A 224,121-nucleotide genomic window follows, 5' to 3' on the forward strand; every position below is an offset into this window, starting at 1 on the left:
CTAAATAGCTGGCAACACAAGTAAGTACACCTCACAGTGAACATGTCCAAATTGTGCTCAAAGTGTCAATATTTTGTGTGACCACCATTATTATCTAGCACTGCCTGAACCCTGTTGGGCATGGAATTCACCAGAGCTGCACAGGTTGCTACTGGAATCCTCTTCCACTCCTCCATGATGACATCACGGAGCTGGTGGATGTTAGACACCTTGCGCTCCACCTCCTTCCGCTTGAGGATGCCCCACAGGTGCTCGAATGGGTTTAGGTCTGGAGACATACTTGGCCAGTCCATCACCTTTACCTTCAGCAAGGCAGTTGTCATCTTGGAGGTGTGTTTGGGGTCGTTATCGTAGTTGGAAAACTGCCATGCGGCACAGTTTCCGAAGGGAAGGGATCGTGCTCTGCTTCAGAATGTCACAGTATTTGTTGGAATTCATGTTTCCCTCAATGAACCGCAGCTCCCCAGTGCCGGCAGCACTCATGCAGCCCCAGACCATGATGCTACCACCACCATGCTTGACTGTAGGCAAGAGACAGTTGTCTTGGTACTCCTAACCAGGGCGCCACCACACATGCTGGACACCATCTGAGCCAAACAAGTTTATCTTGGTCTCATCAGACCACAGGACATGGTTCCAGTAATCCATGTTCTTGGACTGCTTGTCTTCAGCAAACTGTTTGCGGGATTTCTTGATGCATTGTGCGGCGTATGATCTGAGCACTGACAGGCTGACCTTCCACTTCTTCAACCTCTGCAGCAAAGCTGGCAGCACTCATGCATCTATTTTTTGAAGCCAACCTCTGGATATGACACCGAACACGCAAACTCAACTTCTTTGGTTGACCCTGGTGAGGCCTGTTCTGAGTGGAACCTGTCCTGGAAAACCAGTGGCCATTATGAGCGAAACTGTACCCAAAACACCAAATTTAACAGCCCTGCTCCCCATTCACACCTGGAACCTTGTAACTCTAACGAGTCACATGACACCAGGAGGGACAACGACACAATTTGGCACAATTTGGACATGTTCACTGTGAGGTGTTGCCAGCTATTTAGACATTAATGGCTGTGTGTTGAGTTATTTTCAGAGGACAGTAAATCTATACTGCTATACAAGCTGTACACTGACTACTTTAAGTTATATCCAAGTTTCATTTCTATAGTGTTGTCCCATGAAAAGATATAATAAAATATTTGCAGAAATGTGAGGGGTGTACTCACTTTTGTGAGATACTGTATATGCAATTTAACCTAATCAGAGGAGAGACCTGGTTGATGAATTGACAGTTTTAAAACTTATTACCATGACTAGTTCATATTTATACTTGGATTATCTGTTATACACAACATTTTCAGTGCCAGCTTTCAATGCAATGAAAGGTGCCTCAATACCCATTACAAACCCATGGACATTAATGTGTAGTTCTATCTCTGATGGCTTTTTCTCCATTGCACATAAAAATAGGTGCTTTACAGGCTTTAGTAAAAAGGTATCTTTTTTTTAATCTATATTTACAGTAAAACACAATGATTTAGACTAAATACCATGCGGGTCTGTTTTTTTGAAGAATTACTTGTAAAAATAAAATAAAGTGTAGCTCAACCTGCTAAAACAAGTTCCTTTATCCTTCCTGATAAGCCACCGACATCAGTATTGACATCCTTCTCCTTTATCATTTGTCATGAGCTTACAAGGGTTATAAACAAATTAAGTTCTTCCATGTCATCTTGACCCTGTTTCTACTTCACTCCTTAAGAACGTATCTGTGTTAACTAGGGATGTACTGTCACAGAAAATGCTATCAGCTATCAGTCTGATACCATGCTCATTCATTCTACTTATAAAACATACTGCTGATACCATGTGACTCAAGCAAAGTGTATGCTGCCGTGCAAATGAACAAACACAGTGAAGGAGGCTCTAATCAGACAAGTGTTGTTTATTTTAAACATTCTGCCTCAGCAGATTCTCGTCAGGAAAAAACTGATTTTAGCCCGTTTTTAAACACACACACAAACAAAATCACAGCTGCTTTCCCAATATGGGTGGAGACACATAGGCCAGCTAAAGGCAGATGGAAATTAAGTTGACCTTGGCTACCAAAGTCTGTATCTGACAATATTATTTACATTTTACATATATGGCATTTGGCAGATGCTCTTATCCAGGGCAACTTATAATTTGATCATTTTACACAGGTAGGTGAAGGTAGTGTTAGGAGTCTAGCCCAAGGACTCTTATTGGTATAGTGTAGGGAGCTTGCCCAGGCAGGGATTTAACCCCAGTCTACAGCGCAGAAGGCAGAGGTGTTACCCACTATACTATACTAAATAAATATTATGTACTGTAGATTGTGGGATATCCAAAGTCTTCGCAATTTTATGTTGAACATTTTTCTGAAATATTTCCAAAATTTTTAGATACAGTTTTCCCAGATTGCTGCCCATCTTTGCTTCTGAGAGACTTTGCCTCTCTAAAATGCTATTTTTATGCCCAGTCATGTAAGTTAGTTACTCAAGCTGTTTATCAGTATCACTTACTTTTCCAGCCTTTTGTTGTCTCGTCCCAATTTTTTGAGACGTGTTGCTGCCAGCAAATTCTAAATTAGTTAATATTTTTCATGAAATGGTAAAATGTCTCACTTTCAACATCGGATACGTGTTCTATGTTCTATTGTGAACAAAATATGAGTCTACAAGGTTTGCAAATCATTGCATTCTGTTTTTATTTACATTTTACACAGCATCCCAACTTTTTTTGGAATCGGGGTGGATGTGAACTTTTGCTTCCAGTATGTGGTATGACCCCCTTGTGAAGCAATAACTGCAACTAAATGTTTCCAGCTTCAAATCTGTTATGTTGGTGGGTTTCCTTCTTTGAACTGCCTGCTTCAGGTCCTTCCACAATATTTCTAGTGGATTAAGGTCAGCACTTTGTCTTGGCCATTTCAAAACATTAACTTTATTCTTCTTTAACCATTCTTTGGTAGAATGACTTGTTTGCTTTGGGTCGTTGTCTTGCTGCATGACCCACATTCTCTTGAGTTTCAGCTCACGAACAGATGTCCTGACATTTTCCTTTAGAATTTGCTGGTATAATTCAGAGTTCATTGTTCCATCAATAATGCCAAGCCATCGTGGCCCAGATGAGCAAGAAAGGCCAAACCATGACACTACCACCACCATGTGTTACAGATGGGATAGGGATTTTATGCTGGAATGCAGTGTTTTCCAGTCTCCAAACATAACGCTTTTCATTTAAACCAAAAAGATCTATTTTGGTCTCATCCATTCTCAAAGCACTGTTCCAATAGCCTTCTGGCTTACCCATGTGACCTTAAGCAAACTGCAGACGGGCAGCAATGTTCTTTTTGCAGGGGCTTTCTCCTTGCAACCCTGCCATGCACACCATTGTTGTTCAGTGTTCTCCTGATAGTGGACTCATGAACATTAACCACTGTTAGCCACTGTGAGACAGGCCTTTAGTTGCTTAGAAGTTACCCTGGGTCCCTTTGTGACCTCTGAGACTATTACACGCCTTGCTCTTGATGTGATCTTTGTGCCCTGCCCTGCTGGCTGGATGTCCCAGCAAAAGCCTTAACAAGCTTCAGCTAGTCCAGAATGCTGCAGCCAGAGTTCTTACTAGAACTAGAAAGTTTGACCATAGTTTTATCAACCTTACACTGGTTACCACTTAAATTTCGCATTGATTAGAAAATTCTCTTACTGACTTACAAAGCACTAAACGGACTCGCCCCTCAGTACCTGAGTGAACTTCTCTCTCACTATGAACCATCACGCCTACTTAGATCACAAGGTGCTGGCTTACTATTAGTACCTAGAATTAACCTAAAGTTACGTCAGGGGGGAGAGCCTTCTCATACAAAGCCCCCCGGCTTTGGAATCTTCCCGTTAATGTTCAGGACTCAGACACAGCCTCAGTCTTTAAGTCTAGGCTAAAAACTTACTTGTATAGTCAAGCCTTTGGTAATTAGTTTTCCCTGTCAGTTCTATATCTGCCAGAGTCTCTGCTAACACTGTAATTTGTGATCAGTCACCCATTACAGAACTGACTCTCTGTGTGTTTTTCCTTTCTTTTCTTTGCCGAGTTGAACAGCTGCCCATACTGTGCGTCTGATGCTGCTGCCTCTTCTGCCTTGATCGGGTGCCACTGCTCGCCAGCCCTCTGGACCAGCTTACCAACATTGAGCCTCCTGCTGTACAACGCTGTGCAAACCTCACCCTCACAACCTGACCCTACTGATGCTGCTGCTGCTGCTGCATGGACTAATCAAATTAATCATTTGCTCCACCTGTTTTCCCTGTTTTTTGTACTATAACACTTTATACTAACAATGTTTACTATCCGGTGTTGACCAGAGGAGGATGGGTTCCCCTTCTGAGTCCTGGTTCCTCTCAAGGTTTCTTCCTGTTTCTCTTAGGGAGTTTTTCCTTACCACTGTTGCCTCTGGCTTGCTCATGGGGGCTTGGACCCAGATTTCTTTCTGTAATGCTGATTTCCATGTTAAGCTGCTTTGTGACAACACCTGTTGTAAAAAGCGCTATATAAATAAACTTTGCTTTGCTTGCATATAGTTCTGTGATTTTGACTAGGAGGTTGCGACTGGGTTAAGCAACCACTGAAAAATGTACTATTGGTAGTGCTTCATGTATTGGTTAATAAAACATGGAGCATTTATTTCATTCACAGATCCTGAGACGTGATCAAACAGAGGTGACTATACCATTGGGCTCTGTTATAGAGGGGGAGCCGGGAGGTTCCATTTTTGGAGCGGGAGCAGGGTGGTATTGGAGAGTTGTGCTTTAACACACAATAATTTTGGAAACCTTTTGCTAATATATAAATGATTGCATTGTTTCTGGGTTTATAGACTTTTGGATTAATTTTTTTTTAATTATGAATAATTTGGTAGGGCTCTAGGGCAACAGGGCTTAGGCTTTTTAAAGGGGGCACAAAGAGCCCAAAGGGATAGTCTGGTTTTGGGAGCTGGAGTCTGGCGAGTCCTGAATGTCAGGGTCATTGTGATATAGTCTTTTAGCTGACTGACCGCAGCCATTTCTTTTGTGTTTTTTAGAGTTTCTTTCTGATTTATTAATTCAGTTTATTGCAGATATCTGCATTCATGAAAAAAAGGAAAAAAGTCACCCATGCCATGTGTACTAATACACCCCATACCATCATGCTGGCTTTCAAATTGTGCGCTGATAACAAGTCTGGTGGTCCCTCTTGTCTTTAGCCCAGAGGACACAGCGTCCATGATATCCAGAAAGAATTTCACATTTTGATTTGTCAGACCACAGGCCACTTTTCCACTTTGCCTCAGGCCCTCCTAAATGAGCTTGGGCCCAGAGAAGGCAGCAGCGTTTCTGGATCTTATATATGGTTTGATCTTTGAATGGTATAGTTTTAACTTGGATTTGTGAATACTGCAATGAACTGTGTTCACAGACAGTGGTTTTTGGAAGTGTTCCTGAGCCCATGCAGTGATTACTACTACAGAATTGGGTCTGTTTTTAATGAAATGCAACCTGATGTTTTATTTTTCACATTGAGAAACATTATTCTTAAATTGTTGCACTATTTGCCTGTGCAGTCTGTCACAGAGTGGTGAACCCCAACCTCCCAACACTCCGCACCCTACCCCCATCTTTACCTCTGAAAAACTCTGCATGCTCTTTTTATAGTCAGTGTTGTTACTAATCTGTTACCAATCAATCGAATTAGATGTGTTCCACTACATATTTTTGTTTAGCATTACACAACACTCATGTTGCTCTTGTCCTAACCTTTTGAAACATGTTGCTGGCATCAAATTGAAAAAGACATCATATCATTTTCAAAAATTTGTAAAATTTCTCAGTTCTCAAGTGTCGTCTTTGTACTATACAATACAATTAACTACAATGTTTAAATGATTTGCACATCATTGCATTCTGTTGTTATTTCCATTTTGCACATGACTTTCTCTTTGAAAAGAACAAAGCATTGTACAAGGATGGAAGTATTTCAGCACCAGTCTTTACTACATCTCGACTGAGAAGAAGAACTGGAGAAAGAGCAAACAGTACTGCGGAGAGAGAGGAGCAGACTTGGTGGTCATAAACAGCAGAGAAGAACAGGTGAGTGAGTGAGGGAAAGAGAGAGAGATTTCTTTGTGTCTATTCACATTATGGTAGGGCTGACAGTAAATCATACCTTCATAATTTGTAATAAACATATCATTAGGAGAGACAGAACATGTCAAACTGTACAGACTGCATTTTATCTGTTTCTGTGCATAAATTGTTAGCCCCCTTTTTTTGGTTGCTTTGGTAAAGATGCTGTGGTAATGCTGACTGTTTCTCAGTCTTTCTGCACACAAAAATGCATAGTTCTGATATAGTAACTGTTAGTATTTCATTTCTTTTAATTTTGCACAATAGTAAATATTTTTTACTTGTCATACTGTCAGAGTTATCTAACAATTTTACCAAACATTGCATTTCATGTCAATATTGTACTTAGAATGCACTGAAGCTCAGATTGGTCTGACAAACAGCTACACAGTGGGCGTCTGGAAATGGGTGGACGGCTCAGCACTGACCACTGAGTAAGAGATCGCTGATCTGAACTCATAATACAGTTATTAACTGCCTCTAAGAAGGTCTAGAGGTGTAGACTCTCTGACTCTCTGTGTTTCAGGTTCTGGTGGAAGGGGGAACCCAATAATCATGAAAATGATAACTGTGCTATAACTGGCTACAGAAGTGCTGGCCCTGATAGTGTAACAAACTGGGCTGATTATTCCTGTAATCTTGCTGTAGTCTGGATCTGTGAGAAAAGCTTAACTAAATTTTAATTTAGTCTACATATGAGAATAAACAGGAAAAAGATTTTTACATAAATGTATGATAATGTACTGTGTATTAAATATTAACTATAAAGGCTCTGCACTAACATGTGTAAACTGCATTAACATTTAACTTACCTAACAGTATTCAGTAGAGTTTTCAAACTCTCAGAAAGTCTGTTTCACTATGCAAACTGCAAATTGAAGCCCAGAGTGCTGATTTTGAGCAATGATATTAAGATTAGATTAAGACTAAGTGACCCTTATTAGTCCCACAATGGGGAAATTTCACCTCTGCAATCTAACCCATCTGTGCAGTGAAACACCACATTCACACTAGTGAAGACACTAGGGGGCAGTGAGCACACCTGCGCGGAGCGGTGGGCAGCCCTATCCGCAGCGCTCAGGGGATCGAACTGACGACCTTCCAGTCGCAAGGCTGGCTCCCTAACCTTCAGCCCACGACTGCCCCTTTAAACAGGCTATCAATATGGATGCTACGCAAAGCCAACTAGCAGCTACCCAAAATCAGACTTTCTGCAGTTATCAAATTATCAAGTGCATGCAAACACACTCACTGAGAGAAAGCAGGCCAAGCAGATTACTTGTCAGGGGTGGACAAAACCAGAGCCTAAACATGATTACATGCGGAATGCAGCAGAAGACATTTTACTGCAAAATTATATTTATTATCTTTCAGATTTCTAAGCAATACAAAAGGTAGGCAGATACAGGAAGATCGATGTGAAGTGTCATATTGTCTGTTATATATTTAAGGTCTTCTAAATGTAGTGGCAGCATTAGTGACATATAATAACAGCCTACAGAATGTCCTAATAAATGGCTTTCTTTCTTTTTATGTATGTCTGTTTTTATTTTATACACATAAAGAATAATGTCTGCCTGCGTTCTTGAGAATGTCCAGTTCACACATATTGCCCATTTGTACCTGTAGACCATGTATGGTCTCACAACATGCATGCTAACCCTCTGAAAATAAACCTGTAGAAATCTTAGCATGACAAAGAGTTTAAGGTGAACTGTCGCATGCATAAAGCCTCCAATAATATCAGCCCATCGGTTTTACAGTTTCATCTAGACAATAGAGACAGTGCACCAATATACAGATGAGCTTCAGGATGCAACAGCTAATACTGGATTCCATAGGTAATGCAATTGTCAGCATTGACTGAACATAGAGTAGGAGAGCAAAGACAGAAGATAAAAATTTCTGCTTATACATTATCTATTACATGTACTTTTGCTTGTATACTGCAATAAGCAAGAGGTGTAACCTGCATGCCACTGTTCTCTGTATTCAGTGGACTGGATCAATTCATAAAATACAAATGAATTGTCCTTGTAATTTTTAATACATATCTCTATATTAAATTTTTTATGTTTAAATGTTTTACTATGCTGATTCACGACTAAGAAAAAAAATGCATGCGAGACATTAACTTGTCATTTTGTTTAGATGGCATTTGCCAGATTACATTCTCAAACTTGTTATAAAATTTATGAAAAATTGAAAATGCCAACAAACGCCATTATAATCACAAACAGGGAGTTTTCACTCAGGTTCAAGCCAGGGACTTAAACAGATAGTGAGACTCAGCCCACCACCCAATAGCACGAAGAAAGCAGGAGGGAGAAACGAGCAAGACAACCTTGAACATTTCTATTTAATTTAAACCTCGGTGCTCAAGGCAGAGGTTTCGATACAGTGTGAAGCATACAGTCTCTGCATCTGCATAATCACATTATCAGGGCGAGGGTCTTATAAGAGTGACTTCAACCTTTGCTGCTTCTAGATGCTACAATACTGATTTTTTTTCCTTATTGCCAAAGTGCATGTACTCCAATGATATCCAAATTACTTGTAATAAAGTTTATTTGTTTCTAAAACTGAGTTTTGCTTCTTTGGGGTAACAGTAAGGCCTTATGTCACCTGTCAATTTAATGAAGTCCTGTCATTTGGGAAGATGTTTATGAGTGAGTGAGCAATATTTATTGTTTAATGGGATGTTTTGGCCTTTTTGGCTGAGAACTGAGGGAGAATATATATAATATAGAATACCTTTCCATAACAATGAATGATCTTAATCATAATTAATAAATTACTGACTTTCTTGTAATAATGAATGAAATGATTTCAATTATAATTAATCACATTATACTAATGCTGTATTGTATGTCTTTTTCTCATTATATTAGTACCGTGTCTCTCTCTCACTCTGTGTGTGTGTGTGTGTGTGTGTGTGTGTGTGTGTGCGAGTGCAAGTTTTCTCCCGGCCAGAGTGTGCCAGTGTATGACCATAAAAATGCTGCAGGTGATGAGTGATGTGTGCCAAGTAAGATTGTCCCAGGGGAGGCACACGCCTGGGATGACACCTGTTTATTCTTTATCAGTATTAATGACACTGCTTATTCTTTACCAGTATTAAAGATATCTGTTTATTCCCTATCAGTATTAAGATATCTCTGAGGGGAGAACACACACACATAAAGAGACTAAGTTGTAAGGCCAAGGCCTGATCGTGGCCTTGGCCTGTGGCTATGTTACTTTTGGGTTTGGAAATATTGGTGGGAATTTTCTCAAAGATAATGGTGGCATATCAGAAAAGAGACACCATAGTTGGGAGGGGCAAGGCTTGCACCTGGAGAAAGTATAAAAAGTGTGAGTTTTGTGAGTTGGTCAGTTGCTGCCCAGGCCAACTCAGATTAACGCTTGTCTGCTGGAGAGCCTTAATAGTAATAAAGAAATTGTGCCTTTCCTGCCAATCCTGGAGTTCTTTGTTTTAATTTTTAAGTTTTCAGTGTAAGTTGATTACTTTTTTCTTCCGATGACAGAACCATGATTTTTGTGCTGGCTATAGATAATGTTGCATTCATACAGTCTTCATCAATTTTCTAACATTAGAAAATAGATTCGCATTTAGGTAGTCATTGGCAATTCAGCTGCCAAGTGCACTTGCAGAAGGACCTGAATAAACAAGCTAAGCTTAAACTTTTTCCCCTTATCCTTCATGAACCAGGTGGAAAAGAAACACTGGGGAGCTAGTTAGCTAACAATTATCCTACAAATGCTAAGTAATTTTTTCACCTTGTCCCTGTAGGGTAAGGGGAAACAATAGCCACCCCTGCTGGTCAAAGCTGGTGTAACATGCTAATTGTTAGTCAATATATACTTTTTCATGTCATCCATCTGCCACACCTCAGTAGGGGAAAATTCTTTTTATTTTTTTTCCATCTTACCCTTCATGGCTCCCATATATATCACATCAGTCACATGCAAAACCTGAGCTTCAAAAATACAAATCTAATTGGAGTGATTTAATTTTGCTCCCAGTTTGAAAGACTGTGTTAGCATCAATATGGTGCAGTGGTCGCTGATGTTTTCCTACACAGAGGAAGCACAGATGGCAAAAATCTAATGGCAAAAATAAACGAATGCTCAAACTACTATTCAAAAGTTTGAAGCCAAATTAAGATGATATTATGCTAAATTCAATAATAACGTATAACAGGTAGATTATGTATTATCCACTGTACACTAAAAGGTGTTAACATATGTTTTACTGAAAATAAATTTCTACTACTTATACTAAGAAATTATGAAGCGATAAACAATTCAGTGTAATTACCTATTTAGAACTATTTTCTGAAGTTTTCTTCCTTGAGATTTAACCATTTGACACAAGACATTCTGCATAGTAGTTTACTTCATTCTTAATATTAAAGAGCTCTATCTGTCTGCAGTTCCATTTATCATTCTAGACAAAACTAACACTTGCTTTCTTCTTTTTCTTAGTTTCAGATTCTCATTTTTAATCATTTAAAACCTGTGAATTCATACAGGACCAGCAGAATTAGAATTATTTTTTTAATTCATCTGCAACCAAACAGATTTTATTTTACTGAAAATACTGGACCTCATTCACTACTATCTTCCTATGTTTTTTCCTAAATTTGTTCCTGAGAAAGGTCCTAAGAAAATGTCTACATCAGATTCGTGACTTGTTCTTAAACTGCAGAACTGACTGCACCTTTATGCTCTTGAGCATGCATAGATTCTGATCTTACCTAAGAACAAATCCCAAATAAGAAAACACTGGAGGATCTCTGTGAACACTGTATAAGTGGGTTTTAAGAAATAATTTCTTCTTAAGAAGGGCTGGTGAAGGAGGCCCAATGATTTCAAACTTTTGAATGTGTATTGATTGTCTAGCTAATCCTATAAAAATAAGGCTGACAACATTGGTAGTACTAAATGCCTTGCTGTAAAAGTTAACTGACAAATAAAAAAGGGCTCCTGATAGCCTCAAAGACCCCCCTATAAAGTTCAGCATCCGGTCGAGAAAACACTGTGAAAGCCTGTCGTCCAATAAGCACTGATCTTTGCTCCTCTAAAACAGCGTGTATTTGAATCTGCCATTAACCTGTGTTGTAGCCCAGTTTCAATACAGTTCTATGTGATGTGCTTCCACTGACTTCCACAAACACAATCATGCAGACTATGCTGTCTATGTCACGCTTCCCTCTGTTCCCACTGTCTCTGCCTCCCAGCCTCCGAACTTCATTACTCAGTTCCTTGTTCTAAGAACCTGTTAGTTCAATATACACTATATTCCCAAAAGTATTCACTCACCCATCCAAATAATTGAATTCAGGTGTTACAGTCACTTCCATGGCCACAGGTGTATAAAACTAAGCACCTAGGCATGCAGACTGCTTCTACAAACATCTGTGAAAGAATGAGTCGCTCTCAGGAGCTCAGTAAATTCCAGCGTGGTACCGTGATAGGATGCCACCTGTGCAACAAGTCCAGTCGTAAAATTTCCTCAATACTAAATATTCCACAGTCAACTGTCAGTGGTATTATAACAAAGTGGAAGCGATTGGGAACGACAGCGACTCAGGCATGAAGTGGTAGGCCACGTAAAATGACAGAGCAGGGTCAGCGGATGCTGAGGCGCATAGTGCGCAGAGGTCGCCAACTTTCTGCAGAGTCAATCGCTACAGACCTCTGAACTTCATGTGGCCTTCAGATTAGCTCAAGATCAGCATAGAGAGCTTCATGGAATGGGTTTCCATGGCTGAGCAGCTGCATCCAAGCCTTACACCACCAAGCGCAATGCAAAGCGTCGAATGCAGTAGTGTAAAGCGCTGCCACTGGACTCTAGAGCGTGGAGACGTGTTCTCTGGAGTAACGAATCACGCTTCTCCATCTGGCAATCTGATGGATGAGGAGAACGGTAATTATCTGACTGCATTGTGCCAAGTGTAAAGTTTGGTGGGGGGATTATGGTATGGGGTTGTTTTTCAGGAGTTGGGCTCGGCCCCTTAGTTCCAGTGAAAGGAACTCTTAATGCTTCAGCAGACCAAGAGATTTTGGACAATTTCATGCTCCCAACTTTGTGGGAGCAGTTTGGGGACGGCCCCTTCCTGTTCCAACATGACTGCGCACCAGTGCACAAAGCAAGGTCCATAAAGACATGGATGAGTGAGTTTGTTGTGGAAGAACTTAACTGGCCTGCACCTCCTGACCTCAAACCGACAGAACACCTTTGGGATGAATTAGAGCGGAGACTGCGAGCCAGGCCTTCTCGTCCAACATCAGTGTCTGACCTCACAAATGCGCTTCTGGAAGAATGGTCAAAAATTCCCATAAACACACTCTTAAAGATGTTATAAAGTTGTTATACCTGCAAAGGGTGGGCCGACATCGTATTAAACCCTATGGATTAAGAATGGGATGTCACTCAATTTCATATGCGTGTGAAGGCAGACGAGCGAATACTTTTGGCATTATAGTACATATGTCCAGGCTTTAGCTTAGTCATGTTGCAAGGTATTGCCTTTGTTCACAGATCTTTACTGAACCTTCTGTTTGTTTGTTTACCATTTCGTGTATCACCCTTGCTTTGTTTGTTCTTCGACCTTGCCCTTTCAGTATTTTTGGCCTGCTGGTTTGACCCTGTTTCTGTTTTTGGACATTGCACATTGACACTTTGTAATTGCTAAATAAAACTAAGTTATTCGGGATTCCTCCTCCTCAAGCAGAATGTCAAAAGCAAACTAATGATGTTCCACAACTGGGCCAGTGAGCGAGTATCCTCATTCCGAAAAGCCTACATATAGCCTATCCATGGTGAGGTAGCTCAGGAATGCTACAAAAGCAACCTGGGCTTCATCAGGAGAATGACACACCATGATGGGCTAAACAGAAAACACTCACCCACAACGCAGTGCTCCAACAAATTTCCTAGTAGGACCAGTAGTGGGAAGACTGGCTCTGGGGTAGACCCTTCTAGCATCTTTCTTTGTGCAAGAGGCCTTCTGCAAAAATTGAGAAAGAAGCTAAATTCAGTAACACAAACAAACTATTAACCTAAAATATATGTAATGAAATCTTCATACTTTGCATATACTGTTAATGCCTCGTTACAGGGTTATACACAGCTATGCTTGTTTCATACCTGACTGTCGAGCTGTTTAACTTCGATACATTAGTATTCTCACACCAAAATTATTAAATTTACAGTGTTAAGAGACTCAATTGACATAGTTAACTCAGCAAGCAAAGCCACAGCTTTAGTCTAGTTAAAACTGGTCAGTGAGTGCACATACTTAAGCAAAATTAATGATGGATTTGTACTCTGAGTATTTTCAAACTGTAATACTCAGTTCTACTCAAGTCTATTAGTGAGTAAAGGAATCTACTTTTTAATTCAGTTACATTTTAGTCATTCAAATGTAGTTACTAACTGCTTTTTGTTGAATTTCATCCCGTTTTGTTTTGACAACATCTGTACTACTTTGTGATTGGTTACATCTTTGACTTTGAGGCTTCAGCATTTCACTTTAGACCAAAATACTCAAGAGGAAAACAGCCACACAAACTACAGTTCCTGTAGTACTTTTTCAAGCTGTTTTATTTAATGGTACTTTAATGGTGTCATTATTTTATCCAGGTATCAATACTTTTACTTGAGTATTGATTTAGGCTACTCTACCCACCTCTAGTTCTGTGTTATGCATAAATTATTGACAAAATAAACTGACTCCGCATAACCTAACACACCCAAGCAAACAAAGCAAAATACATTTTTGGAGGGTGCTGTATCGTTTAAAATACGACTAATGTATTTCAGATACTTTTGATTTACAACCACATCCTTTTTGAAGCAGACTTTACTGCCCTCTAGTGACATCCTGGTGTAACTCATTCCTTTAATATGTTTTAACAATGTTTTTCAGATGTCTTAAACCTTTTGATCAATTTGGTTAACAGTTCACACTAATGAGGAAAATTAGCACAAAATGCTGCAAATGAACAATCATAGAAGCAATATACCTGCTAGGATAGAAGGGATAGATAAGGTACACGATATTTACAATACTGTTTTTAACTCACTGATTTTATGTAAATATCTGTCTAAACATTGTATCTTGAGATGGTAAAAAAAAAGAGCACAAAACAGCAGAACACTGGCCACTCCACTGACTCAAACTTCAACCTACTGTATTACAGAAATAAGCACTAAGCATTAGCTAATGCTTGGTGGCTTCCTTTACTGACCACAATGATTAAGCAATTCTAGATTATGCAAACAGTATCTATGGAGAAGCAGTGTGTTTGTGTGTCCATCTTCTGTGAGAGATGAGTAGTAACTAGTTATATTCACTGAGGTACATGTGCATGACTTGTGTTAAACACTGAAAAAAAAAGATTTTTTCCACATATGTGAAATTACAATAAAAGTTGTTTGATTGTGTGTGTGTGTGTGTTGTGAGGGGGTGCACATGGACGTGAATTGTGGCTGAGCGTTTCGCCAGTTTGCACGCTTTGCACTTTCACTCTCAAACAGCATCATTTTATACTTGCTGCAGCTCTGACATCTAAGCTACAAAGGAGACTTGAGCTTTGACAGCATTAGAAACAACTACAGAGACCAGAAAAAGACTTTTATTGCCATTGCAGCAGGAGTCAAAACTCCAACAGCAAATTAAGTGATTCATAGAAAATTTCAGTCAATTTCGGTTACTTTCTGTAATTTAGTGCGTATAAAGTTCCAGAAGATAAAAGATAAATTACACATGCTTCTTCAGAAAATCTGAACCATTCAAATGATAGTATCACTGTCAAGTGAAAATAAAATTCTAAATTACAACACAAAGCCTCATGCTGTACTATTGCTTTTGCCTGTCACAGCGGATCAACATGCCATGCTAAATATGCACATGTGGAAAAGAGCACAGTTTTCCTGGCTGCTGTACGTCATTATTGTCAGACTATTCTGTTTCAATAGTATGGCTTTTCTCAAGCGTTGTGCTAGGATTGGGAGCCATTGAGCCAATGATCACCCTATTGTTCACCCTTGTGTACATCAGTACATTGATTTGTTCAATTAAGACTTTTCTGTGAATTTTCAAATGATAATGATGCAGTTATACTCAAGTATATTTGTGAAAAGTACTTTTTTGTACTTTTTTTACTCGGTTCTCAGTACTTTCACCCAGTCCCATTTAGCCATTTATTTTTAGTTTACAATTTGGTTACATGAATAATACAATACTTTATCCACCTCAGTTTCTTTATAAATTTGAAAGATGTCTCAGAGTTTTATAAAGATCTGAAAAGCTGCTTTGGGAAGAGAGCAGAGCTAGACGACATGGTGGTAGTTAGCTATGAGGCCATGACCCCAGCACAAAGAACACAAAGAAGTATGTGAGCACAAGAAACAACCTTGAAATTCACCACACATATTATTAGAATATATGAGATGTCATTTGTCTATTTGTAGCCTATAGGATTTTGTTACAAAGCATTTATAACACATTGCAATAGACTTTACATGAGCTGAGTGTAAATGGAGCTTATACTTAGGAGCGCAGTACAGCACCCAAAACCTACTACTGAGAGATGTTGAGTAACATGACTAGCATAATTTGCAGTCTCTTGTGCTACATATGGTCCCTAAAATCTGGAAACACTCAGTAATAGTTCCATTAAGGTCAAAAAATTGACATAAGAAAATTTTTAAAAAGTACATATCAATATTTCCAAAGGCTCCATTAAAAGCATTAAAAGTTTAACAACTTTGCGCATTAATACAGAATACAGAATTCAGCAGATGTGTGAGATCATATGTGATATGCTGTGTGTTGTGGGAAGAATTCACTAATAAAATTCCTGATTCTCTCCTGAATGTGTGACTTCTGAATGTGGTGTGAGTGCATGTGTGCTTTTTTGTAAGTACGCTGGTGTATTATGTCTGCCGCTTTACATCGTCTTTTTGTTTGTTTTATATCATTTGTGTGTATGTTTTGATGTTTTCCTACTGGCTAAGAAGTAGCCATTATATCCACTGAGATAGCAGTTTGGAGCGATTTTCCACCCGTGGCTCAGAGGTTTCTTGGGCTGGCTGTTTGGGTGATGCTACATCACAGCCATGATGAGTCAACAAGGCTTTCTGGAACAGAGACCTGACCAACGCTACATTGCAGCTATGTGGCTGCCTCCACGGATGACGCTGCACTACCGCTACATTGCTACATTGCAACTATACTATCACTTGGGTGACACTGCACGTGCACTATAAGGCCTGGACTGTTGGTGTTCAGCTGCAGGAAAATGCTACCCCTTCATGGCTAAGGACATTTTCGTACTTTGAGGCAAAGCCCCCACCAGCTGTGGGAACCGAAGTTTAATGTTGATTATGTATTTTGATACTTCAAGCATCCTTGAACATAGGAAAGAAGAATTGTCCAGGCTACGGTCTTTTTTGTTTTTCTTTATGGATGTGAAACCTGGACAATAAAAAGCAAGACAAGAAAAAATATTGTTGCCTTTGAACTTTCAGATACCAAGTGCACATTGCATGACTTTCAAAGATTGGCTACACTAGGGTGACCATTTTTTGTTTTTCAAAAACAAGGACACTGGGGGCAGGAGAGCGGCACTGGCTAGACAGTAGACAGCAAATGTCAAGATGAAAGCAAAGCCAAATGTGAGGAAATTAATTTTTTTTGTCCCAAAAAGAGGACATACTCTGGAAAAAGAAGATGTATAGTGAACATAGCTATACTGCTTATGTTAGACAATGTTTATCACTTGTGACCACCTGTTTGTTGATGCAGTGGTGCAGACACTACACAAGTGACTGCAGACAAGGCTCATACACAACCTTTCACCTAAAATAATCCATCACAAAGCACATCTGTTTACAGAATCCCACTGACTCACTAATGTGCCAAACTAGACAGAAGCTGCCAACGGCTGCTGCTCAGTGCTGCTCTTGCTACTTGTTATAGAGGTGCTCACACTACAAGATGTTTGAAAATATTGGGGCATCTGCAACAGCTCGCTGACTGGGCAAATGTCATTGCTTAACCTATCAGATTACATGAGAGTTGTCATAGGCACGTTGTAGCGGTTTGACGCCGAGCTGGGAGTCTGTTGGAGATCTAAAATATTTGTCTGCGACTGGAAAATCAGGGCTAAAATCATGTAGTGTGCACTCAGCTTAAGAGCATAATGGACAGTGCTGTGTACTTTTCCTTTTCCTTCTTTAGTTTTAACTATTGTCTGTCTATTCTATTTACATTTCCCTTGTTTCAAGATGCAGAGTGTCCCAACGATGGATTACATGGCTAGCAGATGTCCACCTCACTTTGGTGTTTCCTGACAGAGGGCTTTTTTGTCCTTACTAGTTGCACAAAAAGCTACTCATATGGGTTTATGACAGAGTGTCGACTGTTCTTTGTACAGGCCCAAACAGCCACTTGAATGTGTGTTAATCTGACATAACCCAGAGAAAAGACAACATTCCGGTGAAACAATATGCATACGGTCGGCAGCAGGTGGAATCGACTTGATGGCACAAATTAATAATAAATATAATATCTTGAGAAGGTTTAACCACTCATGCCTCAAACACAGGGTTCTAGTTCGTCCAAAGTATGTGCTAATGCTTGGTGACTTCCGTTGCTGACAACATCACAATGATTACGCTGCTACCAGACAGTAGATTACACAAGTGAAGACGTGCAGTGTCCTTACAGACAGAAAGAGACGAAGTCTATGCATGGGAGTCTTCTATCAGAGGTGGGTAGCAGCAGTTACATGTACATAAAATCATTTTCATATGATTATATTTTATATTCCAGATTTCTCTTGACTAAAGGAATCTACATTTTACTGTGTTCCATTTCACCATGTACATTATAGGCGATTATAGGCATCATTACTATAGTGTTATTTCAGTATGGCTTTGTTTACTCTACTCACCTCTGTATTCTCTAGATTAGAGAGATGTCTCAGGATCTTTACGAAAATTTCAACTACACTGAAGAGCCAAGCAGAGGAGAGCGAGTGGAAGTGGTGGTGGATATCTATGAAAGTGCGGATACTGTAAGAAATCACAATGCCAACACAGAAAGGGATGATGGCAGCACAAAAAGGAAACAACAAACTCACCACACAGGTATTGTTGCACTTAAAGACGCACCAATACTGATATTGGTATCGGGTATTGGGCTGATATCGTGCTCATTTGCTCATACTCATAAAAATTCACCAATACCAACACTCTGATACCCGCTGATACTATGTGATGTAAGCCTACAGTGTTGCGCTACTGAACAAATGACTCAAGCTGGCAGTGAAGGAAGCTTTGCTCACACAGAGAAGTGTTACTGACTCCAAGACAGTCTGACTCAAAGTCACTGGTCACTTTAAACATTCTCTGGGCAATTTCAGCCGTTTTTAAACAATCATGACCGCTTCACCAATACAGGTCCAGACAATTAGACCCGCTAAACAGATTTTTTTATTACAATTTTTTTGTAATAACTGTTTTTGTAAAATAGGCTCTAAAGAGACTGTATTGTCCTATTATCAGTGAATTAGCCTCAGATGTGATCCCTGCTGTCACTGTCACAGAGAGTTGTTGAAAGACATAGATGAGGAGCATCGAAACTATGACCTCCCAAAAACCCAAAGGCCAGCAGATCTGGGGGAAAAAAAGATAAGGTCAGTTTTTATCCCACTTAAAAATGTGCTTCACTTAGAGCTGCGCAGAAGTGCTGTTCTGACGCAGAATAAAATCCGCTCTTCTCCACTGTAGCACTACATGATCAAAGGTAACTAATGTAGCAAAGCTAGCCAATGCACACCATTTAGAATCTGCTAGATTTTAATGATTTAACTATAAATCGTTATGGTATTGGACTCGGTATTGGCTGAAAACAGTAATGGAAAACATGTACTTGGTCTGAAAAAACGGCATTGTTGCATCCCTAATTTAAAAAAATATATGTTTTAAAATCAAAATACTTGGTTTTGCTCACATCTAAGGTTTTCCAAAAAAATGCAAAAAAGACCATTTAAAAATACATGTGGAAGTGGAAAAAGAACTGAAAGGTAAATTGGGGAATGTTGTACTTCCTAACTGTCATTTAGATTTACATTTAGTCATCCACCGTGAAGCAAACAGACAAAGCCACAAAAAGTACTAGAAGATACTGTGAAAATCTACAACATAAGAGTTATGCTATATACAGGTCTAGCCACTGAGGAGCTGAGCACATTAAATGAGTAATTCTTTTCACACAAATACAAAAAACAATAAAACAATGTTTTTGCAGAGGATTAAATAGAAATTACAATAATTGTAAAAGGAACTGTGAATAAGTGGAAAAAGATGTTAAGCATTGCTTTAAGATGCGAGTCTTCAAACCACAGCAGAATGAACTGAGTTCCTGTGCAGTGGGGAAAAAGCACTAAAGCAGCGAGATCTAGCCTCAGTGGAGTGGTCAAGTCTGACGATGAGCAGTGTTTGAATGAGAAATTGAGTGGGTTATGTATTCAGGAACGTTTATAGTATAATGATTGTTGGAAGGAGAAATCTGCAGGATCTTGTGGAAGATGTTATGTGATCAGAAAAATGAAACTGTTCCAGGTTTTTAAGCTTGTTAAATTGTCGGATTTCTGTTCAAAGTAAGTCACAAAGTCCTCTGCAGTAAGACGAGATGTTGGAGAAAGATTCGAGTAGAGAGGGTGGAGGACTATTTTCATCGGTAGGAAATGTAGCTGTTTATCTTGAAGTGAAAAAAACATCTTCGATGCTGTGTCTGCAGAGAATTTGAGCAGGTCATAGTACTTGGCCAAATCTGTTGGAGCTGGATTTCCTATGCTTATTCTCAGCTCTACACAGCAATCTTGTGTCAGATTTGAGAGTGTCAGAGAGCTATGGACCAGAAAACAATGATCATGATGCTTTGGAGGTGTTTATGAAAGGAACCTTACCTCTTTGCTTTCTTCCCCACTGGCACTAGAGTCTGCACTAACAGTTTTAATCACCTTCTTGTTGCCTGTAACAGCACCACTATGAAAAATAACCAAGTCATAGAAAGAGCTAGCCAGGCTAAAGTATGGCCTCCCCAGAGCAGGGTTAGTTCTACTACAACGTTACAACTAAGCCACCCAAAGCAAACAATGAGAGAAGCTCATATCCTATCCCAAAAACTTAAAAATAGTTAACCCTCTATTGCACAGGTGTCAAGCACCAGTCCTTGCGGGCCAAAGCACTACATACTTCAGCACGCTGCCTCATTAAACACACCTGATTTAGCTCATCAGCTAATTAGCAAGGCTTTCACGAACTGAATTCAGAATGTTAGGTGAAGGTAAATGTTAATTTCTATGGCACTCTGACCTGGAAGGTCCCCAGTTTGACATGCCTGCTCTATTGAGTGGTGTTGCCATATGGCAAAAATGATGATCTCAATTTTAATAAAAGACAGTAATATAAAATCTATGTTTTACTGTTTGATTGTTAACATGTTTAAGTAATAATTCATGCAAAAAAGGGTTAATTTTGTTGACCTTTTTTCTTCACAGATTAATTTTAGTTTATATAAATAAAATGTATGTATCCTGCTGATTTTGATATTTTACTTTGTGCTCAAAAAATATACAGACAGTCTCTAATAAGTAGTCATATTTATTGATGTGTGTATTTTTATTTGGTTAGTAAAGCTCATTTGATTCAAACGCTACAAAATTCTCTTGAATTAAACGTGTTTGCAGATTTTCTATCAAATGTTACAATTATCTCCTTTGTCTGCTACCATTAACCACAGCTATGGGTTAAGCTGCAACATTTCTACTAACAAATGTTCCAAAACAGTCAGGGTTCAAAACAAAGATTATCCTTATTTTAGATGGGCCAACTGTTTCTATGAAAATAATAATCTTGCTGAAATCCAACCCCATTTCCAAAAAAGGTTTGCAAAGACGCTGTGCAAAATGTAAATAAAAACAAAATGCAACGATGTCCAAATCATTTAAACCCATGTAGTTCATTAAAAATACTACAAAGACAACAAATTAAATGTTTAAACTGAGAAATTTTTATTGTTTTTTGAAAAATATATTCCCATTTTGAATTTGATGCCAACAACATGTTCCAAAATAGTTGGGACGGGGGCATGTTTATCGCTGTGTTTCATCACCTCTTTTAACAACAGTCTGTAAGCATTTGGGAACTGAGGAGAGCAATTACTGTAGTTCTGAAAGTTAAATGTTTTCCCATTCTTGCTTGATATACGATTTCAGCGGCTCATCAGTTCGGGGTCTCCTTTGTCGTATTTTTCACTTTATAATGTGTCAAATGTTTTCAGTGGTGACCCACACTCTTTTAATACAGAGCCATGCTGTTGTAATAGATGCAGAATGTGGTTTGGCATTCCCTGAAAAAAGACGTCGTCTGGACGGCAGCTTATGTTGCCAAAACGTATATATCGTTCAGCATTAATGGTGCCTTCACAGATGTGCCAGTCACCCATGCCATGTGCACTAACGCACCTCTATATCATCATGAATACTGGCTGGCACTGATAACAAGCTGAGTGATCTTTATCCCGGAGGACACAGTGTCCATGATGTCCAAAACAAATTTAAATGTTGATTCGTCAGACCACAGGAGACTTTTCTGCTTCACCTCAGTCATTTTAAATGAGCACAGGCCCAGATAAGGTGGATCCAGTCTATGTTTTCATAGATAATGGTTTTCAGAAGTGTTACTGAGCCCATGCAGTGATTTCCACTACAGAATTATGTCTGTTTTTAATGCAGTGCCGCCTGAGGGCCCAAAAATCATGGCCAGCAAATACTGTTTTTTGGCCTTGTCTCTTGCATACAGAGGTTTCTCCAGATTCTCTGAATCTGTTACTGTTATTATGTACCGTAGACGATGAAAAGCAGTCTTTCACAGAGTGGTGAACGCCTCCGCATCTTTACTTCTGAAAGACTCAGCCTCTCTGGGTTGCTTTTTTATACTAGCTCATGTTACTGACCTGTTGCCAATTAACCACCAGGGTTGTATTTTTTAAATTAGCGAGTTTAAAAACAAAATGTGGTAGGCAGTGCTCTGGTATCCCCTACTACAACTGTACTGTGTTCATGTGTATTGCATAAAACGTATCATCACTAAATTTACACAAGCTAAGGTTGCGACAGAAGCCACTGCGACAGGAAGTGAGAAGAAACGTCAATATCAGGCACTGTTTGAAGTCAAAGAGTAAAGATTTAACAGCTGTTTGCTCATTTCTCATCTATTATTACAGCAGATTTAGGAGCCCTACTTACTTTAAAAAGTATCACATTTATTCATATATATGAATTTGATGTGCATCCTCCACCATCTCAACAAATTCTGAAACTTTCAATTCATTCGGCCACCAACTGAAGCATTCCTGGTATACGGAGCAGATCAAGAACATTCCCAAATATTTTAACTGTGAAAAACAGTAAACAAGTGGGTGATTTTTTTCAGAACAAAACCTTTGTGTTACGTCTCCTGGAGATGTTCTGCTCTGCACAGTTTAAATCTGCACAGTAAAAAAGAGTAAAGTGTCTGTATTCATTCCCTACTAACAGGAGACACTGCAGGGAGTAGACGCTACAGATTGACTGCAGTGTGTCTGGGGCTGCTGTGTGTTCTCCTGCTGACTGCCATCATAGTGCTGTGGATCAAGTTCAACAACCTGACTATACAGAGAGACCAGTTACAGACCAGTAACACCAACCTGACTAAAGCGAGTGAGCACTTCCAGAAAGAAAGAGATAAACTTCAGGAGAGGCTTTGTGAACTGAGTAAGTAAATATTCATCAACTGTTACATATCACTACCAGAGTTTGATTTAATTATTCCATTTGTTTAGTTTAAAGCACAGGAATATTTTTTTATTTACCTCCTAGAGTAAAAGATTTTAATAATCATGCTGCCACTCGAAAGCTCTTAAAAAGTCATCAGTAATGTGTAGGTCACACTAACCACATTTATATGCAAACAACAGACTACATTGCAAGTCAAACAGGGGTGCGCATTCCAACTAATTTTAAAATGTGAGTCTCCCTGATGGACAATTAACAGATAAACAGTTGACCATGTAGAAGAAAAAATAAACAAACAAAAATAGTGACATTCAAGCTAATGTGGAAAAACTACAGCTAACTGGCACAACATTGGATATTAATGAGGTCTCGATTTCATCTTACAGGTGGAAATGTGCCAACATGTTAGTTAATTAGAGAAATATGTTTTCACTGTTTTCACTGTTTCTGTGTTTCTCAACCCTGGTCTTAGAGGCCCACTGCCCTGCGTATGTTAGTGTTTTACCTGCTTTAACATGCTCACTTTAACTCAATAAAGGGTAATGAGCTGATTTGTTGGATCAGGTCTGTAGGGATCAAGGAAAACTCTAAAACATGCAGAGCAGTGGGACTTCAGGACCAGGACTGGGAAACACTAAGCTAGTGCTTCTAGTTAGCCTACTCAGCACTAAAGCCGCACCAGAGCTGTCTGTGCTCTCTCTGTCTTCTCTGCCATGCCCTTAATATCACATCCTTGGCAACATGGTAATGCTAAGGCACAGTGTATTTCATAGCAGCAAAGTGCAATGCAACACATTAATTTACATGCAAATACTTATTTGGCCAATAACAGCCTAGACCACATGTTTTAGTCACACTAAACTAAGACTGACTAAGACTTTTGGGGTTAATGTCAATCGAACTGAGCTGTTTACATAATCACAGCTTAGTTTTAGACTAATATTGAACATTTGGGGTGCATATAAATGTTATTAATGACTAACTACTAGTAAAGCAGTAGTTTAGGGTCTATTTCACACCAGATGCTGTATATCTTTTCCTTGTGCCGCGAGCAGCATACTAGCAGTTCTAGGCAGTATTTTTGGTATCAAGTACAATCAAGGACAATAAACAAATCTATTCTTACCTCTTTGACAAGTTGATAAAAATCCCTTTATGTCTCTGTGTGTGAATGAGATACCTCCTTCTTCCTCCTCCTCAGCAACAGTTAAACCACATCTATAATCATTGCAGAAAAATATTAAAGTAATCATAGAGCTATACGTAACGTGGTGAGAAAGTTAGCAACAGAAAATTAGTATAAATGTCACTTATAGAAATACTAGGAATCAGTGACCTCCACAAACAAACCATTTCAAAACATGTGAAGAGGCAGAAAGCTCAATGGGCAGTGTGAATTTCATACTGACCACAAAGGTGAATGTAGAGCCAAAGGTTATTTATGTCTAAGATAGCACTGAGTAGAAATATATGGATGATTGCATTGATAATACAATAAGGAATACACTGAGTTTTTAAATATAATTGATAATGTTAAAGTGGTGTTAAATGTAAGAAAAAATGTTTTCTTTTTGTACTATTTTACCTTACACCTTTCTGATACACATGTATTTTAAAAAATATGTCTTAGATCAAAAGCTTATCTCAAAACTATTGTAGAATTATGTGACATCGCAGCACATTCATAACCATTTCCTGTCAGGCACAACCAACTTTCTGTGGTGGAGCTTTTAGGGGTCTTAGATGTCTGGTTCCTATCACCATCAGTATGAATAATTCTGACTTTGGAAGATTCTCTAAAATAAAGCATTTCACAGCAAACCGCTTTAACTTTATTTACCTCATAACTAAATGTTGCAGAAATTCTGAAGAATCATTTGAATTCCCCTTTAACTGAGCTGACCTATTAATGCATGACTTTCTCCATGAAAAGGGAAAAACACTGAGCAGGCACAGGGGTGTTTCAGAGGCAGTGTCTACTACATCTCTACTGAGAAGAAGAGCTGGAATGAGAGCAGAAAGGACTGCAACAGTAAAGGAGCAGACCTGGTGATCATAAACAGCAGAGAAGAACAGGTGAGAGAGAGAGAGAGAGAGAGAGACAGACAGACAGACAGACAGAGAGAGTGCTTCAACTGTATGTATTCACATACTTTCATACTGTACCATGTCAGGAGTTCATCAGTTCAGTATTGGGCAACACTGAAGCTTGGATTGGTCTGACGGACATCGACACAGAGGGGGTCTGGAAATGGGTAGACAGCTCATTACTGACCACTAAGTAAGAGACCACTAAAATTAACTCTGTTCATGATACAGTTATTCGCTCTCTAAGAAGGTCTAGAGGTGTGATAGTGAAGACAATCTGATTCTCTGTGTTTCAGGTTCTGGTTCGAGGGGGAACCAAATGATTTTAATAAAAATGAGGACTGTGCTGTAACTGGCTATAGAGATGCTGGATCTGAACGTGTATCAACCTGGGCTGATTTTCCCTGTAGTCACATTATAGTTGGACTCTGTGAGAAAAGTTTAATATAATTTTAATTTTATCTACATAACAGAGAACAGTTAAAACTGATTTTATATATATATACACACATACACACACACATATATCTAAAAAATATAATGTGTATAAAGCTGTGCAATAATCTGTGTAAACTGCATGTACATTTTATATGTTCCTCTCTGCATTATCAGTGTTTGTAATAGGACGTGTATTTAAATTTAGAGACAATGTAAAGCATTCTTTATTCTCCAGTTGTACTTCTGAAACACACACACACACACACACAGTCTGCAGCAGCTTAGACCTGCTTTCTACGCCATCTGTACTGTGCACATTTTTTAGCATTAACTGAATTAAATCTTTCACATATTAAACAATATAATATTCAGTCATTTTTGAAAACTATTTCATCTCTTTTTGTGACTGGCCTCGCATTACCATTTCGCACCAGCCGAATAGTCTTCAATGAGTGGGAGTGAATGAAGATCATCAGCATGTTTACAGCTAAGTCCTTTAATTTTGGAAAGTAGACAGACATAATCCATTTAAACATCCAATTAAACTTACCAATAACTTTCCAGTTTTCTACAATAAACAGGTTTTGGTCAGTAGCACACTAGCATTACTGCTACTGAGTGCTGATTGGCTGGCGAGCCAAACAGCTCAGTGGCTGAGTAAAGCAGTTCACACTCATTGACATCACAAATATATATACGGCACTGTTCAAACAGAACAACGGAGTTCAAAAGTGCTAAAAAACTTAACAGCTGTGTTAAAGTATTTTATGCTCTTCTGTTTTGAGAAAAGAAGAGCATTCATCTGTAAGAATTTACAAACTACTATTTTACAAAAGAGCTCCACAGGAACATTTTGGCCCTCTAGCGTTTGACAAACCTGAAAGACAAAGAGTGGCAATTCCCCTCACTAGAATTTCTCTGGTGTGGGTTCATAGCTCCCCACAGCCCAAAGGGATAAGCGGATTAGAAAATGTGTGTTTGAGTTCATAGCTGTTTTCTCTCTTTAAATGAAGCACACAAAAGCAACCTGCATGCTAATAGTCACACCTTGCAGAGAAACTTAGTAAACAAGTACGTTCCAAAGCCATGTTCACATACTTTACATAGTTTCTATCATTATAGCAGACTCTGGAACTCAGCTACAGATGTCTGTGGGAAATCTTGAAGTATTATATTTTCATAATTTTATAACCAATCTGAACCATCGGGACACTGAAGCTGTACAGAAAAAGCTGAGAGTTTTAGACAATATGTCTAAAGTAACCCCCCAGCAGAGACACTGGACAATTTACTCTAGCATTACTCTTACAACTTATTAATGCCCCTTATTTGTCAACTGTTTGAACAGTGAACAAAGGGTAATACAACATTACGTATATGTATTATTTAGCATCTGTTTTAAATTAAATTAGTCCACTCTAGGGTTGGCTTACGTGACCCTAACGGGGATGGCTGCATAGTGTGAACTTCATACAACCAAGGCAAACAACATGGCGAATACAGCTGAGGTGCTAACCGAGCTAAAAGCTCTTTGGATGGAAGCTGCATGAAATGTCAAACTCTATCACAGCACTAGAGAACGATGTGGTCTACATCAAACGAGATGCAACAGCCAATGAAAAACACACAGAGGAAGCTGAGACTTGTATAGTTGCAGAAGAAGAAAAGCTAGCCAGAACCCAGTTGACCTCAGCTTCAGCTACAAAGTGAATAGCGTGCCTAGAAGCAAAGACGGACAACCTGGAGAACCGTGGGAGAAGGAAGAATATTTGGGTGCTCCGTCTCAAAGAGGGCGCCCCCTTTTGAAATTCATGCATGATATCCTACCCAAATGGCTTGATATAGAACCCGACAAATCCTTTTAATTGGAAAGACTGTACCGTACGTTTGCACCTGCTAGGCTTAATCACAACAGAGCTGTTCTCATCCATTTTTTACATTTCCAAGACAAAGCATTTGTGCTACACTCCACGATACATCAGGTCATTAAACACAATGAAACCAAACTTTAATTCGCCCAGGACCTCTCTGCAGAAACTATCTGACACAGATGTGAGTTTGATGGCATCAGGAAGCTGTTTAACGATATGGGAACTTTTCATGGGTTTCATTACCGTTTGTGCAAGCTAACAGGAAGTTTCAGCTGTTTTCTTCGCCACAGGAGGCTGAGAAATTTACCGTAATATCAGGTTTGAATTGTCTGCCCTACACAAGAAGGGTTGAGTGTGTTTTCTGTTATATATGAATACATGCTCATCATCCCAACATTACAGGTTAATGTCAAAAAAGGACATTATGAGGCTGACAATATAATCATTTTCTTTTATGTATACGGAAGGATTCCTTATTTCAGACCGCCACATTGTCTGTTCAGTCCAAACTGTGTTGTGATCAGTTTTTTCCCCCTTGCTAACACCTGCATGTGCCTGCTGTTCTGTAGAGCCAAATGTTATCTTAGGGGGATAAGCAATCATTTTTTCTTTAATACAACTAGATATAATTTCTCAAATATACTGTAGGTTGTGGATGGGTATTTGCCACCTGCCAGAGAAGTTAAGAGTTGTACCTGTTATAACAGGATTGCATTGTCATTTGAGGACATGGCTGCTGTCTCTGGGAGAGGGGGGAAGGAAGTGGAAGGGGGGTTTCATAACATCCTCTTTTTTGGTTTGTTTTTATTGTTTTTTCTTAGTCCTCTACGGTCACACACTATCAATACAATACACAAATTTCAATATAACACACTTAATGTAATGACATTTAACTGCTGCCTTCCTGCTAGAAAGCAATCTGTCTAGTGAGGAGCACAAAAGCTCAAGAGAGATTTGGTGGGACAGGTCTATTTTTCAAACTGTACAAGCAAAAAAGGGGAACGGCTCATTTATAAAAATCTTTATATCCAAAGAACAACACAATGACTGTGAGGGTAAATTTGTACTGATTCATGCAATTCTTCATGGCAAAGTACATACATTGTTTAACATACATTGTTTGGTGCACATCAAATCAGGACTGTCCTAAATTTATGACTGATGGTTGCATTATTTAATCAGTATAATACAGATTGTGGAATAGTATCTGGGGACTTTCATTGCTGTATGAACTGTAACTTAGATAAATCTTTGCTGTTTGCAGTTTGATCAACACTGCATACTGCCCATGTACCAGTCTGTTGCTGTGACAACTCTAAATTTCAGTCTGGAATTCATCAATCTCTCCTAGTGACACAAGGAAAACACTTTACTGAGTACTGTAAACATGTCTATGCTAATTGCGAGCTGCTAAATTTAGTAGTAAATAAAACAGACATCACTAGATCAGAAACATGCAAAATAAAATGTAGCTTTTAGGTTTGTGAAGATCTCAAAAACTTAAATGTGCTCTTGGTCAGACAGCAGACCAAAAGGGAAAGGGACATAGGAGGCATCAGAACAGTTTGCAAGAGCACAGTACACTGTAAAAAGTGAAACAGGGCAGGAGTTGATTTGAAATGGTAAATGGTAAATCATGCAGAACGTACTTCAGAAACATTATCTTTCCCAAGGCAGACTGACTTTACTACCCTCTAATGGCATCCTAGCACAACTCAAGTCTTTAATAAGTTCTACTAGTGTCTGCTTTTTCAGACTATTCACTAAAAAAAAACTGCATAAAAAGCCTTATAACTCCTGAATAACAGCAGTTATTAACCACTTGATGTGGAATTAATAATGTACAAAATCAAAATGGCTCAGCATCCAACACTCTAAATGTACAATACTCACAAATCAGATTATTATTATACTGATTTTATGTTATTATTTGTAATATGTTGAGTACAAAACAGCACAGCACTGGAAGCTCTGCTGCATTCACGCCTCAACCACACTGTTACACAATAACAGGGCTAAAGCTTGGTGACTTCCGTTATGAAGGACTGCCACAATTACAAACTGCCATTTACAGTTAACAGTTAAGAAATGCAGTATTCATACAGACAGAGACAAAGTCTTCGATGATTTTACATTTTCCTGTCAGAGGTGAGTTGTTACAAACAGTTATATTTACTCAGTTACATGTACTAAGACAAGGAGTTGACAGATTAATACTTTTTATCGTATTTTCAATTGATACTTCTACATATATTCAAGTATACTTGTGAGGAAAGGAGTCTATTCTTAAGTCTCACTTACTTATTTATATTTCAAGCTCTGTGTCAAATCTAATCTGGGTAAAGCCCAAAGTATGTATTAGTGCTGTAATGTCTGGCTTCATACTTCTTTAAAATCCTTTTTTATTTTTGGTTACTTCTACTTTTTCTCATCTTCTACACTTCTACTGAATCATTATTTCATGGTGTTCATTAATTATTGGTTACTCTCCCACCTCTGTCTCCTACTAATTCGAGAGATGTCTCCGAGTGTTTATGAAGATCTGAAGAACTGCTTAGGGAAGCTGAAGAGAGAAGAAATAGAAGACTTTGTGGTGGTTGTCTATGAGTGCACCAATACTGTTAGAGGCCATGACTCCAACAAAGAGAAGGAGTACGCCAGCACAAGAAAGAACCTTCAAATTCACCAGCCAGGTATTATTAGAAAGCTCCTTTTTACACTTATCTAAAAATTGGTGTTTAAATATCCAAATAGTCAAGATAAGCAGATCACTTTAGTAGGAGAATCAGCTCCTATCCGGGGAGTCTGACATCCATTTGTTGGGGAGTCATACGAAGTTGTTATCTATCAAATGTCAATTGATACTGATGTGTCACTGTGAACGATTCATTTTTTAACTAAGGATCTTTTTTGGGTAAATGAACTACACTGAGTCACCTTCCTGAAAGATTCATTCTGCTCAGATAGTGTTTTACATGACTAGCTGTTCAGCATAAACCTCACGCTTTCATGTGCACATGCAAAAGGATTAATCGCAGCCTGAATATCTAAGTCTGGATTAACAGAGAAAGCTGTTGACCGCCATTGTAGAATGAGTTAACCTCGGGTGTGTTTGTTTGGGTTAGAGAAGCTGAAACTTGAAGAGTTGTCAATTGTAGTAGAAGCTTGTAGAACTGACAGAACACAAAGGGCAAAATGTCTATTTGACTATTCAACTACAAGACTGTGAGCAGCTTTAAAAGCTGCCATCTGCTAGAGGGGGCCGGAGACACAAGATGCCTATGTTTAAACAACAGTGGGCTTGTTTGAGCTCAACTGCACCTCACCTTGACGTCTGTAATGAAGTAAGTAAGTAAAGTTTTATTTATATAGCGCTTTTTACAACAGGTGTTGTCACAAAGCAGCTTTACAAGAAAATGAGCATTACAAAAAGAAGTCCGGGTCCGAGCCCCCATGAGCAAGCCAGTGGCGACAGTGGCAAGGAAAAACTCCCTAAGAGAAACAGGAAGAAACCTTGAGAGGAACCAGGACTCAGAAGGGGAACCCATCCTCCTCTGGTCAACACCGGATAGTAAACATTGTTAGTATAAAGTATTATAGTACAAAAACAGGGTAAAACGTGAAGGAAACAATTATTTATCTTTACATCTTTACAGTTTTGTTAATGAATATTTAGAAACTTTACATATTTTAATAGGCTACACGCTGAGTTCAGTTTAGTTTTCTCGTTTTTTTGGTCCATATTTTCTCTCTCTTCTCTCCATCCTTTTTTACTTAGACATTCATAAGAATGGAATTAGACTAGTTTTAGTGATGTAAAGATAAATAAACTTGTCACCATTCAACGGTCTTACTTTTGTAAAAAAGTAATGGATACATGTCCTTTCCAATAATCATTTAAATAAAAAATACGGTCTTTTACATCGCTGTGGAGGAATTTTGGCCCATTCTTCTTTGCAGAATTGCTACATTGGAGGGTTTGCCAGCATGAAATACCCATTTAACGTCTTGCCACAGTTTCTTAATGGGATTAAAGTCAGGACTTTGACTGGGCCACTCCAAAACCTTTTGAAAAATTCTGTTTCTTTTGGGCCACTGAAAGGTGGACTTGCTTGTGTGTCTCAGATCATTGTCTTGCTGCATAACCCAAATGCGCTGGAGCTTTAGGTCACAAACTGACAGGTGGACATTCTCTTAAGGATTTCCTGATGGAGAGCAGAATTTATGGTTCCATCAATTATAACAGGTCATCCAGTTGTTGCAGAAGCAAAGCAGCCCCATATCATCACAATACCACCATTATATTTGATTATTGGTATGATCTCATGGTGGAACACCATGTTATGCCTGATGTAATGGGACCCATGTCTTCCAAAAAGTTTCACCTTTGACTCATTAGTCCACAGAATGTTATCCCAACAGTCTTACGGGTCGTCTAGATTTTTTTTTTTTAACAAATGCGAGATGAGCCTTTGTGTTCTTTTTGGTCAAGAGTGATTTGTGCCTTGCAGCTCTCCAATGGATGCTATACTTTACTGGTTTTTTAATGGTGGAATTGTGTACACTGACCTTCACTTAGGCAAGTGAGGCCTACAGTTCTTTAGATGTTTGTCTGGGTTCTTTTGTGACCTTCTAGATAAGTCATCGATGCACTCTTGGTGAAATTTTGGTAGGCTGGTTCACTGCTGTTTCACTGCATTTCTCCATTTGTGGATAATGTCCCTCACCGTGGTTTACTGGAGTGCCAGAGCTTTAGCAATGACATTGAACCTGTCCAGAGTGGTAGATTTCAATGACCTTGTTTTGCATCTGTATTTGAATTTCTTTAGAATGTGACATCATGTGCTGCTTTTTGAGACCTTCTAGTCTGCTTCACATTGCCAGACAAGCTCTATTTAAGTGATATTTAGATTCAACAGGTCTGGCAGTAATCATGCCTGGGTGTGGCAGTGAAATTGAAACCAACAGTTAATTGAATTTGGTTAATTGGTTGGTTTAGTAGCTAAGGGGCAGTTACTTTTTCACACAGGGCCAGGTAAGACTGTAACAGCACCACTATGAAAATAACCAACTCATAGTAAGAGCTAGTCAGGCTAAAGTATGGCCTCCACAGAGCAGGGCTAGTTCTTACACAATGTTACACCTAAAGCCGGGGTTACACTACGTGACCTTTACTTCGAATTTAGCCCCGATTCTCAGTCTGGCTGAGTCTCTGCTAGTTGGCTCTATAGTCTGCAGATTTTTGGGTCAGTCACAGCAGACAGTAGGAAAGAGAATCGAGTAGTGTGCGAAGGGTGCAGACTCAGATTTTTGGCCTCCTGATTGCGTTTCACACCAGTTGGAGTTTATCAAACGTGTTTGATTTTTTTTTCGACCCGACTGAGCGTAATCTGGTAGTGCATACTGGTCAACGACTCAATCTGAACAGACCAGCCAACAGCCAATGAAAACAGAGTGCAAAAGAAGAAAATACAGCAAGTAAAGAAGAAAAATGGTGAAAAGTCGCTCACATGTGGAGCTTTTTAATTAGCTGAGTTTGAGGTACAAGCACAATCGAGTTTATGTAAATTTAAAACACTAAAAAAAAACATTATCATATTTTTAAACCTATGATCCTCACTTAAAGATGTTTACCTACTTCTTCTTTACTGTGTCAGTGCAAACGCCAGAGAAAAGAAGACAGCAGTTAAGTAACAGCTTAAAAGTTGTGTAGTGTTTGATCCCCAATATTTCAGTTGCCCAAAAAAAATCAGCAAAAACCAGTCAGATAGTGTGAGATGCCCAGTCTTTTTATGATTTGTTAAGGCTTTAAAAGTCGTGTAGTGTACTCAAGGCTTAAGCCAGAAAGCATTGAGGCAAGTCCACATCCTCTCCAAAACTTAAAAAAATTTACCCTCTATTGCATGGTGTTGCCATATGGCAACAATTACTTTCTCTCAATTTTACTAAAAGGCAGTAATATAAAATCTATTTTACTGTTTTTAATTTTACTTTGAAAGGACAAATACTTGATGACCAGAAAATCTAATTACGATGATACCATTACCATACATTCCAATTAACAATTGGAATTATGTTAATTTAACTGTGTAAAAATTAGGATATAAACTTCAACTCTAAGTTGGATTTGTCTAGACTTGTTTTCAATAAAAGGATGTTTTTAGAGAAAAATCTAATTTTATGGTAGTTTCCATGATTGTGCGTTGTTGCCATATGGCCCTTTAAAAAACATTTTTTAATATTTCCATTATTTAAGCAATTTTAAATAATAAAAACATTTTACAATTATTTTAATTAATAATTCATGCAATAGAGGTTTAAATTTGTGGAACTTTTTTCCACAAAATTAAAATTAACATTTATGTAAAATGTTATGCTGATATGTTATACTTTTTGTTCAAAATAATGAATAGACAGTCTCTATTAAGTAGTCATGTTTATTTTGCATTTTTATACATTTGGGTAGTAAAGCTGATTTGATTCAAGCACTACAGAATTCTCTTGAATTAACTGTGTTTGCAAACAGTTCAAGCAATTGTCACAATTAGCCACACAGTCTAATTGTCATCTTGCTCAAATATTTTTTAAATTAGCGAGTTTAAAAACCAATGTGGTAGGCAGTGCTCTGGTATCCCCTACTGCAACTGTACTGTGTTCATGTGTATTGCAGTAAAACATATCATCACGAACTTTACACAAGCTAAGGTTATGACAGAAGCCACAGCGTCAGGAAGTCAGAACAAACGTTAATATCAGGCACTGTCTGAAGTCAAAGAGTAAAGATTTAACACCTGTTTGCTCATTTCTCACCTATTTTAAAGCAGACTTAAGAGCACTACTGACTTTAAAGAAGTACCACATTTACTCATAAATATATCTATCTTTCTTTGATATGCATCCTCCACCATTGCATCGAATTCTGAAACTTTCAATTCATTGAGCGACTAACTCAAGTATTCTTGGTGAACGGAGCAGATCAAGAAAATTCCCAAATATTTTGACTGTAAGAAACACTAAACAAATGGGTGAATTTTTCAGAACAAATCCTTTTTGTTGAGTCACATTATTTGTACATTGAAAAAGAAAGGTAACGCTCAACAATACAACGGAAGCAGTGCTTATGGCAATATAACACTTTCTCAAGAAGACAAGGAGTCCTTAAAAGCAGTGTTCCCTAAATCTTCCCCTGGAGACGTACTGCTCTACGGTTTAATTCTGTACAGTAAAAAAGAGTAAAGTGTCTGTATTCATTCCCTACCAACAGGAGACACTGCAGGGAGCAGAAGCTACAGGCTGGCTGCAGTGTGTCTGGGGCTGCTGTGTGTTCTCCTGCTGACTGCCATCACAGTGCTGTGGATCAAGTTCAACAACCTGACTATACAGAGAGACCAGTTACAGACCAGTAACACCAACCTGACTATACAGAGAGACCAATTACAGACCAGCAACACCAACCTGACTAAAGCGAGTGAGCAGTTCCAGAAAGAAAGAGATAAACTTCAGGAGAGGCTTTGTGAACTGAGTAAGTAAATATTCATCAACTGTTACATATCACTACCAGAGTTTGACTTAATTATTTTATTTGTTTAGTTTAAAGCATGGTATTTTTATATTTACTTCCTAGAGTAAAAGATTTTAATCATGCCACCACTTGAAAACTCTCAAAAAGTAATCAGTAAGGTGTAGTTTAAACTAACGACATCTATATGCACACGACAGCCCAACTACATCGCAAGTCAATCTAAGAAACAGGGGTGTGCATTCTGACTAATTTTAAAATGTGAGTCTCCCTGAAGGACAATTAACAAATAATCAGTTGACCATGTAGAAGAAAAAACTAACAAACAAACAAACAAAAATAGTGACATTCAAGCTAATGTGGCAAGACTACAGCTAACTGATACAACACTGGATGTTACTGAGGACTCAATTTCATCTCACAGGTGGAAATGTGCCAACATGTTAGTTAGTCAGAGAAACATGCTTTCACTGTTTCTGAACCGAACGTCAGCTAGAGCAGTGTTTCTCAACCCTGGTCTTAGAGGCCCACTGCCCTGCGTATGTTAGTGTTTTACCTGCTTTAACGTGCTCACTTTAACTCAATAAAGGGTAATGAGCTGATTTGTTGGATCAGGTCTGTAAGAATCAAGGAAAACTCTAAAACATGCAGAGCAGTGGGACTTCAGGACCAGGACTGGGAAACACTAAGCTAGTGCTTCTAGTTAGCCTACTTGGCACTAAAGCCACACCAGAGCTGGCTGTGCTATCTCTGTCTTCTCTGCCATGCCCTTAATATCACATCCTTGGCAACATGCTAATGCTAAGGCACGTGTATTTCATAGTAGCAAAGTGCAATGTAACACATTAATTTACATGCAAATACTTATTTGGCCAATAACAGCCTAGACCACATGTTTTAGTCACACTAAACTAAGACTGACTAAGACTTTTGGGGTTAATGCCAATCGAACTGAGCTGTTTACATAATCACAGCTTAGTTTTAGACTAATATTGAACATTTGGAGTGCATATAAATGTTATTAATGACTAACTACTAGTAAAGCAGTAGTTTAGGGTCTATTTCACACCAGATGCTGTATATCTTTTCCTTGTGCCGCGAGCAGCATACTAGCAGTTCTAGGCAGTATTTTTGGTATCAAGTACAATCAGGACAAAAAAAACAAATCTAGTCTTAACTCTTTGACAAGGTGATAAAAATCCCTTTATGTCTCTCTGTGTGGGTGAATGAGATACCTCCTTCTTCCTCCTCCTCAGCAAAAGGTAAACCACATCTATAATCATTGCAGAAAAATATTAAAGTAATCATAGAGCTATACGTAACGTGGTGAGAAAGTTAGCAACAGAAAATTAGTATAATGTCACTTATAGAAATACTAGGAATCAGTGACCTCCACAAACAAACCATTTCAAAACATGTGAAGAGGCAGAAAGCTCAATGGGCAGTGTGAATTTCATACTGACCACAAAGGTAGAGCCAAAGGTTATTTATGTCTAAGATAGCACTGAGTAGAAATATATGGATGATATCTTAGGAATGGTTTACTGACAAATCAAATGCAGTCAATCACCAAGTTTCAACATGTTTGGTGTCTGAAGTTTACTTCAGTAGTTTTGCACTGGGACTACAAGGCTAAAGTAGCTAACAAGTATTGAGAGTCTGTGTCACCCAGTGTTTTTGATGGAAGGGGTGAATTTAAAATTTTAAAATTAGACATTTTGGGGGTTCGCGGTTGTCAAGAGATTGCGAGTCCGATCCCTGGTGATGCTATAGGCATCCGTGGCTGGGATTCCAAAAGCTCACAAATGTCCTCGCTCTTTGGGTGGATACGATGGCCATCCCCCCAGTTTGAAAAGATGCACTGGCTGGCTTCAAAGCTCTCGGAGGAAGCCTGTGCTTGCCTTCGCCCTCCTAGCACTGGTGGTATCATGTGATTGGGAGAGTCCTGACTTCTAGTGGGTGGAACTGGATACGACTTAACTGGGGAGAGAATGTGGGGGGAAAAAAAAAGAATATTAGATCTTTCAGTGAACCATTCCTTTAAAAACAGACACATACAGACTTCGTCAGCGTGTGAAGAGTGAGATCTCTGAGGCTTTAATGTTGGTAGCGTGCTGATCAAGGACCAAGAATCTGTGGGATATACTGTGGCATGTTTAGGAAAAGTTAAAGGTTCTCTAGCATTTACTGCATTTGGTTCATTTTGCTATGGACTCTTATTGTAGAGGGTGGGATTAGGAACCATCCAGAGGGTGAGTGTCTATATGTATGTGTGTGAGCTGGATGAGAGAGAGGACAGCAGAGAGACATGAGCTGAGTCAGAGAGCAAGCTGTTAGAGAAAACTTTGCTATGTATGAGGGGCTGAAAACAGCTGGAAAATAAAGCACCACAGCTTGTTCGAAAGTAGTGTTTCTTAATAGCAGTGAGCACTAAAATATATACAAACTACAGATGTAACTAACAGGTGGTAGAGCATAAAGGCAATAACAGAATACAAGAACAAAGTACTTTATTGTTTAATTTGAACTTTTTTCCAAACATTTTTGTTTAAAATGAATGTTTAAGTCATTCAGAGTGTTTTGATGTGAAATGGTTCACTGTATACAAACACAGAGAATTTGATTTCTTTACAGTGGTGGTGATAGAAACCAGGGGTCACAATATGTAAACACAAACATAGCCATTTTATTTACTATCCAGTATGACCAATAAACATACATGAGGTTTTAAAAGCATTGATAATACAATAAGGAATACACTGAGTTTTTAAATATAATTGACAATGTTAAAATGGTGTTAAATGTAAGAATTTTTTCTTTTTGTACTATTTTACCTTACACCACATGTACCTTTCTGACACACATGTATTTTAAAAAATATGTCTTAGATCAAAAGCTTATCTCAAAACTATTGTAGAATTATGTGACATCGCAGCACATTCATAACCATTTCCTGTCAGGCACAACCAACTTTCTGTGGTGGAGCTTTTAGGGGTCTTAGATGTCTGGTTCCTATCACCATCAGTATGAATAATTCTGACTTTGGAAGATTCTCTAAAATAAAGCATTTCACAGCAAACCGCTTTAACTTTATTTACCTCATAACTAAATGTTGCAGAAATTCTGAAGAATCATTTGAATTCCCCTTTAACTGAGCTGACCAATTAATGCATGACTTTCTCCATGAAAAGGGAAAAACACTGAGCAGGCACAGGGGTGTTTCAGAGGCAGTGTCTACTACATCTCTACTGAGAAGAAGAGCTGGAATGAGAGCAGAAAGGACTGCAACAGTAAAGGAGCAGACCTGGTGATCATAAACAGCAGAGAAGAACAGGTGAGAGAGAGAGAGAGAGAGACAGACAGAGAGAGTGCTTCAACTGTATGTATTCACATACTTTCATACTGTACCATGTCAGGAGTTCATCAGTTCAGTAGTTGGCAACACTGAAGCTTGGATTGGTCTGACGGACATCGACACAGAGGGGGTCTGGAAATGGGTAGACAGCTCATTACTGACCACTGAGTAAGAGACCACTAAAATTAACTCTGTTCATGATACAGTTATTCGCTCTCTAAGAAGGTCTAGAGGTGTGATAGTGAAGACAATCTGATTCTCTGTGTTTCAGGTTCTGGTGGAAGGGGGAACCCAATGATTTTGATAAAAAGGAGGACTGTGCTATAACTGGCTATAAAGGTGATGAATCTGAACGTGTATCAACCTGGGCTGATTATCCCTGTAGTCACAGTATAGTTGGACTCTGTGAGAAAAGTTTAATATAATTTTAATTTCATCTACATAACAGAGAACAGTTAAAACTGATTTAATTTACATACACACACACACACACACACACACACATATATATATACATACATACATACATACACACATAGATATAATGTGTATAAAGCTGTGCAGTAATCTGTGTAAACTGCATGTACATTTTATATGTTCCTCTCTGCATTATCAGTATTTGTAATAGGACGTGTATTTAAATTTAGAGACAATGTAAAGCATTCTTTATTCTCCAGTTGTACTTCTGAAACACACACACACACACACACACACACACACACACACACAGTCTGCAGCAGCTTAGACCTGCTTTCTACGCCATCTGTACTGTGCACATTTTTTAGCATTAAGTGAATTAAATCTTTCACATATTAAACAATATAATATTCAGTCATTTTTGAAAACTATTTCATCTCTTTTTGTGACTGGCCTCGCATTACCATTTCGCACCAGCCGAATAGTCTTCAATGAGTGGGAGTGAATGAAGATCAAAAAAAAAAAATCAGCATGTTTACAGCTAAGTCCTTTAATTTTGGAAAGTAGACAGACATAATCCATTTAAACATCCAATTAAACTTACCAATAACTTTCAAGTTTTCTACAATAAACAGGTTTTGGTCAGTAGCACACTAGCATTACTGCTACTGAGTGTTGATTGGCTGGCGAGCCAAACAGCTCAGTGGCTGAGTAAAGCAGTTCACACTCATTGACATCACAAATATATATACGGCACTGTTCAAACAGAACAACGGAGTTCAAAAGTGCTAAAAAAATTAACAGCTGTGTTAAAGTATTTTATGCTCTTCTGTTTTGAGAAAAGAAGAGCATTCATCTGTAAGAATTTACAAACTACTATTTTACAAAAGAGCTCCACAGGAACATTTTGGCCCTCTAGCGTTTGACAAACCTGAAAGACAAAGAGTGGCAATTCCCCTCACTAGAATTTCTCTGGTGTGGGTTCATAACTCCCCACAGCCCAAAGGGATAAGCGGATTAGAAAATGTGTGTTTGAGTTCATAGCTGTTTTCTCTCTTTAAATGAAGCACACAAAAGCAACCTGCATGCTAATAGTCACACCTTGCAGAGAAACTTAGTAAACAAGTACGTTCCAAAGCCATGTTCACATACTTTACATAGTTTCTATCATTATAGCAGACTCTGGAACTCAGCTACAGATGTCTGTGGGAAATCGTGAAGTATTATATTTTCATAATTTTATAACCAATCTGAACCATCGGGACACTGAAGCTGTACAGAAAAAGCTGAGAGTTTTAGACAATATGTCTAAAGTAACCCCCCAGCAGAGACACTGGACAATTTACTCTAGCATTACTCTTACAACTTATTAATGCCCCTTATTTGTCAACTGTTTGAACAGTGAACAAAGGGTAATACAACATTACGTATATGTATTATTTAGCATCTGTTTTAAATTAAATTAGTCCACTCTAGGGGTGGCTTACGTGACCCTAACGGGGATGGCTGCATAGTGTGAACTTCATACAACCAAGGCAAACAACATGGCGAATACAGCTGAGGTGCTAACCGAGCTAAAAGCTCTTTGGATGGAAGCTGCATGAAATGTCAAACTCTATCACAGCACTAGAGAACGATGTAGTCTACATCAAACGAGATGCAACAGCCAATGAAAAACACACAGAGGAAGCTGAGACTTGTATAGTTGCAGAAGAAGAAAAGCTAGCCAGAACCCAGTTGACCTCAGCTTCAGCTACAAAGTGAATAGCGTGCCTAGAAGCAAAGACGGACAACCTGGAGAACCGTGGGAGAAGGAAGAATATTTGGGTGCTCCGTCTCAAAGAGGGCGCCCCCTTTTGAAATTCATGCATGATATCCTACCCAAATGGCTTGATATAGAACCCGACAAATCCTTTTAATTGGAAAGACTGTACCGTACGTTTGCACCTGCTAGGCTTAATCACAACAGAGCTGTTCTCATCCATTTTTTACACTTCCAAGACAAAGCATTTGTGCTACACTCCACGATACATCAGGTCATTAAACACAATGAAACCAAACTTTAATTCGCCCAGGACCTCTCTGCAGAAACTATCTGACACAGATGTGAGTTTGACGGCATCAGGAAGCTGTTTAACGATATGGGAACTTTTCATGGGTTTCATTACCATTTGTGCAAGCTAACAGGAAGTTTCAGCTGTTTTCTTCGCCACAGGAGGCTAAGAAATTTACCATAATATCAGGCTTGAATTGTCTGCCCTACACAAGAAGGGTTGAGTGTGTTTTCTGTTATATATGAATACATGCTCATCATCCCAACATTACAGGTTAATGTCAAAAAAGGACATTATGAGGCTGACAATATAATCATTTTCTTTTATGTATACGGAAGGATTCCTTATTTCAGACCGCCACATTGTCTGTTCAGTCCAAACTGTGTTGTGATCAGTTTTTTCCCCCTTGCTAACACCTGCATGTGCCTGCTGTTCTGTAGAGCCAAATGTTATCTTAGGGGGATAAGCAATCATTTTTTCTTTAATACAACTAGATATAATTTCTCAAATATACTGTAGGTTGTGGATGGGTATTTGCCACCTGCCAGAGAAGTTAAGAGTTGTACCTGTTATAACAGGATTGCATTGTCATTTGAGGACATGGCTGCTGTCTCTGGGAGAGGGGGGAAGGAAGTGGAAGGGGGGTTTCATAACTCATCCTCTTTTTTGGTTTGTTTTTATTGTTTTTTCTTAGTCCTCTACGGTCACACACTATCAATACAATACACAAATTTCAATATAACACACTTAATGTAATGACATTTAACTGCTGCCTTCCTGCTAGAAAGCAATCTGTCTAGTGAGGAGCACAAAAGCTCAAGAGAGATTTGGTGGGACAGGTCTATTTTTCAAACTGTACAAGCAAAAAAGGGGAACGGCTCATTTATAAAAATCTTTATATCCAAAGAACAACACAATGACTGTGAGGGTAAATTTGTACTGATTCATGCAATTCTTCATGGCAAAGTACATACATTGTTTAACATACATTGTTTGGTGCACAACGCATGCATCAAATCAGGACTGTCCTAAATTTATGACTGATGGTTGCATTATTTAGTCAGTATAATACAGATTGTGGAATAGTATCTGGGGACTTTCATTGCCGTATGAACTGTAACTTAGATAAATCTTTGCTGTTTGCAGTTTGATCAACACTGCATACTGCCCATGTACCAGTCTGTTGCTGTGACAACTCTAAATTTCAGTCTGGAATTCATCAATCTCTCCTAGTGACACAAGGAAAACACTTTACTGAGTACTGTAAACATGTCTATGCTAATTGCGAGCTGCTAAATTTAGTAGTAAATAAACAGACATCACTAGATCAGAAACATGCAAAATAAAATGTAGCTTTTAGGTTTGTGAAGATCTCAAAAACTTAAATGTGCTCTTGGTCAGACAGCAGACCAAAAGGGAAAGGGACATAGGAGGCATCAGAACAGTTTGCAAGAGCACAGTACACTGTAAAAAGTGAAACAGGGCAGGAGTTGACTTGAAATGCTAAATGGTAAATCATGCAGAACGTACTTCAGAAACATTATCTTTCCCAAGGCAGACTGACTTTACTACCCTCTAATGGCATCCTAGCACAACTCAAGTCTTTAATAAGTTCTACTAGTGTCTGCTTTTTCAGACTATTCACTAAAAACACTGCATAAAAAGCCTTATAACTCCTGAATAACAGCAGTTATTAACCACTTGATGTGGAATTAATAATGTACAAAATCAAAATGGCTCAGCATCCAACACTCTAAATGTACAATACTCACAAATCAGATTATTATTATACTGATTTTATGTTATTATTTGTAATATGTTGAGTACAAAACAGCACAGCACTGGAAGCTCTGCTGCATTCACGCCTCAACCACACTGTTACACAATAACAGGGCTAAAGCTTGGTGACTTCCGTTATGAAGGACTGCCACAATTACAAACTGCCATTTACAGTTAACAGTTAAGAAATGCAGTATTCATACAGACAGAGACAAAGTCTTCGATGATTTTACATTTTCCTGTCAGAGGTGAGTTGTTACAAACAGTTATATTTACTCAGTTACATGTACTAAGACAAGGAGTTGACAGATTAATACTTTTTATCGTATTTTCAATTGATACTTCTACATATATTCAAGTATACTTGTGAGGAAAGGAGTCTATTCTTAAGTCTCACTTACTTATTTATATTTCAAGCTCTGTGTCAAATCTAATCTGGGTAAAGCCCAAAGTATGTATTAGTGCTGTAATGTCTGGCTTCATACTTCTTTAAAATCCTTTTTTATTTTTGGTTACTTCTACTTTTTCTCATCTTCTACACTTCTACTGAATCATTATTTCATGGTGTTCATTAATTATTGGTTACTCTCCCACCTCTGTCTCCTACTAATTCGAGAGATGTCTCCGAGTGTTTATGAAGATCTGAAGAACTGCTTAGGGAAGCTGAAGAGAGAAGAACTAGAAGACTTTGTGGTGGTTGTCTATGAGTGCACCAATACTGTTAGAGGCCATGACTCCAACAAAGAGGAGTACGCCAGCACAAGAAAGAACCTTCAAATTCACCAGCCAGGTATTATTAGAAAGCTCCTTTTTACACTTATCTAAAAATTGGTGTTTAAATATCCAAATAGTCAAGATAAGCAGATCACTTTAGTAGGAGAATCAGCTCCTATCCGGGGAGTCTGACATCCATTTGTTGGGGAGTCATACGAAGTTGTTATCTATCAAATGTCAATTGATACTGATGTGTCACTGTGAACGATTCATTTTTTAACTAAGGATCTTTTTTGGGTAAATGAACTACACTGAGTCACCTTCCTGAAAGATTCATTCTGCTCAGATAGTGTTTTACATGACTAGCTGTTCAGCATAAACCTCACGCTTTCATGTGCACATGCAAAAGGATTAATCGCAGCCTGAATATCCAAGTCTGGATTAACAGAGAAAGCTGTTGACCACCATTGTAGAATGAGTTAACCTCGGGTGTGTTTGTTTGGGTTAGAGAAGCTGAAACTTGAAGAGTTGTCAATTGTAGTAGAAGCTTGTAGAACTGACAGAACACAAAGGGCAAAATGTCTATTTGACTATTCAATTACAAGACTGTGAGCAGCTTTAAAAGCTGCCATCTGCTAGAGGGGGCCGGAGACACAAGATGCCTATGTTTAAACAACAGTGGGCTTGTTTGAGCTCAACTGCACCTCACCTTGACGTCTGTAATGAGTTTTGTTAATGAATATTTAGAAACTTTACATATTTTAATAGGCTACATGCTGAGTTCAGTTTAGTTTTCTCCTTTTTTTGGTCCATATTTTCTCTCTCTTCTCTCCATCCTTTTTTACTTGTCACCATTCAACAGTCTTACTTTTGTAAAAAAGTAATGGATACATGTCCTTTCCAATAATCATTTAAATAAAAAAAAAAAGGAAATAGCAAATACGGTCTTTTACATCGCTGTGGAGGAATTTTGACCCATTCTTCTTTGCAGAATTGCTACATTGGAGGGTTTTAGAGCATGAAATACCCATTTAAGGTCTTGCCACAGTTTCCCAATGGGATTAAAGTCTGGACTTTGACTGGGCCACTCCAAAACCTCTTGAAAAATTCTGTTTCTTTTGAGCCACTGAAAGGTGGACTTGCTTGTGTGTCTCAGATCATTGTCTTGCTGCATAACCCAAATGCGCTGGAGCTTTAGGTCACAAACTGACAGGCGGACATTCTCCTTAAGGATTTCCTGATGGAGAGCAGAATTTATGGTTCCATCAATTATAACAGGTCATCCAGGTGTTGCAGAAGCAAAGCAGCCCCATATCATCACAATACCACCATTATATTTGATTGTTGGTATGATCTCATGGTGGAACACCATGTTATGCCTGATGTAATGGGACCCATGTCTTCCAAAAAGTTTCACCTTTGACTCATTAGTCCACAGAATGTTATCCCAACAGTCTTACGGGTCGTCTAGATTTTTTTTTTTTAACAAATGCGAGATGAGCCTTTGTGTTCTTTTTGGTCAAGAGTGATTTGTGCCTTGCAGCTCTCCAATTGATGCTATACTTTAGTGGTTTTTTATGGTGGAATTGTGTACATTGACCTTCACTTAGGCAAGTGAGGCCTACAGTTCTTTAGATGTTTGTCTGGGTTCTTTTGTGACGTCCTAGATGAGTCATTGATGCACTCTTGGTGAAATTTTGGTAGGCTGGCAACTCTTGGGAAGGTTCACTGCTGTTTCAGTCTTTCTCCATTTGTGGATAATGTCCCTCACTGTGGTTTGCTGGAGTGCCAGAGCTTTAGCAATGGCTTTGAACCTGTCCAGACTGGTAGATTTCAATGACTTTATTTTGCATCTGTATTTGAATCGCTTTAGAATGTGGCATCATGTGCTGCTTTTTGAGACCTTCTAGTCTGCTTCACATTGCCAGACAAGTTCTATTTAAGTGATATTTAGATTCAACAGGTCTGGCAGTAATCATGCCTGGGTGTGGCAGTGAAATTGAAACCAACAGTTAATTGAATTTGGTTAATTGGTTGGTTTAGTAGCTAAGGGGCAGTTACTTTTTCACACAGGGCCAGGGAAGACTGTAACAGCACCACTATGAAAAATAACCAACTCGTAGTAAGAGCTAGTCAGGCTAAAGTACGGCCTCCACAGAGCGGGGTTAGTTCTTACACAATGTTACAACTAAAGCCGGGGTTACACTACGTGACCTTTACTTCGATTTAAGCCCCGATTCTCAGTCTGGCTGAGTCTCTGCTAGTTGGCTCTATAGTCTGCAGATTTTTGAGTCAGTCACAGCAGACAGTAGGAGAGAGAATCGGGTAGTGCACGAAGGGTGCAGACTCAGATTTTTGGCCTCCTGATTGCGTTTCAGACCAGTTGGAGTTTATCAAACGTGTTTGATTTTTTTCCGACCCGACTGAACGTAATCTGGTAGTGCATACTGGTCAACGACTCAATCTGAACAGACCAGCCAACAGCCAATGAAAACAGACTGCAAAAGAAGAAAATACAGCAAGTAAACGAAGAAAAATGGCGAAAAGTCGCTCATGTGTAGAGTGAAGCTTTTAAATGAGCTGAGTTTAAGGCACGAGCACAATCGATTTTATGTATGTTTAAAACGCTAAAAAAAACCACCATGATCATATTTTTAAATTCATGATCCTCACTTAAACATGTTTACCTGCTGCTTCTTTACTGTGTCAGCGCAAACGCCAGAGAAAAGAAGACAGCAGCAGCAGCGAGCTGCTCCATGTTTGTGTATTTGGGTCTCCTAGTAATGGGAGAATGTGCAAGTTTGCGAGAGTTTGTGTGAGTTTACGTGAGTTCAGTGACTTCTGTTCGGTTCAGTAACAGCTTAAAAGTTGTGTAGTGTTTGATCCCCAATATTTCAGTTGCCCAAAAAAAATCTGCAAAAACCAGTCAGATAGTGTGGTTTTAAAAGTCGTGTAGTGTACTCAAGGCTTAAGCCAGAAAGCATTGAGGCAAGTCCACATCCTCTCCAAAACTTAAAAGAATTTACCCTCTATTGCATGGTGTTGCCATATGGCAACAATTACTTTCTCAATTTTACTAAAAGGCAGTAATATAAAATCTATTTTACTGTTTTTAATTTTGGAAAAGTCTTTTACTTTGAAAGGACAAATATTTGATGACCAGAAAATCTTATTACGATGATACCATTACCATACATTCCAAATAACAATTGAAATTATATTAATTTAACTGTGTAAAAATTAGGATAAACTTGTTGCCATATGGCCCTTTAAAAAACGTATTTTTGAATATTTCCATTATTTAAGCAATTGTAAATAAAAACATTTTAAAATTAATATTTTAATTAATATTTCATGCAATAGAGGATTAATTTTGTGGAACTTTTCCACAAAATTAAAATTAACATTTATGTAAAATGTTATGCTGATATGTTATATTCAATATATTCAAGCACTACAGAATTCTCTTGAATTAAACTGTGTTTGCAGACGGTTCTAGCAAATGTCACAATTAGCCACACAGTCTGTTACAATTAACAACAGCTATGGGGTAAGCTGCAACATGTCTACTAACAAATGTTCCCAAATGGTAGGTGTTCAAAAAAGGTGTCCAGCTGTTTCTTTAAAAAACAATCTAGCTCAAATATTTTTTATATTAGTGAGTTTAAAAACAAAATGTGGTAGGCAGTGTTCTGGTGTCCCCTACTGCAACTGTAGTGAGTACATGTGTATTGCATCATCACTAACTTTACACAAGCTAAGGTTATGACAGAAGCCACCGCGTCAGGAAGTCACGACAAACGTTAATATCAGGCACTGTTTGAAGCCAAAGAGTAAAGATTTAACAATTTACACTTACTTAAAGTTTACTCATTCTTCATCTATTTTAAAGCAGACTTAAGAGCACTACTGACTCTAAAAAGTACCATGTTTACTCATAAATATAAATTTGATATGCATCCCCCACCATTGCATCGAATTTTGATACTTAATTCATTCAGCCACTAACTGAAGTATTCTTGGTGAACGGAGCAGATCAAGAACATTCCCAAATATTTTGACTGTAAGAAACACTAAACAAATGGGTGAATTTTTCAGAACAAATCCTTTTTGTTGAGTCACATTATTTGCACATTTAAAAAGAAAGGTAACGCTCAACAATACAACGGAAGGACTGCTTATGGCAATACAACACTTTCTCAAGAAGAAAAAGATTCCTTAAAAGCAGTGTTCCCTAAATCTTCTCCTGGAGACATACTGCTCTACAGTTTAAATCCGCACAGTAAAAAAGAGTAAAGTGTCTGTATCCATTCCCTACCAACAGGAGACACTGCAGGGAGCAGAAGCTACAGACTGGCTGCAGCGTGTCTGGGGCTGCTGTGTGTTCTCCTGCTGACTGCCATCATAGTGCTGTGGATCAATTTCAACAACCTGACTACAGAGAGACAAGTTACAGACCAGTAACACCAACCTGACTATACAGAGAGACCAGTTACAGACCAGTAACACCAACCTGACTAAAGTGAATGAGCAGTTACAGAAACAAAGAGATAAACTTCAGGAGAGGCTTTGTCAACTGAGTAAGTTATTATTTATAAACTGTCACATATCTTCTGTAGAACTACCAGAGTTTGACTTAATTATTCCATTTGTTTAGTTTAAAGCACAAAAATATTTTTATTTACTTCCTACAGTAAAAGATTTTAATAATTATACTGCCACTTGAAAGCTCTTAAAAAGTAATCAGTAAGGTGTAGTTTAAACTAACCACATTTATATGCAAACAACAGCCCAACTACATTGCAAGTCAAGCTAAGAAACAGGGGTGTGCATTCTGACTAATTTTAAATATGTGAGTCTCCCTGAGGGACAATAAACAAATAATCAGTTGACCATGTAGAAGAAAAAACTAACAAACAAACAAACAAAAAAACATTCAAGCTAATGTGGTAAAACTACAGCTAACTGGTGCAACACAGGATGTTAATGAGGACTCGATTTCATCTCACAGGTGGAAATGTGCCAACATGTTAGTTAATCAGAGAAATATGTTTTCACTGTTTCTGAACCGAACGTCAGCTAGAGCAGTGTTTCTCAACCCTGGTCTTAGAGGCCCACTGCCCTGCGTATGTTAGTGTTTTACCTGCTTTAACGTGCTCACTTTAACTCAATAAAGGGTAATGAGCTGATTTGTTGGATCAGCTCTGTAGGGATCAAGGAAAACATGCAGAGCAGTGGGACTTCAGAACCAGGACTGGAAAACACTAAGCTAGTGCTTCTAGTTAACCTACTTAGTGCTAAAGCCACACCAGAGCTGTCTGTGCTATCTCTGTCTTCTCTGTCACGTCCATAATATCACATCCTTGGCAACATGCTAATGCTAAGGCACGTGTATTTCATAGTAGCAAAGTGCAATGTAACACATTCTTTTACATGCAAATACCTATTTGGCCAATAACAGCCTAGACCACATGTTTTAGTCATGCTAACCTCAGACTGACAGATTTTTGGGGTTAATGCTGATCGAACTGAGCTGTTTACATAATCACAGCTTATCACATTAGTTTTAGACTAATATTGAACATTTGGGGTGCATATAAATGTTATCAATGACTAACTGCTAGTAAGGCAAAAGGGTCTATTTCACACCAGATGCTGTATATCTGTATGCTGTTGATCTGTTTAACACAGTTAACTCAAATTAAATAACAAAGGTTATTCAAGCAACCCGTGCAATAAATACATCTGCAGCTTGCCCTAATAACATGTCACTTACAGAAATACTAGGAATCAGTGACCTCTAAAAACAAACCATTTCAAAACATAAGAAGAGGCAGACAGCTCAATGGGCAGTGTGAATTCAATACTGACCATAAAGGTGAAAGTAGAGCTGAAGGGTATTTATTTCTAGGATAGTCGGCACTGAGTAGATATATATGCATGATAAATTTATGAATGGTTCACTGAGAAATCAGGTATAGTCAAATCACCAACACGTTTGGTTTTTTGAAGTTTACCTCTTAGGTTTGCACTGAGGCTACAGGGGTAATGTAGCTAACAAGTAATGAGAGTCACCCAGCATTTTTAATGTAAGGGGTGAATTTGAAAGTTTAAAAATTAGATCTTTCAGTAAACCACTCCTTTAAAAGCAGAATACATACAGACCTTGTCATCGTGTAAACAGTGAGATCACTGAGGCTTTAATTTTAGTAGTGTGCTGATGGGACCAAGAATCTGTCATCTGCTGACATCAAATCTGCCAAATATATTGTGGCATGTTCAGGAAAAGTTAAGGGTTCTCTAGCATTTACAGCACTTGGTTCATTTTGCTATGGGCTCTTATTGTATTGTACTGTACGAACCATCCTGAGGGTGTATGTCTATATGTATGTGTGTGAGCTGCAAGAGAGAGGAAAGTAGAGAGACATGAGATGAGTCAGAGAGCGAGCGGTTAGAGAAAACTTTGCGCATGTATGGTGTGGCTGACAACAGCTGGAAAATAATGCACCACCACTTCAAAAGTAGTGTCTCTTAATAGCAGTGAATGCTACAACATATACAGACTACAGATTTAAACTAACAGATGGTAGAGCATACAGACAATTACAGAATACAAGAACAGAAGAGCCAAGAGAGCTCATGGTCCATGTAGTGCTTTACTGTATCACTTAGTTTTTTAAACATTTTTGTTTAAAGGTAGAATTTTTAAACATTTCGGAATAATTAATCTGTAATCCGATATAAACAAAGTCACTCAGAGCATTTTGATATGAAATGGTTTACTGTACACAAACATACAGAATTGGATTTCTTTACAGTGGCAGTGATAGAAACCAGGGGTCACAATATGTACAACACAAACACAGCCATTTTAATTACTATTCAGTATGACCAATGAACATAAACAAGTTTATCAAAAACACTGATAATGCAATGAGGAAAACCATTCTGAGTTTTTAAATGTATTCGATATTAAAATGGTGGTAAATGTAAGGGAAAAAATGTTTTCTTTTTGTACTGTTTCGCCTGTTTGTACTGTTTCTCTAGAATGGAGCATTTCACAGCAAACCACTCTAAATAATTTTATTTACCTCATAACTGAACTATGCAGAAATTCTGAAGAATCATTTGAATTCCCCTTTAACTGAGCTGACCTATTAATGCATGATTTTCTCCATGAAAAGAGAAAAGCATGAGAGAGAGAGAGTAGGCACAGGGGTGAGAGAGAGAGTAGGCACAGGGGTGTTTCAGAGACAGTGTCTACTACATCTCTACTGAGAAGAAGAGCTGGAGCGAGAGCAGACAGGACTGCAAAAGAAAAGGAGCAGACCTGGTGATCATAAACAGCAGAGAAGAACAGGTAAGAGAGAGAGAGAGAGAGAGAGAGAGAGAGAGAGAGAGAGAGAGACTGTTTCAACTGTGTGTATTTACATACTTTCATACTGTACCGTGTCAGAAGTTCATCAGTACAATATTACGCAGCAGTGAAGCTTGGATTGGTCTGATGGACAAAGAGAAACAAGGGGTCTGGAAATGGGTGGACAACTCAGCACTGACCACTAAGTAAGAGACCACTAAAGTGAACTCTGTTCATGATACAGTTATTCACTCTCTTTAAGAAGGTCTAGAGGTGTAATAGTGAAGATAATCTGATTCTCTGTGTTTCAGGTTCTGGTGGAAGGGGGAACCAAATGATTATAATAGAAATGACGACTGTGCTGTAACTGGCTATGAAGCTGATGGATCTGAATGTGTATCAACCTGGGCTGATGTTCCCTGTAATAACCTTGTAGTTGGACTCTGTGAGAAAAGTTTAGTTGAATTTTAATTTAGTCTACATAACAGAGAAGAGTAAAGACTGATTTAATATATATTTAAAATATCAACGTGTATGAAGTGTAAACTGCATGTACATGTCATATATTCCTCTCTGCATTACCAATGTTTGTAATAGGATGTGTATTTAAATGCAGAGACAATATTAAGCATTTTTATTCTCCAGTTTTACTTCTGGTGAAAACTCACACACACACACACACACACACACACACACACATACACACACACAGTCTGCAGCAGCTTAGACCTCCTTTCTACACACTCTGTACCTTGCATGCTTTTTTAGCATTAACTAAATTAAATCTTTCACATATTAAATAATATAATATTCATTTTTGAAAGCTATTTCATCTCTTTTTGTGACTCCAATGTGCATTTAGGAACTCTGGTTCTGGTTTAGGCAGAAGCAGTTTAAGGGGGGGCCTGGCTACTTTCTGTTTCTCGCATTACCATTTCGCACCAGCGAACGAGTCTTGAATGAGTGGGAGTGAATGAAGACAAAATCATCACGTTTATAGCCATTTATGCAGGAACTTCCTTTAATTATGGAAAGCAGACAGACATAATCCATTAAAACATCCAAGGAAACTTATCAATAACTTTCCGTTTTTCTACACTAAACAGGTTTTGATCAGTAGCACACTAGTATTACTGCTAATACTACTGAGTGTTGATTGGCTGGTGAGCTGAATAGCCGGCTGAGTAAAGCAGTTCACACTCATTGACATCACAATTATACATAAGGCACTGTTAAAACAGAACAATGGAGTTCAAAAGTGCTAAAGCATATCAGCTTATCAGCTATGTTAAAGTATTTTATGCTCTTCTGTTTTGAGAAAAGAAGCATTTTCTGTAAGTATTTACAAACTACTATTTTGCACAAAAGCTCCATAGGAACATTTTGGCCCTCTAGCATTTGACAAACCTGAAAGACACTGAGTGGCAATTCTCCTCACTGGAATTTCTCTAGTGTGGGTTTATAACTGTTTTCCCTATTTAAATGATGCCCACAAAAATGACTTGCATGCTAATAGACTCCCCGCGCCCCTTGCAGAGAAACTTCAGACTATATGTACACAAGTACACGAGCCATGTTCACATACTTTACATATTAAAAAATGTGTTTCCATCATTACAGCAGACTTGCTCTTAAATAGAACATTATGTATATGTATTTAGCATCTGTTTAAAATTAAATTAGTCCATTCTAGTTCCCTGCCAGTTCTCTTTTTCCAACACAGCAATTATCACTGGAGCCATTGGAGCATCATCGTCTTTCTTTTGCCAAGGTCTAACTGGCAGGCAACAGCCTCAGAAACAGTGTCAGTCATACAGTAGCCTGTTTGTTGGTCATATAGCTAGTATTGTTCATGTAGCTTTTTTTAATCAAATAACTGATAACTTGCTTGCTGTTACCATGGCAAAATTAGACACTAAGCACAATGCTGCTGTTAATAACTGACACAGGGAAAACACTTTACTGAGTACTGATCATTTCTATGCTAACTGGGAACTGCTAAAATTAGTACTAACTAAAACAGATATCACTAGATCTATGAGAAACATGCAAAATAAAAATTTAGCTTTTACATTTGTAAAAAACTTAAAAACTCAACTGTGCTCTTGGTGACACAGTAGACCAAAAGGGAAAAGGACATAGGAGACATCAGAACAGTTTGCAAAAGCACAGTACACTGTAAAAACTGAAATAGGGCAGGGGTTGATCTGAAATGGTGAAATTACTTTTGTTCATCTTTACAAACATTTTGCATTGTATTGTATCATTCAAAGTATTTTCTGAGTTGAATAAAATCAGTTAAATTGCCTTTTCTACATAAAGTACTATCCGTAAGTTGAGTGGACAAATCATTTTTACAGTGTATGACAGTCATGTTTGGTAGACAGATAAGACATTTCTCACTTACAAATGTGGAAGAGCAAAAAAGCCAACAAAGAGCCTGAAGACTTCAAAAATAAACATGAAGGTCTTTTACTAGCAAAGATGGATCTATGGTCCAGAGGTATCAACCAATCAGCAAGCTAGTAGTTAATATACATAGTTTGTGTATATTCATGTCCTATGTAAAGTTTACAGACTGGGAGATAACAGCTCACAGAGATGGAGAACTAACCCAGGCCATTGTGGCCAGTGCCCAGGGCCCACTGACTGCGACAAAAAAACAGTTCTTCTTTTGTTACAATGTCAAGCTTATAAAAAAGAATTGTCATTTCTACACAGGGAATTTGGAAATAATTTCAAGTGAATAAGACCGAATGTAAACCATGAAGAATGTACTTCAGAAATATTATCTGTCCCAGGGCAGACTCACTTCCTTACTGCCCTCTAGTGGCATCCTAGTGCCACTCAAATCTTAAATTCATTATGTATCAAAGTGTTTGTTTTGTTTTTCCTGTCAGTGGTGAGTAGTTATAACTAGTTAAATTTACTGAGTTACATGTACAAACACATGGATTTGACAGATTAATACCTTTCATTGTATTTTCAATGAATTCTTCACGTATACTTGTAAGGAAAGGAGTCTACTTTTTACTCAGTCTCATTTACTCATTTATATTTCAAGCTCTGTGTCAAACCTGTGCTGGTAAATGCTTCAAGTATGCATTAGTGCTGTAACGTCTGACCTCTTTTTTATAATCCTAGTCTTTTTTCATTTTTGGTTACTTTTACTTTTTCTCATCTTCTACACTTCTACTGAGTCATCATTTCATAGTTAATTAATTATTCTCTACCCACCTCTGTCTCCTACTATTTCGAGAGATGTCTCAGAGTGTTTATGAAGATCTGAAGAACTGCTTAGGGAAGCTGAAGAGAAGAAATAGAGGACTTTGTGGTGGTTGTCTAGGAGTGCACCGATACTGTTAAAGGCCATGACTTCAACACAGAGAATGAGTACGTCAGCACAAGAAAGAACCTTCAAATTCACCACCCAGGTATTATTAGTGTACTCTATCTAAAATTCTCATTTTAAATATCCATCTACTTGGTCTTCCTCACTTCAGCAAAAGTTGGGGTCAATTACCAGAAGAACAGATGTTAGTGTTTCTTGGAAAATTATCATTCACCAAATATCAAACACAGTATTGTTTCACATTCTTAAAAAATGTGTTCTTTTGAATCTTTGGGTAAACAAACTGCTTTGATTCACCTCAGATTCATTTTGTTCAGCTAGCTTGCTTAGCTAAAGGCAATAACGTACAATAACACATGATGTTCAATAACACGGGACGAACATTAAGGATTTTTTTTGTGTAGGTAAAGAATGTTTAATACTGACTTTTAAAATAAAGTCTGTTTTAAAGTGCACACACCTGATTCAACTCATTAACCAATTAACAAGCTCCTTGTTTGCTGGGTCAGGTGTGTAGAAAAACCACAAACATGTGCAGAGTTTCACCAGGACCTGGTTGGGAACCCCTCATCTGCAGCACCGGCACCCGTGTTTATTTATTTATTTATTTTTGTCTTGGACAACCTAAGTGCAATGTTTGTAGTAAGCTGGTATAAATTTAAGTACACAGCCATGAAATCTCCATCTTCTGCCTAAAAGCAGAAATCCAGGTATTATGAGAAAGTTCCTTTTTACACTTACCTAAAAAAATGGTGTTCTAGAGGATGTTTGGTTTCCAAACAAAACTTAAAAACTACATACATAAGAGTAGTAATAAAATAATTCTTGTTTCAGTTTAAATAAAGCAAGTATAATGCTTCTTTTAAATGAAATAGATTTTTGTTCTAATTCAATCGAATTTCTAACAATTTAACACATTTTCAAATAAATAAAGCTAACTAATGACAATGACTACCACAAGCTGTCTTAAATTATTCACATTTATAACTGGCTAATTTGTGTATTACATCATCGCAACTTGCACTGCATGCCTGACCTGCTCCAGGGCAAAAAGCATTAAGATGGCAGCAGTACAGCATTGCTTTTTACCGTAAATGCTGTACTTTCTACATATTTATGTAGTATGAATTCTTTTTCCCTCTATAATCAGCCACTCAATTCCTCCTCATGTTTTACAAGACTGGCTATTCAGAATAAACCTCATGCTTTCATGTGCACACGCAAAAGGATTAATTGCAGCACGAGTCTCTAATTCTGGATTAACAGAGAAAGTTGCTGACCGTCATTGTAAAATGAGTTAACTGCAGCTGTGTTTGTTTGGTTTCAGAAGCTGAAACTTGAAGGGTTATCAATTGTACATTTTAGAAAGCAACATCATGTGAATCAAATTAATGTAGCTCAAAGTATCTGTATTCACATACCTGCATGAAATATGTTTCTGGCCTTCACTCCAAACATGCTAAACTTTAACCCTTACACAAAGCAATAAAAAAGTGTCAAACTACATTTATGACCAAGCAAATACATGAATGTGAATATATATGACACGTCACTGTCCTTTTATTTATGTCAAGTGACAGAGCTGTGCTGTGGTTCATAGGGCTACAGAGAAAAGGTTGTGTCTGTGTGGCCATGAAGCCGTCAGTCAACTTCAAATCAAAACATCGGGTAATTTTTTTGTGTCACAGAAGCTTGTAGAACTGATAGAACACAAAGGGCAAAAAAGTATTGGATGTGTAACTTGAAATGTCTTGAAATGTCTATTTGACTACAATTACATGACCGTGCACAGGGTTTAAAAACTGTCATCTGCTAGAGGGGGCCGGAGACACAAGATAAGCATTAGATGTTTAAACAACATAGTTTGAGCTCAACTGTGCGTCACCTTGCTGGTTGACGAGAATGGCTGGTTATACTCAGGGGAGAAGCTGAGAACAGAGCAATCAGGCTGGAGAGTTTTGTCAGCAGGCAGCTCTTCTGCAATTCACATATTAAATGTAATGTTTCCTGTTTCTTAAACACTTCTTAACAAATAGGTTTAAACGTTACGACAAAATAATAGCCAGAAACACACTACATAATTTAACAGGTCAGTTCAGTACACTTGTTTATGTATTACTGATTGATTGATTGATTTAACCTTTAAAGTCATTAAGACATTTATTTATTATTTACAAAACTAATTTACAGTGACACCCTGACAAACAGCAGACCCACTTGAGAAAAAGAGAAATATGAGAGAGGGATAAAATAACAACAAAGCAACACAAACCAAATGAGACATCTGTCCAGTTGACAACATAAAAATGACAACAACCAAAATGTATCAATGAAAAGGTCTTTTATAATTCTTGAAATTAGAAATAATGGATAGATAAATGATTCCAGTTTTAATGATTTTTGTAGTGTGTTCCAATCATGTGCAGCAGCAGAGTGAAATGAAGAAGAAGGAGAATGCGAAATGAAGGGAAGGGAGGATCTGGTATTTAGCAGATACAGGTTGTATTAGGGTTTGGAAGTAGGGTGGCGCCTGACCCAGAAGAGTCTTATGAACTAAAGTAAACCAGTGGATACTGTGCTGAGTTTATAAAGAGGTTCAATTAACCAGAGAGTAAAGAGAGCAGTGATGTGTTCTAGCATGTGTGACAAAACAGATAGCAGAATGATGAACATCAAGCTTCTCAAGTGCACCTTTGCATGTCAGTCTGTAAACTCCATAAATCTCCATAATCAAGCAGAGGAAAAACAGTCATTTGAACGTGAGTTCAAACGGACTCTGGTTTCTCCATAACCTTTATCTGAAGAGTACTGACTTCTCTAAATGGTGTCTGATGTTTGGATGCGTCACCATGTTCCAGCAGCAAGTAAACAAATATCTTAGCGTGTTTTCCCTCCCCCTCCCACCCCCTGACCAATCATCCAGCAACAACACCCATCATCATCATCATCTCCGCTCTGGCTGCATGTACATGTTTGTCAGCAGACAACCTCCTTTCTTCTTGTTCTTTCACTCTCTGTTTCGGATTTTTTTTGTTGTAAAATAATAAACTAGGAGTTACTACTGCAGTTCATTCCATGTGAACACAAGTGAGTTCAAATATTTGGCAGTGTTTCACTTTGCTTTCTAAAGTTTTCTGCTGTGCTGCCAGGCGGGTCAGCTGATGGAGTGTCATGCACAGAAATCTATTTCTTGCTCTCACACATTAGGTAATTACACTTATTTATTTTAACAACACACAGACTTCTGTTTTTCTGAAGTCTTTTTCTCTTGCTTTTGCACCCCAGTGTCCTGTTTCAGCTGGAAATATGTCACACACACAGCACATTACTCCAGTTCTGGCTTAGTTACAGAATAAATTGTAAAATACTGCTATTTTTATGTAAGTCACTGGATGGTGAGGATCTCTGATATGTTTAAAGAGTCTCCTAGATCCATGAATGCAGCTCCAAACTAAACAGTGTAACAGCATTTAGCTGTTATGCTACATACAACTGGACTCAGCTTCCAGAAAATCTGAAATGAACCCCACAGGTGGCAATTTTTGTGTCTAGATTAAAAACATTTTTTTCATGTCCATAAATGAGCTCTAAAGACCACTGCACACTGGACACGCCATGTCACACAGTGACCAGAAATGGGAAAAATCACAAAAAGTTTACAGCTGCTGAAGTTGCTGTAGCAGTTTTGGAAAGTAGCAACGAAGATAACGGAAGATTATGCGAAACATATGGGTATTATGTTACATGTGAATGCCTAAGAAAGATCTGCAAAAAACGAGGAAAAGTCTTTAGTACCCAGGAAGCTTATTAGTGTGTTTAGAAGTGAACACTTATTATTGCAATTGTAGAATTGCACTGCATCTAGTTTTGCATCCTGATAATTATATTGCAAAATAATTATGTATTCTATTCCTGGACCAGAACAGCACCAAATGCTGAAAAAAAGGCATGCTAAACAAGTCACGAGAAATCTCAAGCCATCCATTCACGTCCCACACGTTGTAATGTCACACGAACAACAACCACACGAGGGCAGTAGAACGCTGTTTCCTGCATCACCCACAGGTGCCAGGGCGCATGCGCCCAGAACATTCGAGCCCCTTGTTTTTTTCCCACCTGTATTGCGACACGGCGTGGCTAACAGGTCACACTAAGGAGCTCTCCACCAATAAGCAAACTATCTCAACATAGCGATGATATATGTGTCAAATAAAACATTGTAATGGAGAACTGAGTAATTATTCATAGCAAGTTATTAAAAAATAATTCACACAAATGGTGTATATGACAGTCAGGTTGCAAATTACTTTTTACACATATAGCACAATCACTATCTATCTATCTATCTATCTATCTACTATCTATCTACCTACCTATCTTTCTGTTTTTCGAGGCCTGCACTGACCCCTCATCCAAGAGGTAACACCTTTAATTCCTGGTTGACAGTTCCAGTGTTTAAAGAAGACAGAAAGCACAACATATTGACAGTAAAGGCCACCTTTGGCCAGTGACCTGCCCTCATGTTGGCATGCCTCTGTTTGTTACGGCACTACACAGTTTTGCTTTTACACAACTGAGTCATCTAACCCATAGGGCTATTTATCAAGCCCTTTTTCAGCTAAATCAGGCGTGTTAAGAGCAGTGAAAACAGGTTATGCAGTGCAACAGGGAGCTCCAGATCTGTAGCTGGGAACCACCACTGAATTTTCACATACTTTCAACGGTCTCAGTTTGCCACTACAGTTTTGTTTGTTTTATGTTCATGTAATGGATCTCGGGCTAGAGTGGCACCTCCACAAAAAACTGTTCACTAATAATAATAACCACTATATATTTATTTATAGAGCACTTTTCATACCGGTGGCAGCTCAAAGTGGTTTACAGACAGATGATACAGACCAGTAATAAAACTAAGTATCTATTTAAAATCATAAAACAATGACACAGATCAAATTAAAAAAGAGATACCAAGAGGGTTTTAATAAACCACCAGATACGAGATACGTTTTCACACGTTTCTTAAAAGTGTTCATTGAACTTTACCGTCTAATGAGAGGTGGAATTGAGTTCCACAGTTTAGAAGCAGAATAACTGAAAGAGTCCCTCCACGTTTTTTGTGTTTTACCGAGGGTGTTCGCAGAAATAAATAGCATCTTCAGTTCTAAGATGGCATGCTGGAACATAAACAGATATTCTGTGACGTTTGCAGGTACTTTTAGAACCTTTAAAATCAGTAGGTGAACTTTTTAAATCTCTTATGAAAGATACGGGCAGTCAGTGTAGTTTCTAAACAGAAGTGATATGACCTCTCTTTTTGTTTTTGTTAGGATCTGTGCTGCTGCATTGGTAAAAGTTGTGGAGACTGTATTGTTTTTTAGGACCCATTAAAAACAGCATTACAGTGATCAACAAATAAATGAACATGATGCATCACTCTGAGATAGAAAAGACTGAAATTTAGCAATCTCTCTCAAGCTGCTTACATAAAGGATAAAACGGAGCTCAGAGTCTAAGATTACAGTCAGGTTTCGTATTTCAAGTTTGGTATACGAAGCTAAAAAGCCTAGCGTCTCATAAACCATCTTTCTCTGAAGTTTGGTACCATTTCTGTAATTCAGTAACAATAAGTAACACTGCCACATGAGACAATTTGCTAGCTAAATATTTTAGATCCCTTGTGGGACCATAAAACAAGGCATTACTTGATGTGAAGCAGTATGTGTGAAACCACAGCTCATAAATTTACAGAAAACATATTAAAAGCTACATATGAGCGCTGATCTACGACTGATCTATCTACCCTAGGACACTCACTAGATGGGCTAGCTAGCTAACTTAGCTGTTACCAAGCCAAAAAAAAAGTTATCAACGTACCACTTGTGTTGCTGCGAGTCTGCTCGCTATGATAGCACTCTGCTCCACAAGCTTAAAACAAAAAAGAAACATGTTACCATCTGTGTTAATTTACTTCATTACAGTATGGTGCTAGGATAACTTAGCTTAGCTGACTGGCGTTATTTACCCTCGCAGGCTAAACCAAGTCGAGACAAACGAAAATGAGCTGGAGTTGATTTTAAAATGAATATTTCAAAAACACAGAGTATTCTAGGTATATTAGCCAAGTCTAAGGATAAATATGTGAAAAAAAACAACAAATAAGTTAAGCTAAGTTAAACTGTTTTCTAACCTGTCGCCGTTCAAACTGAATCCGCTGAGTCTGAAACGGCCGTTGCACGGAGCTCGCGCTGATCCGTTGGAGTTTTTCCGTTGGAGTTTTTCAACGGGGGGGCGAGAGTGACGCAGCGTGTAGCACTGATGCGCCAATTGACCACCAGTTAGAAAACTGCTGAGAAAGTCCGTTTAAAACACATTTTAACAAGAAAGACTAACCAGTAAAGCCTGCATGACTCTTACTTGATGAGAGAAACCTTTTAACCGAGAAGGTATTCGTAACGTCTGTGGCTTTTCGGTACCGAAATGTATTGTGGTGCTGTGGGCTGCCGTTAAACACACACAGGTGCAAATGATTACTGATTAGCCGCTCATTCACACGACCCGACTCTCCGTCTTCCAGCCAACGCTCGGACCCTGCAGACTTACGCTGCGTCCAAAACCACATACTATTATACACATATTACACACATGGATCTATATTGATGGTGTAGCCTACTATTTTCGGCATACTATTTAGTATGGTATGTTAGTTAGTTAAGTAAGTTAGTTACACGACTCCCTATATAACACTGAGAGCACTGTTTGTTCACAGAAGCCGTAGTTTCCTGACCTATGCAGTGCACGATGTAGGGAGTAGGGAGCCATTTGAGATGTAAATGAGGGTTTCTTAAAACATTACCCACTACCTTCCGTCCCCTCCATGTAATAAAACGCAAAGTATGATTACTAATATAGCGGAGAACTTGTAGACAAGAGAATTACCAGAGCTCTGGAATTACCACTCTGTAATGTCTTTAGGGTTTCTCAAACACTAGAGGGCGCTCCTGGGCGAGACCAAAGTGAATGGGTTAATATGGAGCATTTGAGCAAAATCATAGTTTATAAATGCTTAAACATATTTAATAGAAAGAATAAATAAAAGAATACATTCCTTTCATGAACACTGAACAGCACAAAACATTTTAACACTGCTGTTATATTTTTAAGAGCTTTTGAACGCCTCATGTACATCCATGAGATCAGTAAGCGCAGCAGCCAATGTCGATAAGTTGGTAACATTGCTGAGCACTAGTAGGTCCTGCCCTGACGCTAAATTGGTCTATCGACCAGTTTAATGGGTCTGATGAATTTAAACACCCTGCAGGGTCCTAGTGCGGTTTACGAGTGTACTATTTCTCATAATGTTTTTGACAGACACTTTCATATAGTTTCATATAGTATAGAAGGTGTTCAGAAAACTGCATTTCAAAGGCCATGACTCTTCTGTATCAATAAACACAACTGCTACAGTTTTAGCGGATGAAAAGTGCTCCACCTGTGCTGTTACATCTGATAACAGTGCAGATTTTTTATACCTTTATCATTCTGCAGACCACTGGTGGAAAAACAACAGTCGCTTTACTCTTCACTGTTGGAGCTGCATTTTTTGCCCAACTAAATAAAAAAAAAAACCCCTAAAAAAACACATTTTTTAAAAGTTCGGGGCTTCATTTTGACATTCCTGTGCAGAGATGTTGTATCAAAGCAATACAATCTTATTATGAATAAAATTAGGACATTAAAAACATGCTTTGTATATTCCAATGTACCTCTAATGGCCAGGCGTCAGACTCACTCACTATACGTGTCCCTCCGTATTTAGACAAGCCCCGCCTCCAGGCTGGGTGCTCTCGGCCAATCCTAGCGCAGGAGGAAAGGCGGGGGGGCGGGGTGTGGTAAGGGCGGGGCTTTGTCTGAATACGGGTGGAGAAAATACATAGCGCCACCTGAACGGCGAGGACGTGCACGCGCGATTTTACGTGACAGGCTACCTGTCGCGTGACTTGCAGACGTGCGCGCGACCGAGGCGTCATGGAAGAGCCGGGCTACCGGCGCGCGTGAGCCCGAGAGAGGGACAGGCGTGTTCTCGCAGCAGCAGCAGCAGCATGGCCCCGACCCTCCTCCAAAAACTCTTCAGCAAGAGGGCGACCGCCACCGGAGGCGCGAGAGAGTGCGTGAGTGCGGCGGAGCAGTGGTGAGCGAGCATTGCCCGTTAGCTCGTTAGCACTCATTTACACTCATTAACGCTCGTTCTCCACACTGCACTCAGTCGGGCCTTTCCTTTCTATGAAATAAGCGTGTTGGCTGCTGAACTGAGCGAGCAGTGAGGAGACCGTGTTACTCAGTAACGGCTCCGTGCTGCTGTGCTGTTGTTGTGTAGGTGGAGTCACACACTGAGCTCTCTGCGTATGTTTTTAGCTCGTTCCCGAACATCCCTGTGTTAAGGTAAAAACGTACGACGTTGTGGGGACCTCAGGCTTATTTAGGATTTTTTTCCTTCTTTTTTTAAACAGAAAAGACAGCTTTTATGTGCAACCTCCTGATTTCTGATGTTAGGTTTGGTTGGTTGTACCTTCAGCAGCATTAAGTTACAGCAACAGTCAGTGCAAAGAGCTCGAAAGAATAGCGATACAAACACGAGTGTGACTGTGTCAGGAGTCTTAAAGTGTCAGTGATTAGCACTTGATCAGGTTTCTCCTGTTTGTCTTACCCCCACAATACCTCCCACAGCCAAATACCCCTTAAACATTAAACACTAAATACCCCCACAGCTAAATAAAACGTATCCATTAGTAGTTTTTAAAATAAATACATAGAATAAAGTAACCACAAAGGCATTACACATCATAGATAGCACTCACAATGCTTCAGTGAACTTCAGGTTACATTGTAGGCACTGCATGTTGTGTATATGTATAACTGGAACTATTTACACTCAATGGTGCATCTGTCCATTTTAAACAACAATAAAAACATCACTGTCAACAACAGTAAATAATTATCTGTTTTAAAAAGTCAGCAGTGAATAATAATTATGCAGCGTTTGTCAGTAGCAGGACAGTTTTGCACCCCTGATGTAAACACAGAGTCAGTATGTAGTACTTCTGCTGTAAGACATGAACCTAACCTTTCATAACAACCCTAGTTCTGAAAATTGCCTTGGAAGTTGACCTGGCGCTTACATTCAGATGTCCCTGAAAGCCTCAATTACCTGGAGCTCACCTGGTAGATCTCCAGGATCAGGATTGGGCACCAATTGCGTAACATCAGTTTTATGACCTGCATCACTTTTGGTGGTGGTGTTCTGGTGCATTGAGCCACAGTGCTTTTTCCTTAGGAGGGGTTAAAATGGGAAGAAAAAAGCTTAACGGAGTTTAAGAGGTTCAGCAGCACAGACTGCTTATGACCAGTAGTAAGTGTGAGAGGATTCATCTTCCTAGGTTGTTGTTCTAGTACATTAAGGCACGTCAGGATTTTTTTCCTTGCAGTGGGTTTAAATGGGAAAAGCAATCTTAATGTAAAAATGATTATTTTCATTTTGGATCACAGGTTCATCCTTTCAGAGGTAAAGAGTTTGTTATTAATCAGTTGAATCTCTAGGCTGTTTATTTTCTGGTAGAAGTGCATGTAGATTTGAGTGTCATATTATGACCTATAACAACCTATAAAGTGGCAGATTTGTGGCAAAATAATGAAAATTGGCAATAATCTCAATAAAGATAATATAATAAAAAAATAACAGTGATAATACTAATAATTCTGTACACAGCAACTCCTGTACTGAAGTGGATGTACTTCTTTTTATGTACACGCTGATATAAAGAAATGAAATACAGCTACTTACATCAGAATTATGACTGACAAACAGTCAGAATTACCTCAGCAACTTTTTTGTAAAGGCTACACAAATGAATATATAATTATTTTTTGGACAGCCACACAACAGTGAATAAATATTTTGGTTTATTTATTTTTGTTTAATTATTATGTTGTGACAGCAGCCAGGTAAAACACAATACTGAGTGAGAACAGTCCTAATGTTTGATTTGTTTTCACAGGCTAGTAGTTTGGGATGGAGTAGTCCGTGTGCACGTGTTCAATCCCAGCGCAGAGAAGCACCCACTAGGCTTCTTAAGGCTGAATTAATGCCGCGCAAGACTCTCCAAACAGCAAGCAAACCGGAAGCGAAGACGTTAGCGTTTATAGTCAGCGCTTCAGTCATTGCAGTGCTCTCTGTGATGGAGGTTTCTTGCAAGTGCCTGTGGAGGTGAACCTGCCCAGCAAATCTCCCATCAAATTCATTCATTTTGAATGAAGCACTGTACACAGTGAGTGCCCAGTTAAAAACATTTGGAGGTGCGCAACCATGTGACGCAACGCTGCACAGGCTGTAATACAGTGTACTGCCACTGAACAGCTGCATGTTTCATTAAGAAACATGCATAATTAGTCTTGTTTTATTGGATTTAGTGCAGTTCAATGTGAAGAAAAAACCTCATTGACCAGTACTCTCCTAAAGTTCTTTCGTAAATTAATTCTTAAGAAAGGTCCTAAGAAAAAGTCTACATCAGATTCATTATGGGTTCTTAAAGCAGAACTCTTCATACCGTTGTGCTCTTGAGTATGAGTAGATTCTGTTAGATTCTAGTCTTTGTGAAAACTGTGTAAGTGGGTTTTTTGGGCAGAAGAAATTTCTTCTTAAGAACGGTTGGTGGTCAATTGGCCCAATGTGGCCAAGTGTGGCGCTAAGTGGGCATCATGTCTGTGTCAAATTATCATGTCATCGAACTGAGCTCTGATAGTTCAGTATTATACTCTTTCGTCTTAAAATATTATATTAAAAAAGAAAGTGTTTCACTCCAGCTCCTCTGAGCGCCGCACATTCAGGAGAAACTACAGACAGTAGAGTTATTGAGTTTATCATGCAATTCTGTGTGTATGAATGACGTGAGTATCCTTAGCAAACTCTTGTGAAGGCCTGTATGACGTTGTTAGTCATGTGCTCAAGTTAGTTTCACTTTGGCAGACGTGGTTTAGATCTAGGTTTTAGTGAGTTATTTGTAGCTGCACTTATTAGTACTTAACATTTTATCATTAAATTCTGAGAGGAGGATGTTACTGTGATATATATACGATCTGTGGCTCGGGTTAGTGAAGGTTTTGTTACTCGCTGTTCGTTGTACACACACACATCATCATATTGATGCTGCAGCCTTTATGATTACAAATGTAGAAAGTTCAGTCATCTGCCACCCTGAGCTCTGACAGGAACTCCAGACTGACCAACACCTGGAATTCAGGAGTAAAGAAACATCTCTAACTTTATTTATAAGTTATTATTGGTTTTGAGGTAAACATTAACAAACCTGTCTGTTGTACAGTCTCAAAAAAAGGTACTGTATAAGTACACTTCTGTTTTCCAAAACACAAACAATGTAAATGTTCCCTAATAGGAACAGTAATGGTCTTAAGGCTCAGTTGTGTTTTAAAAGCTACACTACATTCACTTCCCCAGGGGAACAGGACAAATTTGTGCCTATTTTTTAAACCTTTTTAAAATAGAAAAATAAAGTAGAAAGCCTGGAGTAAAGATGGAGAGTATGGAATCAAAGTTAACTTCAAAATTATATATATATATAAAATCATTGCAATTAAATACGGCCTAAAGATCCTACTTTTTTCTGAGAGTGTACATTTAGTGTGTTGTATCATCGCATCAGAACATACACTATATGGACAAAAGTATACCTTCACATTACACTTACAGGAGCTTTTATGACATCCCATTCTAAATCCATAGGCATATGGAGTTGGCCCCCCTTCTACAAAATTTTGAAGTGTGCCTGTGGGAATTTTTGCCTGTTCATTTGTGCATCAGAGCATTTGTGAGCTTAGACACTGATGTTGGACGAGAGGGCCTGGCTCCTAGTCTCTGTCCTACTTCATCCCAAAGGTGTTTGATGGGGTTGAGGTCAGGGCTCTGTGAGGGCCAGTTAGGTTCTTCCACACCAAACTCGCCCAGCCATGCCTATATATAACTAGGGCACGGTCATGCTAGAACAGAAAAGGGCTTTCCCCACAATGTTACCACAAAGTTGGAAGCAGACAGTTGTCCAAAATGTCTTGGTATGCTGAAGCATTAAGATTTCCCTCAACTGGAACTAAGGGGTTTAGGCCAATCCCTGAAAAACAACCCCATAGCATTATCCATTAGCAAACTTTACAGTTGGCACAATGCAGCCAGGCAGGTAGTGTTCTCCTGGCATTCACCAACCCAGACTCGTCCATCTGATTGCCAGATAGAGAAGCACGATTCGTCACTCTACAGAATACATTTTCACTGCTCCAGAGTCCAGTGGCGGCGTGCTTTACGCCACTCCATCCAACACTTGGCATTGTGCTTGGTGATGTAAGGCTTGGATGTAGATGCTCGGCCATGGAAACCCATGCCATGAAGCTCCGGGCACACAGTTCTTGTTCTGATGCTAGAGGAGGTTTGGAGCTCTGCAGTTATTGATCAGCAAAGCGTTGGTGATTATGCGCCTCAGCACTTGGTGACCCGCTCTGTAAATTTACATGGTCTGATACTTCATGGCTGAGTTGCTATGGTTCCTAAATGCTTCCACTTTTCAGTAATAACACTCACAGTCGATCATGGAACATCTAGGAGGGAAGAAATTTCGCGAACTGACTTGTGGCAGTAGTGGCGTCCTATTACAGTACCATGCTCTAATTCACTGAGCTCTTTAGAATGACCCATTCTTTCACAAATGTTTGTAAAGGCAGGCTGCATGGCTATGTGCTTGATTACGTACACCTGTGGCAACAGGACTGAGAACACCAGAATTTAATAATTAAGAGGTGTGTCCCAATACTTTTGTCCATATAGTGTAAATGTGTATTAAGATGGATTGACTTTCGAAGTCAGTATGGCATATAATTGTGTATGAGAACACTGTTTCCTCCGGTCAGCACAGACGTGTGTGTGTGTGTGTGTTTATTTACGTGTAAACATAGAAATGCCATGCATTCAAGCTTGAAATGTATTATTTGTGACACAGAATTTTACTTTCATCAAATAAAAATATTTACAAAGTGGAAATTTATAAATATTAGGATTTAAAGGCTGGATTAGCTAGATTCGATCGGATTAGTATCAGTACTCGGTATCAGTCGAAACTTTAGGAATCAGGTAACGTTGTCTGTATCGGAAGGGGATAAGTGGTATTGGTGCATCCCTAATAAAATGAAAGCTGAAAAGAATTTATATATAATTTTCATTTATCATCCGAACGTGTCCTGAATTTCTATTTCGGTTTTGGCCACAAATTTTCATTTCATTGTGTTGCTACACACCCACACACACCACTCCTAAATTAGACATATGCTTTGATGACAGAGACACATGACACAGCTCTCATGCCATAGGGTCATATCAAGTCCAAGTCAAGTGTTCAGTTCCTTCTTCTCTCCAGCAGCAGCACCAAATGAACTGCTGTATATATATTTTTTTTTAGGCATTTTTAATTATGTTTTGCTCGATGCAGTGTTTGCACATGTTTCGATAATGTTCAGTGTTCTGCAGGCTGTGTGTGTGTTGTGCTGAGGTGTGCAGCTTTGGCTGCAGAGAATGTCATATGACTATTGGATCACATGCTCCGTGTGTGTGTGTGAGTGTGAGAGAGGGAGAGAAAGAATGAGAGAGACTGTCATGTGATGTTTGAGTTCTGTCCAGTCCATCATCAGATAGATAAGAACGAAACTCCTTACATGCTGAAACGCCCCCCTGCCTGTATATGTGTCTCTCTCTCTGTAGTGAAGCTTTAGATGACAGAGAGCTCACAGAGAAGTGAGAGAGCTCACAAGACCAGAAGGAGTCTGCGTGTGTGCGTAGTGTTTTACTGAATTAAAAATGAAGATTAAGAGTCAAAGGAAGTCCAGCTCAGTGTGGCTGCTCAGTATGCAGTCAGTTCTACACGGCAGGTACTCTCTCGCTGTGTGTGTGTGTGTGTGTGTGTGTGTCCATATGCATGTGTGATGATTTGAGTTGGACACAATACGAGGTGAGACCGGTCCGACACCAAGTATCTGTATCAGACTGAGATCAGTATAATAGGCTACTTTTAGGTGCTCATCATTTTAAAGCTTAGTAGGTTGTAAAGAGGTGCAGGTTCACTGCTGGTTACTGTCAAAACCACCAGTGAACCTACAAGTGTCTTCTGAGTTTATATGTCGTCTCTGTATCTCCGAAATGGTAACTGTAAAGGAGAACGTAAAAATATTCTTTACTGTTAATGTACGACTTTTTCTGAAGTCATTTTGGAGCATTTCTTTTGGTCAGTTCGTCATGCAATTTTGACAAAGTGTAAAGAACAGCTGCTGTGCTGATATGATGCAGAAAAAAAATGGACATACATGTTTGTTTTTCTAGATAGTGACGATATGTAATGATAGTAGTAAATCAGAAAAAAAATAAATTCTTTGTGGACTCTTCTGCATTATATATATATAAATTTTAGACCAAAATCTTCTCAAAAATGCCGTTAAACAATGTCTCATGTAGTAGCTTTCTGTGATGAAGCTTTTAGAGGTATTAAACACTTCAGACATTGCTAGAATAGAGCATTTTACATCTAAACACTCCAAATGACTTTGTCTGCATATTAACCATTTAATTCTCTTGACATTCTGAAATTCCCCTTCAGGTACTACTGAGTGTCAATGCATTCAGTACCAAATTTCAGTATGTAAGTAGTCTGTCTTATCATCATCTGTGAGCCAGTAAGCATGCTTGTTACCAAAAAAATGTCACCATATACTATATAGATATACACTTTTTAATATATATTTATTTAGATTTATGTGTATTTATTTGAAAGCAATGTCTGATTTTTAGATATTTTTTGTGTCATTAAAGAAGCAATTAAAAATTCATTTTTCCATTTGTATCAAAGTCGAGGTATCTGTATTGAAAAATATTTAACAATACCCAGTCTTGGGTATCAGTATCGACCCATACATAAGATTTTAAAATCCGTGTTGCGAAAGAAAAATGGTTTCATGCCATCTCTAATTTGAGGCGTCCTGTATTGTCAAGGCCATCTCGCCTTTGATTGAGTGGACAGTCTGAGATTTCTCTTTCAGAAGTATCTGGTGTGATGAGTCAGTTGTGTTTGCAGTTGAAATTGGCAAACTGCGTCTCTCCACCAGTGTTGCATGTGAGTTGCGCATGAATTGTTGACTAATGGTCAAATGCTTCAACATGCGGCTGGTCATGACATTGGATCAGCATGTTCACTGCCATGCAGAAATCTGATATATGGATTTCAAATATATGGCATATAAGCTTATGGATTTCACTTATGTCCAGCTTATATTAGTCACATATGGCCATATGTGTGACATATATGCAAAACCTATTTAAAACTGGCTATTTTTAAATATATACATTTACATATATTTCAGCCATTTATCAGCATTTACAAACATACCTGTGTAAAACATACATTTAAAAGTCTATGATAGAAAACATTATGACTATATGCTAAATTGCCTCTAGGTGTGAGTGTGTGTGTGTGTGTGTGTGTGTGTGTGTGTGTGTGTGTGTGATTGTATATGTATGTATGTCTGTCTGTCTACCCTGCAATGGACTGGCAACCTGTCCAGGGTGTATCCTGCCTTCCACCCAGTGACAGCTGGGATAGGCTCCAGCACCCCACCGCGACCCAGAAGGATAAGCGGTTTAGATGATGTATGTATGTATGTATGTATATGTATGATTTATGCATCAAACGTCAGACGTACATTATGTGTATGATCCATATTTTATGCATGTGTTCACCCACCTATTACAAACATACAGGTACAGTATTTTGAAATATATGCCTCACTCTTTATGATAAGTGTGCATATATGGTGTCCTATCAGATCCCCGTATAGGCAGACCTTCTCACCTTAGAGCTCAAATCTTTCCATTTTGAACCACAATTCCATAATTTTGGCTTTACTTTACATACAAATAGGAGAGTAACAGGCTAAAATCATACCATTCAAAAGTTTGGAATCACTTGCCGTGACACAATTTTTTAAATTTTGTACATAATAATACCTTATAATGTGGATTTGAGTATAACAACTTATTTGCCAGAAGGTATATTTAGATGTTTTATTCAACATTTTTTTAATTCTGTGAACATTGTTATTAAATGATAAATAATATTCTGTAATAATCTGTTCACATTCATTTTTTATTAAGCGATCTATCTTGAGATTTGATCTCCACTTTTGAAATCTGAATAATTTTGCACAGGACCAACATAGAATAATTTTATACACTTCTCTGCAGATCAAATGTTTTATTTTATTTAAATAACTTTGTCCCAACGCATTTCTTCAGCATGCTTTTGTTTTGTTTTAATGTATCAGGTACAAATTTAACTTATTCAGTGCCATTTAACCCCTTGGACTGAAGGTTTATTATTAGATCTACATTCTGACCGCAATATCCATAAGAGTTCCTGAGCAAATAACCGGCTGACCACAGATAAGAAAACATTACCAGCCAAGTAATATGAGCTCTTCTTGACTGATTAAACTGGTAGGGTTTTGTATCAGATAAAGCTTGAGTAACAGAGACTACCCTTAAGATAAGTTAATGAGCTAATGATTTTTCCATTGCATTTTGTTCTAGAATGGTTAGCCTTGTGACAGCCGCACTACTTCTACTTTTCCAGTCACACCCTTAACAGTATGTATCCTTCCTGTTAAAGGTCTAAAGGTTAAAGTTTTTTCATTAGAGAAGCACAGAAAAGCAGCCTATCTTACACTGCCATGCAAAATTTGTGTTGCTTCTTCATTATTTCTGCATTTTTCAAATATACAGCTTTTCTGTTGCTGTGTCCCTGATAAAAGCCTTTTTTGTTGAATGAAACATTATTGTCAGACTAATATCTGCAGGATTTTGGTTCCCAACTAATTGTTTAATCAAAGTCATGATGAATGAATCGATTATGTTGCAGCCCTACTCCAATGTTCATCAAAGTATCTTCTTTGGTATGAAAAGCGTTTTTTTTTAATGAACTATTCCTGGACAGTGAGTGGACACAGTGTTTAAAAACTAGCAGCACTAAAGTGTCTGATCCAATCGTATCAGCACAACACACACCAACATGCCACCACCGTGTCTGTGTCACTGCAGTGCTGAGAATGATCCACCACCCAAACAACACCTGTTCTGTAGTGGTCCTGTGGGGGTCCTGACCATTGAAGAACAGGATGAAAGGGGGCTAATAGACTACAGTCTATAATTATAGGAAGTGCTCCTTTATTGTAAGTGAAGATGATAAAATGGACAATAAGTGTACAAACAAGGAGGTGATCCTTATAAAGTGCTCGGTGACACTTCAATTTCATAAGAACCATGAGATGTCAGGACTCTGTCCTCCTCCAGAGGGCAGTAAAGAGCCTGCGTCTTGTGTTTTAGTCAGAGTCTGTTATTTGTTAAGGAAGGAAGCGTAAAAAGACGTAGAAAGCTCACTACTGCACATCAGACGAGAAGCTCTGTACAGCCCTGACAGAGCTTCTCTCACGCTGGGTAAGCTGACTAGTGTTGGAATACTCAAGTTCAGTCTCAGGACCATAAACTAGTGGTCTCGGTCTGGTCTTGATCTTAATCTTGGGTTTGATGCCTCTGTCTTAGGTAATTGGAATTATTGAATATCAACAAAACAAGAATAAACTGAATCAAACGGTCCTTTCTCTGCTACACTATATAGGTGCACTTTGTAGTTCTACAATTACAGACTGTAGTCCATCTGTTTCTCTGCACAGCAGCACTGCTGTGTCTGATCCACTCAGACCCGCGCAACACACACTAACACACCACCACCACGTCAGTGTTACTGCAGTGCTGAGAATGATCCACCACCCAAATAGTACCTGCTCTGTGAGGGTCCATGGGGGTCCTGACCACTGAAGAACAGGGTAAAAGGGGACTAACAAAGTACGCAGAGAAACAGATGGACTACAGTCTGTAACTGTAGAACTACAAAGTGCACCTATATAGTAAGTGGAGCTGATAAAATGGACTCTAACTCTTCACAAACTCACGGTTTTCCTGCTGAGCGGTATGAGGTGAAATATGATGTGGCTAGGCTAATAGCATAAGCAGAGGTGAAAACAAGCTGATTTCATTGTTTATGATAAAGACTTTAGACTGACACCTTTCTTGGTGTACATTTCAAGCCACATCACTATGGATTTGTGGTCTGGCTTTAATATAGTACAGTGATGGTAACATGCTGAGTGGAGTTACTGGCCTTCTGATGGCAGCCTGTAGACTGATAAGGTTATTATTTGAATGTTGTTCAAATAATTCCTTAGAAAATCTAAATATCAAGTGGCTAAAATGTCCATCCCTAGAATAAATCTGCCTAGCCTTTTAATGTGTGTGATTATTGCAACCTGAAAAGGAAAGCATGCTTATTTGTAAGAAGTGTGTCCCCAAACTTTCGATGGGCAGCGTGCATATGTTTAAAAGCATGTCCGATGACTGTAGAGGTTGCTCATGGGTTATATGCACGTAGAAGAAACCAGAATCGATGAGGAAACCTCAAAAAAATAGAGGAAAGATTGAACATCTATGGAGAGGCTTGGATGCTGTTTTGTGATTCACTCAGGACTGTGAGTGTGGGGTCATATGACATCCAGCTAATAATGTGACTTGGGCACTCAGTCAACTCCTGAAGAGGTTGTGTGACAAACTCGCTCTCCTCAGTGGCTTTGTTGGATTGGAGAAATAGTTTTAAAGGGGAATTGCATACATTTTTCAAAATTCCTGAGTAATTCAGCCAGTGAGATGTAAACAAAGTCATTTATAGGGTAGTTTGATGTGAAAATGGTATATTGTAAAGAAACTTACCGACTCAAGATTTCTTAACACTGGCGGAGATGAGAACCAGGGGTCGCAAGGTCAACAGTGCAACCAGGGGCATTTTGTTTACTATCCTATATGACCAGTAAACCTTCATGAGTTTTTATTTGTTTGACGACTGTAAAATAGTTATACATCTGAAAACATGTTGGGGACTATATTCCCTTGGAACACCTTACATGAACCCCTCCACAATGAATGCATTAAACAGTTCATTTTAAGCCAAAACCTGATCTCAAAACTATTATAAAACAATGTCTCAGACATCAGCCTAAGAACACAAAACCGTTGCAGTAATAACTTTCTAGGAGGAAGCTTTCAGAGGTGGACGTCTGGTTCCTATCACCACCACTGTGAACGATTCTGACTCGTCAAGTTTCTCTAGAATGGAGTATTTCACACCAAACCACTCTGAATAACTTTGTTCACATCTTAACCACTTAATTATAGAAACAGTTTTAAACATTGGTGGCGTTTCCTTTTACATGTGATGGGGTGGGTGGGGGTTTGGTGGGGGGAAGTTCCTTTCTGTTTCCTTTTCTAAAGCGTTTTACATCGCTTTCTTGCTAGTGTGGATTTTATGTGTGTGTGGTGTGTGTGTGTGGTGTGTGTGTGGCAGTGTGTAGTGGCAGTACCAGCCCAAACAAGCGTTACTCAAACACACACACGCTTAGTGTGTGAGTATAAAGAGAGCTTGTGAGCCGTGTGTGTGTTGGGGGGTATTGTTCTGCAGCTGGGCTAAAAAGAGAGGGGCTCGTTCTACACAACATACAGAAGTTTCTGTCGTGTAAATTATGCTTGTGCATCTTGCAGGCTTCAGATAACAGAACGGCCATAAGAAATAATAAACTAAGCTGAACAAATTAGCATTATGCTACACACTTAAAAAGATGGTTCTTCAAGGATTCTTTAGGAAGGCAGTGGTTCTATTTAGAAGCATTTCATGCTTACATAGTCCTTTGCATGGTGAAATGGTTCTTCAGATGGATGGAGAATGTGTTGTATATGATTCTACATAGAACCTCTTTGAAAATTATACCATATAGCACCAAAAAGGGGTCTTCTACTCTTGCAAGCTTGACATTGTAACAATAGGTGCTATATAGAACCAGTTTCAAAAAGGTTCTATATAGAACCACGTAGGGCTGGGCGATAAAACGATAACGATAATTATCGCGAAATAACTTTTCCTCGATAGAGCGATACGACATGTTCGATAAATGTTCGATAAATGTTCGATATAATACACCATTCTCACACTTCCACGTTCAGCGAAAGCCTTGGAGGCGTTTTCTACTGCAAGGAAAGCGACACTACTCTGCTGTCGCCAGGAGAGGGCGCACTTCCGAGTTTTTCTACATGATTAGAGAGGGAGGGGGCCACGAGTAAGAGGAGTCTTTAGCAACGTCTGAAACGTGGAGTTATACAGTCCCTGTTTGAGTGGAGCGACCGGCGATCTGTTCTCCTGTGACCGAGTGTGAGTGACGAGGTCAGTGGCGTAACTGTCCTACAGCGAACTCACCTCTTTCTGTACATCCTAACCAGCTTTAGCAGCGTTAAATCACAATCACAATCCTCACAACTAAAGCGCTGTTACAGCGCTCGGACAGTCATATTTAAATATTAGTGCATTCCCAAGCAACGAAAGTGAAAGAAAGAAGTGGGTTCATGTCAGTTACAGCCCTGATTTAAAGAAAGTAAAATGAGGAAGCTGTGAGGCGTTGGAGAGCGAGAGAGCGCTAGTTTTCCAGGCTAGCTGTTTTTAGCAGCTGGCTAACTTGAAGCAGCGCGCTGTTACTCCAAAACACGGAGAATTAATGATACTGTAGATCAAACACAACACAAAAGCACCGCTTTCAGTTTAAACGTTCCTAAAAAGAGGACTCTGTTTGTCTGGTGTTGATATTTTGTGGTTCACCCCTTAAAGTACTACGATAGTATAGAGAAATCCAGTCGTCGCTAGCTGGTGTCTGAATACTGTGATGTCATTTGTAGCGGTGTAGCCGAGCGCTCGTCACCGGCTAAAAATAATGTTTTTTTTCTTAAATTATGACTATTACAAAATAGCCGTGCTTTTCCAGCTGGTAAAAACAGCTCACCAGACGCTCTCTCCCTACTGTCCCATGACAGATCTGTGAAATGTTCCACTGTTTGGTGAGTGTTTGTTGTGTTCAGACCATAAAGGATAGTATAAAACAGCAGTTAACCACCCAGGAGCAAAAATCAGCCTTCAAACTTGAAAGAAATAATGATTTGACATTTATCGCGGTATGTATCGATATCGAAACGATATGAATTTTGTTTATCGTGATAACATTTTTGGCCATATCGCGCAGCTCTAGAACCACGTATAGCACATTCTCCATCAATCTGAAGAACGATGCAAAGAACCATTTAAGGATGAAATGGTTCTATATAGAATGGAACCATTGCATTTGCTAAAGAACCCTTGAAGAACCATCTGTTTTAAGTGTGTAGCAGATAAAAGATGATGCTTGCAAAGTGAAAATTTCCATATAAAATACTGCTGTTTATTGAAATGTTCATGATAATGTGACAAAAACTCAAATTAACTGGAATGTCATATGCTTTGTGTTAGCACAGGTTGTGCTAGAAGGCTGTGGAGATGACTATGGGGGGGGGACCCCAGAGTTGCTGTGGAAGAGTAGTGCTTATCATGAAAGACACCATATTATATATACAGTAGTTTCCTGTAGGGATAGTTGAAAGTCTTCATTTAAAATTCAGATATTACAATAGGAAATAGAGCTGAAATTGTAATCATTTCTATATGAAAAGCGCAATTTGAAGGAGTGCAAATTTCAAATTGGAAGATCTGTAATTTTAATTATGGGCTTCATTATCAAAAAGTGCTAAGAAGTTTTAAGAGAGTAAACTGAGTCTAATAACTGGAGCTTGTGAACTGCCTGCAGATGAGTTAGACTAATCAGAAACAGCCACACCTATGTTCTTGTACGTGACAACACAACCACAACTAAGTGGCAGTTTAGCACACTAAGTTATGCATTCAAGCCGAGAAATGTGGAAATGCTAGTCTTCTTAGCAAAACTGCAGTAGTGGTCAGAAAAATCAAGATTCGTTATTTTCCCCAACAGCGAATGTAGTTAAAATGGCACATTTAATTCCAAGAACTTCTAAAGTCTAAAGCACCAATGTTTAAAAAGGAGTGAAACCCTAGTCAAATTGTACCCCCCTTGTAAATGTATGATGAAAGGCCCAAAACTGTGTTTTTATTGTTTAATGCATTTTAGTGTTTGGAATTAAACACACTGGCCCTCATTCAAAGTACCGTAAAAAAGAGTGCAGTTTTGACCGCCTTTAATGACATATGAACTACTCTGCACGTGACTCATGAAGTACAACATGGAAACGAGCAGCGATTTGAGTGCAAACGATGAATCGGCTTCAGTGCGTGAAATGAAGTACACCCTAATTCATGCAGATAGCTTCATGCAGAGAGCCAATAAAAAGACACCATTCAGCAGCTTGTGAGCCATGGCTGTGTTCATAGTTTGAAGTGCAAACCTCTTTCCTTATTATTATCATTAACAATATCATATATATATATAATACCAATAATGGTCTTAGTTAACCACAAATCAAGCATTTTTCTCATGCTGTTAAACCTATACACGCAAATTCACACACTCTCCTAGCCTCTGTGAGTGTATAGGTATGCCAAAGATTAATTATTGTTATTATTGATAAATAATAAATCTGCCATTATAATTTGCATGCGCTTAGTTTACAACCAGTATTAAGTGTGCGCAACTTTGATGAATAAGTGCCAGTGTACTTAAATGTACTGTACATGGATTTTTTCTCTTCTTTTCTTATGGGATGCCCCTCAATGAAGGATTAAATGCGTGTGGGTGAGTGAGTGGGTGTGTGTGTATGTATGTGTTTGTTTGTCTAACCAGTAACACAGGGCTTTGGCGAGAGAGAGAGAGAGAGAGAGAGAGAGAGAGAAAGAAACAGAGAGAGGGTTTTCTGCTGCTGATGCAGCATTATTTCACAGAAACATGTGGGTAAAGAGGGAGCGGTCCGGTCAGCCTCTCTCCAGCCTCTTTTTGGCAGCTCCAAGGCTCTCGGCCGTTCGGCTCGTTTGTTTGGGTGTCTGTGCGTGTGCACGGACGAGGCTGAAATCGGAAAATGGGCGTTTGATGACTGGATAGGATGGAGAGCAGGTACTCTGTGTTGTGTGTGCTTGAGAGAGAGTGAGCATTGAGAAATGTGTTGTTTTCGAACAGTATGTGAGTTTTTGTGCAAGTATGAATGCATAAAGTTACAGCTGAAGGATGCTGCCGTATTTCTTATTTTGAAGTAGCTATTTGCATTTGTCATTATACCTTTTTATTTTTTAAATCCTTGTTTTAATTCTGTTTTTTATATATAATGTGTGTGTGTGTGTGTGTGTGTGTGTGTGTATGATATTTTATAGTTTGGTATTTGATAATATTTGATTGTATATTTTGTAATTTGCTTGCCTTGCATGTACAGTACTGTGTAAATTTGTTATACAATTTCTAGTCAAAACAGCCATTTACTACAAGTTGTTCATTATTAGTAAGATGTTTCAGAGGAGATTAGATATAAGATAATCCACTTGCTTAAGGAAGAAAATCAGTCAAGCAGTTTCTAAAAAATAGAAATATTGAAAAAAATGTAGTAGACCTGGTAGATCATCAAAACTGTCCCCATCAGATAAACAGCACTAAAGCGTTTATCTTTGAGAGGAGAAAATCAAGCTCCACTCTTGATTCAGATCCCAAAAAAATTCACAGCCATCCTTCCACTGTGAGAAGGCAACTCAACACTATGAGTCTGAAAGGATGTGTAGCTGTCAAAAAGACCTTACTGAGAAAAGGAAATAGACAAAAAGTAGACGTTTTCAAATCATTTAAAGAAGCTGTTGGTGTTCTCAGAACAAAGTCCAGACATCAGCATCACTGAATGTGTTTGATTATTGTAATGCACATTGCACCCTCACTTTTCTTTGAAAAATGTAGATGTAGCTTTTGATAGTCATTATCTATCTCTCTCTCTCTTTCTCTCTCTCTCTCTGTCTCTTTCTTTCTCTCTCTCTCTCTCTCTCTCTCTCTCTCTCTCTCTATCTCTCTCACAGCTGGGCTTCTGCTGACTTTGATCTAGCTCAGATCAGATTGATCGTGTATCAGGATTGTGAAAGAAGAGGTCGGCAGGTTCTCTTTGACTCTAAAGCTATACGGAAGCTGGACCCATCAGAACCGGTAGGTAACTTTGTGTGTGTGTGTGTGTGTGTGTGTGTGTGTGCGCGTGCTGTTTCAGAAGGAGTCACATGTTCTGTAATCCCTCTTGCTTGGATCTCATGACAGGTGTGACTGATCCGATAACTAGGTCAAAGAGTTTTGCACCCGTGTGTGTGTGTGTGTGTGAGGGATGTGTGTGTGTGTGTGTGTGAGGGGTGTGTCAAATTAGCATCTGTTTCCCAATGTTTCTGATTTGGTCATATTCTCTCTTTAATTATAGATATAGTTCTATAGTTCATCACAGTGTAGTTCATTTCTAACTATTGTAACAAATTGTACAAATCTCAGTTCCAAAGAAGTTGGGACAGTATGTGAAATGCTAATAAAACCAGAAGGCAGTAATTAATACATTATGTTTGACCTGTGTTAAATTGAAAACCATACCAAACAAAACAAGACATTTGATGTTTTACCTTAAGTTGTTTGCTCTGTGTTACATAATTAGTTACAAATTCCTTTTAATAACATGTCAACTTTGTGGGGAGTGAAAACAATTGATCTAGTTTTGAAAGTAGATTTTTGATAATTCTCCAAGTCTTCAGCTGTGCAAGCGTACAGAGCCTTCGTTATTGTGTTTTGCGGTTCATAATGCACCATGCCTTTACAATGGAGGACAGTTCTGGACTGCAGGCAGGCCAGTCTAGCACTCCCACTCTCTGATTACACGTCCATGCTGTTATAATATGTGCAGAACGTTTTTTGGCATATTCATGTTGAAATTAGCATAGACGTCCCTATAAATGTCCTTGGTCGCTGAAACCAGTCCTCAGTAACCCGCAGACAGTCCACATTTTTGCTCCTTCCCAGCTTGCATATTGCAAAAATGTGGACCGTCTGCGGGTCACTGAGGACTGGTTTGAGAATAAGGCAGCCTGTGATGCTCCAAATTGTTTAAGTACCTTTCAGCATTAATTGTGCCTTCACAGGTGGGCACTAAAACAGACCCAGGCTTTTGAACTTTGTGCTGGTAACAATCTGGTGATGGTCTTCAGTACAGTTAAAGTACAGATCACCGCAATCAGACTTTATAACTTTTTTTTTTAACTGACTACAAATGCCAGCAGCCCTTACAATGTGTGACCATTCATTGTAAAATGGACTAAAAGAAATCTGAATGTACATTGAGGATAAACGTTTTCCTTCTGTTACACTGCTGTTACCGTAGTAACGTTTTGGATACGTTATATACATTGATAACTCCTACAATGTGGATTTAACAATTACAAACTTATCTATATTTTATGTTTTATTCCGTATTTACAGAACAAGTGAATAAAATTACATGTTGGTCAGGTTATCTGCCTGAGATGTGATCTCTACTTTTGAAATATGATGAATTCTGGATGTGAATTTTATTATAACTTCATTTTTAATGTTCTACCACATTCTCAGTCATCTTAGGATCATCTACAGCTCTGTTCATCATTCTGGACACAGCTAACATTGTTTACAGCCTTCTACTGATTATATGAAACCTATGATGTACAGGACGGGCAGGTCAGAACCATTTTATGTGTTTATCTGAAACCAAAAGGTGGTTTACTGTTGTTGAAAATTCCAAACTTTTGAACAGTGGGCTAATGGAATAAATTGTGTCTAAAAAAGCACCAGCTGCTCTTTACACTGTGTGCACACTGGATAATAAATGGCCCAATAGAAGTAGTCCAAAATTACTTGTAGGAAAGTCTTGTAACAATAATTTTCACGGAAAGCTAAGAACATTTTTCCTTCTACTGGAAAGGACATTTTTAGAAATAGGAAGTGTTGAAATGCTGATATGATATACAGTCATATGCAAAAGTTTGGGTTCCCCTGGTCAAATGATGTTTTGTTGATTTTGCAAATGCAAATGAGTTAAAACATCCTCCACAGAGAACTCACTTCTGCACATTTTAATATACAATTACTGTTTATTTGCTGACATTAACATAGCTTTAACATAATAATGAACATTATTTTGGGGGGGGCATTAAAGGCATGTGTAAAATTGTCACATTTTATTTTTTGTAATATGTTAAACTCAGCAAATAAAAAGAAATTAAGTACAAAAAATGCCTTATTTAAGTTCCTTGTAGAGGATATGTTAATTCATGTTAACTTACTTAGGAAATTAACAAACTAGTCTTATATACTGACTGTCCTGTTTGTTTTGCAGTTCTTAATCTGTAACATCTCTAGATTCTTGTAGACTTTAAAGTAAACGAGAAGTTGTGACTTGGTAAATCGTGTTTTTCTCTGAAATTCTCTGTAAAAGGTCAGTTTACAGATATTGCTGAATATCTCTCTGTGGATTGTGGTCAGAACAGAATGTGGTTAATGGTCAGTTGTTGTGGTCACATGAGGGTCTGTTTGTTCAGTTCTTAGGCTCTGCCAGAGAGAGGGGGTGTGAGTGCTTGTGTGTGTGGTACATTGCTATCTCGTCGTACCGTGCAGAGCTCTTATCTTGCGCTGCAGATTTTAATTGCCCACGTGCTAAGCCACTTTTTGTTACATGCTAAGCCACTTTTTATTATTGTAGAACTCCAAAGGCTTTATAATACCTTGCAGAAAGTGTGTTGAAGTACTTTCTGGCTAAAGATGTTAATCTCTGCTAATGCAGATTATTCGGTCTGCATTTTATTCTTTGCAAACCTGGAGTTTTCTTTATATAAACCATCATATTTTGGGATTTGTGGATTTTTGAGATTTCAGTTTTTTAGTAGGTTTTTTCATATCAAAATTGGTATTGTGTTATTAAAAACAGTCATTTGGGTTGTGGCCTGAAGCTTAACTTTAAATTGCACGTCCCATTTGTGCTTATGGGAGCAAAAGATAAAAATAACTGAAGGAAGATGATGTTAATTGTTTGTTATTTATGATATGAACTTGATGGTTGGAGTCTAAATGCTAGCCAGTGTAAAACCACCAAGATATGACTGAAAATTAAGACCAGCCCAAACAGCATTTTACAGGCTTTGAGTACATGTCGTCTCTGTCATGTTTGTCATGAAAATGATAATGCAGCCCTCCATCACCTCTCGCTGTCTCCATTGCATCTAAAGTACTTCACTTTGCCTAACATGGACACCAGACTGATTGCCACACTTCCTCTCATACCACCTTATAGGCCACCTGACTTATTTAGCTGCATCATGCTGTGAGTTCAGGGCTTTGTGTGCAAAAAAAGGCTTTGGACCAGCTGGTATAACAGAAGTACTTTCCAAATTTTAGCAGCATCAGACTGTCTGATGTTGCCGTCAAGGCGTGTCGGAAATACCGTATTTATAAGATGAGGGCACATGAACGCCACCACAATGTTGTATTTACTAGTGGGAGACTTGAATTTATTGATGAACCCCAAGTTTCCAAGTTGGGAGCATGTAGGCGAAAAAGCAATGGCAGCCACTGCTAAACTGGTTGGAAGTTCTTCAGCAGCCACACATTAACCCTGCAGGTTAAAAACGTCTGCACACAAAATTACAAATAAAAACACGTCATGTGAAGCTTGGAACTGGTTAAAATCATTAATCATCTCATTAGCATCCTCTGCTTATCTGTTCATTTCAAAAGCAATGGCAGCCACTGATAAACTGGTTGGAAGTTCTTCAGCAGCCACACATTAACCCTGCAGGTTAAAAACGTCTGCACACAAAATTACAAATAAAAACACGTCATGTGAAGCTTGGAACTGGTTAAAATCATTAATCATCTCATTAGCATCCTCTGCTTATCTGTTCATTTCAATAACTGAAAATAAAGACTCTCTTTAGTGACAGAAAAACAAAAGTAAACAAAAAAGCAGCACATCTATCATGTCTCCAACCAAAAACACTTCAACACAGATCTTGTTGTACTAACAACCTCTGAAGTCCGAAGTAGGAACTTCTAAGGAGGACACTGGGCAGCATAAGACATGTATGGGACACACTAATGAGGCAAATGACTTTTTAAAGCTCAGTGAAGCTGAACTTGCCTTCTTATTCAGAATTCCCATTCCACCTTAAATGGTGCAGGTACATTCAGGCACCTGTTATTTTTTTGAGCTGACATGGATACTTGGTATTAAATGATTGTACCTTTGACTAAACTAAATTTTATTTATTTATTTATTATTAATGCTGTACTATAAATGGTTTGGGGATTTGGAGACCTCTCTGGTGGAAATGTGTAATTGCAGGCAACGTGCAGAAGAACATTTGGTAATGTGGGTTGTGCTTCAGACGAGTCTGATGATTGCGAGCATGTTGAAAGAGAATTCAAAGAGAACTCAGTTGAAACTTAGTGAAGATTGTGTCTTCGGCAGATGTAAATGAATTATCTACTGTTGTCATCATATCTTCATCAGCATAATGTTGATTTTGCGTTTGAGACCTAAACATCAAGCTGGACCTTTGTTTTTAGCCTGTGCATGTGATATTAATATGTGAATACGAACTAGATCTGAAAGCTCCTGTGAAATCCAACCCACACCTCTTTTTAATAGTTATTGCAGGCCTAGCAGGGTGACTTGAAGCAGCGCACCCACACTACATATTAGCTTTGCAACGAACAAGTAGCAGTGTAACAAATAAATACTAGAGCATTTGAATTATTCGGCCCAGACACCTCCTGAGCTGATTGGTTGTTTTACTTGCAGAGTGCAGAGGAGACGAAAGCCACACCTACCCGAAGTGGCGCATGCCAGATCAGCAGCAAGGCCAGCCAGAAAGAGACTCCGCCTACATATCAGGCAAGTTTATAACACAAACACATTACCTGTACTATATGCCTGTGCTATACGATAGTCTAAGTGTGTATGTATGTATGTATGTTTAGTACACAAGACCAGCTTCAGACGTGAATATGCTTGGGGAGATGATGTTTGGCTCAGTTGCCATGAGTTACAAGGGTTCAACATTGAAGATTCACCATATCCGGTAAGTGTAAGTGTGTACCAGAAAGTGTGTGGACATTTATCATCATAAATGCTGCCATTTGAAATTATTCTTAATTTGACAAAAGAAATAAACAAAAAAAATCAAAAGAAGATTTAGAAAAATAATGTTTTAAGATGCTAGTTCCTCATACTCAAAGTGTCTTAGAAGCTCTTGCCCAAATAATGAGTTTTATTTTGCGAACTTTTGTCAAAAGCACCTGTAGAAGCTCTTTTGTTTGAGTGGTCCCTGCTTTTCTAAAGCTACTCGTTACTTCATTGCTGTTCAGAAAAATCACAGCCTTTGAAGCACTGTGCATAGCTAAAAGGTTATGCTCGGCATTTGTTCAAAAAGCACTTGACACAAAACTCAAGTTCAGCTCATCCTTCTAGGCAAAAATATACATGCCCCAAAAGAGAAAGTAAAAAATAATCACTAATTTCCTAATTTTTTTTACTTATTATGTGAAATAAGCACTTTTCTCAAATTAATCTCAAAATAATCATTATTCATCATTCATCATCATTATTTTCACTTACTAAGTCAAAGTCTTGAGAAAATAAGTTATTTTGACCTAATGAGTAACAATTTGAACCTATAATTTATAATTAGAAACAGAAAAAGATTAAAAAAAAAAAAAATTTCCCTTCCTGCCTGGCAGAAACAGGCTTCCATACAAAAAACATGTGAGCCCAGCATGTATATTAGTTTTGCGTGAGCATGTTGTAAGGCCTGAGAATAAGTTTGCATTTTGCTTGAAACCTCCAAATATTGTGGAGCCTCAGATGGTGTCACATGGATTTTGGGATGATATGTTTTCTTATTTAGGCTGTTTGTGTTGGGCAGGTCTCCCCCTCAGCTGATGGTCAGTAAAGTTTTCTCCACGCGATACGGCAGTAGCAACACAGGAAGCACCAACACGTAAGTATCTCTTGACTCTTGAGTCATCCCATGTCTGGTCACTGTGCATTAACAACACCATCACAGAACTTTCACTTTCAAGTTTTGAAGAAAATAACAAGAAGAAATTTTGTCGGATCTGCTGTTTGAGTGTTTTGTGAAAGCGCCGGGTACATGGAAATCTGTGAATCTGTTGAACTCAGCCTTTCTCAGATTTGGATAATACAGTTACAATATAACCTCTGAATCCTGTAATTCTAATATTTGAACTGTATGAAGCTCAAATAGTACCAGTCAAAAGTTTGAATACAGATGATAGACCCTTAAGGTAGGTTTCCTGGACATGGATTAAGTGTAGTCGAAGACTAAATTGTAATGTCAGTGATGATTTACCATGAAAACCCTTTTTAGTCCAAGAATGAGCTAATCTAGGTCTAGGTCTAATCTAGGAAACTGAATCTTTATGTCCAGAAGTTTGTAGACACCTACTCATTCAATGTTTCTACTGAAATCAAGGGTATTAATACGGAGTTTGTTCCTCCTTTGCTTCAGTAACATCCTCTACTCTTCTGAGAAGTCTTTAAACTAGATGTTGGAATATTGCTGTGTGGATTTGATTGCATTCAGCCACAAGAGCTCAGTGAGTGAGGTCAGGTACTGATTTTGGTTGATCAGTTCTGGATCACTCCAACTCATCTCTGAGGTATTGGATTGAGCTACATCACTCCAGAGAACTCGGTTCCACTGCTCCACTGTAGCTGACGCTTTGCATTGAGCTTGGTGACCTTAGGCCCCTGTGCAGCTACTCCAGAGCATCCCACTGTATTAGCAATGCTTTCTTGTAAAGATCAAATACGTTTTGTGCGCTCAACTGAATTCCTGGTGCATCTCAGTATCTATCTTCAGTAGCTGAACCCACTAATTAGAAAATACAAATAGAGTGTGTGTGTGTGTGTGTGTGTGTATGCACATTACTGTGCAAAAGTCAGAGACCACACTATATTTATTTAATTTCTAATTCTCAGAACAATGGACTGACCACCCCAGAGTCCAAAAATCAGCATCACTAATTGCGTTTGGGATTACTTGGATTGTAAGAAGTATAAATTTCAACCAAATTCTAAGACTAAACTTTGGGGGAGTGAGGAAAAATCTCTGTGTCTTGATTTGCTAAATTTAATGGCTGTTTTGTCTGGAAAATTAAATACATTTAAAGAGGTCTCTTACTTTTGCACAGTACTGTGTAGTCAAAAAGGTCTTGGCATATGTGGAACTTGCATCCCAGGTGCTTCCTCATATAGCAGATTGCCACGATTGCATATTTAAGGAAAACTTTTCTATAAGCATACATGTCGAGACTTTAGTACAGTATGTTGTCTCAGTATGAAACAGTATCAAACAAAACTCTTAATAAATGAATGGTTTTCAGCTGTCTATCTGTCTATGATGTGACTAGACATGTATTATCCTTTTTCCTTCATTGTTCACTAAATTTGCTTGGTAGTAATCAGATTGTAATCAGATTCAATTGGAACATGATTGTGCTTAACACTCTCTTCCCTGTTTCTCTGTTTAGTCTGCAGGACAGTTTTGAGTCATTTAGCCAGACTTGCCCAAGTCACACCAGTAGCATAGGTAAGACATGCATACACCCGCAATCATATACTTGCTATAGTGTTACATTCATATTCTTTTGCAGTCGACATATATGAGCACACATGTCCACACGCGCACATTAGCCCTGTCACAGTTATTCACTCTAACTTACTCGGTTTAAAAAGGTAAGCTACTGACGTTGGATAATTAGTTTTGGATGACAGACGCTCCAGCTTATCCCTGAGGTATTGGATGGAGCTCCATCACTCCAGAGAATGCAGTTCCAGTGCTCCACAGCCCGGGAGCTTTACACCCCCTTAGCGAATGCTTGGCACTGAACATGGTGACCTTAGACTCATGTGCAGCTGCTCCAGAGCATCCCATTCTATTGGTCAATGCTTTTCTATGGAGATTACACAAGCTGTGCTCAGTTGAGTGCTGATGTCAGCAATGGGTGCACCTTAAAGTACCTCTGTTCATTAATTTTGTATATATATATATATATATGTGTGTGTGTTTATATATGTTTATGTATGTATATATATGTTTATATATGTTTATGTATGTATATATGTGTATATATAAATCCACCTTTTGAAACACTGTGATAAGCACACCTCCAAGATGTGGTACAATCTACTTAGACATTCAGCAGGTTCTAGTCTCAAAGCCAGGCTTCTTCCTTTCTTAGAAGAGTTTAGTGTTTTTGTTGCTCAACATGGCGAAGAACCACCTACTTTGACAGTAACGGGCTGTTGGACTGACATGTAAACGAGGGAAACACAGGCGGTCATTTTTGCATGACTTGTAGGGGCAGGCAGTTTTCACTGGCACATGTGGAAGCTGGTTAAGATGGAATTAAAAGAAGAATGGAGGAATATGAAGAAACCTTAACGGTCAGTGTGAACAGTGTTCCTATTTGAGTAGTTTATCTAACACTGCTGTTGCCCTAGGTTACCCCCTAGGCCCTACTCGTCAGCTCCTTGTTCGAAGTGTATCTTTTTTTGCAGGTGTGTGTCCAGTGTGGATCTGGTGTGAGAAAACGTGTGTTACACAACACACAGATGCAGGCAAACACATGTCCTTGTATTAGTTTGTACTATACTAACAGTTCTTTCCCTTACAGACACAAACCCACCCATTAAACTTCATTTCTAATGGTGTTTTGAGTTTGACTTGCATGCTCTTTTTAGCACCAGGTGGACCACTGGTGATGCACTTGCGTGGTTGTGTGTGTGTGTGTGTTTTTGTTAGGCCTGTCATGAGTGTTATATAATCACCTGGTCACAATTAATTGAGCTGATCAAACTTATTTTCCACAGTGGAAAACACAGTAAAAGAAAGCAGAAAATGCATTTGAGACACATTGTGAGTGAATGACAAAGGTTCTAATATTTGACTGGTGCTGTAACACCTGTCAAGAGCGATAGTAATGCTTGTTTAACCATTGTTTGTTAAGACCTTTAGAGGGAGGCAGTGAGTAAAGGTAATTGATTTGAGCTTGAGCTGTGTCTGTCAGTCAGGAGCTACAAAGTATTGACAACTAGGATGAAAGACAGTTAATCAGCCAGTTTGACTGAGGTTTGTACTGTAATAGTTGCTTACAATGAACAATAAAAGACATTGTCATTTTGCAATTATTTATATGGCAATTAATTGTCAGCTAAAATGTAATGATCAGGACAGGCCTAGTTGTGCTGTGTATGTGTGTGCTTGTTTCATTAGTATCTCTTTTTCTAGTTCACAGTAATCCTGTGGACATGCCAGGCAGAGGACACAGTGAGGACGGGGACAGTGGCATCGCCCGTTCAGGTACACACACACTTTATTCTGATTTATTAGACGGTAAGCAAACAGTCTTTTCTCATAGTTGTGTTAGATAGGCAGGCTGGTATCTTGTGAGAAATCTTGTGAGACCTGAGCGATTTTTGACAAGGGCCAAACCATCATGGCTGGACGACTGGGTCACAGTGTCTCAGAAACGGCAAGGCTTGTGAATAGCGAATTCCTCAGATCTGAAGTCGACCGAGTATCAAAGGGAATATGCTGGCAGCGCCACTTCACAATTTACAGGACTTAAAAGATCTGCTGTTAATGATTTGGTGCCAGATACCACAGGGCACGTTCAGAGGTCTTGTAGAGTCCATGCCTCGGTGGGTTTTTCAGCACATGGAGGTCCAACAGTTTATTATGCAGGTGGTCATAATGTTTTGGTATATTAACCTATGGGAATGTGTATGTTCAACCATTTCTAAACCTCTCATAGCAGTCCAGTATTATTTGTAGTTAACTACCAGCGCTGTATTTGCTAATCAATATGTTAAATCTGCTGTGCTGGTGATGGAATTTAACTAATCCTTGCAGTGGCTGGAGACATCTGGAACAAAACTTTCTTCACACCAGCTCCCAAGACCCACTGATGAAATAAACATGTGTTTAGGATCTTAAGACTTCATATATTTTTTTTAAAAATTAATATAATAAATATAATTGCAATTTCCATTGACTTCTTTTCTTTAGTGGTCTGTTGATCAGCTGGCTTATATTAGCAACACTGGGATATTATAAATTTCTACAGTACACTTCTCATGCTCTACTTTTTCCCAGCAGTTGTTTTTGTGCCTGTTGTGCTGTTGGTAGGACTTTTACTCCTTCAGCCTTATCAAATGTCACTTTCTACCTCACAGCGTCATTAAGCAGCCTGCTGGCCACACCCCTTGCCTCACCTGGCTCCTCCTCTGGCAGTGGCTGTGCCAGCAGTTACCAACGGCGATGGCTCCGTAGCCAAGCAACCAGCCTACAACACGGCCCCATCCCTCGCTGGTGAGTGAAAGTGTGTGTGTGTGGGTTTGTGGGCAGTAAATAGATGTACAAACAGTATTTATGACCACTGGCCTTTGTACAGTCCTGTATATTGATATTTGTGTGCATTTATATATACTTTTTGAGTTATTTTTGAGATTCCTCCTGTAATTCTATGTCAGTGGTTCGCAAGTATGTGCATGCAGGCAGTTTGGTGACTACGCACAGGCTTATCATGCCTGTGGAATCTGTCCAAAATGAGTGTTCTTATTTTGTACAATGAACTAATATTTAGTTAATGTTGCGTTATGTTATATAAATATATAGCCTAAAATTGAGGCTTTAGCAGAAAACAGCTGCCAATTTAACCTTGTTTTTTAAAGTCTACATTGCTGATTGCCTATAGCATTAATTATGTAGACTGTTAATGGTGTAGGCCTGTAACCATTAGCAGTAGTCTTTTAAAAACACTGTGAGGCAGATTTACTAACGTTTTGTGCCGTCACAAACCTTGTTTTGGCATTAAAAAGTGGTTGTCTCGATTTACTAGAAAGGCCCAGCTCTTTAGCGCATGTATGTTCAGCTCAAACCACCAAACAAATGTGTTTTGCAACAAAGTCTCAATTTTTCATTTATCATATCGAAATAACCTTATTTTCTTAGCGTAGTGGCATATTAAATCAAAATAAGCATACTTTCTCAAAAGAGTAGTAACTTGTTCTTTAATTATAAGTCATTATTTTGACCTACTAAGTCAAAATCTCAAAAAAATAAGTCATTATTTTAAGCTAATGAGGATGAATTTGAACCAGAATCATAGTACCTAAGTATAAAACTATACGCTACACTAGTACAGTTTTGAATACACTATTTAGTGCTGCAGTATGCGATTGATGGAGACGGGCTTACATACAAAAAGCATACGACTCAAACACACAGTTATATTGCATTGCTCATGTTAATTAAAAAGTTCACAGTTCATTTGCATGGACATTCTTAGTAGATAAGCTGCTAAATTAGCCACCCCCACCAGCGTGTTGGTATACTGTCTCTTAGCGCCTCTCATAGTAAATCTGGCCCTGCATTTTGAAATGTGTTAAGAAATGCATATTAAAATACAGTAACATTTTAGTATAGGGGGACGTTATTATGCCATTGTGCAGCCCTTTATGTGCCTTATCAATCAATCAGACAAGACACATTTAATGTCCAAATTTTGCTTCTTTAGTTATGCACTAGAGCTACGAGGCTAACATTGCTGACGAACAGGAGAAGTGAATAGTCACCCACAACTTTTCTGAGAATACGTCCCAAAACTTTTCTCAACCCTCTCAAACTGCATTCAGGTCTTCATTACGGTCACACAGACTTGTCTATGTGGATTACAACACAGTAGGAGTTACTGTGAACTATAAAAATAAACAAAGCTTGATTGTGCAGCTGAACTGTTAGGTGCAGTGAAAGGGAAGGATGATGTAACAGTGGTAAAATACTCCTGTCTCAGCTTTTTTGGAATGTGTTACAGGCAACTTGGAACCGGCATATTTTAACTTTGTCAATAAGGTTGAACATCAAATATGTTTTTGTGCTGCTTTCAGTTTGTTTCAGGTCAAACAGAATTTACTGATCATTCCTTTCGGTTTTTATTAGTATTTCATATACTGTCGCAACTACTTTGGGTTTGAGGTTTGTACAATACACAAATAAACATAGAAAAAAGCTTTATTCACCCAGTTATTGCTTAGTAATAACATAGTATTGGGCAACCAGATAATTATTAGCTAAAGAGCATTACAGAGCATTACAATGTCAGTTGCTTCTTAATTACTTGTGACTGACCAATACGCACATTCAAAATGTGACATTAGATAAAAGATTAAATATTTTGTAAGCTATTATTGACAATATCAGTTAGTGATGAAAAGCTTTTTGCTGACCAGATGAGGAAGAGTTTTAGGTTGTGCTTGTTAAGTGTGCAGACCACTCTTCTGTGTACGTGTGTTTGGCAGGAGCACAGAGGAGATGTTCAGTCTGTCTGATGAAAGCTGCAGCTCCAACCCAGCAATGGCTCGGAGGAAGAAGATCGCCGTCAGCATCATCATCAGCCTGCCTGAGAAGGAGGAGGAGAGCCACAGCTTCCAAGAGTTCTTCTTCTCTCACTTCCCTTTGTTCGAGTCCCACATGAACAAGCTCAAGACCGCCATCGAGAGGGTGAGTGCATGAATGCAGTCGTGCCAGCGCTGAGGTCAAAGAAGGCCACATTGTTGACTTTCCAGCATGTGGTTGCTGTGGGACACTGAATCCTTTTGTGTCCCTAAGAATCTGTATGCTCGTCTGGACTTTCCGAACAAGCAAAGTGAAGGGGTGGAAGATATGAACTGATATTCATGTCACATTATTTTTCACTATCTGGACAATAACAAGAACATGATGTCATCACCTAAAATTTGTTGTTGTCATTGTTATTGTTGCAGCCCTTTCCTTTATTGTGCAATTGCTAATATTTTATTAGTGATGTCCTGATCTGATCCAGAGGAATGAATCTTGTATCGGCTATATTAAACCTAATCCCCTCCAATTCTTTGGAAGTTACATAAACGCACGTTATACGCTGGCCTTCGTTAAATAATGGACAGATAAAGACCCTTTTTAGAGTCTTTTTGCTACTACTTCCCAGGAGTGGCATGCCACCTAAAACATAAATACAGTCCCACCAAATTTTTCACTTGCGACTGTTGCTGAAATGTTCTGTTTTACCAAACATGCTGCTTCTGATTTCAGGGCATTCAAAACCAAAAGAAAGTAGAAGGCAATTGTGTGTACGTGCCACAGCAGTGTGAACCACTTAGTGTATTCACAACACTATAAAATGGTTATTTCACATAAATAGTCCGCAAGTAGCCCACCAAAAAAAACTGAAGTGATTTTACTGCAGAATATATAGACTAACAGGTTTCCAGTCCAGACAAGCATACAGTAATCTCTTAACTATAGCTCTCCCCTCTCGCCAAATGGTTGGAGAACAACAGGTAACATATAGACAAAGCAAGAGTGTTTAGATTACTTTGTCAGAATCAAATTAAAACTGTGTTTGTGTGTTTCAGGCGATGATTGTGTGCAGGAGGGTAGCAGAGGCTAGTCAGCGAGTGCAGGTGTATCTGTGTCGAGTTATGGAGGCACTGGGAGAGTTCAGGTGAGGATATCTGTATGTTTTTATGAATGTGCAGTGTGTTTTAAATGGTTTTCTTTGTTTCCACAGTCTGTTGCTTGTGCTCTGTCTCGGTCTGTGCTGAGTTGCTTTTGTCTGATCTGTGTTTCTGCTCTTTTACCCTTATCCTATTTGTTTCGGTGCCTAGTAATTTGTGTCTGATTCACACCACCGGTGTTCAGTTGTCTGATTTATGTTTATTCTTGGTTACTAGTGTCTGATTGGTGCTTGGGTTATTTTTTTTGATGATAGTATTGTCAATCACTGAGAGTTTCCATCTATTGTGATTGTCAGTCAAGCTGGCCCAAAAGCAGTATGTGGCTTTAAGACGCACAAACATAATTATATTTGTCCTGCAATCTGTTTTCTGTAAAAGAGTTTTCTTTTAGTGTGTAATGTTGGTCCATGTTCTAAGTCAGTCCTGATATGTTGTCTGGCTTCAGAACATTCTCTAGCAGTGTGAGGTAAATCTTTCTTATCCCACATGTTGTCATGTTTGTTAACTGATAAAGCCACGCAGCAGCCTTTCACACACGGAACGACCTGTTTCTTTCATTTGTAAATATACACCCTTTCCAAATTTAATGCCTGTAACACGTTCCAAAAAACAGCTGGGATAAGAGCATGCTGTGTTACATCACCTTTCCTTTAACACTTAATAGACGTTTGGGACACTGAAGATACCAATAGATCCAGTTTTGAAAGCATAATTTTTGAGCATTTTTCTGCTATAGAAGTATTCAGCTGTGCTGCCATACAGGGCCTTTCTTGTTATATTTGAGCTTATAGAGTGGCCTGCCTTGAAATGACAGAGCTAACTATCATGTAACCGACAGAAAAACTGGGGTTCAGTCCCACATCTGGGTAAGCACCCTACACTATACCAATAAGTCCTTGGGCAAGACTCCTAATACTACGTTCGCCTACCTGTGTTTTAAAAAAAAAACAAAAAAACAAGATCAAATTGTAAGTCGCTGTGGCTAACAGCTTCTGCCAAATGCTGTGAATGTAATAATAACCATTTTGGGAAAAGAAAAGGAATAAGAGATAATTAGAGAGGACCAATTTACTGTTAAACAGCTTGTAAATATGCTGGGAAGTTGGAGTTGAAGTGTGGGAGCGTGCAGCTTTATCGGTTTGAGAGGGAGAGAGAGATTTGTTCTGAGGCTGCCTGTTAGTTCTCTCTCTGCTATATACTATTGCTAGCTTTACTACACACTTTCCCCTACTACTTATTTTACTTTACATTATGTTTAGCTTGAGTGAGTGGAAAATAAATGCCAGAGTGCTCTGTAACTTGCCTCAGTGACTCGCTGCAGTATAAAAATAAATAAATAAATAAAATGAGCTGATGTCACTGGGTTTTACCTTAGAGCAGCTAGCTCTAACCTGGAGAAAAAGTTTTTCTGATCCCTTTTTGCAGCCGGTGATATTATTGATAATCACAGTTCTTTAACTTGAAAATATTGTATGCAGACCTATTGCCAGGAAATCTTATGTATGTCATGTAATCTGACCTGCAGCATAAAAGAAGTTGCAGATTTTGGCAGCATCGTTTGCAGTGTGACAAGCGATAAATGCATAACATCCGTGGCTTGTGTCTGATTTTTGTTACTCTTGGTTTTGAGTCTCTTTGTGGGTTGTACTCTTGTCTAGGATGACCGTATGGAATCTGTACATGGCTCCGCGGATCACTGAGCCAGTTTGGTTGACCATGGTATCCCAGAGTGCCGAGCGAAACCAGCTGTGTCAGCGCTTCCTGAAGGAGATGAGCTTGCTCATGGAGCATGGGGCCAAGAACCAGTCAGTGCCCTTTTCACCTTTTGACCTTTTCATTTTTAAGGCTGTGGACAACTGTCATAATTTCAGTTCCCCAGTGAAGCTGATGTTTTATATGTTCCTTTGCATTGTGTATTAATGTTTCCCCAGGGTTTTATGATTTATGTCATTAACACTAACTGACCACTTTATTAAAAAGCGCTGTCTTGTAGCTCCACCTTACTGGAGTACAGTTAGAGATTGTAGCTCATCTGTTAATGCACAGTTTATGTCAGCGATCCTCTAGACTAGCAAAGCCGCTCTTGTCTGGATAGTTTTATTGTATTCAGCCTAGCAGTGACACCATTGTGGCTGATACTCCACACACACTACCATGTCACTACCTTATCAGTATCTACCATCCAAGTAATATATGAACAACAGAGGTCCTGTGGTCAGAAACTGGCTAGTGATGAAGAAGGTAGAGGGCAAATGACAAATTATGCATCAACAAATAGAATGTAATGGTACCCCTATCAGCAGAATAGTGAAGCTATAGGCCATATAAGTAATAAAGAGAGAGTAAAACTAGAAGTTACTCGATATGTCCATAAGTACCAAGACACTACTTCTAATTGGTGAATTCAGCTACTTTTAAGGTGCACCCATTGCTGGCGTTCAGCACACGCACTGCTTGTGTAACCTTGTGTCTCACAGGTCCTAAATTTCAAGGGTTAATTGTCATCAGTATTAGTAATTAGTGTAATTTGTACACAAAGTACTAAGTGACTACACTAAGTATGTATCAGCTGCATGTGATTAGATACAAAACATTTATTTTTATGTTCAGAATACACTTAAATAGTACTTTCAGTAGTCTGTTCCTTCAACCCATGCTTCTCAAAGCTATAATGATAGTGTAAAACAAGTCTAATTGAAGTAAAATTCTGAAGCATAATGTATGTCATTTTGGAAACTTTCTTGCGTGCGACACCTTGATATATTTTTCCTCTATATTTGACATGAACTTCCTCTGTGTTCTATTCACCAGGTTCCTCTCTGCACTACTTACTGCTGTCCTCATGTACCACTTAGCCTGGGTTCCCACAGTGATGCCTAGCAACCACCTGCCAATCAAACCCGTCTGCCAGAAACATGCCTCCCACACTGTGGACCTTCTGGCCAAGTCTCACCCCTACAACCCACTGTGGGCTCAGCTAGGTACACACCCACACACCAACCTAACACACTGTAAAGTATACACATGCACACTGAAACCACCTTAAAGATGGGCTCCTCACACAGGGCACAAATTATGTAGGCACTAGGCCTGGGTCATAGAGTAATGTAATCAGCAGTGATTGACAAGTAAGCAGAGGACAATACTTAAAAGGCAATTATTGTCAGTAACCTGATGGAGAACTACAGAGGACTAAATTTTAAACAGCTTGTTTAGTAATATATAAATTCACAATAATATGTACATGTGATGTTTTACTCACATTTACTGTTTAAACAGTTGATAATTACAGGGCATGATGAAGCCAATGGGCTACAGTAATTCCCCACTGTGTGTGCCTGGGGTTTCTCAGAGTCCGACACACTGTCTAAGCATTTTCCTTTCAGCATGTGTTCCAATGGTTCCAAGATAACTTGTACAATTATGAAAAAAATATAGTACTTCATTGTTTCCCAACGACATCTATGGTTGGCTTCCAGAGTGCCTCTGCTATAATGACATTATAATGAAAAAAAAACATTATCATCAGATAAGTTGAAGCACATGGCACTTACACATGTCTAGCAGGCTGACATTTCTCCACAAGAGGGAGCTATTAGCATGCAAATGACTTTCGTATGCATCATATAAAGAAAAGAAACGGCCATGGACCCACATCAGCAGAAGCTCACGAATGTACAGATTTACACAACTTTCAAAAAAAGAACAGAAAGAGATATACCAAAAGATAATGAATTACTGAGTGTTTTGTTATTTAATGTTATTTAATATGTGATCTTTTTTCAAAGATTTTCATTGAGTTAATGCTAAATTAGCTAAAGAGAGCATAGAAAGTAGGTGTAGGCTGCAGCAGACCATGTGGAAGTGTTAAGGAGCAGAAGATGGCCTGTCACGAATATTACATTTTAGCTGACGATCAATTGCAATAGAAATATTTTTCTTAATTGTATGCTACTACAAGCGTACAGTGGCCAAACTGGCTGATTAACTGTTTGTCATGCAGGTGATCTGTACGGTGCATTGGGTTCTCCTGTGCGAGTATGTCGGACAGTGGTGGTGGGACGTAGGAGAGAGCTGGTGCAGCGCGTCCTCTACGTCCTCTCCTACTTCATCCGCTGCTCTGACTTACAGGAGAACACACAGCCTCCAGGACACACGGACAGTCCAGCCAACCCCTGTCCACCTCAAACCACTAAGCCCACCCCCTTATGTGAAAGGACCAATGAGAAACCACTCACACCTGAGTCAGAGCTTACAAAGCCAGCCCTCTTTCCTGAAAGGACCAATGAAAAAACACTAAGAGCTGACTTTCTTGGTACAAGCCCTGCTCCAGTTTCAGAAAGGACCAGTGAAAAAGGCCCAGTCTCAGAGTCAGCTGAGCCCTCCCCCTTTCCTGAAATGACCAATGAGAGGCTGGAGTGTGGAGAGGTTGGGCAGGACTGTTTTGGGGACAGTAATGACTCTGTGGGGGCAGGGTTAGAGCACATTTTAGCCAGTCAGAGCCCTCCAGTACAGCGAGTACAGTTTACCATCGGCAGCCCTAGGGAGGCGGAGCATGATGAACGACGGTGTGGGAGGGGCTTACACAGGAAGCTGCCTCACAGGCTTTTGACAGACATACGGCAGAATGAGAGCTCGGACAGCTCTCTGGGAGACAGTGATGAGGAGGAGCCTTCACCCCGACAACCATACACAGCAGCAGAGATGCGAGAGCATGAACTGCCCCTTCCGAGGTATCAGAACACATACTTTTTTCAAGGTTAAGGTCTTGGCTGATCAACTATATTTGGGGAAGGGGGAAATGATGTATGATTAGACTTTTTTTCTATTATAGCAGTGCTGCCCCCACCTGTGTCCCACCTGTGATGGTGTTAGCCACTGTTTTACCCTAAAACAGTGTTTTGAACACAGGCTAATGTTTCTAATGGCACACTTTCATTGACATTTTGTCGTACAGTGGCCCCAAATCTTTTTTGGGCATTTGTAGCATATAAAGTGGCATTTATTATTCTGCAGGTTTGCATCCAGAATGTCTTTGTACACTTCTGAGTTTACCATCCCATCATGTTTACTGACACTAGTATAAGAAAAAGCAACCAAGCTTTGCGATCCACCATCTGTTTGGTGTGCTAAAAGTCTTTTTCACATATCGTTTTGTTAAAAGTTTTATGAAGTAACCTAAAGACATTAAAGTTTACTAAAAGTTAAATGGTTAAAGAGTCCAAACACTTTTTGAGGTCAGTGTACACGAACAAGTAGGCCTGGACTTATAAGCTATAAGCGTTCAGTGCCTGTTTTTCCACCAAAAAAACTCAACATCCAGTTCATTCTGCTTTTGCGACTAATGGCAGTTGCAGTTGCAGTACACACAATAATGGTAGACGAATGACGGCAACCCAGAAATGCTGTATCCTTCAATGGAGCAGCTGCTCCATTGCTGCGTTGAAAGATACGGAATATGCAGGTTGGTGTCATCCGTCTGTTGTCACATTAGAATGCTCCCACTGACTCCCACAGAGTCCTTGTGACATTTTGCTGTGCTTTCAGCAGTACCACATGAATGACAGCATTATAACACCAAAGCAAACATGACACGACAAAAGGTGAAAGAGATGTACCTTTTTTGTTAAATATTGTGTCAGAAATAGACATGGGATATTTAGATGGAAGGAAAATAGGAGCGCTAATGTTTTCCAGTGGTGGACACTGTGATGAATTGTAGTAACTGTAGTTAAGTCAGACTTTGGCATGTATGTAAAAACGTCTATAAATGAACTAGTCTTTCATACAACTAAATAGTCTGGCTATTGTGTGTGTATATAAACATTGTTAAATCGGATCATGTAACATCGCTGAAAATTTTTCTGGCCATCCTGCTTTTTTCTTAACTGATGAATCTCCTATCTTTATTTTTTTGTTTCTTTGTTTGTTTGGGTTTTTTTTTGCACATTTGATTTTGTCCTAAATGCTCCTTACAACTAACCTTCTCTAAATCTCATGCAGTTTGCGTGTTGCCATAAACTTCATTGTATTTCCACATAGCGGTGGTGTGCTAGAGTGTGCTAGAGTAATGTGCCCTTTGTTCTATCTTCTTGTAAAGATTTGTATATCTCTGTGTGTATGTTTGTGCTTAGCTGTCAGACGGAGAGCCGCCCCAGTGTCAATCATTTTGGCCGCTCTCTGCTGGGAGGTTACTGTCCACAGTACATGCCTGACTTTGCCCTGCACGGCATCAGCTCTGACCAGCGGCTCAAACAGTGCCTCATGGCCGACCTGGAGCACACAGTACTCGTGAGTACCTGTTACTGCATCATGAACTGTTCGAAAACACAAAACAAAATCATGATTAAAATATCAAAAATATGTAAATACAGTATATAAAGTAAAATGATAAAACATTGTATTTGCCAATACAATGATCCCCTAAAATCAGTATCAGCCACAAAATATTTGTATGGTAAGGCTCTGGTTTCTAGTTTTGCTGCATAATTTAAAGAGCATTTTGCAAGGAGTTTCCTATTTGGGGTCTGTGCAGCTCCACCTGGTGGTAGCAAGTGTTGCTGCAGCCCTGCAGACCAAGCCTCTGGCTGAGAAAGGTAACTGCAGAGCCACAGTAGTACACTGTCAGATCCACTCTCTCAGCTCCAGATATGATGTTACATAGTGGTCAAGAGGCTAAGTAGCTACCATACCTTGCATGTTATTACATGGAGGGCATGGAAGATTAACACATCAGCGTGTAACGTTTCAAGAAACCCTTATATACTACGGCTGAATCTCGAATCGCTCCCTACTCCCTACTTAGTGCACTGCATAGGTCAGGAAATTATGGCTTCTGCACACAAATAGTGCTTTAAATGTTTAAAATGATAGAAAGTTGAATGATCTACATGTTTTAGCTAGATAACTACCGAACGTGGTTAAAGTGTACCTAACCCTTTTATTTTGATGGAGCAGTTTACTTCCAAGGCCCTGGGTTACTCAAGCAGGGACTTCTACCATCTAGCCTGGTTCCTCATGTCATCAGTTTGCAGGACTGCAGCCAGATACTACTGCAAATTTATATCTGAGGTGTGGACTCAGGTCACACAACTTGGACGCTACTAGGACTTGAGTCACAAATTTCATGACTCAGTAGAATTTGAGACTTATGACTGGCTACAGTCGATTACTTTTCATATAAACCTGCACTGAAAATATATTTGATACAAACCCCTTAGGACAACATAATCAAGCGATTTGTGTAGTTTATTTTAGAGTTAATAATTTGTATTAGTATTTGAGAGAATTCAAATTTGCATCAAGCCTTTGCTCAGCATTTAATCTCCAGTCTTTTTGTTGAGTCCCTCTTAAGGAAGCGGTCACTGTGTTTGTTACATACGCGAAGTGTCATTTTTTTTCCTCATGACAAGTAAACAAAATTCACTATTATGCTCTCTTTTCTGTCATTTTTTTGGCTGGTTTTCTAAATTCAGCTTAAAATAGTGGGGTTTTTATGTATGTTTAGCCACAGAGGGCTCAAAATATTCTGCTAAAAATCTTTATTAAAGACGGACTTTGAAAATTGTTTACATTTTCTTTTCATGTGCAGAACACTACTTTTATGTATTTCTTTGTGTCAATCATTATGTTTCCATGTAAAAACATTGCTGTTAATTTAATATACTAATATGAGCATGGTATTTTAACATGTTATCATTAAATGGGCTGTTATATTTACTTGGTCAGTGTCGAAGTGGCATTCTGTTGGCTGAAAAATTGTTTTAGCCTCAAGACTCGACTTGAGACTCGCCTGTATTAAGTTAAGCGCGCCTCTGAGTCAGGTTGCGATCAGGTGAAAGTGAGACTGGAAGCTTAGCCACTGACTCGAGTCAACATCTCTGTTGGGACTTGTCTTTATTGATCTGAGACCCAACTTGAAACTTGCCTCTTTTGGCTTAAGATTTGACTTGTGACTAGCCTGTACTGACTCGAGACTTGACTTGGGAGTTGAGACTAGCCTGTACTGACTTGAGATTTGACCTAAGACTTGCCTGTACTGACTCGAGACTTGATACTCACATGTATTGAGTGAAACTGGACTTGAGACTTGTCACTAGCCTGTGCTGACTCAAAACTTGATTTGATACCTGCCTGTACTGTCTCAAGACTTGACTTGAGACTTGCCTATACTGACTCGAGACTCAACTTCTCTGTATTGACTTGGGACTTAGCTTGAGACTTGCCTGTACCGACTCGAGATTCAACTTGAGACTTGTCTGTATTGACTCAGGACTTGACTTGAGACTTGCTTCTGTTGACTTGAGACTTGTCCTTAGTGACTCAGGACTCAACTCGAGGCTCAAATTGAGACTGCCTGTATAGCCTGTATTGCCTATATTGACTTGGGACTCGACTTGGGCCTATATTTACTCAAGACCTGTCTTGGGACTTGACTGAGTGTCAAGACTTGAGGTTTGCTGTTATTTGCAACTCAGCGACTTGTTCCCACCTCTGTTATATCTTCCATAAAATAGCTGGTTCACCAGCTGCTTGTTAGAGCAGGGAAAACAGTGCAGGGCAGACACAGACAAACCTGAGACTGAAATCTACTGTACTGTTAGTAGTTAGTAGTCAAAGCCTTGTTGTTTCATTGCTCTTAACAGTGATTATTTATATATGTGTGCCCGCAGCACCCCGCGCTGGACGAGCCGGTCGCAGAGGCAGTGTGTATCGTGGCGGACACAGACCGGCTGTGTGTTCAGGTGGCCACGAGCCAGCGGCGTGTGTGTGAGCCAGGGCGGCTTGGAAGAGACGTGATGGTCTCCAATCTCATACACACACTCCTTACGTCTGTTCTGCAGCTGCACACACTCAACATTGCAGCAGACTTTGTACGTTTCTCTCTTACACACACACACACACAATGTTTTTGCACCTGTTTATTTAATAATTATAAATATTCAAAGTAAAAGGAATGTTCAACAGTAAATTTCCCAGTTTTCCCTCCTTACCACAAATCAGCCAAGAAGTTTCCTTCTTTAGTTTTGCACTGGAGCTCTGAGACTGATGTAGCTGACAAATGTTGCATATTCACTTTCAGAAAAATGTGATTTTTCTGAAAGTGAATATGCAACATTGTATTATTTGTCCTCTGTTTGATTTTTCCGGTCACTGTTGAAGGCATGACTGATCTCAGCAAATAGAACTTCACAATTGTCTTCTGCTTTGTCACTTGTGGTGCTGGCGTCTCCAAAAGCAGCTCAGACAGAACTATGGACATGAGAGCTGTGTATAAAAGCACATGTAGCTTCTGAATGTGGTGGTGAACCTGTCCATTCTATTTTCACTATTTTCAACATACGCGTTCGTATATATTTGTGTCGTTATTAGCATTTAGTGTGTAACAACCTTAAAACTAAAGAAGCAAACTTCAGACTAAGGCTGATTGTGGCTGATTGACTACATTCAGTGTAAGGGTGAAAATTCTGTACATTTGATTTTCCAACAAAATCTCTTTAATGCAAATCTTTCCTAAATTTTCACTTCTGTCTGTGCTCTGCAGTGTGTGATGCACTTGGAGGATCGATTGCAGGAGATATATTTTAAGAGCTGTTCTTTGGCAGAGTATCTGAGAGGGCAGAGAAGAGTCCATGTGAAAGAGCTGGGACTAGCACTGGGGTACAACACACACACACACACTCTCTCTCCCTCTTAGGGGTGGGCAATATGACAATCCTTTTGTGATAATTTATCATAATCACATTACATCAATATTTTTTAATACATTCCACAGTGGAGGCTCTCAAGGGGAAAAAACAAAAAATTATAATTGTGGTATGTGCAAAAGTTTGTTAGTCACTAAATAAGTCACTAAGTAAGTATGAACCAGCTAGGAGTCTTTTATTGTCTTGTTTTAAGAATTTTCACCCACTACCTCTGAAGTCTTTGCTGTGCCACTGGCTGTCATGCAACCTCAAATCATAATAGATCCACTCTGTTGTTTAACAGTTGGCAAGGTGTTCTTTTCATCAAATGCTACTCCTTTTTTTTCTCCAAACATACTTGTGATGTGGACAAAATTCCATTTTTACTTCATCAGTCCACAGCACTTGTTTCCAAAATGCCTTTGGCTTTTCTAGATGTTGTTTTGAAAACCTGAGACGTTGGCTTTGTGATGAGGTTGCAGGGAAGGTTCACTTTTGATAACTCTTCCATGCAGATCATATTTGTGCAGGCAGCAGTGCACAGTAGAACAGTGCATCACCACTCTTGTATCAGCTAAACATTCCTGCAGGTCCTGTATGGTCATATGGGGGTTTTGCTTTTTTCTCATCAGCACACAAGCAGCTTTACCTGAGACGTCTTGTAGATCATGTCTCGACTTCCACAGTTCCCTTTAAGACATTTTGGAGCTGGAAGCACTTTGATATCTTGTTTTCCCTTAATTTGTATGCATCAGTTAGCTTTATTTTCAGTTCCTCAGCCAGCAGGGTAGAGGAGGCCCATGTTTGTTGAGTGTTAGCACAAGGTTTGAATAGTCTGTTCTTGACCTGGGTAAGCAGTCCTAATGAGTCAAGGCAACATAAGTTACTGATGTTCTGAGACTTTACAAATAAAGGTTGTCCAAACTTTTGCACATGCCACAAATGCTATTTTCTCTGTTTTAAGTTGAGCAAATATAAACGTTTTTTTTCCCCATCAGATAGTATTTTTCCTCTTTTCACTTAAAAAAAACAACAAAATATGTAAATTGACCAGGGTTGCCCAAACTCCACACATGTGTACACATGCAAATTTCACATTTGTTTCAGTGTGGTGTGTTCATGTTTTGTGTGTTTGTGTGTTTCATAGGATTGAGTCCAGTGACCTTCCGTTACTTGCAGCAGTAGCCAGCACACACTCGCCCTACGTTGCCCAGATACTTCTCTGAACAAGCTATGGACGAATTGCTTCACTAAACCGACCAATCAGAATGTGCTTCTGCTCACTACAGACCAATAAGGCCCTGATCGAAGTTTTAACACACCAGTCCGGGTTCATCACTCGGACCAATCAGAGCCCAGATCCAGCCTTAGTCAGACCAATCAGGATTTTGCTCGTAGTCCTTGAAGACGGATTGGGTCAGAAGTTTTACATCCTCGCCAGCTGACTGGATACAGATGGAGTGTGATATGTCTGTGTGTCAGCTTTTTGCCTACACCATTTCTACTGCCTTCAGACCCTGGAATCCTCTATAATGAGACACTTGTTTACAGTCAAACTCTCTCTGTTTCATATTTGCAGTATTTGTCATTGTCTTACATGTCTTGTCTTAAAGGGAGGAATGAAAATTTGTCAGGATTGCTACTAGTCACTTCTTAATGCAGTATTAAAGAAATTGCTTGGTCAAAAATCAAATTTACACACTTTTCCCTTAGCCTAAATATAGTTATTCAGTCAGGATATGTGACTGAACGCTTTATTTAGTTTTATGCTGGAGATACGAGGCTAATGCAGCAACATGCAGTGGTAGTTTATACACCAGCAATTAGCACTGCGCAAACAGCAAGCCCAAAATAATCACACTGGCCTCACACAGCTTGTTATCACATAAGCCATCTTGAAGGCTCAATTTTGTGTTACAGATAACAGTAGGTCATACAGTGCTGGAAACCTCATTTGCAGCTCTATTTGAGATTACTTAATGATTCCACGCCGTTTGAGGCAAGTTCGTCATATTTCCACAGTGCTAATTGGTGAGGTATAGGCTTCCGTTACTTGTTAACTACATAGGCCTCATAGTTCCATTACCAAACTAAAGAAGCAAATTTCAGATTATTATATAAATTATTACTTTTTTTTTTTGCAAAACTGTCATTGAGGCAGTGTGAACAGGAAAGCGAAAGTGGAGGCTAACTAGAAGAATTAGAGTTAGTCTGTCCCTTCAGAATGTTTGGGACAATATACATTGTCTCATTACCCAAGTAAGCAGCGTATGACCACCTTTGAGATGGACACAGATGGAGGTGATGTTCTGTAGTTCCAGTGCATATGCTGCCTGAAATCCATTGACCTCTGAAGGCACTATTCTGTAGTCAGCGTCATGCCCATGTCAGGAAAAGCAGCTTTATGCTGAATTCTTTGTAGATAACATGAATGCTGTTTTTGAAAACGGCTGCTGTCGTGCCCTGTGGTAAACAAAAATGTTCTAAACCTGAGACATGTTGTCCTGTGTACATTTTTCCTCCAAATGTTACAAGATTCACTGAATAATGTGTTTGTTGAGTGGAAATCCTTCTTTTTTTTACATGCAAGCTAAAGCTAGCTCTTGCTGAGTTGACAAGAAAAGAATCTCCCCTAAATTCCCTACTCATATGAGTAGGCTTTGTTCAATGTGCTATTTAAATTGCTTTAGCAATAATAGCCTATAGTTTGAGCAGTTGTTGTTGATATACATGTAATAGTGTTTAATAGGAGACTTGCTTTTATGCAATCTCATGTCAATGTGCCCAAGTGTTAACTTGCTTGTAGCTTGTATGTAGCATTATCCATGTGCTACATGCAGGCTACACAGGGAAAAAGTCCATGCTTTGGAACCTTTTTGTTTACTACAGAGCTCAAATTCAGTCATTTTTGAAAACACTATTAATTTTTCCAAAGGCAAAACCACCTTAGTAAGAGCATGATGCCAACTATAGAATGCCATATGATTTCAGAGGTCTATGCAAAGCTTCTAGAATTTTCTTGAAGGAATAGTTTGGCTAAAAATCTAAATTAAAACACTTTTCTGGTAACTCCAAAATGGAGTTGATCAGCCCTGATGTTAAGATTTAAGTTTGCTTCTTTAGTTTTGCGCTGGAGCTACAAGGCTAATGAAGCTAACAAGTAATGGAAGCTTATGTGCATAAATTAGCAACCTAGACTTGCTTAAATGGTTTCTAACACTGTAGGATATACTGTTATCTAGAAAAAGGTACAAAATGTAACAGTCCCTACAAGCATGCCGTTTACACAGTGCTAATTGCTGAGCTTCCATTGCTTGTTAGCTATATTAGCCTTGTAGCTCCAGTGCAAACCAAAGAAGTAAACGCAGGACCCCAGGAGTGGCTGTGTTTAGGCTAAGTGCGACTTTGTGTAGATTTTTAGCCAGACTACTCATACAAGTCTGTCTTTCTTTTCATTTTCTTATCTTAACCATTATCAAAGAGTATGCTCCAGATATGTATTGATGGTGATAAACATGACTGAAAAACAAAATAAGACCTTTATTTAAGGTTCTTGCTCTTTACACAGGAATCACTAAAAGCATGCTGGTTTACAGAAGCGTTTGCTTAGACTTTGAGTTTATTGTTGGATGCAAATGGTGCATGTCAATATGTTGACCAAGTTTACCCCACTGGAGCTGATTTTTGTTTGTGTGGCTCCCCCTTGTGGGGGAACGGAGGTTTACAGGATTCTTCACAGAATCCACAATATAAATGCTTTCGGAAAGAATCTCTAATTTGTAAGTTTGTGTATGTAAGTAATTACAATGTTTTGGGTCCTCTGGAATAATCATTCTGGAGTTCTTGTAATTTCTCTACTGAGGTCTTATTCATATGAGCATCAAGTGGTCTTATGTAATGGCTCTTTCTGTAAGTGTGTGTTTTGTGTGTAGCTTCCATCACAGCAATAGGGGGGAAATGTTTACGTAGCTAGACTGATAGCTAAGCAGCAGTTAAAGCCCCAGGGAGCCCAAATCTGTGTTTTCTTGCTAAGTAGGTTGATCTTGCTCTTTTGGACACACAATAATACATGCACAGTATTGTGCAAGTATGTGCTTTGAAGAACTTTCCAGTGCCCACTAAATGGCCAATGGATTTTGCCTACATTCTCCTTTCACACAGTAAACTGAGCAGTGCTAGTTTTGGGTAACACCAGTAAGTAGTGTCCTAATAATCACACGGCTGATGTTGCTCCACCCATCCACACAGCTTTAATACAACTGTGTTTCCCAGCTGTCTCTCTGAGTCAGGAAAACGTATGGCGAGAAAGCTAAAGACCAAGCGAAAGCTAACCTAGCAAGCATACTGCAATCCCAGACCTCCTAGTACGGCATATCCACTCATCTGTTTTCACTTTATTAACCGCCTTTTACTATTGTCCATGTGTTGATGGTGTGTTAGTTTGGGTTGTGCTGGTACGAGTGGATCAGACACAGCAATGCTGCTGGAGTTTTTAAACACTGTGTCCACTCAATGTCCACTCTATAAGACACTTCTACTTTGCTGGTCCACCTTGTAAAGTCAGAGACAGTAGCTCATCTGCTGCACAATTTGCACTGGTCATCCTTCAGTCCTTCATCATTGTCACAGGACAATGTTTTTGGCTCGTGGACACAGTCCAGCAGTGACACTGAGGTGTTTAAAAACTCCAGCAGCACTGCTGTGTCTGATCCACTCAGACCAGCACAACACACACTAACACACCACCACCACGTCAGTGTTACTGCAGTGCTGAGAATGATCCACCACCCAGATAATACCTGCTCTGTGGTGGTCCTGTGGGGGTCCTGACCATTGAAGAACAAGGTGAAAGGGGACAAACAAAGTATGCAGAGAAACAGATGGACTACAGTATAAATAAATACATACATACATACACGCACACACACACACTGTGTATTTTACTCCCTGGGACTTTAACATCTATTTGTGCATGTCTGCCTCAGTTAAAGGCAAAGTCATCAAGAATGTTTAGGTAAAAAGGTGGAACTGCACTAGTAACAAAGCATTTAATTGCATATTCTATATGGGTTATTATGTGTTGGGTCAGTCATTTGTATCAGGTGCTACTACATTATACACTGTGTAAAGGTATGTTAAAACACTTTTTTACTCTTTCTTTTGACATATACTTTACTAATATCTGTTTGCATTACATAGTAAGAGAGACCATAAAAGCCATTGAGGCTCAGTCTTAATCTTACTGTGGAAAAACTGTCTTATGTTTTTCTTTGAAGGGGAATTCAACCAATTTTTCAAGATTTTTAAATAATTCAATCGTCGAGTTGTAAACAAAGTCATTCAGAGTGGTTTAATGTGAAATGGTTCTTTGTAGAGAAATGTACAGACTCAGTGTGTACAACACAAAAATTGAACCATGTTATTTACTATCCAAAATGGCCAGTGAACCCACACATGTCCTCTGAGTATTTAAATGCAATGTTGATAATAGTGGTGAATCTGAAAAAAAGTGTTTTCTTTGGGGAATGTTTTGCCTTATAATGCCTTTACACCACAAATGTATGTCAGAAATATTGTAAACTATTGTAAAACAATATCTCTGACATCAGGCAGCATATTTGTATCCTGTGTCATGCAAGAACTTTCTATGGGGAAGCTTGAATTTGAGACGTCTGGTTCCTATTGACACCACTGTCAAGAGTTCGGAGTCGTTACGTTTCTCTAAAGTGCATCATTTTACGTCAAACCACTCTAAATGACTTTATTTCCATCTTTTAATTAAGCAGAAATTTTGAAAATGTGATGAATTTCCTTTCAATATTTTAAAAATTGAAAGAAAACTATTTTTGTACGTTAAATTCTACCTCAGACGATGGTTTTGAAAGTGTGTTCTGTTGATTACACTCTTAAAAGTACAGATTTCAAAAGGTTCTTTGGAGCAAACTAACTGAACATCCATCAAGAGCCTTTCAGTGGATAGTTTGTGATGATATTAAGTTGTTTGAAGGAGCGTTTTATAGTTTAAAGGTTTTTCCTAGAACCGTTCAGCCAAGCCAAGAACCATTTAGTCACTTTTATTTTTGAGAGTGTATGATGTGAAGAACTGATCTGTCTTTGGTGTTAAAGAGATCGAAGAACACCACTGTGGCTCAGAGAAGAACACTCATGTTTTGGCTGTTTGGGTTACAGTCCATCCATGTGTTCACTTTTGTGTATGGCGTTTTTTTGAACGGTGGGTTAAATGAAAGTATGCAGGTTAGTTGTTTGTTACTTGTGAGATTGGGATGTTGATGAATAAATTGTCCATAATTGAAAAGCTCTGTTCTAGTGTGCCATTTCACTTTCTCTCCCATACAAAAAGGCTGCATCTCCTCCACTACCTCCATTAAGACTATACAGCATTTCCTGAGGTCCACCTTGGACATTTGTATGGTTCTATGTACCAAAAACAGTTCATTCATTTTCCAACCTCTCTTTATCTTTTACTATTAGAGAGGCTGTTTTGTTACTGTGCCTTTAAGACTGATGTGTAAATGAGCTCTGATTGGCTGTCCTGTACTGTGCCTCATTCAAAAAGCAGTTGAGGCTGAAACACTCCTTAAAACTTCAGTAGGAATGGGCTGACCAGGAGGATAAATGTAAATGTGTTGTTGTTTTGTGATGTAAACTGGATAGACTGCAGAGTGAATGGTACATTTTGAAATTTTTTAAATTTGAGTATGTAAAACGTGCCCAAACATAGTGAGCTGAGCACTTAGCTGTGGCTACATTGAGCCAACATCATCAGACATCTGTCCTCCAAGACTACAAGACGCGCACTCGGCTTATTCTCCTGCTTTTTCAAGATGGTGCCGTGTATCGAGGTAAATTTTGATTTATTTATTTTAAGATAACTGTGCTTAATACTCATAATTATTCTATTTACGAAGCATATTCCATATCCCAGTTTAACGTGGTATTACCAAAGTAGACTGATTCATATTGTGCATAAATATGTTGAAATATGCTTGACTATATAGTTGATCCAAATGATCCAAAGCACGCCTAAAAATCAACACAAAAATGACTCACCACAGAATTACTGTTTTGCCTTGGCCCCCCCAATCACCTGACTTAAGCCCCATAGAAAACCTGTGGGCTGAGCTGAAGAGGAGAGTCCACAGTGTGGACCTCAGAATCTGGGAAATTTATCAAAAAGATTTGGCATTTCTTGTGGAGTCCCTCAAGGTTCAATTTTAGGGCCTTTGCTTTTCTCTTTGCACATGCTACCTTTAGGTGATGTCGTTAGGAAACATAATATACATTTTCATAATTATGCTGATGATACCCAGTTATACGTACAATAGAAATCTGGGTCAGACAGTAAGGCAAGTGGAAAGTCTGTGCCCTGTTTAATGAGAGAGGAATGGGAAAGAGGCAGCCTGAGGAGGGTTCTAACTGCACCCTGTGAGGATGGGATGGGGGGCTTGCACTTCTCAGTTACTGTACAAAAGGGAGACAGTTCTGGGCTTTTTTTGTCTGGGAATTCGGTATTGAGAGACACGTACACTTACGACTTGTCACTTTCCCTGAGAAGCCATCGATGAGCAGTGCGCCATGATTCTCACAAGTCCAAAATCATCTCTAAAGACTTTCCTGCATTACGAAACAGATTATTTAGCACTGTCACTGTGGGAGCACAGCCTTGTATCTCCATTTTAGTCATTTTTTTATGTCCCTGCTGATAAAACCTATAGAACCCATTAAGTGTTTGTTGGTTTGTGATGGTTTTGTATTGTGTTTTGGCAGAAATACACAAAATGCAAACATTGTTTACCAGTTTTAGCTATTTTACTTCAGCATTATCACTGACCACCATGCAGTTTAATCTAGAGACAATCTGTAGAAGGAATGAATTGCACCACAGGTAAAAGTCCAACTTTTCCATGAGTATGAAAAACAAAAGTGTTTTTTCTTCTTCAAAAATAGACAAAACTGGTAAAAAGAAAAAATATTTATAATGCAGAACTGTTGATAATAATCATGTGATTCCACTTATTTTTCACAATCATTTACAGTTCAATCACATTTTCCCAGTTTGTGCACGAAGGCAGGACTTGCTCTTATCAGAAAATATCGCCATCTAGAGGCGACACTTTGCCACTTCGGCTTTTTGAGGAGGAGTTGAGTAAGAAACGTCAGATTTTGCTGCCTGTAGACGTCAGTATTTTACTTCTGCACGCGTAAAATCTTCATGGCCTTTAGACGGCAATAAATTTCACTTTTGTACATGTAAAGAAATTACGTCTTTATCTGTCAACGCTTGCATTTTTTTACGTGGGGACACGCAGACAATTGGTCATTAGGCGTTTTGGCACCAAATGCGAGTGATTATACTGTTAATTAGGAAGAAGGAAACTGCGTCTGACGTTAAATGCACTGTACACATACATAAACAAACAAGGTGAACTGGCTCCCTGGTTACTAATGTAAAGCTGTGAGCACCAGAAAAAAACAGGGTGTACATTTTATTATTTGAAAATCATGGGAAAACTATTGGTTAATGTGGGTTAAACCGGTAGGTTTTTGTCGTTGTGTATTATGTTTGATGGGAATTAACATTTATGCCTCACCTCCTCATCAGTTCGTCAAAATCATAGCTAGATATGCTTACGTCGTCGGTACCACTGCTGAGTTTATACTGTTACAGTGCGGCCGCGTAAAAACAGCTTCTTAAAGTTAATTTTAACAGTTCATGTATAAAAAGGTTGGTATCCAAGGCATTTTACAGATCATATAAACGAGATGTTATGATAATCAACAATATAGTGAGAGAGCGAAGAGGAATACAGTGAAGATGATGGAGGTGACCAGGACAGTCCTTCCCTGCTGAGGCGTTGTGTGATTGGGCAGTCTGTTATGCAGTGTCTTTAGTGGCTTTCACTGCCCTTTTTGGGTTTCTTGAGGCGTCATCGTCCTTCATTACTAAAGGAGGCCACAACGCTTCTAAAAATGAGACCTTCACATAACATTCAAGATGTAGTTGGTGGTACTTATCATCACTTTGCCATTCTAAACTCTTTCTCTAAAACCATGGAAGAAATCTGGCCACGTGTCCCAGATAGACATGAACTCAAACTGCAACTGAACATAGATGATCTACCACTGTTTCAAAGTTCCTCAGGACAGTTTCGGCCAATTCTGGGATTACTTCAGGGTTGTGTTAAGGAGCAAGTCGTCATTGCTTTGTTCTGCAGCAAATCAAAACCATAATCTCTCAGTGACTATTTAAGCGATCTAGTCAGTGAGTTGCAAGGGCTGAGCAAGGGATTTGTAATCAATGGGAAACATTCGTTTTTCCGAAAAGTCATGGTTACACTGGTTATTCAGGATGTGATAAGTGTGTCCAGGTTGGTGTTTATGTGAATCACAGAACAACCTTTCCTGAAGTCAACTGCCCACGCAGAACTGTCTTTCGTCTTAATATCTGATGAGGAACATCATATTAAAAGTTCACCTTTGAAGGATACAGGTACCAGCATGCTTTCCACATGATTACATGCACCTTGTCTGTCTCAGTGTCATGCGGAGATTACTGGATTTATGGGTGTCTACAGGGCCCTGTGGATTTAGCTAGGCAGCCTAGGGAACTGAATTTCAACAGTTTTTGTTATACACTGGTCCTGTCCTTCTCCATGACGTGTTGTCAGCCCCAGTGTACAACAATTTTATGTTGTTGTCTGTTGCAGTTTTCATCCTCTCAAGCTCAGCGCTGTGTATAACTCTCAATGACTTTGCTCAAACCTTACTAGTTGGATACAGTGTTCTAACCCATCTTTCTGAATATGTCAAACAACATGGAAATCTAGACTTCATATCCAGGTTTCCATTTGAAAACTGCCTGGGGAAGATTAAACAAATGATAAGAACCCCACACCATCCTCTCTCACAGGTTATACAGTGACTGTCAGAAATGGACCGTTCTTTGGTGAATGATGACAATTTAGAAGGAAGAATAGTGTTGAAGAAAGACCACCTGCTTTTCATCAAGATAAATGCATCAGGATTAGTGACAGTCTTGGTTTAGTAACTAAGATTGTTCAGTGCCAGGAGAAGGTTTATACCATCTATAGGGATTATGAACAAAAGGAACCTGTCTTTCAGTATCATATAAGCTCTTCTGAACTGGGGTTTATGTAGTAGGTAACCTCTCACCTAGTCTTAAAAGTGTGGAACCTTCTGAAAATGTAGCGAAGTATGTAAAGTTACCGTATCAAGGCAGTCAGGATGCTGCACTGAACACAGATGTGATCCTCGCCTTGCGCTACTTTATTTACATGAACCTCTCATTTCTTTGCACAGACTCTTCTGCCCTCAAGAAACAAGTGGTGCACAAGACATGTAATTATCAAAAAGCACTCTGTCATGAAAACATCAAAATGTCTTAAGCTAAGCGATGTGTCAGGAGTCTTTGCACACACATTAAAAAATAGGGCCCAGGATATTTTATGTATTGAGGTTAATGAAATACCTTTAATTTAAAAATGTCTCAAAGGCCAAGCACTCGACTTGCTAGCATGGTCAGGTCCCTCTTTGACTGACACAGAGGAAGAAAATGCTGTACAACAGCATGGTACAGGGTTTCCTGGCCTCTTTTCCGCTGCAGGGCCGAACGGTTCTGAGCACAGAGCTGGTGTGTTGAAATTATGTAGAAAATTGAAAATCAACAAAAATTGGGATACATGTTTTTGTTGGGCAGCGACAGTATACAGTTCTATAGTGAACTGGCCTAAACCCCTAGGTCTTTACATGCCCAGCCAACGTGTCTTCCCATTTGTACCACTACAGAGTGGAGAAGGAAAAGGGTTTCTCTGCTTGTAAATTTCTACCAGGTACATGATGGGAAATAATCTCAAAAATCTAGTTGCAGTCTTGCAAATAGTGACTCTGCAAGATCCCCAGTCTTCCTAAAATCATAGTGTGTGACTAAAAACTCTGTCTTTAGATGTGAGAGGGTGTCAGACTTTCAGCCTTTTAAAAGTCTTTTCGAAGTCTTCTAGTGTATGGCTAGTATTACGTATGTAAAGTATGAATCTGCAGTGTAATAGTCTGCTAAAGTACACCAAGAAATCATTTAGAACCATTAAAATGTAAGAAAATTAAAAGCTAAAAAGTTTAAAAGTTAAATGTTTTCTCACTGGCTGAGGGAGTAGGGGCAACTTTCTGGTGGGCCAACTTTGACACTTTCAATAGACTGTATGAATTAGAGATAATATATTTTCCATCTATGTCACAATTTGATTTAAATGGCCCTTATCCTATATTTTTCTCCTATTTTATTTTGAGTTTCAAAACATATACACATAATGTATGTGTGGTCTTATGTACCAAATAACATAATTCATTTTTACACAATCATTTCTCAGCCTCTCTTAATCTTTTAGAATTAATCAGCCTGATTTTGTTACTTCACCTTCAAAAATGCTATATGTAAATGAACCCTGTTCTGATTGGCTGTCCCTGTATTGTGCCTAATTCAACAAGGGATGAAACACTCCTTGTAACTTCAGTGTGAATGGGCTCTATTCACACTAGAATTCCCTGCAAACACAGTTACGTTGTGACAACCTATTGTTTGATGCCCACAACGTTGTTGTTGAACGTTGAAATTTAATTCCTTGTAAGTTGTATGTTAGAATATCCTAGAATCCTCATAAGTTCCATTATGTTGTGCATGGAAAGTTGCCAACAGGTAGTCATAACACCATACGGCAACGTTACTGAAGAATGAGGTTGTGACAATGTTGTGACGACCTTATTCAGCCAACGTGAACAGCACCACCTTTTGACAACATTTTAGCAATGTTGTAAGAAAATAGACAACGTTGTGACAGTGTTGTGTGTTTGCTGGGTTACACTGCGATCAGGTGCTCATTGGAAAGTTCTATATGATGATGATGATGATGGGTGTTCTCACTGATGATTGGTCAGGGTGATGGGAGGGGGAGGGAAAATGCTAAGATATCATTGGTTGGTTGAGGCAACGAAAGGTCAGAGTCCATTTAGAGGTGGGTGGAAATTACTAGACTTTGATAAAAGATTACAGAGAAACAAGAACTTTGTCTTTTAAGTGATATGACACAATCGATTGTGCTTAATGTGACCAAAGACATGAAGTAACGAGGTAAAAAAATGTCCATTTTGATTTCAGGTTGACTTCGAAATAGCAGAATATGGTTCTTAGTCCTGGCCAAGGAATCCCTTAATGTTTTCCTAGTCTAACACAGGGGTGTCCAGTCTTATCCGCAAAGGGCCAGTGTGGCTACAGGTTTTCACTCCAAACAAGCTGGAGCACACCTGACTCTACTTGTTTAATCAGTTGGTCTTAGTCTTCAAACATTTCGTCAAGTGACTTCCTGATTTGTTGGAGTGAAACCCTCCAGCCACACCGGCCCTTTGCGGAAAAGACTGGACGCCCCTGATCTAACACACCAAGCTCAGCTCAGAAATGACTGTGCTCAGAGGGGGGATTTTTTGAAAACTGGCAGGAACTGGAGGGGATTCCGCTTCGGTCCGGGGATTTGGTCAGCGGTGTCTGGCAACCCAACACGTAGCTAACTAGCTTTCGCTAACGGATACATCGCCGTGCACTCACAATGGGGATTTGCTGGCCGTTTTCTTCTGGGACTTTACATAAACGATGATTCACGAGCTACTGTGTGATGAAGGAGTTGACATTCCCTCGTTTGTGAGCCTTTATCTGTGTGTATTTACTGGCTAGTCTGCGCTCTCTGTGAGTTTACTAACGTTAGCTGACAGGCTAACTAGCGGGACGACGGAACGAGCCTGCGGTTATTAGCTATATGCACGCAAAGGTAAGCTTCAGGTAACGTCAGCTAGCTAACGAAGCTAAAGTCAGCTCATTCACCAGCTTCTTGTTCGAATTTTCTCGTTCCACCTTAAATGCAGGCGCCAGAATATAACTGATGAACCATTTAAGGTGGAACGGGAAAATTCGAACAAGAAGCTGGCAAATAGGAAGCTAACTTCAGCCTCATAACTGATTTTAGTAGTTTTATAACATTACAAATGTGAAAATAAACACCAGTTACTGTTTATTATTAGTAGCGTTGTTTCGTTTGCGCCACCTAGATGTCCGTATGTTGAGTGGAAATACGTATTTAACCAGGTTAGTTAGCTAGCTAGCTAACCTAGCTATTAAGCTAACGTTAACTGGCTTGTCTCGTTACTCAAAGTTGTTGCCTAGGGTGATGCGAGGTCGTGTTGCTAGGTAACCCAACCCAGCAACCTGATCGATAACGCTGTGTATTTGGACACTTTAGCTGGTTGAATACGTGAAAGCAGCGGTCGACACTGAAAACAGTTATCGCTACCCAGTTTAGATTCAAGATAGCACCGGCATCTGACACCTGTATTAAAACAGCTACTAATACTTTTAAACAGAAGTCTGGGCATTCAGAAGTATTCAGTAATTCGGTTTTTTGTCTCTGTTGTACAGCTTCTGTTTCCTTTGTCATGGATGCATCAGGATTACTGAGTGGATTTTAGACGTATTATTTTATTCTACACCGATCAGCCACAACATTAACACCACATCCTTGTTTCTAAACTCATTGACCATTTTAGTGGCTCCACCTACCATATAGGTGCACTTTGTATTTCTGCAATTACAGATGCCAGTTCTTCTCTTCATACTTTCTTAGCCTCTTTCACCCTGTTCTTCAATGGTCAGGATCACCACAGAGTAGGTATTATTTGGGTAGTGGATCATTCTCAGCACCTCATTGACATTGATGTGGTGGTGGTGGTGTGTTAGTGTGTGTTGTGCTGGTGCGAGTGGATCAGGCACAGCAGTGCTGCTCTCGTCTTTAACCACTATGTCCATACACTTTAACAAGCCACCACCACGTCCCTCACCCAAGTAATACCTGTGCTATGGTGGTCCTGTGGTTGTCCTGACCATTAAAGAACAGGGTAAAAGGGAACTAACAAAGTATAGAGAAACAGATGGACTACACAGTGCTTCTATATGTTAAGTGGAGCTGATAAAATGGACAATGAGTGTAGTTATGAGGAGGTTTAATATTATGGCTAATGGATGTATATATTTTATTAGTAAGGCATGAAAACACTGTGCTTACATGCACAAATTTGTCATTGCTTTTCATCTTAATGCTTAGAAAGAACAGGAAATGTTTGTAGTCTTTAAACTGTAAAATCTCATGAGAGACTTCTGCAGTACCCCTGTATGGTGCAAATAGGCATGTCTTGAGATACTGGAGAAATCTTAAATAACAATTTTGTCATGATACAAGTGAAGCCTTGGAATTCGTGAACAGTTGTAATGCTCAGTGCAGCTCTATTGATAGCTTTCATGTACACCTATACAAATTCTATTTTCAGATAGTATCAGAGGATTTGCTCACTTTTTCTGTGTTATCTAAGAGCTTGAGCTCTCAAGACTTTATACCATTTTAATTATCTGTTTAATTTCTTACCATTAAATTATACCCGCAATTAGTGGGCAATACACTAGTTCATCCAGTGTACTGTTAGATTCATTCTAAGGTTTGAGTTTTGTCATAACCATAACAGAATATATATATATATATATATATATATATATATATATTTAAATGAAACCTTTTAAGATGCTTAAGTAAACCTATTTTGGCTTATTATTCTAGGAAGTCTGTTCAAATTTTAATAACAACCGTTTTTAACAAACAGAGTAAATGTGAAATATTATTGTACAAAATAATAAAAATAAAACTGAACAATATATAGATAAACCTATGTCAATATTGCTTTCTAACACCAGTTTTAATTCATACAAGGGTAAAGTTGGCTTCTTATTCTCCAAGTTTTTGTTCAAATCTTCCATTCCACCTTAAATGGAGCAGCACTAACATACTGGCACCTGTACAGGCGGTATGAGAGGAAGCAGAAGCGTGCTGGGTCAATGTTAGACTTAGGATACCCCTATAAGATGCACCATTTCCTTATGTCTGCTGACTCGAAAACAAAGTGGTCTACTTCATAGTGCCCAAAAACACGGCTACCAGCAGATATTACCACTCAATCTAATTTGTAGCTCCTTTCTATCGAGATATATATGGTATATACCAGTCAGGCCCTAATGTTGAGCATGCACTTTTTATACCCTTCAGATCATGGACTTTCCTGGGCACTTTGAGCAGATCTTCCAGCAGCTGAACTACCAGCGGGTCCATGGCCAGCTGTGTGACTGTGTGATTGTGGTGGGTAACCGTCATTTTAAGGCGCACCGTGCTGTGCTGGCCGCCTGCAGCACGCACTTTCGTGCTTTGTTCACCGTTGCAGAGAGCGAAGCCAGCATGAGCATGATCCAGTTGGACTCTGAGGTGGTGACTGCTGAGGCCTTCGCAGCCCTTGTGGACATGATGTACACCTCCACATTGATGCTAGGAGAGAGTAACGTCATGGACGTGCTGCTAGCTGCGTCACACTTGCATCTAAATACAGTAGTAAAGGCTTGTAAGCACTACTTGACCACTCGGACGCTGCCCATGTCGCCACCTGGTGAGCGCGGCAGCCAGCACCCGGGTAGTCAGGCTGCTGCTGCGGCTAACTCTCGCCTCCAGCGCTCTTTTCTGCTGCAGCAGCTTGGGTTGAGCCTAGTAAGCTCTGCCCTCAGCGGAGCAGAAGAAGGGAGTGGAGCTGGCAGAGGGCCGGGATCAGTTTCAGGAAGTGGGTTGGTAGAGCAGCGAGACAGTTACCCCTCACGTCGCTTCCATAAGCGCAAACAGGCCTTTTCTCTGATTCGCTCTGAGGCAGAACGCTTGCGGCAGAGGCCCCGCCTCTCTTCACAGTCTGAGGGGACTATGATGGAAGGGGTAGGAGGAGCTGTAGGGGAGGAGCTTCTTTCCCCAGATTCTCACAATAAAGTCACAGATGAGGATACCAAACTGGATGTGGTTGCTGGCGTGGTTGCTAGTGACGACAGTGATTTGCTAGAAGGAAGAGACTACCGAAGGTCCATGGGTCAGGAGGATGTGCAGCTGCCCAGTCAATCAGATGGCGGGAGAGTAAGCAGGGTGGAGCAGCCCTTGCTGTTGCCACACAAAGAAGAGTATCCAGATACAGGGCGTGTCCATGGTGAGGGAGTGCAGGTGAAGGATGGAGCCGAGGATGAAGAGGCACAGCAGGTGGTGGTGAAAAGCGAACCACTCAGCTCACCTGAGCCTGTCGACGAGACCAGTGATGTAACCTCGCAGGCTGAGGGCAGCGACCAGGTAATTGTCATCATTGTAACAGTAACTGCTGTGTCAGGAATTAATTTTTTTTTTGAAGATTTCAAAAAACTAAAGATTCAAGCCTAGAATTTTGCATGCTATCTTTTGGGCGCAATGGCATTATTTAGCAAAAGTATTAAGGAGAGCTGAAATAGGTGATTCGAGGTGAATTTACTTGATGTCAGAATTTTGTCCATATTTAGGCTGTGGTCATTTCATATCCTCAGGTGGAGGCAGTGGGTGAGAAGCTGGAACTGAGTCCAGAGGGCAGCGAGCATAGCTTCAGTGAGCCCCAGCCGTGTGCCGACCTGCTCCTCACAGGAAGCAAGGGCCCTGCCGGAGGATTAGAAAGAGGAGGAGTGGGGAGAGAGGAGCTCTCTTGCAGTGAGGCTCTGGAGTCCACCTCCGGATTCCGAATCTCCAGCTTCCTAAGCACTAAGGGCTTTGAATGCAGTGCATCATCTTCAAATCCAGCTGAAAATGTTCCAAACACTACCACAGGAGAGTGCCGGTTGGATCGCGAGCCCACTCGCTTCATTTTCGGATCGGATTCGACCAGCACGTCATCCACCCTCCCTCCTTCTCAGAACCTGCTTTCTGGAGAAGCTCAGGATGTCTCCGGCCTGTCCGCAGATGCTCTTGTCTTGCGTCCGTTCCATGATGGAATAGCGTCATCGTCATCTTCCTCCTTGGTGAACTCTCGAGGTGGAACAGCAGAACAGCTCACGCTTTCATTCCAAAGGAACAGCTTGGGCTTGCACGCCCTTCCACGATTGTCCCGAGGTGGCACCAGTGGGTTTCCTGCTTATAGACGCATTGCCCCTAAGGTTACACCAGGGGGCACTTCAGTGCGCACAGATGGTGGTAATATGCAAGATGTTGCCTCGTCTTCGTCAGCATTGCTAAATGGCATTAGCTTTGATGGCTCAGTACCGGGAGGACAACACGGAAACAACGCAAATTTTAATCCACCGCCCCAGTTGACCCGGGCTTCTGCGGACGTGCTGTCCAAGTGCAAGAAGGCGCTCTCAGAACATAATGTTCTGGTGGTGGAGGGGGCGCGAAAGTACGCCTGCAAGATCTGCTGTAAAACCTTCCTGACGCTAACAGACTGCAAGAAACACATCCGAGTTCACACGGGAGAGAAGCCGTATGCTTGTCTGAAGTGTGGCAAGCGCTTTAGTCAGTCTAGTCACCTGTACAAGCATTCAAAAACAACCTGCCTCAGATGGCAGAGTGCTAACATGTCAAATACCCTTCTTTAAGTCTTTAGCTCAAGGCTTATTATTCCGTTATTAAACTTGCAGCTTGTTATTTATTAAGTACGCTGAATTTTCCTGAAGTGCTATGAAACTAATATGAACTGTGCGAAAAGTCAGAGACCACTTTTTTGTTTATATAGTTTCCAGTCAGATACGGCCATTAAGTACAAGTTATTCATTTTCAGGGTCAGAAAATAAAGCAGAAAACATTATTTAACAAAAAATAACACAAAAGCATCAATAACTAAATATGAGTTTTTCAGTATTTAGTGTGTCCAGCCTTTGCATTTACAGCTTCCATTCTTGCTTTCAGTTTTTGAAAGAAATCTGCAGGGATATTTTTCCACACCTCCAGAGTTCAGTCTTAGGAGATTTTCTGCTTCTCATTATCCAAGTAATTGCAAACACATTAAATGTCTGGACTCTGGTCAGTTCATTTTTTCTTTTTTGTTTAATTATATATATATATATATATATATATATATACACACACACTAGAGATGAAACGATATTAAAATTTCATATCACGATTATCATGACCAAAATTATCACGATTATCGGTATTATCGCAATATTGTTCAAATGTTTTGAAAAGTAAAATAAATAAAAAAATAAATACTGATACACAAACTGAAACTCGTTTCACCAAATTTTATTTTAATAAGGTCAATACATTTTTAGTACTACTTTTGTATTACTTACAATACTTGTAATACTCTGTAAACAAAAGAATAGCAAATGTATTATTATTACAGTTATTATTATTATTATTATTATTGTTATTATTACTGTTATTTTTCTTTTTCTTCTTCTTCTTCTTCTTCTTCTTATTATTATTATTATTACTATTATTAATTACAATAATTAGGGATTTCCCTGCATAGAGAATTAAATCTCGACCAACTCTGAGGTGGGTTCTTAATGGAAAATTACTACTTCTAAGAAGTGTTGCACTCGGGGGATTTCTGTCTGAACTGCAACTGCAGCATTATTGTGCCGTTGTGGCGCTGAACCCCTAATCAACACAGCGCACCAGGAAAAACAGCCAAAATCACAGAGGAATTGCGTGACCGCGCTGTGAGCTGCAGACAGTGTAGAACTCACACAGCGTGTCTTCACCTGTGGAGCTGCTTCTCCAAAAGCATTAAAAACTAAAACATAACTTAAAATTAACGCGCATCTGAGCTGCGGCAGAAACACTCCTGAAGTTTAATCTCTGAAACTTTTCCTAAAAGCAGCACGCAGCATTTACTCGCGCAAGGCCCCGTCTCAAAGCACACTACCTTCCCTATTCCCTAGTGCACTTTGTGGATCATGAAATAGCAAATCCTTCACCCAAAGAGTGCAAGAAATGTTCGACTAAGTCATCTATAATCAACATTAACAACAGGTCCCTATTTAAAACTCAACTGCTTGTTAATGATGATCGTGTTTGTTTGAACAGTAGCGCCCTCTGTAGGGGACACTGAGTGATTTGAGACGGTGTTATCCTCAGACAGTAAACACTGTCGGTGTTATCCTCAGACAGTAAACAACAAGCGAGACGAGAAAAGGGAGCTGTGCAGATTGAACCTCTGCAGCGTCTCGTTCCGGAGCTCGTGTGACTGTTAACTCAGAGCTCATTTTGGAGACTCTGCTCCACAGAAATGTGTTAAAAGCTTTAGTTTCGATTCACAGTTGATTCACCGATTGTTTTTCTTTTTTTTGACGCTAAAAGCTTCATTTAACATTATTAACGAACCATAAGCAAAAGTTAAACCACACAAACCGTGACATTTCTTCTATTTCGAAGTCCCCACAGACTTCTACGTTAAAGTTAACCTTGCATTCTCTAAAAAGTAGCGGGTGGTGGTCGCGAAATGACTCGTAAAGTTTGATGTGTTGCCCCCTTTCGCCGCTATTTTCTTTCGGCCTGTTCTGCAGACAGGGTGGTCATCTTCAATTAACTTTCCTTCTGCATCCTTATAAAACCCAAATATGACCAAACGTCAGACTTGGTCTTCTTAGAAGGCTGAAATATCTCCGAATCTCCGAGTTTTTCACACCGCGGTAATCGACCGCGGTTTTAACGATACTTTAAAGTTCAAACGGTACTACTAACCGTCATTAATTTTACCGCGGGTTACCGTGAAACCGGTAATCGTTTCATCTCTAATACACACACACACACACACACACACACCTCTCAAAGATGAAAGCTATAAGTGCTGTTTATCTGACGGAAACAGTTTGATAGTTTAAAACTGGTGCATTTTTGCTGTATCTTTTAATCATACGTAAACTACTGGTTTGTAAACTCCTGTTTCTTGACTTATTGTCATTTGACTTTCCCCTTTCTCAGAAATATCTCCTGAAAACTGAATAATCTGGTGGTCGTTTTGACTGCAAATGAAATGAATAAAGGTGATCTCTGACTTTTGCGCAGTACTGTAGGTTACATAGTTATGATAGTGAGGGATTGACCGATACATATTCCACCCACACATGCATTCTTTCATAGCTACTGTATCAGGATTTGCCAAGCATTACAGAATGTTGACAAAATCCTCATTTAACAGAATATGAAATTGTTGCACACAGTTCAGTTCTAGTCAAAAGACAAAGTTTTTGGTTTCAAATTATATTTTGTATGAGTGTTGAAAATCATGCTGTTAGCATACACAGGGTGTGGAGCATGTATGGGTTAATTGAAGTGCGGTTTAAAGGCTTAACTAAAACACATGCACATCCAGCATAGCATGTCTAGGGCAGCAAAACAAATATGTGCCTAGTAGCCTGCTTTAGCATGCAAACACTGTCATCCACACTAGACTTGGGCGATATTTGTTAATATTTTTGTAATGTCAGTAACCAGGATCAATAATATTTTTTGCTTTGAGGCAATGATTGACAACTTTGCCGTGTGTTGAACACAGCCAGGCCTTCATGAACACCCTTTCACTCAAATTATTAGTGCAGCAGCTATACTGATTATTTCTATGGCAGATGTCACTGCGCACACGCACCATGTTACTTCCTTCAGTTTTGACAAAAACATCTTACATGGTGCAGCCTAAACAAGCGTGTTACATGTTGCTGAAATCTAAGCTTCCTTCAGATCAGTTAAATAGCTTTCTAATAGAGATGGTACCACTTTTCTGATACTGATGCCGATACTGAAACCTTCAGTATCAGATAATACCAGTGCCTATGTGATAGTTCTTCTGTTAAAAACTACTACACTTTAAAATGAGCTATTTTTAGTTGAGGTACTTCACTTCAGATGATCATCTAAAAGTAGGCTATCTTGCTCAAACTGCTCACACACTCTGCTACTCCGCAGGAAGAAATAAACAGCTAACATCGTCGCATCACACAATGTGCATATGTGCTATTTCAGGATAGATTTGTTACAGAACTAGATCAGATTCATTCTTTATTTTCCCTCCAAAACCCAAACCATTCTCCTGATATCAGCCTAATACCAATACCTGGTTTCAGATCAGTGCCGTGTTTATTTTCCAATGTCTCAAATGTAATTCTAAGCTTTCTAAAGTTGTCTCTTGCCATCAGGCCTCGAGTGAGAAACCTACAGTGCTTAAGGTAAACTGCTTAGCGGTTTTTGTTTCTATTTGGGGCGTCTATAGACACTTTTGGAAAGTGAATATCGCCCACCTCTAGTTCATGCTGTACTGTAAAAGAGCTGAAAATACCAATGGCAAAACATACACAGTCATATGCAAAAGTTTGGACACACTGAACATTTGTTACACAGTTACTGTTTATTTACTGAATTTAACATTAGTAGAATATAAAACATGGTTATGGCAAATTTTGTATTTTATGATTTTAGATGAATGAACTTTTTGGGGAAAAATGTCGTATTTGTTCCATGTAGAGGGTGTGCTAACTTATTTTCACTTAGAAAATCAACAGAACCATGTGATTTGACCAGGGGTGTTCAAACTTTTGCATACAGCTGTACACAACCACATGCTTGAAGGTTCATAATGTCTGTATATAGTGCCAAAACAGTAACTAACCAACTTCTACCCACACACAGTTCTTAAGTGCAGACACATAAGCCTGTTTGCCAGTACTGTAGCAACTAATGCTGTTGATATTTGTAATACATTTCCAGTTGAGATAAGTGTCTCTTTTCTGTGATCTGAGTCAGAATTTGTTCCAACCAGCCTATAGATCATTTTGAGAAATATTAGCCTTTATAGGTGCACAAGGCTGAATTTAACAATGTAAATAGAAATATAGGAACATTAATAATGTTAAACGGTGTTTTACAGTGATAAGTAAAGGCTGATCAGATCCATGAGCTGGTAAAAGGGTGAGGAGGTTACATCAGGTTCTTAAGCCATGTCGCTTGTTGGCAAGGCCTCTTCATGGTCAGTTCAGATCTAGATAGATATATTGTATTGGCTGTTGGTAAAGATATAAAATGTTTTGGCCCTCCAGTGTGTGTTGCGCTGGTACGAGTGGATCAGAGACAGTGGTGGTTGTAGTTTTTAAACACTGTGTCCACTTGCTGTCAATTCTATTAGACACTCCTACCTTGTTGGTCCACCTTGTAGATGTAAAGTCAGAGACAGTAGCTCCTCTGTTGCTGCACAGTTTGTGTTGGTCATCCTCTAGTCCTTCATCAGTGGTCACTGGATGCTGCCCACAGGACGTTGTTGGCTGGATATTTTTGGTTGGTGGACTGTTCTCAGTCCAGCAGTGACACTGAGGTGTTTAAAAACTCCAGCAGCACTGCTGTGTCTGATCCACTCAGACCAGCGCAACACACGCTAACACACCACCACCACATCAGTGTCATTACAGTGCTTAGAATGAACGCCCCACCCAAATAATACCTGCTCTGTTGTGGTCCTGACCATTGAAGAGCAGGGCGAAAGGGGGCTAACAAAGTGTGCAGAGAAACAGATGGACTACAGTCTGTAACTGTAGAACTACAAATGCCTCTATATAGTAAGTGGAGCTGATAAAATGGACAATGAGTGTAGAAACAAGGTGTACTTGATAAAGTGACTGATCGGTTGAAGTTACCTAAGATGCAGATCCCCCGGGACCCCCTGTTGGAATCGAGACTACTGAGTACAGTAAGCGCTAGATACCTCCTGAAGAACGACGATGGGCTGTTTCTGGAGACGAGATTGAGTTAACAGAGTACCTACAAAGAGGATGAGGGAAGATCTTCATAAATACCTTCACTCTAAGAGTGCACTTCAGGTTCAATGATAGAGAGTTGAAGAGGACATTAAAACTCAAGCAATGAGCTTCTTGCCATGTCTTCTTTCGTGAACAAGATTAAGTTTTTGGAAGCACCAGTAGATGATCTGTGGCTGTAGCCCTGCACCCTTAATAAGGATTTGGTTAAAGAGAAGATCACAAAAGAGAATCGTAACAGATTCTTGACAGTTTCCTTCCTGCCTTTTAATTGAAGGCACCTATGAAATGGTGGTTAAAAACCTGGTAGCGGTAGTAAAAATCCAGCCTCAACAAAATAGCCTGGTTGCGTTCTCTGTACCTAGAACAGTTGGATCCTGCTTGTTGATTGTTGTCTGTTGTTTGTAGTGTTTAACTGTATTGTTCTCTTCTGTCTGGACTAGGGATGTCCCGATCCGATGTGAAATGCGGTATCGGAGCCGCTGGAGCCATATTTTAATGGATAGGTAAGCCTTTAGCTTTAAGGCCTGCCTAGCTTGGATCCATTAAGGCAGAAATGGGAACCCAACTTGGACTTGAGTTGCACATCGACTGACTCAGAACTCGACTCGCACTCACCCATATCTGACTCTTGATTCACCTCAGAATCGAGACTTGCGGTCTGAGTAAGTTTTTAGATTAGTCAGATGACTTTATGTGGTCATAAGCATTCATTACTGCTATGTTATGATGGGCTTCTGAGTGGCACAGCTGTTTTAAGCATTGGCCCTGTCTTCAGATCACAAATTCAATCCCCAGTGTGAGGTGGGTATGTGATGCCAACGTGGGCGTCTGTTAGCTGACATAACAGAATTGGCAGTTTGGAGTAAAGGGAGATCTAGATAACGCATAAAAATGTACTGAATTTAAGAGGAAAAATTGGGTGTTAATTAAAAAACATTGGTTCAGTGTGTCATTGGTATCAGTGTCACACTGCCGTTATTTTCTGTAGCATTTGACTGGCAGCCCAGCGTATCGTACCTAACCTGGATTGGTTTTGCTAACTTAAATGAAGTGTGCACTTTGTGACTGTATGACCTGCAAAGGCAGAAATATCAAATGACGCTCTGTATCAGCCGATACTGAATATTAGCTGGCATTGGAGACCAAAGAAGTAGTTCAGGACATCCTTGGTCTGGAGAGAAACTATTGTAATTGCTGTGCAGTGGGACAGAGAGCTGTTCTTATGTCGTAGTACATTTTGGTATTGGGTCAGTTATTTAGAACCGTTTCCAACAGGCTATTGTTGAGCGTACGTGCGGTTTGTGTCCGTGAATGTGTGAGGCCAGTGTGCAAGCGGTCATTCATTTTTAAGGGCTGAAAGAAAAAGAAAGAAACGCACGCCACAGTGTAAATATTGCACCTTCAACCTTTGTGGCTTTAACTTCATTTCTCCGCAAGAGACAGAAGAAAAAAAACTTTCAAGCGACAAGAGTAGATAAACAGATCTTACAGGTTTGAACTGTGTTTTGTGGTGTAAATGCTCCAGTCGTCGAGTCCTTTTCTTAAATGCTGTTATAGTAGTCTTATACCAGCGTGCTAGTCTTATATGCTAATCATGAGCTCATGGTTGTACAGCTGTATGAGGGGAAAAGTGTTCAGAAAGGAGATTTAAATGGAGATAAAAGATGTAAATCTAAATGTAAGGTAATGCTTCTGTCAGTAATGCTAATGTTGCTAACAGGGAAAATGAATAGCCAAAAATGTGAACTTAGCTAACTGGTGGTTTCTAGCTTCCATTTTTGTTAGCAACACTAGCATTACTGACAGAATCTTTCCTTTAGCCGTTTGGAACAAGGGCGCGCAACACTTTCTGTTTACAGGTTTCAGAAAAAGAACTGTACAACGCATTTTGTCATAGAAAACTCATCTTTGTTCAGGCTAAAAAGAGTTTAATGGACTTTGTGCTCAGTCTCTGGTCATTACATTGTCCTGGTTTAGAGGCTACTTGCATTAACACATACCAGCTTACTGATAAGCTTCTTTTCTAAGGATTTTCAAGCATTTCAATAAAATTGTTCTTGCTTTCCATGTTATTTTTATTAGAAAAATCCATATCTTGCCTATATAATGGGTTTTTGCTTTTAATGCACTGTAAACATACTAAATCAGAAGTGTGCAATTAACATGTTAACATGAAATATTAGCACTCACCTGATCACAGTTTGCGTTTTTATATTTATATTTTTAGTCTATGTTGCTGACTTTCCTATGTTGTCATTTAACATGTACTGTCAGTTACTTTTTTATGCAAAAACCTGAATCTGAAGTACCTGAAAGGACCTTAATGTCCCAAGAAACTGCTAAGAATTAGACTTGAATAATCAGCATTTTTTGTGAGCGTAAAGAAGGACAATGAGGAAAAGAGAAATGGGGTGTAAAAAGAAATTGACCAATTCCTGCTGAGCGACAATACAAATACAATGATTGCCTTAAGAGCTTTTAAGCTGTGGGACACAGGCCTAGAAAAGTCAAAAGAAATGGAGTTTTGATTGGTTCTTGTGCACTTACTGTATCATTGTCATACTGTAGAAATAATAATGGTTTTTAATCTGTTAAGAAACCAATTAAAGATGTAGCTCTGAATTAAAACAGCTGTTAATACATTCCTGGTTGGTTCTTCCTTCTTGTAATGCACAGTTGTCTCTAGTAGTTCAACACTTGCTGCATCTTTCATGACTGTTACGTGAGTATTTAAGGCTGTACAGATACCTTTTCATGTTTTAATGATAACACAAATACTGGCATATTCTTTGCACTAAAATTAAGAAAAGACCAGAGCCAAAACTTAAAAAAAAACAGCCAGATGGAAGATGAACATTATTTTATGCTGTAAACTGATTTATGCTTTTATTCATTAAATGTAATCTAAATGTTTCACAAATCCTACATGTAACATATTTAATGAATCAAATCAAATCAAAGATTTTGTATTATCAGTCAGTCCAACAGGTTAAGGTGTAACATGCCTGCGAAGGCTTCTGTTGAGTTTGTTCTGTGTAGATCATTGATCTCTTACTTTGACCTTCTGTCCCAAAGACCTCTATTTCACTGGTCTGTTAATTTCATAATGCAGATAAGAGCTGCAGTTCTTAAAAACAAGAGTTCAAGAGTTGAATTATTCTTTAAGGACCCTTTGACATGCCTCCCTCCTCTGCTGTCCTTCAGGGTTAGAAGCGATTCACCATGATGCAATCATCAGCCATGGAAATGCTGCCCAAACAACAGTACCTTTAGCTAGGCTAGCGCTAACACTAGCTGAGTTACTAATAGCATTATAGAATAGCTGGTTGCTAATAACATAAAGGTTACAGCTAGCTAGTGCTAACCTAGCTTTGTGGACTTTGTTAAGCTAAACTAGCTAGAAAAACCAAACTGATATCTGGCTAGCATTAGCAAGATAGAAAACTTTATCAAAGCAGTTTTAAGCTGGGGCTCTAGTTTATGCTAATATCGTGGTATGTGATTTAAATCTAATATTAATCTAAACGTTTTTCCAAAGATAAAGACATTGGTCTTGTCTACACTCATACATGATCAAAATAACATTTTTTCTGTTATTTCACTGATCTTCTTTGGCCTTTACAGCTGTAGTTCCTGACAAATCTTTCCTACATTACAAAGTTGAAATTTCGGCATGGCTTCAGAGGTTCAGGCTGTAGGGTTGCAATATATTAGGCATGAGTTCTACAATAGAGGTTTCAGAGTTGAAGTTCTTTGGGCATGGGTTCTCCTCGGAGTCCGGCAAGCAAATTATTGGCGGCGAGAGCAGACATGGCATTCCGTGTAGTGTAGGAGGCACTCGCGATGTGGGGTAGGATCACTAAACACACACACACACAGCAGGATTGTCAGTAAAAATTTCAGACAGTTTAAAAAAAAAAAAACAGTTGTACTATGAATGGAGATCTCCAGGACCAGGATTAGTGACCACTGTTTCAGGAAATCCCCATCATGATCAGTTCACACACACAGGAGCTCACCGCAGTTTTTGAGTGTGAAGAGGGGGTGGCTGGTGGGCAGTGGTTCTGGCACAGTGACGTCTAGTCCAGCTCCAGCGATCTGTCCCGTGGACAAAGCTTCATACAGATCTTCCTGGTTTACCACTCCACCCCTAAAACAAATTGTTCAAAAATTGTTTAAAATTGTTTCAAATTTTGAAATCACTGCCAATTCTATATCATTCAGATGGGTTCTTTTGTGATGTCCTGGATGAGTCGGCACTGCGCTCTTGGAGGAATTTTGGTAGACTGTTTTCTCTGTCTCCAGAGATGGTGGATCTCACTGTGGTTCACTGGAGTCCCAGAGCTTTAGAAATGGTTTGTAACCCTTTTCATATTTATATATTTCAATAGCTTTTTTTTCTCATCTCTTCCAGAATTTCTTTTGATCACGGCTGATTGTGCTGCTTGTTTAGCCAACTTCACATTGGATGTGTTGACATGCACTCCGCTAATATGATCATTATTAGTTTCAGCAGTTTTCTGATTATTTAAGTGGTCATGTAAACAGGTTCATTTTTCTCAGTCTGTGCATGTGTGAAAAGAGAGTGCTGGTTCTACCTGCTGGTGTTGATGAAGATGGAGGTGTTCTTCATCTTGGAGAAAAGATTCCTGTTGCAGATGCCCTGAGTCTCTGGAGTCAGAGCACAGCACACTGCCAGGAAATCAGACTGCCTTGCCAGCTCATCCATGGAGACTGCATACACACACACACACACACACTCCAGCATTGGCTTTTTGCTTCCTTCCCTGTTTTTGCGTTTCTGTGCTGCACTTGTATAACTTCATTAAATTTCCCTTCTCAACACCCAGAAGATCACACCCAGGAACCTTCTCTTCATAATGAATACTATTGCTTAATTGCCTTTTTCATATGAGTCTGTCTTCATACAGTTGTGTCATCACATAATAAAACATAGAATGGTCCATTGCCAGTAGCCACTATTTTAAAAATGTACACTCGGTGAGCATTTTATTACAGAAATTTTCTTGAATCTACATTTATTGCCCATTGTATCAGCTCCAACTACCATATATAGGTGCACCTTGTAGTTCTACAATTACAGACTGTAGTCCATCTGTTTCTCTGTGTACTGTCTTCGCCCCCTTTCACCCTGTTTTTCAATGGTCAGGACCCCCATAGGATCACCACAGAGCAGGTATTATTTGGCTGGTGGATCATTCTCAGCACTGAGTGTTAGAGTGTGTTGTGCTGGTACGAGTGGATCAGACACAGCAGTGCTGCTGGAGTTTTTAAACACTGTGTCTACTCACTGTCCACTCTATTAGACACTCCTACCTTGACAGTCCACCTTGTAGATGTAAAGTCAGAGATGACAGCTCATCTGTTGCTGCACAGTTTGTGTTGGTCATCCTCTAGACCTCTAGTGGTCACAGGACGCTGCCCACAGGACGCTGTTGGCTGAATATTTTTGGTTGGTGGTGTTTAAAAACTCCAGCAGCTCTGCTGTGTCTGATCCGCTCAGACCAGCGCAACACACACCAACACACCATCACCACATCAGTGTTTCTGCGGTGCTGAGAATGATCCACCACCCAAATAGTATCTGCTCTGTGGTGGTCCAGTGGGGGTCCTGACCACTGAAGAACAGGGTAAAAGGGGGCTAACAAAGTATGCAGAGAAACTGATGGACTACAGTCTGTAATTGTAGAACTACAAAGTGCACCTATATAGTAAGTGGAGCTGATAAAATAGACAATGAGTGTAGAAACAAGCAGGTGTACCTAAAAAAAGACCAAATAAATATCAAATAATCAAATAAATAGCAGAAACTCACAGTCTTAACGAGCAATTCAACTGATTTCTGATTGACTGATTGAAAGTTTCTGCATAAATCTGTCATTGAGATGTAAACAGTCATTCAGAGTGGTTTGGTGTGAAATGCTCTGTTCTAGAAAAACTTACCAAGTCAGAATTGTTCACAGTCTGAAAAGTTTAATGCCTCTAAAAGCTCCCTCACAGAAAGATTACATGAAATGTTCCTGAATATGTTGCCTGATGTTTCAGACACTGTTTTATGATAATTTTGAGATACATTTTTGGCAAAATATGTATTTTTAAAATTCAGAGAGGCACATGAAGAGCACTATAAGGAAAAATAGTCCTAAAAATGGTCCCCACTATTTTACCATCATCAACATTACATATAAAAACACAGAAGATGTGTAGGTTTACTAGTCATTTTGGACTGTAAATTAATCCCGACCTTTGGTTCCTATCAGCACCACTATAAAGAAATGTTAGAAATGTTACAGCATAGTTGTTTTACTGTAATCATGATGGTGTTTTGTGTTTAGGTTCACCAGTTCAGCCTGTATTATGTTAGTTAAACAGGGTCTCATATTGGGTTCACAGCCATCCAGTGTTTTGTCATAATGTTGGGGGATCGTGAGTTTGAGTCCCAGTGAAGTGATATCAGTGATATTTTTGCCGATACCAAAAAACCATAGGTCAACAATAGTGGCCAACTGATAAATCGGTTGGGCTTTAGGGCTCGTCATCATTTTGATTTACACCAGTTAGACATTCACAAGTTTGACTCTATAAAGACGTCTTCAAATCTGGACCTTGAATCCTGGTACCGGTACTAGATTTTGCAGTCGCTATTGGTATGACACTAGGTTCCATTCCAATTCACTACCAGCAAATACACAATATGGGCTGGAAGCTGGATTCAAGGTATAAAGAACCTCTGCTGTGTAACATAGAGAGTATAACGTATAAAGGAATACATTTGAAATAAGAGTGAACAAAGTGAAGCTCAGTGCAGTAAACTGTACTCTCTCTTTACCGTACTCTGCCTGGATTGCCTCTGCAAGTTCAGGTCTCGGTGCCACATCTGTGTAGATGAACTTTTTCACCTTAAAGGGCTTCAGACGCTCAGCAATGGCCACTCCTACCACACAAACATACACAACTCACAACTGAGAATTGAAAAACATGTAGACAAACTCATCCAGCACTTCATCTGAAATCAAGGGTATTAATAGTGAGTTTGTTCCCTCTTTGTTGCAGTAACAGCGTCTAGTCTCCTGAGAAGGCTTTACACTAGATGTTGGAACATTGCTGTGAGGATTTGATTGCACTGGGCCACCAGAGCATTAGTGAGGTCAGGTAGTGCTGTTGGTTGATCAGTTCTGGATCACTCCAACTCATCCCAAAGATACTGGATGGAGCTACATCACAGAGAACACAGTACCACTGCTTCACAGTGCAGTGCTGGTGGTCAATGGGCTGGGTGACCTTAGGCTCAAGTGCGGCTGCTCCAGAGCTTCTCTATGAAGATTATAGAAGTTATGTGCTCAACTAAACACCTGTGTCAGCAACCTTAACTCCTCACATGGCCAACATTTATTACACACTTCTATAACTTAAGAATAGCTCAACCAGTTAGCACTGAAGTCCCTGTAGTTACTGAATAATAAGCCATAGTATGTAATAAGCCTGAGTTATTAAGGGGGTAAAGTAATGGCACATTTTGTGCACTAAATTTGCAGAGAAAATGCTATATTTAAGTTTATTGCCAGTAAAAAATGATAAATTTCACTTAGAAAATCAATAAAAAGTAATGGAATCTGACTGGAGGTGTTCATACTTTTGCATATGACTTTATAGTGCACCATAAACAGAGCTTTGTTTCATTATAGGTTGTTACAGTTTTCAGAATATAACAATAATCAGTAATTTAATTGTTTAACACATTAAATGTGAGTCCACCTTTCAATTCCTTACTTTCATGACTACACAACTTACATTCTAGTTACACAGTAGTTACTTAGTAATTTATAATAGTTACTGATTAGTCTTAAGATGAATAACTGAATAAAAACCTGCTGTTTAAAGGGGGTCATTGATTGATTAATTATATGTTTTGCATAAAAGATTAAATTGTAAATTATATATCTTGAACGTATAAACAATAAGTGGATGAATAGTATTGTCCCCTGTAAGATCTGAGATAGATTGATATGAACTGGTTCAAGAACTGATCACTCACCAATCCTTCCGAGTCCGAGGATGCCGACCGTGCTGTCGGCCAGTTCGTACCCACACAGCCACAGAGTTCTCCACGTTCCCCAGCCGCCTCTAAACACATACACTTCAGTTTAGATTTCTGAGCTAGTCAGGAATAATCAGATTTGGTAATCATTTTTGTCCAGCATTAAAAAATCTAACAAATTCACACTGGGTAGTTCTGTTGCCCAGCAGCACAAAGGGCCTAGGTTCGATTCCCCGGCCGGGCGACCAGGGTCCTTTGTGTGTGGAGTTTGCATGTTCTCCCCGTGTCTCCTCCCACAGTCCAAAGACATGCAGTCAGGTCAAATGGAGATACAACACTGCCCCAAGGTGTGAGTGTGTGTGTCTATTTGTCTGCCCTGTCATGGACTGCTGACCAGTCCAGGGTGTTTCCTGCCTTCTGCCTAATGAGTGCTGGGATAGGCTCCAGCACCCCTCACAACCTAGGACGATAAGCGGCTTAGATGATGAGTGAGTATTTAGTCTGTCCACGCTTTATTACAACCTCTATTTTTTTCAGGAGACTTGCTTTTAGCTTTTCAAAAAAATCTGCAGGGATATTTTTCCACACCTTCAAAGTTCAGTCCTAGAAGTTGGTTGTATTTTCTGCTTCTCATGTAATCAAGTAATCAAACACATTCAGTGATGTTGAGGTCTGGACTCTGGGGTGGTCAGTCCATTGTTCTGAGAACACCAACAGCTTCTTTGTTGGATCTGCAAATGTTTTTCTTTTTGTCTATTTACTTTTCTCAGTAACAGCTTCTTGACAGCTACATATCCTTTTTGACTAAGGGTTGAGTCGTCTTCTCCCAGTGGAAGGATGGCTGTGGATTTTTTCAGATGTGAATCAAGAGTGGAGCTTGATTTTCTCCTCTCAAAGATGAAAGCTTTAAATGCTGTTTATCTGAAAGTGTCAGTTTTGGTGGTCTACCAGGGCTTTCAGGTGGTTATTATTATTTCATTTTCTCTGTATCTTTTAATTATTTTTTTTTACAGTTTTGAAAACTCCTGTTCCTCTTTCAAGTGGATTATCTTATATCTAATCTCCTCAGAAATACCTCCTGAAAAATAAAATAACATGCTTAATGGCCGCTTTGACTAGAAATACAATAAATGAAGGGTGGTCTTTTGCACAATACTGTATTATCTATTATTACTATTATTACTGTATTAAAATGCTTTCAAATTTACATTGACTTTAAATAAATAACATTTAGCTTAGCTGGAAATTAATTAAACATATTCAAGAACTAAATTATAACATCAATACTGAATCACCATTACAAATCATCTACAGTATAACAGACAGCTTAATCTGGGTAAAACCAGCCCCTAGTCACACTGTTTTGGGTAATTTCTCTCCCCGGTGATGTTTTTAGGTTATGTCTGTTGTAGCTTGAGCTAAAATGACTTCAAAACAATCCACAAACCAAAATCCAATTATATTCCTCCTCACTGCTGCAACATGAGCACAAGCAAATGGCTGAAAGAATGAATCTGTGTTTGTGTACGTTTTGGCCTCGTGTGAGGCCTCAATGAGTCTTCGCGATGTAGCAAGGAGAAGGGCAATGGTCAGCTCGGCCACAGCATCGGTCAGCACCTCAGGAGTGTATCCTACACGGATCCCCCTGAAGAAACATCATTATAAAATCAAGTTAAACTTCATATCTCAACAATGTACAAGCTTTTAGAGATGTTAGCAGCTGTTTTAGTAGTGACAGCAACATACTATATGGAATCGCTTGTCAGATTAATATTTATGTTATAATATATAAAATAATAACTTTTACAATGTCAATTTAAATCTTATAAACTGGACAGCAAAATGTGTTTCTGATGTTTTAATTAACATTTCAAGCAGCTTGAGAACAGCAGTGTTTAGCAAAGTTTTTAAAAAAGTTATTAAAACATAAGTATATTATAGGATAAATGTATGTAAAGGTCATTTCCTGCTATGAGCGCAAGAAATACGAGTGCAATCACTTAAAAACCTGAATATTTTTATTGTTTGTGTCATGTTACAGGCAGAAAACGAAGTGTCCTATGAAGACACCCTTGATGATAATTGATAAACAAGCATTGCAATGACATTTTTATTTTATTTTTTAAATTATTCTGTTTACCCCATACATTGTTGATTATTCACATATTTATTAAATCTCTTTCCTCATCAACATGAAGTGTTAATTCTTCTTATGATAGAGCTGGGTGGGGCCCCCTAAAGTAGGATGTTAATTAAGCCCCCTAAGTATTCAGAAGTGGTCCTAATGGTAGCTTTCTCAGTCATGTTAGAATCATCTACAGTTCTGTTCATCCTTCTGGTTCTAACATTTCTTCATAATTATCTAAAATGCAGAACTAGCATTTGGAATCATTGCAGCCAAATTGGTTTTATAATACTGGAAGCACTGAGTCTTTGAGTAGAAAAGGAAATACATTTTTCTCTTTTTTTTGCACATCCACTGACCTTTTCTTTAGCTCATCCAGTGAAAGATGGTCAAACCCCACTGACATGGTACTGAGCACCTTTAGGTTGGGACCTGAATACAGCAAAACAGACTTTCAGCTCCACCATTATAGATACTTATTTGTCTCATGGGCCGTCATTACTGGATAAGAGGTTTCTCGCCAGACCTGCAGCATCTAATACTTCAGCATCAATCTTCTCCGTCAGCACACAGAGCAGTCCATCACAACCTTTGACCTTTTTTAGCAGCTCTTGACGAGGAACGGGGTCGTCAGAGTCCCACAGTTCAAACTGCACTCTGAGGAAGAAGAAAGAGGAGCAGAGAGAGAGAAATATGTGGATCCAGAGAAGCTGCCATTTTATCAACCCTCCTCCATCCGTGTAGGGCCTGTTTACACCTCACATTAACATGCATCTGGTGATCGGATCACATTCGGATTTCACTTGACGACATGAAAAGCCAGGTGGAAACACCCCCAAAAGTTTCATCACCTCAAGCAAGTGTAGAGACTTTTATGTGAATTTTGCTGTATCTATTCACTATTTTCTATTTCTGTCAAGTCATTTTTTTTATTCGACAAGACAAAATATGCCCAAAAATGCATGGATGGAAACCGAGCATGTGTCACTGTATCAAAAGTCTGGCTCCAACTTCACCTTGGCTCCACCCACTCATTATCACCCACACCTGTGGCTTGTTTCATGACTCTTTATCTAAAACACATATGGACCATTCTACAGAATTAGTTCAAACTGCAAAGATATTTATGAGGATTATGTTGTCATCTACTTAAACTCAAATCATTAATTGATAATTAATTGAGACAGTAATAAGCAAAATGTATACAAAGCCATCATTTATAGGGTACTTTGTTTTGGGAGGTGTCTGTCCCAAACCCTAACCACTAAATTTCAACTTGTTAAAATAATACTTAGTTATTTTTGTTTTTGATGGTTTTTTTTTATTTATTTATTTTATTTATTTAACCTGAAGTTGAAATATTTATCGTAAGTTCAATTTTTTAATAAAAAAATATATTCAAAAAATGCTGTCCAACATTTTCATGTCACTACCGAAACACAAAGAGATTTAGTCTGTAGGCGGAGCCTTATTTTAGCCACACCCCTGCACTGTAGAGTAGGAAGTGAGACTGCATCCCTGTCCCTCATGGCCAAATGGTGAGCAGTTAGATTCCATTGTTTTGAAGTAAATGTGTCCCAAAGTCTGAAAGTCAGTCTGTAACATTCAGAATCGTCACTACCAAAACACAGATTTTCTGCAATTAAGTAATGTTTTTTGTGTTTTATTGACAAATGAGTTCATATGTATACACTGATTAAAGCTGTGTTTGAAAGTCAGGTACTGACTAGTGTTTTTGAGTTCTGCTCAAAATTATCTCAAAATTATTAGCTAAAATTGTCATTACCGACATTATTGGTAAAGTTTGGATAGTGTTAAAATTTTGTCTGGAAGTGACAAAATGGAATGTTCAAACATTTATTTCAATAAAATAAACATAATAATTGTTGGTCATTCAAAGCAAAAGCATTTTAGTCTGAAGTCCAAGTCAATTAAAAGTGCAAAATATGTTGTCAACTTTGACCCAATTCTGCAGAGTGATCTATATAGCCCAAAGTTTGGCTATGATGCATCGTGAAATAATAACTTACAAGTCAGAGATGATGGGTCGAATTTGTGGGAGGCTTTCGGACCACGTTGTACATCTTCACATATTAACATCACACACACAGGCTCAAAAAGAAGATCCGGCTCGATGTTTCAGTCTCATATACAAAATCAACATCATACATATGAGAAGATGATGACAAAAGTAGAAAATTCACTCACATCCTCAGAAGACACAACCTTCATCAAGTTTTGAGTGGGTTCTCTTTGAATTCTCTTTCAACACGCTCGCAATCATCAGATTCATCCACTCAGGGAAGGGGTCCGAAGCACAACTCACGTTACAAAGTGTTCTTCCACACATTGCATGCAATTACACATTTCCAACAGAGAGGTCTTCAAACCCCCAAAACCTATTTATTGCAGCTGAAACACTGGATGAAAAAAACCACAGACGAACACGTGCAGACGGGTGGATGAACAAATGGACGGACAGAGCAACGCATGAATGATGGAATGAATTAACGAACAATGTTTGTGTATGGATAAATGAATGAACGGGTGACAGGCAGCTACAGACAGGCTAGCTGTGTTGGTTTAGCTTTAGCTGGCTAAGTTTCTCTGACTCTGAAACTGTTCTGTGTGGGCGGGGCAAGAGATGTCAGCTATGTGATTGGTCAGGGGACTGCTTACAGAAGTGTTACCCAACATTAGGACCACCCAACTGACGTGGAGAGGAGAGAAATATTGTAAAATATATTGGTCATTTACTGGTTACTGGAATATTATTCTAAGTGTATAGCATTTTTTTAAATGCATTCATGGCACAGAGGTCTTAAATAGTTTAACAGTCCAAATTTACCTGAAGCCCTAAAGTGCTTGATTTGCATATTTTTTTTATTTTTTTATTCTGTTTTTCTGTGATAATGAGTTATTTGCATTTGTTTTCTCAAGATCTTGTGATATGTCACAATCACAGCAAACAAATGTTGCTTTCTCAAGATGCTGAGTTATTTACATCATTATCATGACATAACGGACAGTGTTTAACAAGATAGATTTGTTGTGTCATGATGATATAAATAACATGAGATCTCAAGAAAAAAACATGAAATTAACCTGTTATTTGGAGAAAAGTAATTTAAAAAACATGTGAATCCATGGTCTTTTGTACTTGTGTATGAAACAGTGCCTAAAGAAAAGTAATTTTTTCGGATTTATAACTCTTTTTACATATAAACACTCTGAAGACGTGTCAGTTGACTGGTTGTTTTGGACAGTAAATAAAATGGCTATATTTGTGTTGCAGACATTCTGACCACTGTAAAGAAATGAGAGTCAGTAAGTTTCTCTACAGTGAACCATTTCACATCAAACCACTCTGAATGACTGTGTTTACATCTCAATGCTTGTATTATGCAGAACATGTGAAAACTTCTGCTTTAAATCAGCAAATCCTAACCTGTAAAGGACAGAGCTATTCCAGGACACTGTACATTGATTTGGAGGACCACTGTGCTACACTACTTCAAAGGGGAACTCCACCAATTTTTCAAAATTCTTGCACAATTAAATGTTTAAGATGTATACAAAGTCATTCAGAGTTTTTTTTTGTTGTTGTTGTTGTTTGTTTGTTTGTTTGTTCTACAGAAACTTACTGATCCAGAATTGTTCACAGTGGTGGAGATAGGAACCAGACGTCCACCTCTAAAACCTCTCTCGCAGAAAGTTATTACTGAAATGGTCATGAACACTCAGCGTGATGCCTGAGGCATTGTTTTAGGTTAGTTTTGTGATAAAGTTTGGCCTAAAATGTATTTTTAATCAGTTTATTTTAATCTGTTCATGGTAGAGGGTTATATGGAAGGTGTTATAAGGCAAAATAGTCCTCTTTTTTCAGATTTACTGCTATTTTAACACTTAATTTTACATATAAAAACTCAGAAGACGTGTAGGTTCACTGGTGGTTTTGAACAGTCAATAAAATGTCTATATTTGTGTTGTAGAGACTGTGACCCCTGGCTCCCATCACCACCACTGTAAAGAAATCAGAGTCTGTAAGTTTCTCTGCAGTTAACCATTTCACACCAAACCACTCTGGCTTTGTTTACATCTCATCACTGATTTATACAGAATTTTGAAAGATTTGGTGGAATTCTCCTTTAAGCTTGCCACACTTACTGGCCGGACTCGCGAAGGATCTGCAGTCCGCGCGGAGGGATCTGGCGTGTGACGTACACGCGCGGTAAGGCAGACATGTCTCGCCGAAATCCCGCGAGAGAAAGCGGAGCCGTTTGGAGCGCGAGCCGCCTGAGCGCCGTTCTGCTGCACCACATGTCGAGAGCGCGGTTAAACACAGAGGGAGGCTGGACGCCGGACAACAGCCCACAGCACGAGGACTTCGGACCTGACCGGACCGCACACAGCAGTGTGTGAGAGGAGTGCATTAGTTAGGGGGAGGTGGCCGTGCACGGTGGTCTCAACCAATATGTAAGAGGGGAGGGGGATAATCTGGAGCAACCAGGCCAAAAGGTTAGGAGGAAGTTGAGTTATCTCAGTGGGCAGTGAAGAAAGTGGCGAGATGAAAAATAATAAATGAAAATAACCACCGCATTAACTAATTACACCAGGGGTGACCAAACTTTTGGGGCTGACCCATACAACTCACAGATGGACCAGAATATGTTTTTAAAATATGAATAATACAACCACATAGAACAATCAGTCAAACCATGTTCATCATGTTGGCGTCCCATTCTGAGAATTTTGTAATGACCCCTTAAACGCATGTAAATCTGCCATAAGAGTTACAGCGCATGGATGTTCACACTGGTCAGTGCAACACATCAGCGTTTAGAATCAGAGTGTTCTGTGAGCTGCCGTGTTTCCTATCACTGTGCAAGAGATGCACAAGACTTCTGTTAGGCCAGGAACACAAAAGACAGCGCTCGGCCAACGCACTGCAAACGCTCAGTCCTTCTGTACAAACTTACCGTGCGTTCTTACATTGCTGTGGTAGTTAAAACACTCAGTACTGAAGGGGGCGATAGAGGACAAATCAGAGAGGGATGTACTGTTATTCCAACAGCCTCAACAGCTAAACGTGGACAAGTACAGGAAAGTGAGCTGCTTTACTAGAGCCGGTCTATGAGGAGCCTGGCCGCTTCCTATTTCCCCCGTTATATCAAAAACGAAATGTTGCGTCAGTTGGATGCTGAACCCACCATTGAGTCCCCAGACCACCTCGTAGCTACATATGGCGTGGCAACAAGTGAGCACAACGAAGACAGAGAAGAACTAAACAGCTTTTACCTCAGGTTTATGTCTTTGAACTGTAACTACAGGAACTTCAGTGCAAACTGGTTGAGCTATTCTTAGGTTATAGAAGTGTGTAATAAAACTGGACCCACTGGTGGTCCATGGCCATTTAAGGGGTTAACTGTTTTGCTAGAAATGACTAATAAACAAAAGAGTGGTTTATACATTTTTGACAGTACTTTTGGATGTTTTTTTCTGGATGTTATGTACAGTGTTATATACAGTTTTATGTTACCTGCAGATTATATTGTGTGCTGCATATTTTATATAAATTATTTTCTATTTTATTGGAACTTATGTTGACCCCCGCTCCAAGAGAAATTCCTCTTGTACTTGGTGAATATAAAGATTTTTATGTTTATGGTAAATAATACCAAACAGTGGATTAATAGAGAGAGAGAGAGAGAGAGAGAGAGAGAGAGAGAGAGAGAGAATCTAATCATGTTCAGAACTTGTTATGTCTCAGAAGTGACCAGGACAGATTGGTTCATGTGGACTATGACCTTTAGACTCCTCATCACCCCTGGCTTTACTGAGCACTCGATGTGTGTGTTTTTGTGTGTGTTTGTGTTTATGTGTCTGTTCTTGTCTTGCTATACTTGTAAGGACCACAAGCCTCGGATGTGATTCCTGCTGTCACTGAACAAAACTACAGCTGTACAGAAGAGATTTTCTGATGTGGAACTAAACCTGCTTTTCTCCACTGCAGGGCTACGCATTTAAGGTAGTGTTAAATAATATAGCATAGCTAGCTAATGCACTTATTTCCAGTTTAGTTAAAGCTGACAGATTTACACTGTTATTTTTGTCTGTAATGTCTCTCTCTCTCTCTCTCTCTCTCTCTCTCTCTCTCTTTCTCTCTCTCTCTCTCTGTGTTCGCTGATGAGCTGGGGTAAATGTTTGACTGGTCAAGCATTGATAAACACACACACACACTCACACACATACACACCTAAACAAAAGTCAGTCAGGGATCTGTTTGGGTTTTTTGTTTTTATTTTTAATGTCAGAGAAGATCCAACAATTCATTTGAAATTATGATATTAGAGGACATTTATGGCCTTAACATATAAGTGATTTATTGGTGTTACTGATTCTCTTTACAATAAACAAAACCTTAAGCCACACATCCTGCTCAATGATTGTTGTTTTTTTTTTTTGTATGTGTATCATGTTTTGTACTGTGTGTATTTGGGTTTTCTTGGGGTTCCAGGAAGGTGAGGAGCGGCACTTTGTCAGGCAGAGTATTTGTAACCAGTTCATATAGTAACTGTCTGTGATGCATTTAACGCTTCAGACGTCTGGTTCCTATCACCACCACTGTGAACGATTCTGACTCTAAGTTCTGTTCTGCTCTCTAGAATAGAGCACTTCACTTCAAACCAGTCTAAGTGGCTTTGTTTACATCATAATAATGTAATTATTTAGACCTTTTTAAAGTAAATATTAAGTTATTATTGCTTTTGTTAGTTTTGCTATTTACATAATGAATAAGGTATCTCTTCATATTTACTGATTTTGTTCTTATAGATTTTTAGTTTTATTAAATGATGTTAGTTTAATGCTATTTTATACTATTTTAGCTTTATATAGTGTTGTTTACGTTGATTTACTAATTTTTAAATATACAGTGAAACTGATCTGCATTTTTGTGTTTGAAAGCTGCCTTATGAATAAAGTTATTGCCTATTTCTTATGTTTCTTTTCTCATTTCCTCCAAATGAAGTGATGGGGGGCAGTTATTTGTGCTAAATCACAGGCTATAACTTTCTCATCTATTTGTTGTCACGCTTTGTGTTGTGTATGGAGAGGCCTGTTTCTGGTCTAAGCCAGAGGTTTGAGTAATGTAGATAATGGAGCCCTCCAGGACTGACACAAGACCACTGAGCGGGATTTATGCCCAACTTAGAGTTTATAATAGGAAAACTCCACCACATTCCTGAAATAAGCATAATAGAGTTAAATTCATAATGTACCATTCACTCCCCAGTCCATACAGACCATACATGGGAAATACGCTTCAAAACAGCCTGTTTCGAATTAATTAGTTTTGTGATGTCACAAAAACCAGCACATTTAGTTTAAGCAGTTTAACCTTGCCCATTCATGCTGAAGTTATAAGGAGTGTTTCAGCCTGGCAAAATCGTGGACAGGCTTCCAGAACAGAGGTCATTTACATATATCTGTCTTAAAGGCACAAAAAATAAAAAGGCTGTATGAATATGAGATAAAGATAGGCTGAAAAACGGTCATATGAAAATGAATTTTGATTATTTTTATTAAATAAAACCACACAGGTGTTGTATAAAATTTTTGACGTCAAGGAACATAATAAAATACAAATGACACATAGAGTGAAAGCCTTTAAATTAATATCAATAATAGGCCTCATTCACCAATAACTTCAACAGTTTTTACTTAAATTTGTTCTGCAGAAAGGTTCTAAGAAAAAGTCAGATTAATGACTTTCTTAAACTGCAGAATTGTTCTCACGTGTGCTCTCGAGTGTGTGTAGATTCTGTTCTTACATAAGAACAAATCCCAAATAAGGAAATACTGGTGAATGTCAGAATCTTACAGAAAACTGTGTGTGTTTTTAGAAGTAATATCTTTCTAAGAAAGGTTGGTGAATGAGACCCAAAGTTATTATTATCATTATTATTATTATTATTATTATTATTATTGTTATTATTATTATTATATATTCATGGGTGCTTTAATAGTCTAATGTCCTGTGCAAAAGTCTTGTATCTGACAAAAAATGAGTGGTAAGCATTTATTTATTACAAAAACACAAACATTACGACAAATACAAACCACAACATTCCCTTTCTGTTCTTTATTAACTTAGTTAACAGTAGAGCGACTGTCCGAGTTTTCTGCTGCACTCAAAGAATAGGTACAGTGCAGCAGATTGACATGTATGATGTCAGAGGCAGCCATACCTGCTCCAGCCCAAGCCCACCCCCTTCCTAATCCCTTAACCTCGCCATCTCCATTTCCATGGCAACCACTGAAGTAGTCCTGTGGAGGCAGCCATTCTCTGTGATGTCCATTATGACTTTGTTCCATTATGACATAATTCCCAAGTTTAACCTGCAGAGCTGAACGTAGCGACACTTCTCTCGTTCAGTCTCTCATACGACTGACTTTCACCTGTGAAATTTGACTCTACGTGTTGAAGTGTTGAAGCACCTTTGTAAGGACCATGTCCGAGTATTTTCTGCGTTCCAGGAAAACGCTAAGTGAGTTTTGTCACTGAGGCCTTTTTCAGCTCACATAATAATAACTCAGTAATTCTCAATAATGAACTTTTTGTGATGAGACTGTAATTACAGCAGGGAAACCATAGCAAAGATCATTTAACTGTATGGCTAATTTAGGTAATTAACAAATATTTCTTTTGCAGGTTTGAGCTTTATGGTCAAGAGAAAAGTTTACAAAATTAAGAGTCACTAAACATTTGTTCACAAAATTGAAAATAAACACCAACCAGGACCAAAAAGGCAGATTTAAGTTTCATAGTGAAGAGAAAAAAACTGCCATATCTAGAGCCAGTGATTGATGAAAGTCCCTGTCTCGTGCGGAGTCTCTCAGGCTGAATCTCAAATGGCTCCCTATGTAGTGCACTCTGTAGATAATGAAATAAACAATAAATATTGCATTATAAATCAATAAAAAGCCACTGGGGATTCAGCCACAAGGTGCACAACTCCCTGTTTAATATTTAGTGCACTATTTGGGTGTGGAAGCCTTAGTTTCATGACTTACATAGTGCCCTACATAGGGAATAGTGAGCCATTTGAGATTTAGCCTGACTGACTGATTAACTCAGTCAGTCGCCCGAGACAAACAGTAGGTGGCGGTAAAACCTAATTAAATGAAGCGAGGTCATCGTCTACCAACTCGTACCAGAGAACTTACAGAGAGGAGAATTATCACTCTGTAATGTCTTTGTCTAACACTAGAGGGAGCACCCGAGCGAGTGAAAAATGAATGGGTTAATATGGAGCATTTGAGCAAAATCATAGTTTATAAATACTTTTTAAAAACATTTTAATATATAATATAATGAGTTGCTCCGTTCACCAGCCAATCAGCACTCGGTAGCAGTAATACCAACCAATCAGCACTCAGCAGTAGTTATGTCGGCGTCCTGCTGCCCAGAGCCATCTACGTGGCTCTGCCGCCGTCAAAAACTTGTTTGCTGTAGAAAAAAAGGAAATAAACAGGTAAGTTTGAAATTTTCTCTGCATTTTAGTGAAATACATCCATCTACTTTCTAAAATTAAAGGAAAGTTCTAAGTGGTTAGAAACTATTTTAACTTTTTTTTTTTTTTAGCCTTTAATCCCCATTCACCCCCATTCATTTAGGACTCGCTCGCGGTCGCCCTCTGGTGGTCTGCTGTCATGTTTTTGATAAAACAGAAATAGGAAGAGTTCAGGCTTCTCTTACACTCTGTTCACACCCCAAATGTAGTACTGACATACAATAATATAATAAATAGTTCACATACTAAAATAATAAAAGAAAGCATAAAACCTTCACTGAAACAAATCATAGGTTTTACTTAAAAAACAAAAGCTCTTCCTAATAACGGCTGCAGTTTACTGAGTGTGTATTTGAACTCGGGCTGTGTCTGGCTTCACTTTACAGACCACAGTAAAGTCACCAAACACTAATACAGACCACTAAGTGGACCAGAATGTAGACTGGAATAGTTCTGATGTGTTGATCACTATTTTTAATTAACACATAAAGAGTTCTCTATTGTAAGATTATAATATTAATATATTTCATAATATTTTGACTATAGCTAGTTCAGAAGATATAATGGTAGAGCTATTAGCCTGTATGCTAGCAACTAGAGAACGAGGGGTTTTGCTATATTTTTACACTTTTATGAAAATGGTAACTTGACTTTACACGATTCTGTGTAACTGTAACTAACTGTAGACATTTGTGTGAGTGTGTGTGTGAGTAGAAATCATCTTAGAGTCTGATATTTTGCTAATAACAGTTCTAAAGTCTGCTAACTTAGCTAGCTTGACATCTTAATGATAGCAGCACTTTTTGGTGCTATATTAAACCATTTTCAAAATGGTTTCATTAAGAACAATATTCAACACATTCACCATCCATCCAATGATCCGATTTCACCATGTACAGAACCATTTAAGCATGAAATGGTTCATAGAACCATTGTCTTTACTAAAGAACCCCAGAAGGACCATCTTTTTTAAGCGTGTAGAGCTGAATCTCTAGTGGCTCCCTGTCCCCTCAGACAACACAGTCCCCCAAGTGGACCAGAGGTCTCACACACACACATACACACACACACACACACACACACACACACACACACACACACACACGTACATCTTGGATCAGTTAACTCTCTACTCTCCCTGTAGATGAGCTGGAGCACAAGTATATGCAGCAGGACTGTCTGGGTGAAGGAGGATTCGGCTCAGTGTACGCCGGCTACCGCAGAGATGACCTGCTGCCTGTAACTAACACACACACACACACACTTCTACACCTTCTGCAGCTGTTTATAGAGCGGTGATGTTTTTAATCCGGCTTTTCTTTATCCTGCAGGTGGCTATTAAACACATCCCCAAAAACAACGTGAAACACATCACTGTGGTGAGTGTAACACGTACACACACTCGGCTCTGTTTCTCTATTCACACATCAGCTTATTACTGACCCTGTAGGACCAAAGGCTAAAAGTAGCTGTCTGGACAAATCTTAATGTATGAAGAAAAGCAGCTGATCATCAGTCCGTATCTGCTGTGGTCATCATAGATAGACAGACAGATTGTTTCTCTTTAAAAAAAAAAAAACAACTTAAGTACAAAATTATCAGGTCAGAAAAACTCAAAATGTAACCATTGCTTCATTTGTTGTCAACATGGCTACTTGCCTACTGTCACAGTGCCATGATATTCTTGAGAGTGAAATCTTTTAGTGAAAAACTACTAAATCTGGGGTGGATTTGTGGGGGGCAGGCTGTATAGACTAATACAGAAAGAGGTCAGATAGGTAACTTTGCTGCTAGGAAGCCGAGTATCACTGAGTGATAGCTGAGTGTCATTATTGCAAAGGACGATATCAGTAAGGCAGGTCTACTACACAGATTTCGCTTTTTCTTATTCTAAAACAGATGATTAATTTCATGTAGGCCTTAACCCTTAAATCCTGAACGAGTTGCTTTAAACTTGAATGTATGTACGATTATTTGCAATATAAACATACATTATATTCCATGTTTAACTGTTAAAGTCGTTAACTGTACATAAGTAAGGTGGGTCTACAAGACAGAAGTTTGGTGGAGCCTGGAGGAGCACTGTGTGTAATCATGTGCTCTGGTATAGATTGTGGATGGAGAACAGAAGGAATTCCCACTGGAAGTGGTGCTTTTGGCGATGGCAGGGGAAGTCGAGGCCGTTGCCGGAGAGACGCGACGCGTCTCCGTGGCGCTGCTGGACTGGTATGAGCTACAGGAGGAGCTGGTGATCGTGATGGAGCGGCCAGTGCCCTCCATGGACCTGTTCCACTACATCCAGGACAGTGGAGGTCACCTACAAGAAGAGGAGGCCAAGGTGAGAGACCGTGCTCCCCAAAGACACATCATTGCCTACTAAGAAGTTCATCCGCCAACTCCTTTAAGATGACGAGGTCAAACACCTCCCTTGCCTTGTTGACGTTGAGGAGGACGTTGACTTTGCAGTAGTTCATCAGAAGGCCTTCACGGCCAACATAATTAGATAGTGACTGGAATCAACCAATCATGTTTTAATATTTATTTTCATGCCGGTTTCTTTCTGAAAGTTCTAGATATGTCATAGACTGTGAATACGAGCAGTAATCTAACCGGGTTTCAGTCGACTGTTATAAATGGTAAAAAGCAGCAGGAGCAGCACTAAAATGTATGTTAATGTCAGTTACAAGGTTCAAGCAAAACATCTCGAATGTCTTTTACAAGTTTTAAATGTCTTTAAATGTTTGTAGTCTAGAAAGGCTAAAAAGTGTTCACCATTCATGTGGACCAGTGTTACCTTAAAGCAAACATGCTAAAAAATCAAAGGGGTGCTAGCAGAAATTAGCATTATGTTTGGGTTGTTTCCTCACTTGAGTTTTGACATTTATGGCCCAAACTGAAGATCCAGCTATAATGGACATGGTTACTACTAACAAACTGTATACCTAAATTAGCACTCACTCGCCTTAGTTGAGTTGTTAAGTAATCTCAGATAGACATTCTTGTGTGGTTTCTGATGCTGTATGACATACTGTTATATTTAAAAATAGGCAAAATTCATGCCTACTACAGTTTTTAGCTGTGGTGTCCCGTAAGCAAGAACGTCCTGCTTTTACTGTATTAACTCCATCCTCTCTTTCATACTGCAGGTAATCCTGAGGCAGCTAGTTGAGGCTCTGGTCAGCCTCCTCTCTAAGGGAGTCCTCCACCAAGATATTAAGCCAGAAAACATTCTGGTACATACAGACCCTGAGGGTCTACGCATTCGCATCCTGGACTTCGGTGTTGGCAGCATTTTGCGAGAAGGCCACACCAGTTTTTATGGTATGGATTTGCAGTGAACACTTTGAAGAACCCTTACGTTCTTTTAAAATGTATCATGTAATGTTTAATTTTGTTTGAGTTGAAGGTTTTGTCAGCATAAAACAGCTGTTCGTTGATATTTTAGGTACATTCTGCAACTCTCAGCTTCATATTCAACAAAGTGTCTTGTTTGGTATGATTTGACAGTTTTATACAGATGTTCTGTCACATCTTAGAACCATCTACAGCTCTGTTCATCATTCTAGACACTCAGAGTTCTGCTACTAATTCTGAGAAACCTTTAAAATTGGGCTTGTACTGGGCTGAGAATATTAGAATCAGTTTATGTGTTTAAGTCTACAACCAAATTGGTTTGCATTTTTAAAAATAAAGGTTCTTAAATGTTTTTTTTAATTGGATTTCTAGGAAAACCCTTTAACTGATATAGACCCTTGACGTTATATGGAGGTTCTCATTTAAAAAAAATGTTTCTTTACAGAGCTCTCTGCTGAACGGTTCGTTAGGGTTCTTCATGCCAAAGAACCTTTTCTGGGACCTTTATTTTTAAATGTGTATTACTGAAAAGGTTGATTGTGAACTTGTGAGCAGGAGAGTTTATAATAAAGTCCAGAAACGTCCACACGTGTCCACTGACTGTCTCTGTTCTACTTTAAAGGATTGGCTGAGTGCACTCCTCCTGAGTGCTGCCTGCAGGCTTTTCCCCAGGCAGAGCCGTCCATAGTGTGGCAGATTGGAGTTGTGCTCTACATCATGCTTCATGGAGAGCGCCCCTTCAGCAACACCTGGGAAATGATGACCAAAGACCCCTACATACGAGACCAACTGTCCCAAGGTGAGTGTGGACACACAATAGTCTGCAGAGAGTCTCACTTGTGCAGTTATTGTCCAGATGTGTTGTGTGTTTTCATTTACATCCATCTACGACATTTGGAATCACTTTCACCTTCAGCTGTTCCAAGCTTGACTGTCTTTTCCAACCATTTGGTTGTTCTCATAGACAATATTGTGTGTCTCTCTCTCTCTCTGTGTGAAGAATGTAACAACTTTGTGTCCAGAAAGTCTTTCTTTTCTCTCTCTCTCTCTCTCTCTCTCTCTCTCTCTCTCTCTCTCTCCCACCCACACACAGTTCTGACCAAGCGTCTCCCTGTGTCTCTGCAGATTGTGAGGATCTTTTGAGGAGCTGTCTGGACAAGCGGTCTCGAAGCAGACCCTCTCTCCGTGACATACTGCAGCACCCCTGGCTAAAGTGACCCTCACCAACACATTAGCTGCACCCCAAACTGCAGACCACCACACAAAATAGTACGTATAAAAGTACCACCATTAGTAGTACGTCCAAATACAGAGTGTGAATAGAGCAGTATGTGAAGCGTATCTGCCCTGGTTGCCACAATCTGTTTCCGCAGTTAAATAGTGGGTATAGTATCGAGGAGTCACTTCAGACCAGTGGTCACCAACCCTCTTCCTGGAGATCTACTTTCCTGCAGAGTTTAGTTCTAACATGCCGCCCTCCCCTCACCTAACACTAATGCATCTGATCCAGCCAAGCAGTGACTTCTGAAGAAGCTCATTTGCTGGAGCAGGTGTGGCAGATTGTGGCTGGAACTAGATTCCACAGGAAGGTAGATCTCCAGGACCAGGGTGGGTGACCACTGCTTTAGAAGCTAGTGAGAGCTAAGATACTGTTTAACAAGGCCACAAGAATGTGCTTGGACACACTTTGCTAGTCCATCCAGCTATTTACAAAAAAAAAAGAAGGCTGTAATGAAGAGTTTATCATTAATATTCACCAGATCCACTGCATATTGCAGCAGAGTTGACGCAACACTGCAGGTGCTTTGGTCATCTAGGACAGGTGTTCAGAGGGTCACTGGACGGTTGACCAGAAGAGTGCAGTAGCACAGTTAACTATGTTTATTTTTGTTATGCACCTCATAAGGTATATCGTTTCATCCAGAATGGCCAAAGAACAAAAGAGATTTTGAAAATGTACAAACTTACAATGTTATTTACAAATATTTACATACATACACAATTCAAACTGGTTGCTCTGGTTAACTTCATGTGTTTTTGATCTTGTCTTTCAGGTTGTATTTTCATTTGTTTTTCTTTGTGTGCAATGTGTTTCAGGACATTTGCTGCAGAACACAATTTAACAAGACAGATGACAACAGCAAGGATTATAAAGAAATGGAAGAATGTAAAGCAGAACTATAAGGTGAGTGATCTGGTAAATATAAGACTTATTAGCCATTAACCCCTTAATATCTGAGGCTTATTGCATACTAATGCTTATTATTCAGTAACCACTGGCACATCAATGCAAACTGCCTGAGCTATTCTTAGGTTATAGAAGTGTGTAATAAAACTGTGGGCACGCTGGTGGGCCCTGGCCATTTAAGGGTTTAATAGCCTGCCTATATTACCGGTTCTGTATGAACGGTTCGGAATACAAAGTATCCTGCTGGATTTAGAGTGAAAAAAGCCCATTAAGCACATTTTATTTTTATTTTATTTATTATTACTGTTATTGTTCGGTTGGCTTTGCCTGTTGGTCATTTTATTTTTCTCTGTTTTCATGGGTCACAGTTCTTGAGCTAGAACCACAACACTTTGAAGGATTGTAGAACCTGTGATTCCATTACAATGGCCTTGCAACATGCTAGCAACCACCTGGAATAACACAGCAGTGACTTAACAATACCTATGAAGCCAGAAACAGCTTTAAATGACATTTTCTCTGTTGGGGTAGGACTTGTCTATAGGCCCATAAATTGTTTGGTTTTGGTTTTGTGTAGGATCTTGAATGTTCATAGACAGACGTCAGCACAGGGTATAGTGCAGTGGATGAAGCAATAGGTGGCAGGACTTCAGTAACACCACCTACTTTAATTGTTTCAGCCAGCCAGGATGCCGCTGAAGCCTCTTTGCCCTCTTGTAGGGAGGAAAGTCTAGACAGAGAGGATTCTAGGAACAGAGAGAAGGACTGATCTGTTCTTGTCAGAGGGCATCATGTAGTACTCGAATAAGATGGAGGAGAGAGATGAATAGTGAGAGAGGGAAGCTGAAGAAAGGACAGAAGGGAGGAGAGGGAGGCAATAAAGAGAGAAAGAGGAGAGACCTGAGAGAACTGGTATGAAGAGATAAGACCTGCTGTGGAGAGAGGAAAGCAGAGAGAGAGGAGAGATGAAAGAGCTGCTGTGGAGAGAGGAATAGAGGGAGAGAGAATCTAAGGAGAGAGAGGAAGGTTTCCTACAATTAATAGAGATCTTGGGTAGAATGTAAATGTAAAAATCAAATTTGAATGTCATTATTTCAGTGTCACTGTTTGTACAGTGATGTACATACTTCCAAAATAACACCCAGGTGTCTTGCAGACAAAAGCAGTCGAACACTGAATCTCTTCAGCGGCAGGCAACAACACTTGTTTTATAACAGGAGCGGCATGTAAGAGCGAGTAAAGCAGTGTAAAACGTAGCATGAATGTATTTTGTACATGCTTCTAGAAGCCTTTTAACCCCAGCAAACCATTACCTCTGTTATTTTAGTGTTACTGCTGCACTGAGAGAAGAACATCAAATAATATCCGGTCAGTGGGGGCCCTGTGGCGGTCCCTTTCCGCTGATGGATGGGGTAGAGTGAGTAGGGTTGATAAACTGCAGCAACAGATGTGCTACAGTCAGTAATTAAAAGTGTGCCTGTATGGTGTTTCTGATAAAATGGTCAGGAAGCAGGCCCGGATCCAATAGGTTAAATAGGCACAGTGCTGATTGTACAGTCTAACAGCAGCAGGAAGGAAGGAGCTGCCCAGTGCTGTCAGAGTGTCATGCGCGGGGTGGGAGCTGTTCTCCACCATCGATGCTAATCTGGCTAACATCCTCCTGTCTCCCACCACCTGTACTGGGTCTAGGGGGCTTCCCAGGACAGAGCTGGCCCTCTTAATGAGTCTGTCAAGTCTCCTTCTGTCTGCAGTTGAGATGCTGCTACCCCAGCAGACTACTCCATAAAAGATGGCTGATGCCAAAACGGTGTCGAAGAAGGTCCTCAGGAGAGCCCCCTGCACTCCATACGACCTCCTGAGCAGGTGGAGTCTGCTCTGGCCTTTCCTATAACGAGCACTAATGTTATCTGACCAGTCCAGTCTATTGTTAAGGTGAAAACCCAGATACCACTCTCTCAATGTCCCTTCCCTGGATGTTCACTGGTGGAGGGAGGTGACTGCGTTTGCGGAAACCCACCACCATCTCTTTGGTCTTCCCCGCACTGATCAGGAGGTGGTTCCTCAAAGTCCACCAGTCCAAAAAGTCCTGCGTCAGTTCTCTGTACTCTCTGTCATCCTCATCTTTAATGAGTCCAATGATTACTGAGTCATCAGAGAACTTCAGTAGATGGCAGTTTGGTGAGCTGTACATGAAGTCTGCAGTATGCAGGGTGAAGAGGAACGGTGACAGGACTGTTCTCTGCGGGGCCCTTGTGCCGCTGAACACCATGTCAGACACACTGTCCCGTGCCCTCACATACTGTGGTCGGTTGGTGAGATAGTCCAGAATCCAGTTCGATACGTGGTGATCCACCTCTGTGTTCTCCAGCCTGTTCCTCAGGAGTCTAGGCTGTATAGTGTTAAAAGCACTGGAGAAATCAAATAACATGTTTCTCACAGTGCTCCCAGGCTTCTCCAGGTGAGAAAGAGCTCTGTGTAGAAGGTAGATGACCACATCATCCACTCCAATGCCAGGTTGAACTGAAGTGGGTCCATAGATGAGCTCACCAGGGGGTGGAGATAATTAAACAAGATTTAATTAGAACCAGAATAAGTTTTCTCAAAGCAAACTGAAAATAAAGTTATTTCTAATCACACTCACTGACTCCAGCAGTCCTGTTTTTGATTAATTCTTAATGTTAAGTCTAAATAATAAGTGTGTGTGTGTATGTGTGTGTGTGTGCGTGCATCCAGGGGTGCCATTCCTGTCTTTTGTCTAGAGCCCCACAGTTAATAAATCTCATCACCACCACCCTCAGAGAAGCAAAGAAGTAGCGGAGCAGATCTTTATGGGCCTGAAGTACTACATCACACACACACTAAACAGACAAACTAAAAACTAGTACTTTTTTCACTTCCTTTTAGAGAAGAATGTAACGTCCCGGCCTCCTGCTAGGCCACCTCCAAACCTCTGGGAGGAGCCAGAGAACCTGGGTGAGATGATTGAGGCTGATCAAGTGCAGCTGTGCAAGCTCTACTCAAGGAAAGCTCTCCCACAGCTCACTGCTCAGTCTTGAGTTTATGCCGATATGTGTGTGTCTCTCTGCTGAGCTGGTAAACAATATTCTCTCGGGTCTTGAGTTTTTGGTGAACTCTGGGTTCTCTCCTGGTTGTTTTCCTTGTGCAAGTATAAAAAAGAAAGAAAGGAAAAAGAGGAAAAGTTGGAAAAGGTGTCATTTTCTGTTGACCGCTTTCCATTTTAGTTTTCAGAGAACTTTTTTATGTGAAGACGCTGCTCTTGCGTTTCTTTTGTTTGGCCTTAGCTCCCTCCCTTTTGTTTATTACCTCTTCCATGAGTAATTCCTCAGCCTTCTGTGGTGGTTTAGTGGTAACACACTCACACTCATGTCGCAAGGTTGTGAGTTAAGGTCTTTTTCTAGTTTCTCCTTGTTCTTGAGTCTCTACTGCTCTGCACTTCAGTCTGTCTCAATTAATTAATTGTTATTTTTTCCTTCTGAGCCCATGTGAATATTCGCAATGTTAGCAAGTGCTTTGAACACCACAACTAGCAAAGAGACACATTGTATTGGTACTTTTCTATAAAATACATCCAGGATTTTTTTAGGGGGTCTCCTTCTTGCTAGTTGATTTACTGTGAAATTAAAGGTGAATTAATAACAATGATCACCACAAGCTGTCTAAATTATTTAAATTCATAACTGGCTAATTTGTGTATCGCTGATGATTGGATGATGGTTTGGGGTTCTGGTAAGTTACAGTCTAAATTACAGACCACCTTTTCAGCATTCTCAATCCAGGGGTCTGTCTCACCACGCAGTATTTCTTGCCTACCCGGCTAAATTTAAGCTTAGTTGGATGTAATTCTGGCATAAAGCGGTGCTTTATTATTATTATTATTATTATTATAAATGTTTTATTCACTACATATTTAGGTAATATAATTTCTTTTTCCCTCTTTGGTATTAGTATTGGTATTAGGAGTATTGGCTAATACTCGGTATTAAAGAACTCTGATCAGACTGGGGTCAAAAAAAAAAACCCACAGAAAACAAATCAGGACATCCATAATTAAACGGTAAGATGATCAGAGCACTCATCCAAAATATCAGCCGACAGTGTTCCTGTAGTCAAAACTGACCAATGTTGAAGGACTAGAGTGCAGCAGACATACTGAAAAGGCTGTGTATGAATCAATCACAAAGTATATATGTTTTTTCAACTAATAGGTTTGAATAAAATAGAAATTTAATATATGCCATATTTGAGAATGTGTGTTGTGATGTGTTGGAAATGGTATTATTATAATTGAGGACTTAAAAGATATTAAAAAGCAGTGGATTTGATTTTAAACTGTGCAGCAACACTGAATGCAGAGACTGTGCAGTATTACACAGCATGTAATGATCTCTGGGGCAAAACCGTGATAGGAAAATTGAAAAAGACGGATTGCCAGCAGGTTTTCAGCATCACAAATGCTCTCTCCATGATGGACCTTGCACCAGAGAGCTTGCTGCTTGGACTGAGTTCTCCACAGACTCATGGAAGGGGGTCATAAGCCGGATATGTGCGGTCAAACACGAGTATCCTCCATCCCCAAGAATGATCTTTCCCTCAGGTGAGTACAGGAGGTGGGTGTGGACAGGACTGTGTTTCAGAGCACGAGCATGAACCTGGAAACCCCCCAAAAAGTCAGTGAACGTCAGTGGAGATCACAGATGGCCTGTAGCTGTGAGGAAGTGAAAAGCTTTCTGTTTAGCTCAAGTAGCACTGAAAGTGTGGCAGCAATCAGTGGCTCACTACCACGCTCAAAGCTGATGTACCAGCCAGTCCGGCACATCCTCCACTCTGTTTGGTCATCTTTGGGAAAATGAATAAGCTTCTTAATGATTCTGCACAGTGGTCTGCTCACAATCAAGAGTACAGAAGATTTGAGGATGTTAAAAGCTCACCACTCTGAATGATGCATGTGCCAGCCAGTATAGAAAAACAAGAACTTCCACATGTTTGCTCCAGCCATGGTGAGAAGTGTGAGTGTGGTGGGAGAGCCACAAATCTGGCCAGAGGTCAGCAATATCAGCAAAGTACACTCTTAAAAAAGGTCACTCTTTAAAGGTTGTAAAAGGAACGGTTCTGTTTAGGACCATGAGTTCTATATAGAATCAGTTCATGCGTAAATGGTTCATTGCAGGGTGAAATGGTTCTTTGAGTTGATGGAGAATGTGTTGTATATGGTTCTATACAGAACATTTTTGAAAATGGTTCTAGATAGCACCGAAATGGGTTCTGCTATGGCTACTTGACACTGTAACAATAAAAGAAGCCTTTTTGGAACCATCTCACCGTGCAAACCACCATTTAAGCATGAAATAGTTCTATATAGAACTTACGCTTCTAAACAAAACCATTTCCTTTACTAAGTAAATCTTGATGGACCATACTTTTTAAGTATGTGCTGTTGCAGGATTGGCATGTTGATGCTGAGGTGGCAGTAGGATGAAAACAAAGTATGCAGAGAAACAGATGGACTACAGTCTGTAATTGCAGAACTACAAAGTGCACCTATACAGTAAGTGGAGCTGATAAAAAGGACAATAAGCGTAGAAACAAGGAGGTGGAGGCAATTATTATCATTCCATTTATTGAAGATAAAGATTAGTTCAAAGCCTATATCACCAATGTGAAAAAGTAATTGCCACTCTTGGCAGTAACAACTGCAATCAAACGCTTGCAATAACTTGCGATGAGTCTTTAACATCACTGTGGAGGAATTTTGGTCCACTCTTTATTGCAGAATTGTTTTAATTTGGCTACTTTTGCAGGTTTTCAAGCATGAACTGGCCATTTAGGATTTTGTCACAGCGTTTCACTGGGATGCAAGTCAGGACTTTGACTCGGCCACTCCAAAACCTAAATTTTATTTCTTTTGAGCCACTTAGAGGTGAACGTTCTTGTGTGCTTCAGATCATTGTCCTGCTGCATAACCCAACTGCGCTTGAGCTTTAGGTTGCAAACTGACAGGCAGATATTCTCCTTCAGGATTTTCTGATAGAGAGCAGAATTCATGGTTCCATTAATTATGACATCCAGGTCCTGCAGAAGCAGAGAATATCCAGACCATCAAACTACCACCACCATGTTTGGCTGTTGGTATGATGGAATGCGGTGTTAGCTTTACAGCAGATGTAACAGGATCCATGTCTTTCATAAGTTCCGCCTTTGACTTATCAGTCCTCAGAATATTATCCCAGAAGTCTTGGGGGTCGTCAAGATGTTTTATGGCAAATGTGAGATGAGCCTTTGTGTTCTTTTTGGTCAGCAGTGGTTTGCACCTTGCAGCTCTCCCACTGATGCCATTTTTGCCCAGCGTCTTTCTTATTGTGGAATCGTGTACATTGACCTTGACAGAGGTAAGTGAGGCCTGCAGTTCTTTAGATGTTTATCTGGGGTTTTTTTGTGACTTCCTGGATGAGTCCTCAATGCACTTTTGGTGAATTTTTGTTAGGCTGGCCACTCCTGGGAAGATTCACTACTGTTCCAAGTTTTCTCCATTTGTTGATAATGGCTCTCACTGTGGTTTGCTGGAGTCCCAGAGCTTTAGCAATGGCTATGTTACCTTTTTCAGACTGACAGATTTCAATGACTTTATTCTGCATCTGTATTTGAATCTCTTTAGAATGTGGCATCATGTGCTGCTTTTGGAGACCTTCTAGCCTGTTTCACATTGTGTGACAGGTTCTGTTTAAGTGATGTTTAGATTTAGAACAGGTCTGGCAGTAATCATGCCTGTGTGTGGTTATTAAAACTGAACCCAGTAGTCAATAGAACCAGGTTAATTGGTTGATTTCATAGCTAAGGGGGCAGTTACTTCTACGCATAGGGCCATGAACAGCATTTTTCCTTCAATAAATGAAATCATAATGAATTAAAAACAGCATTTTGTGTTTACTTGGGTTATATTTGTCTAATATTAAAAGTAGTTTGATGATCTGAAACATTTAAGTGTGACAAATATGCAAAAAACAGAGGAAATTGGGAAGGAGGCAAATACTTTTTGACAGCACTGTATATTCTAAGTAAATATACTTAATTTTTACAGGTATCAGTTGTTGGTGTTTCCTACTAGAAAAACAAACATAGACCAGCATAATAAGTCATCTACCTGCATGTTGTGTTGTGGATGCTGGTATTGCAATGCATCTCCGCCTCTTGCTAGGCCACCTATAGCCGCTAGGGGGAGACCAGGTACCACTAAGGGGTAATTAGGGCTGAGCAGTAACAGCTGTGGTATTGCGCTCATAGACAGTTATCAGCAGAGTGGAATACACACATTCCTTTGGTACAGAATAAGCGGAGGACATCTGTGGGTAGTTCATCTTCGAGAACGGACTCACAGCCTCCTACACTGTGAGGTCTTGTAGGCAAGGAGTGCAGCAGAAATGGAAAAACATACAAATTCTGAGAAGCAGCATTTTGATAGTGGTGTTACTAGAGACGTTGAACGTAGAAGTCCAAAACTGGGGCATACTGTGCATATATGTACTATCAGTACATGCTCAGCAAGCACAAATGTAGTACATTCTAGAGTAGAATCCAACTCCGCTGGCAGCACGCAAGTATTCAGTGGTGTTGAGGTCAGGGCTTTGTGATGGCCACTAGAGCTCCTCCACACAAATACCTCAAAACTGTGCACAGGGGCACAGTCATGTAGGAACAGGAAAGGGCCTTTCACAAAACAAAGTTAGAAGCATATAACTGTACTGGCTATCATGTCTTTGTAATGCTGTAGCATTAACATTACCCTTCACTGGAACTAAGGGACACAATGCTGAAAAACCCTCCTCCACCAAACTTTACTGTCGGCACTATGCATTCCAGTAGGTAGATCCCCTGGCACCTGCCAAACCCAGATTCACTTATGTCAGACTGCCAGATGTGTGATTACTCCAGAGAACATGTTTCCATTGCTCCAGTGGTGGCGTTTTACACCATTACATAGCCATTACTTGGCACTGCGCATACAGATCTTAGGCTTGCGTGCAGCTGCTCGGCCATGGAAGCCGATTTCACGAAGCTCCTGACGCACAGTTCTTGCTCTTCAGGGCTTGGCGGCCCCGCTCTATGAGGTTGTGTGGTCTACCACTTCGTAGCTGAGCTGTTGTTGCTCCTAGACCTTCCATTTCACAATAATAGAACTTACAAATTTCACAAACTGACTTTTGGCAAAGGTGGCATCCCATGTCCTGGGTTTGGTTCCTCGGCTGGGCGACTGAGGTCTTTTCTATTTGGCGTTTGCATGTTTGATGTGTGTCTGCCCTGTGATGGACTGGCGACCTGCCCAACGACTACTCCAGTACTCCTATATCAAACCATATCGAGATCACAGAAAGCCACAGTAGATGACATGAGGCTTTTTAGACCGAGAAAGGCTGTCAGTGTTTTAGATAAATAGTCAAATGCTAATAATATTCTACCTCAACTATCGTTACAAACTAGAACTTCAACTTGAAAACAGCGAGCTTGCGAAAAGGTAGCAACCTGATGCCAAGCGTGATAAATGATGTTGAAAGTTATTATAGTCATTCGGTTTTTACGAGTGTAAAGACAAATGTTTATGCGTGTGTGTGATTTTCTCTTTTAAATCTATTGTTTTAATCATGTTTTTAATTTCTGTTCGGCTTTACTTTTTTTAAACAACTGTATTTTCTCATTTGTAAAGTACTCTGAAAGACAGCAGTGTATGAAAGGTGCTGCATAAATAAACTTGCCTTATTTCTTTGCGACATTCGTGGTGTCAGTACCATGAAGAATGTCACATTATAGCGAAGGAAACAAATCAAAACTACTCAGATATCAACTTGATGTTGTTAAGAATATTCAGCAGTTACACATTCCAATCACTTGCCACACCACACTGTGACACGGTTTTGAAAGGTGAATTTTATTGGACCTTCAAAAGGAATACCCCAGTCACAGTAATGATGCGTAAGAAGATCATACCGCTTCACTAGACTATCGCTGGTATTTTGCTGTGAAGTTTGACATCATTTAGTCACGAATACAGAGGACATCATCAGAAAGAGTTCTGTGCAAAGGAACGTTGGCCATTTTTAAAGGGAGCAAAAGAAAACACACCCCCATGAGATCACTTCTCTCTTCGATTTTGTTGGGGCTACTTATCATCGCAAGCTCAAAATTTAGGGTAACTTGGCCTTGATAATGCAGCTATTCAGCTAGGATTCACTGCAGTACAGCAACAAGTACAGTGACCTCCAAACCAACTGAGCAGAAGGAACCTGATTGTTGTACTGAGAATGGACAGCATTAACAGTGTGGCAGTGGTCATGTTTATACAAGCCTACTCGTATGATACCTACGTTAGCAAATGTCCGAGATGAGTGCTAATGCTAATGAGTATTAATGAGTCTTGCAGGGTTGTATTAACCACAGCTCCCCCCATGTGGCAACCATGAGAATGCATCTGTCCTTCTAACTGACCAACTAAAACAAAAGCTACATGACCATATTCCAAACACTTTTATGACCAGTCTCAGAGTTGGAGGAGTTGGCTTTGAGATTACTGTTCAGTATGCTAAACGTAGCTGCAATGCAGAGGGAGAAATGTGTCATTTTTATGTCATATATTGGTTATATTTTTCTCTTAAGCAGAACACTGGCCTCAAGTCGACAGAAATAAACTAATCCTTTCAGTGTTAGTGTTAGAACCCCCACAGTCCAAAACAAGCAGTACACAGAGCCGAATCGTAATTCTGACGAACTTCTGACTTTAACGTAACTTTTCACGTAAAGATTTTCGGAGTTGTGTGTAGACTGCAGTGACCAGTGAATTCAGCCTCATTCTCTTTTCATTCATTTCCTTCCAGCTGGCATTACAAAGTATTCAGTCAACCCATTTTACTGTTGCATCCGTTATTCCTTGTATTCTACCCCACAAACTGTCCATTTCTCATGTTTTCCCTCTCTGCCTCCTCTCAGAATAAAATAGTAGGCATCATAAGCCTTAAGTTGAGTGTAAACACTGTTTTTCGTCGTCTGTTTACTCTTGATTGATAATCTTATATTCATCATATTATTAATATTATCACATTGAAGCACAATATTTGTTTCTTAAGGCATCAGCACAGACAAAGCTATGCAATAAAATAACAAACCCGTAGAAAACAAAAAAATGTACTATGTACATCAAGTCTGATCAAGTGCTACTCCACTAGTGGTCCACAGGGCAGGATTCAGGGGAAGGGGGTGTAATATGGGTGTGGGTGGGTGAGTCAGGCCCTCTCGCTACTCTCCGCCTCGCGGCTGAAGTAGTAGCGCACTGGAGGGCCGGGCAGATCCTCGTCCCCGTCTGCTTCTGGAGCAAAAGACACAGTGAGGTCGACGTACTTTCTGTCCACTGAGGGTTTAATCAGCTTCTGCATGCTGGAGAGAAAGAGAGAGAGAGAGAAAGAAAGATTTAAATTTGAAACACAAGCCATCCTGTGGTCGTCCTCCATTAAGCTCACTATATATATATAAAACATGGTTTGATGCAAAATGCTCCATTCTAGAGAAACATACTGAGTCAATACGGTTCTTTACAATGAAGACCACTCTGCATGATCATCGCAGTGGTTGCTCTTACTGTAACAAACAGCCATAAATGTTGGACACCCATTTATATACACAAATAGTGTTTTTATATTGTTTTTAAGGAAGTATTTTAAAGGTTCAGATTCAAAAAGTTTTTTTAAAGGTCTTCAAAATAATCTAGTAGATGACTATTATTAATATAATCGATACTGACAGCCCTAATTTCAGTGTTTTGGCAGTAGTATAACTAATTATAGTAATGCCATAATGAACTGAGAGAAAATAGTGAGGGTTAGTATAAAAACTGTCCTCGTTATGACAAACACACTTCTGTAATTTGTTTAAACTGTGATCGATCAGTTCTGAATATGAGTAAAAGTATGTATGTGTGTCTATAAACGTAGCTGTCTTACGTCAGTTTGAGTCTCTTGCTGTGTCCCGGCATGACAGGAACGTAGAGCATCTTCACTCCATGAACTACCATGGTGGGTTCAATACCGTACTTTTCCTGAAAACAAGCATGCATACAAACTTAATCACCACAACAACCCTTCTCAGCTCAAAGCACTGATCAGATCAGAACCAACACCATCACACAGAGCTCTCCACTACAGATTACTGATAATGGAAGTCTATCAGCTGTAGATCACTACTTATTCCAGATATTCTGGATGTTAATTTCAGTATAATTTCACTCAATGATTTATTTCAATCTCAATGATATTCAGCTTTCTAGGTCATTTCAGGATCATCTACAACTGTGGTCATCATTCTAGACACGACTACACTTCCTTCTTCTTTCAAAAGCTTCCCACTTATCAGTTAATTAGTAAACCTATAAAGTGTCAGAGTAAGTAGTAGCACCTAGTAGTTTTTGTGATGTTTTACTGTGAATTTGGAGAGAAAAAAAACAATGTTGGTCTTTTCTACTGAGATTTTTGAAATTCACTTTTTTCTCCATGCAGGGCTACATTTGGTGACGTCAGATCTGCCAATCAGTACCAATAAGAGTTAGCAGTAAGTAAATGTCAGCAACTAAAACAACAAATGAAATCTGATCAAATCAGCAAATAAAGGCTGAGCTGATTTGGAAATCAACTCTGGCATGTGTTTACACAAGAACACGATCATAAGACATTCAATGTTTTACCTTATCAATTTAATCCATTTACACTGTCACTCTGAAATTGATGCCAGCAACATGTTCCAAAAAGGTTGGAACGGGGCAAATAAAGATTAGGAAAGATATGAAATCAAAAACGTTTTTTAAAAAGTGATGCAATCACGCTTGGATGTAAAAGGAGCATTAAACAAATGGATAATCCAAAAAATTAAAACTCAACAATGCAGGTCATCAAAAGATTCAGGGAATCAGGAGAAATTTCTGTGCATAAATGGCAAAACTGAAACTCACAACTAGATTTCAGCACATGGGCACTTTGAAAACTGCTGTCATAAATAACGGCTCATCGCTGATCCACAAATACAGGTTAATACTGCACTATGCACAGCAGAAGCCATAGGTCAACTGTGTACTGTGGTCTGACAATTCAAACTTTTAGACTGTTTATGAAAATAATGGACTTTGTGTTCTCTGAGCCAAAGATGTAAAAGACTATCCAGACAACATTTGATGCCTTTTTGACGAAAGTCTTTTTCAAGCACGTCCATACTTATTTCAACATGCTGACCTGAGCTACATTCTACACGTGTTACAAGAGCGCGGCTGCGTAATCAGAGAGTGCAGATGCTAGACTGGCCTGTCTACAGTCCAGACCTGTCTCATTGAAAATGTGTGGTGCATTATGCAAAACACAGTCTTCAACACTTGTGTAACAGAAGGAGGACTAAAAGTTCTGCTTTCCAAGGTGGAACAATCAGTGTCTTGAGTCCTCAAATGATTATTAAATGTGGTTGAGAGAAAAAGTGATGTTAGAGGTAAACATGCATGGGTCTCAGCCTTTTTTGGAACACCTTGCATGCATCAAAATTGCAATGAGTATATATTTACAAAAATAAAAAGTTCATTATATTGTACTTTTTGTACTGTTTTCAAATTAGTTCAGGTCAAATAGAATTTACTAATCACTGCTTTCGGTTTTGATTAGCATCTCACATAGTATCTCAGCTTTTTTGGAATTGAGGTTTGTATAATACTTAGCATGTTGCTACTGTTATCACAATATACTCCACGTTATGTTATGCAGTAACTTGTATTAATTACTAGGTAACTACTGTGGAATGAATTTGTAATAGTTCAGGAATTGGTTTCTCACATACAGGTCCCTTTTAATTTAAAGCGTTAATTTATAAGTGTATTTTTTACCAAATTTTATATGTTTTGCACTCAGATCTCCCTGACATAAAAGCTAGAGCTAACCTGAAAAGCAAATAACTGTTTATTTTCCCCACTGCCAACAAGCATTTGCCATGATTAATGTTGTTACGTTGCATCTTACCCTGACAGCATTGATGAAGTCAGACAAAGTGAAGTCCTCATGACCAGTGATTGACCACCGATCCCAGATAGAGAATGAGATATCATCTCTGAGAGAGATGGGAGGGGGAGAACAAGCAAGAGAGATTATACTTATTGTTACACATAGTAATTGTGACTGCAATCTATTAAAACCCACTGGCCTTCACTCATCGAAATACCCACATAAATACTCCTCTGAAGCTGTAACTGGTCAGGACTCAGAAATATCTTCTGCAAAAAGGAATAACTTAACAGCTGTTTTGACTGGAAAATAAATGCAGGATGGGAACTTTTACACAGTTCTCCATGTTCCAAATCACATCTTGAGGTCATCAAGTGCTGGTTTATTAATGCTGGCCTAAAAAACTGGCCTTCTGTTATTATGCACCAGAGATTTGGAACGCTCCATCAGGCAACTACTGTAACTACTTTCAAAAAACGGCTGAAAACACTTTATACAGTTCATATATTAGCATTTGTTAGCATTTCCTTATTATTAGTATATTGCAGCCCACTTCACTATCAGTACTGCCAAAGATTAACAAACAATGCACTGTGCAGTGTGTGTGTGTGTGTGTGTGTTTGTCTTATGTACCTGATCTGAATCCTCTTAACATGTGCCGTCTCTGTTAGAACCACAACAGGAATGGCCAGGTTGAAGAAGCAGTTTTTAAATGACTCAAAGCCATAACCTCCAACGACTTTAATCAACTCCAACGCCACCTGCACACATCAAAACAAAATCAAACAGATGCCACATAAATCTCCAATCAAGTCAAATCAGACCTACCTGAAATTCTACCTGAAAGATCTTACATCCTTTTCAAATTTGCTACTGAGCTAATTTATTTTAGCTAACGCAAGCTCCAGCTAAAAATATTGCTGAAGAAAGACTGACTCAGGTTGTAAATCATCTGATCATATTATACTTTAATTTAGATCAAGTATATCTTTCAAAAATATTACAGTATCATACAGTGTATCATACAGTACCATACAGTATGCTTATTATACTTATTATACTTACAGTATGCTTATTATATTATGCTTATTATATGCAGCTCTACCTTCCTCACAACCATAGAAAATCTCACCAGGCCAGCAACAGCAGCAGTTGCAGTAGCAATGGCAGGGATGATTTTGCCAGCGATGCGTTTGGTCTGAAGGCGGTCGGCAGCCTCGATGGAGTACACGCGCGCCCGGAGTGCTGAAGCTGTCTCCACAAAGTCCATGTGACCGTTCGAGTCGTCATCCTTCTCGAAGATCAGCGGTGCCATACGCAAGCTCTCTGCAAAGAACACAAGCGTCTTCACTGCTCAAAAAATCCAACCAGTTCTTTAAAAGTAAAACAGTAAATAAATACACAAGTAAACTTGTGAAAATCACAAACACAATGATAGCTTGGGAGTTGAGGCTTAATCTTAGTGAAAAGATGTCTTTTCTGAAGACATTTCATCTGAGGCCATCTGAAACGGCCCATTTTGCCTGATGTATGATGTGCTAATTTTATTCATGTATTTCTCCAGACCTAAACCTATATGGTTGGGTGGTATCCCTTTTTTAAATACCTTCAAACCATCTCCAAATATTACTGCAGTATACATTATAACTGAAAGTGCAGAGTCGAGTGACTGGTGTTAGAGTGACAGACATCGAACTGTTCGGTGGTGTGTGTAGCTCTTGGCAGTCACTGAGACACTATCATGCTTAGTTTTCTCCTGGCTCAGATTTTTCCCCTCTTTCTCTATCAGCACCACCTATCAATGAGCTCCCACACCACCAATCAGTGACACCTCTCAAGAATGTGTTTATTTAGCCATTCAGACGTGGAACAGAAAGGACATGTTATAACTTTGAAATACTGTCATCATTTTTAAATACCCGCACCATTTTAAAATATCGCAGTATACCTCATTACCGTTATACTGCCCAACTACACAAAGCTGTTTTGTCTGAAACCGCTGCTGTAGTTTGAGGCTGTTGTGAAATGTGTGCTGTACAATATAGGTGGCTTTTTGTACAGTGAGGACATCTTCCTGCGGCACAGAGCATTTTCAAACAGCGCAGCTTAAGAGCCGTGTTTACAGAGCAATCTCATCTGTATTAGGTACAATAAATGTAGTATTAATGTAGGATATCAATTCATTCAACAAGTTCAAAAGTTCAGTGTTGTATGGGGTGTACCTGGTTTGATGAAGCCAGAGGTGATGACGTCCTCTAGCTGTGATATGGCTTCTCTCTCCTCCTCACTGCTCACTGTCAGCTTCATCTGATCAGGCTTCTTGGCCGTCTCATCTGTCTCTATATGCTAACACATACACAAACACAAACACAGACTTATTACTGCACATTAGACTGGATTTCTGTTTGTATGCTGATTATAGTTTTACATAATTCTTTGGATGAATATCACTAAAGATAGCACTGATCCTAAACCAAGTTTCAGTGATCCAACAGAAAATGCTGGACTGAATACTGGAAAAATGGAATTTGATTTTTTTTAACCAGATTTGGTAAGAAATTGCGACCCAAATATACAAAGTAAAATAAGAAAACAACAGTAACCATAGCCTAACGTTGACATAAGAACATAAAAATAATCTGTTTAAGTCATGTTGTTGGCTATTTTTCATGGTAGAGTGTTTGAGCAGTTTGAGCATGATAGTTTTAAGACAGACATCTTACGCGAAGGAAAAGTGGTATTGTGCCATCCCTGAACGTCACTCAGTAAAGGGATTGACAGATTGTGATGCATGACTGTTGCAGCTATGGTAAGAAGTAACGTTACCTTCTCTGCTGGTTTGTATTCTGGAATTTTCACTTCCGCTAAAACACCGGATACAGCATCGTAACAGAGATTCTATTGTTGAAACAACAAAGACAGACACTGGAAAAGCAGCCATGCAATCAAGAACACACAAAACAACCTTTAAGGAATGTCATATTAAACTAAGCTTCAAATCTTTTTAATAGGAGGAGTATATTTTTCTAACGATACCTTTTCTGAATACGGCACGTTGTAAATTTCTGCAAACAGTCGAGCTGTGCTGACCACGAAACCAAAGTGCCTAAAAGAGACCAGACAGAAACAAATTTCTCACTCAAACATGAAAACAAGACAAAAAAAATACTATAAATTACAGATCAAAAGTTTGAATTTGAGTTAGAATTAAATAATAATAACCTCTTAACAATTAGACCACCCCTACAAAGCATTTATGAATTATGATTATTATGAATAGTTTTAAAATTAGTTTATTAATGGTTTTTAATTAGTTCATGAACACTTTAAAATTATTAATAAAAAGTCATAACTAGGGATGCATTGATGCCAATACTGGTATTGGGTATCAGCCCGATACTGTGCTCATTCACTTGTACTTACGCTCATAAAAAGGCATCAATACCAACATCCGATACCACCTGATACCATGTGACGTAAGCCGAGAGTACACGGTGCTAATGAACAAATGACTCAAGCTGGCAGTGAACGAGAGTCTGCTCACTCAGCAAAGCGTTAGCTAACAGTGCGGCAGTCACACACATCTAATTTGGCATAGCTAGCCTTATGCTCATCATTTAAAATCCATTAGATTTGACTGATTTAACTGTTAAAGTGCATTGCACCCATTTACACTAACAACCACTTCATTCTAAGTAGATTCCTCAGTATGGTATCAGACTGTATCGGCAAGTACTAAAACACACATACTCATACATGTGCTCAGTCTGTATCGAGGCATCCTTAGTTATAAACATGTAAATAAAAATGGCAACTGTGACCAGTTGCCCACCAAATAGTGAGCTCACATTCATCTATACAGTTAAATCTCAATCTCACTGGTTACTCATCTTCCTTTGTCTTTTCAGCATTAAACCTGACAACTTCATCAGATATTAATATTCATCAGACATAACAGGTAAAAGAAAATGCCTCCCTCATACAAAACACCACTGATTTGATTGTGTAAATTCCCAACACAATGAAATTCAATCCAATACTACTGTCCAAGTTCAAAGTACAGCTATTCCAAATTAAATACTCTGTTTGTGTACTGCTGTCTGCTTGTGTGAGAGATTAAGACCAGTTTAAATTGTTTAAACTTGACATGCTTTTACTCACAGTGAGTCTTTGACATCAAACTCTAAAGGAGATGGAGGTCTTTTGGGAGACTGCCAGAATAGAGCTGAAAAAGACATCAACCAATCAAACAATCAATCATTAGGCAAAGAGAAAGTGGGTAGGTGTGGACTGTCAGATTTAAGTCAGGAGTATTGAATGCATCTCCTGATCTACTGCAAATCTACTACAAAGCAAGACGGTGAGAGAGCGAGAGAGACTTACAGCCATCTTTTAGTCGTGTATCCAGTGGAAATGAGTGCAGTAGTTGTAGCGCCTGATGAACAAAAACAAATCATTACCATATTATCACCATGGTACAGTATACTTAATGCAAAGTTATTGCCATGTTATTAACACACATAAGTATGTAATTACTTGCCATGTGGTGAAGTAGTGTTTTACTCACTGTTACATTATTAACACCATTTTAAACTCATTTACCATAGAATCATGTATATATATATATAGACTCCATAGCCATACTGGGAGACTTCAATGCTCATGCTGGCCATGACTGGGAGACCTGGAGAGGCGTGATTGGGAAGAACGGCCTGCCCGATCTAAACTCGAATGGTGAATTGTTATTGGACTTCTGTGCTAGGCATGGACTGTCCATAACGAACACCAAGTTCGAACACAAGAATGTCCATAAGTGTACATGGTACCAGAGCTCATTGGGTCAGTGGTCAATGGTCAATGATCGACTTTGTTGTCGTTTCATCCGACTTGGGACGATATGTTCTGGACACTCGGGTGAAGAGAGGTGGTGAGCTGTCAACTGATCACCATCTGGTGGTAAGTTGGATCAGATGGCAGGGAAGACTGAGGGCCAGACCCAGTAGGCCCAGTAGTGAGGGTGTGCTGGGAATGACTGTCGGAGGCCCCGGTTCGGAATAATTTAAACTCCCACCTCGGGAGAGCTTTTCTCATGTCCCGGAGGAGGTAGGGGACATGGGGTCTGAATGGACCCTGTTCAAAACCTCCATTGTGGAACATGCCAGGCGTAGCTGTGGCCAAAAGCTTGTGGGTGCCTGTCAGGGCAGTAACCCAAGAACCCCCTGGCAGACACCAGTGGTGAGGGAGGCTGTCAAGCTGAAGAAAGTGGCCTTTAGGGACTGGATGGCCCGAAGGACTCCCAACTCAGCAGATAGGTACCGACAGGCAAAAAAGGTGGCAGTGGCAATGGTGGCGGAAGCAATCCAGGGTGGAGTTTGGTGAGGCCTTGGAAAAAGTCTTTCAGTCAGCCTCAAGGAGTTTCTGGACAACTGTTCGGCGACTCAGGAGCGGTTGGGGTGGCTTCACCCAAGCTGTATTTGGCAGGGGTGGAGAAACTCTGACTTCAAATGAGGATATTGCTGGTCGGTAGAAGGAGCACTTTGACCCTCACGGGAGTCAGGGCCAGAGGCTTCTGGCGTGTCAAGCTCCATTTCCCTGGTGGAGGTCACTGAGGTTGTTGGCAAGCTCTTCAGTGGCAAGGAGCCGGGGGTGGATGAGATTCGTCCGGAGATGCCAAGGCTCTGGATATTGTGGGGCTGTCATGGCTGACACGCCTCTGCAATACTGCATGGACCTCGGGAACAGTACCCTTGGACCAGCAGACTGGGGTGGTGGTCCCTATTTTTAAGAAAGGCGTTTTTTTTTTACTCAACATTATGTCAGGCTCTTTCAGTGTTAGCGTTGGACTCCGCCAGGGTTGTGCCTTGTTATTTTTGATATTCATGGACAGGGTGTCAAGGCGTAGCCAAGGTCAGAAGGGCATTATGTGTGGAGGCCGGAGAGTGGCATCTCGCTCAAAGGAGCGGGTTGCAGCTGAGCGTGAGTCCATTTTCCTAGCCTGGAAAAGGATAGCATGCCCACTCCAGGTAGGGGGAAAGGACTTGCCCCAGGTGGAGGAGTTTAAGTATCTCGTTGTCTTGTTCACGAGTGATGGGAAGAGGGATTGTGAGATCGACCGCAGGCTGGGACAGGTGACTGCAGTAATGTGGTCACTGTCCTGGACTGTAGTGGTGAAGAGGGAGCTGAGCCATAAGACGAAGCTCTCTGTTTACCGGTCGGTCTACATCCCGACCCTCACCTATGGTCATGAGATGTCGGTAATGACCGAAAGAATGAGATTGCAAATACAAGCGGCGGAAATGAGCTTTCTTCGCAGGGTGGCGGGCTACACTCTACTTGAGTGAGGGTGAGGAGCTCGGTCATCCGGGAGGAGCTCAGAGTAGAGCCACTACTCCTCCGCATTGAGAGGAGCCAGTTGAGGTGGTTCGGGCATCTGATCTGGATGCCCCCTGGATGCCTCCCGGTGGGGGTGTACCAGGCACGGCCTACCGGGACAAGACCCCGGGGTCGTCCTAGGGCCGGCTGGATGGATTATATCGCCAAGTTGGCCCTGGGAGCAGCTTGGGGTCCCCGGGAATGAGCTGGAGGAAGTTGCGGGGGACAGGGTCGTCTGGGATTCTCTGCTCTCCCAACTGCTACCACGACCCTATCTGGACTAAGCGGTTAATGATGATGATGATGATGATGTTTCTGAAACATCCTCAAGTATCATGATGTTATGATTTTACTCTACTGCCCATCCCTTCCTTCAGCACTGCTTTAGGATTCATTTCCACAGAGGCTTCCAGAGTCTCAAGGATTTCAGGATTAATATGGGAACTGCTGTGGTAACAGTACCTTTCTCTTGAAGTATTTGTCGAATTTGAGGCGGGCAAGGGCCAGGCAGTGCTCCCAGTGTGTGGGTCTATGACTCAATAGCTTAATGACCTGAAAGGCCCCCTCCATACTCTCTCCCAGCTTCATCCTCTACATAGAGAGAGAGAGAATGAGAGAGAGAGAGACACACATACACACACACACATTTGTTTTTAATACGAATGACAGCACATCAGGGTCATACATACATGTCATTTATATACCGTCCCATATGTGTTGTATATATGTACGTATGTGTAAGTAGCTTTATTTAATGATATGTTCCATATTCTCCTATGTGTTATATACACTATACACTATATACACTGTATACACTATTACACAAATGCAAGTATCTATATTTGTAATATGTTCTAATTGCATTATATATATATATATATATATATATATATATATATATATATATATATATATATATATATACACACACATACACACACACAGAATTATCCTAATTCTAATATTACTAATCTAACCTAAGTAACCAAAAAGGAACATAAAAAGAAAGGCTTGTAAGCAAAAAGAAACATTTGTAAAAGCATTTCACAAAAGGATAGCTCTGCTTTACTCTGATTTTTCTTAAAAGTCTGGACATTTTTGTACTGCAAACATATCAAAACGGTCACATAGACACAAAGAAACAACCAACCACACAATGCAGCCAAACATATACCCACCTACGCATAGTTAGAATAAGAAGGCAGAAAGAAAAATAGCAAAGCCAATACATGATAAGTCACTCTTACAGCAATACTCCGTATTGTAGAGGCGCCAGACACCTGTCTGTAGATTCTGCACCAGGCCGTGCCAACCTCTCGTGAACCGTAATGAACTCATATTCCCCCTCATAAACTCTACTGACCTCACACGCACTCACTGTGCTCTCTCCCTTACGAACTCTCGCGCACTCTGACGAATCGCCCTGCACTCAAAGAACTCAAATGCACTTCCATGCACTCTAAAGCACTCTCTGAACTCTGTCACTCCCATCTGAACTCAAATGCACCTATGACTCAGATGACACAAACAGACACACACACATATGCTCTCTCTTACCTGTAATACATCTTCAGCTGACAGATGGTTCTGCCAGAACGTGTTGAACATGGAGGGCTTGTGTGAGAAGGCACTTTCAAACTAAACACAAAGAGGATGAGAAAGAAATTTAAATTAACTTCATGTAATTAAACCTACATTGATCCTACACTGAACTTTAGTATGTAGTATTTACCCTATATACTAATATTTGATATGGTATCATGAAAAATAATCCCTGCATATGTTTATTCACTGGGTGAATAAGGTGGTTCACAATCTATTTTCAGTCACGGTCAATGTTTGTCTGGTTCAGAGAAGAAAAAAATGTCTGAAAGCCAAAGTGAAAGGGATCAGATTACAGTGCATGTGAGTTCATATGAGTTCATGTGAGTATTGTGGCTCAGTGTGGAGTCTAGAGCTCAGTGTTGGCAGCAACATGCCACGATATGATGACACCATGAGCCAGATGTACAGTACTTTTTTTCTTCCATTTTTACTGTAAAATAGTTTTAGAAATGAATGACAAATCAAAAATACGGTTTGGGTAAAATGATAAACTCACATTTTACTCATCTTTTTGTTACAAAAAGAAACAGTAATAGTGAATACATAAATAATTCTGGAACTAAGGACTATATAGTATAATATGTGTGGTTCACTCTGAAGTGCTGCTTAAAGTTCATGAGGCAGCAGATTTTACTTTTTTTTTAATCACAAAGGCAGCAGCACAGGCGGTATTCAGTATGGGAGAGGGTCTGGTTCTGTGTACTTAACAGTGAATAACAATTTCTCACAAACACGTGCCACAGAACACAAATATCACAGCAACATCATTCACCCAGGATGCTGCAACACAAAGGAAGGTGGGGGGGGCGCATTTAACAGAAAATTACACAAAGTGTATAAAAAGTAAAGAAATCTGCATGATTATTTTCCATAATTCAGTCTTGGAAGTTGGTTGTATTTTCTGCTTCTCATGATCCACACAAACACATTTAGCGATGCTGATATCTGGACTCTGGGGTGGTCAGGCCGATGTTCTTAAAACACCAGCAGCTTCTTTGTTTTGATTTGAGAATTTTCTTCTTTTTTGTCTATTATTTTTTTTTCAGTAACAGCTTCTTAACAGCTGCACATCCTTTCAGACTCATAGTGTTGAGTTGTCTTCTGTTGAGGGGAAGGACGGCTGTCAGATCTGAATCAAGAGTGGAGCTTGATTTTCTCCTCTCTCTAAAAGATGAAAACTTTAAGTGCTGTTTATCTGATGGGGACAGTTTTGTTGGTCTACCAGGTCGTTCACAGTTGTTAGGAGCTCCATTTTTTTTACCTCCAGTTTTGGAAACTCCTGTTTTTTCACTTATTTTCCTTTGACTTTCTGCTTCCTTATGCAAGTGTATATATGTATTAATCATTTGTACTTAACAAAAAATAAAGAATAATCACTTCATTTGCGCACATAATGGCCCATGATAAATTAATTTACCTCCTTCTGTGCTCAGCTGCTCTGTAATGCGCAGCATGCAAAAGATACCAGAGAGAAATGACTTCCCCCCACTGCCTTTCACGCAAATAAAGAGCAAAAACCCTCCGTTGGAGCAGAGGTCTGTATGCAATGGATGTTAAAAATAATGCAGCCTCAGATTTGAATGCAGTGCCAGTTTCACTCATGCGCACACGCCCTGCGTAAAAGTAGATTTCTAAATCACTGTATTGAAATGTGAATTGCCCCCATGTTTATATACTGCTGTATTGATATTTTGATCACAGCCTTAGTGGAGACTGAGCCACAATACTCACACGAACATAGAGACTTTGATTTTTATACTTTTTAAAATGTTGCTCAAGCATATGACCTACGTTTTACATAGTAAAGCATAATGTGCTCCTAATAGAATCTAGAGGCATCAACTTCTGTGTGGATATGGAGTAAGGCTACAGTGTGTGTGTGGGACTGACCTTGTCCCTGGCCCACTGTATGGTATGCTCAATCACAGCAGGGAAAGACTTAAGAGTGCAGAAGGGAATCTCCTCCTCAGGTGGATCTCTCTATAGGATAAAATATTCACATGGCTTTAAAATGCATACATGCACACAATCCACAGGGTCTAGAAACTAGAGTCCAACTGATCTATCAGCTGGTTGATAATATCGGCCTAAACTGAGGGATTTTATTGATATTATTTATATTTAAATTATTATTTAAATTATTTGTAGATACACGTATGCAACAGACAAACTCACATGGCTGTTGTAGGACTCGGTCAGATATGGCACGATGATCTCCGTGTGACCTTTCGTCCCCATGGTACCCGAGTCAAGTAAAGCTTTCTGATTGGACACACTTCGACTGTGAAATCACAAAGCAACCAATTAGGAACCACTAACACTTGACAATCCGGCACAGTAATTTTAAAGATCCAAAGATAAGTTTTCCACATGGTGATGTTTTTCTTTATACTACATCTATTGCAAATAAATGTCTCCATTCTTGAGCAATAAGGATAAAATTCTACCGCTGCTTTTCTACAACGCCAACATCAATTTATTATGCAGGAGATGCAAAAGTACAAACCATTCTTACATGAAAGTACAATATACGGACAAAAGTACGTGGATGCCCTTTCTAATTGAGTTTGGGCATTTCAGCCAAACTAACTGCTACAGGTGTTCACATCGCCATGCAATCTCCATAGACAAACATAGGCAGTAGAGATCAGGGACTTTAAATGTGGCACTGTCGTAGGATGCCACCTTTTCCATCTTTGATTTCCAAACTGCCTCTGGAAGCAACATCAGCACAAGAACTGTGTATCAGGAGCTTCGATAAATGGGTTTCCATGGAAAACGGCTGCGCAAAAGCCTAAGATGACTATGAGCAATGCCAAGTGTCGGCTGAAGTGGTGCAAAGCATGCCACCACTGGACTCTGGAGTGATGAATCACGCTTCACTATCTGGTAGTCTGACGGACGAATCTGTATTTGGCAACTGCCAGGAGAACTCTACCTACCAGCACTAAAGTGTAGTGGAGGAGGGATAATGGTCTGAGGCTGTTTTACAGGGTTTGGACCCCTTAGTTCCAGTGAAGGGTAAAGGGTAAAGGGTAAGTGAAGGGTAATGTTAGTGCACACAATAAAAATGAGCCCAGAGGTCAGTCTCTTACCTGTCCACGTATCTCCTGGCCTCCACGTTATCCAGCGCAGTGACCACCAGGTTGAGGCGTGAGTAGAAGGCATCGTTGTACATGTCCTCTGTGGCAGGACACACTTTGTTCAGCTGCGCATCTATCTGCAGCTCTGAATTTATGTCTAATGTAGCCTGAGCCGCTGTGAGGCTCTTCGGCTTCTACACAGACAAAGAAAAAGGGAGATACACATTTTCCCATTAAGTCTGACAGACAGATAGATGACAACAGAGAGAGAAAAAAGAAATTTACAGCCACTACAATAATAATAGTAATGATAATAGTAGTATAAGTAATAGTAATAGTAATAATAATAGTAATAGTTGCAGTAACAAATGCAAGTTTGGACCATCTAGCAATTGAGTCTCCAACCAAATTTAAGGGGCAGATTTACTAAAAAAAGCACTAATTACGGCAGTCTACAGACATGCTGCACTGGTGGGGCGGGCCAATTTAGCGAGTTATTTTCAAGCAAATGAACACAAGTGTAGTTCTATAATTAACAATTGACAATATATCATCATAATAAGTAATTGCTTAGAGAAAATAAAACAAATCAGTATGTTTTTTCACTGTCTGCAAAGCACATGTTCACTTTCAGCTGGTGGGATGAGCTGAAATACTGCAAAATTCCTGTTTCCTGAGTACATCCAGGTTGTTTGAGAATTGTATGATTTTGAGCATAACCTACAGCACATAAAAGGACAACTCTGATATTCCTGCCAGGCGCATCTATATACCTCAAAAGCCAGAGTGCACATGAGTAGCTTTAGTAAAGCAGTGACTGCAGAGCCAAAGAGCTTCAGTATGTGCTTTTAAGAATCATTTGGAAGAGAAAACTGTCAAATCATTATTCAGGCAAAACATACTCAAAGTTTTAGGAAATTTTAGCAGTTTAAGACACTGCTGTAAAAAAAGTAAAGAATGTTACATGAAAGGCTTTTACGAGCTTCAAATCTCAGTTTTTAGGCTGGACTTGGCATAGGTAGCATTAAATTCAGTGTGGAAAACACCACCACTTGCTTGGTGATAACAGAAAATGTGAAGATGTGGGGCGCTAATGATAATCAGCATTATCGCTGTGACATTCACATTCATACTTCAAACACCACGTATACATATGATAAAATTATACATAAAGCAAATAAAGCAGAAATAAAAGACAGTGATGGCTGTATTTGTTATATAACATTTTTGTTTTGTTATATTTTTTTTATTGTCAGTGTCAATAAATAAATCATTTTAATATCACTGTGGAGCGGGATTACAACTCTTTGCCAACAAGCATTTTCATCAGTAATTTCACAGACACGTTTTACACTGTGAATGAATTAATGAATTACCTGTATATGATGAGGTCTGAAGAGAAACTGCCGATTAAGGTTAGATTTCTCTATTAGATCTGGATCCGTGATGCAAACCTGTGACAAACAAAACCAAAATCAATAATTCCACACAAATCAACAGCGTCTAGAAACAATGTCACTATGTGCTTCATGAACCTCTGACCCTACCTCCCCTGAGCATCTGGCCAATCCCACGCCCAGCAGTGCAAAATTCTTCAGCATCTCACAGCCTATTGCACCACAGCCCACCTGTGATGTGAAATGTAAACACAAACAAAAACAGGGATGCAATTCTCATGTTTTTCTCATGTTAAACACCTAAAACAATTCAAAATCTATACGTAAATTTGAGTCTTAAGGCCGTTACACAACAAATTTATATAGTAAATCAATTCGATCATGCGTAAAACTAACGGTATCTTGAACACCAAACATGATATTTCAGATGGCGAAAATGTGACATTATTTATTCCCCTATATTCGCTTACATACAGTTACCTCTGTTGTTGGCATGGTGACAACCAAGATGACAGAGCAGCTGTGTTCCAGCAAACAGAACTTTTTAATAAACATCAGAAAGATCAGAATCTCCTCAACCAGTTCAAACTACAAACATTAGTAGTTTGTTAAATGAGGGTTGAAGTGAAAAAGCTTTTCACGCTACTCTCACTTCTCAAAAATGGAAAGTAGCCCTGTATCAATGTTTGTCCATTTTGGTGGGAGCAAAAAATCGGATCTTGTCTGCATTTAAAGACATTCAAACTCAAACTCAACTGAGACTGCAGCTGTAAGTGAAAGCACTCCTGAAGGTTTAGCTCTTGAATGAGGAGGAGAAACTCTACACTCTCCTTTCACTTTTCCAAAGTGGCAAGCATCCTGCACACTGTCACAGTCTTTCCGTTGCATTAGGAGCAAAGGATGATTTTTTATTTAGTTGATATATATTCTGTCAATATATATTTTTTGATATATATATATGCTGCCCATTTTTTTCGCGGCACGAAAATCACAGCGAAATTCCAAAAAAATTGCGCTGTGCCTGGCATGTATAGTTTAGAAACAAGATTTGTGCCTGAATATTCCGCATTTTCATGCAATTTTCTCGTGTTGCATTCATTGTGTAACGGCCTTTATTCTCACACACATTACAATTACAGATTCAGCTTTAACTTCATTGTTACAGTCAACCACTTGACTGGCTTAATCCTCTAAAGTCAAGGCTGTCAATAAAAACTGTGACATGCTGGTGAAAACAAATGCAGGCTAATATTTATTGTTCCTAAATCGTAGCTTATTACAATGTGGACAATTTTTTGTTCAAAGTGCAGATTCTAAACTCTCACTCTTTACCTCAAAGGATGTTTCATTATAACTTTGAACTTTCAGTTTTTCAGTTTCAGTTGAAATTTAGTTATTGTTGTGTACAGTCTTGTTTTGCACCCTTTACACATTTGCCATGTTTGTCTTTTTTCAACAGGAAAAAAAAGTCAGTTTCAAACCTGTCAATACAGAATGAAACTGCAAATGTAATTTATGATTATTAACTATGAAGTTAAAGCCATTAAATTACATGTTTATCACATAGCAAATCTGAAAGAACTTAAAACCAGTGTTTTAAATGGATAATCCATTGATTTTTAATATTTCTGCATAATTTAATGGTCAAGATAAACAGACAAAGTCATTTAGAGTGGTTAGATGTGAAATGCTCTTATTCAAGCCAGAATTGTTCACAGTGGTGGTGATAGGAACCAGATGTCTAAAGTATTTAATGCCTCTAAGAGCTCCCTCATAGAAAGTTATTACATGAAATGGTTATGAATATGCTGCCTAACTGTTGAGCCATTGTTTAATAGTAGTATTTTTTAAATGCATTCATGTACAGGCAGAATTTTTTCAGCTTTACCACTATTTTACCATCATCAACATCACATATAAAAACTCAGAAGACACATGTAGGTTCACTGGTCATGTTTGATAGTAAATAAAATAGCTACATTAGTGTTGTACACATTGTGACACAGTTTCCACTAATTCAGTTCACATCCACAGTCATGTTGCCTGAACATTGAGCGTTTGTGTATAGTTCTATACTGACATTACTGTTCATCTCCTATAGTGATCATATGATCTTAAGCTCCTAGATTGCCTTTAGATTATAAAGGAAGATGTTTAGTCCAGTGAAAGCAATGTGGATCAAACATTCAGGTTTAACTGTACATGCAAAAGAACTATGCTAAAAAGAGATTATGATGACAATAATCACTCACCATGAAAATATGAAGCTTATGCAAATCCGAACACAACGATTCGCCAATACACGCCCTCAAAGCATCATAGCGATCTCCCCTACACACACAAACATACACACACAGACACTGGTTAGAATGGTTCTAAAACAATTCCCAATTTTGTTATTGTAAGATATTTTATTTCATTTTATAGTGTTATACCATTTGAAGGTGGCAGCTGTCCCTTTACATTATCCAAATAATTCATGGAAAGACAAATAAAAAGCTCCCAAATTACAGCAGTATAAATTCATATGAATATTTTGTGTCCACTACAGATACCAAAATTTAAGTGGCAAAATATATATATATATATATATATATATATATATATATACACACACACACACACACACACGTCATATAAACCTTTATAATTTAACATTTATATTTCACAATTACATTGTATACTCCAACAGTGTTAAATTTGACTGTCTAATTTTAGTAATATGATCGTTGTCAATTCAGGGGTGACACAGAATTTTGTTTTGTCAATTACTATTTAGTTAATTCTCTTCATATGTTATATATATATATATATATATATATATATATATATATATTATATTATTCCCACCAGTTCAGCCCATATTGCTCTCATATAGACCCTGTTTACACGTGGTCATCAAGTGAAATGCGAACATGATCCGATCACTGAAAAAGCATGGTAATGCAATGTTTAAACAGACCCTTAACTCTCCTGTTATCTACTCCTTCATCCTTGGGATTAATTTGCCTCCAGCAATTTAAACCTCTGGGAATGTTCTGGTGGGAATTATGTTGCCCCCCCTCCATGTTGTATGAACTATCAGCGGCTCTCGCCAGACTACAGTTATGGTTATGTTAGGTTAGAGCCCTAAAGAGGGAAGTTTTTTTACGCTTATAAAATTGCATGTAATAGAGACTCAAAATCATCCAAAACAAATGTGTGTGAAATGTTGATATTTCTTATGTTATGCAACTAAAAAAGCCTGAGGACAAACTGACCCCAAAGAACACAGATGTGTACAAAATGTAAAAAAAGACACTGAAAACATTTCATCATAATTTTAAGTTTACCCAGTTGTCCGCATTAAATTAGGAACGGTCATTAAATACGAGCAGAAAAAGGACATCAGTGATTTATTTAAAGACATTAAACATTGAATGGGGTCAAACACAAATAATAGGAAAGTTAAGGAGGTGATCTGAGATGCATTTTAGCCACATTTTAAACAAGTAGAAATGCATCTGTCTCACCAAGCGACATTCAAAACCAAAACCCCTCCAAGTACTGTGACTCTGCTCCCCCCTGCTGTTCACATGGGAAAAAACACCCACTTGACTGCACTTGAGTTTCTCCTCATAGTTTAATTCAGAAGCATTTTTCAGCCCAAGCTAGTTAAAATAAAGTGTCAGTTTGGCTAATCTTTACTTCATCTCTTCATTCATTGCAATGTCTTGGTGCAATACATTATGTTTAATGCATGTGGTCCATGAGGGTGGCGACTAATACAGGAGGCTAATTATTCCAAACAGTTACCTTTTAGTAAATATCGGCATAAAGCTGGTGTAAGGAAATGAATAACGATAATGATTTTCAAAGTGACAAACATTAAGAAAGAAACACAGGTGACTGACTGTTGCATATGAGTTGATTTGCATATTACACACTACAGTAATCAGATTCAATCTAATTTGATTACCAAATGTAAAAATTTTAAAATCAAATTTACAATCCAGATCCAAGACACATCAAATACTCATGAACGAGGTCATAGTTAAACACAGAGGGCCAGATTCATAAAACGGCATGTAAAATGTGCCGTGTCCTAGGCAACAGCCAATCAAAATCCACATGTAAATGAAGTCATACATATTAAAGACCCAGATCAATTAAAGCTCCAGTTCGCTGCCAAAATGGACACAATGACAGAAACGAAAACAAAGAAACAAAGAAAACTAAAATTCTCCAAAACAGGGTTATGAATTTTAAGAGACAAATTGCTAACAAGTAATAGTAAATTGTTTGGCAAAGATGCTTTACAACAATCAATTTAATCAAGAAGCAAGCTGTTTTTATTAGAACAAGTTGCTGAGAAGAAGATGCTTGGGAAAAAATTATATATATAAAAAAATCTGATTACATCATCTTAAAACCCAACTTTGAATTGCAGGAATTATATTTTAACACGTAAGATTTCATTTCTCATTGATAAGAATTCAAGCCTATTTTCAATTCATTATAATTGCAACAATTTTTACTAACAATTTTGCTTTTTCCACCCAATTAAAAATGAACTGACAAGCTATAATTCTAATTACTACGGGTAGCTGTTTTAGTTTTTATCATAAAAAAGAAGTTGTTTTGAGTACAGTGCCAATTAAATGTGTCAATCTGAAATCCTGCTCAAGCAAGTCTGCAACAGCAGTTAGAAGATTTACAGGTGAAAAGAACCACCAGAGTGGTTGGGGCATTTTTTTTGCTATACTATGCCATGTCATTTTATGATATTCTATCTGCATATGTAAATGAGATAAAAGTGTGGCAACGCCTCACATGGTGCAAACAGTAAACCTTGTTTTATGTAAAAACAAACACATAACCAAGACGCTATTTGCTCTTAACACTATGGTAAATCTGCCAGAGCGTTTTATTAATCTGGCCTGCTGGGTTCCCCAGTGGCAGCGTCAAAGATTTTGCCTTATCATCGGGAGATGACAAGTTGGATCCCGGGGGTGCCGTGATCAAAAAGACGCTAATTGTCACAATGGGTCGTCCGTACTGACTAACTGGTTGATTGGTGGATGGACACAGTCTCCTAAGTTTACATTAAAACTTTAGTCTCGTAGTGGAACACATTTAAACAGGCTCAGTGCTGGGAAACTCAACTAATGAACCATCTCCAGAAGTGACACTTACCTGGGTGCAAACTCCTCTGCAGGAAGCGACTGGAGGGGCTGTACCACCTCTAAAGCATCCAGATAAAACTACACACATGCAGACAAGAAGGAAGAGGAAATACATATTAATACATGCAATCCTACATAAAAATAGAGTTACAGTTAGCAGGTCTGTGCAATATAACAACATTGCTGCACAAGAAGACATTTATCTCAGTCAATACATAAAAACACAGTCACACAAAATTCAAATATTTTGTGAAAGCGCTCATGGAGGTTGTAGTCAGTTGTTGATAGCAAATTGTTTGTGAGCTGTTGTAACAATATGGTGTGTGCAATATCAAACATTCCCCAACTGGCCAAGCCATCTGCTCAAGTGTTGTTGTGCAAGCTGTGGTGCAGATTAAGTTCTAGTGTTTATAGTAGTTGTACTCCATCAGGTAATATGAACACTAGAGAACAAATCTAGATGTTTGTAAAAAAAGAAATACAGAACTTCGCAATGTACAAAATGCCTAAAAGCTGTTAAGTTTGGAGTTGTAAAATGATACATAAAGAAAGCAACCATGTACGTTTTTACAATTTACCTGCTTAACAGCAAAAAGTCATCCCACAGACGGATTTTGGATTCAGAAGCTGTGGCGCCCCCTGCTGTGCTTACAGCAATATACTACTACTTCAGACTTCGGCTTGTTTTTTAGAATTAACTGATGAACTTAAAAATGAAACATTATATACCACTGAGACTTACTTTTATGTTATAAACTACTTTGTTTTCTGTTTTGAAATGTATGACTCTGGCTGCAGGTTTTCTTGTGCATAAATATGTAGAAAAAAAAACAGCTCTTTTTTTTTGTTTGTGCTAACAGCTTCCCCCTGAGCAGAATCTAAATTAACACAGAGAAAATTAATTATCTGTATATTTCACAAAACAAAAAACAAATCATTTACATGCTGCTTCTGTTTTCTTTAAAGCGATAATGATCATTTGTTACTCTTATTGAGAATAATACTTTTTTAAAAGCATGTTCTGCTACAGTGTGTGCTACAATACCTCTAACTTTAAGTGGTAAATACTCAGAAAGTGGGTTAGACGTATGACTTACCCACTGCTGAAGTGGTGTGAATTTCCCTGTGAGAGCCTTCAGCACTTCCTGACTAGCGATGCCCCCCACTGCCGCCGCCAAGGGAGAGAGGCAGCCCCTCGCACAGCGTGATATGCACCGCACCAGCAAAGGGTTCACACACACCTGAACAGACACACACACAAACAGGTAGGATATACAAGATGTCTAACTAACAGCTAATATCCCAGGTAATCTGATCACAAGTGGCAAGCGCTACAAATAGACATGAATGGGGTTCAATGTTTCTTGAAAACACATTGTGATCTGATCACTCAAACCACTTTCGGAGACCTTTTCAACATTCGGGGAGTATTTTAGCAGCTTCTTCTCCTCATCTTTTCAAGATATTTTTATCATGGAGTAGTGTGCTTGCAAAAACACTGTAGCAACCATCCCTCTGATGCTAAACTTCAATATGAGTGAGGTTTACACTGTACAGGACTGACTGCATTTAACTCTGCCTGTGTTCAATCCCTGAATACCATTGTTAATTAACTGAGGTAACTAAGGGGGCATTAACTTTTTCAGATGGGTGATTTTCCATGTTGGGTATCTAAGTCTTCTTAAATAAATGAAATCATAATTTTAATGTGTTTTGTGTTTGAAAAGGTTGTCTTTGTTTAATATTACATTTGGCCTAAAGATCTAAAAGCATTCACTTGTGTCAGAAACCACACTGATGATTTAGTTATGCAGGTCACACAAAGCTAACTGGTGGTCATAAACTTCCATTACTTGTTAGCTACATTAGCCTCAGAGCTCCAGTGGACAACTAAATATGAAAAATAAGCAAACTTCAGGCACCAAACCTGTCTTAGTTGATCGACTACATTTGGGTTCATGATTTATTTTATTATTTTTATTATTTTATTGTTTTTTTTTTTAACCAAACTACCTATATATAGACCAATATATATAGATCTCACTTTGTAATTATTTGTTTCTTTAAATAAAAGCAGAACTCACTTTGTTTTTCAGTGTTTCGTTAACCTCCTCTGTGAGCTTCAGCAAAACCTCAGAATCCTGCAAACAACTACACACAGCAACACCACATGTTCATGAGAATCAGAGAGAAAGAGAGACACAGACAGAAGAAGAATCTATTGAAGCCTATAGAATTTTTTTTTTTTTTCACTCTTTCTATGTTCCTGACAGCAGTATGTCAAAATATTGACTTAGTACATCCAAATATCTCCTTTTGTCTCTAAAGGCTGACCTGAAATAATGACTTATTTTCTTGAAATATTAACCTCTGACATGTGCAGGGGCTGGGCTCAAAGTTTTATTACATACTTCTATAACCTAATAACAGCTCAACCAGTTTGCACTTAAGTCCCTGTAGTTACTGAATAATAAGCCTTAGTATGTAATAAGCTTGGGATTTTAAGGGGCTAACGTACTACACTAAAATATGACATAATATGTCACAATAATGCCCAATCAACAATTAATATTCAGAAGTCAATAATTCAAGAAAATAAATCATTATTTCAAGATACTTAGTCAATATATCACAAAAATAAGTCATTATTTCAAGGCACTAAGTCAAAATATCAAGAAAATAAGTCATTAGTTCGAGATACTATGTCAGTAATTCAATTAAGTAAGTCATTACTTCGAGATACTAAGTCAATGTTTTGAGAAAAAAAGGCCTTCTGTCAAGATACTGAGACATTCTGAGGAAATCTGTATTTTTTGCAAGATACTAAGACAATAGGAAGTAAGGAAATAATTTGAGATAGTATGTCAATATTTTTAAAAAGTAAGTTATGAATTTCAGATAGTAAGTCTATATTCCGAGAAAGCAAGTCGTTATTTCAAGACACTATGTCAATATTTCAAGAAAACAAGTCTAAATGTGAGATACTAAGTCAATATTATGCCATGTGCTGCCAGAAACAGAATGGAAATGTGCTTTCATGAAGAATGAGAAGAGAGAAAGAGAAACATCACCCTATGCTGGGCAGCCTTTTGTGTTGCTCCTGAAACATGTCCAGAGCTATCATAGTTGCATGGATCTGCAGTGGAGCCTGATGGGACATGAAGTCTTATTATTAATTAGATTAATAATAACTGAATTTAATTATTTATTATTACACTTGTATGATGTGACACTATACACATTACAGCTCTGGTTTTCAGCCACGCCAAAGCCAACTGCTAGTTATTGAGTACCCTACTCAGTGATAGTTATATAGTTATAGTCAGGGCTGGGCAATATGAAAATATGTCAGTGGAAACATGATAAATTACATCACAATACATTTCTAAGTATATCATGTTTATCACAGGCACATTATTTACACCAATTGCAGAGACCAAGTAAACAACAACTAGTGTGGAGTAACTGCACAGTCACAAGCAGCTTTGTTTACTATACTGTTCGACTTTTCTCCAATTCCTTTTTAAATAGTTTTGTATATATTAGAGATATCAAACCATTCAATAATAAATTGCAGCACGTTTTTTTTTATAACTACAGTCGTATGCAAAAGTTTGGGCGCCCCGGTCAAATGACGTTTTGTTGATTTTCTGCATCCTCACTAGAGAACACACTTCTGCACAATTTAATGCACAATTACTGTTTATTTGCTCAAATTAACATAATGGGGAAAAAAAATTAAAAACATAAAACTAACAATAAAACAATAAAACCATAGCTATGCAATAGTCACAGCAAATCTTAGATTTTGTGATTTTTCAATATGTTAAACTCTTTCAAACTTTTGCATTTGACTGAGTAGATGGACAAAAAAAGCTTGTATTTTTAGTGCTTTCTACAATTCAATGACATTACTTTCATCAGGTAAATGCAAATTTCCCAAGAACCTGAAACTGAAAATCACGTGATCTCCACAGAGTGAAACAGTATACAATTTTCATCACTGACGTACAGTGAAAACAGTGGCTACATCTTCACAGCAAAGACTGTATATATCATATTTTTCATATATACAGTCAATGGATTCAACATCTCTGAGATGTCGGTTTTTGCTCTCCAGCTCATGGATTCTTGTTACAGTAGAGGCTTTTCAGGAGGAACTGGAACTTTCTATTCTGTTATTGCTTTTGTTAGTTTGCTGCTCATTCATGTATATCTAACTCTCTCACAAGCACTCAAGCACAATCTGCTGAAAGTGCCTAAGGTTTTGCATTAAAAGCAGGCTCTGATTGCAGATTCTATCAAAGTAATCATACAGCATACGAGCAGCTGTCCTTCAGCCTGGAACTACTACAGACATGCCAACTTAATTATGGCATTTTTCTGCTAATTTTAGCACATAATTTGCAGAGTTAACATGTTGGGAAAAAATAGAACATTAAATATAAAACGTACTATAACGTTTCCACATTCAATGCTACAGAGAGTTAAATATCTAAAAGCTAAATATCGTGATATGTATCGTGAAAATGTATCATGATGTTCTATTAATGCCACTCTTAACGATACACTTCTTAGTTATACTGACCTCGGGTTTGCTGAAGTCTGGAATAATGAGTCGAGGATCACGTAACTGCTGCTCCATCGTCTCCTACAAGCACACACACACATACACGATTTAATCCTTTCAGGCCGGCCCAAAAGCATTGCTATTTCTGCTGTTTTACCTACTCTTCTCCATTATTAACCTGATTTCTGAAGGCTGTTGTTGCATTTATTCGATATGTAAAGAATGTGATCAAACAAGGCCAAAAATTCAGCGATTTTTATTTTGTTTGTGTCACAAACTACGCTTTTGAACAAGAAACCACAAGAACAGGAATATAATTCAGGTATCAGTTATGCTTTATTTTTCATCCGTTTGGCTGAACTAAGTAAGATTTCTGTGTTAAAACTGAAAGTGGTATTAATGAGTCAGGAGGAAAAAACACACTAACATATAGTGTGTGTGCTGCTGTGAGTCGCTCTGTAAAGCCAGAAATGGTAATTTAAAAGTCAGAGGCGTCAGGTTGGATTTCACAGAAGTATTTCGGACCACGTCATACGTCTTTACATATTAACGTCACACGCACAAGCTCAAAAAGAAGATCCGGCTCGATGTTAAGATCTCAACTGCAAAATCGACATTATACTGCTGAAGAGATGATGACAATAGTAGACAATTAATCTAAAACCTCCTTCTGAGTTCTCTTTGAATACTCTTTCAACACACTTGCAAACATTTGCTGAAACCGATCATTTTTTTATCACTGCAAACAGACATGCACACAATGTAACTCCTCAGGTGATTTAAACGAAGGATTTTCTATTTTATTTTTGGCGCCTGGTACCAGGCTCAGCAGTTTCGAATGGTTAAATAAAGTCAAAACTTTGAGACTAATTACTGTTATAGAGGCAATTTCTCCTCTAATCACGCTAAATGCCTTAAATGTAAATGGATGTATAAGAGCATGACTGTGCAAGGTTTGCCGTTATTTTGAGATGTCCACATACAAAGCTGTAGGTCTTAGGGATCTTGATCATGCGGAAGATTCCACCATGGAGATACGGCTGGAAGGATGAAGTATCACCTATTGCAAAACTGTAGGGAGAGACAACTGCACACACACATACATACACACACCACAGACACAAAACATTATGCCTGTATTAGAAGAACATATGAAATTAAATGTACATTTTGCCAAAAGACATTCCTGGTCTGATTGCAAAAATTATTTTATAAATTTTCTAATACAGCACTTTCCAGCAAATTTCAGAGCACAATTTCTATTTATTTGCTGCGTTTAACAAATTGGGAAGAATAAAACAAAGAATAAAATTGTGACAGATTCTATTCAAACTAACCCTAAACCTGGTCCTAACCTTGCCGTCAACCTTAAACCCATACCTACTCCCAACCCTAAGCTCCAGAAAGACTGTTAATAATTTAAATATCTGGAAATCTTCTATAGGGGACCATCAAATAAAGTGTGACGAATTTTATGTTTATGTTAAATTTAGCAACTAAAAAGGAACAGCGTTTAATTTAATTGCATTAAAATATGCAGAACAAACTTCTGCATATCTGTGTTTATAACAGTTTAGGATCTGTGTGTACCTGTAACTTGCCGTGTGGTGCCGTTGAGCTCTGACATGCCATTGATTTCTCTAAAACACACACTCTGTCCCGTCTGAAGCCCATGTGTGCGGTTGTCCATGCACGTCACCACCCCGGGATTGTCCTTGATTTGACAAGACACATAAAGGGACAGATTTACTAACATGTTGCTCCATCACAAACTCTATTTTGAGTTAAAAAGTGTCTGTTGTGATTTACTAAATAGGTGCAGAAGCACTCTAGCGCCAGTAATGACACGTAAGGGGCGATCACTGCTCTTCTGCACTTTTGCCATATGTAGGAGCACCTACTTTCATTTACCAAGACTGATAGTAAATACTGACTTTGTGCTGTTTAACACCTGAGAAGAGCTTGTCTAATTATAGGTGCTAACAAGAGAGTTTCTCATTTATATTTATGTTTCAGTTTGTCATTTATAAAGATAATTCTTTATTTTAGAAGGAAAAACATTTGTAAACAGCTGCCATGTCACATTGATATAGGAAATAATAAACAGAAAACCAAAGAGTTTAAGAAGAACAACGTTTTAAATATTTCCTAAAACTTTGGGTAGATTTTACAACACTATCAAAATTTTTGCCTAAATATTGATCTGATATTTGGGCTGTGGACTTTGATTTGAGAATGTCACAGCCTTTGGTGCACTACACATAGATAAGAGGTTACGCTCAAGTTCATATAGTTGCCAAACAACTTGGTGCACTCAGAGGAACTGAACAGGGATTTTACAGTTTCCCACTGTTTCACTCAAATGCACTCTAAGTTCAGCTCATTCCACCAGCCGAAAAATGAACTTATTTTCTAAAAATAATGATTATGGTGAAATAATCACACTTTCCAATGTGTGATTTCCATAAATTGAACACTGTTCAAAATTTTCATCACAGACATGAGAGCAACAGTGGCTGCCTGTTCCAACCGAGTGTATATATCACATATACAGTCAACCGTTACGACATCTTTATGATTGTAGCCTCTCGCTCTCATTCTTGCTCACATAAAGGGTATTTTAAAAAGCAGCACTTCTTGGTTAGCCTTAAGGGCCAGAAAAACAAGTCTGTCCATTAGGAAAAGAGCTAAGGAACAATGGGCCTCTTTCAGCAACCGTCCTCAAGAAGAAATTTCTTCTTAAAACCCACGTACACAGTTTTCATGAAGATTCTCACATTTACTGATGTTTTCTTATTTGGGATTTGTTCTTAGGTAAGAAAAGAATCTACACACAATCAAGAGCACAAAGGTATGAACAATTCTGTGGTTTAAGAACACGTCATGACTCTGAAATAGACTTTTTCTTAGGATCTTTCTCAAGAACAAATGTAAGAAAAAACTTTCTTGAAAGATATTGGTAAATGAGGCCCAATCCTCTTGGACAACTATATTTTAGCTTACGTTATCCAGCTTCCTGAGAAATCCTGCTTTGTGAAATGATTTGCTGTTGCTTTTGTTAGTTTGCTGCTTGTTGATTTACCCATAGCTCTCCAGCGAGTGCTGCCCAGTTTAGTCTGCTGAAGAGATCACTTTAAAAGCTCTTTCTGAATCAAGAGGGCTACAATCACAGATGTCATAACAACATACAGCACATGAGCAGCTGGGCTTCAACCTGGTACTACTAAAGATGGTTTGAAGAAAACTAGAAAAATGAGTTAACAATGGCACTAATAAATCAGAGTATTAACATGTTACTAACGTGCAACACGCCATTCTCGTCATTAATGGTAAAGACTAAAGGTTAACATTCAACCTCAGAAACCAGAGGCTGACATACAGACAAGCTGGATAACAGAGTGATGTGAGTGTCTTGTGTCTGGGTGACACAGATTAACAAGTAAGGGGTGTGTGAGAGAGAGTGGTACCTGAGTGATGTTTTGAATGAAAAGCTCTTTGGACTCCTCCCCCGTCGGGTCTGACACTTCAAAGCTCTCGCCGAAATCACAAAACACTCGCGAGCAGATCCCGAACAAGTCACAGCAAATGAACTGCCAGGAAAACATGGTAACGTCAGATATACTTCAGTCATTTTCACTATGGCAACATCATGAGACACCAATCTGAAAAATGGTCCAAATAATTAGACCTCTCAAATACTACATTAGCATTCATCATCATCATCATCATCATCATCATCGTTAACCGCTTAGTCCAGATAGGGTCGCGGTAGCAGTTGGGAGAGCAGAGAATCCCAGGTGACCCTGTCCCCCGCAACTTCCTCCAGCTCATTCCCGGGGACCCCAAGCCGCTCCCAGGCCAACTTGGAGATATAATCCCTCCAGCGGGTCCTAGGACGACCCCTCAATGCGGAGGAGTAGCGGCTCTACTCCGAGCTCCTCCTGGATGGCCGAGCTCCTCACCCTATCAAATAGAGTGTAGCCCGCCACCCTGCGAAGAAAGCTCATTTCTGCCGCTTGTATTCGCGATCTCATTCTTTCGGTCATTACCCACAGCTCATGACCATAGGTGAGGGTCGGGATGTAGACCGATCGGTAAACAGAGAGCTTCACCTTACGGCTCAGCTCCCTCTTCACCACTACAGTCCGGTACAGCGACCGCATTACTGCTGCCGCTTGTCCCAGCCTGCGGTCGATCTCACGATCCTTCTTCCCATCACTCGTGAACAAGACCCCGAGATACTTAAACTCCTCCACCTGGGGCAGGTCCTTTCCCCCTACCTGGAGTGGGCATACCATCCTTTTCCGGGCTAAGACCATGGACTCAGACTTGGAGGTGCTGATCCGCATACCAACCGCTTCACACTCAGCTGCAAACCGCTCCAGTGTGCGCTGGAGGCATCCATGTGATCCAGCCAAAAGAACAACATCATCTGCAAATAGCAGAGACGCCACCCTCCGGCCTCAACACATAATGCCCTCCTGACCCCGGCTACGCCTTGACACCCTGTCCATGAATATCACAAACAGGAGTGGAGACAGGGCACAACCCTGGCGGAGTCCAACGCTAACACTGAAAGAGTCCGACTTAATGCCGAGTATACGAACACAGCTCTCACTCCGGGCGTACAGAGATTGAATGGCCCGGAGTAGTAACCCCGGCACCCCATACTCCCGGAGGACCTCCCACAAGATATCTCGGGGAACACGGTCGTAAGCCTTCTCCAAATCCACAAAACACATGTAGACTGGGTTGGCAAACTCCCATGCCCCCTCAACAATCCGTGAGAGGGTGAAAAGCTGGTCCATTGTTCCACGGCCGGGACGGAATCCGCATTGTTCCTCCTCAATCTGAGGTTCAACTATCGGCCGAAGTCTCCTTTCCAGCACCTTGGCATAGACTTTCCCAGGGAGGCTGAGCAGTGTGATACCCCGATAGTTGGCACACACCCTCCGGTCCCCTTTCTTGAAAATAGGGACCACCACCCCGGTCTGCCAGTCCAAGGGTACTGTTCCCGAGGTCCATGCACTATTGCAGAGGCGTGTCAGCCACGACAGCCCCACAATATCCAGAGCCTTAAGCATCTCCGGACGAATCTCATCCACCCCCGGTGCCTTGCCACTGAAGAGCTTGCCAACTACCTCAGTGACCTCCACCAGGGAAATGGAGCTTGACACGCCAGAGGCCTCTGGCCCTGACTCCCGTGAGGGAGGCATGTCACCCGGATTAAGGAGTTCCTCAAAGTGCTCTTTCCACCGACCGACAATATCCTCATTTGAAGTCAGAGTTTCTCCACCCCTGCTGAATACAGCCTGGGCGCAGTCACCCCGACCACTCCTGAGTCGCCGGACAGTTGTCCAGAACCTCCTCGAGGCCGACCGAAAGTCTTTTTCCATGGCCTCACCAAACTCCTCCCACGCCCTGGATTTTGCTTCTGCCACAGTTGCAGCTGCCACCTTTTTTGCATGTCGGTACCTATCTGCTGAATCGGGAGTCCTTCGGGCCATCCAGTCCCTAAAGGCCTCTTTCTTCAGCTTGACGGCCTCCCTCACCACCGGTGTCCACCAGGGGGGTCTTGGGTTACCGCCATGACAGGCACCGACAAGCTTTTGGCCACAGCTGCGCCTGGCAGCTTCCACAATGGAGGTTTTGAACAGGGTCCATTCAGACTCTATGTCCCCTACCTCCTCCGGGACATGAGAAAAGCTCTCCCGGAGGTGGGAGTTAAAATCATTCCGAACAGGGGCCTCCGACAGTCGTTCCCAGCACACCCTCACTATTCGCTTGGGCCTACCGGGTCTAACCCTCAGTCTTCCCTGCCATCTGATCCAACTCACCACCAGATGGTGATCAGTTGACAGCTCAGCACCTCTCTTCACCCGAGTGTCCAGAACATATGGTCCCAAGTCAGATGAAACGACAACAAAGTCGATCATTGACCTTTGACCCAAGGAGCTCTGGTACCATGTACACTTATGAACATCCTTGTGTTCGAACTTGGTGTTCGTTATGGACAATCCATGCCTGGCACAGAAGTCCAATAACAATTCACCATTCGGGTTTAGATCGGGCAGGCCGTTCTTCCCAATCACGCCTCTCCAGGTCTCCCAGTCATTGCCAACATGAGCATTGAAGTCTCCCAGTAAGACTATGGAGTCTGTAGTTGGGACCCTTTCCAGAACCCCGCCCACTTGCTCCAAGAAGGCCGAATACTCCGACCTGTTGTTTGGTGCATAAGCACACACAACAGTCAGAGTTTTCCTCTCTGCGATTTTAATACGCATTGAGGCGACCCTCTCGTCCACTGGGACAAACTCCAACTGCACTGCCGCCAGCCGGGGACTCGTGAGTATCCCCACACCCGCCCGGCACCTCTCACCTTGTGCAACCCCGGAGTAGGAGAGGGACCAACCCCTATCCAGGAGTTGGTTCCAGAGCCGATACTGTGGGTGGAGGTGAGCCCAACTATATCTAGTTGGTACCTCTCAACCTCCCGCACAAGCTCCGGTTCCTTCCCTCCCAGTGAGGTTACGTTCCACGTACCAAGAGCCAGTTTCTGCCGCAGGGGCCTAGGCCACCAAGGGCCCCCCTGCAATCTCCCACTGCCTGTACGGCACTGCACCACTCCCCCATGCTGGACCTTGCGGGTGGTGGGCCCACATGGTCCCCCCACGTTGCCTCTTCGGGCTGAGCCCGGCCGGGTTACGTGGGCTGCCCGGCCACCAGGCGCTCGCCGAGGGACGCTACCCCCAGGCCTGGCTCCAGGGGTAGGTCCCGGTGACCCTCTCCCGGGCAGGGTACACGATGTTTTGCGTCCGTTTTTCATGGAGGTTTTTGCATTTAATTCTCTATTTAGTATTCGGAGGCATTGTCTTTTTTAAGGCAGAAAAACCCAAATTTATTAGCAAATAAATAAACAGTTATTTATAATTTATGGTAAATTGCAACAAACTGCACCCTTTTGCACATGGCCAGCAAAGCTAAAAGAGCCTCAGAAAAAAATAGTGAGTGTGGGAACACTTTAACTGGACGATAAGAAAAATGCTAAGTGTAAAATTTGAGATAAGCGGCTGGTATAACAGGTTTGATGAAGCATCTCGAATATGTATGTATAGTGATCCTTATCCAAGTATCGTCATGCATCCAATCTACACTGCCCTCATATATCCGCTTTAGGCAGGATTATGAGCTTTTTTTCCTCCTTTTCATTTCTAAATAAACAGTTTTACAGCCGAATTGACAGCACAAATACAAGACCTGATTATTGTGAAATTACAATCAGAAGTTTTAAAGAACAGGTTTTGGCACTGTTGGTACAGTACAGGAGCTGCTCTTCAACCACTTACTTCAACCAACAAGATCATAATGTTTTAGTAAAGTATTATTTTAAATTACTTTTGAAAGCTAGAGAAAGTCGGAGCGCACTATTTGACTAGATCTCTGTGGAGTTTACACTTACAGCAGGTCAGAAGGGTTCTTATTTTGATGCACTGTCTGTTTTTGAAGGTGAAATGGAGTATTCACGTACTCATTAGGAAATATCAACGACTATTCAAAGTCTGTAAAATGCTGCTCGGACAAGCCTTATTTCTGTGTATCTCTGTACCTTGATGGGAGGCTGCTGAGAGTGGCAGAAATGATTGATCCGCTTCTGCAAGGTCAGCCGCGTCTCTGTTAACACGACACACTGTGGGGAGAAAATAAACACGCACTCCTAATCATGACATGCACAGCGCCAGTCCTGAGAGGGTTCATGCAGCATCTGAAACAGTCTGAGGTAAGAAAAAAAGGGAATAACGTTTCTCTCACATTTTCCTACATAAGCTCCTCATGACCTTCTTTACATTTGTATATGTACCTGTTACCTGTTTATTACCTTGTACTGACACACATTTTATCAAAATCATTTAGTAAACATAGACATACCAAGTGGTGATGTGCTGATCTGATACACTGGATCGGTACTGACCATATTAAACAGACTGAGTATCAATGTGAATGATCCACTTTTGATACTGTTTTTTAAACATAGTGGCTCTAAAGAATTCTCACTTTATTTTTTTTATTAATGGAACTGAATGCTGTACATACAGCTAACAATTATGAATGATCAAACTGCTTGTTTAAAACCCCCCGCACTCACAAATATTGGTTTTAACTGGCTAACTCCTCTTGGATGGCTTATTATGACTGTACAGACCGATACTTGTACCAAATGTGTTAACATTACGCAGAATTTGCATTTTTTTCTGATGAAAACACAGGCTTTCTCAGTACATCTGGTGTATAAATAGCAGTTTAGTTTTGTACATCACAACTGAGCTTGAACCTATCAGGGTCAAATAGCCTGCGCTGCTAATGCCAGGTACACCAGATACACCTGTATCGGCCACTACCCTAAATTCCGGTGACAGCATCACAGAGTCAGTATAGTGAGAGAAAAACTTGGACAGGTGCAACCTTCCTACAAAATGCACCTGTATTATTGATCAACAGCCAAAAATGGCCAATGAGAACAGCTACACAGTAAATGTAGCTAAGTAAGTGACAACTCAGAGTCTGTGTGTGTGGTATGCGTGTGTGTGTGTGTGTGTGTGTGTGTGTGTGTACTGAGAGCCTACCTGGTAATTAAGCAGAAAGCTGAGATCAGTGCTGTCGTCGAGGGCAACAGTTGACACACTGACCTGAACATAGGGGTTTAATTCAGCCACCCGGGAGTGGACAGCCTCCACCCTGAGTGATAGAGAAAGAGAGAGAGAGAAAGAAGGAAAGAAAGAAAGAAATGTATTGTTAGGGTCAGATAGGTTCAAACAGTGCTACAAAGTGACTAGTTCTGGTGACAATTTTTTGCAGCAGAACATTTTTTGAGATATTTAAATAGTACAATAAAAAATGAAAAACATATATACAATATACAAAAATTCAATACTGTTCAGGTTCAGGTGTATTAGATAGCAGTAGGAAGTTTTACGTGGCAGCTGTGCAAAATATAAAAAAGAGCAGGTACAAGTGTACATGTGCAATTAGTTAGATAGTAATTACACAGTGCCAAAGAGTTCACGGGGAAAGCCTGTACACACTGCAACAAACTCAGCAACACTCTCAAGCAGTTATTTCCAGTCATACAACACCAGGCTCCCAACTCCAACACATTCTCAAAACTAATAGCTACACTGATGCAGACACTGACACTAAGTTTGTAGCTTTCAGTTCAATTAACCCACACAAATGTGTTTTATCAGTATGTTATGGCCATGACATTTTACTGAAGGGCGGGATATTCTGTAATGTAATGTTTCGTCAAAAATGCTAATGCTGCTAGTACCGAAATAATGCGAATAGTTGCTATTAGTTTCTATACATAATTAGCAATGTTGCCAGATCCAAAAGGAAAAACATAACCATCACTATCCATCTGTTGTAAACATGCTTAGTTGCATCTTAAAGCAGTGCTGCAGTAGTCTGTGGAGTGAGAGTTTCTGGAAAATTCTCTTATGATGATATAACTTGAAAGACCTTTTTTAAAAAATTGCTTTTGGGTGGACTTTGGAGGCAGGTTGTTTTGATTTTGTTTGGTGACCAAGGTAAGAGTTACACTAATGCTAGCTTGTATTCGTTAGCCTACAGATCAGTAGCTAAACTAGCAGTCAGGATTGATTGACAGCACAGGGACTTTAATGGTTCTATCATCTATTAGCGTAATGCCGCTGGATGTTGTAGTGAGAAAACAATATTTAAAAAATACACAAAAACAATACAAAATCATGGATTCTGTCAGACCAATGAGGCCAATTCTTTAGATCAGCTAAGAGGCCAGCTTACAGCAAGTCAGTGTGTGAAAGATCTGCTCTTTACCTTTTCTTCTGGCTGTGAACGTCCTCCTCTCGAATAAAGAAGTTAGTGCCCAGATCCCAAACTTCACACTGCCTGCTGTCATGCAACGTGACTGCCTGCACCCACACAGAACACATAATCACACACATGAAAAACAGAGCTTTCAAAAACACTGCAGTCATAAGAGATTTAGAGGGAAAGCTTATACTCCTTTACTTTTACATGTAGGTCAGTTCCTAAGTTCCTCTTTTACAAGAGACAAATACTTAATGCGTGTAATACAAAACACACACACACACACACACACACACACACACACACACACACACACACTCTTTAAAGTCGCTCTACTGTGCTGGTCACCACAGTTGTGTTCAAACAGTTTGAGTGGCAGCAGATCAACAGTGTAAATGTCAGCCCTGTGGAACTATTTTCTACAAGGTGCATTAGACAAGCGATTTGTAATCTCTGATCATGTCGAGTATCAAGGAGAACTTCGGCACTAAAGGTTTGACAGCACTTGAATACATGACATCCGACTTGATATCCACAGAACACAGCAAATCAGACGCAGAAAGGAATGACACTATTTGTAGTTACAGAATTTGAAATGATAATTCAAATTAATTTCTAATTAATTTCTAATTCTCTGCAAACAAATGAACATTGTAACTAAAAAATTAATGGAATTCATTGCCTTGGATGACCAACCGTTCTCTGTTGTCAAAGACGCTGAACTTCACAATACACTCAATAGACTGCATACTATAATCATTTTAGTAAGATTATTATTGGTAAACCCTTTTTTATTAACGGCCAGCTTTTTCAGTTTTCTATTTTGGTTTTCATCCAAGTGCATCCTGAATTTCAGTTGCTGCCAATTTTAGTTTTGGCCAATCTTTTTCACTGTGGTGCATCATTAATTACAACCTCCAAAGGATGGCTGCAAAGAAACAGCAGTGTCCCTTAACCCCTTGAAACTGTGGGCTTATTACTCAGTTATTAATGCTAAAATGTATTATTAATTAATTATTACAAATTATTTGCTAACTAGATGAATAAGTTATGTAGTTACAAAGGACAGATGTTGTATTGTATTGTTTTGCACTTGTGTTCCTGTGTTGCACCCTGGTCCTGGAGGAATGTTGTTTCGTTTCCCTGTGTGTGTTCACTATACTTGTACATAGCTGAAATCACAATAAAGCCTCTTGAACTTGAACTGAGCACCTTTAGGGTTAGAGAGGTAAACTAACAGTCACATATTGGAAAAGCAAGTCGATCTAATGAGAAATGGAGTAACACAAAATCATCTTCCTACCTTCACTCCAGCCAGGACGATGTTCTTCGCTGAAAGAAGACAAACATTTCATTTAGTTTGCGTCTCGGCACACAAGAAATCTGTGTAGGTGATCTACTAATGCAGGACCTTTCTAGCATTAACTTACTACAGGATCACTCACCTATTTCCACTCCCAGCGCTCCCATTCCACTCAAAAACACAGAGGACTGGGCCATCTGATGCATGGCACGGTCTCCAAGGACGTACCGCTGCCGACTACACAGAGAAGCACTGTTACTTTTCAAGTTAAATAACAAAAAATACCTGGAAAGCTTTTTTACTACAAAAATCCATGTAGTTATCCTTTGGCTATGTTTTGCAATGCTCAGCTTCTTGTTCATGTTCAATGACAGCGAGTGATAGTGGTGCTGGGTGATACATCGTCTATACCATTATATCGAGATATTTACATGGTGTGATACTGCTTTTCAGTTTTAGTAATATTTGACAGATAACAAGAACTATTTAACGACATAATGCAGATAAAATAGCAGTGTTACTGTTCTGTTTTTTGATTTTTATTCTATTTTGTGCACTTTATTTGTGATATTCAGGACAGGCAGACACAAAAATGCAGCTTTTTCTGCTATTAATTTTAAACGATCTTTTCAATTAATAATAATTTCTGAATGTTGCTGTTGCATTTTTTTGACATGTAAAGACCCTGATATAACAAAGCCAAACAATTCAGAGATTTTTATATAGTTTGTCACAGTCTACCTTTTTGAACAAGAAAACACGAACAAAAATATATATTTTGCACGTCACTCAAGCGTTATTGTTGCACAGATAATACAGTAAGTGCTTACTGATCTGAACTGCACTCTGAAAGAGCTCATATTCTACAGAAATCTCCACACCCAACAAACTGGGAATTTTGATTTCCAGCAGAAACACGCTCTGTGAGTAATACTCTCTTATTGCCTAACTAGTCTAGCGTGCACACCTTCAGGCCAAAAAGAAAATTCTGTTTAAAAAAAAAAAAATTTAAGTATGGGAAGCTGTTTGTGTTAGGTAGTGTAATCTTAATGTTCCCTTTGGTGTCATTTTAAGAGAATAAACCACAACAAAGTGGTCTAATAAAAAATGAGCTGTCAGGTTTCTATTAGACATGCTATCAGGACAGTGATCAGAAGTATGGATTCATTTTTGTTACTGTGCCTTTAAGACTTATACATGTAAATGACCTCTGTTCTGATTAGCTGTCCTGTAATGTGCCTCATTCAAAAAGCGGTCCAGACTGAGACACTCCTTAGAACTTCAGTATGAGCAGAGCTGAACTGCTGTAGGCTGAATTGGTGGATATATCTAAAAGTATTGATTTTCGCGACATCACAAAAAAGGGAATTCAAAATGGGCTGTTTTTGCGGCTTAGTTTCCACTTATGGACTGTATGAACTAAGGAGTGAATGGTACATCTCCACAATACATCACACTCTATGGGCCCTTCAAGTGCTGATCAGTGCTGATATCACAACAAGGAGATAAGATTTCATCATTCCCAAAGGAGCACCATCACAAACATTTACATGTGGGACTACTGTTTTCCTGATTACCTGTACAATGAATCGTCTATCTCCATGGAGTCGGCCATGTTGGGGTGGGGAGAAGGGACGACTTACTGTTCTTCCTGTGGACTCTGCAGAAACAGAGAATGAGTGTTCCCTGAGAAATGAACAGGAACAAAATGAAAGGCCGACATTATATTGGATATTAGACTCGGCCTCAGATGCTCCGTTTCCATGTGGGCATATCTTTTGCACACAAAGCTGACCACAATTCTTGGGATTTTGTCAGCTGCAGTCCGTTTGGCTACCCACACTTTTGTGTATACTCACGCGCAGCTTTTTATCATTTAGACAGGAAACAAGTTTTGTTTTTCCAGCTAAATTGTAGTCAGCAGCAGTGAACAGCTGCCAGCACTGCACACTGTGATAGAAAATGAGCCTTTCAGAAAAAGATATTTTCACAATCGTCTTCCCCTACACACAGTCCCCTGTGACTGGTCATCTGGCATGTCAGTCAAATTAGCATCTTCTTGACAGGCTAAGTAGTTCTTGACTACATTACTGACAACAAAAAGTAGCACATAGTACCAAAAATGTATTTTTGATTAGATACTTTTCGAGTCAAGTAATTCCAAGGCTAGTATACTGATATAAATACGTCTAAGTGTCTTTGTGTCTGTGAAAAAGGGGAATTCTTTACAATATCTACGGTAAAAACTCAGCAAAACATGGACATTAAAAAGTAATATTTGAAAGTCTTTACTAAACGGCCACATAAACTGACTGTTTAGGGAAATAACTCTTCCATTATAGAGCGTTCACTACTGTGAGTGTTGAGAAACAAATGGAGAGGAGGAAGGAAAAGCAGTCAGTGTTCTAGACATTACTGTTAATGATAATACTCTTTGTCTGTTGTACTGTTTTATATTCAGTTTACTACCTAAAGAAAACACTCAGTATCGATATTGTCATTTGAGGATCAAATCCTAAACAGAAACAACAGGATTGGACCGGTATTTCAGTATCAATCTGCACACGTCAGACTTATTATTAAATTAATTATTATTTGTAAGTTAGAGTCATTGAATGATAACTAACAATGGCAGCCTTTGGACCTTATTAAATAAATTGTTTGGCGAAAAATCAAATACAAAATTTTCACTATACCCCAAAATGCAGTAAATCAGCCAAGACATGTTTAGTACTTGACGTTTAGTCTTAATTTTACACTGGAGCTACGAGTTTAATGTAGCTAACAAGCTTATATGCACAAGTCAGCATCGTCAAAAACTGCCTAGCCTTGCATACCACCTTCAAACCATGCTAACCCCTTAAAATGGTCAGAGCCCGCCAGGCCCAAAGTTTTACTACACACGTCTACAACTTAAGAATAACTCAACCATTTTGCACTGAAGTCCCTGTAGTTACTGAATAATAAGTCTTTGTGTGTAATAGGCCTGTGATTTTTAGGGGTTAATAAATGTAAAACATGCGTGTTTATGTGGTTTCTCACACTGTATGACATATGAATGTCTGCAGAAGTGGACAAGAGTTACGCAGTTTTCACGAAGATTCTGACATTCACCAATGTGTTTTCTTATTTGGGGTAAGAACAGAACCTACACACACTCAAGAGCACAAAAGTGTGAACAGTTCTGCGGTTTAAGAACACAACCTGTGTCTGATGTAGACTTTTCCTTAAGACCTTTCTCAAGTACAAATTTAGGAAAAAACTGTGGAAGCTGTTGGTGAATATAGTCCATGGTTTTATCTATCCAACATACGTCTGTCCATTTTTAACATGACTTGGTTGATCATTTGATGACATTTGGTATTAAGGTGAAAAATCTGTAAATTGAATTTATCGCCAAACTATCACTTTACAAAGCTCGACAGTGTTATAGCTGGTTATAACCTATGGCAGCCCTTCATCAGACTGTTAAATCCCTTCGGCATGGTTGCTTTTGCCGAGGGTTTTTTTTTTTACTTTCACTTTTCCCTCAGATTTGTGGTTCGTTTTGTGAGAAGTTGTACCTGAACCACAAATCTACAGGTGAACCAGAGAAACCAGCAAAAACAAGAAGAAAAGTCAGGGAAATAAAAAACTAGTCAAAGCCAGTCTGTCAAGTTAGCTGAAGCAACTTGGCACTTACTTTTAGCAATGACAACAGCTTTCAGATTTAGACCTGAGACTTCATTTTACCTCTGTGTAATAAAATTGTTCACATGTCAACAGATTTATTCAGAGTGGTTTGGTGTGAAATGCTTTGTTCTAGAGAAACTCACATCACATCACATCATCTAAACCGCTTATCCTTCTGGGTTGCAGTGGGGTGCTGGAGCCTATCCCCTGGACGGGTCGCCAGTCCATCGCAGGGCAGACAGACAGACATACACACTCACACCTAGGGGCAATTTTAGCGTGTCCAATTGGCCTGACTGCATGTCTTTGGACTGTGGGAGGAAACCGGAGTACCCGGAGGAAACCCACGCAGACACGGGGAGAACAGGCAAACTCCACACAGAAAGGACCCTGGTCACCCGGCCGGGAATCTAACCCAGGCCATTCTCACTGTGAGGCGACAGCGCTACCCACTGTGCCACCGTGCCACCCCTAAAGAAACTCAGCGAGTCAGAATTGCTCACAGTGATGGTGATGGGAACCAGACGTCTGGAGAGTTTAATTCCTCTAAAAGATCTCTCACAGAAAGTTATTACATGACATGGTTATAAATATACTGGCTGATGTTTGTTTTATGGTAGTTTTGTGATAAAGCTTCGTATTTTAATCAATTTATTTTAATCTATTTATGGTGGAGGGATACATGAAGGGTGTTTTAAGGCAAAAAACTTTTTTTTTCAAATTTTCCACTATTTTACCATTATCAAAGTTTCATATAAAAACTCAGAAGACACATCTAGGTTCACTGGTGGTTTTGGACAGTGAATAATCTGGCTACATCTGCATCGTGACCCCTGGTTTCAATAATCACCACTGTGAAAAAAAATAAAGTCAGTATGTTTCTCTACAAACCATTTTACATCCAAACACTCTCAATGACTCTGTTTATATATCAACCACTGAATTATTTATACAGGCATTTTGAGAAATCGGTGAAAGTCCCCTTTAAAGAAAGTCGAGCAGCTTTTTCTGCAGGGGCCATGACTAAGAGACGAGGCTGGAGTTGGCTTCCACCTTAAATGGTGCAGAGTTGCATGTAAGTGCTGCACCATTTAAGGTGAGACGGGAAAATTCGGACATGAAGCTGATTTCAGCTTCGTGTTTGAGGCACTTATTGTTAAGCACAACAATGAACACTTTCAAGACGTGAGACATGATGAAAATCAGTCAGTAGTAGCAGTAATTGGGGTTATCCCTCACACTGACATTCAATGGGTGGCTAAATCTCTTCAGCGTTTAACTCCACATTTAAGCAGTTAAATATCATTTAAATGACACTCACAGATATTTGTGGAAACAAACTCGTTGTTCTGAACTGATTAAAGCTTTAAACCTGTGAAATCTAAGCTATATTTGAGCAATTTAACGTCGCAGTTTTAATCACTGAGCTCCCACTAGCTTAGCGGCTAATCACTCCGACTCGAAGGCTGCATCTCAAATAGCTCCTCGCTCCCTACATAGTGCACTACGTAGAACATGAAATGGCCTAACGGCTACGCCTAAATAGTGCACTACACGTTGAGGAGCGCGCCGTTCGGGACACAGCCGGACTCCGCTTACTCACAGTACCCGGCCCGAGCTCTTCAACACTGACAGGGAAAAACACGATCAGGTTAATGTATATCTCAGCGTGGCCGCTCTCTCCCTGCTGTTGCTGGTGTCGGTACACAGGTAATACAGGTTTACTGACATCAAAAGCGCAAATTAAAAACAAAAAGGCGAAAAGAGTTCAGAGTTACATACCTGTCAGTGTGAGTGAGGGGCCGAGAGCAACTTCTTCTTCTGCGGCCTGTTGGTTTGGCACGCTCCGGCTTCAGCGCTCCACAGCGCCACCTATAGGACTCTGAAGTGTGTGTGTGTGTGTGTGTGTGTGTGTGTGTGTGTGTGTGTGTACCAAAAACAGTCATTTTCCAGCCCCCCCTTTATCCCTTAGAATTAAACATGCTGTTTGTGTTGCTGTGCCTTTAAGACTGATGTATGTAAATTAGCTCAGTGTCTCATTTACTCATATCAGTCTTAGAGGCACAGTAAAATGAATGGCCTGTTACTGTGCCTCTAATACTGATATGTAATCAGAACTGAGTTCATTTACTCATTTACATATATTGGTCTTAAAGGCAAGGTAACATTAACAGGCTGCTTATGTTACTGTGCCACAAGACTGATTATATGTAAATGAGCTCAGTTCTGATTGGCTGCATTGTATTATGCCTCATTCAAAAAGCAGTCCATGCCGAAACACCTTATAATGTCAGTGTGAATGGGTGGTGGGTAACTGCTGTAGGTGGGTATATTTAAATACATTGTGAATTTAATACAGACTGTTTTTGCAGTTAACAGTGTCAGACTATGTTATATCAGACTATGTTATTTCAAAAACGGTGAGGAAAATTCAGTTTTCCATGATATGGGCTCTTTAAAGGAGGAATCCCATGCCCTACAGTGAAATAGCACATAGCAACCTGAATATGATCATCTGTGGTTCTTTCATGCCCAATAAAACTGTAATGCCTTAAGATTTGAAGTGAATTATGGGATTGTTCTGCCATATTGGCAGGGTTAGTTCTTAGTTTACATGCCACAAATACTCCCACTCAGTGCGAGAGTTTAAAGAGATTTCTGTTTCATTGTGGTTTTTAAGACTTGTAATGCTTCAAAGTGAATCTAATGATGTATCATCTTAACCAACTCCAGAGAGATAACAAACATTATATGGACAAAATTAGCCTTATTGACAACATATACACTCCCAAAGAGTGGAGTAATGATCTGGATACAATGCCTCCTCATTCATTTTTCCCCGCTGTTGTGTCACTCAAAGTCACTTGAAGCCTATGTACTGTTTACAAATAGATATTTCACTCATTTATTGCTATATTTCACTCAGTTACTGCCATATTTTTAGACTTGGCATTTAAGCCAACACTGCTAACATACATAGTTAGCTTGCTGTTACTGGTTTGCAGTAATGCTGAGATTTATAACTGGCTTATCACACTGATTTACTGTCAGCAAATTGATTTATCAGTCTACTCAGGCTTTAGCAGAGCTCAGTAACACTGAGGTTAACTCCTTAAAATCCCAGTCTTATTACACACTAAGGCTAATTATTCAGTAACTACAGAGACTTCAATACAAACTGGCTGAGCTGTTTTATAAGTGTGTCATTAACTCCACTAGTTACTACAGTCAAACAGTGTCATGATGTAAAATCATACATACTTTTTTATTGTGAATTAGTTGATTTAAGTATGTTAAGGGTACTAAATTAGGGCTAATAAAATAAGAGTACTAAATTAAGGGTAATGTAAAAGGTACTAAATTAAGGGGACTAAAATAAGGTTATTAAATTAAGAGTAGTAAAATAAGGGGAGTATACTGGCGCTATAATAAAGGCATGAAAATAAAGATGCTAAATTAGGGGGAACAAAAATAAGGGTTCTAAATGAATGGTGCTAAAACAAAAGTACTAAATGGAAGGCACTAAAAGAAGTGTACAAAATTAAGGGCAATATGTTAAGAGTCCTAAATTAAGGGTAATGAATTAAGAGAACTAAAGGCTGTTAAAAGAAGGTTCTCCAAAAAAATCATTGGGTTGGTGGGAGTCACTGTTGCCAGGGGTGCTGCAGTATGTCGTGGAGAGAGGATCTGCTTCGAGACCGCTTGTCTAGACAGCTCTTCAACAAATCCTCACACTCTGCAGAGACATAATTAGTCAGAACTGTGTGTTTGTGTGAGAGAGAGAGATTAACCCAGCTAAGTTCTATTCTAATCCATGTAATTACTGAAATAATTAGAGTTAGGATGTAAGAACTTGAGATTTTAAAAGGTTAATGGTACAAATTGGTGGAAATGAATTTATTCACACCAAAAAATAAAAAAGCATTTTTAAATCCCATTTTATTGACCAGTAGTTCCCACAGTAAACAAAAAATATTCAGACTTTAGATATTTTCAAGGATTATGTTATGATCTGTTTAGACTGACTTGGACTTTAGATCATGATCCTTTTGATTTTGAGATCTAATTGCTCACCATGTGGCCATGAGGATCAGGGATGCAATCTCACTTCCTGCTCTAAAATGCAGGGGTGTGGCCAAAATAAGGCTCTGCCTAAGTCTTTGTGTTTCGGTTGTGACATGAAAACGTGGGACAGCATTTTCTGAATGTTTCGGAATGAAGTTTTTTATTTAAAAATTAAACTTAAGTCTTTCAACTTCACTCTATGAAATCAGTAAAATCTTTTTATTCGAACAAAAAATGCAAAATATGAAAGTTTTATTTTCACATGTTGCAATTCAGGGGTTAGGGTTTGAGACACCTCCCAATAGAAAATATCCTATAAATTATGATTTTTTTTATACAATCCCTCCAAGAAAGTTTGGATGCTGTGCGAAATGTAAATAAAAGCAGAATGTAATGATGTGGAAATCATTAAAAATCTATATTTAATTGGAAATTGAACAAAGAAACCTATCAAATGTTGAAAGTGAGGAATTTTATTGTGTTTTTGAAAAATATTTCACCATTTTGAATTTGATTCCAGCAACACAACAAAAAAGGTGACAGGGGCATGTTTACCACTGGGTTAAATCATCCTGTCGTTTAACGACACTCTGTAAGCGTTTGGGAACTGCGGAGACCAATTGCTGTAGTTTTGAAAGTGAAATGTTTTCTCATTCTTACTTGATATAGGATTTCAGCTGCTCAACAGTTTGGGATCTTCTTTGGCGTAGCTTCGTAATGCATCAAATGTTCACAATGGGTGACAGGTCTGGACTGCAGGCCGGCCAGTCTAGCACCAGGACTCTTTACTATGGAGCCCTGCTGTTGTAATACATTCAGAATATGGTTTGACATTGTCTTGCTGAAATAAGCAAGGCCTTCCCTGAAAAAGATGTGAACCAGGTGGCAGGATATGTTGCTCCAAAACATGTATATTTCATTCAGCATTAATGGTGATTTCACAGATGTTCAAGTCACCCATGCCATGTGCACTAAAGTGCCCCATACCATCACGGATGCTAGCTTTTGAACCGTGCCCTGATAATAATTTTCTACTTCTCCACTTTGCCTCAGTCCATCTTAAATGAGCTCAGGCCCAGAGAAGGCGGCAGCGTTTCTGGATCCTGTTTGTAGATAGTTTCTTCTTTGCATGGTGGAGTTTTAACTTGCATTTGTGGATGCAGTTATGAACTGTTTTCACAGACAGTGGTTTTCAGAAGTGTTTCTGAGCCCATGCAGTGATTTCCACTGTAGAATCAGGTCTGTTTTTAATGCAGTGGCACCTGAAGATCACAGACACCCTATATTGGTTTTCAGACTTGTCCCTTGCACACAGAGATTCCTCCCGATTCTCTGAATCTTTTAATTATATTCTGTACTGTAGATGATGAAATCCTCAAGTTTTTTACTATTTGCCAGTACAGTCTTTCATAGAGTGGTGAACCCCTCCCCATCTTTAGTTCTGAAAGACTCAGCCTCTCTGGGATTATCTTTTTAACTTAATTAGTTGTAAGATCTATCATGTGTAGTGGGTGTATCATGTTTATGGGCTGCTTCATTTTAGTTGGGACAAGGGCTCAAGTCAAGATATGTGGCATAATGACAAGTTCCAAATATCAAGATATAATGGCACAAAACCTGCTGGCCTCAGTCAAAATGCTTAAGATAAAGAGTAATTTCCCTTTCCAACATGACTGATAATGATCCAAAGCACTCATCCAAGTTCACCAAGGAATGGTTTCAAAAAGAAAGATCAGTGTCTTGGAAGGTCCAAGTCAGAGTCCAGATCTCAACCCCATAGAAAACCTGTGAAATGACCTAAATCTGTCTGTGTATGGATCACCTGACAATTTAAAGAACATTCAAAAAATAAAACTGCTCTGTGGTTGGTTTTAATCAGTTTTCTGAGTCAGTTGTGTACTTTCAATGAAATGAAGTGACATCTCAGATTTATGTATATTCTGTAGTGGACCTCACCGCGACCCAGAAGGATAAGCGGTTTAGATGATGTATGTATGTACGTATATATGTAGTGGACCTGTGGGTATATTCAGTAATATACAGCTGGAACCACAATGAACCACAGTTAACGAAATTTATGGAACCACAAAAAATTGATCCTGGACAGTTGTGCCAGGTGCAGATGATCCCAAGAACACTAGACTCACAGTGAAGTACGATGGTGGGAGAACCATGATATTCTCTGCAAACAGTACTGAGTATTACACATAAGAGTGTACAGATAAAGCCTTTTCCGCTGAGCTTGCTGTTGGCCCCGTCCTGATGGGATGATTGTTTGGGAAGTCTATGAAAAAAAAAACTCAATTGGGTCAAATGCATTTTGAAAATCATTTTGCCAAAGAATGAGCAGCAGATGAGAAATATGTAATTGCAAAGGGGAGAGGCACTACTTCCTTTTTAACATTTGAACTTTGCCATCTTTCTAGCTTGGTGTTCTCTTTGATAATGAAACTTTTTTTTAAACGCATTACTAGAGAGTGCAAATGCAGATAAAGTAAAATACATTTTATTTACCATTTTGACATCATTGTCGTGTAATCACATAAACCATAACTATGCAATTCTGGAAATACATTTTCCTTTTACTAAAGGTATTTATAAAGTGTCTAAATCTGTGTATAAAAATTAAAATTGTAAAACTGAATTGTAAAATTGAGTTTTTTTGAGAACAAATTGCCATTTTACATATTACTTTTTTATTTTGCTGCTGCTATGTGTGGTACATTGGTTGAATGCCACACTGTCAAACAGTAGTTAAAAATAAAGACCCCCATTATTATTTTCATTAGATTGTCCATCCACCCTGATGTACATTTAATGTGGTCTGCCGCATTTCAACTCAGCCAGCAGGGGGTGCTAGCTGTGCTGTCTATTGTAGTGAATCGGTCTGATAAATACACGTAAAGAACAGTCAGTAGCAGGCGGCAGTTGTTTTTGAGCACAGCGCCACGACCTCCGATAAAACCTGTATTTTACTTTCAGGTGAACTAACTGTAGAACTAAAAAGCAGCACATTCAAAACACTTAAACGTGTTAAATCTCAGTTTTGGCAAGGTAAACATGCAATATTCATGGTGGTGGGTTTATTATGTAAAGCGCATTGTACGTCTGGTCTCTAAAATGGCGCTCATTTAGCTATTGTCACTAGCCGACTAGGCTAACATCGACCACTCACACAGAGTTCTCTGGACCACTGCAGAGCCATGCAGAGAGACATGTCTCTACATGGCTCTGGACCACTGTAGTCATGTTGTCATTTTGTAGTTGGCGCCATGTTCTTATGCCCATATTAGGAACTCCGGGTCTAAACTCCATTTCTCTATGGCCAGAATGAATAGTGTTAAATAAAAATGTTCGGAACCCGATACGTTTTGTCCTGTGAACATTCTTCTCGAATACCACTGGATCCTCTGAATTACAAGATGCGATAAAGGCGATTTTTCCTATTCATCCTGGCCACAGAAAATGAAGCTTCGCCCTGGAGTTCCTAATATGGGTATAACGAGGACTACAGAATGACGCACGACTATAGTGGTCTATAGCTAACGAAAGCCAAACGTAGATGCCTTCACTTTAGTTTTACACTGTTTATTGAGAGATTATATGGTCAGAAGGTATGGAAAGAAGATCTGTTGGCTTTCGCTAATGCTGTAAAAAGAATGTGTTGAGCCAGTGTGTTTTGCGCTGGACTGATGTTAAACCAGAAAGCAGGTCAGCCATTTTAAATATTGGAGCAGCTAGGCAAGGGTTATTGACCCTGTGGGCATGTTGATAATATATTACGATGGAAACAGGACACAATATGAATGATGGATAGAGCATTTAAAAATGAGAGTACAGCATTTTTAGGTTATACTGTTTGTTCCACTTAGAAATATCTTACGCTAAGTGTAATATGTTTTTGTTCATTTAATTCAGTTCATAACAGCAGTACTCAGCTTATCTTATATGTAGATAGGCTGACGTTTTGAGTAATAAATATGTTCATATGGAAAAGGAAAAAAAAATTCACATATATTGTAAAAAGAAAACCTAGACTTATTTTGAGGGTGTATTAGAACATGGTGAAATACAAGCACTATAAGTTGTGAACATTTGTCGGTATTATAGTTATTGGTGAATGATAATCTGATATACGCACGTAAAGAACAGTCAGTAGCAGACAGCAGTTGTATTTGAGCACAGCGCAGCTATCTCTGATAAAACCTGTATTCTTTCATATATTTTCAGACTTAACCCCCACTTCAATAAATATGTTGCCACTGATTGGACCTGTTGTCTGATTTCATGCCCGTTACATGTGCTTCCATACAACAGCTGTAGTTATTTATGAACTGTAGTTTTGCAGTGTTTTGTACTGTATTGTAATGTATGGCAGTAAACTTCAGGTACAGTGAGCTCTCTGTAGACTGGCTTGGGTAGAATCATGTGACCAGATTCATTTTCCTCCTTTTTACTGATCAGCCAAGTCATTCTGAACAGTCGTTATACTGAGACTATACATTTTTAATTGCCTTTATTGAACCGTTCAATTAAAGGAATAGTTTAACAAAACATCAAATTAACATGATTTACCTCTGATCCCAGATGCAGACGATCAGCCAAGACATGCTTGACGTCTGATGTCTGCTTATAGTTTACAGCAGGAGATGTTAGACTAACGTTGCTATCAAACGCTGGTGAAGGACTGTCATCAGCGTCATCTCTGTAAATACGTGCCCAAAATGTCTCTAAACCCACTAAAACCGCATCCACATCTTCATTTGTTTCACACAGATGTGTATCATTAGTCAAAATGCAACTTCTAACAGCTAACAGTTATGAGGCCTTCGATATGCGGACAAACAAATGAGACACCTGTGTAGTGATGGAGGAGACTACAAAACGGGGCATTATGTGGATAATAAGGTAGTTCCAATTTTAGCTTAAATGTTTAAGTAAGGTCTATCTGTGCCATTTTACTAAACTGTTTTTTTTTAAAACACACTTGCATAGATTATCGAATGCAAATAAAGATTTTGGCGTGTATTTACAGAGATGACTTCGATGACAATCCAACACCAGCACTTGGTAGCAATGTTAGGCTAGCATCCTTGCTGTAAACTAGAGAAGCAGACATCAGATATCAAACATGTCTTGGCTGATTGCATATGGGGTGAGTGATAAATCATGAAAGTTTGATTTTTTCATTTGAACAGAAGGTTTGCTTCACTTTCTGAGGACCTTAGAGAAAGCCTTGGAAACTTTGACTGAGAGTGACTTTCCCTTTCCTACAGGAACAGCTGTGGACGCACTGGTAGCCAGAGACTTTGATGATTCGTCTGCTGGACGGGACGCAGAAGATACAGCCTGAAACACTGCAAAAAGAAAGAAAATGAACATGAATGACTGTTCAAATTCCATAACAGTATGAAATAAGGGGCTATAATGCTGTCATGGACCAGGACTTGGAAGATAAACACTTACCAGTTGAAACAGGTCTTTGCTGAGTACAGTCTGACGGGTTGACGGGTGGTCCCACCTTGTTTTTACATTTCTGTAAAAAGAGACGTTTGTGGTACAATTTTAAAAAGAAAAACAGGACAAACATGTATATTTAGCGCTGAAAGCTCTTACGTGGTCTTACACTTCACTTCCTTTTTCTCTTTAATAAATTAGTTACAGAATAATTCATAGCAGTTACTGAATAATCAATCTTAAGCTCAATAACTGAACAATATGCCTTGGCACAGCACATCTTTTCACAAACAGAAGTAAAATTCCAAAACGACAAAATAGAATAACGTAAAATTTGAAAACATAAAGAGGAGAATCAGAAAAAGAAAAATATTACCTTGAGTTTGAGCTTGGGAAACCTAATTTTAGGAAATGTGAATGGAAGGCTGCGCTGTCTCTTGGATGTGGCTGGTTTATCCTCATTATCCTGAGTTGATTGCAGGATGTGGTGGAGCTGAGGAGGACTGGCATCAAGTTCTCTTGTTTCAAACTCACGGAACAGATTTGGAGGCAAAAATTCAACCACATGACTGGCCAGCTCACTGGAACGTTTTGCAAGTTTGTTCTCGCTGCCCTGAAAGTACATTTTTTCACAAACAGAAGAAATGAGGTTCCAAATCAAGGAAATATAATATAATAAAGTAACATTTGAAAACATGTCTGAGGAGGAGAATCTGAAAAAGAAAAATCTTACCTTGAGTCTGAGCTTGGGAAACCTAATTTTAGGAAATCTGAATGGAAGGACGCGCTGCCTCTTGGGTGTGGTTGGTTTATCCTCATTATCCCGACTTAACTGTAGGATGTGGAGGAGGTTAGAAGGACTGGCAACAAGTATCTCACTGAACAGAGGCAAAGATTCCACGACAAGATTGACCAGCTCACTGGAAAGTTCTGCATGTTTGCTCTCGCAGCCCTGAGAGAACATCAGCGTCTGGTTTTTAGTCTCACTCCGAAGTCCAGGCTTCATTGCAGTTGATTTGGTTTTAGAGTGATGGTGCTTAAATGAAGAGAATACAGTCTGGGTCCCACAGCAGGAAATCAAGTCAAGGCACTGTTGGAGTAGCTTCAATGTGGCTGCCCTTATGAAGCCACTTACAATATCTGACTGTGCTTTCTTGTTCAGAAGTCCAGGTGTGGAGACGATTCTGTGATGTGAAGTGGAGCTCCTCTCCTCCACACTGTCGAGAACAGCTGACCCCTCCAGGATTAGATTTTGCACTAGGGGGATCAGCTCCTGGGACTTCTGCTGAATGGAGTCTTTGGATAAGATCCTGTCCAGTTTCTTCAGGACAGAATCTGGAGACAATGTCTCATTCAGCTCAAAAGCACTTCTGCTGATCAGTTTATCAGCAACCACTTCGGAAATGTCTTTGACAATGAGGTCACTGAGGGATTCTGGACAAACAACAGATAACTGAAGCTGCCACATGAACAGGAGCTCCAGATCTTCCTCCAAAGTCTGCAGGAACTGTCTTGTTATTGCATCCATAGAACCGCTGCCTGCAGAGAGTGGTAGTTTGGCAGTGACACTCTCAATGATGTTCTTCACCACCTTTCTGGAGCCTGACAGTATGCTGTAAATGAGCTCAGCACTATCGTGGGCAGTCATGGCTATATCTGCTCTCATCAGTAGGTTTGTCAAGAGAGCGTGCTTCACTTTAGTCTGGGTGGATTTCAGCACTTTTTCAGACACCATCCGCACTTTTTCTGCGTACATCAAGGTGTCAATGGATGGCTCAGCTAACACGCTCTTTAAGTTACCTGTCACTGCACTTACAACTACAGAGGCTCCAGTTAATAAGCTGTTTTCCAGCTCTGTGTCCAGTGCAGGAGGCGTGCTCAGATCCACCCCGTCAGAACTTAAGTTGCTCACAATCTCTGCTGTCCCATTCTTAATAATATGGCTGATACCTTTGGAGGCTTCAACCAGAAAAGCCTCACAGGAGCGCCCGAAGAGGAGTTGTGTCTTCATCTCATTGGTGGACGGATCATAATTCCCATTCACAGAATTGAAGACGATCGTCTCCAGCATTCTTTCACAGTAAGGTTTATGCTTCCAGGACTCCTCCAGTTGCAGAGACTGGTAGATTGTAGTTGACGTTATCTCTTTGAACTTTGTGAACCAATGAAAGAGAAGAGGTTGAAGGGAAGGTCCTGTACTGTAGTGACATCATCATTTTCATCATTCAGCCAACAGACTGTCGAGCCTTTGGGAGTCAAGCTGATCTGTGAGGAATTGCTTTGGCTTGGTGGCTCGACTGCATCAGTATCTCTTTGTGTGGAGTACGAGCTCAGCCTGATCAAGCTTTCAGTAGAGGAGTGTTCAGAAAACAATTTCCTCCAGGTGCTGGAACCGCTAGTGGATTGTCCGAGGGTGGCTGCTTTGAACAGATCAGACTTAATTTTGTCGTGAACATCCTGGACGATGTCAACCAGAGGTGTATTGGAACCAACTTCTTTTGAATCCTCGGAGGTTCCCTCACTGCACGCGCTCAGCATGCTTTCAAGAACAGTTGCCACAACCTTTGCTGTTACAAGAGGCAGCGTCTCGTCCAGCTTATTGTGGATGTTAACAGGAGAGCCTTCAGAAGCACTCAGCCAGTCAGACATGGTGGACAGCTGAACAAAGTCCAGCGTCTTGCTTATAGCTGTAAACAGCAATTTTCGAGCAATGTCCTTCCTGGAGCTTCCAGTCAGAAGTGATCCTTGACGGGATATCTCGGCAAGGGCGGAGTTCATCTAGTGCAAAAATGACAGAAGAGAAGAAAATTTAATCCCATAAGCCAAATGAAAGATTTACTAACAGAATCTTTACTTCTTTAGAATTCTATCTATCTATCTATCTATCTATCCATCCATCCATCCATCCATCCAAGTTGAGAAAATTAGAAAATGCATGTTTATTAATCTAAAGGTAAACGTGTCAGTTTTAGCAAACTGCAGATTTTCTAAGTGAAATGACTGTTTATTTGTTAAATGTAACATATTACCAAAAAAATCATATTTTATATATCAATATGTTAAACTCAGCAAATAGAGAGAAGTCGTGCACTAAAATTTGCAGAAAAATCCCATATTTAAGTTTGTTCCATGTAGATGATGTGTTAACTTATTTTTACTTTAATCAAAACCAACAAAAACAAAAACCTATCACATTTAGAGAGAAACGTGAGCCAGAAAAATAGAATAAATCAAAGTTATAGTGACTCACCTCTATCAGTGACTTATCCAAAATAGTGGAGGTGAGGCTGCAAGTCGTTTCCATGGTAAGTGTGACCTTCATCCTTGGTAACAGCATGTTACGCACAGAACTGGTGACCTCTGTGTGGACGTTGCTGAAAATGCTGTCCTTTGTGACGCCAAACAAGAATCTGAGAGGCTCACTTCGGGGCGCTGTGCTAATATCACTGCAGCTCACCGAGGACGAGCAGTTCAGTCCATGATGAAGGTCCACCAGCGGCTCACTGCCTTCATCCCGCTGGGGTTTCCCAAGGGTCCTTGAGGAGAGAGAGGGACAAAAAATGGACATTAAAATTTTTACTGCAAAACCAAAGACTGGACAAGCCTGATTACCTCAGAAACAGTAACAACTATTAATAATGTTAATCATTGATCATTTCAGTGGTGTAAACACTCCTCTCTATGAGTTTTGTCAGTTCACCAGTTTAGTTCAACCCTGTCCACCAGGGTAAAAGTCTAGAGTATTAGCATACCTGAATGGTGAAACAGGCATTAAAAGAAACAAGCACGAGCTTCCATTAGAGGAGCTGCTACTGCAGAGATCTGAAACAGATCTCTGGCTCTCCGTGGAGATTCCGCCAGAGGAGGAAGCACATGTCTCTCCGCGCTCCACTCCATCGGGGCTACTGAAGAGCGAGATGTTTTCCGGGGAGAAGAGGGTCTGCTCCATGCTCCACTGTAACACTGGAACAAACACCTCCTTCGCAGCTGCTTCCACCCAGCCAGAGATTTTGTTAAGGACTGTGTTGAAATCCTTCTTCTTCATCTGTTTTAATATTTTTAAAAGGGAATTCAAAGAGCATTAACTATATTTAAGTTGTATTTTCACTGAAAATAAACAGCATTTTTAATTATGAATGGACAAAGCACAAATGGATTGGTTCTCTTTCATTTTCAATGGATCAATGTTCTACGTAGCAAACATGACACAACAGGTACCCACTTAAAGATGGGCCTTCAAGTGTTCTTTAGTAAAGAGGATGGTTCTTTTGAGAACCATGAATTTTGCATATAACCATTTCATACTTATGGTTGTTTGCATGATCAGATAGTTCTTCAGATTGATGTAGTGTTGTAGATGGTTCTATATAGAAACTTTTTGAAAATGGTTCTATATAGCACCAAAAAACGTTCTATTGTTACAAACTTGACATTGTAACAATAGCAGAACACTTAGGTGCTATATAGAACCATTAAAAAAATACACAATACATTCTCCACCAATCTGAAGAACCATTTCACCATGCAAATAATCATTTAAGCATGAAATGGTTCTATATAGAACTAAAGAACCCTTGAAGAACCTTGTGTGTGTATATTGTGTATAGTTTTCTAATGTTACAGTATAGAGTTGTCTGACTCTGTGATGAGGTATTATGAAGGGGTCTTTGATGCTTCTGTATCGTGGCTAGTACCAAGCAGAACACAGTCAGAGAACTTCAGCCTATTAGCAACATTAGAGTCAACACAAACATGAATTTACAGCAGTTAGTAGTTCACGTTGAGCTCTAATTGGAAAACTGTACAGACGCTTAACAAAGAATCAAAGACTCAACATTACACCTGCAGTTACTCTTACAATCAGCCAGTCAGATCATTAGTAGCTGTAATAACTCAATGCAGGCCATATTTTACTCTCTGAGCTATTTACACATGCTTTTCAACATCATACACTTTACTGTGCAAGTAAACATGAACAACAACTTACGCTAACTGGCATTGTGTTCTTTATCTCACGCCATTTTCTGAAACAGAAAAAACTGTGGAGAAAGTAAAGATAGAGAAAACAAAAACAGTCATGTGACCCTTTAATGCATTTATTTTTTAGCCTTTATCATCATAGAGCAGAAACTAATGATAAATCACATTAAATCATTTATCAGATATTTACTCTCATTCAGTCAGTACTGCCCAAGTATCTGCACTTGAACATTAACCATTGTATGTAAGTATCATACCTGATGAGTTTCTTTTAACTCTGTCCTTTATACGATTTCTCACAATAGAGGTCACATCATGGCTCTCAGAGGCAAACTCATCCTCTCTGCCTGTTGACCCTGACTTTCCAGCCTAGAGCACAGAAAGACAATCTGTTTACAACCCATTTGTTGTCAGATCTTTCACTACTGAATATATATATATATATATATATATATATATATATATATATATATACAGTGGGGTGCGAAAGTTTGGGCAGCCTTGTTAATTTTCCTGATTTACCTTTATAAATCATTGATTGTTTGGATAAAAAAATTCCATGAAATATATCATATAGGGGACAAACACAGTGATATTTGAGAAGTGAAATGAAGTTTATATGATTTACAGAAAGTGTGCAATAATTGGTTAAACAAAAGTAGGCAGGTGCATAAATTTGGGCACTGTTGTCATTTTATTGATTTCAAAACCTTTAGAACTAATTATTGGAACTCAAATTTGGTTTGGTAAGTTCAGTGACCCTTGACCTCCATACACAGGTGACTCCAATTATGAGAAAGGGTATTTAAGGGGGGCAATTGTAAGTTTTTCTCCTCTTTGCATCTTCTCTGAAGAGTCGCAGCATGGGAGTCTCAAAACAACTTTCAAATGACCTGAAAACAAAGATTGTTCACCGTCATGGTTTAGGGGAAGGATACAGAAAGCTATCTCAGAGATTTCAGCTTTCAGTCTCCACTGTGAGAAACATTGTGAGAAAATGGAATACCACAGGCACAGTTCAAGTCAAGGCTCGAAGTGGCAGACCAAGAAAAATCTCGAATAAACAGAAGCGAAGGATGTTGAGAACAGTCAGAGTCAACCCACAGACCAGCACCAAAGACCTACAACATGATCTTGCTGCTGATGGAGTCACTGTGCATCGTTCAACTATTCGGCGCACTTTACACAAGGAGATGCTGTATGGGAGAGTGATGCAGAGGAAGCCTTTTCTCCGCCCACATCACAAACAGAGCCGCTTGAGGTATGCTAAAGCACATTTGGACAAGCCAGCTTCATTTTGGAATAGGGTGCTGCGGACTGATGAAACTAAAATAGAGTTATTTGGGCATAATAAGGGTTGTTATACATGGAGGAAAAAGAACACAGCACTCCAAGAAAAATACCTGCTACCTACAGTAAAATTTGGTGGTGGTTCCATCATGCTGTGGGGCTGTGTGGCCAGTACAGGGACTGGGAATCTTGTTAAAGTTGAGGGATGCATGGATTCCAATCAATATCAGCAGATTCTGGAGAACAATGTCCAGGAATCAGTGACAAAGCTGAAGCTGCGCCGGGGCTGGATCTTCCAACAAGACAACGACCCTAAACACTGCTCAAAATCTACTAAGGTATTCATGCAGAGGAACAAGTACAGCGTTCTGGAATGGCCATCTCAGTCCCCAGACCTGAATATTATTGAAAATCTGTGGTGTCACTTAAAGAGAGCTGTCCATGCTCGGAAACTGAATGAACTAGAGATGTTTTGTAAAGAAGAATGGTCTAAAATACCTTCAGCCACAATCCAGACTCTCATTAGAAGCTATAGGAAGCGTTTAGAGGCTGTTATTTCTGCGAAAGGAGGATCTACTAAATATTGAGTTAAGGTTTTTTTTTTTGGTGCCCAAATTTATGCACTTGCCTAATTTTGTTTAGACAATTATTGCACACTTTCTGTAATTCATATAAACTTCATTTCACTTCTCAAGTATCACTGTGTTTGTCCCCTATATGATATATTTAACGGAATTTTTTTATCCAAACAATCAATGATTTATAAAGGTAAATCAGGAAAATTAACAAGGCTGCCCAAACTTTCGCACCCCACTGTATATATATTGAGAGAGAGAGAGAGAGAGGTGTGTATAAGCTGACAGAACAAAATCTTTTACTTTTTACATTTACATGTCAGCTGTTGTTTACACCGTAAAAAATTGTTGACGAATGGATCAACAGAAATGGTGTAAATAGACGTTGAATAAAACCTTGCAATAGTATAAACACCCCCAGCCAAATTACAAGTTTTAATTTTACAAGTGAAAATATTTGAACATCCTCAACAGAGAACAAAGGTAAATATGGCATTTATCTGCATATTTTTTAGTTTAGCATAAATGAAAAAATAAATATAAATCAATCAGTTGTAAATAATAAAGTTCTAAATGTGCTATAACTTTTTCACTCTGTTAAAATCAACAAACAAAGTGTGTATTAAGATGTGCACACGTGTGTTTCTGTAGAGGATGTGTAACTTACACCGTCTTAGAAAATCAACAAAACATGTTTTTCAGCACTGATCATTCACTTTGCATGTGTTTTTCGGTACAACAAATTTTTGACATTATTCAGACAGTATTTACTATTTTACATATTGTGTTTTTCTTGTAACTTGTTAATACCATAGCTGCTAATGATAACAACAACAATAATAATAATAATAATAATAATAATAATAGTATTAATGTAACTCATGTATATGATTAAGTAGATCATTTCTGTGAAATATTATTGTTATAATTTCTTTTCTTTTTCTATTTTCTTTTCATTTCACATTTATGTCATTATCTCTTTGTGACTGCCTAATGTCAAAGCTAATGCAGCTAATAATTATAGTCACATGGATATAAATATAAATGTGAAATAATAATATAATAATAATAATAATCGTAGCTCTCAGCATTAATTTAATTCATTTATTTATATAAATTAGTGTTACTGTAAGCTTTATTATTATTATCATTATTATTAGTTGTATTAGTAAAATATACATTTACACAACTCTATTCTCCTTCTCGCTGGCTAATCTCAAAGCTAATACAGCTAATAATAATAATTACAAGGAGATAAAGACAGAAGAGTGAAATAAAATAACTTGATATTAATAGCTCTCAGTAATAATCTAATTTTTGACTATATGTACAAAAACAGAGAATAAAGTTCTTACACTAAAGTGATTCCTCTTCATGTTCACAGTCACAGCTTCACGCTGCTAAATATGCAAATGAGCACAAATCAAACCAACACCTCCTTTTATACGCTGCTCCGCGTGACGTCACCGCCGCGCGCCGCTCTTTGTGACGTCATCCGACAAACCCAGTACAAAAACGATAGAGGGGAGAAAAAAAACAGGTCAGTTAATAAAATACAGAGATGTGGAGAGAAAGGAAAAAACGCTGAAAATAAAGAATGTAAAGCTGTTCGTGTTTTATCTGTAACAAACTAAATAAAACACAGACTTAAATAAAAAGGAGCTGAGCACTTTTTCACTTTTAATTCACTCTGAGGATTCAATAAAATATAGAGATAATCAGTAAATGATCAGTTTATAGACCAAATCAGAGTGTTTATAAACATTAACTTTGGCTGTTGTGGCTACTTCCGAGTAAATGAAGGAGTCTGCTGGAAAAGCTTCCTTTTTCTTCCTGCTTTTTCCCCACAGCTCCCCCGGTTCTCCTTATTTTATGTGAAGTTTAATTCTAATTAGTGCCGCCGTGTTTTGAAGCTCCACCGAGCTTCAGTGAGATTCTGCTGCAGTGACAAAGCAGCTGAAGTGGGTCTCACCTCAGAGCAGCTCTACCAGACTCTGAGACTCTGTAGGGGTAAAAAGTACCCCTCATCCCATCTACGGCCAGGACACAGGACCAGAGAACGGGATAACACCTACACCCAACAACACACTGCTTCAGCTTTAAGTTTTTTCCCATTTTCTAGCCTTCAAAAGCTGATAGAGCTGCCAAAAGTAATTTGAAACCCAGTGAGCTTGACGCTAATGTAACAGCAGTTAGCATTATCATAGCAGATACCATAGATATACAAACCTCGATGATGCAGCGGCAGGTTAAGAAAGACACTGTCCAAAATTACACTATTTCAAGAATGCTGAAATATTGATAATTTCCCGTTCCACCTTAAACGGTGCATCAGACAGCTTCTTGTTCGAATTGTCCCATTTAAATGGTGCCGCAGTCACTTTCTGGTGCCTGAAGCTTCACCATTTAAGGTGGAACGGGAAAACTCGAACAAGAAACTGGCGAACAAGAAGCCAACATCGTCCTTCTTACTGTGTTTTGGGGGCTAATTTTATTTCTGTGTACAACAGTTAGAAGTGATTAACACAGTGATGGACTTGCTGATGTGTGTGATTGTGTTTCTCGGGCTAAACTCGGTTTTTAACGTCAGGTGCAGGCTGAATACTTTTTTTGCTGGTCCGCAAGGCTAATTAGCACGACCAGTTATTAAATATATAAAAGCTACCGAGAGCAGTCCGTGCATTTATCTATGTCTCAGGATTATAACAAAACAAATTTTGTGAAAATCGGTTGAGTAATAAGGAAGCTGTGACTGATTTAATCCTGAGGCTCATCATCTCTCAACACAAGTGAGTTTGTTCATAAGTGGATCTTGACCGCTCCAACATGGCGGACACGCAGACGTATAGCCTCAGGTAGAGAACAACAGTCAATGCGGCATCTACATGTATATCTAAGGCAGATACACTGAAGGCTACTTCTAAAAGTACACTTTTTCTTTAAACGCTGCAGTGAAAATGAAGAGCTGATACATGATCGTGATTAAAAGACAAATATTAACCCCACACAGCCCAGTTAATGGTGAAGTTATCTGAGAGGAAGGTCTGTTTAAAATAGCGTTTAACGGCTAAGGTCTGATTGTCTGAGCTTCGTTCGAAGCCGCTATAAAATACTCCGCATTACTGCGCCACGGCACGAAAAGTCACCGTGCTGTTAATTTTAAGGAATAATCTTTGACTGTACTGCTGCTCGCATGGACCACCGAGTGTACTGATGAAGTAGGTACCCGTTTTCCGTAAATTGCGGAGTTTGCAACTTATTTTCTTAACAAGAACTAAGTTAGGCTGGTCAGTTAGCCAACCGGCTAAAAGATAAAAAAACGGCCTAAACAACTCCATCATTAATATCACAGGCTTGAATTAAAGTACTTACAATACGATTCACTGTAAAAAGGCAATATAAAGTTTAAAGAAAGTCACTTGACTTGATTACACGCTTCAAATGTTCATGCTTCAGTCAGAAGTCCTTAACCTTGGGCTGAATCCCAAACGCCGTACGTAACGTTACTCCCTAGATAGTGTGCTAGCTTTTGATATTTTACCTTCTACAGCCAAATTGTGCACTATTTGTCGAGTATGAATGTGGCTCAATCTAAAATGCCAATTTTTATTAGCGGTGTTATGCAGTATTGGGATGCAGGAGTCATGATTTAAATTCCTACGTAGTGCACTAGCTATGTAGGGAGCAGGGAGCTATTTGAGATTCAGCCCAAGGAGAACAGGAGCGGCATTGGATTGGCGCTAAATAGAACTAAGTGGTAACTTAATTTGGTGAGCAAAAACTACATATACCTGTCTAAGGCTTTTGCCTTAGATTTTCTTTTCTGGTCTCCTCCACATTCAGAGGTCCATAGTTGCTTAGCAACGATACCATACTCTAAAGGGACTACATTTCTTGGCGGAATACTTGATTATGTCGATCAGTATTAATAGTCACTTAAATTATATTTTGAAAGATGTGTATTTAAGCAATAGAACACGAGAGGGAGTATGTTATCGCGAAATAACATTACGGCTGTGATTTGGTCGTAGACCATCACAGCCGTGATGTTACCGTGATAACACACGACCTCTAATGTTTTATTGCTTTTGTTCAACAGTTAAATATATAAAGTAAGACATTAATAAATTGGGTGTACGTTTAAATTAAATGAACGTGTCATTTAATATGTTTTAATGTTCGCAGTTCCTTCCGCCAAATTATAGTTCCTTAACAAGCAGCTTGATTCTACATCAGAGTAACGAGCTCTGCTCACTCGCTGCACAGCCGGCAGTTCTTTCCCCACCTCCTCACACAGACCAACTGACAGTTTGGGAATTTAGTGTAATCTCATCTTCAGAGTCTGACCAAATCGCTGTCGGTCAGATGTGATCTTAAAAGTATCCATTTTCTGAGTGGCAAAGTAAGAAGTAAAAACGTTCAAATGGCTCGAGCGTCTACTACAGCTGGTAAAGTCGTTGCTTAGCAACAGCGTCTCAGCGGAGTGATACAGTGCTTGTGAAAAGCCCGTGTTGTTATGGCGAAATAACAGCACGGTTAGAACGCTTCTCAACCAATCGGCTTGCGTGGCCGGAACTAACTGTTGTATGATTTGTTATATTTCTGTTGGCCGCTGTTTTATAAAGGCAATAAGCCACGTAAAGCCATGCGTTACTGCTATTGTATCATGGGGAAGGGTGTTCTTAGGCAGGACGCGAGTTATTAACTAATTTCCGAGTTCGGTGGTGAATGTAGGATAAACCGTTCCGCCATGAGGCTCTATGTGTGTCAACATAGGAGTTTAAATGTGTCGTAATTTTAACATGGAGGATGAATTAAAGCTGTGGCAGCTGTCACAAACGAGGACTAGTGTCAAAAAGATGTAAGTGTACGTTTCTGACTTTATTAAATAAACAGACACCACGAAGGTAAAAATAGACAAGGTAACATTAAAGAACTTGTAGAGAGGAGAATTGCCACTCTGCAATGTCTTCCGGTTTTCTCGAACGCTAGAGGGCGCTCCTGAGCGAGTCCAAAATGAATGGGTTGATTTTGGAGCATTTGAGGAAAATCATAGTTTATAAATGCTTAAAAATGCTTTTTAATGTAAAAGAATGCGATAATTTCCTGAACACAGAACAACATAAAACATTTTAACACCGCTGTTATATTTTTAAGAGCTTTTAAACTCGAGTTATAGGCGTTTATAACGGCGCCTCATGTATGTTCATGACGTCAGTGAGCGCGAACAGCCAATGAGCTGCTCCGCTCGCCAATCAATCACCACGCTCTAGCAGTAATACCCGCCTTCTGCTGCCCAAAACCCGTTTGCTGTAGAAAAAGGAAATATATAGGTAAGATTTCTTTGTTTTTTTAGTGAAATACATCCTTCTACTTTCTAAAATTAAAGAAACGTTCTGGGCGAGTGATTAGAAACTATTTTAACTTTTCGTTTTTAGCCGTTGAGCTCCATTTACTCCCATTTATTTAGGACTCACTCGCGGGCGCCCTCTGCTGTTTAGCAGTTCTGTTTTTGATATAACGAGGGGAATAGGAAGTGTCCGGACTCCTCATAAACCGGCTCTGGTAACATAAGAAATGAAAAACAATGATCTCAAGACCTGACAGATAAAAACAGGTACATAGAAGAGCTGCTTACACAGCATGATGAAGCAGAAGGACAAGATGATGAGAGGATGGAGCTACAGAAAAAACACAGCTGACTTTGATAGACACAATATACCAGAGCACTGTGTCTGAGGGGGACCTTCTGACAACAAACTGCCTAATTAACACGTGATTTCCTGATAAATTCAGATGTTGAAGAAAGCCTTTATTACCTCCATCTTCATTCATTAGTGCAATGCGTTAGTCAATGCTGAGTTATTTAATCTTTGCAATTGTTCCTTTCACTTGGCGGTGGCAGCTTTACAGTAAACCCACAATTACTTTAAAACTAAACTGCAAATTATTTCACTGAATGGCATTTACTGATGACTACACACAAACAGTGCAGCTGACAGTGACAACCGGCAATTTCAAGAGAGATGGAATACTTTTTCATCAAGAACCATAACAAATGTGTGCCTCATGTTTAGAGAGTGTAATGATTTCAACATTAAAATGCATTATGAAACTTAGCATGGACGATAAGAATTCGGGGGACAAGAAGGCAAAAAAAACTGAAGCAGCATTTAATCAAAGCAAATTCAGTAGTTTGTACAGTGAATATTACTTGTTCTATATGTTTATGTTGTTCATATTCAGAATACTGAATATTTAAAGTCAGTTATGAACTATATTTTGGAAAATACTTGGACTCCTCTGGTATAACTAGACAAGCTCAGCAGACAACATTAATCGAACACGAGTGCGATCCATAGACATGATGAAATGCTCCGGTCTTTTGTCATTCTGACTCTTAAGAAAGAGGTTCTTCAAGGGTTCTATAGTGAAAAGAATTGTTCTGTTTAGAAACATGAGTTCTGTTTGCATGCCTTAATAGTTCTTTGCATGGTGAAATTGTTCTTCAGAGTGATGGAGAATGTGTTGTATATTAACTTTTTGAAGATGGTTCTTCTGTTCTATAGAGCACATAGGGTTCTGTTATTGCTACAATGTCAAGCTTATAACAATAGACGAACCCTTTTTGGTGCTCTATAGAGCACAGATCTCCACAACTGAGACAGAGTTTCCTGCTTGCGGCTTGACCAGCAAGCAGATTGGAGTGTTACAAACTTTCCCATTCATTTTCCAACTAGTGACCTTTATAATGTCTCTGGTTTACACAGGTCAGCCACAACATTATGACCACCTCCTTGTTTCTACACACATTGTCCATTTTATCAGCTCCACTTACTGTATAGGTGCACTTTGTAGTTCTACAATTACAGACTGTAGTCCATCTGTTTCTCTGCCTACTTTGTTAGCCCCCTTTCACCCTGTTCTTCAATGGTCAGGACCCCCACAGGACCACCACAGAGCAGGTATTATTTGACTGGTGGATCATTCTCAGCACTGCAGTAACACTGATGTGGTGGGGGTGTGTTAGTGTGTGTTGCGCTGGTATGAGTAGGTCAGACACAGCAGTGCTGCAATATGTCACTCCAGTGTTTAAGATGGAACAATGACTGACATTATTTCTCTCGATTTATGAGTTTAAACACAAAACCTGCTATTTAACTGATTTTTTTTTTCAACCACAGGCCCCAGGCTAACAATAATGTCCCCATTTTAGAGCCTGTCACTCCCCAGTCTCGCCACCAGAGGTCCTCCTCTGTGATGCTGTCATGTCCCAGACTGGCCACTTGAGGGCCTGCATCATCACCAGAATACAAGTCCATTGTCATGGTCACCCACACCTACTATTCTCCTTATTAGCCCTCTCTCTAAAAGCTCCTCAGTTTTGGCCACAGCGTGTGGAGTATTGGCAGCATCTCTTACTGTGTCCTGAGGCTTTTCTCCAGTTTTTGACTCCTGTCTTTTGGATTTTTGCCCTTTGTGCTTTGCAGCTGTCGTCCTGGTTTTGGTCTGCCTTTTTGATGAATGAACTTTTGCCTGTTACCCTGAATTCAAGTTTTGAATAAGCCTGTTAATCAAACACTGGCCATGGACCTGTCACAAACATCTGAGCCTCAGTTATTACAGTCATAAGCGCCTCCTTTTTCCTTCTAAGATACTTTCCATTTCTTTACTGTTTGTACTTCACTGGTCATGTAGTCAGTGTCAGACTTTTTTAGTGAAGGTTATCAGTGCAGGATTTGAACACAGAGGCGTGAAATGAGATTTTGGTTTATGGGTTATGAGGCCTTTTTTCTTACTTCTTCAGTACTGTGCAAAAGTCAGAGACCACCGTTCATTTGTAAAACAGCCTATAAAGGTATACACACTTAAAAAGGATGGTTCCTCAAGGGTTCTTTAATAAAGAAAATGGTTCTATAGAGAACCCTGAACCCTTTGCATGATTAAGGGATGGAGATGCACTAAATAAGGTTCTGCTATTGGTACAAGCCTGACATCATAACAATAACAGAAACCTTTTTGGTGCTATATAGAACCCTTTTCGAAACAGTGCTATACAGAACAATCTGAAGAGCCCTTTAACAATGCAAACAACCCTTTTATCATGCAAAGTGTTCTTTGAGTGTTTGTAGTTCTATATAGAACAATTTTCTTTACTAAAGAATCCTTGAAGAACCATTGTTTTTAATAATATACTAGTCCGGCCCCATTGATACACTTTTCTATGTATTCCATTTCTAATTTCTTCTGGACTTCAATGTGAATTTCTCCAAACTGTGTTACAGTCTGGTCTTGAATGTCTTCTCTGCAGTATTTGTGGCTCGTGCCTTTTCTGCTCACAACTTGTTAACATCTAAGTTTTGATTCCTCAATAATCAACAATGTAAGAACACAGGAGCTCTTATTATAAT

The 224,121-nt window shown here is 39.4% G+C and overlaps 7 protein-coding genes and 1 long non-coding RNA gene across 12 annotated transcripts; 6 read left to right on the forward strand and 2 right to left on the reverse strand.

The window, feature by feature from the left end:
• The first annotated feature begins 17,767 nt into the window (after positions 1–17,767).
• On the forward strand, positions 17,768–25,608 carry LOC118816490 (CD209 antigen-like protein E). Its single transcript, XM_036582895.1, has 6 exons — positions 17,768–17,966; positions 18,165–18,345; positions 22,803–23,018; positions 24,973–25,115; positions 25,214–25,320; positions 25,424–25,608. Exons 1-6 carry the CDS (start codon positions 17,943–17,945, stop codon positions 25,575–25,577), a joined length of 825 nt encoding a protein of 274 aa, XP_036438788.1. The 5' UTR covers positions 17,768–17,942; the 3' UTR covers positions 25,578–25,608.
• Positions 25,609–29,420: 3,812 nt separating this feature from the next.
• Positions 29,421–39,038, forward strand: LOC118816489 (CD209 antigen-like protein E). Of its 2 annotated transcripts, XM_036582894.1 has the most exons (6): positions 29,421–29,584; positions 29,955–30,129; positions 34,701–34,958; positions 38,147–38,289; positions 38,372–38,478; positions 38,582–39,038. In XM_036582894.1, exons 2-6 carry the CDS (start codon positions 29,955–29,957, stop codon positions 38,733–38,735), a joined length of 837 nt encoding a protein of 278 aa, XP_036438787.1. In that variant the 5' UTR covers positions 29,421–29,584; the 3' UTR covers positions 38,736–39,038. The 2 variants fall into 2 exon arrangements, with proteins under 2 accessions (XP_036438787.1, XP_036438785.1); XM_036582892.1 differs by lacking the exon at positions 29,421–29,584 and having other exon boundaries at positions 29,724–30,129.
• Positions 39,039–50,396: 11,358 nt separating this feature from the next.
• On the forward strand, positions 50,397–51,310 carry LOC118816939. Its single transcript, XR_005007923.1, has 3 exons — positions 50,397–50,634; positions 50,731–50,837; positions 50,943–51,310. It is a non-coding gene; the product is annotated as an uncharacterized LOC118816939 (long non-coding RNA).
• A 10,625-nt stretch (positions 51,311–61,935) lies between these two features.
• Positions 61,936–106,033, forward strand: fnip2 (folliculin interacting protein 2). 2 transcript variants are annotated; one of them, XM_036582899.1, is made up of 17 exons: positions 61,936–62,171; positions 78,055–78,178; positions 82,833–82,925; positions 83,012–83,112; positions 83,956–84,030; positions 85,586–85,644; positions 87,346–87,417; positions 88,293–88,428; positions 90,417–90,618; positions 91,512–91,600; positions 93,272–93,418; positions 94,425–94,594; positions 95,617–96,346; positions 97,748–97,904; positions 100,286–100,486; positions 101,158–101,273; positions 102,447–106,033. In XM_036582899.1, exons 1-17 carry the CDS (start codon positions 62,083–62,085, stop codon positions 102,523–102,525), a joined length of 2,640 nt encoding a protein of 879 aa, XP_036438792.1. In that variant the 5' UTR covers positions 61,936–62,082; the 3' UTR covers positions 102,526–106,033. The 2 variants fall into 2 exon arrangements, with proteins under 2 accessions (XP_036438792.1, XP_036438794.1); XM_036582901.1 differs by lacking the exon at positions 61,936–62,171 and adding an exon at positions 67,707–67,960.
• Positions 106,034–113,270: 7,237 nt separating this feature from the next.
• On the forward strand, positions 113,271–119,235 carry LOC118816496 (zinc finger and BTB domain-containing protein 5). 2 transcript variants are annotated; one of them, XM_036582903.1, is made up of 3 exons: positions 113,271–113,462; positions 116,470–117,573; positions 117,801–119,235. In XM_036582903.1, exons 2-3 carry the CDS (start codon positions 116,473–116,475, stop codon positions 118,836–118,838), a joined length of 2,139 nt encoding a protein of 712 aa, XP_036438796.1. In that variant the 5' UTR covers positions 113,271–113,462; positions 116,470–116,472; the 3' UTR covers positions 118,839–119,235. The 2 variants fall into 2 exon arrangements, with proteins under 2 accessions (XP_036438796.1, XP_036438795.1); XM_036582902.1 differs by lacking the exon at positions 113,271–113,462 and adding an exon at positions 113,882–114,153.
• A 7,608-nt stretch (positions 119,236–126,843) lies between these two features.
• On the reverse strand, positions 126,844–138,604 carry grhprb (glyoxylate reductase/hydroxypyruvate reductase b). The gene is made up of 9 exons (XM_036582906.1): positions 138,350–138,604; positions 134,709–134,839; positions 134,542–134,614; positions 133,586–133,702; positions 132,055–132,143; positions 130,849–130,953; positions 128,597–128,732; positions 128,018–128,148; positions 126,844–127,857 (listed from the first exon to the last, which is right to left on the reverse strand). The coding sequence occupies exons 1-9, from the start codon at positions 138,502–138,504 to the stop codon at positions 127,736–127,738; spliced, it is 1,059 nt and encodes a 352-aa protein (XP_036438799.1). The 5' UTR covers positions 138,505–138,604; the 3' UTR covers positions 126,844–127,735.
• Positions 138,605–139,315: 711 nt separating this feature from the next.
• LOC118816804 (serine/threonine-protein kinase pim-1-like) lies at positions 139,316–148,328 on the forward strand. The gene is made up of 7 exons (XM_036583399.1): positions 139,316–139,439; positions 144,902–144,996; positions 145,089–145,136; positions 145,868–146,095; positions 146,904–147,078; positions 147,734–147,910; positions 148,237–148,328. The coding sequence occupies exons 1-7, from the start codon at positions 139,316–139,318 to the stop codon at positions 148,326–148,328; spliced, it is 939 nt and encodes a 312-aa protein (XP_036439292.1).
• A 9,888-nt stretch (positions 148,329–158,216) lies between these two features.
• Positions 158,217–201,204, reverse strand: uba6 (ubiquitin like modifier activating enzyme 6). Of its 2 annotated transcripts, none has more exons than XM_036582909.1 (33): positions 201,126–201,204; positions 197,249–197,331; positions 195,814–195,908; positions 195,672–195,700; positions 194,375–194,469; positions 193,141–193,252; positions 192,126–192,206; positions 187,987–188,109; positions 186,110–186,233; positions 185,503–185,606; positions 184,538–184,600; positions 183,021–183,097; positions 182,034–182,100; positions 181,047–181,190; positions 179,960–180,027; positions 177,037–177,115; positions 174,935–175,015; positions 174,764–174,841; positions 173,400–173,581; positions 172,480–172,585; positions 172,195–172,284; positions 170,257–170,337; positions 169,162–169,290; positions 166,711–166,762; positions 166,489–166,552; positions 165,364–165,433; positions 165,154–165,225; positions 164,550–164,673; positions 163,460–163,653; positions 162,961–163,088; positions 162,346–162,433; positions 160,300–160,394; positions 158,217–159,736 (listed from the first exon to the last, which is right to left on the reverse strand). In XM_036582909.1, exons 2-33 carry the CDS (start codon positions 197,284–197,286, stop codon positions 159,586–159,588), a joined length of 3,084 nt encoding a protein of 1,027 aa, XP_036438802.1. In that variant the 5' UTR covers positions 197,287–197,331; positions 201,126–201,204; the 3' UTR covers positions 158,217–159,585. The 2 variants fall into 2 exon arrangements, with proteins under 2 accessions (XP_036438802.1, XP_036438803.1); XM_036582910.1 differs by having other exon boundaries at positions 197,249–197,357; positions 201,126–201,191.
• Between the last annotated feature and the right edge of the window lie 22,917 nt (positions 201,205–224,121).

The sequence above is a fragment of the Colossoma macropomum genome, unplaced genomic scaffold (assembly GCF_904425465.1).
Source record: "Colossoma macropomum unplaced genomic scaffold, Colossoma_macropomum, whole genome shotgun sequence".
Lineage (NCBI taxonomy): Eukaryota > Metazoa > Chordata > Actinopteri > Characiformes > Serrasalmidae > Colossoma > Colossoma macropomum.

Coding starts and splice junctions, on each gene's coding strand:
- LOC118816490 (XM_036582895.1), top strand. CDS start 17,943: ATGCATGGGAGTCTTCTATCAGAG. Junction 17,967..18,164: donor ATGGGAGTCTTCTATCAGAG/GTGGGTAGCAGC, acceptor TGTATTCTCTAG/ATTAGAGAGATGTCTCAGGA. Junction 18,346..22,802: donor ACAACAAACTCACCACACAG/GTATTGTTGCAC, acceptor CCCTACTAACAG/GAGACACTGCAGGGAGTAGA.
- LOC118816489 (XM_036582892.1), top strand. CDS start 29,898: ATGGTGTTCATTAATTATTGGTTACTCTCCCACCTCTGTCTCCTACTA. Junction 34,959..38,146: donor GGAGAGGCTTTGTGAACTGA/GTAAGTAAATAT, acceptor CTCCATGAAAAG/GGAAAAACACTGAGCAGGCA. Junction 38,290..38,371: donor TAAACAGCAGAGAAGAACAG/GTGAGAGAGAGA, acceptor GTACCATGTCAG/GAGTTCATCAGTTCAGTAGT.
- fnip2 (XM_036582899.1), top strand. CDS start 62,083: ATGGCCCCGACCCTCCTCCAAAAACTCTTCAGCAAGAGGGCGACCGCC. Junction 84,031..85,585: donor AACACAGGAAGCACCAACAC/GTAAGTATCTCT, acceptor TTCTCTGTTTAG/TCTGCAGGACAGTTTTGAGT. Junction 94,595..95,616: donor CCCACTGTGGGCTCAGCTAG/GTACACACCCAC, acceptor TTTGTCATGCAG/GTGATCTGTACGGTGCATTG.
- LOC118816496 (XM_036582902.1), top strand. Junction 117,574..117,800: donor AGGCTGAGGGCAGCGACCAG/GTAATTGTCATC, acceptor TCATATCCTCAG/GTGGAGGCAGTGGGTGAGAA.
- grhprb (XM_036582906.1), bottom strand. CDS start 138,504: ATGTGGTGCAGCAGAACGGCGCTCAGGCGGCTCGCGCTCCAAACGGCT. Junction 134,615..134,708: donor TGAAGTATTAGATGCTGCAG/GTCTGGCGAGAA, acceptor TGCTGTATTCAG/GTCCCAACCTAAAGGTGCTC. Junction 128,733..130,848: donor GGCAATCCAGGCAGAGTACG/GTAAAGAGAGAG, acceptor GTGTGTATGCAG/TCTCCATGGATGAGCTGGCA.
- LOC118816804 (XM_036583399.1), top strand. CDS start 139,316: ATGAGGAGCCTGGCCGCTTCCTATTTCCCCCGTTATATCAAAAACGAA. Junction 144,997..145,088: donor GCAGAGATGACCTGCTGCCT/GTAACTAACACA, acceptor TTTATCCTGCAG/GTGGCTATTAAACACATCCC. Junction 147,911..148,236: donor ACGAGACCAACTGTCCCAAG/GTGAGTGTGGAC, acceptor GTGTCTCTGCAG/ATTGTGAGGATCTTTTGAGG.
- uba6 (XM_036582909.1), bottom strand. CDS start 197,286: ATGGCCGACTCCATGGAGATAGACGATTCATTGTACAG. Junction 173,582..174,763: donor TCAGACCTCATCATATACAG/GTAATTCATTAA, acceptor TTGTCTGTGTAG/AAGCCGAAGAGCCTCACAGC. Junction 166,763..169,161: donor ACAAATACTTCAAGAGAAAG/GTACTGTTACCA, acceptor TTTGTTCATCAG/GCGCTACAACTACTGCACTC.